The sequence below is a fragment of the Eptesicus fuscus genome, chromosome 18 (genome assembly GCF_027574615.1).
Source record: "Eptesicus fuscus isolate TK198812 chromosome 18, DD_ASM_mEF_20220401, whole genome shotgun sequence".
In the NCBI taxonomy this organism is placed as follows: domain Eukaryota; kingdom Metazoa; phylum Chordata; class Mammalia; order Chiroptera; family Vespertilionidae; genus Eptesicus; species Eptesicus fuscus.
The window spans coordinates 2,374,422-2,609,243 of record NC_072490.1 but is presented as its reverse complement, the minus strand read 5'-3'; the positions used below and the strand labels follow the sequence as shown (position 1 = coordinate 2,609,243).

General features: G+C 51.8%; 3 protein-coding genes and 2 pseudogenes across 4 annotated transcripts; 2 read left to right on the top strand and 3 right to left on the bottom strand.

The window, feature by feature from the left end:
- Positions 1 to 2,573: 2,573 nt before the first annotated feature.
- On the bottom strand, positions 2,574 to 185,466 carry DOCK3 (dedicator of cytokinesis 3). Its single transcript, XM_028132514.2, has 55 exons — positions 185,421 to 185,466; positions 185,165 to 185,275; positions 140,826 to 140,909; positions 134,112 to 134,152; positions 130,346 to 130,401; positions 129,770 to 129,866; positions 107,919 to 108,067; positions 102,891 to 102,975; positions 98,590 to 98,631; positions 97,880 to 98,034; positions 83,252 to 83,333; positions 77,856 to 77,916; positions 76,371 to 76,518; positions 70,985 to 71,073; positions 66,621 to 66,746; positions 61,632 to 61,756; positions 60,085 to 60,247; positions 59,265 to 59,371; positions 58,763 to 58,934; positions 58,309 to 58,406; positions 55,968 to 56,051; positions 54,862 to 54,962; positions 52,887 to 52,968; positions 52,529 to 52,699; positions 50,524 to 50,716; positions 47,599 to 47,726; positions 45,205 to 45,351; positions 43,150 to 43,248; positions 41,274 to 41,368; positions 39,324 to 39,399; positions 38,693 to 38,793; positions 38,405 to 38,463; positions 36,540 to 36,688; positions 34,085 to 34,170; positions 31,860 to 31,886; positions 31,639 to 31,734; positions 29,224 to 29,284; positions 28,648 to 28,741; positions 26,538 to 26,686; positions 23,193 to 23,279; positions 21,763 to 21,867; positions 18,408 to 18,549; positions 17,297 to 17,463; positions 17,068 to 17,154; positions 16,541 to 16,720; positions 15,902 to 15,985; positions 15,687 to 15,803; positions 13,506 to 13,627; positions 12,350 to 12,488; positions 11,723 to 11,870; positions 8,939 to 9,057; positions 8,225 to 8,312; positions 4,383 to 4,505; positions 3,808 to 3,890; positions 2,574 to 3,083 (listed from the first exon to the last, which is right to left on the bottom strand). The coding sequence occupies exons 1-55, from the start codon at positions 185,464 to 185,466 to the stop codon at positions 2,574 to 2,576; spliced, it is 6,336 nt and encodes a 2,111-aa protein (XP_027988315.2).
- Positions 91,112 to 91,318, bottom strand: LOC114228603 (U2 spliceosomal RNA; annotated as a pseudogene).
- On the top strand, positions 146,766 to 147,485 carry LOC103300537 (RWD domain-containing protein 1-like; annotated as a pseudogene).
- A 13,655-nt stretch (positions 185,467 to 199,121) lies between the features above and the next one.
- Positions 199,122 to 223,748, bottom strand: MAPKAPK3 (MAPK activated protein kinase 3). Of its 2 annotated transcripts, none has more exons than XM_054708051.1 (11): positions 223,599 to 223,748; positions 223,044 to 223,320; positions 204,620 to 204,759; positions 204,321 to 204,385; positions 203,792 to 203,871; positions 202,468 to 202,612; positions 201,298 to 201,373; positions 200,883 to 201,007; positions 200,398 to 200,483; positions 200,058 to 200,138; positions 199,122 to 199,382 (listed from the first exon to the last, which is right to left on the bottom strand). In XM_054708051.1, exons 2-11 carry the CDS (start codon positions 223,266 to 223,268, stop codon positions 199,233 to 199,235), a joined length of 1,173 nt encoding a protein of 390 aa, XP_054564026.1. In that variant the 5' UTR covers positions 223,269 to 223,320; positions 223,599 to 223,748; the 3' UTR covers positions 199,122 to 199,232. The 2 variants fall into 2 exon arrangements, with proteins under 2 accessions (XP_054564026.1, XP_054564027.1); XM_054708052.1 differs by having other exon boundaries at positions 202,468 to 202,591; positions 223,599 to 223,747.
- A 5,382-nt stretch (positions 223,749 to 229,130) lies between these two features.
- On the top strand, positions 229,131 to 233,944 carry CISH (cytokine inducible SH2 containing protein). Its single transcript, XM_054708067.1, has 3 exons — positions 229,131 to 229,307; positions 232,055 to 232,263; positions 232,482 to 233,944. The coding sequence occupies exons 1-3, from the start codon at positions 229,288 to 229,290 to the stop codon at positions 233,006 to 233,008; spliced, it is 756 nt and encodes a 251-aa protein (XP_054564042.1). The 5' UTR covers positions 229,131 to 229,287; the 3' UTR covers positions 233,009 to 233,944.
- Positions 233,945 to 234,822: the final 878 nt, after the last annotated feature.

The following is a 234,822-nucleotide window of genomic DNA, read 5'->3' as shown; positions in this document are numbered from 1 at the left end:
CGTTGCGGAGGTTTCCTCTTTGGCGGCCCTCCTTCCGAGCGCAAGGCCGGCGGCCTGCCCTTGGAGGCCGGACGCGGGAAAGGCGGCTCTGCTCGGGGCTACGGTCGGAGGGCGCTGGGCTGCTCGGGCCAGTGAACGCAGTGGGTCAGTGTCAGGTTTTCATCTTTAATTCACATCACAGCAATCAGGGGAGCGGGGAAGGGCGGAGGTCAAGGGCAGATATTTACATCTGAAAGTCACATTACTTGTTAGCTTTAGAACATGCGACCACAATATATACAGTGAAGTACCTCTTGGGACACTAGTACACATTTTTTTCTTTCAACTTTGCTCTCTGGTACAGATAATTTTTAAGTCACCCCTCCCCCCTTTTAAACATAAATACACAAAAGAAATGGTTAGAAGTGTTCTAATTTTAAATAAGCACAGAATGCCAGAGGTTAAAAACACATTTATAGGGCTGAACACCAATTGGACATCACACTCTATACATTTTTTGCTCAAATTCCTGTACAAATACACAGCATTCAAATAGGTATTTACAAATAAGCTCAAAAGAATGAAAATCAGTTATTTCACAATCTTCAGAGGTTTCTCACCTCTGACCTTCCCACTTCCCTTCAGACTGGCTGATTCTCCAACAAAAGGGATTTGGAATCTGTTCTTGCCATCCAGTTAGGGAAATGGAGAGCAAAACCCCCACTGGCTCACCTTGCAAAAAGGAAGGCCAAACGGACCCCCACGGCCCTCTGCCCTCCTGGCCACCTGGCGGAGAAGGTAGATGTGAGGTGAGGACAGCCTTGTCCGGGACAGGTTCAGGAGCGCCCCAAAGCCTGACCCCTCCTACCTAAGAGTCAGATACAAAGCTGGGACCCAACCCTCTACACTGACCACCAGGTCCGGGGCTGCCCTCCCAGCCGCTCTAGAGGCGGGAGCATCCTCACAGCACCACCCTCAGGCCCCGGAGGCAATGCTGCCCTCTGTCTTTCCTCAAAGGTTACTTGCTGGCATTCCAGTTAAACAGCTGGTGTTTGTTTACAAGAGAAAAACACCCTGACCATGCCTTGTCTGTTTGGAAAGAGGGGCAATGACGAAGGGGTCGTGGGCCCAGGGCCAGCCAGGAGGCCAGCCAAGCCAGCAGAAAGGTGCTCGGGAGAACACGCCTGCTCAACAAGGAGAAGGCAGCCTGTGACCATCAGAGCTGTGAACTCGAGCAAAAGAAAGAGAAGTCTGTGTCGACTTTTAAAGTAACTTAGAAGCACCCTGGTAGAATACTACTGCCTCCCCCTCTTCCCCCCAATAATAAAGCAAGAGGAAAATCGGTGCTCTGACCCGAAAGTTCCCATAGAGAGTCCACTGCGCTCTGTCCAGCAGACTGGGGAGGCTGGAGAAGCTGCCCTCCTGCCCGCCCTGAACCCTGAGTGGTGGTCCCCACCGCCCGGAGCAGGGCCCTGCACTTGGCACTTGGAAGAGGATAATTCAACTTGCGTGGCTCCCTGACTCCAAAAGGAGACGCCCCTCCTCACCCTGCTCACCCAGGAGCTCTCTGAACCTGACCGTGAGTCCTCAGGGCTTGGAAGCCTGGCTGGGCAGCCAACCCTCTGCTCAGAGGTAGTGCTGAAAATCCCTGATTCAGGAGCTGCATGTCAGGCAGTCGGGCGACCTTTGAAAGCTCAGGATTTCCGGCCCTGCCACACCTCGGCCTCACTCCTATACCAGCTCATCTCTCAACACGAGGCCTCCTGGGCCTTGGGGAGGAAGGTGGCTAGTCCCTTTGGTTTCACACCCCTACTCAGGCCCCAGAGGGTGGGAGCTAACCTTTGCAGATCCATTCGCCAAGGGGGCTCCTGCAGGGCATGAGGTGTATTGAGTGGAAGGGAACAAGTGGTAAGAAATGAAAGCGATGGAGGGAAAATCCAAGACAGCTGGAGGCAGGACTGGCCGGTGGGAGCCTGGCAGTGTGCCCGGGGCATGCAGTCAGGCCAAGTCACATGCCTGAGCTGGCAGGCTGGCCCAACCAGCCCCTCAGTTGAGTATTCCTGGACAAGAGTGGGCAGGTGGGCAGGCATTTGTGCAAAACGGCTTGTAGCCACTTGTTCACCACCTGTGACATGTAGTCCACGTGGTCCGTGCAATCCCTGAATACAACCATGAGCTCTTCTGTCCACACAGCAAAAGAAGAGGTCCTAGTGCAATTTCCGTTCTGTGCATCTCCACCCTGGAGGGGGCCTGGGCTCCTACCCGAGGCCCCGCGAAGCGGTTCTGTCTGTGCAATACCTCCACAGAGCTCCACGTGGCCTGGAACTGCAGGAGGAAGAAAGCATCTACTGCGCACAAATGAAAGGAAAACCCAGAGAAATGGAAACGTAGAAATGAAATAAAAAGAGAAGCCACAACCCTCATGCTGCTGTGGCCTCTGCACATGGCAACACACAAGTTCACGGCAGTAAAACGTAGACTCGGTGGTTCTCTCCTGAGTGCCAGGCCTCTCTGCTCCCTGGGGGGGGACTTGCTTCAGACCTGGAATGGTCGGCGAGCTGCTCTGAGGGCGGCGTCCCAGCCGCCTGCCTGCCTCACTGCTCCCCGCGGCCATGCTCCCAGGCCAGGCGGGCCTGCTCTTCCTTGGTGCTCCCAGGAGGCAGCGAGGCCTTGCGGTGCAGGCCCCGAGGCCTGTCGGCCTCTTCGCGCAGCAGCACACCTTCGTCATGCTCCAGGGCCGGCAGGCGGGGGTGGTAGGGTTTGGGTGGCAGCGCGGGCGGGTCCATGGGGTCCTGAGGGATGACACATCCCGGGGCTGAGTGGCTGCGGCATGGCTGGGCCTTGATGGAGTCCAGGACGGCCGACTCGGAGAGGCTGTAGTGAACAGGGAGGTAGGGTGGCTCCAGGTCTTCATCGGCATGCCAGGCCTGGCTGGGCATGGAGTCCATGGTGTCGGTTCGAGGCGGGGCCTCTGAGGGGTGCCCAAAGTTACTCTCGCTCAAGGAGGACACGCCACTGCTGGCGCTGCCGGACAGTGTAGAGTTGCTGCCGTCCAGGCCCGACTGGGGGCTGGTGGGGGAGGCTGGGATAGGGTGGAGAGGAGACTGCAAAAGAAAGGGTGGACATGTTAGCATTCCTCTCTCCAGACAGGCTGACAGCCACGGTGTGGAGAAGACCAAGTCTGCTTATCAATGAACTTCCAAAGGACCTTCAGCAGCAGCCCCTGCTTCCTCCGGCCCCAGAGGCCCAGGGAGCCCCAGAATCACCTGCATTTCTGTGGCCAAACACGGCCCTGCCCTGGCTGCTGGGCATTTGTGCCCCCGAAGCCAGGGGCTGGGCTACCGGCTGTGGCTCTCGGGCACTTGCAGAAGGGTGAGGTCAGGCCGCTGGGCAGGCAGACAACCCTAGTTGGCACGGACCAGATGAGTGCATTCTGCTGCTAAAATCCGTGATAGTCTTTTCCAATTTGTGGAAAAATGAGTGCGTTTTTAATAAAGCTTTGGTGCCTGATGCGTCTTGCTTTGACTGGACTCTGGTTTAAAGCACTCTGCTGTCCATCACGGGCCGTTTCTTTACCTCTGGAACTGTTTGCTGACACCCGGTGGTGGTAGCGGAGTTGCCCACAAGGCCCTCTAACCCTCTACCCCATCACAGTGGCTGCGGACACACTGGTCACCTGCACCCCGAGTGTGGCTCTGGCCCCCATGGCTCCGCCAGGCTGGGCTCTCCAGGACAGAGGTAGGGAGAGCCGGGAGTTGGGGAGACCCAGGGGGTAGAGCAGATGAGCGGACACCTACAGCCGGTGGGGCTGTGGCTTCAGTACATTACCTTGCGCAGGGTCCGGGCAGGGAGGGCCGGGGGGGTGTCACCCAGGGGGTGGTGGAAGGTGTCAAAGTGTAGGGAGTAATGACCTGCAAAGGGAACAGAACCACAGCCTTAGCTGGGGCCTCTCTTGGGCTGCACACCAGCACATCTTACTGGGCCAACGGGTCAGACGAGGGAAGAGTATCCTGGGAGCCCTCGGCACTGAGGCCACAGAAACATCTCACTGCAGTTCTCCAGAACACAGGCTGCTGCAGTGAAAGACGCGTGCTACCCGGCGGTCAAGAAGGCCGGCGTCAGCCGTGGAGCAGCCGCAGGCAGCGCAGTCTCCGCCCACTGCGGGTGCCGACGGTCAGGGTCCTGGTCTTCGTCGGGCTGGGCGGGCCTCACCGAGCTCACCTGCTGCACGCGGAAGCCTCACCGACCCCAAGCCCAGCAGGGCCCTCCTGGGGCGGGGCTGGTTCTTCCTCGGCTGGGTCAGCCCAGAGCGTGGCCGTCTTCTCAGCCTGGGAGGCTGCTGCCTTTGCCCCTGAGCAGAGCTGGCGACCAGGGACTATCTGGGGACCCGCTGGAGGTCTTACCATGCAGCAGGCTTCGGGGAGGCACTGGGGGCGCGAGGATGCGCCCCATGTGGGCAGACAGGAAGGGCTGGGCCTCTCGGGCTCCGCTATCCAGGCTCCAGCTGCTGGGGGCTGCGGGCACCGCTGAAGGTGGAAACACACGGCATGAAGGGCGTTACTTGATGAGCCGCTCCGTGGGAGAAGCCCAGCCTGCGGTCTGGCTTCTCCAGGTGGGCACGGTGTACCCAGCACGGGTGCGAGGGGCATGCCAGCCCCCGGGGCAAGAAACACTGGCCAAGCAAGACACTGGCCCTGAGGGGGTGGCCAGGGACAGGACGGCCAAGATGGCAACAGCGACCTGAAGCGTGGGGAGCACTCAGGAGGGGGCAAGCTGAGAGGTGCCGCACAGGGAGCGCCTGCAGCCTCCGGGGTCACCAGGAAAGAGAACAGAAGAGGCGAGAAGAGGCCGAGGAGCGGGCGACGGGGCTGAGAACACAGGACAGAGGCTCCGGCCAGAGCTGCTCAGACAGGAGTCCCGGGAAAGCAGGGAGCAGGACGGGTGGGAGGCAGAGACTGCCCCCCAAATGGGCCACACAGAGGGCCTGTGGCAACACAAGCTTGGCCCTTCCCGTGGCTTCTGTGCCCCCCGGTGGGGCTTGGGATGCACGAGGTGTTTTCTCGGCAAGGACCAGCGTTCACTGTCCCCACGGGAGGGCGAGTATAAAGCCCGGGTCACGCCCAGGCGTACCCATGGTGCTTTGGGGCATGCAGAGCAGCCCGGTCCTGCACCCACATGCCACAAATGCAGGTGGAGTGGGCCTGGGACAGAGGGAAACAGTGTCCACCTAAGAAAGGAGTCAGGGCCAGACTCCTGGCCCCTCGGCCACAGCTGGGCGAGTGACTTCCCGGAGGGGACGGGAGAGGAAGAACGGCGGGACCTGGGGGCTCGAGGGCAGCGGCAGGAGCGGCAGGGACGTGGGAATCCTGGTGGCCAGCTCCTCCTGAGAACGAAGACGAGAATAAACCTGCCCTCTCTCTGACGGAGCGGGGCAAGCGGCAGGAGGGAGCGCACAGCCAGGGCCACCTCACTGGCTTTGCTCCGAGGCGGCCGTAGTGGAAAGTGAGCCCGAGGAGGCCAGGGTGTGGTTCTTCCTGCTCCCGGGACCGATGGGCAAGCCAGGCCCAAGGGGCCTGAAAGGCTCTGGAAGGGAAGGGGCTGGAGTCCAGCCTTCAAGGGGCCCTGGCCAGGAGGAGGGGCTGTGCCCTATGTGGTCCAGGGAGAATGGGGATGCCCATCCTCTCCTCCTCACTGGTCAGGGCCTGGCGTGGGCTTGCGGCAAAACACAGGGTAGAACTCGGCTACCTAAACAGCCTCAGTTCCAGGGAAGGTGGCTCAGTCCGGGGATGGTTGGTGGCTGGTGCCTGGAGGGAGGGCAGGCGCTCAGCTGTGGGGGTGAGGGGGTAGGAAAGAATGCGGATTCGGCTGCGCATCAGGTGGATTCCACCAGGAGGCCTCAGAGAGCTCACAGGCTCTCCCCAAGATGCAGCGCCAGCTTCCTGGTCCTCAGCACTGAAGCGCTCCCCCCAGCAGGAGTTTGTCTCCATAAAAAGCTGCTGAACCTCAGGGAGAAAGTGGCTTGGAGGTGGGTCTGGGCAACTTCTCCAAAGGGGTTTGGAAGCCCAAGATCTCAGATGCACATCTAGGCTCTGAGAGAATCATGGGGTGGCAGAAGTTCACCCCAGGGCCCACTTGCAGCCAGGAAGGCTGTGGGGAGAAAGCAGCCAGGCTGCAGTGGTTTAGGGGGGCCCTGGGCCACTCCCTGTGAACCAGAGACCATCAGGCTGGCCTCGCAGCCGGTGCTGGTGAGCAGCGAGGCCAGGCACCTCTGCCAGGCAGCTGGCGGGCATTGGGGCTGGAGGAGAATCTAAGGTGGAGTGCCTCTTAGAAGAGGGGCGTCCCCCGCTGTCCCGGCACTTCTTCCTTTGTGTGTAACTGTGGCCCAGCACGGGCGGTGGTCCCCAGTGCCCAGCGCACAGCCCCGAGGGCAGGCTTGCCTGGTCCGGGAGTCACTGCCTGGCAAAGAAAGGCATCTGCAAGCGAGACGCGGAGCCCTCACGGGACTCGGGATCCTGGTGACAAGAGTGGTGACAATTCATCCAGTTCCTGCCCTGGAGGGTCCAGGTTAACACGGGACGTTGTTACTTTGGCCTGTGTGTTCCCTTGAGGCACTTGCTGGCCTTGTGGCGTGGACACGCTTGCTCTGGGCTCAGCCTCTTGTGGGACACCAGCTTCCTCCCACACCGCGGCAGTGCGGCCAGCTTCCGGCACAGCCCGCTCCCGGCCTCAAGTTCTCCTGCATCCAGCAGGCGTCGGGTCCTTGTCTGGCCGCCGGCACACGCTGATCTCTGAGCCCGTCTGTGCTCTCGCCAGCTCTGCGATGGCTCCACTTCTCAATGAAGAAAAGCCGCGGAGGGTTCTGGTGGAGACCACACAAGCCCTCTGGCGTGGGGCGCAGGGCGCAGGTAACCGCCTGCGGGGGTGCACCCTTGAGGCCAGGAAGGCATGTTCAGGCAGTTTTTACGGCCTTTCTGGTTGAGCACCCAGCAGTCAGCCGAGCTCGTGGGCCTGTGCTGGTTGTGCCTGGAGGACACGGGCATGTCCCCTCTGAAGAGCAAGGTAGCAGCAATGACGTACGCACAGCAGACATCACTGGCTGAGGAGGGGAGGGGACCCACAGGGAGACGGGCGGATGGGGCCCAGGCTGTGTGGAGGGCAGGCTCAGCGGAGTCCCAGTCCGGGCAGGCTTAGGAAGAAGCCCTCTATGTTAGAACGAACTCGGGTCTCCGTGGCCGGGGCTCTGGGCCAGGGTCATGTGGGTCCCAGCTGACCCTTCCCTCAGCTGGAGCAGAACACAGGGCAGAACTCCTCTAGCTAAGCAGCTCTGTTCTAGGAACTTCTGGCCGCATGCACATCTGGGCGCTGGCACGTGTGAGAGGACTTAGCACTGTGGCCAGAGTGGCTGCCGGGGCTGGACTCCCTCCTGGTACCTGGGCCTCCCTTACCAGGACTTTGGCAAGTCCACTCGGCTTTGGCCTGTCCTCCCCGCTCCTCTTGGGCTTGCTTGGCTGCAGGCTTGTTCTGAGCAACAAGGGAGGTCCCTGAGGGCCCACCTGAGAGGGCCAAAGGCCACAGGGCCTGCTGAGTGCTGGCTGGTCTGGAGGTGCCAGGGGAGTGGTGGCCCTGCTTGCATATGGCACCGAGTTTCCACAGAGGTGGGCCCAGGACAGGTGGTCGCGAGGACCTCTCTGAGCTGGGCACTGGGGAGGGAGAGATACGAACTAACAAGATCAGAATTTTATTTATTTTTTATTTTTATTTTTTAGAATGTTTCTGATTCTCAAATTTTATTTTATTTTATTTTTTTGTTAATCCTCACCTGAGGATATTTTTCCATTGATTTTTTTTTTTTTTTTTTAGGGAGAGTGGAAGAGAGTGGGAAAGACAGAGAGAAATATAGATGTGAGAGAAACACATCGATTGGTTGCCTCCGACCAGGGCCAGGGGCTGAGGAGCCTGCAACCAAGGTACATGCCCTTGACTGGGATTGAACCCGGGACCCTTTGGTCCGCAGGCTGACGCTCTATTCACTGAGCCAAACCGGCTGGGGCAGGATCTGAATCTTAGCATCAAGCAACACTGGTTGAACAGTGAGCACAGGAATTGGTTAGGACTCTGGAAAGACGGACAGGCCTGGATGCTGACGTGTGGCTCAGCCTAGGCCAGTTGGTACTCAGGGTCAAGAGTCAGATGCTCAGGATGGGGGCACCCAGGAGGGAGGGGGACTGGGGAAGGGGAGCAATACCTTTCTCAGCCACAGACAGGTTGGGGTCACTGCAGGGTTTGCAGGCTCCGATCACTTGCTGGAACAGGGCTGGCTGGAAATTTGGCAGCTGAGGGAAAGAAAAAAAACCATCAAAAGAGGGTGAAAATGACCAGTTATACCTTGGGGGCAGTGCTGTGGGCCACAGGTGCCAGGACATTGCAAAAGCAGACAGGGAACCTGGGCGCCCGGGCAAGGGGGTCGGGGAGAGGATGTCCGGCTGCAGCCTGAGCGCTGCCCCGCGCATCAAGGCACCGCCCTCTTGTGTCTGGCTGGGCGCCAGCTGCCCGGGGCATGGCCAAAGACACAGGCACCGGAGGCTATCTAACTGTCGTCTGTCCTGCAGGGAGACGCACTGGCGGAAAGGATTCAGGGACCCTTCCCCCCGGGTGCTGGCCAGTTTAGCCTTCTGGGGCATTGCCAGACTTGAGGGATGAGGAGTCCAGGAGGCTGGCCACGACAGACAGCCACACCAGCAATGGCAGCGCCAGCCCGGCCGCCCTCCTACCCATGCTGCACTCTGTCTGGGTGGCTGGTCCTCAGAGTCCCTGCAGTCCCCACCCGGGAGCCCAGCAGCCTCCGGAGGTCTAGCGGAGAAGGAGGCACGGAGGACAGCGCAGGAAGCCAGCACGGGTGCCGAGCGAAGCCCAGGCGGGCACACTGGTGCCGGAGGGCGGTCCGCAGCTGGGCTACTACCTGTCCATTCTCCAGGATGGCTGCTGGGTACATGGCGCTGCTCGGGCGGTCCCGGTGTGTGGGCAGCAGCAGCATCATCTCCCGGGCATGGCGGTACTTATCTGGCAGAGAGGGAGAGCCTGTAACCAAGTGAGAACAATCACGCACAGATGACGAGTCACAGATGGAGCGCCGGCGGGCGAGCGCCCTGGGGGCCAGGGGACCGGCAGGTGAGCCTTGCAGTGGGTGAGGAGGAGCTCAGCAAGCACGAGGAATGGAGCAGCTGGGGGTGCACGGAGGCGGGTGCACTGGGCGATGCAGTCCCCCTGACAGGCCCCCTCCCTATGCCCAGGCAGGCTGTGGGGAGAGCGAGGAGAGCCAGGCCAGGCTCTGGTGGAGAGGGGTGTGGCCTGGATGCTGGTGCTCAGGGGCCCAGCTTGCAATGGAGCCGTCACAGAGACAGACATCGGACAACACAACGGCACGTTCTTACTGGACACACTGTCTCCACACTCACCTTCTCGGGACACCACGGGCCCTGTTCTCAGCCAGCCTCCTCCCCTTTCCCAGATCCCAGGCCCCAGCGCCTGGCCTCTGCCTCCCGGGCCATTGTGCTGTGGCCTGAAGCCAGGTGGCTCTCAGGGAGTCTCACTCGGAGACCTGCACCCCGTGCACAGGGGCCAGAGGGCCAGTCTGGCAGTTGGGGGCTTTCCCCAGGCTCTGGGGTTAACTGGGTTCATGCTCCTCTCCTGTGAGGCCTCTGTGTGACCTCCTCTGGCTCGAGGGGCGTTATGAAGGCCAGGCCGCGCCGATGTGGTGTGACCCAGGCCCCATCGATGCACGGCACAGCTAGAGGCCCAGCGCCCTGGGAGGCATGTCCTCGAGGGGACCTTCCACAGGAGCAGTGAGGTTAGCCGCCGTCTTCCCTCGGGAACGGATAACTTGGAAGTTCTCCAAATGTGCACACTCCTTGCGCCTGGAGGCCCCGGTGGGGCTATGACAACGGGGCGCTCTGTGCTACCACCACCTCTCGCCGCTCTGCATCTCACTTCGCTCCCACTGCCCTCCGCTCGGGGCAGCCAACCCCATGGTAAGAGTGACGGCTCCTTTTTCCGAAAACATTTCAACTGTTTCTAAGCTGACACAGGCCTTCCGTGTCCCAGGACTTCACAACGATAGAGGGGCGGTCTGGTGACCCGCATGGCAGTTACTCAAGGAAGGTCCATCACCGCCCACGCTTCCCAGTCCCAGTCTCTGACCACCAGGGGAGCTGCCGACCTACCAGAGCTTAGGCTGTGCCTTGCCAGCCAATCGGCTCGAAGGTTTGCGAAGCCACGGGGACCACAGCCGAGTGTGGCTGGGCCCCGTGAGGAAGGCCACTGCTGTCGTGGCCACTCCTGGAAGTGGGGGCATGACTCCAACGTGCAGGGTTCTCCAGAGTCCTTTCTCCATGAAAGCGTCTCCTCGCCCATGACACCAGCCATAACCCCATGGGAGTGAGCACTTCCTTCTGGGGCCCGGCGCCCCTGCTCCTCGGCGCAGGCCTCCCCGGGGCGGGCTGGCCTCCTGTGCGCCTCACAGGCCTGATGCTGCGCCTGGTCAGGGCGGGCACGGTTTCCCCAGGTGGCCAGCACGTGGACGTTGGAGCCAAGAACTAACTTCCTGCTCTTTCTTACCACCATTTCCTACTTTGGCCCAAATCTATTTAACCTTCTTCTTTTTACTTTTGTACTCGGAACTGTCTAATGCCAGAAACGGGGGCGCTTTCACAGCTGTTCTCTGCAGACAGCCGGAATCTGGCCATCGTGACAGCGTGTCTCCAGAGATGGTGACCCTCAACGATCGCCTCCCAGCACACACCTGCCCCTTCTCCATGAGGCAGCGTCCCTTCCCCACCCTGGTCCTGGGCTGGCCTCACGGATTGCACGTCTGTTACTATCCTGCAGAGCCGACCCGGGGCGCACTAGAGCTTCGCTGCCACAGCTAATTTCATTCCACTGCAAAGACTTCTATTGAAAAGGACAAAAAAGCCGAAACCGGCTTGGCTCAGTGGATAGAGCGTCGGCCTGCAGACTGAAGGGTCCCGGGTTCGATTCCGGTCAAGGGCATGTACCTTGGTTGTGGGCACAGCCCCAGTGGGGGGTGTGCAGGAGGCAGCTGATCGATGTTTCTCTCTCATCGATGTTTCTAACTCTCTATCCCTCTCCCTTCCTCTCTGTAAAAAATCAATAAAATATATTAAAAAAAAAAAAGACAAAAAAATCAAATTTCACTGCAGTAACTACTATCCGAATGTAAAAAAGATACTGGCTCTCAGAGAACAGTATTTGTCCATTTGAATAAGAAATCAAGCAAAACTTGGCAAAGTAAATAGCTTTTTCAGAGCCGCCTCTCCTGATCAAGCCTTTCCCAACAGACCAAAGTGTTCTGGGCGGTGTCACTGTTCAGAGTAACGTTCTCCAGGGTTGACTGTAGCTCACATTGAACATCCATGCTGCGCCATGACGCTTGTTTCCTCAAGACGCACTGCTGCCTGAACTCTGACCTTTACTCTTGCAAACATTTCAGGGGGAAGGGACTGAGCTCCTAGGCTGTGTCCTCCTACTGAGGTGGAGTGGCGAGAGCTGGCTACTTGGGGGCAGCTCAGAGCGGGTCTGAAGCCAGCCGGAGAGCGGTCTGGAGCTAGAGACCTGCGTCCTGAGCGCTGGGAGCACGGGTGAGCATGCTCTCAGAAGCCACAGGTGAGAGGACGACAGTGGGGTCACGAGGCCCTTCCCCTTCTGCAGGCGGCAGTGCCCCCCTTACCTCGGGCACTGGAGGGGGCAGAGGCAATCATCTGGGATGGTGCTGAGTGAGTGGAGCTCAGGCTGGAGGAAGAAGGGCTTGCCTGGGACGAGGACAGAACAGACACGTTGGTGACGGAGCCCTGGTACCTGGGGTTGGGAGACGCGAGCTGCAGAGGGAAGAATAGGCAGGGTAGAGGTCTGAACGGCCAGGACTGTGGGACTGGCCTGGACGTGGCTTCTTCATGCCATGAGGTGCCCAGACCTGGTGTCTCATGCTGCACCCTGAGCCCTGATGGAGGCCAGGCTGATGGCTGGCACAAGGGTCACCCACCCCACTCATGGAGCAGGGCTGTTGGGTGGATTCTAGCGATGGTGCCCCTGCGGGAAGCCGGGCTCAGCCATCACGAACGCCAGGCAGGAGTCTGGCAGAGGGTCTTCCCCTGGGCCTGAAGCTGGACTCCCTTCTTGGGAAACAAGGCCTGGGAGCCGCCCGGGGTGGCTGGTGGGAGGCAGTCTTGCTAGCTCTGGGTGTTGTGAACTCAGTAGCTGGAGAACTAGGCAGGAGGTCAGCCTGGAGCAGACCCGCCAGCGGAGAGGAGAGCCCTCCCGTATGAGCCCTGGCCCGTCCCCCTGAGCAGCCCGGTACCTGCATGTGGTGGTACAGGTCCTCGGGGGCCTCGCCCACGGAGCCGTCGCCCAGCATCACCACGTTTCCCGCTTCACTAGACGCGTGTGAGGAGAGAGAGGACGAGGAATGGCGACCTGTGCCCATCAGGTTCATGGGGCTGTGAACAAGAGCAGGACACAGGGAAGCAGTCAGACCTGGAGCCGAGGAACCGTGCTGGTGGTGGGGGACCGTGGAGAAGGGTGTGTGAACGTCATCCCAGCCTCAGCCACGCTGGTCCGGAGGGCCTGGAGCAGCTCCGAGCCCGCTGCGCTGAGGGCCTGTCCTGGGCGGACGGATACAGGCGGGCACCGGCTCCACCTAGGACTGACTGGCTCATGGCCACGCAGACTGCTGACAGCAGCAGGTTCTCGGGGAAGGACAGAGACCCACCGAGCCTGGCCCCGGGCCTGAGTCCCCCTGGCTACGGAGGTTCATCTGAGCTGTGCCACCCTCTGCTGATCTGCTCTGTGGTCAGGTGTCTTCCCGGCAGGGGCAAGGCAGCGAAAGGGCCGCGGGAAGCATCTCTGGGCTTCCTTTCATGTCGGCGGCCATAGCTTGCCACCAGCGGTCCCCCCCAATACCAGGCGGCCCTCCCACTGGCTGAGTGCACAGCTGGGCTGCCTTGCTGCTCCCATTCCCCTGGCCTGGCTTCCTGAACTCAGAGCAGCCTCACCTGGACATCCCCATCACCACCTGGTTCTCTTCCTGAAACCGAGTGGCGATCCTCATTCCCGTGGGATCAAGTCCAAAGGGATGACTGAGCAGGCCATCCAGGGCCCCTGGGCCCCCCACGCCTGGCCCCTGCACTGCAGCCACTTGGCTCGATTTGCAGTGCTGACCTGCCCGGCTCGTTCACACCGCCTGGGTCTTGCTCCATCACCTCCTCCCCCGAACTCCCTTCTGCCTTCAAACTTCTCTTTATCTTTCACGGCTGGCTCACCCCAAATGACCCTCCTCCGGGTCCCACACTACCACGGTCCTCTGTCACCCAGGACGACGATGCAGAGCGTGGCCCTGTGTACCTGGGTCAGAGGGCGTGCGAGTGAGCTCACAGGCGCTATTTCGCACTCCCTCCTCTGACCTTAGACATTCAGACTGACCGCTGTGGAGGGGCCCTCCCAGCCCTGAGGCCTACCTGTGCCGGTGGGTCATCTTGAGGCTCTCGGGGCTCACGGGGCTGTGGGATGCTAGGACACTGCCCCGGGGGGTGCTGCTGCCTGAGCATGCAGGACTGAGTTTGTCCAAACCCGGAAACTCCTGGTGAGAGATGGAACAACAAGTAAGTTCCTAAGGCTGAGCGGGCGGAGCAGCCTGGGGTAGAAATGTAAAAGGGAAAAGAGCCCTCTCCTGTGAGCTGAGCCAGGACTGCCGAGCTCTTTTGGGCAACGACCCTCCTCACCACTGAGGAGCCCTGGGCTGACCCAATGAGAGAGGGTCTGAGCGCACAGGAGGGTGGTTAGAGGCTCCCTCACTGAGAGGAAGGAGAGCAGGCGCTGGAGGCAGGCGAGGACGAGCTGAGTGTGGCTGTCAGTCATGGCACTTCTTACACAGGACAGGCGGCTTGTATAGGGCTGCTAAACGGACCAGCTCTCTGGGACCTGGGCTAAGTTGTCTGTGACAGTTTATGGGAAACAGGACACAAAATCCTGTGTAAGTAACTGAGAAACAGCGCCGTCGATTCCAGCATAACTGGTTCTCAAGCATGCAGACTTCTCCGCAGAAAGCTTTGGTCCCCAAGCCTCCCGGGTGGCCGCACACTGGTTTGTGCCCTATTTGTGACTCCGAGGAGACAGAAAGCACCCCTGCTGGCCTCCCCGGCCCTTCCTGAGCGCACTGGGCTGTCTCTGAGCTTGGCCTGCAGAGGCAGGTTCCGCCACATCCAGAGCTTGCGGCAGGCGGACCTGCACGGCCGCCGAGAGGACACGCCGCTGGGCCCTGGCCCCGCCGACCTGGGTGAGCGGTCTGTGCTTTCCGCGCAGGGGCCCGAGAGCCTGCGTAGCAGAGAACTGCCGGGCCAGGCCCTCGCTGGCCTGAGCCACCTGCTGTGACAGGGAGTGTGCACACAGTGAGGGGCAATGGAATACCCATCCGAGTCCATGACACTACCAGTTCTTTACTAGACGGACATCCAGACTTTAAGGGGGAAACAAAGGAGATTTTCTCAGCATTTCCCACCGTGAGAGACCAAGAGAGTCATTACAGAAGCAGCTCGGGCCCCATGGCTTTCCCCCCGAGCACGCGCAGGCCAGCTTCATGTGGCGCAGGAACAGGCTGGGGCCTGCACTGAGGACCTGAGGGACTGAGCCGACCCCAGCCCCCCGCCTCCCAGAACAAGGCAACTCTAACAGGTCAGCTCACCGAGGCTCAGTGGTCCACCCCCACTCCCCACCGGGCCTCTGCGGCCAGTGGTGACCCGGAAGGGGAATGTCTGTGCGCCACGGCCTTGCCCCCACCCCCTCGACCAGCTCTGTGTCCCGTGCCTCCTGGCCACTTCTACCCAGTGGCCCTGGGGAATGAGAGCACAGGTAACTGGGCTCTCGGCCCCGGAGACCTGGCAGCCAGCTTGTTTAGCAGGAGGGCTTCTCCAGAACACTTGGGGTTATCCCATGGTGGAACATGGGGTGAGGTATGTGAACGGGGATCGAGACCATGTGAACCCTAATCTCAGCCAGCCAGCATTCCCTGTGAGACCCCTGAAGGGAAAACAGTCCTGGAATACAGGCCCTGCGTCTGCTTGTGAGCATGAGTCCTGGGCCAAACCCTGCCGTGGAGGCCCGAGAGCCAGCCCAGAGCCTGCCTGGCCTCTGAGAGCAGCCAGTATGCAGTGCTCTCCACCCAGGCGTCCTCCGATGTGAGCCGGGGTCACCAGACATGTTGGTGGGAGAGGGAAGGCGGGCACCTGGAGGGGAAGAGTAAAGAGAGGGGAGAGAGGCCGAGAGAGGGAGGGAGAGGGGGATGAAGACGGGAGGGAGAGAGGAGAGAGGGGAGAGTGGCTGGCTTAGGCTATGCCTAACAGCTTTAGGTTCTTGGGATGAAAAACACCTCCAAAGAGACCTCTGCGTGTACTCTGGCTCTTTTCCTCGCATGTGGAAGCCTCTGTTCAGGCACAGTACCTTGAACAAATGTTCTCTGCCCTTGAATCGATCTGACGCCTCCTTAGGGAAGGAGTGAATGAGGGGCTCGGGCCTCCCTCCCCTGGACAGAATGCCCACTCTGCGGTGGAGACAGCGCCCCCCTTTCCTTTCGCTTGCTCACGGGTCTGGAGGGAGTGCCACCCGGTCCTGCCGCAGCAGGGGCAGCGCAGGCATCAGCTCACATGGTAGAGGCTGGCCCGCATCATCTGGAACTGGTCGATTAGCTTCTTGTGCAGAGGGCGCATTTCCGGGTGCACAAACTTCTCGTGAACTGCCAGCCCGACGCCAAGGATGTGGACCTGTGGGGGACAGACCGCGCCGCTCCGTTAGCGGGGAGCAGCCTCCTGGGCGCACAGCCTTCCCTCCTGGCGCCGGCCCCGAGCCCTGCGAGACATACCTGCTCCTGCATGAGCTCCTTGAGCTGGGCGATCTTCTCCGCGTCCCCGGGGTGCTTGGTGATGTAATCTTTGTCGAAGAAGGCCTGAGGAAGGCAAGGCCCGTCAGGAAGCCGCTCCCAGGACTGCCACTCGGATGGCGCCCAGGAGTTTCAGTCTGAGGGGCCACCTGAAAGGCCGTGGGCTGCCCCTCACAGGGACGCACCCCGTACGCCTCCAGTGGACTGCTTGACCCTCCTGCAATCACGGGTGCCCGCTGTGTCTACGGCCTGATGGCGGCCAAGTCATCTAAGCCTGGACACTCGTCCTGTCCTTCGGGGCTGGAGGGCCTGGTAGGGCAAGCCGGGCTGGTCGCCAGGGTGGAGTGTGGGGTTAGGGTCTTAGCCAGCCCCCAACCCACTTCTTGTGAAGGGCTGGGCTTCAGCACTCCTCTTGGGGCCACTTAACATGCCTCCCTAATCAGAAGGGTCCCTAATCTGGCAGAGTTCAGAGAATAAAAAGGAAGGGCCCTCCCAGAGCTGTGCCACAGCAGCAGGGAGGGGAGCCTGAAGCCTCACCCCAGGACCCCTCAGCCAGCCGCGGCAGAGTGGAGAGGGTGACTGGGAAGCGGTCCCGGGAGGCGGGGCTGGTGGCCCCCTCACCTCCTGGTAGCGTGCGATGCCTCCATTGACCGCAGCGTCGATGACGCCGTTCAGGCACATGCTGAGCAGGTTGACGTTGCCGTGCACCTGCTTGTGCTGGTACTGGCCGATCAGGGCCCGCAGCTCCTGGTTCTTGTTCTCCACAACCTGGATGGCATTCTCCAGGGGGCTCACCTCCACCTGGCACACGGGACACGGTGTGGTCACAGGCCCAGCAGCCCTCCCTCATCACAGCCCGGAAGCCGCTCCCCGCCTCGTTCCTGCGGACGGGCCTCCCTGGGCCCTGGGCAGGGGAAGAGCGCCGGGCTGAGGTCAGAGCGCGGAGGCCACTTCCTCCCTGTGAACGGGAGACTGCAAGGGCGCTGCCTCGTGGTGGAGGCCTGAGAGGTGCGACAGCCCCCCACCTCTTACCCTCCCCCCGCCCCCCGCACAGTGCCCTCAGGGGACCACAGCGCGCTCTTTCTCCAGCCCAGAGAGGAAGTTCCCCAAGCCGGGCTGAGGAGCGGCCCCATGGCCGCATGGCTCACCAGTTCCCGCCTCTCCACCTCGAACCACCGGGAGATGCCAGGCAAGCTGTGGGTCAGGGTCAGCGTGGTGCGCTCGATCCACAGGCTCTGCGGGAGGGCACAGGCAGGGACAGGCCGTCAGGCCACCGTGGCCACACCCGCCGGCCTGAAGGATGACGCAGTGACAAGGTCCCGAGAACGCGGACCTGCCCTGGTCCCTGAGCGCTGCCCCACGTTCCAGTCTGATCACCTTGAACTCGTTCTCCTTGTCCTTGGGGCCTTTGTGAAAAGGCCTGTCGTACCGGAACTTCCTCACGTTATTGACGCGGTAGAAGCTCTTGACGCGATCCGGGACCCTGTCCATCTGCAGGACGTCCATGCAATCCGGAATGGGCGTCACCGCGTAGATCTGCAAGTCTGCGCAGGAAGTGAAGGGGAACCCAGATTTGCCAGAGGTGAACCTGAGTGGCTGGCCCACGTCACCCCCGGAGGAGGAGCATCACAGCCTCTGTCCTGATGGAGGAGGGGACAGCCCTCGGTGGGTCAGACCACGTCTGGCCTGAGCCCTTCCCTGAGCCGTGTCTCCTGAGCACTCAGCCAGCTGAGCTGTCAATGCCAAGTGCTCGGGTGCCCCTTTAACCCAGAAGGGGGAGAGCCAGGGGAAGGCAGATGCCCACAGGAGAGAGAGGGGCCGGGCCTGCCCACTGTAAGTGAACTATTCGCTGTAAAACCACCTTTTAATAAAAGATTCTTTGGGGGAGAGAACCTAAGGGCATCCACCTGCCCCTCCGCCCCCCGAACAAGCTGCCCATTGTCGTGAGGGCTCCCAGGCAGCTGTGTGAGGCCTGAGGGCCATGTTTGCCTCCTGACTCCCACGTGCCACCCAGACCACAGGCTCGCCCATCTCCTGCCCACTCCCCCCGCCCATCCCCGAGCCCCGCCTCAGTCCCGACCGATACTCAGGAGAGTAACGGGTGCAGGCGGAGCACAGCAGGGCACAGACCTGGTGGTGTCCCTGTGGCGACAGTGCCGGTGGGACCCCCGTCACCCTGGGCAGTGATTGCTCCGGATTACCGAGGAAGGCCCTCAGAGAGCAGGGTGAGGGTGGGTAGCAGCCAGCCGAGGGACAGAGGTCCTTCTGAGCTCTGATGCCTAGGCGCCCCCACGGCTAAGGGCATGCCAGGGCCTCCTCTGGGAGGCACGAGTGCCCCGCTAACTGTGGGCTTGGGGAGGAGGACGTGCTCCGGTTCAGGGCCTGTGGGTAACCTAGTCTCCAAGGCCAACGGCATGGCAGAGGGGCAGCTGACTGTGGGCCTCCCCTGCGGGGCCCCGCCCTCCTTCCCCGCCGCGTGGAAAGATACACTGGGCATCGCACTGCAGGATGGTGTCGTCGGGGTGGTTGGGGTGCTGCATGGCGACGGCCTGCGGGAACTCGCTGAGCATCCTCTGCTGGAAGGCCTCCAGCCTCTCGTAGTCGTGGCCACGGCACACGTACTCTTTATTCTGTCGCAAAGAGGAGAGCACACTCTGTGCCCGGCCTGCGGCCCCGCCTCCCCATGGGCCTCACAAGCAAGGCCTAGGAGCCCGAGGCAGGCCCGGGGCACAGCGCCCAGTCCGTCCCCAGGGGAGGATGGTCAAGGGGGAAGGAAGGAAAAACTGCACTGGGCGGTGGCAGCGGGAGGGCACAGCTGCTGGGAGGATGGAGGGCACCGGGAAGGGGTACCAGGTGGGGGTGGCATTCTGAAAAGCGTCCTGAAGGCCCAGCTTGGGGAGAGGAGTGGGGAGGGGCAACCTATGTGGGTACAGCGCCAGCCAGGGCGACTACAGCCGGGCGGGCAGAGGCGCAGCTGGAGGGAGGTGGCGAGGAGAACTGGCGGATGACCAGAGAGGCCTGGGCGTGTGCTTCTGAGGGGCCACCGGTGTCGGCCGGGAGAAACCACCGCCCGGTGGCTGGCCGGGATTCAGGACTGCTTACTGCAGTGATTCCTTTGCCAAGCCGCAGCGGAACCAACTGGTATCGTTCTAAGCACGCATTTCTGTGTTCTATCATATTCGGTTTGAGAGGTCTCATTTTTGCCCCTTGCTGGACTGAAGTCACAAGGCACCCTCAGCCCTCTGCTCTGTCTGCCCCCAGCTGGGCGAGGTTCCCTGGAGCCTGCGGGCCACACGCTCTGCCTGCCCAGCTGCGGCCAGACCCACTCTGACAAAGAGGCATGAGGCAGGGGACAGACAGAAGAGGTTCCACAGGCCAGATGCTTTGCGGACGGGGAGGTCCGCAGGCCAGGCCGTGCAGGACCTCAGCCTGGCTGGAGTAGGACTTGCACCCCCTCCTCTTTCTGTAGGAGAAGCCATCTCAGGCGAGGCCACGTCTGATGGCTCCGAATGGAAGGGCAATCCCAGGACGGAAGTCAAGGTCACAAGAAGCCGGCTGGCCTCTCCAGTGGAACAGACCAGGTCAAAGGACAGAGACACTGCCAAGCCCCTTGCCTGATAAGCAGAACTGACCAAAAAGGGAATGATGAAGAACCCATGTCCCACCTCCCCGGGATCTGCTCACGGTCAAACGGAGAGAACTCCCCTGAGCAGGGGCGGGGTCTTCCTGCCCGAGCCGGCTCTTAGACCTCACTGGCGAAGGGAGGCAGGCAGATGGCCTAGAGAAGCCACACTGACAGAGCCAACGTCATCGATGGCCTGTGTTCAGGGAAGACCCAGCAGCAGGAAGGCACACAGTGTTGACCTTGAGGCTCACTGTCAGTTTCATTTGCTCAGGAGAGAGCCCCAGGACCCGACATGAGACAGAGCGGCTGCCACGGCCCTGCACGTTGTCCTTGCCATCCACCAGCAAACAGCCACCTCCTCTGGGACTTCCTCCACTTGCCACAGATGAACTGGGCAGCAGAGGGAAGGGAGGGCAGCACAGCACGTGGCCAGACCAGGCCGATGTGTAGGCATAAATCATCATTCCTAGGGACTGCGCCTCATGCGGACATGGGGACAGACGGACACCGTTATTCTCCTGCCATTCCTGGCCCCCTTGAAACCACATCTGGACACCGAGACGGCACAGCAGCAGCACCTGGTGGCTCAGGTGCAGGTTCTGTGCCAGGTCCCACTTGCAGAATGCTCTGAGAGCCCCGAGAATGCTCTGAGCCCTGAGACCCTGCTGTGCCCTGTGACATGAGCAGGAGGGGTGGGAGCCAGGTCCAACCATGACGCCGCCTCCTGGTTGGCAGGGACAGAAATGGGGACACCAGGGCGTGATTTTGTAACCTATATCCAAAACGATGCTGCTTTGGAGTAAAATTTGGTTTGTCATATACAAACAGTGGGACTGAAAAGGAGAATAAAAGGACAATGGAGCACAATTTGCCAAGATGAAATGAGAAAGAAGTTATAGTGCCAGGATCATCCATTTGTCAAAGGGCTCTCTAGGGAGGCTTTTGGCTTCTGACTCCGGGAGAAAGCCTTCCTCCTCTGCTGGCCTCTGCCCCTGCGGTAGTGCGATCTATGCTGACGGGCAACAAATGCGCCGCTTCTGAAGCACCTGGGCTGGCAGGTCCCTAGGGGGTGAAGGAGGCCCAGCCCCGAGAGGGCCTCGGCTCACTCGCATTCCACTGCCAGGATCACGCTGTGGCTGGAACTGCAGCCTTCCTGGGGATCACACTCCGCAGCGCGTGCTGGCGCCCTGTCAGCATTATTAGTTCCTACAGAAATCATTTTCTTTTCGCCCCGGAGATGTGCGAGCTGCCCTGCCTTCCATCTGAGGCCTGGAGGGCCTGGACTCTGATTAGCAGACCTGCTTTTTAAAAGGAGCATGAGCACAGTTGACCTTTGATGCGATACCAAGCTCACGGCTCACTGGTTCAAGTGATGTCTCCAAGGAGACAGGATCCCAAACGTATCGAGCAGAGTCTCTGAACCTTCCCATCTGTGTGCTGAGACGCGGGGACACTGAACTTCAGTAAGCACTGGAACTGGGGCCATCCGAGCTGCCTTAGGCCCGCCCACAGCACACTTCATTGAGGGCATCTGAGCATACAAATCCCATGGCTGCAGCCCACAGCTGACTCCTCCTGGAGCCTCCGGGTTGTGCCGAGTAAAGGAGAAAATCACAACTGCTCAACTGGGGTCAGGACGGCTATGCCCAGTCATCCCTCCATGTTCATGCTCCAGCCCAGCCTTCCAGGCAACGGGGGAGGGACATGTCTGTCTTCACCTGGGCAGAGCAACAGCTGCCCAAAAGGCTCCCACAGCCCCGAGCAGGGGCTGTGCTCGGGTTGTCTCAGACCCACAGCTCTCCATGCGGGCTGCACAGCCTTACAGTGCCACAGGGCACAGCACCACCATCTTACACGAAGAACCCTCAGAGGCCGGCCCACTGCGAGGGCAGGGCTGTCCTGGGTGCTGCCCGGCTGAGGCAGGCACATGGAGGAGGCCAGGCACTCAGAGCAGGAGGGGGGAGGCCATGCCGATGTGACAGGCTCAGACCCCGGTCACTTCCTGCGGGAACCTGTTCAGGGTTCTAGGGCAGCAAACAAGGTCTAGAGCAGCAGGCAGTGCCGGCAGCAAAGCCAAGTGCCTTTGTTGGCTGGTCAGCCCTTCAACAGGGTACTCAGGAGACTAGGGAACAGGTGAGAACACCAACGGGCCGGGGCAGGGCAGGCTGTCCAGGAGCCCGTGACGCGGGATCGCCCTGTGACCGCCTGAGGGACTCACCCGGAGGAAGAAGGGGAACTTCCTGCCGTAGAAGCCGACGCGGAAGAACTCGGGCTCCAGGCGCTGCTGCTCCATGATGCTGTCGTAGTAGCTGGCTTCCATCTTCTGTGGGTGAGAAGCTGCCTTCAGTTTGGCTCCACTGCCGGTCCAGAGCAAGTCCTCCCAGGCCCGCTGGATACGGTCTTTCGTCAAGAGAACCCACAACTCGGTCTAGATGAGACCCATGCTCGGCCCCTCCCCAGGAAGCCCCTCCTCTTCCACTGTCATCTGATGGGGGGGGGGGGGGGCAGGCCTGCTCTGCAGCCCCGGGAGGCCGTTCTGCGTGTCCTTCCCAGTGCGTGGACCCAGTTCCACAGAGACCCAGGCTTCCTGCACGTTCAGAGGCACCCATTCACACATGAAACCTGCGCAGTAACACCTCCCCCCTCCCCGCCCCCCCCGGATTTCTGGTTTTGAAAGACACTGCGCCTGACCCTGGGCGAGTGCTGCTCACAGTGGCTAACACAGCTCTCAGCACCATTTTGCATCAGTCCAACTGCATTGCTTTTGATCATCTATCGTGGGACTAACGAGGCTAAGGAAGGCTCAACTGCCAGCGTCACTGGTACTGGTTCCAATTTAGGAGACTTTAAACTTTAAAAGCTGAGCTACTGTCCATGATGCCTAGCATTTCCAAGCCAGTAAGTTTTTAGTCTTGCTGACCTGGCTTTACATTCAGAAAAACGCCCTGGACTCTAACTGAGAAGACAGCTCTGAGGTATTCAATGGCGCCAGCCTGCCAGGAAGCAGAGGCCTTCCAGGCCCAGTGGAGAAGCCGAGGCTAGAGGGCCTTGTCTTACACAAGCCCAAGTCCCGAGCGGGGCCAGGAACGCAGCAGAGCTGGCCGCACTGAGCAGGCGCAGGAGGGCGAGCTGACACTGCGGGCCTCCCTTCGTCATGCACTCAGCAGCTGCAGGGACTCCGACCCCAGCAGCGGGAGCCAGGAAAACCTCGTGGAGGCCTTCAGAGTCCCTGGGCATTTCACCTAAGTTTTGAATATTTTGCTTCAAAGAAGGGAGAGAGAATGAGGTCCTTAGCCTCAGCGAAAGGGACCACAAGCCACGCAGGGAACGGCCGCACCACGTTTTCGGATGAAGCATCCCTGAGCAAATTATTTCAGGAAGCGCTGCTTCGTGAGGGCGGCTGCGCCTCCTCCTGGAAGCTGCTCCAGCGGGTGGATGCCGCTCACTTCCTGAGCACAGGGTCACAATCATTGGTCAAGTGTGTGTGCTGGCTCCCCAGCCAAATGGCAAGGGTCTCGAAGGCCGAAGCCTGGCCTCTGCTCCTCCTTAACGCCCAGCAGCATTAGGCGAGGCCTGGACCTGCAGTGACCGCTCTCCGAAACCGCGGCCAGGAGAGCCGGGGCTGGGGTGGGGAGGGGGCAAGCTCACCCGGATCCAGCTGAGGCTCTGATAATCGTAGAGGCTCTCATACTGACACGCCAGCTCCCTGCACAGAGGGATGCCAAACTCCCAGCTCTGCATCAGAAACAGGAACAAGGCTTCAGCGCCTTAGGCGTCCTCGGAAGGGCCCGAGCCCACATCACCCACAGCGGAGGGCACAACCAAGGCCTCCTGTACCTCATGCCACACAGATCACCTGCTCGAAACCCACCTGCAGCGCCCAGCACAAAGCACTCAGGCCTCTCCGCGAATGCCTCCTCCTCCCAGAGGCCGCTCCCTGGCCGCCTGGCAGGGGCAGGCACCTCCTTACCTGAAGCTGTCTGATGTAAACACTACTACCTTTGCTGTGTGTGAGTCTCAGTTAGAGGATGGACTGCAAGAGGGCAGGGACCCTGTCTATTTACTTTATCCTCAGAGCCTAGAACAGAACTAGGCATGAGCAGGTACTCAGTAACGACTTATTTAATGAGTTAATAAAGGAAACGATGACATTTAAAGTAAGATTATGTAGGTTCAAAAACAAGTATGGAAACCAAACCTGACAATTTCTTTTATAGAAAGATTCAAATCTCTTTTTAAAAATATATTTTTATTGACTTCAGAGAGGAAGGGGAAGGGAGAGACAGAAACATCAATGATGGGAGAGACACATCGATTGGTTACTTCCCGTGTATGCCCCAACCAGGAGCCAGGGATTGAGCCTGTAGCCAAGGTATGTGCCCTTGACCGGAATCAAACCTAGGACCCTTCATCCGCAGGCCAACGCTCTGTCCACTGAGCTAAACCGGCCACGGTGAACGATTAAAGTGGCTTCAGGTAGTCCTTGCCCAGCCAGGCCCAGGCTGCTTCCGTGGTGTGGCTCCTGTTATGTGACAGGCCCACTGAACAGGTGCCCGAGGAGGCTATAATGGCCTTCACTGTAGAGCAATATTGTCCATTTCTTCTTTTTATTAAAAAAATTTAAAAATATATTTTAATTGATTTGAGAGGAAGGGAGAGGGAGAGAGAGAAACATCAATGAGGAGAGAGAATCATTGATTGCCTGCCTCCCGCCCACCTGACACTGGGGATTGAGCCTACAACCGGGCCTGTGCCCTGACCAGGAACAGAACCATGACTTGCTGGCTCATAGGTTGACGCTCAACCCCTGAGCCATGCCAGCTGGGCCATTTCTTTTTTTAAAATACTGCTTTTTCTCTTGGTTAAATTGGGAATCACTGGTTATTTCAGCCAGGTTCTTCTCCTCAACATCTAAATACGATTTAATTTCTTATATTATAGGAAATGTTAAACATATGGAAGAACAGAACAGAAGAATGAAAGGCTAGGTACTCAGCACCCAGCTTCAACAATGATCAATTCATGGCCTGTCTTGTACCATTCATGCCCCACCCACCGACTCCTCCCTATAGTTTCTGAAGCAAATCTCACATAATTTCACCCATAAATATTTCATTATGAAAAATAGGACTATGTTTTTGAAAAACACTATTTGAAACACCATCAGGGAGGACAATAATATCTCATTTGAGTCTGTGTTTCTCAAAAAGAGCGTATTATTTCTAGCCTTCGAAGCGATTAATGCCATTTGGATCAAAACTGAAGTCCAATGAAAAAGATCGGAAAAAAGAAAGAGAATTTTATTTTATTTATTATTTCTTTATATATATTTAAATATATTTTATTGATTTTTACAGAGAGGAAGGGAGAGGGATAGAGAGAAACATCGACCAGCTGCCTCCTGCACACCCCCTACTGGGGATGTGCCGGCAACCAAGGTACATGCCCCCGACCGGAATCGAACCTGGGATCTTCCAGTCCGCAGGCCGATGCTCTATCCACTGAGCCAAACCGGTTTAGGCTAAATATATTTTTTATTGATTTCAGAGAGGAAGCGAGAGGGAGAGAGAGATAGAAACATCAATGATGAGAATCATGGATTGGCTGCCTCCTGCACACCCCCTACTGGGGATCGAGCCCGCAACCTGGGCATGTGCCCTTGACTGGAATTGAACCTGGGACCCTTTAGTCCACAGGTTGACGCTCTATCCACTGAACAAACCAGCCAGGGCAAGAAAGAGAATTTTAAATGGACCTTGACTCCCGGCCCCAATACAACACCTCGGGCCTCAGGGAGCTTGAAGGCCTTCGCACCCCCATATCCCAGCCTTCCAGGGGGCACACCGCTGGCTCCAAGTGCTGCTCGGGCAGGTTTCAGCCACGAGCCCACAACCAGGTCTGCCTGGCAGGCAGCTGGCTAAGTGGCCTGTGCGGGCTGAAGGCGCTCTGCCTGCAGCAGCGGCTCCTCCCCTCCTGGGCTCAGTGCTCCTCTGCCCTGCGCCATCTCTGCCCCAAAGTGCAGCCTGCTGCTCTAAGCCCTCCCCCACCCCCATTACCTTCGGACCAAGAGCTTTAAATTCTCTGCCGGCCTTGAGGGACTGTGCTGGGAAACTGGTGGGTCTGGGCTTTTTAAAAAATCCTCACACAAGGATGTTTTTAAAATGCTTTTTAGAGAGAGAAGGGAGACACACACCCAAAACTGATCAATGTTTTCTGATTTATGAGCAAAAGCCATTCATGTTTAAATCTTCCTTCTTTATGATGAAAAATTCACTTAAAATTTCCATTCAAGCTAGGGGCTCAGCCACTCGTTCCCTGAGGGTGCCGTTCCAGTCTAAGACATGCTCCACGTGGAGCACGGAAGAACCCGACAAGCAGGCGCTCCAGCCCCTCCAGTGTCTGGGCCACAAGCGGGGGTGGGGGTGGGGGCAGAGGGCCCGCCAGGAGCTCTCCCAGAGAGGAGCTCGAGGGCCGGAATCCCCAGGGAAGCCTGAGCCAGTGCTGACGATGCCTGCCAAGCCACAGCACCCAGTCTGATGGGGCACAACCCCAAGCAAAGGCCTAGCTGCGCTGTGGGAGGGAAATCCAAGACAAGAGCAGGCACCCGTAAGAGGCAGCACGGCTCCTCTGGCTGGAGTTCAGATCCCTTCCTTTCACAGCCCATTTCATGGCGGATGAGGAAGCCACATGTGGCAAACAGAAGTGGGGGCCCAGGAGCCTGCTGTAGGCGCATCAGCACTGATGGAGGGAAAGCTGGTGTGTGGAGCGGTCTCTCATTCCCCAAACTGGAACTGGCTTCCAAGCTACAGAATCAGTGATTTTTCACCCCCTCACCCGCCACCCAAGAGAAAACCATGCCGCCTGCAGATCTGGTGCACATCCGGGCATCCACCCACTCCCACCCACCCACACACGCCCCCCCACCCCCTGCAGCCACTGCCCGAGTGTCACAGCGGAAGGAAGCCGGGCCGGGAGGCCGCCCGCTGGCCCTACCTTGCCCTTGCTGAAGTAGTGGATGATCTTCCGGCACAGCCCCTCCTTCCGCTGCCACTCGGTCTGCGAAGGGTAGTGGAGGAATTCCCGCAGAGGCCGCTCCTCCCACTGCAGCAGCTCGCAGTACAGGAGCAGAGTGAACGCAGCCTCTGTGGGGACGGGCGATGTGGAGGTCAAGGACAGGCAGACTGCGGGGCAAGGCCCGTGCAGCCCAGGTCAGGGGCCCTGGGTGCCAAAGGGGAGACACAGGAGCTGCCCAGCCATCGGATAACCACAGCATGAAGGGCCCGAGGCCCTGGGAGACCCTCCCCCATGGCTAGTCACTGTTCTGGGCTCCAGGTGAAGGCTGGCCCAGCGACCGGGAGCCGGGGCACAGGGCCTTGCTCTGGGAGACATGGACATGTGAGAGCCCGGGGTGGTTTCTTCCTTCTTCTTTTGCTCAGTTGACGAGAGCTTCCTTTCCAAGCTCATCGGTACTGGCTCTAGGAGCGAGCACTGACCAGGCTTCTCTCTGCCCTCCCTGAGCCGGCCTCGGCCTCCACCTTCCCTTCCAACCTCTGCCTGCCCCTGGCAATGACCTCCTCATTGCTCCAGCTTCTAAAAGGACAGAGAGAGGCAGTGCCAGTGGTGATAAAGGTGTGGTGGCCTGGAGCCGGAAGCTCCATCCCAGAGAAACCGGATGCTGATCCGGACCCAGGGCAGAGGCCCAGCGACACCTCGCCTCCATGGGGGCCAGGTAGAGGTTACGTAAGACACTGCTCAAGACCCTGGCTCCCTCAATTCCACGGAATGGGCCACAATGAATGACAGCTGCTGCCTGGGGTCCTCACTACATCATCGGCTCTTTCCTGCTCCACTTGCTCATTTTCACGGCTTCTCTCTTACTGGCAAGTGAACTAGTTCTAGCTTCTGCCTGGCCTTCGAGGTCCCACTCAGGCCTGTTCCTCATGACTAAGAAGAACCTCAGTTCTGACTATTTTGTGACCCACTTCCCGTTTTGGCCAGGCCCACTCGCTTGCAGACTCTCCGGGCTCCTCCTCACCCTTGTCGCTCTGCCTGTCCTCCGGCCCCGGGACCCGCCTGCCCGGGAGGCACAGGCCTCCTCCTGGACCAGGGAAGCCTTTTCTCTCCGAGACAAGCCCCTGGGCACGCAGTCCTGCCTCTGAAGCTTAGGAAACAACATTCTCCTCGGATGTCATTCCTGAGGCCACTAGTGATACGTGGACACGATCGGCTATCACTTCGCTGCCCTCTTGGAGGGGTGCTGGGGTCACGGGTGGAAGTGGACGCAGAGAAGGGGAGTCAGTCCTGTCACTAACTCTTGCCAGACCGTGCAGTCTCAACAGGTGGCTTCTGTGCCCAACACTCTAACATCGAGAGAGAAGGAAAACGGATTCTGTTTCCATAAGTCCATCTAATTTTATCCATGTTTGTGGGTGATGGCTTGGATTTCCTGTCTAGCACACACATGTGAGCCGTGTGGCCCAAGGGCTGAGATGTAGCAGCTGGTCAGTGAAGATGGCGGCTGTGGGGGACTGTGGCAAAGGTGAAGGGCGGACTCCTGACTCAGAGCAGGCCTCAGTACACAGTGTGCAGGCACAAAGCTTTCAACGTGTTCTGTGAGGGAGGCCTCTGTCGTGGGTTAAATGTAGGTGCAGCGGAAGGGCTGTCAGGAAGCCCTCTCCACGACCCCTGCGAGCTCCACGCTGTGTGGTCTGGAAGCCCAGGGCGAGGCACGTGCTCCTGTGCAGGTGCTTAGAAAGGCTCTGCGTGAGGAGTGGCGGGGCTCAGGACGCTCTCACCTGGAGCAGCAGACCCTGGAAGTCACCCAGGAGGCCTCAGGGCGGGCGGGGGGGGGAGGGGGAGTAGGAGGCCTGGAGACTGGAACAGCAGCCTCAGGCAGAGGACATGGCCCGAGGCACAGGTGGGAGTTCCGCCTGCTTTCTCCACCACGTTACCAAGGGGCTGAGGGAAGGAGTGAGGTGAGGGGGCAGCAAGGCCAGCACTCGGCTCAGGTCTGGCAGACACCAGCCAGCGCCATCGCTGCCAGCGGTGCTTATCCGTCCAGTCGGTCCTCACCGGGAGGCCCGGCTCCCCCTCTCCCGCTCACCTGTGTAGTTCTCCGCCTGCAAATGCATGTCACAAAGCTTATGGATGTAGCGAATATACATCTCTTCTTTGTTAATCTCCGATTTGTAGAAGTTCTGTAGGAGAGAAGGAAATACACACAGATGGCGAGGCTGCCACGGGGAGGCCACCCCTGAGCTCCAGGCAGCTGGCCCAGCCCTGGTGTGCGGGCAGCAGTGCGGCAGCTGTGGGGGCACCAACCAGAAAAGGACAGGACCCACCGGAGGGCACACCAGCTCGGGGTGGAGCCACCGGCAGGTCTTCGGGAGCCTGAGTGGTGAGGAGGAGGAGGGCCAGTGCAGACTGGGTCAGGGCAGGCTGGGAGCTAGGGTATGTCAGGGCGGGTGGGACCCCAAGAGGCCAGGCTAGAGCTCTGTCCAAAGAGAAGCTCAATTCATTCCTTGCCCCGTGGGAACAGGACTGAGGAGCTGCGAGCTCCCAGAGGCCCCAATGGGACGTGCTGACACTCGTGGCTGACAGCCAGGTGCTGGAGGCCGGGCCAATCGCACTGCAGGGCAGGGGCCCCACCGGCACACGGAGGGAGGGCAGGTCCTCTCACCATCAGGTTAACCGTGCAGCCGACCTTCTTGTTCTCCGTCTCCTCGCCTTTCATGCAGTCCCTGGAAGGAGAGCGCAGGTGAGCCCCATGCGTGAGGCGGGGCCGCTGGGACAACACGCAGAGCTGCAGTCCTGGGAGGCATTGCCGTGACCCACCCCACTGGGGTGCTCTCCAACCGGAACTGCTTTCCCGAGGCGTCCCCCGGAAGATGAGCAGGAAGACTCTTTTCTAAGAGCTGTGCGGCCTCTGCGTGTGCAGTGGCTGCCTGTGCCTGCCCCAGGGGCTGGGCGGCCCGTGTGACGGCAGGGGGCTGGGAGAGGAAGGCTCCGTGGCCTCCAGCTGCCTCTTCCAGGTGGAGGTTCTGACAGAGCCCAAGGGCCCGGCAACCCTGGCTCTGTCCTGTCTGTTCCAGGGACCAGGAGGGTCCTTCTAGGGCTCTGCTTCCTCAACTGGGAAGCACAGTTGCTACCAACGAGCATTTTTATATCCAACACAGAACGTCTGGGCTCGCGCAGAAGTTGAAGACGTTAACACAGAGCTGAAGAGGCGCTTCTCTGAGTACCTACGGTTCATGCCGGCATCAAGCTCTCACACTGTGGGGTCAAGGCATTCTGGAGTACAACCTAGGGCTTGTTTGTAAATATATGTATGTTTATGTAGATATTTAGCTCTAAACAGCTATTCTCTTAGTGAGTTCTTGTTGAACTAAGTGCACTGGGCTAGAAGAGACTTCTTGGTTCCTGCATAACCTTACAGTAAGTTTATCCCATCGATGACCTGTGCTGTGCACCTGCCAGGGACTCTCCAGACTCCACACGGGGAGCCAGGGAGACAAGGCCCAGGTTCCTGTCCTCAAGGAGCTGGCTCTCTTCTGCAGGATGAGTTAGAAAGGTGACACAGGTCATCATCCAGGTGACGCATGCTCCGAAAGAGGTGTGCGGAGACAGCGGCTAAGCTCCTGGGAAGCCTTCGCGATGGGAGTGCGAACAAGGAACCACACTGGGAGGCTGGGCTGCAGGACGTGGGGCGTGGGGACTGGCAGGAGATAGGGCTGGAGACGTGGGCGAAGACCCCGTTATGAAGAGCCTCTGGTGTCCTGGGAAAGAGGGAACTGGGTGCTGCAGGTGCGCCGCTGAGACAGAAACGGGGGGAACAAAACTGGTTTGGGCACGAGTCTGAGCTGCTTGTGCAAGAAGGCGGAGCAGTCCCACAAGCAGCCAGGACAGGCCGGAGCCTAAGAAGCAACGCCTGCTCTTCCCGAGGCCACAGGGGAGGGCCAGCCGGCAGGAAACGCTGTCTACCCTGCCTCCCCGGTGGCGGCAGGTGCAGGAGACGAGGCCATCCTCGTCTCTGGTGTGAACAAGGAAGTCCTGTTCTACAAGGGGCTCCCCAAAGGCCACCTGTGGCCTCATGAGGCCCAGGAACAAGGCAGGAACAAGGGTCTGAAGCTCACACAAGCACACCTGCGCTACAGGAAGAGGGAAGCTCAAGATGCGAGCACTTTTCTCAAGAATTCCATTTCCGCACCCAGCCCGCCCTGGACACCGAGTCCTCCGCACAGCGAGAGTCTTGGCACAGCAGCACCTTCTATTCAGCAGCAGCGACGGGGGCTGACCTCGCTCACATCCTGGTCCTTGGGGTGAAAAGGCTCCCTGGAGCCCTGTCTAGTAGCACAGAGGAGACAGAGCTACTGCGCAGGGCCGTTTCCTCTTCGTGCCTCCTCTCCTGCATCTCCCTCTAAGGCCCAGCGGCCCCGAGCCTCTGCGCGGGCACTCTGCTGAGAGGACAACCACGGCCGTCGTGGCAGCCCCACTGTCACTTTTAGACGAATTCGAAAGCCATGAAGTGACGGAGAAGGCAGGTGTTCATGCCAAAGCCACTTTCACATGAACTCTCAGACTGCAGAACGGAAAGACCCTGCGCTCAGCCATGGTCTGCTGCCTCTGTCTGCTCACGGCCAGCGCCAGGACAGACACGAACAGGCCTCAGGCAGAGGAGGCAGGCATGGAAAAGTGGGGTCCCCGGACCATGGACACGCCAACCGCAAGTCCTTCTGGGTCACACTTCTGTCCCAGGCAGCACTCCCCGCCCGCCTGCCACAGGGCCGGGGAAGGCCACGCCGAGGACCTACAGCTCGTCCCTGCCTTGCTCTCCTCTCCCTCCCTGCTGAGCCCACGCCTCTGAAGGACAGCCAGATGGCTGCATGTTCTGGGTGCTTCCTGGGAACATGTGCCCACACATCAGGTGGGGTCCCAGGAAGCAGCCCTCCCTCCACCCTGTTTGGCCATCAGTCGATTCTGGTGATGGCACGCCACACCAACACAGTCCTCCCCCTGGGGGCACCTGGTCTCAGCTTTAAGGTCGAGGGATGCCCTCGCTAGAGTCTCCTGCTGCCGGAGGGGCCTGAGCAGGTACCTGTAGTCCAGAAGGCGCTCCATGAGGCGAGTGACGGAGGTCACAAAGGAAATGCCGGTCTCCCGCCACGTTTCCTGTTCGATCTTCTCCAGCAGGCTGTGCGGACGAGTGAGGGAACAAACACAACACACAATTCATGAGCTTCCCGGGCACCGGAGTGAGAGCCAGAGGCCGGGGCCCTGGCAGATCTGGAGACAGCACTCACCACACCGCAGCCTTACCTGGGGTAGGGCCCAAACAGCTGGGTTCTACTCCACGCAGCACAAAGCAAGGACAAGGCAATTACTGAACCGGCAACAGCAAATAAACATCTTTTCCATTTCCTGTACGAGATCCCAAGAATGCCCCTGCACCGAGGAGGGGTGTCCAAGCCCTGGCCCCTCCCGTGTACGCTGTGAGGTCTGCTGGGAGCAGCAGCTGAGTGAGAGTCCACTGAGGGCTGGGCCTGGCTTTGCCAGCTGGCTGACTGCCTCGATCACTGCTTAGCACCATCTTCAGCAAACACACATCAACCTTTCCTGCACAAGTGACAGATTCCCGCCAGGCGCGAGGGCCCAGCTTGGGCCCCCTGAGCTACACAAGCCACCTCTACCGTCGGGGGATGCTCCATGCAAAACGTGCCAGAGCCAGAGCCAAACGCCCAGGTCTCCTCACGCCAGCCCCAGGCCCTGCGACCTCAGGGCGGCCGCTGGCTTCTCCAAAGAGCCTGGCTTCTGAGAGCTCTGCCTTCCACAGGCCTCTCCCGACTCTCTTCCGCTCGGTCCCTTGCCCCTTCAGCTCACGAAGTCACCTGGAGTGACAGGCCGAGCTACGGGCACACCACTGGGGACTCACAGCCACAGCCTGGCTGGCAGCTATTAATGCTGCTATGAGGATGACCGTCTGAGCGGAGACTTCTGGGAAAGTGAGGGATTCCCACGTGACTAGAAGAGAAGGCAGGACCACTGGCTCTGGCCTCTGGCCCACGTGGATAACGTCACTGGTCAGCATCCCCCAAACTGTGCTCACAGAGCTCCGCTGTCCGGGCGACAGGGAGGTGTTTTGTGAGCAAACAGCATGGGAAGTGCTGAGCGCAACACCCTCCTCTTGCAGACTCCCCCATTTTCCTGCCCACTGAGGGCTGGGAGAAATCCTACAACTACAGAGGCCTGCTTCATTCTGTTCAGTTGAGACTTTCTAAACGAATCAGCCCGTGGCCCACTTATTCTTTCTCTAGCATACCCACAATCTCCCCAACACAAACTGGGCAACGCTGCTCCCTGTTCCAGTGGCTTCCGGCCTCAGACGCGGTTGGAAGGGTTTGTGAGGCACTACTGGGCCAGGTAACTCATTGCAAGTTATTTCTGTGCTACGTCTTTCCTTGCAGTCAAGTCATCCACTCGCGGCTCGAAAGAGCTCTCTGTCTTATTCCACAATTAGAAACAGCTTCAGCTAAGAGAGAAATGCTGAAAGATGGATGCACTTTCACAAATTGTCAGTACTTAAATTTCAGACAAATTCACATTTCATTGCGTGCCTCCACAAGGAACACAGTGGGCGTGGCCGAACAGAAAGATTCCCCCTAAAACCAGAGGAGCCGGCCGCCCCCAGAGCTGCTTCCCGCGGGCTGGGCAGCGAGGGCGCCTGCCAGGCTCTGTGTCTCATCACCTCCCTTCATCAGGTCAGACCTGCCCTCCTGCCACCCGCTGTGTCGTGAGGATCACACAGGAAACGTCAACACATTCTGTGCAGCGTCAAGTTCTAAGCAGACGTGCAGTGTTATTACTGGAAAAGTGTGTTACAGGTTTGTCTTCAATATGGCACTAAAACAAAGAAAATCTTCAAGTTGGAAATGAGGGGAGGAGACGAGAGCTGTCAATGTAAGATTCTGTTTTTTAGAAAGACAGGATATCCAGCATCACTGTCTGTCTGGGCGGACCACGGCCCCGGAGCCCTCCGTGCGGACTTAGTCCTGTAGGGCTCTGGGCCTCCATGGACTCAAGCCAGGAGCCGTGAACGGTGGGCCTGGGAGAACCCTGACGTCATCGGCACAATCACCTGTTCTGCAGGGCACCTGGCCTGGAGGGGGGTATGGCTTGCTCAAGTCACAACATCCATGTCAGTGTTTACAAGCCGACGGCACACGCTTACAAAGCAGGGATTTCACCCCTCCAGCGTCGAACCCTCATGAAGTCCCCAGGCTGTCTGCCCAACTGGATACAGTGCACGCTAGGAAGACATGGAACGCCCTCTCGCCTCCTCCGCCAACCATGGCGATCTCAGGGAGCCTGCTGTCCTGAGGCCACTTTTTTTATGGACAGCAGGTGATCCCTGCTCCCACTAGGAGCCCAGGTCTCTCCTGACACCCACCCTCTGAAGCCTGCCCAGCGTGGGGTTGCACCCCTCCCCTGCATTAGCCCTCTTCACCCCTCCCCCAACGCGGGGTGCCTGGGGCTGCGCAGCTTACAGCAGGCCGAAGAGCTCCCTGTAGCTCTCGTCGCCTTTCCCTTCCGACACCATGCTGTCCAGCTTGTCAATCAGCTCGGCCTCCACCTAGAGGGAAGCAGAGACTTGATAACTGGAGCGGACCCTGCGGCAGGCGAGGGTGCTGGGGACTCCTTCCCGCTTTGCCTTTGCACCGAATAAACCCCAGGGAGGCAGACTCTGATCTCAGCCCGAGAAACCACGTTGCCCCCGGCCAGGGAGACCCCGCTCCAGTGGTTTTAAAGAGCTGGAACTCACAATCCCCAGATACTGTTTCCCAGTCTAGGGGCAAAAGGCGAGGACTCCGGATCCAAAGAGGCCTTTGTCAAAGGTTTTTCTTTCTTAAAAAATGTTCATTCAAAAGAATTAGTATGTAGAGAGCACATCTGGTTAGAATTTTACCCTCCAGTCAGCCAGTTACAAAGGGAGGGAGCTGGGGCTGGGCCCCTCTGACCACCGTTAGGCTGGGCTGAGGAGGGATTTCCTTCGAGACGCTCCTTCAGGAAAGAAGGCTCCCTGTCCCCCCAGGACCTAAGCGCCGGGGTTCTCAGCAGGGCCCTGCCTTTGTTGGACTCCTCAACCGTGAGCAGCAGTCCTACTGCCAACTGCTCTGCAGGGCGGCCCTGCGCTCGGCGTCCCCACAGCCTCCATTAGGGTGACTCTGAGGTGAGAGACGAGCTGGACGTGATTGAGAGAAAATCTTTAAAGCCTTCACTAGCCTTGAAAACGTGTTATCGTGGCATTATTTATAGAGGTATTTCATATAACAAAAAAGGGCATGGCTGCGTTTAATAATTAACTGTAACAGAAACATTTTCTCATCCAATAGGGCCAAAGAGTCTAAGGCAATGAACTAAGACAAGAATAATTGAATTAGAAAATGCATTGCTGGCAGTTATGGGTTCATTAGCAGAAAACGGGACGGACAGGACAGGCCCTCCCACAGTTATGTGTGGCCTGATGAGTGAGCTGCTTGAATATACGCTTCACCGGAAACAGCAAGCTGAGGCCAGGGGTCCTGAGGCCTGATGCCCTCCACTCTCGCTGTGGATAGAAGAGGCGTCAGCAGGGACTCGTCTCGGGTTGAGTGAAGTCAGGAAGAGCGGGCCGAGAAGCCAAGGTATCTCCTCTCAGCTCAAAGCTGGTCAGTCAGCGGGCACCCCTCCCAGGGAAGCAGGTCAGTGTAACAAGGGATGTCCCTTCAGGCGTGCGGGTGCAGGTAGCCTGTGCTGCCCTGACAGGGCAGAGGCGGGAGGGGCCTGGAGCAGCAGATTCAACAGCAAGCACGGCAGAGCCGTTCCCGGAGTCCCAAACGGCCCTGGGCCAGCAGCACCGGTCACAGCGATCCCGTCAGAAATCCACGTTCCCCGGCTCCCACTGCATCAGGAGCGCAGCGGGAGGCAGTGTCTGTACTTCAACAAGCCTCCCGGGAGCTCGGGTGCAGTCGAGTGCTAGACCTCTATGCCAGGCAGAGGAGCTGGCGAGGGCGGGGATGGGTCGTTCCTTCACCACCCTCTGCGCCCCGGTACAGGAAGAAGCCAGGAGAAACGGAGGAATCCAAACCGGGTGCTGAGGACCCCACGTCGAACGCGAAGTTCTTCAGCCTCAGCATGTCATAACTGGCAACACTGGCCATTTCAGGTTTGAGGGGTGACTTTTATGACTACAACCAGTATTCCTGAAGCGCCGCCTCATTATTCACTCATGCAACAAGCATGTTCCTGTGACACAGCAGCTGCTACTTCTGGAGCAATGTCTCCCTGAGCCCAGGCCTCCTCACTGTGAGCCGTAGGTGCTAGCGTGTTTCCTCAGCCCGGCCCAGCCTGGGAGGTGCTCCATGGGGGTCAGCTTTGATTTTCATCTCCGCGAACCCACCGTGTCCCAGACCCCTGGTGGGTTCTAAGGAAGAAAAGCAGGAAACCGTCCTGGGCTGGTCCCAGTGCTGCTCCCTGGACACAGCTCTGAGGCGGGGCCACCTCCTCCACCTCAGGGCGGCAAACTGTGCAGAGGGACAAGCCGCAGCCACGCAGTCAAAGCCAAAGGCGTACACCTCCGGGACCCACCCTCTGTGAAATTCTGGGCTTCCCCGAGCCGGGAGAAGCCATCAGGCCAGGGCTCCAGCCCTAGCAATGCCTGGACCACACACTTCGGGGATCCCCTCCCAGGGCCCTCTCCTGAATTAAACCGGGAGGTGACAGTCATTCTCCCCTTGATCAGAAAGTGCCTTTCACATGATATTCATGCCTTTTCTCTGATTCTTTTCTGGCCTCTCCCTTTATGAGGAAAACTCACAAATCAAGTCTGGCCAGCAAGTAAGAGAAAACCCTTGAGCAGGATTCAAGATGGTCAAGCTACAACTCATCCCCACAGGACCCTCAGCCTGGCCACCCAAGTCCCTTTCACAGGAGAGCCCCCGACACTGCCAGGTGTCATCTCACCTGCTTGAAGTTGCCATTTTTCCTCTGCTCCCAGTCCATCATGTCATGGAAGATGGGAATCATGATGTTCCGCACTTCTGGCTGTGGGACCAGTGTCACACCCAGAAAAGGACCAATCATTCCCGGAATAAAGTGGATCTTATGTTCACCTGAACAACAAAACCCAACAGATCGTGTTTATACTTGCTCTGCTTCTTCATGACGCACCCCAAGTGGGCCCATGCTTTGAGGGGCGGGCCCTGCAAGCATCAGAGCAAGCAGGCTCTCCCCACGGTTTTCGGAGGTTCTCCCTCTCCTGGCTGTAGAGCGTTCATGGACAAAACTGGCCCAGCCCAGTGAAAACATGTTCGACAGGCACAAATTGCCATTCAAAGAATTTACTGGAAGCTCCACTAATGACCTGAAAACCATTCTGGGGTCAGGGGCAGAGTTCACTACTCCAGCCAGGATAGGAGCTCTGAGTAACCTGTGACCGCTGCAGAGTCTGCTCACAACAGTCATTTAGCAAGAAAAGCTCACCCACATGCAACGCACACTCCCTGGGGTTCCTACCGCTAGCGCAGGGCATCTCAGTGATAAGGATGTGCAGTCCCTGGTCCAGCCACTAGAGGTCTGAAGCCCAGAGCGGCTACCCTGTGTGTGTCAACTGCCAGAGCCCTGCTGCCCGTCCTTCAGACAGGAAGGAGGAGAGGCAAACCGCGGGCCGTGTAACCACCACGGCGACAGCAAAGTCAAGTCATTCTCGAGGACCAGAAAGTGCCATTTCCATCAAAAGCAATGAGAAAGGATTGGCTTTGTTAGGCAAATCTGACATCTTTTTAAATCTCTTCTATTTAAAAAGCTTATTTGAGGATCCAACGTTAGCCTGAGGTTGATTTTGCATGTTCCGACCTTGGTGTTCGGTGCAGTTGCTAGTCCAGTGTTCCTGGGCATTTCAGAGTCTATCCCCCCGTGCTCGATGCAGAAGTGAGAGGCCTGCACTGGGAAGCCTGCGTGGGGAACGCATCTCCCCTCCCGGGGGAAGGCCCCGCACTTGCTGCGGCAAGGGCTCACCCTCCGCTTGCTCCTCTCGTTAGAGGCTGGGATGGTTAACGAAGGACTATGGGACTTTATGGCCCTCACTCCTAAGGCTTCAGAACCAAGAGCTCAGTTGAAAAGAGACTTTGCTAGGAAGAGTAGCAGCGCTCCCCCCGCACCCTGACAGGCTAGCAAAGCCCGCAGTACCGAAGGACGGCCACCCACCCACGGCAATCGGGTGTGCTAACCCCACTCCCACCAGTTCAGATCCAAAGCGGTGGCTATCAGAGAAGCTGTACAGAGTCGTCAAAAGAAAGGAAGCTAAAACCAGTCTCACCTACGGGCTGAAATGCCCTTCCTCATCCAACCTCCATGCAGTGGGTGTCAGGAATGTGATCTGCTTGCCTGAACTCCAGAAACCCAAGAAGGGCTTCAAACTTTATTAAAATGCATAGCTGCCCTCGTCATGTGCTGCCGAGCATCTCCAAGACCTACGCCTCTGAGCCTGCAACACCCGGACGGGGCAGGGAGAGAGAGCGGTCTCACAGGCAGGCGCTCTAAACTGCAAAGTACGACTGAACCCTCATCTTCTTTTTCCCCCTTTGACGGCTGGTTCTCAAAAAGGGGACTGGAATATGTATTGCTGGGGTCTTAGCTCTCAGCCCCCCTCTCCTGCCAGGGCTTGGTGCCCAGGCGCTACCCACCCATCTGAAGTGCTATGTGAAAGACACGGAAGATTTCTTGGGTCTAAATTAACTTTCATAAAACCAGGGGGAAGTTACTAGTCTTGTCACTTTTTATCTGGCAATGCAAGATGCGGCAGGGACAAATACGGAGAGAGGACCTACCCAAATTCTGCCACATGCTGAACAGTTCATAAGCCATCATCACACGCATGTCCCCGTACCTGGACACAGGAACACAGGAGCCAGTTAGTGGGAGAAGGTTCAGGAAGACAAGGCTACACCGGGGAGGCCAGTACTTCAGCCCTATTTCTAGTGCTGCCCCTACTCTAGGCCATCTGCCTCTCACGGCTCCTGGGAAGCTGCTCAGGAGCCTGTGGACGTCTGAAGGGCCTCCCCTGGGAACACCAGCCCATCGGGGCATGTGGTAAGGAGGTAAGAGACATGTCTTACTTATCTAGAATCTTCTTCCTCTTGGCTGAAGTGGTGATTTCTAGCTGGAGGCTTGGCTGGTTTATGAACAGAACTGCCAGGCTAAAATAAGAATTCCACACCTAGAGAGAGAAGAACATGTGGCAGCCGGAGCCTTTAGCACAGAAGAGAGATTCTAAATACACGCATGTAGCACAGAATTCATTTTACAACTTGAGATCTTGATTTTTTTTCTTTTAAAATATCTTTGCAAGTGGTTTTTCCCTTCTTTTTTGGCTCCTCTGAAGCCAACAGTGTTAATTCTCGACTGGGAAGCACACTCAGGGCCGTCTGGCTCCCAGCACCTCCCGGGGCGGAGCGCGCTCTAGGTGATATCCTAGTCACTATCACCTAGGTGATATCTAGGTGATATCCTAGTCACTATCAAGCTTGAAGCCTTTGATACTACGAACATGTAATAATGATAAAAAAATCCGTGAGCTTTCCCCAGCCCTCGAGCTGACACGTAGCTGAGTCTTTTTCAAATTCCTGACCTGTAAAATTGTAACCAAATGAAATGGCTGCTTTAAGTGAAACAAAAACAAAACCATGAGCGTGGTTGTTAGCTTCCGAGGGTCATTACAAAGAGGGCGCTGGTCTCAGGAGCCCCTACCTTGAAGTCGAAGTCCGTCTCCGTGAAGTTCTTGTGCAGGGCGGAGGACAGGTACTGCACCGTGGTGACTATGACGCTGCAGGGAGGGGACAAGGTGGCGGCGGAGTTAACAGACTCAATGCATCTGACAGCTTAGCACCAGCTGTCTACGGCCTGTGTGCAAACTTCCCGAGTACAACGTGCTCTCGGGTAAGACGTGTACAAAGGAGAGAGATAGATGGCACAACCCCCCCAGGAAACCAGTCTGGGAGAAACGCCCCGTTGTCGGCAGAACAGCACAGAGCAATGGCGGGTTCCAGGCCCAGCTCTGCCATGAGCCGGCCTGGGGACCTCCGTCGGGGCCCGTTTCCCTGCCTACAAAAGGGGGCAGGTGGGGTTTGGTGGTTTTTTAAAGTCTCTTCCAGTTCAAAGGGTGATTCTTGTATTTTGGGGACTTTTGGGTAATGAACATATATTATAACCACCAGAGGACTTAGAGTATAACTTTATTTTTCTTACATGCTAATGGGGGTTTGTAGTTATTAAATGTCTGTATTTTCATCTCTAAGTCATTTGATTCCAGCCTTTGGTTTAGAATATCACTCTTAATTTTAGTTTGGGCACATATAAGGGTGACGAGGGGCTGGCTTGCTGGAGCCAAGGGCACAGGCTGGGGTAGAGAGGGAGTAAAACGGAAGAGGCAGGAGAGGATTTGATGGCAGAGGGCCGATGCTGCCTGGCAATTTTAGATGTCTAACACTGACCACCAGGCTCTGATGCAGGCGAGGAACAAGGCGAAGACAGTGAGTCAGAGAGACGGCCACCAGCAGAGGGGCTGACAAATCTGAAAGGTAAAAGCCTTAAAAGAGCCCGGCCCGGCATGGCTCAGTGGTTGAGCACTGACCTATGAACCAGGGGGTCAGGGTTCAATTCCCGGTCAGGGACCATGCCTGGGTTGCGGGCTCGATCCCCAATGAGGGGTGTGCAGGTGGCAGCCAATCAATGATTCTCTCTCATCACTGATGTTCTATCTCTTTCTCCCTCTGCCTTCCTCTCTGAATCAATAAAAATATATCTTTTTCAAAAGCCTTAAAAGAAGAGGCTGTGCTTGCAGGATAGGCTGGGAGCCTGGGAAGCTCTGAGTAGAGCTGAGAGACGGAAACGAGAGGGAGTCAAGTGGAAACCCACTGTGAGGAAATACCTGCGTAACTTTATGAGCACTCTCTGCTCTGCTCTGTGTAAAATGGTCGCAGTTCTGAATACAGAAATAAAGGGCACTATCCCAGGTACAAAGTGGAAAGACGGCGCTGACATCTTGCTAACACAGCGAACATAAGGAACCTCACTACAGACCACGTAATCCAACATGAAAGGCCGGTCAGCGGGAGGAGGCAGTGGCCGGTGGCCGTCCGAGGGGAGGGAGACCAGGTGAGGCTGCATCACTCCGGCATCACTTCTCCGGTTTGTCAGTTAGAAGCTCCGGCCGGCACCTGGCAGCCAGGCCTCAGGGGGTACTTAGCACTGACTGTGGGAGGCAAGCAGTGTCTGGCAGACAACGCAGACCAAATGGGGAGGTGGGGGGGCGCCTGGGAAACTGCAGGAAACTAGAGCCTCAGAAGCCAATGGGCCACAAAGCAGGCTCCCTCAGAAAGCCCCCTCCTCTGGGTACGACATTTCACACGCTCAGCATCTCCTTTTCTCCCCTCACCGTCACACCGTTTGCCAGGCACCTAGGCTCAATGAAAAAAACCCACAAAAAACAACCATCTTTGATTCTTTCTTCTCTTTGAACTTATGGTAAATGGTCAGTCCTGCTTATTGTGCCTAAAACATTTTTTTCACATTCACCCTCTCCTCTCTGTCCCCATGGCCTTGGTCTTGACCTCTTCCTGGCTTTCTCTTGCACAGACACGCTCTCCTTAGCCTGAGAACAACTCCGTGGATGCTGGTGCGAGGCCCTTCCACACTCACTTGCTTGTGAGAAGTCGCATCACCATCCAGTCCCGAGGAAAGACACTCATCTTCATCAGGTTCCGGAACACACAGAAAATCTTCAGCAGGAATTCCTGAAACAAGAAGGAACCCTACCATGGGCCCCTTCCCTCCACTCCCACCGCAGCGCGTCTCCTCAGCAGCGCTCTCTACACCTCTGGACGCGGGATGGGTCTGACCAGCGGGTTAGAGTCTGGCTCCCTTTGAGCTGCTCTTCTCAGAGTGAGTTCCGGGCTCTCTCACAGGACAGACATGGGAGCAGATCCGAACTGGGCAGCACAGAGGCAGCCCCGTGCCGACAGCCCCAAGCCCAGGAGGGCCAGACTGCAGAGGAACTGGTATCCAACTGAGCCGGGGGCGGGGGGGGGGGGGGGGCGCGGGGACGGGTGTCTCACGCTCTGGGTCACGGCCCCTGAGCATGTGGTTTTCAGAATCTGCCTTCTGGGATGTTGGGGACACATCGCCAGGAGCAGCACTTTAGGAATGGCAGAGGGAGACCCTCCAAAAACATGCCCCTGCAAGGAAGCAACGAGAGTGGCAAATGATGACTAAGGCTGGCGATAATGCAAGGAGGGTTATTCCGGAAAAGGGATGGAGGCCCAGTAGGAGCAGTGAGCTTCTGTGTTCACTTTCCCAGCCCCGGCCCCGCTCCCCCGCCTCCACGGGAGCCTTGAAAACAAGCAGCTGCGGAACCAGGGTGCAGGGAACCCGGCAGCCCAGCAGTCACTGGAGGGGCAGCATGGCTTTGGAGCTCCCAGAAAAGGCCATGCCATCCCCACAGAACTGCTGCCTTTGATTTGTTGGGGGGCCACCCAGGAAAGCCCCGTTCAGAGGACTTATTTGACGTGACCAGAGCTCCCTCAGTGAGAAAAGCCTTATCGCGAGAGCATTTGCTGAAAAAAATCGGTCATAAAACTTAACATCCCAGCTACAGGAAGCAGCCATGTCAGTTGGGACAAACAAGGTAACGTCCACAACGCTTAAAAGAAAAACCTGGGGCCCTGGCCGGGTGGCTCAGGTGGTTGGAGTGTCATCCCATCCACCGAAGTAGTGCATGTTCGATTCCTGGTCATACCTAGCTTGTGGGTTCGATCCCCAGTCAGGGTGCGTACGAGAGGCAACCGATGGATGCTTCTCTCTCACACAGATGTTTCTCTTCCCTCTCTCCTTCTTTCCCTTCCACTCTCTCTCAGATCAACAGACACACCCTCAGGTGAGGATTTGAAAGGAAGAGCTGGGAAATGAGGTGTCCAGTGTTCACTGAAAAGCTCTGGCATATCCCTGGAATCTAGAAGGTCACACCGATGCACAAGGCTGTACACACTCCCAGGAAAGACCGACAAAGCCTAATACCTCACCTCTGGCTGACTCAGACCCATTTCTCTGTGCCATCTGCCCCTCACAGATCCAGAGTCTGGCAGCCAAGGACAGCGCTCCCTTTTGCTCTCTACGGGCATCTTCCAGAAACACATTTTAAATGGGGAAGGGCTGTCACCATTATTATTATTGTAGTTATTAGACAGTGAAGCCAGGTTTGCAGGGGCGAAATAGAAGGCATAGAAAGGGAGGAGTTCGGTGTGCTGCCCGCGAGTGTGGCCCCGAGTAGCTTCCCATAAAGGCCCATGGTCACAGGCTGCCATCAGTCAGGGCAAACATGCCAGCATTTCCGGGGTCTGGTGCATGGGACTGCTGGCTTTCAGCCTCCCGAAGCCATGGGTCAGCTGGAAAGTGGGGCTGTGACTCACACCCCTGGCAGCCCTGGCCTGGTGGCTTGCACTTGTCCCTGGCAGGGGAAAGCCCCTGCCGTCTCAGCCACATGCTGCCCCCTGGGGGAAGGCACGGCTGTGCTGCCCACCTTGAGCTCATCTTTGCTCTGGAAGTTGTCCAGGAGGTGCTGGTAGTGAGTGTCACACATCTGGCGGAGCAGCGAGAGAAGGCAGGACACGTACTCACCCTGGGGAGACCCGAGAGACACTTAGCACAGACCATTACAAGGGCAACCCCGACCCACAGAGGGAAGGACAGCAGGGAGGGTCTGAGATGGCCCCATGATCATGAGAGGGAAGGCGACAACTCTGGCCCTGAGAATGAGCTTTCCTCTCCGCTGAGCGGCTGGAGGACGGGGGCTGTGGGAGATTTCTGCAGCGGGGCTGGTTCAAGCCTTAACCTATGATCAGGAAGCCCGCAAGGTAAGATGATGTTCCAGTTTTTCTCCGAGGAAGTTTGGGCATAGTCCTGTCACTGTATGCAGCCCGGGCACCAAAGAGAAGTCTCGAGGGGCCACTTGGATCAGGGTCCTCGGCCTTCTTTGAACAGAATTTGGATTCTGCCCATCCTGCTGGGTCCTTCTACAACGAACTCCTTGGGGACCTCCCAGACTTACATGTGGTTAGTGAACCAAGCAACTGGAACATAGTAGGTCAACATAACTGTCTGGAAAGTACAGGAATCGAAACTGACCTGTATGAGAAGACAAGCTTTGGGCTTTAAGACAAGTGAAAATTTAAAGATAAAAAAGGAGTCTTTAAACTTTCTTCAAATTTCAAGTGGGACACGTGGGAGAAAACCCTGCTGTCAGGACTCCAAAGACTTGCACCGTCTCCCGGCAGTGGGCAGCAGGTGGGCAGTGGGCAGCAGGTGGGCAGTGGGCAGCAGGCATGGCCTCCTTGTGAAAGAATGCCTCCTCAGAAAAAAATGGAGCAAAATGACTTCATTCGGACAATTGTCAAATGTCTTAAACTCATGGGAATTTGCCAACAGTTTTTAGTCTCTCAAATCCTTTCTAGACCCACAAGACTATTATGCATATATGTACGCAAGATATAGACATGTACTAGTACGTGAGCCTCAGTTTTATCTGAAAAATGGGCATAACCAACCAAAATTCTTGGATCTACTGTAAGGATCAGATGAGCGCACAGGAAGCATTTAGTAAAAGGCCCAGCACAGAAAAAGTGCTCGATAAACTGCAGTCATTGTCACCTTCATTAAATCTATGTAAGATGAAACGCTTGGTGAGTATTGCGAAGAAACGAGTTAATATTTGTAAAGGGCATAGAGGGTCGGCCCACAGCACACACTGTGTCACTGTCGGCTAGAACGGGTTACCAGGACATGCAGGTGCATATGCGTTTGCCTACAGTGAGGGCGCCCTCACCGACGGGAGTGGACATTCGTCGCCAGCCCAGTGCTCCAGAGCGCTGGCCTGCCCTCTGCTCGCCCCGCTGGCCCAGGCACGTCGAGCATGGCTTGCCCTCACAGAGGGCTTTCTTCGCAGAGATCACTGTCACCTGCCACCTGCCTACTGGAAGGTCCCGGGCAAGGTTCATCCTGCTCCAACTCGGGCACAGGAGAGGGGACTCTGGGGGCTGCCTCTCTGGCCTCCGAGAGGCTCTCCCTGTCTGTTTCTCTCCTCATTCGATCACGGAGATCGCTGTCCAGTGATGCCAGCGCGATTCTACCTCATCACGTTCTTCCTGAGGCCCGACACTGAGATACAAACATCACAGAAAGAGCAACTGACCTGTAATTCAAGCGGATTCCGAGAAAGCCCTCTGCTGTGCTCAGCACTGAGGAGAGCCTGTTCCCAGAAGCCTGCCCTTCACCGCAGCCTTACTCCTCTCCCTGCGCCTCTGTCTCACCCCCTCACAGGCCTGACTTGGCTCAAAGGCAAAGGCCAACGAAGACAGCGGGCAGGGGCCAGGCCAGACACGCTTCCTGGTCTGCCCTGAAGCGGCCTCTGTGTGAACCTGAGGCTCAGGGCGGAGATGGGCGGAGATGGGGGAGGGAGACGGCAGCATGCTGACGCCATGCGGGGCAGGCGGAGATGGAGGTGAGCGGTGAGATGGGGTTGGTGTGGAGGAGCCCCGGGTTAGACAAGAAACAAGGAAACCTGCTGTTAGTTACTAACAGTGATCTCGGCTGTGCACTGCGGGCACCGCTGCCCTCTTACCGCCTCCTGAGCGTGCGATTTGCTCATGATGGTGAGCAGAGTCTGCAAGAGCACGTCCAGGAGGCTCTCCACCATCATCTCTACCTCCTCCAGGACGTCCGCCTCCTGGAGCGGGCAGCAGAGACACACGGTTAGGCAGGCCCGGCGCGTGCAGCCGGCGGCACTTTCTAGGCCAGCCACTCAGGACTGGTCTCGGGCCTGGACTCTCCACACGGCTCTCGGCCTCACTAGTGGGGTGTCAGGGGACCCGGGCACCGGCTCTGAGAAGGCGGGACACCGGGCGCTGAGGCCCAGGATGGTGGCCGAGGCCTTACCCAGCGCCACCTGACACCCACCATTGTGAACTGCAGGCAAATGCATTAATTTCAATACACAGGACAGAAGCAAAGGCCCCGAGTTAGAGGTTTCTTGATGGCCCTGTCAATGTCAGGAGAAAGCACAACACTGCCGACCAACGCTGGGAAGATGGGGACGTGTTCACCCCGCGGGGTGTGGGCAGCACCTCCCCCATTGCTAACCACACAGCGGATCTTAGTCCTTCTGAACCCCGAGGGGCGCTCTCTCTGGCTGGTTTCAGCCTCTGCCAGCCGGGCTGCTGCCAGGTGTGCCTGGGCCCCCGTCTAGCTCCTCAGCGTTCTCGCTCCTGGGCGCTGGTCCCCCGGAGGACTCTGGGCTCTGTCTTCCTGAGCAGCCCACCGAACACAGAGCACGCCTCCTCACAAGGCTGCCTCCCAGCTGGAGGCTCTGAACTCGGGACGAGCCTGTGCTATCCCTTTACCGGCCTCTCTCATTCAATCTCAAATCCCGCAGCTCCATTTTCATGATCTCACACAAGTTCCCATGGCCCCTTCTCCAGCCTCTTTAGGTTGTAACTGGTCCAAATGTCCATCCATCCGTCACTCACGATCACGTGCCAGCCACTGTTTGAGGACTGAGTATGCAGAGGTGAACAAGGAAGATACACCTCTGTCTCATGCAGCTTCAATCGCATTCAGCCCTGCCCGTCTGATGCAATGACGCCCTGCCCGATCCACATGAAGAAGCTGAGCAGCTCTGGGCCCAAAGTTGTCTCTCATCGGCTGCACTGACTGTAACACTCCCACCTGTGAGGCCGCTTTGAGAAACTGTAAGCAATCAATTGCACCCAACTCTCCAGCCCCACAAATACACCCAGACCAGCTCCTTTAGGCTTTGATCTGTTCCCATTCCTCCTCTTCCTCTTTTCTTTTCAGCAATAAGCCTCCCACCTGTCAAGTCTGACCTTGGTCACTAGGAGACCTTATGCACCCGTGTGGCCTCTCTGAGGCCTGGGGGGAAGGGGAGCTGCCAGGCCTGGCCAGGAGCCAAGAGTCAACAATAGGACCCTACACCCTCACAGTGGCTCCGCCACGCTGTGCCATCACCAGATGGTACTTTAAGTCTGGATACCAGAGCACCCCACTGGGTCCCTGTATCCTGCTCAAACCAAGCATGCTCTCTTTGGCACCTCTCCTGGTGCACGGCTAGCCTAACCGTGTTCTTATCACCTGGCCACTGGCCTTCATTTTCAATGCACTTGAAATGTTATTTTCTAGGAACCTTATCTCAATAAGGTGGTGTAATAAAAAACTCATTTTTGTTTTTAATTTGTTTCTTTATACTTTTCTATATTTTCCACAAGAAATGTAAATTTCTTCTATTGTCATAAATACATATAGTAAATATCATTAAAACAAATTATTCATGCCTGATACATCTTTTATTTCCTTCCTCCCCTTCCACCACAGATTTCCTTTTAAAAGAAAATATAAAGGAAGAAAATGGGCACAAGCATTGAAACCTCCCTCCTAAAGCACAGCTCTACCGTCCCTGCGGCTCAGCGCTCCCTGGGCAACATTTACCCATCTCTCACCCGCCCTGGCCTCCTCTGGCACGGGGCAGGAATGCCATACGGGTGGGATCAAGCTGCCAGGAAGCTGCCAGAAAAGTCTGAGTGAACAAGCTGCCTCCCAGCCTGCCTGCCCCTCTGTCCGTGCCCGAGCATCCGCAGAACATCCTCAGGAACCCAGAACCAACAGCGCTGATGGACACAGCATGGCACAGGCCTGGGCTTCCTGGTCTGCAGAGAGCTATGCTTCTGGGTGGCCTGAGGTGGATTTACGTAGTGAAACTTTTAAAAACAGCAAGACTGAGCTGAATGGTGTTGAGCAGCCTGCTGGGCACACACAGGCCTCCACTCCCTCGGTACCTTCCTGTCACTGATGACAGCTTCTCTGACTGAGAAGTGTACAAAGTGCTCTTTGCTGGTCTGCCTCTGGCTGGGGTAACCCCAGTCTGGGGCAGAGCTGAGGGGGGTGGGGGTGGGGCCACTACCAGAGAGCTGGTCTTGACGATGGAGAAGATGCTGCCGAGGATCCCTGAGCAGATGAGCAGCTCCTTCTGCTGCCGCAGGTGGAGGTGGATGTGATGGAGAACCACGGGAAGCAGGATGCGGCGGGATTCTGGGAGAGAAAACACACACAGGTGAAGGAGCCCTTCCGTGGGAAGGAGCCACCGCTGGGAGCCAGTGGCCGGCGGGGCGGGGCTGAGCAGGAGGCCACGCCCTCCCCTGGTGCAGGCCTAGAACCCACTTCTGGGCAGTTTGAGACATCCCGCAGCATCATCCTTCCACCTCTCGTCTTTCTCTGGTCCAGACTTCGTATCTGCGGCGCCGTGTACAGGATGAGTGTGATGAAAGCTCCTTAATGACTAGACTCCAAATTAAAGGCTTAGCTTACAGTGAGAATGCCACTGAAATGCCACTCCAGTTCTACGAGCTGCACTGACTGAGCCTGCACACGTGAGCGGATTGTGAACGGTCCCTCTTCAAGACACCTGGCTAGGTGTCCTGGCACCACCACGCCCAGCATTCACTCTGTGCAGCCATTAGCCTGCCTCGCTGCCCCTCAGGCTTGTGGGATGCTAGGTGTGACCACAGCAAGGACAGGACAGAAGCAGGACTTTTGTCATAGGCCCTTGATAATTAGCTAACCCTTATCACCAAGCCCACTTTTCTTTTCTCCTCATTGTTACCCAAACAGCACAGGAAGGCCACTCCATTGACTCGCGCTAAGACCGTAGGCCGCTAGCTTCTCCCTGTGGCTCCATCCCCCATTAGCACCGTAGAATGAGGCGCTAATGGCCGCCTCTGCATTTGCTCACAGGGGTGATAACACAAGTGTAAAGTGTTTCTGGGCCCTGCAGGTCCCACCAAGCCATTCAGTCAGATGATTAGTAACACAAAGGAGCCATAGCATTTTGGATTTATTGTTCATATTTCAACACAGTTAAGTGTTCCAGATGAAATTCAGAAAGAAAATCTGTCAGCCAAAGACAAATCACATGACACACAGAGATTTGGGGACTGCCTTGCCAAATACTTACTAGAATATGTTCCAATAAAATGGACTGACAGCTATCCTATGTTTAAAAAACATGCTTGATGCCCGGCTGGGTGGCTCAGTGGTTGAGCATCGATCTATGAACCAGGAGGTCACAGTTTGATTTCCAGTCAGGGCACATACATGGGCTGTGGGCTCGATCCTCAATGTGGGGCGTGCAGGAGGCAGCCAATCAATGATTCTCTCTCATCATTGATGTTTCTCTCTCTCTCTCTCTCTCTCTCCCTTCTCTGAAATCAATAAAAAATATATTTAAAAATAATAAAAAATAAGAAGATGCTTGGCTAAAAGAGAAGTTCATAATCTATCTTGTAGACCAAAATACCAACAAAGCAGGATATGAAACAACCAACAGCTGCTGCAGAAACAGTAGTTTTTTACTAGAATCTGCTGAAGATCAGACCAAGGCGCTCTGAGAATGTGCGTGCCGGATAATGACGTCACTGGCAGAAACCCTGCTCCGGGAAGACGCTACCACTCAGCCTTCAATGGGAGCGAGATGCAAATGAAAGCGTGGTGGCGGCTGGTCACCGCAAACCCCAATCGCTTGTTACGAAGAGGGCAGAGGGCAGAGGGCGCCGAAAGCTAAGCGGGAAGCCCCTGCCCCTCCCAAAGCCGAAGCCAAGGCTTTGAAGGCGAAGAAAGCAGCGCTGAAAGGCGTCCACAGCCACACAAAGAAGGCCCGCACGTCGCCCACCTTCCGATGGCCAGACACTAGGCCCCGAAGGCCGCCTCGACATCCTCGGCAGGGCGCCCCCAGGAGAAACGAGCCTGCCCACTGTGCCACCATCACACACCCCCACCGAGTCAGCATGGAGCAGACAGAAGACAACGAGACACTGCGTTCCTTGTGGACGTCAAGGCCAACAAGCAGCAGGTCAAACAGGCTGTGTAGAAGCTCTATGACATTGAGGAGGCCAAGGTCAACAGCCTGATCAGGCCTGATGGCGAGAAGAAGGCCCATGTTCGACTGGCTCCTCACTGATACTTTGGATGTTGCCAACAAAACTGGGATCATCTAAACTGAGTCCAGCTGCCTAATTCTAAATATAAAAATTTATACTGAAAAACAACAACAACAACAAACCCAATCAAGTTTTAGAACAAATTTTCTACGCGATTATGGGAGGAGCGAGTACATGTAAAAATATGAGAAGCCAAGTATGTCCGTGAGAGCAGCCCGCTGTCTCCCTCCCCGACGCCGAGAAAACATCGTTCTCAGCAGCACCCGAAGCTCGCGTGGCAATGGCCTCAGTGACAGTGTCCAGCCCACTGGTCACATCTCCAGTTCAGCTGCTGGTGAGGAGGGCGTTAACCTAAACAGACACTGAAAGAAAGCCTGATTTTCTTGGTGGCAGCTTTCCATCAGCAATCCGCCACGCTAGCGAGCTAAGTTAAAGTATTGCAAATGTGTGCAGCACTGGGCTGGGATATGATTGCTGCTATATTTCAAAAGTCTAACTTAAGAGTTTTTTATTACCAAAAATTCTAATGATAAACACTCAGTAATTGTTTGGCTAGCATTTCAGACTGTTCCTGTGCCCTGGAAGTTTCTCCTATGCTCGTGCTATTCTGCTTCAAGGATCAGGCTCACATTGACCTTAACATCTGGCCCCTGAGAACTTGGCACCACTGCAAGCTGGTCTCTAGGAATAAATTGTGAGTGAGGCAGTAGTCCTATGTCTTGTCTGCATTCTCGAACTTAAAAGTTTTTATTACCAAAAATTATAATTATAGTTTATCAAAAAGACTGCACCTAAGGGCTACTGGCTTCTTACGTGATAAGACTGACCCTGTGATCACCACGTGGCTAGCACCCTGAAAAGGTGACTCCGACTCTCATCCCAACTTGACGCACCTGAGAAAGAAAACAGGCGGCTGTCCACAGTCCTGGCGATGGACTGCAGCTTCACCACATCCATGGACTGCCCGATGTGCACAGTGCTGGGCATGCTCCCCAGCGTCCCTCTCACAAACTCCGCCACCTCCTGCACGGTGAACATCTGCAGCAGCTCGTCAAAAATGGTGGGGAAGGAATTGAGGAGTGCGGCCTGCAGGAGCAAGTGCCGCCGTGGTTAGCTCCGAGGTAGTGTGTTTCCATCGTGCATGCTCAGACAAAGACACAAGGCGGTGAGAGGATGAGGAGGCATTGCAGGCCCTGTTGTGGGCGGGCTCCTCCCTGGCCTTCCACTCCCATGTCAGGAGGTAAGTAATAGCATCATCCCCATTTTACAGATGAGAAAACTGAGGATTAGGCAGTAACTCAGCCAAGGTTCTGTGGCAGGTAAGTGGTAAAGCTGGGACATGGAGCAGGGAGAACCAAAATGGAAATCAAAACTAGAGAACGGATGGGGCCAGGCCACTTGAAGCTTTCATAACTTGCCAGGGCATTTGCTGGCAAGAGAAGGGACTATAAAATAAAATCAGCTCAACATGGCCTAATATCCACAGCTGTTTTTGCTTATAAAATGGATTTAAATGTTTGTCTCTGTCTCTATGATCTGCTCTTGACTTTCAGTTGTGGCCCCAAACTCCAGCCAGGAGCCTCTCAAGGAGAGTGTGTTGGAGAGGGCTGAGCACCTGCTCGCAGCGCTCACTGAACTCTGCTCAGAGCCCTGCAGCCAGCAGTCCAGCTGAGAGCTGGACCATTTTCCCAGGATAGAGACATTTATTTGAAACCACGAAATATGAAGACATTATTTCCTTCATATGTGATGCCTGGTGGTCTCAAGTGTAAATCCAAAGGATGAAGAATGCATGGACTTGTTCGTGAACTCTTGAGGACTTTCGATGATGCTGGCAGAGAGTTCGGTGACCTGGATGGCCTGGGGAGTGTGTGTTCTTGGAGACTTCTCTTCCAGAATCTCAGCTCTGGAGACCAGGAGGTGCCTCCGGAGGACAACCTGATGATAATTCCAGAGCCGCCGGGAGGCAGAGTAGTGTAGGAGACAGACAATGTATTTTGGAATTAGGCAGACATGAGTTCCAATCCCAGCTTTACCACTCATTTACCACAGAACCTTGGGTGAGTTACTGCCTATCCTCAGTTTTCTCATCTGTAAAATGGGGATGATGCTATTACTTATCTCCTGACATGGGTCTGAGGGAAAAAATTAGGTGTATAAGTTTGTTTCTAGTAGGATGCCTGGCACACAGTAGGCTTTCAATAAACACTGGCTCTCAGTCTTCTCTCTTCTACATGCAGGTAGCATGAAGGAGGCTTCCCACTTCTCAGTCCTCTTACACAATTAACCCAAGACGTACAAAGGGAAACGGAACGTCCCTAGAGACAGGAGGTGAGAGTGCAGGCCTCCTAAGAGGCAGGTGGAGCAGGGAGGCTGTTTCTCTTGACTGACTCATCAGACAGTAGACACTGGCCTACAGTGAGTGGGAGTCTATGCCACTGGGACACAGGTCTGCCATGCTGCAGTCTATGCTCGGGCAACCAATCGATGTGTCTTCTCACCTCTCTCTCTCTCTCTCTCTCTCTCTCTCTCTCTCTCTCCCTCCCTCTCCCTCTCTCCCTCCCACTCTCTCTAAAAAAAATCAATGGAAAAAATAACCTTGGAAGAGGATTAACAACAACAAAACAACGACAACAAATAAATGAAGAGGACTCCTGAGAGCAAAGCTGTGCTCCCCTACCATAAGCCACTGGGATGTTTTATATTTGGCAGCTGGGCCACAGCTGGTTTTGAAGTAAAAGCAGCTTTCCGTTCTAGTAGGTACTGTCTTGTAAACCACCCCTTACCCAACACACAGGAGCCTGGCAAGACTTCTTTGACTCGGGAAGCCAGAGGACAAAGAAATCACCGACTCAGACAGACAAGAATCCGCATCAACGCTCCCCTGCAGCCACAGACCTGAGTGAACAGGAGTGTCTCTGAGTTCCTGCTGTCCAGACTGAGAACAAACCGGATGGAGTGGAAAAGCTCTTGGATGCTGGACCGGAACTGCTCCTCTTCCATCCCACATGTGGCTCTTGAGTACAGGATCCTGGACTGCACGATGAACTTGAAAAGGTACTCCAAGGCCTGGAGGAGTGGGGACAGAAGGGATGGGAAGGCGTTAAAGATAGTCAGGCGCTAACACAGCAGGGATGAAGGGCAAAGGAACAGCGAATTCCACACTCAAGTCAGGTGATGGACAATCCCAACTTGGAGACAAGCATGTCTTTTTTTTTTTTTTTTTTACTTTTCTCGAAGTCAGCCAGTACGTTACCCGCATGGCTTCCTGGATGTGGTCCTGCCGAATGAGTTCTGCCGAGCAGTCCATGTACCACTTCAAACAGCGGATGAGCTCCCTGGGGGAGAGAGCAGTCCCAGAAACCCCTTTAATCCACACGCAACGCAGCCAGAAATGTTTTCAGCCCCGAGTCAGCCACTCAGGAAATAACACCTGCTGCTGAGCTAGACGGAGCGATATGCCCACTGCGGCGGGGAGATCCTCGGGTTATCTGAGACCAGACAACACTCCCATCCATAAAGAGTTGCCACATTGCAATTAGCAATTACAATCACTCTTTATCACTCTCCCTGACACACATTTCTTCTTTGATTACGAGTTAGTTTTCCCAAAGTCTTGGACTGTCACCATGACTAGTAAATAGTAGACTCTGAATAAAGGTGCAGAGTCCGTGTGCCCCTCCTCGGTCGACCGTCATCCCATCTATTTTATTTCCTTAGGGACCAGGTCAGTGGAGTGAAACAGGGTTACAGGCCTGCACGTTTACCCGGCAACAGAGCACAGAGGTCAAGAGTATAGGCCCTGGGGAGACAGCAGGGTTCACCCCAGAGCCTATCAGCTTCTAACTCGGTCTCCTGGGCAGGTTATTTGATCCCTCTGTGCTGCATTCTCTTCATTTAAAATATGGAGAAAACAACCGTACATCTTGAAGTTATCGGGAATACTAATGAGGCGACACGTGTAAAACACATAGCACAGTGCCTGCTCTCCAAAGTGGCATAAAGTGTCAGAGTTCCAGCGACTCCACAGCCTCACTATCCTTGGGTTTTACTCATATTGTTGCAAAATTGTGCTAATGCCTTCCATAGAAAAAGCAAGACTTATTTTTTGCAGCTTTAACACCTATGGAGAAACTATGGTTTAAGATGTCAGCTGAAAATCCACAGTAGCTTTTTTTTTTTTTTTGCAGAAATAGAGACAAAATTTCATATAGAATCTCAAGGAACCCCAAATAGCCAAAACAATCTTGAAAAAGAACAAATTTAGAAAACGAACACTTCCTGAATTGAAAACTTAGTAGAAAGTTATAGTGATCAAAACAGTATGGTACTGGCATAAAAAGAGACATCTACACCAATAGAATAAATGGCTCAGAAATACACCCTTGTGCATATATGGTCAAATTATTTTCAACAAGGAAGCCAAGACCATTCAATGGGGGAAAGAATAGTCTTTTCAACAAACTATTTTAGAAAAACTGGATATCTTCATGCAAAAGGATGAAGTCAAACTCTTATGTTATATAATAAACAAAAATTAACTCAAAATGGATCAAAGACCTACATGTAAGAGCTAAAACTTTAAACTCTTAGACAAAAACATAGGGGTAAAGCTGAATTACATTAGACTTAGTAATTTCTTGGGTCCAACATCAAAAGCACAGGAAACAAAGTAAAAAATAGATAAACTTGTTTACATCAAAATTGAAAACGTCTGTGAATCAACGGATACAAGCAACAGAGTGAAAGGCAATGGGAGAAATCTCTGCAAATTACATACCCAACAGGGGTTAATATCCACAATATATAAAGAATTCCCACAGCTCAACAACAAAAACCAAACCACCTGATTCAAAAATGGGAAAAGGACTTGATAGCCTTTTCTCCAAATGGTCAATAAGCATGTGAAGAGATGCTCACATCAGTAATTGTTAGAAAAATCCAAATAAAAACCACAGTGCGATTCCCTCACAACCTTTAGAAAGGCTCCTATAACACCCCCCCCCCCGACCCCAAAGAAAACCAAACAGACAGACAATAGCAAGTGTTGACAAGGATGTGGAGATACTGGAACCCCTGTGCACTGCTGGTGGGAATGTAAAATGGTGCAGCCACCATGAAAAACAGTATTGGTTCTTCAATGAAGGCTAAAAGGAAAGGTCAGGTGACCTTTATTTAAGCCTCTTTCTTTTCAAACACAAGCCCTAATAACGATGCCAGACGGAACTTACTTGTATGCCAAGGCTCCAGCAAAGTGCTTCTGGATGTACGTGTCCATTACAGGCCGGAAGTGGAAGTACTTGATGTCTCTGAGCAGGTTGATGATGAACACCTGGCGGAGATACCAGGTTCACTGGAGGCCTCAGACCTCTCCCCAGCACTACACAGAACTCTTGCTTCTTTAAGGAATGGCAAACTGTCAGTATTTTATCTAGTGCTCCCCGTGGGTGGTGAACGTGTGGTTTCCATCCTGAGTCTGAACTGCTGTCTGTCTGCTCTGCTCTACCTCCCCTGGACTCCCAATCCAGACCTGGCTCCACTGCCTGTGCCTGTGTTAGGCCGAGCCTCTTCCTAATAATGCTGGGTGTACAACCAGGGAAGGCAAAACAATACCTGTGCAGGTGGCATAAACACTAATGCATCTCCAAACACTTGGAAAAAAGAGGGGAGAAAGGATTGTCCTTGGAGCCAAATTAGCCTATGAAAGGCTGCGCCTTCAGAAGCGGGGCTGGCCGGCCAGGGCAGCGAGGAAAAAGGAAAGCCGAAGGGGCAAGTATGCAAGTGCCGTTCTGGCCTCTGGCCTCATCTACCGGGTAGACTTGGAGGACCCAGCTCTCCCTGAACATACAGCCTCCTGTGGGACTGGGATGTTAAGCAAAGTGCATAAACATCCTAATCACTGTCCATTCTCACTAAGCAGCCTCCTGCGACTCTTGGCTCCCAAACGACTTCATAGAGGAAGTGTGATGCTGAGACCAGCACGAGTGAGTCTCTGCTCTTCCTGGTGCTTATAGCCACGTCTGCACGTGAAGAAATGGACCACCTGCTTCCCCGTAGTCGTCTCTGGGCCGTCTGGTGGTGCAGGCCACTATTTCAGGGCCAGGCAACTCTGCAGCTGTGATGAGACCGAGTATCAGAACCACAAGGTTGAGGCCTGCCCCTGGCCATGCTGCATTCTGCCCATTTGATCTTGTAGGGATCTGCCTGGTCGGTTGGTTGGTCTTGGGTGATACTCCTCAGTCCCTTTTCTCCAGGAAACATCCGAACCTTGTGCAGACTCACTCTAATAACTTACTTCCCTCCTTTAAAAAAGAGTGGCAGGAAGAACAAGACTTACCAAAGACTGGAACACCAACAGGCCGTACTTCTCTGTGTTGTCATCCAAAATCACAAAGAGCGTGTCTAAGATGTCCTGCAGAAACTGCAAGAGCACAGACGTCAGGGCCCAGCTCCCGGGACCTGTTCACAGGTCAAACTTGCAGGCACCGATGCATTTACCTCCCAATAAACACAGTCAAAGACCTAAGATCTCAAACCACCACTCACAAATAAGCCAAAGGGTTAGCGAGGTGGACGTGGGGTATTTGCTGACAGCCCAGAGGAACAGAGAGAGGCGCTTCCTGTTGGGAAAGTGCTAAACTGGTTAGGAAAGAGCAAGTACCTAAAAACCTAGGACATCCATAGAGGATGGCAATCTTAAAACCAAGACAAGCTAAGTGATTCTAATGCCAAATTCATTTCGAGAAAAAGAGCTCACTTTCCTGGGACCTCAAAAGTTCAGCCGTCTCTCGCTCTCTACTGGCCTAACTCCATACAGGACATCTGGGTGAGGATGTGGCAAGGGAGGCCTGACCTACAGAAGCCATGTCTGGATCTAGACGTTAGTGGCCCAGGGAGGGAGAATGCAGCCTGTGAGGACGGCACTGAGGGTAAAGGGCCCGGAAGCACGGCCTCTTGTTGCTGCTTGTGTTTAGGGCTCGCACCTTCCTGCCTGAGATGCAGGCCCCAAGGAAGAGAAACACACACTGGGATGCCAGTAGTCTGTAAAAATCAAAGCTAACGTTCTGTTGGTCAGAACTAATACCATGCTTACAATTTACTTCAAAAGAATATAAGGTGGGAGCCCTAACCAGTTTGGCTCAGTGGATAGAGCGTCAGCCTGCAGACTGAAAGGTCCCAGGTTCGAGTCCGGTCAAGGGCATGTACCTTGGTTGCAGGCACATCCCCAGTAGGAGGTATGCAGGAGGCAGCTGATCGATGTGTCTCTCTAACTCTCTATCCCTCTCCCTTCCTCTCTGTAAAAAATCAATAAAATATGTTAAAAAAAAAAAAAAAGAAGAATATAAGGTGGGAGGTGTGTCTAGGGACTGGATGGGCAGGATTGGCCATGGGTTGGCGAGTGTTGGTGCGGGGTGCTGGGTACACATAGGGCTCTTTATACTATTCTGTCTACTTTTGTGTAGGTGTGAAATCTTCCAATAAGAAGTAAAATGCTAGTGTATTCTCCCCACACTCTCTTCTGGCTGGCCCGAGACAAATGATGGGTGCTGAAAACACACCTGCTGGTAGAATGTTCTCCTGTGAGGAATACAACCTGCTTAAAAGATCACAGACTCTCCTACTGCCTGTCTGTTCACTAGATGATATTGTGAATATGTTCAGAAGGAAAAAAGGCCCTGAGTATGAATTTATCTTAAGTTTCAAAAACTAGGATGAGCTTATTTGTTACGAGATCTTTCTAAAATGTACGATACCCTGATCATTAATTAAAACAGAGCTCATACTCGACTTCGCAGAAGTGCGCAGAGGTGCACACTGTTCCTGATTTGCAGATGCGTGCTGTGCATTGGAGTCCACGGAGCTGGGAAAGGGAAGCAGAGACAGCGCGTCGCTGACCTGATACTTGTGACAACAGAGCCAAGATGCTCATGGTGGACAGACAGGCAGCCTCCTGAGATTTCGTCTCTGTCCTACATTCTGTTGCTCCTGCTCATCACCAAAAGCACCCCACTTCCTCAGCGGAGTTCAGTCCAATGTGGAGAAGCCACCTGTGGGGCTTTTGCCAGCAGGAAGTGCCTGGGGGTTTCCTGAGCTAGAACCAGGGGGCCAACACTCGGCCCAGCGCAGAGGAGCCTACAGACAGCTGGGGACGGCGGTCCCGCTGCTGCCTGCTTGGCCATCAGATGGGACTGCCACAAAGGAACTGGGGAAAGCGGTGGAGGCAGAGAGTGAGGAAGTTGCCCTGCCATGGACGCTAAGTGAGAGACGGGGCAGCAGCAGAGCTGCAGGTTCACGGGGCAGATTGAGTTCTTCTAGAGCAGTGATGGCGAACCTATGACACGCGTGTCAGCACTGACACGCATAGCCATTTTTGATGACACGTGGCTGCTGAGGCGGCCGCATGCTGAGGATGAAACATTTGCGAAATAATGTTTTTTCCTGAAAGTGACACACTACCCGAGTTATGCTCAGTTTTTTGGCGAAGCTGGACACACCAAGCTCAAAAGGTCGCCCATCGCTGTTCTAGACAATCAAGAGAGTCGAGCCGGAAAGACATCAGGCTGGGTGTGTGGTGAGGGTTACAAAGTAAGGAAATGAGAAAGACCCCAAGGAAGGGAAAGGAGGCCTAAAGGACGCAGGCAGCACAGAGCACTGGGCCGCTTTAGGGGAGGCCATACCTTAACAATCTCCTCTCCGCTGACATGCCGCAGCCGCCCCAGGATGTCCATGATCCTGTCCGGAAAGGCCTTCCATTTCAGCAGAGCAAGGAGGTCCACTAGAAAGCAAGCCCGCAGGTGGTGAGCCCAGGCTGAGCCATGGACAAGCAGCGCCCACTCTCCCAGACACGGACGGACGGGGGGGGGGGGGGGTCGAGGGAACAGAAATAGCTGTGAGCATGGCCACAGCCTCTCCAGTGCTGAGATCAAGGCCAAAGACACATCTGTGAACTCTGGGTGTGCACTCTGGACCTGCCAAAAACCAGGAAAACCCCAGAGGCTGCTACTGCCAGTGATTCCTTCAGCGTCGATGAAAAGGACCCCCCCACTGTGGCAGGACAGCAGTAATTCCCGTCTCCCTTAACATGCATCAGCTACTGAGGATGGGAGGGCACCCCGCGGCGCCAGCACCTACCGTTCTGGGTGAGCTTGGTGGAGGAGAGCTGCGTGGAGATGAAGAAAGACTCTTTGGTGCTGCGCTGGAAGATGAGGCTGGAGGGGACGTTAGGGCAGCCGTTGTAGTCCTCTTTGCAGCAGGGCAGGCCCAGGTACAGGGCGTGGTTGTTAAACGTGCTGTTCTCATCACACTGCGGGCAGAAGCAGAGAACACAGAGCACTTCCGGAACCACGCCGCGTGTACAAGTCAGGCCCCGGGGATTTCTGGTTGATGTTTGTGCTCTGTCCAGAAACTCCCCAGCATGGCTGACATGCCTTTTAAAAATACATACATTTTTATTGATTTCAGAGAAGGGAGAGAGAGAGATAGAAACATCAATGATGAGAGAGAAACATTGATCGGCTGCTTTCTGCATGCCCCCCCACTGGGGATCGAGCCCGCAACCTGGGCATGTGCCCTGACCAGGACTCAAACCGTGACCTCCTGGTTCTTAGGTTGGCGCTCAGCCACAGAGCCACACCTTGTACACGTAGAGCTCGTGGATGTCATCGGAGAGAGTGGTCCCGTCATCCCGCATCAGGGGCGAGAACGCAAAGCCGAAGAGTTTCTTTTCCCCTTTGTCCTTTGCTGTAACAGAGCCAAGTGTTAGTTGTTTTAGCCGCACTTTGCTTTTAAATTTCAGCCCCCCCTGTGCTTACCACCTACGCTCTTGACTTCTTAGTCCCTTACTTTCATTTACTATCGACCTGACGGCAGGAGCGGTGTGTCCACTGACATCCCAGGGCCCACACTATCTAGACCCAAAGAGACAGAACTGCGGTCTTGATTAGCCAGAGGCTCTCCAAGAAGCAGCTTAACACACACACAGGAAACACCCAAGGGAGTGGCACTAGCAGTTACCCCGCGTCCAGGTCAGACACTAGGAGCAAATACCCAACCCCTTGGTGTTCTGTTGTTGTTTTATTGGTTTCAGAGAGGAAGGGAGAGGGACAGAGAGATAGAAACATCAATGATGAGAGAGAATCATTGATCGGCTGTCTCCTGCACGCCCCACACTGGGAATCGAGCCTGCAACCCGGGCATGTGCCCTGACCCGGAATCGAACCTGGGACTCTTCAGTTCACAGGCTGATGCTCTATCCACTGAGCCAAACCACCTAGGGCCAACCCCCTGGTTTTAAATCACTGTCCAGAGAACAGTCTCTGATGACATCCCATCTCTGAAATGGCCATTTCTTCACAACTCCTCTTTTTCTTGCCCCAGTAATGAGAACCCTCTGATTCTGTTCCGTGTGGAGAGCTATATTCATGTCCCCTAAGGAATGTGGGGCGCTCACTCACTGGAACAATGTCTGAACTCGAAGCGCAGGTGGGAGCCGCGGAAGCGGTCGATGGGGATGGGCAGTTTGACGATCTCTCCCCAGCGAGGACTGTTACTGTGGTAGAGGACGAACGAGTGGTAGGAGCTTCTGTTTGGCTCTCCTGAACCCAAGCTGATGCAATCCTGGAAGAGAGAAGCAAATCAGGTGTCATTTCCTGGAGGGCCCTCGATGTCTCTGCCTCGAGGACCCTGTCTCTCGGGCGGGTCTCATTTCCCTGCCAGGCGGAATCCGTAAGACGAGGAACCGCATCTGGCCTACATTCAATGCTTTCGGAAACAACCGTGTGGACGGTACAGGACTCGCAGTCACCGTGCTCGCTTTCCTGGGGGCAGAGGTCACCACACACACCGCAATAAACCGGGGCGCTGAGTTGGGTACCTGATTCCCGGAGGTGGGTCCCGCAACCTCACCGAGAAAGGAAACAGTGGACTCCGTGGGAGAATTCAACTGTGCATGGCGCACGGCCAGATCAGAAAGAGAATGAAATGCTCAAGTGGAGGAGCTGGCTTCCTCACCGCCCTTAGCCCTGTGCTGTGCTGGCACCTTAGGCTGCCCCAGCGGGCTGTCCTTGGCTACAACAAGGAAGGCCAAGTTTAACCTGACCCGGGTTCCCAAACATTGCCCTGAAGATGCGCCGGGGCTGCCTCCTGGGAGGCCGGGCCGCCCCAGCAATGTTTGGGAACCTGCACGGACAGCTCTGCTGACCTCGGCAGGACTCCCATGCAAACAGTGGACGTGCCTGGGTCCCGGAGGTGCGTTTTGAAAGTGACAAATCACTGTTCTGACCACCATTTCAACATTCTCCTCTATTTCTTCCTTGCGCTGGGAGGTGATTTTGGCTAATTTCACCCTTTTCTCCTGTAAAATGTGGATGATTGTTCTTGTTCTGCCCATCTCACAGGGCTGCTGTCAACACACAAGAGTGAGGTCTGAAACACTGACTTGCAGTCCATCAAGTGCTCTGCAAACGAGGCCGTGAATCGCGAGGAACCGCACCCCGACATGACTGAGGGGAAACTGACACCGACAACAGGAAAGCAGCGCCAGGCCTTCACTTTCAACGAGTGACAGGATCCCTGCGGCGCACTGGCCGCAAGTGATCGTAGGGCTTGAGCCTGCTGTCCCGTGTCCCGGAACTTGGCACCAGCCGGCGAGGACCTAAGTCTTGCCCTGGACCAGAGCAAATGGAACTTCCTGTAGTAGCTCAAGGATGAAGAGTGGGATCTAGCAAGTTACAGGAAGTAGGCAGCTCGATGCGAGGGCAACAGGTGGGACAGACTAGAGGGAGCAGGTCTAAGCTGGAGCAGACACCAGGAGGAATGCTAGAGGCTGAGACTGGGAGTCGTCAGCAGGGCGCGCCTAGGGCTCCCTGGCGAAGGAAGAGGCAAGCAGAACGCACACGGGCGATCCGAGCCCAGTCCTGCCCGAGGGTCCTGGACAATGTCCACGGAACAGGAAGGCTATTTCAGGGTCAGCCTCCGTTCCAAACTGGCTGGCAAGCCTTACCTTCAAGATTTCTCCATCTGCATAAAGCACGTACATGGTCACTTCAATATTCTTCTGCACACTCTTTCCCCCTCTCTCGAAATCCCCCTTCTCCAGGGTTAGGTACAGGTCATTGCGGATGTCGCCTGTGGGGGAAGAAATGCCATGTCTCCGTGACCCCAGAAGCCACACTGTCCCCTGTGCATGGAGGACCAGGCTAGCGATGGCGCCTCCGGGGTTCGGGTGAGTGCTCAGGGCATTCCAAGCTTGGTTAATAACGATGGACACCCTACAGTTCCAGGGAGTGGCACGCGGTTGCTCAGCCACGTGCTCAGTCTGCGCCCCGCAGGGCTGAGCACAGCTTGTGCGCGCGGGCAGGGCGGGCAGAGCACCTTCTCAGAGGGCAGGTGGCTGCTCAGGCTCTCCCCCCTCCAGGAGAGTAGCTGCTATCTCAGCCTCCACAGAGATTCTAGAACCCACTGTAATCAGGTCTTGTCTATGTCTTAACTAGTCCCTCGTCCTCCCCCTAAGGAAAGTTGTTTTTGATTTTCTAGGTTTTCTTTCTGCAGCCCTCAACGCTGCTGAGTCTGACCTGAGTCACCTGCTCCCTCCTCCTGGAGGCCTAGCTCCCAGGCCCCTGCCTGCTCAGTGCCGGCCGGTCACCGGACTACCTGGCGGTCTTTCCTGTGTGACAAGTGCCTGGGAGCCGGTGACGCTCCTCCAGAGGCACAGGTGCTGGAGCCCCGGGGGGCCATCTGCTGTGTTCTGGCTGCTTCCCTGGGCCCTGGCGCCAGCTATGCTGCCCGTATCTGCTGCTCGAGACAGGCAGAAGCTGGAACTGCGGCCCGAGATGACCGAAGTCACGCCTGCCTCTCTGGGGTGGGCTGCCTGTTGCTGTGTGAGAAGAGCCTCTGTACTGCTCTAAGGTTCCCCATACGCACACGGTGAGTTTTAGTCCCACTTTCTAAAGGGCTTCCGACTAAAAAACAACAAAAACATGGTAAAGGCTGTGGGGGAGGGGTGTCTTCCAAGGAAGAAAGCAGCATGGGAAGCCGGGAAGGCCGAGGGAAGACATGCCGGCACCTCCAGAGAGCGACTGAGCGCAGAGCTAACTTGCACAGCAGGCCCTTCAGAGCCAGCAGCTTTCCAGTCGTTCCTTAGAAACACGGGCACATCTGACCGGCTCATGCCTCGGAACCAGTGAAACAGGCTTTGATTCGGGTTAGCGAGTGAGCGTTCTGGCTGCGTCCGACAGGGCCGAGGGCCTGCTTTCTAACTGCGGGAGTGTCTGCGGATCTCGTGCGCATGACACGGCGCCAGGCCAGGCCTGGCACACACCGTGGGCTCCTGAGGCCTTCACGATCAGGCCTTCTCCTCTTCAGGTTACCTTCCTATCCCGGAGTGCAGTCATGGTGCTTTGGTCGCATAAACGAAGCTCTCAAAAGACTTTGGCTCAAGTAGGGAAGAGCGGCCCACAAGAAGGGACTAATGAACAGCGCAGAGCAAGCCGTCCTGTTCCTCGAGGGGCCCCGGGGCCACCACGCAGAGGACCGTCCTGAAAGCCGCACGCCAATGCCTGCGGGAGGCGCCAATGCCTGCGGGAGGCGGGCCGTGAGGCCTGTCCTCGCTGCCGCCCAGGCGCTCCTCTGTGCCAGGCGGAGCCTCCACTTTGAGTCCTGCCACATCGCTCACAGAGCACGCAGGCCTGCGGGGACGAGGACAAGCAGGAGAGGGGCAACTCAAATTTATCAACTTGCTACTGTCAGGATAGAAGCCAAATAAAACCGTCCTGAAAGTAAGATTCGAAATTAACTGGGAACGTTGCTGTGGGTTATTGCTATTATAATGGGATAAATCAAGGTCGGTTATACCTTTAATTTTTACAATTGAAACAGAAATGCCAGAGCCTTCTTGTGATAAGAAACCTTTTAGTCGCCGAAACCAGTTTGGCTCAGTGGATAGAGCATCAGTCTGCGGACTGAAGGGTCCCGGGTTCGATTCCGGTCAAGGGCATGTACATTGGTTGCGGGCACATCCCCAGTGGGAGGTGTGCAGGAGGCAGCTGGTCAATGTTTCTCTCTCATCGATGTTTCTAGCTCTCTATCCCTCTCCCTTCCTCTCTGTAAAAAAAATCAATAAAAATGTTAAAAAAAACACACAATCTTTTAGTTACACATTAGTTTTTCTATGGAGTTTAAATAATTATTCAATTTCTAGACTGATTTGGCAAAAAAAAGTGAATAGTCTAGAGAATTTTAATGTATAACCTAGAGAATAGGTGCTTTGCTTAAATATTATCCTGGTTTTAACCAGAACTCTCTGGAAATTACTTTCAAGGTAATCCACATGACTTTTATTATTTTTTAAAAAAAATATTTTTATTGATTTGAGAGAGGAAGGGAGAGGGAGAGAGAAACATCAATGATGAGAGAGAATCATTGATCTGCTGCCTCTGGCAGGAACAGGGATCAAGCCCGCAACCCGGGCATATGCCCTGACCGTGAATCGAACCGTGACCTCCTGGCTTGTAGGTCAACGCTCAACCACTGAGCCACGCTGGCCCGGCAGGTTCTTTGTTTTTCTAACCATGTCTTCTGTGTCACAGGTCTCCTGGTTATATTGTTATGAAGTCAGTGACGTTCCCTGCTGTAACAGGGTGACAGGGATGGGCACAGTGACCTCACTATATATGATAATTCCTTTCTTGGGCTGACGATGTGATGATCTTTCAACCTGTTGTGGGCCAGATGTGACCATTCCTAAACCATCCCTTAAGCGTACCGCCAAGGCCTCGTCTGACACTCACACGGCCCGGGTCCTCTGCACCACTCCGTGAGGACAGCGTTCTTTCAAAGACCGTGCGTGCCTTCGTGCGAGGCGTGCCCAGCAGAGCTGCAAAGAGAAGCTTCCTGCCCTTCTGGCTCTTTGTGGCTTGGACTAAGCCTAGCACTTCCTGTCCAATGGGAGTGGCTGACCTGTCCCATAAAAACCTTCCTCTGAGCTGTACCCCTCGGGCTTGGTAAGGGTTCCTCAACATTCCCAGGTCTCCTTCGCTTCCTCAGATCTTAGTGATCACCCAAAGGAACCCGCAGTCTTCTAGGCTGGGCTGGTGGCTTCTCTTCTTACATCTTGTCAGTACCCCAAAGGGTGAGGCTGATGAAGGATTAATAATGTACATGACGCCCACCCCAGTATTGAAACATTCCATGGAACAAATGAAGATGGAAACAAAGCAGGCAAAAAGCAGACAGGACACACAAAAGCAGGAACTTACACCCAACTATCTTCATCTCTGCACCAGAAAGAAAGGGGCGAGAATGAGGGGACAGCACAGAGAGAAACAAGAACAATTAAGACAAACAGGAAAAGAGAATAAAACATCACTTGCAGGTCGGCGATGAAGCATGCGCTTTTTACCAGGGGTCAAAGCCAAGGAGAGTGTTTCTGAGCAGCAGGGAGGACTCAGAGCCCCTAGAGGGACAGCATGTCTCTGCTCACTTGGTCTTAAGTGTGAAGACTAACAGGAAGGAAATGTCCGAATCTTAGACATAAAAGAAAGGAGGACTTGAAGCACATCTCTTACATATACGACTCCCCCTCCTGAGGCTGGGTATCTAATCTAAAAGATCACCAGGCCAATCTGGGTGACCACCAGCTCTTCCTTCCATGGCACGTTGCCAAGAAGCCGGGGACTACACCTGGGCTCTTTCCCCGATCACCAGGGCCAAGCAGGGCTGAGAGATGGTCCAGGACAGGAGAGGGGACACACCCGCGAAGGCCTCACATCGACAGCAGCCACACCAAAGCCTTTCATGAGCATCAGGCCTCCGTAGCTGTAAAAACACCAGTGAAGGTGGAACTGGCTGAGCGGCCCCGGTTCCCACCCGAGGGCGCTCCTCGTGTGCATGAGCAGATGACGCTCTCCCAGCAGCTTGCTCTGCTCGCACAGGTCTGTGGAGCGGCACCCAAGGAGCAGAAAACACGTCTGGGCCTGGTGTGCGAGGTGGGAGGCAGCTGGGGGCCGTCACAGGGGCCTTCTCTGTGCTCAGGCCACACTCCCCTTGGGGACGTGCTGGCCAACATTTACAACAGAATTCGGGTCACCACGAAGAATCCAGACGGGATGTTCACAGTGCTCACAGTCAGTCAGTCTAGCCTGGCCTGGCCTTCTACACAGAAGCAAACAAGTTGTAGCGGATCATTAAAACTCAGCGGAAAGGGCAGATTCATACCTCCTGTCATCTGTCCAGATAACCAGCAATTTGTCTCTTCTGATTTTCCTCGCTTTGTTCACATCTTCTCTGGTTATCAGACCGCCTGCCACCCCTCTGAGACCCCCCCCCCCTTTACCTTCCCTCACTCCTGCAGCCCCTTGGCTCCGATGGCCTGGCTGACCCACTTCTCCAGCTCTTCTCACATCTGCCTGACTAGGAAATATGAACCTAGATTGACCTGCTGGACCCCCACTTTCTGCCTTGGGTCTCCTCTGAGCATTAGATGAGGGGGTGGGAGGTTGGGATATTCCTGAGAAACTGGCCAGGTCGTACAACCCCACCCACAAAGCCTAATTGATACCATTTGTCTTACCCACTTTTCTAAAACGTTAAAGTGCACCTGCTAGTCCCACAGGAAGCGGACTCAGCACTACTCCAGGCACACACTGGGTTCTTCTTCCCCGTAAAGAGGGAGTTCCTGTGAGCCACGCCCTCCGAGGGAGAGTGCGGGAAAGAGGAGGGGGAAAGGCCTCGCATGAAGTTCTTGGGCGGTTGCTGCCACCCACTCCACTCAGACAGCTCCGCCCGTCGGCCACCGGAGGTGGGCTTCTGGGAAAGGACAAATACCAACAGGAGCCCAGGGGCCGCTGGCTGCAGACAGTCGGCACCCGGACTGGGACGCCGAGGTTTTCAGTGGCTCAGGGCTCCTCCACAGCAGAGTTCGGCAACCGCTGACCAGACGCGCACGGGACTCCATCCTAACCCCCTCCCACCCAGCCCGAGAAGTTCTACCTACCTGGCATGATGACATCAGGAAACCCCAACTTCCTTGTAATCGCCAATCCCCTGCTGAATATCATGGGGTTTTCCCTCCGTATCTGTTCCATGTCTCCACGAAGAAGCTGAAGAGAAATGATAAGGCCTGCAAAACAAGAGCAGTTTCTCCCTCAGACCCACGTTTCGCCTGTCCTGTGGTCCTAGAAAAGACAGAGCCACATTGTTTTCCAGAGGAAAATGTGCAAAGTTCAGCATTTTTCTTGAGAAAAATATTGATGCAGAAAATATATATTATTCTGAAGAAACATCCCAGAAAGCTAAAGGAAGGTAAGTCAAGATGACCTCAATGACCCAGAGAACTCGTCTAGTGAACACAGACGGGGGTCCTGGAGCCTGAGTTCCTTTCTCTCTCTCACCCAGCATGCAGCCCAGGGCCGGGCTGGGTCCTACTGAGTACTGAGTGGGAGGGCCGACCACATGAACTGTGCATGTAGGGCCCAGAGAAGCCTCCGGAAACCACAGCAGCCTAGGACAGTGTGACCGAGGAGACCCGTGGCAGGGTGTCCCACCAGCTGGAAGCGAACACTCAGAGATGCTGGGTTATGCCAGGAGTATGCCAAAGTGTCGGAAGCAGTGCGCCCGTTTAACCTGGCACCGTCTTGTAAAGGGAACAGCAGAGCAGACACCACATTGCTCCTGCAGGGAACCCCGCAGTGCACGGAAAAGAAGGGGTGTTGCTGTGAAGCTAGGTCAGCCATGTCTCAGACTCTGTGAGCCTTTCTTCAGAACTTGGGAGAATCTGTAACGTCCCCTCAGGCACGCTGCCTTCTGGCTCATTACTTGTACCCCTGGAGTTTTGCACAAAGTAAGAATCCTCTGGAAACTGCCCCCTTCCCTGCCCCCCAAGGGGCCCCTCGCAACCACTGGCTAGAAGGCTGTGAGGTCAAGCCTAGATGGGAGTTAGGAAGTGCCTCCAAGACTCAATGAGATTAGCTGCTGACAGGATACATTCAGGTACTAGTCAGCAGGAAGCAACCTGGTGGCTGCAGAAACTTGGGAGTTGAGCAGGAAACGAACATCTATAACTGGGGGGAGCTGTTATGACCATCAGGACAATCAGAAGAGTGATGGCTAGGAGGAGACAGTGACAAGAGAAGCTGCAGAGTAAGAGTGGGAGAGGGAGAGGGATGGACAAGTGGAGAAAGAAGTCCAATAGAAGAGTCACAGGCACTAGGAATATGTACTCTCACCGCGGGGCAGGGGAGGAAATACCACAGCCCAGCCAGAGCCTCAAGATGACCTCACTGCTTCAGCGAGTGGGCTCCCGCTCCCCAAGAAACCTGTGATTATGTCTATGATGGGCCAGGTGTCATTTACACCAGATCGCAGGGCCCTAAAAGCAGACCCATGGCATTCACTTAGCATTGTGGGCAGATAATCAGTGTTTGGGGTTTTGACCACGCTAAAGTAATTTTTTACAGCCTAATCACTTGGTAGACTCAAGTACAGTTAGTTTATGAACCTGAAAGGCTGGGGTCCAGAATCCAGACCGCAGTGATCTCTGTAGAGGAGAGCAGCCTGGGAGGTACTCAGCCCTTCTCCCCTCCCCCTCCCCGACCAGCTCATCTATCTGCAGTGTCTGTACACAGCTATCAAACCTCTTTCTCTGGGTGAACAGGAACCCACACACCTAGGGATGGCCTACTGGAACTGCTAAAAGTTAGGTCTGTGGCTACATACGTAAGAGGCCAACAATGGACACGAGGAGCCACATACATTAAAGCTGCACCTAAGAGAGTTCCTGCCAAATGATACATTAACTCTCAGCTCGCAAACCAACGTAGCAATTTTTTCTGCATTTTCATATGATATGACTTAAAGGGAAAACACTGTGACTTCTGAAACAAAAAGGACATTTAACAAAGATGGGTGACAGCAACAGCAAAGTAAATTATTTTTTTGTGTGTAAATAAGTCTCTTTATGCCCTCGCTGGTTTTGCTCAGTGGATAGTGTCGGCCTGCAGACAGAAGGGTCCCAGGTTCGATTCCAGTCAAGGGCACATGCCTGAGTTGCAGGCTCGGTCCAACGTGCAGAAGGCAGCCAATCAATGATTCCCTTTCATCACTGATGTTTCTCTCTCTCTCTTCCTCTCCCCTCCTCCCTGAAACCAATAAAAAAATATTAAAAAAAGAAGTCTCTTTAAGTAAAGAGACTTATAAAGACCTGAACTGTTCCCCTTGCGCAACCTGTGGAATTCTCTGACGTGAAGACCCAGAGCCACGCTGTGGAAGACGCAGGGCAGAAGCTTGGTAAGAGAGTGGAAAGGCCAGGGGCCTGAAGTCTAGACACCTGGGCTTTCTTGTTCAGCCGCGAAGTAACTTCATTGAGCATCAGTTTCCGTGTTTATTTAGGAAAGAGGTGAAAAGGTAATTCCCAATCTCACCAGCTTCCGAGCCAAGCCCTGCCGAGAACCAGGCAGACACACAATCCAAACCGCAGAGGCTCCGGCTCCTTCTGGCTTTCCCAATGCGTGGAGCCCTCCTCCCACAACGGCCATCCTGACCGAGGCACCCCAAGTCTGCGGTGCCCCCAGCACCGGAGGAACAAGCACTTTTCTTTTTCTTTAAAATATGTGTTTATTGATTTTAGAGCGAGAGGGAGGGAGAGAGGGCTAGAAACATCGATGCAAGAGAAACATTAACCGGCTGCCTCCTACACGCCCCCTACTGGGGATCAAGCCCACAACCCAGGCATGTGCCCTGACCAGGAATCGAGCCGATGACCTCTTGGTGCATGGGACGATGCTCAACTGAGCCACACTGGCCGGGCGAACATGCTTTTCTAAAACGGTTTCAACAGCCAGTGCCGGTGAGTTCTGGACAAAACCCCCCGATACTGAGGATGGCACAGTCCCTGCTCATTCTGGGGAGTAAGACCAAAGTCAGCATCATAACCTGGTGAGGTGACGGTAAAACTGCCCTGTCAGCTGTTGCTTTTAATGTGTTATTACCACCATCTCACGTTTAAAATGTTCTCCATGTTTTAATCATATCATGTGTCAAGAAATTACAGTCAAGGGCTGCTCTTTATAACACAAATCAGTAAATAAAGCAAGGAACATGATAAATATTGATGTGAAGGGTAGTTTTCCAAATTGCTAGTAAGTTTCAACACTTGAAAAACAAGATTTCACTGCCTCTTGCTTTAGCCTCATTTTAGTGAGGAATATGGACTCCCTCCTTCATCACACTGCATGGAGCTCTTTGGCATCGAGCACACCCTTTAGAGAAACAGTCCCTTAAAACAACAGTGAGAGGCCCTGAGGGCCCCATGCTACAGAGCTGCAGGCGAATGAAGGACCCCCAGCTGAGGTCTCAGCCTGCAGTCTCTGGTGTGGGGCAGCTCTAAGGACTCTCCACTGGAATATCTGCCCCCCCTGACAGACGGGGTCAAGTTCTCAACAGCTCTGGGAACTGCCAGGCCTTGCAGTGGCTTTACACTGTCATTTAGGGCCAACTTTTTATTTACAAGTCTATGGAAGTTAAAACAAATAAGGTTATGTAAGAGATTATGAAATAACTTAGAGGTTAAAAACTGTCAAGAGAAACATGGTTGCATGTAAATTTGAGAGCTACCTTTAGGGTATATAAAAGTTCATAGGCTTTTAAGTAGTGCTTCTAATTTAATCAAGCAATTAATATTCGATTTATAAAACAACCATTCTAATGTGCAGAACTGCACCACAATTTAGACAGAAATATATAAATAGGGCTTTAAAAGAAAAGGAGGAAAAAGGAAGAAGTTGAGCTAAGATGGAATCTGCCTTGTGATAAAGATGCTCCATTCCAGCGGTCGCCAACCTTTTGGACCTCACGGACCACCAATGTCCGCGGACCACCGGTTGGCGACCGCTGGAATCTACTCAGCTCCAGAGTGACTGACGGTGGCCGAACAGTCCCGATTCTCGCTGTGTCAGGCTTTCCTGGTGAGGCTAACACTAAACAGGAGGAGGAGAAGAGAGAGTAACATCTGTCTCTTTCGGGGGCTGGGGGTAATCTCTGCTCAGGAAAAGACAGACTCCACAATGTGACAGACCCTGCAACACTTCTGCTCACTCGGGATTGACAATGCAACTCACGTTACTTATCAGAGCACATGGAACCGGTCAGAGAAAAAACTGGAAATGCATTTTGTTTGTAATTAATTAAGAAAGGTCTCAAATGATCACAAAAAGAAATAGAGAGTCCCTGGGGAGGAGAAGGAATGTCTGCAGGGAACTGAACTTTACACGTGGCCGCTGATCAGCACAAATCGAGTAGGTGCGAGATCAGCAACTGCAAATACAACACACTGCTGTGTGTGTAGCCAGAGAAGTACGTCACCGTGGCTGGCGCTGGGGGCGGAGTACTTGGCGCTGGACTTGCGGATGATGTTCTCGTGGATCTGCGACCACTCGCCCTCGTTGTTGCACCTGGAAGAGGAGGACAAGGCTTAGAGCTCTCAAGGGTCTTAACCACCTGCTCCGACGGCCCAGTTCCAGCGTGTGACACACAGCGAAGGGCACTTCACACTCACTCCCCAAGAAGCAAGTGTCTCACCGAGTTACACAAGGCTCGTTTTCTGCGGAGGCACACAGACAACTCACACCTGGGGGATTCTAAAATAAATCTCTAGAAATATTGTTCAAGGGGGAAATACCCTCTCTTCTCAAGTAGCATTCTCCCACCTGTCACGTTTTCTTCTTTTCTAGTTTCTTGCACTTACACACACATACACACACACACACACCAAACACACACCACACACACATACACACACACCAAAACACACACACACACACACACACACACACACACCACACACACACTCCCCACACACACACACCCCAAACACACACACACACACACACACACACACACACACCACACACACACCCCTCAAACACACACACACCACACACACACACCCCAAACACACACACACACACACACCAACACACACACACACACACACACACACACACCACACACACACTCCCCACACACACACACCCCAAACACACACACACACACACACACACACACACACACACACACCACACACACACCCCTCAAACACACACACACACACACACACACACACACACCAAACACAAACAACCAACGAAGACGGGGCTCAGAGGCAAGTCCCTGTGGAGGAAACAGCTCCTCTCGGGGAGTTCTGCTCAGAAACGGACGTGCCCGGCGCTGGCTCTACTGCCCATCAGCTGTCATGTTGCCCCAAGAGGAAGCCCTGCTGAGCAAGGGCCATGTGCAGATCTGCTTGTGGCTCTCTCTCAGGCAGGCCAACATCCTAAAAGCCGTTTGGGAGAGCAGTGGGCGTGGCTCACTGTGACACCCTCTGCAGTCAGGGGAAGGAGGGCTGAGCAGAGAAGGCAGATGCCTACATATGGGAGAATGGCGTCTGGACTGGGACCAAAGAGAATGAGGAACAACACTGCACCCCTACTCACGCATGGCAGTCTAGGGTCTTCCCCCTAAAGGGCAGCTCAAGGGCTGCAGCCACACAACCCCTGGTGCAGCTCAGGAGCAGAGACGAGCGATTCCTCCGCCTGATGCAGACACGTCAATGAAACAACTGGAATCAGACCAGGGTCAACCCCTGAAAATTCCATGTGACACTGGCAGTCCCACAGTCCTGGCCCCACCCCTGCCCCTGCTGGATGGGGAGGTAGGACCCACTGACCCCAGAAAGCAGGACCCAGGGACAAAGGAAAGCCACAGGGTCTTTCCATGATTGCTCAGAGGGTGGAGTCCAGCCCGCCACTTCCAAGAAGAAACCTCAGGCAGTACGTCACGTGGACAAAGCAGTGGGAGCCCGACGGCTTTCTAAGGAAAGGGGCTTGTGCAGAGGCCACGCCGAGGCCAAGGAGGCTGGTCACTAGCTTAACTGTGCTGCTGGGTCGGTGGCTCTTCGGACCCTCCCGGCAGTACACACAGCCTGCAGAGAACTGGCAAGACAAGGTTCTCAGGAGTTCCGGAGGCTAACTTCCTGCTCCCAGAACCCTTCCAACAAAGGGAGGGGGAGTGTCTTTAAAAGGATCGCTGTGATTTAGCAACTCAGCTGGAGTGAAAGCCAGAGGCTGGCAGCAGCACGTGCCGCCCTCCTGTCTGCCGCGCACAGCCCTCCTCCAACCAGTCCCCGCATCAGAGAAGTGCCCGGCTGGCGGACTCAAGGTTGTCTTTCTGTCAGTTTCTTGTCACTTTCTAGCTTTACAGATCAGTAGTAATTTAACAGAACTCTGACTACAGTTTGTCATAAATAACGTCCTGTCCCCCCCCTCCCGCCCCCATTTCAAAGGAAGAGTCTTGAAAATTAACTCCCTGCCTCCCAAACAGACTCACTGGTGCCTTGGCAGTGGAGTAGAGCCAGTGCTTTGCTGACCACATCAACAGCGACTGTATTATTTCACTCACATGTACCTTCCCCAACACATACAACTCAGATGCCGGACAACGGATGGCTTGTCCCTTAACTATTGGTGGCCTCATAGCTCTGCCTTCAGCCCATTTCCTTCTTCCCCTACAAGCTGCCTGGGCAACCCCACCTACTCTCATCGTTCCAGCCACCACCAGAAGTTGCCAAACCACAAAGCAGTGTCTGCAGCCCAGACTCACGCCTAAGTTCCCGGCCCACATGGCGACGAGAGCGCTTTGGTCATCTCCCCGCCACCTGTCTGCTCCCAGAGACTCCCTCCCACCGAGGGGAACCCACTGGTTCCCTCCAGCAGACCCTTCCACTGTCCCCACGGCCTGAGAGTCTGCTCTAGTCTGTCACAGCGGACCCCCCTCTTGGTGTCGGCTTCAGCCAGGATCACCTCTCCTGATCCAGGTGGCCATCCCGCTGGCCTCTCAGACAGCTCCCTTTCCAGAATGCCGAGAGGAGCTCCAGTCATTTGAAACTGAGTGCACGTGGTGTCATCGGCACCTTCTGACCAATCATGAGGCTATTTTGTAAGGGAAAATTATAAATGGAAGCATTTATTAAATAATCAAACGAGTTGTGATTATAATCAGGCATGATTATGTCACCCAATCAAATTAATATTTAGAGCGTGATTACTGATGCTGATAATTTACCCTCAGTCTTAAGCTGCCTGAGAGATGGTCTGGCTTTAGCTCCTGGACACACTTCTCCTTTCATGTTCGAGGCTCCGGGTTCAACAGGCCCTGCGCCTGCTGGAGACCCTGTCCCTATGGCCCCGAGGAAAGATATGGCATCTACATCGGACGAAGCAACATAGCGTGGTTCAATGTGTGATTTTTAAGGTTTGATTGATTGAATTTTAGTTGATTAAAATTCTACAACAGATTTTTACCCTTGCAAAAGCCTGTCCTGGCCAAGGCTCAAACACTAGTAACTGTAGCCGTTAGTAAACCTTTTAAGCTTCCAACTCCACCTAACCGACGTGTCCCCTGGAACTTCCTGGAAAAACCGCTTCGCCGGAGGGCTGGCTGCACGGGGCTGAGTGGATTTACAAGACGAGCCCGAGGCCCGCACCTAAGCCCAGCCGCGCACACATGCAGCCGGGAGGCGGTGTGAAGGTCTCTTCCATTTCCACGTGGAAAAGTTAGCCTCTGTTCTCACTCTCTCACTGCTTCAAAAGTGTTAAACTATCTTCTCTATGAAAACATTGTTCTTTAGTTTTCCAGAGTTGATACAGTAGACACAGCTCATAAGCAGCAGCTAAGCAAAAGCTACATACGAACCCCACTTTTCCGCAAAGTGACAGGCTGGCACTGAGAGCTGTTTGAGAAGCGATTAGCTCCATTACGCCTGACAGCCGCATTTCCAGAGGGATGCTGTGCAGGCCTCTGGCACAACACGAATTGGCACTGAGGCAAGAACAGCTCAGACACGCACGGAGATGCCAGCCCCAGGGCTGCCTATACACCCTTTAGACAGAGTGAAGCAAGATGGTGATCAAGTTTGGATTTCTGTTTTAGTCCTTTTCAAAATGAGAAGGGTGTATCAAGAAGCAGGTTCCCTGCGGCCAGCATGACTCAGTGGTTGAATGTCAACCTGGTCAAGGTTTGAATCCCAGTCAGGGCACATGCCCGGGTTGCGGGCTCCATCCCCAGTGTTGAGTGTGCAGGATGCAGCCGATCAATGATTCTCTCTCATCACTCATGTTTCCATTTCTCTCTCCTTCTCCCTTCCTCTCTGAAATCAATAAAAATATATTGAAGAAAAAAAAAAAAAGCAGATTCCCACCCCCCATCAACGAGGAGATTTGGTATATGGAGAAAGTCTGTGCTTGGCGCATGAAAGGGAGAGAAACCCACCAGTGTTTCCTTTGTAAGTTACCATTCCAAAAGAAGAGCCTCATCTCATCAAATGCGTGACTCTGAATGGAGCTAAGGGAAACAGGTGGTAAGGAGATATGGCTTTTTGTTTAATTCCTAAAATGCGGTTCATTATATAAAGGCCTACATTAAGTGTAATTGTGGATTAAGTTCACTGCATGCCTGAACCAGACAGAACAGATTGTACAGAAAAATATCCATACAATGGTATGGTGAAGCTATATTAGCATGGTGATTGACAGATTTAACTTGGAAAAACAATATTTGGTTAAAACCAAAATAGGACAGATTTTTAAAAACATTCTCCCAGCATTATACTTGTTTTTAAAACTCATTAAACTCACCATGTTTTCAGCATCCCTATTCACGCCTTAGTCTTAGAAGCAGAGACAGACAATATGACTGGAACCTGTTTTTTATGTTTCCCCCTTTTTGTTAACTAGAGTCAGGATGCAATGCACTGCTCCTGCAGGACTGGTCCCTGGGCTGACGAACACAAAAAATAACGCATGCCTGGCTGGAGGGCTTATAGATCCGGGGTGGCAGAGTGAAGGGTGAAACCCGGCTCCTCAGAAAACCTGGCTTTTCTTTAAAGCAGGGCAACCTGACTCATGCTCTTTCTTTGAAACCAGCTGTTACCATAGCTGTGGGCAAGCATTAGACACAGAAGACTCTCTTATATCCAAAACACATGAAACATGGCATGACTAGCCTTTCTGTAAATATATACTACTAGAGGCCCAGTGCACAAATTCATGCACTTGTGGGGTCCCTCAGCTTGACCTGCACCCTTTTGCAATCTGGGACCCCTCAGGAGATGTAGCAGTGTGTGAAGCGGCAGGCGGCTGAGGAGGAGCCCAAGCCGGCCTGCTATGACTGCCACTGCTGCTAGGTAGTGTGGCTGCGGCGGGAGAGGCTCCCACCGCCCCCACTGCACTCGCCAGCCGTGAGCCCAGCTTCTGGCTGAGCGGCGCTCCCACTGTGGGAGCACACTGACCACCAGGGGGCAGCTCCTGCATTGAGCATCTGTCCCCTGGTGGTCAGTGCATGTCACAGCGACCAGTTGACTGGTCGACTGGTCTTAACAGCCACTTAGGCTTTTATATATATAGATGGCTGTTTAATCCGGGCTAGAAGAGAAAATGTGGACTACCACACTTTTACATTAGGAAAGAAGACTTCAAATCCAGCTGCTTCAGAATCACCTGGAAGCTTATTAGAAATACAGCTGCTGGAGCCCCATCCCTACCTTAGATCAAAGACTCTGGCTTTCGAAGGACTCTCTATCCTATGTGCCCTGATGATTCTGTGCCCCACAAAGCTTAGGAACTGCTGCTCTTGAGGACAGTGCTGGGACGTCTTACGTTACAAATCATTCATATTTCTGATATGCATTACTCACGTGTAAACCTTAAGAACAAAATCCTTTTCTTCCTTTAATTCTGTGAGCGACTGTAGGACATCCAGGATGCTTAGGACCGCGCAGCCGTATGGTCGCCGGTAGTGCAGGTGAGCAGGGCCCTTCTTTGAGTCATTCAGGAGCATCCGGCCTAGCACACAGCACAAAACCCCGTCAGACTGAGAACCCCATGCTGCTCTCCAGCTCGACTGCCATCCAGGGATGCCGGAGCTGTAGGCATCTTAGAGATGCTCCAAGTCGGAAGACTAACTTAGGACTAAATAAGGACGCGAGGATATTAATGTGGGGGGATGCTAACTAGGCCTTTGGCCAGGCTCCTCCCCTGCATCACATTCAACCAACCATTCTTATTGCCCACTTCAACAGCAAAGGGCCACTTAGTAATCACATGACAATAAAACAAAGGTTTCAAGAACTTCCTGGAAAAGCCAATGTGCTGACAGATTAAAATGTAGGCCTATTAAGAAAGTTCTGTATTTTAGCTGCCAAAGCCGCCCCTGAACCACCACAGGAGCAAGAACTGCCGCACAAAGTGGACAAAACCTTGCTTTTCCTGCTTACTGGGGCCGTGCCTACAGTGACAAGAGGACTTGCAAATGTAATACCAGAACCTCAACAAATGCTTTATCAAGTAAAGCAAAACAAAACTACAGCAAAACAGCTGTTTTGTTGGCAAAGGATTAAAACATACCCTCTGACAAAATTTGCCAAAACCCAAACCTACGAAGAAAGACTTGGTTAGTCATGGCCGCCCAGATTACGTCATAGATTTGAAATAAGGCGAGGCAAACCAACCACAGAGCAGCAGCAAACATCACTCTTTTCATCTTGTGTGGCATCGAAGTAAGATGCCACCCATCTGCTGCAATAAGAACAGCATATACTTTGGATACAAACCACAGCAAAGGCCATTCACCACCTGTTAAGTTGGCAGCCTTGGCCACCTGCTGTAAGACCTCTGTGGCAGAGGACCAACAGAGGCAGGGCACTTTGATAAAGAGAATGCCTACAAGCAGACCCCTTGAAATAAAGGGTGTGGGTCCAAAACTAATAGAGAACAAAAAGCTGTAAGTGAGCCCTGGCCAGTGTGGCTCAGAAGGCTGAGCATCGTCCCAAGCACCGAGAGGTCATCAGTCAGTGCAATGCCCAGGTTGTGGGCTCGATACCCAGTAGGGGGCATGCAGGAGGCAGCCGATCAATGTTTCTCTCTCTTTCTTCTTCTCTCTCTCTCTCTCAAAAAAAAAAAAATCAATGAAAACGTATTTTTAAAAGATTTTATGTGAAAAAAATGTATTCATTTATAGCAAACTCAGCTACCATAGCAGCTGAGCTAAAGATAGAGCTCCAACACAGACTGAGACCTGACATAACAGGGGAGAGGTGGGGAGAAGACAAAGCTCAGACACAGCAGATACTTATCCCACGTTGGCCTGTCTTAGTCACATGAATGAATAAGGTGAACAGTACCTATTCGTATCACATGGGCAACTATATACAAATCTCTCTTCATATCTTTGCTGCTCAGATCCTAAGAAAAGAGAAAAAAAAAGTTAATTAAGGCAATGAATACACAGAAAATAATTAAAATTTCATTTGGAACCTCATAAGGTTTACTTTTATGACTTTTAACGTATGTGATTGTGGGGGAGGGAGGTTCGAGCACATCGCAGTTCAGTGTTCATGCGATTTCTGCAGTAATGAATGGCTAGTATCTTATAAGCCTTTGGAGTTTATTTTATTGAAAACACTTTTCCAGCTCTTATTTCGAACACCTAACAAATATCTACAAGAGTTCTCACATTAGAAATCTTCATGATGTTGCCTAATATTACCTAACATTTTATAACAAAAGAAATGTTCAATGCACAAAAGTGGGAAAAAGCTCACTAATGACTGAAATTCTAAAAGTTTATTCTTTTTTTAAAAAAATATATCTTTATTGAATTTTTTTTACAGAGAGGAAGGGAGAGGGATAGAGAGTTAGAAACATCGATGAGAGAGAAACATCAATCAGCTGCCTCCTGCACACCCCCCACTGGGGATGTGCCCGCAACCAAGGTACATGCCCTTGACCGGAATCGAATCTGGGACTCTTAAGTCAACAGGCCAACACTCTATCCATTGAGCCAAACTGGTTAGGGCTAAAAGTTTATTCTTTACTACTTTACATTTATTCCACTGTCCACAAATGATTATTATTGCACACTAGGTGTGCTGACTTGAAAAAGATTAATTTGGTCTTAGTGAAATCTCAATAATTTGATCTCCATTTCTAAATTTCGATATATATCATTTGTACTTGAGTATAAAGCTGAAAATAATTTCATCTGGAAAAATTTAAGGGCTTCATTAAGTAAACAAGTCTGATTCAGAATCAGAAACTTTTAAAGCTAGAGTTATGGAAATAATTTCATACATTATTTATGTTTAGAACACACTTTGAAATAAAGTAGGCATTTATACTTTACTTAACACTGTACTTGAAGTAACGGCTCAGACTTTTCACCAGGTCATCAACTCACTGCTCCCTCCCAGCCGTTGTCGGGAATGAATGATGATGGAGCAGCCTCTGTCCTTAACGAGACAGGCTCCCAGGATTTCCCTTTCCTTCCAGGAAAAGGTCCCTTAGTTCCACTTCCTTCCGATCTTTCATCTTTGATCGGGCCCAGATGCCTGTCTCTCTCCAGTAAAGCAGGAAAAGGGACAACCAAGTGGCAGCCATCGTTCTGAATGAGCTTTGAGATGCAGAGGCCCCATGTTTGCTTTATTTTTGTTTATTTTTTAAAATGAGGGCTGCATTAACAGTTTTAAAATTAAATGTATTAAAGTGACATTGGTTAATAGGACCATATAGGCTTCAAGTGTACATTTCTATGATACATGATCTTTATATGTTGCATGTATGCCTACCACCCAAAGCCAAATCACCTTCCAGCACCATCTATTTGGCCCCCTTCACCCTTTACCACCCCCCCCCCCTTTCCTCTGGTAACCACCAGACTGTAGTTTCACCCCTGTTGCCGGGTCAGGACTAGGGTGAGGCAAAGAAGGCAGCTAAGGTTCAAAACTGAAGGAGGTCTCATTCTCAGAACCCTCTGCTTTGCTTGCCTCGCCCTAGTCCCAGCTCTGCCCTGAACAATGGTTCTGAACATATGAAAGGAAACATTAAAAAGCATGTGTAATGGCAAAACTGAAACTTTCTGATTCTAGATGGTCATAATGCTATAATATTTTGCCAAATTATTGATGGGATAATAAAATATACTTGCAATGATAGAGGTTAAAAAACAGTTTAACATAAATTGGTATATCTGGAATCATAAATATATATTTTTACATGAAAGTTTTTACATATCTTTTGATATTAAAATGGGTGTTTCAGGCTCCATTTCACTAATTCCTTTAATTTACAAATGGATTTAAAATTATACCCTCAAAATAGTACTGATTTTTGACCCTTAAGATGGTAACTAAATAACAAATAAAAACTGAAAAACAGATGACCATTTTTAAGTGTTTCGGGGACTGAAACATGACTATTACTGAAGGATATAGAAATAGTTGACACATTTCAAAGTGAAACAGTTCCTTCTGTATAGCTCGGATTATGTTAGTCTGAACTATCAAATGACACTATAATTATCAATCCCAATATACCCAGAGAACTAATCAGATGGGCTGTACACAATGGGGCCATGGGACCTCTCCCTTGGCTTTGTCTGACTGAATAAAAGGAAGAAGCCTTAAATATAATTTATAGTATTTTCCAAGTAGCTGGGTAGGGGCTCTTTCTGACCATGTTGTACATGATACCCAGAACCCTTTATGGTATTCATTTGAGGTCAATAAATATGATAATAATCAGTGCAAGAAAATATTTTGAGTAAAATTATTACTTGTGAGTCCCACATAATTTCAATGCCAATTTTTAATATGAAAGCTATCTTATTAAAAGTAAATGCATAGGTGGGAGGGTAATGGGGGGATAAGGACACATATGTAATACCTTAATCAATAAAGAAAAAAATCCAAAAAAATAAAAGTAAATGCAGAGTTACCACGGAGTTATTAATGTAAACTCTTCAAAACCAAGTACCAAGTGTGACTATCCATAGTAAATACTCACACGGCCTGGAACGATGGGAAGAGGGATGACTCACCCACCGCTCAGCTGATGAGCAGGGTTTGAATTTAGATTTGTTCACTGGACCACACCCTCCGATCCCACATCATTGGAAGCTAGTGCCCAACTGCACTGAGTGGAGAGGGCAGTGCCTCGGGGCTCAGCGTCTCGGACTCAGTTACTAACGTTCTATTTTAAATATGGAAAAGCCAACTCATTTCCCTGCGCCTTTTCCAGGAGCGATAATGGGATTTACAAATATAAAACAAAGCCAATTTATTCATACTTATGCTGCAGAAAAGGAGGCAATGTTTTAATATGTAATATCATTATACTCATAATCAAATTCATTCTTAATTCCACTACCTAAAATTCTATTTTGAAACGTGGAAGAGTATAAATAAATGTAGCAAATATAATGCCAACGAATGCAGGGAAAACAGTACAAGTTCATTCTCCGAGTTGGTCACTCAAATATAACAAAAAGTAAACACGTATTCATTTAGTTACATAAGGAATCATCATTACGGTCTTAGTATTTGTCGGGCGCTGTGTGTGAGGCACTGGATGTCAAGTGAGGAGTAAATACACAGACATGCCCCCTCGCTCATACACACAGCCACTGCTTACCATGAAAGCCAGCAAACCCTCCCGTGTTAGACACCCACACAAACACGCAACACCGCCTTCTTGGATAAAATTCTTCCTGCATAGGAAGCTCTGAAATCTAACAAAGTCAGAAGAAGACAGGTTTTCCTGAGAACAGGGCCGTGACTGTCTGTAAGGTGGCTCTGACCTCTGCGTGAGGAACCGTGCTAACCACTCAGTGTGGATGGTCCCCTGTCCCTGATCTAAGGGAAGTTAACAGGTCGCGTCAATCACAGCTGTGGTGCACTGCCTTGCATTGACTCTGAAACTCCGTAGCACATGTGCCGATCTGGACACTCCCTCAGCCTACAGGAGGAACTCAGTTGTAGACAATGAGAAGACAGTCCCACCGAGTCATGATTTCACACAGCTTCAAGCAAAACACAAAACTCCTGGCTATGGCAACCTTGTTCAAAAATCTCATGTGCTTTGGAAAAAAATTCCTCCAATCACTTTTTGGATCTTTTAAAAGAAACCCAGGGCTGTACTTGAGAGAGGATTTAGAATGCCATTTTTAGCAGCAGCCTCTCCGTGGCAGCCTGAACGCATCACGAGTGCCACGCGCATCTCGGATGGTAAAGCTGCAGCTACGGCTTAGGCTGCTGGGCCCATATAGATCATTAAAATGCTGTGAAATGAAAATTCTGATTTACTGTAATTGTATTCAAATATCATCACAATTAAGTTAATTTCTCCAAGAGACAAGGACTGCGCTCATCGTATACAAGGACAGCGCATGCACGCAGCTCTGCTCCCACAGTGCCAAAGAGCAAGGAATCAACACTTTATTTTGCTGCTTTAACGAAACAAAACAAAAAAAAGGTCAGAAAACCAGGATCTAGAAAAACCTCCTAAAGCTATGGAGACCGTCTAGACAGAGGGGCGTCTCACCTCGTTCTAGCTGTTTCAGGCGGTGACCGGTGACCGCAGCGCCCCACCTCCGAGTTCAGGCACTCCCACTTCAGAGGCTCCCCTGCCCCCCAATCCTCTCACCTAAGCCCTTTAACTGCAGTTTGGACTCTTGACCTTGTCCTGTCCCTTTCCTGCTGAAAGAGCGAGCACCGACCTCCTCAGACAAAATGATCTCGACTCCTGAACCGTCTCCATGGGTCAGCATCTCCTGCCCTTCCTGCCGCACTGTCACCTAAGGTCTGTCTGCTGAGCTCCCAGATGGACGAACACCATTTAGCTGAGCCCGATTCACGAATCTTCCCACACGTCTGGGCATCCCAGTGACGGCTATCCCAGGGAAGCGGCTTCTGCTTCTGCAGGAACGAGGTCTGCCTCTCAGAGAAAGCCACCTTCCCCAGCCCCCTCCCTCCTGCGTCAGAGGCGCCCCCACAGGCAGACCCTGCCCCAATGGGCTCAGTGTCCCTGGCGCAGATCAAAGAATCCACAACAGCCGAAGCTGGTGTAAAATTCTGAGTCTTGTTTTCTTCTTCAGCACACAAATGAACTCAAAGTGGGGCATTCGTTTTTTAACTGGGTAAAAAAAGCCTTAGTAACTCAGAATCAACTTGAAAAATACACAAGGCAACGTGGCACTGTGAGGCTTAGCACTTCCCAATAAGCAGGCCACCGAGCCTCTGGGCTGATGAGTTCCTGGCCCACGAGTCACAGCCGGCTGTATGGAAAGCGCCCTCCAGCACAGGGGCGGCAGGAAAGACCCTGTTTGGCATCTGAAAGAGGACTGTCTGTCTCTCTTTATATGCACTCACTGAAAAAACAACAAGCTATACATCTGACAGATGTCTTTTGAGAAACTATACTTATATGTGAAATTCCCAGTGGCCTTGAGTAAGAATAGTAAGGAAGACTGTTCTCAGATTTTAAGTGTCTATTATATTAAGTAGCTTATAAAATCTATATCAGTAAGGGCACTTGATTATATTTCTTTAACACAAAATTCAATTAAAGACTAATTTCAGTTTTCCTTAAATATTTCATTAAGACCTGATAGGAACACAGATGAAGTCCCAGTCTCCCCCGTGTGTGGGGAAATGAGAATAAGTGCTTGTTTGTGGGGTGACAATGTCCACACAGCAGCCCTGGTGGAGTAACAGCGGAGAAGGGAAAGAGAATTTGCACATACTGTAAAAAGGGCACACATTCGTTCTATCTTCTCTGGGTTCCTTGGCCCACCATTCTTGTTCAGTCTCACCAGAAACCGCTCACTGAAATGTAGGAGAGAGAGACAGAAATGTAAGGGACGGCATGCTCCAGAACAAATAAGAAGGGCGTTTACAGAGAACCCTAAACACTTTCACAACAGCCCCCAGTGACGGCAAGGCCAAAAGGACGCCTAGTGGGGAGCACTGTTTTTCTTGCCAAGCAACATGCGATGGCACTCCACATGCCCAGCAGGTGTTGCTGTTCCTTGCTTGTGGCTCTTATCTCCCTAGAGGTGTTGCTCCCAAGACTGTGGTCCCGAGACAAAAGGGGAGATAAAGCAAATTCCAGGTGGACAGAGCTGCTGGCCCGGCAAAACCCAAGAACTCCTCCTCCTCCTCCTTCCCCTCCTCCTCGATAGTGAAAGGCGGCCCCTCAGGCAGCTCCCGCAGAGCCCACCTGAGCTTCACATTTCCTAGCCCAGTGGTCGGCACACTCATTAGTCAACAGAGCCCAATATCAACAGCACAACGATTGAAATTTCTTTTGAGAGCCAAATTTTTAAACTTAAACTATATAGGTAGGTACATTGTTATTAACTTAATTAGGGTCCTCCTAAGCTGGCCTTTGCTAAAAACTCAAGGGGCCAAAGTGCCGCATGTGGCTCGCGAGCCGCAGTTTGCCGACCACTGTCCTAGCCTTTCATGCTTCTGGTTTCACCTGAGCTTCTTCACAATTTGTGAAACATTCAAAATAACTGTGTGTGTGGGTTTGTTTTGTTTTTTTCATTTCAAAGGGCTTTAGGTATACATATAATTATTTCCTGTTGTGCTAGCTTCTCCAATGTAAATGATAAATAAATGATGCTCTCTGTTCACATTAAAACTATTTGAAGGCCAATGTCTATCCAATGTTTCCTGTTTTGGCAACAGCTATTCTGCAAAAGAAATGGTTAAATATTGTTGGGAAATAATTCATTAAACACACAGTTTCTATCCTCTAGGACTTTTCAGAGGCTTATAACCTTCTGTGCTTTAAGTACCAGCAGACACGTGATATTTGACCCATAACCCGCTTGTATGTAAGGCAACAGAGTCTGCACAAACACAGTTTGGTAACTGTTTGCCAATGAGAGCTACACAAAATACTATTTCCCAAAGGTGTGTGTGTGTCGGGGGGTGGGGGGGAACTGTGGCCAAGAGAGTAAAATTTATTCATGAGATTTTATAAACAGCCACAACTCTGTACGAGGGCAACAGGTCAGTTTTTCTCTTAGATAATCTGAGAGAGAGAGAGAGAGAGAGAGAGAGGATGATAAACTCTTACTCTTCAATAAGCAATGCTGTAAGAGAACTGCTCTGCATTTAGTGGTCTTTATGATGCGCTCTACATGAACACTACGTGAAGTTACATTAATTTCATATTACTGAGCAGGTTCTTAGAGATGAATTCCATAATCCGAATATGTGACAAGTCTAACAGCGCCTTAATTTCAGAAGCACTTGCTTCTATGAAAGTTCTAATTCCTACGCTTCCCCCATGATGCAAACGTTGGGTGACTTCCCGGAGTTCCAGCCTCTGCAGGGCTCTGAGGAGAGACAGTCTGGGATGCCCAGGAAGGGAATTTTCTGGACTCTGTTTTGGAAATATAAGCACTCTCCTCAGTCAATTCAGAGGAGTTCTCTCAACTTCTTCAATTCAATCGCAAGTTTCTCACTTGGGTCCTCTGTGCGGACAGATGCCAACTACTTAGCATCTCTCCCATGATAACCTCCCAGGTGCTTACAATAGGCAAGCAGTCCCAAGCCCCTACTACATGGTGCTGCCAGCAGATGAGGAACCTCCAATATTTCCTCATGGGCTCATTCTCCAGCTCAGCTCCCCGGGCTTTATTTCTCAAGCTCTTTAAGTCCCTTCGCTCTAAAGTGGGACGAGCAGAAGTGCACAAAGGGGTTTCACAAAGGCAAATCACTGCTGTGGTTTCCACGTTTATTTTTAGTACCAGCTTCCCCTTCTTCCCAACAAAGCCTCACACGGTTCGCCAATATATGAAAAATGTAAAGACAGAGCTACTGTGGTTGAAGCAGAGATGGAGGAAGGAGGCAGGGGTAGGAACCCCCCCTTCCTAGCCTCTCTCCTACCCACCAACCCTGAGACCCACCCTCCAGGGCTCCAGAGAACACTGCATAACCACTAGTACAAGTCAGAGGTGCTTTCTAGCTTTCCTCCTTGCTTTTTCTTCTCTCAGTAAGCATCCATGAACGCCTAGCATGTCACAGGGACTGAGCATCCGCTGTGCGCAGGCATTGTGGAGAGGTTCTCTCACCCTGGCTGGGTGGCTCAGTTGACTGGAGCCCCGTTCTGTACACCAGAAAGGCTGTGGGTTCGATTCCCCGTCAGGGCACACACCCCGGCTGCAGAGCACAGAAGATGCTCACTGACTGGCTGCCTCCCACGCATGCCCTGACTGGGCCAGGGAATGAACCTGCAATCCAGGTAAGTGCCCTTGCCCGGGAATCAAATCCGGGAACTTTTGGTGGGGAGGCCGATGGCCTACCACTGAGCTACCCCAGCCAGGACAAGAAGTGCCCAGGGTTACACTTCGCAGCTAAAGAGCAAGCAGTGTGAGGTTCCGCAGAAAGCAACCACGATGCCCGGAGGGCGGGAAGCCACGTCGAGCAGCGCTGCTCTCTGCATTCGGGAACAGCTCCTTCGCTGGTGTGCACAGTGCACCCACCCTTTACACGGGTCCCCTGCAGTTCCCACGAGTAACCCACACCCAGTAGTTCTGGAAGATGAACAAATCAATACATGAATGAAGATTGGAAAAAACCAACTTAGCCAAGAACTCTTTCATCAAATGTACAGAATGCTACTTAATTCACTTAACTGTACTCAGATAAATGTATGACCAAGCTTTAGTGCAAAAAAAAAAAAAAGCATTTAAGAACAAATCATTGATACCTTGATCTAATTTTTCCAATTTATTTACTTTGGAAACAGGAAAGGTTTAAACAAAGGCTGAAGTGTGCTTGCTCTCTAAGATCTCATGTAAAAACACTGCCTTTGCAATAATAATATAGGGTCTTCTATGAAAGATCAGACCCAACATAATCTAATAGTAGCATTTCCTAATGAATATTCTAGTGACTTAAAACGATAACCTCAAAAATTCACTCTTCACTACAAGGATCTAATTGCAAGTAAAACATTTTTGAATGAGCAAACACCAGTCTCTCTAGGAATTCGATGCACAAGACTTTCCAGTGTTCAGTTAGGCTCTGGAACTCCTACCGCCGAATGGAAATGAAACAACACCGAGGCTTTAAACAGGACAACAGCAACGCCAGCACCCGTGCCCACATCAGGGCTCATCAGCGCTTTCTCAGGCAGCACGTCACGTGACCGGTGGGAACCTGGGGGGACGTTCCACGCTCTCAGTGGGAAGCGGACCTTCCTGGGCTTGTCCCTCCCTCACCACTCACTCACACCCAGAATCCTTTGTTCTGTGTTCAATATGTGAACATTCTTGTTCTTTTCATTTCGTTCCTTTTCCTGGACTGTCACACACACACACACACACACACACACACACACACACTCCTGCACATCTGGCCTGCTGTAACCAGTACGTATTCTACGGATACCAGGATACACATCAGTGATACTTATTAACTTGTTCTTGTTACTATTTCTGCTGCTGTTTTTGTGCCTCAGTGAGGCAGCCTTCCTGTTTGAGAGATTCCTAATGGGAAGAGCAGAGCTTATAAAAACCAAAATACACAGAGGAGAATCAGAAAAATCTTCTCTGCTGAATGGAAGCTAGAAAAACTCAGCCATCCAGAAAACCAAATAAATATTTAAATCTGCCAGACATTTTACTAGGTATTTTCTAGGCTTTAAGTATAAGACTGAAAAACTCAGGAATAATATCAAGGCACAAAAGCAGATAAAGATTTCCTAAGTACTGAAACTTGAAAAGTATTTAAGAACTCTAATTTTTTAAAGTTTAAAATATAGGAACAATGTTCACTGCACTATGTCAAATTCTTTTTTATTCTCACTTACTACAGAAAATTGGTGAAACTATTTAAAAAACAACACTACAGTAACAGAGCTAGTAAGGTATAAAGACAAGATTTCAACTTTAGTCTGAATTCTCCAAAGCCTGTACTCATTCCAATTGTCTTTCACAATATATATTTAAACTAGAGGTCTGGTACACAAAATTCGGAGGAGGCCCTCAGCCCGGCCTGTGCCATCTCGCAGTCTGGGAGCCCTTGGGGGATGTCTGACTGACGGGGAGCGGGCCTAAGCCGTCAGTCGGACATCCTTAGTGCTGCCTCACAGAGGCGGGAGAGGCTCCCACCACCGCTGCTGTGCTCACCAGCGTGAGCCTGGCTTCTGGCTGAGCGGTGCTCCACCCAAGGGAGCACACTGACGACTAGGGGGCAGCTCCTGCTTTGAGAATCTGTCGCCTGGTGGCCAGTGTGCGTCATAGTGACTGGTCGTTCTGCCATTCGATTTGCATATTAGGGTTTTATTATATAGCATGGTAACAATAAGATACAATATTGGTCAAAAAGAAATAAACCAATTTGAAAATAGCTACATGTCTAAATATTATCTACCCACAGGTGTGCACACATGGATACATCTGAGACTACAAAGGACTCTCGTTCTCAATTTTCCTCTTTTCTTCATGCCTTTCCTTCCTCTTGATATCCTGTGCCCACAGACTCAGTTTACTCTTTCTGCCATGGCCCTGCACCACCAGTTCACCCCTTATACTCAGTCCACCAGGTTCTATGCTATGCTACACAATATGGTAGCCTCTAGCCATATGCAGTTATTTATATTTAAATTTAATCAAAATTAAACAGAACTAGAAACTCGAGAAGGAGAGAGCATGAGGAGGCCTGCGCATGGTTCCCCCGGCCTGCGTCCGTCTCTGTGAAGACTCGGCTGTTGAGCCTCTGTCACTGCGGTAAAGCTAGCTGTGAGGACTTGATTCTGAGCCCCAGGAGTCCTTCTAGGGAATGGCCACCAGGGGCTGTCCCTGGCGCTCTAATGCACCCTTCAAGTCCCAAGTCCTGGTCTGTGGAGCGCAGGGACTGTACCTCCTACATCTCTGCAGCTCTCAAAGAGCCAGGCAGAGGCTCAGTGGATAGAGATGCGCTAAATGAAAATGAACCCTCCTCACCAAGTCTTGTTGCCTCTAATGACTTTATGCTGATAGGACGGCACAATTAAAACTCCACAGCAGCTGGGAGCAGAGCGAGAAGTAATAAAGGGCACGTTTTCCCCAAAGAAGGCTCCTATCTGCGCACACACAGCGCTTTCCTGCTTTAAAGGCTCTCACGGGCTTCTCGCAATAAACGAGCATTCTGAATGTGCCTGCTGCCGCCGGGCCTGATGACATCTTAGCCTCATGGACTCTGCCGTCCTGCCGCCTAGGCAAAGCTGACAGAAATCCTGTCCCCGGGGTGGGTCCCAGGGACGGTGCCTCTGTGGCGGAGAATCTTTGCAGTGGCAGCCGACCTTCCTTTGCCCTTCCCGCCTTTCGGAAGCCCCACCAAAGCATATAAAACACCGATGTTCGGACTCAAGAGCCAAGCTCCAACACGTATGTAATCACCACGAAGACTGGGACTCCCCTCAGGCGCACTGTCCGCCGCGCCTGTCCCAGGGATCTCCCCGCACTGTCCCCTGCGGGAGCAGACACTCGGACTGTACAGCTGAGGCAGTGGTCGGCAAACTCATTCGTCCACAGAGCCAAATATCAAGAGGACAACGACTGAAATTTCTTTTGAGAGCCAAATTTTTTAAACTTAAACTTCTTCTAACTTCACTTCTTCAAAATAGACTCGCCCAGGCCGTGGTATTTTGTGGAAGAGCCACACTCAAGAGGCCAAAGAGCCGCATGTGGCTTGCGAGCCGCAGTTTGCTGACCACGGAGCTGAGGGAACGAAAGCACGGAGGGCTGAGCAGTCAGCTCACCACGGTAAGGCAGGTGGAATCTCGGAGTGTGCGTTGAGAGAGTTTAGGACAAGGGCAAGGACAGACCTCAGAGGTCAAAGCCAGGAATCCTGATGAGCCCCAACTCACACAGGGCTGAGCTGGAAGCCTCAGGCAGGGCTGGCCTGGGGTGGCCATGGTGGGCTGACTCATCCTCAGGAGCAGCGGACAAAGCACAGGCTGGTCCTGGCTGACCACAGCCAGTCAGGAGCAGAGTGTGGAGCCAGAGCAGGTGCCCGGGCACAGGTCCCAGACGGCACAGGACCAGCCCCAGAATGGGTCTTAGAGTCCTTGTAGGGGAGCTCTCACCCCGGGGCCCGACAGGCTTCAGAGCTCCGAGTACCAGGGGCTGGATGTGTGAGCGAGTGTCCCTGGGCCCGAGGCTGCTGCTTCACGCGCCCACGCGCCCTGCAGGCCATGCAGGGCCAGGGCGCTCTTCTAGGCAGTGGAAGCTACCACAAGCCCGTCCCTCCGCTTCCTCTATAGCCTTCCCTTCTGACTGCCGACCCTATGCAAACGCCACTAACCCATGAAGGTAAACGAGGCTAGCTGTTCCTCTGAAGCCATCCACGGGGTGCTGAGCCTTATCAGTGTGAGCTTAACAGCCTACAAATTCCTTAATGAAAGAAAAAGTTTCCGTGCAAACATTCTCCCAAGCATCTATACCTTCCAGGGTTTATAGTACATACTTATTTGTTGTCTGTTTCCTCCTTTAGAATGTTAACTCTAACAGAAAAGGGATTTTTTGTCTTGTTTTGTGCTGAATCCCTGGTGCCCAAAACACCTTTTACGTGGTTAGGTGTACAATGTGTTGAATACATCAACAAGTGGACTATTACAATTATAACTGCAAATCCACTCCAATTTGTAAAAAGTAATTTTCAAATCAGTACTGTAACTGTATTACTAACAAGTCATTTCCAACACCCTCCTACTGCCTTCTGGATGTAGGAGCTCTACCCAGAATCCAACAGATTCTGAATTCCTGAAAAGGTGAAGGGATTAAGAAGTACAAATTGGCAGTTATAAAAATAGTCATGGGGATGTAAAGTACAACATAGGGAATATAGTTCATAATATTCTAGTAACTATGTACGGTGTCAGATCAGTACTAGACTTATTAGGATGATCACTTCGTTAATCTTATGTATGCCTAATCACTATGGTGGACACCTGGAACTAATATCATATTGTATGCCAGCTGTGATTAAAAAAGAAAAAAAAAGAAATTTAAGAAAAATCCAACCAATTCCTTAAACTCAGCTGTCCCGGCAGTGGTTCCCAGCCTCCCCCGCACACCGGAACCACCTGACAGCTGCGGCTTCGTTAGTCTGGGTGTGGCCGGGCACTGGGACTTCCATTCTAACGTGCAGCCCAGGCTGAAGAATTACTGGTCTCACGTGGAAGGGCTGCCTCCCACAGGGCCCTTCGCCCTTGACCGGAAATCTTCAAGGATACGTTTCTTACTGGTTTGGGAGAGAAAGAGCTAAACACAGATTGGTTGAGCAGGACGGAAGTGGCCTTGGCCTTTAGGGCTGGGTTTGACTCCGCTCTCCACCATTCTGGCAGTGCAGGTTGACCACTCTAGCAGTGTAGACTGAATCTTACTTTGAACCATCAAGATCCCCCAAAGGGGGCGCACCTTTCCTGCAAGTCCCCAAAGGGGGCGCACCTTTCCTGGAAGTACTGCAATACCAGGTCAATGCATGGAGTGGAGGGAGCAAGCTCTTATTCCATTTCCTAAACCAGTGGTCGGCAAACTCATTAGTCAACAGAGCCGAATATCAACAGTACCATGGGCCACAAAGTTTCAATCGCACTGTACGTGCACACCCACAGGTAGCATTTTGTGCAAGAGCCACACTCAAGGGGCCAAAGAGCCGCATGTGGCTCACAAGCTGCAGTTTGCCAACCACTGTCCTAAACCCAAAAACCCATTTAATGCATTGTCCTCAGATAAAGGACATACCAGATATTAAGCCGATAAGAACAGATACTACACTTGATCTTAGCCAAAAGGCAGAGAAGCGAGGATGCTGCCACCAGCTCCCCGCCAGGCTTACCATTGCTGCAGCTTTGACATTTGTGGTTACTTTTATGCCAGAACGATTAGACTGTTTCTCAATATGTAATATTTCTAAAACTCAATTTTGTTATTGTTACTTCAGAATAATAGATTGTTGGAAAACAGTGAATAAAATAGTAAACAGAATTCTTTACTGCTTTTCCTACGTGCTCACTGCTCGGTGTGTTTGGCATAAGCCCGCCCTTCCTCTTTAACAATCTTGGGATTGGCCCACATACCGGTTGCATTTCAATGCCGCCTGGTCTCTTTTTCTCCAGGCTGTGGTTCCTTCTCCCGCCCTAACGGCTTTTAGGCGGCCCCAGGGGACAGCCCGGCGGGGGTTCCGTCAGAGGCTGAAGATGCGGCGGGTGGCCCCTTCTGTGGGGCACGTTTGAAGTGAGCACAGGCCTTGGAGTCCCAATTGCGGAGCTGGGATCCCTACTCGACAGTTCCTGCCTTAATCGCCTGAGTCACGTGGCGCAGGCACCTGTCCCCTCCCCTTAAACGGGGACTCATCGCGAGCTTAGGAGGTGGTGGTGAGAAGTGAGGACAGTGAGGCTGGCCTTTAGGACAGTGCTCCTTGCATCCCGGCTCTTCTGTGCTCCTCCCTGACTTGTCACATCCACCCCACCCCACGTCCATCTGGCCGTGGACCCTTCACGGAGGGGTGAACGTGCCTGAGAAAGGCCTTTCAGAGGTTCCTGATCCCAACGCCCAGGATCCAGCCCGGGAGAGGGGTGGGGCCAGTGTCGGTCAAATTTAAATGAGCAGCTGTTCCAGGCTCCAAGCCCGGCTTTGTGAAGGGTACACATCCGGCCTGAGAAGGGACCTGAGGGCCTGTTTCCTTGGAAAGCAGAAACCTCAGTTCTGAGTCAAAGGAACAGGCACGGCTGAGATCCTTCAGGCAAGGACAGGTCATTCCATTCTCACTAATTAAGTTCAACTGGCAGGATTCCTGAAAATCCGTCAGGATTGCCAGCACTGTGTCCCCCCTCCCCCCATATTAATAAACAGAAGTGTAAAACCAGGACCTCCAGGGAGGCGCTACTTTAAAGGGTGTGGTCTGTAGAATAATGCCCCACACACACAAAAAAATAATAATTACTGGCCTAAAACCAGGTCCCTTAAACCTGTCCACTCCGTATTCCCGCCTGTGGTTAATGGCCTCCACATACACTCAACAGTTACTCCAACACGGCAGGGCTAAGTCCAGTAAAGGTAATAATCAGTGAAGATAATGTAATTTTTGTCCAATAACCAAGGGATGGTTGTAAGACTTGTTTTCCTGTGCACCCTATAAACTACAGCTTTGCTCTCCGTTTTCCAGCTACTGGACTCTCTCGCCTCTGGCGGACTCCCTGGTGTCCGAGCACCTCACCACTTCACACTGTGCTCCCTCTCAGCCCAGGCTCCAGCTCCCGGGCCTCCACTGTCATTGATTTATTCAGTGCATCTCTCTATGCTGTCTTGATACTGAAATATTCCTATTTTCCATTAAAAGCTCTAGAAAGAAAATGCTGTATTTTTGTGTTTAGGTTCAAAACTCAAGGGCAACAATCAGGTTGATATTTAATAGGGAGTTTTTAAGTTTGATCTGAAGAGCCCATGTAAAGTGTATGTGGATGAAAAGGGGGTAAAACTGACAAGTCCAGTGATGGAAAGTAACCTCACAGGGTGATCGGACCATAAATTCCTACCTGGGCAGGTCACGGGGGGTCGTCACACCTGAGGATGTAACTTTTTTAGCAGAAGGTTCATCTTTGTCTTGGGCAAGCCTTGCCATTGTTTTTGTGCAACACATCTTCGAAATAAGCCTTCACCACCCCCAAGGAAGCACATAATCTTGTTAACTCTCCTGTACTAATCCCTGCCTTGTGTTCTCGCACTTCCATGTAATATGCCTCACGTTCCCTCTAATCCTAAATGCATCAAGTAAACTGCAAAACTGTCCTTCTCTGGAGCATTTGAGATACTGCTTCCCAGCAACTGTCACCAGTTTGGACTCAAATAAATTTTTACAAAAATTCTCTACAGGGTTAGACATTCTTAAGTCAACATGTATTATGGCTCCCTGGCAGGTAACGGGGGCCGCTAGGATTTCAATCATAATTAACTGAGTTCAAGGAAAGCAACTAGCGGGATCTCTTTCCACACGAGTCTCTTCTCAATGTGCTCACAAGGAACGCTAGCGGGACTCCTCCCTCAGCAGCAGCAGCCTCCCCCAGAGGCCAGGCTAGGTCAACGTTAGCTTAGGCAGGCATGCTGCAACAGACCAGTCCCCCCGTTTTCCACCACCGAACAGATCTGCCAAGGCGCCCACTCCATGTGTTCTGTGTCTGACACCTCCATGTCCATTTCTCCCATCTACTTGCCTTTGTCTAACAAGGCGGACGGTGGACATTCCTGCTTCCCATGACTGCAAAGGGTCACTCTCCGTTCAGAGCCTCCTCTCATTTGTACCAGTGCTTTTCTTCCTTGCGCCTAGTTCCCGTTACCCTAACAACAGCCTCCCGCGTGCTCCGCGGACACCGAGCCTGCACATCCAAAGCTCCGTGTTCCTTCCTCTCTCAGGAATCTCCATTCGGGCTTTCAAGCAGCACAGAACACACCTTTTCAAATGGAAAGCCCGATGCCCTGACTGCTATGCTGACAGGTCTAGTGCTATTCTACTTTGTCCTGTGTGTTATGATGCAGACAGAGCCGAAGGCAAATTTCTTGTAAACAAAGAACTCAAAGAACCTGATCATTTCCTTTACCCTTTTATCCAGACTCTGTGGGATAGTGTATAAAAACTTTCTCCAGCCTGACATCTAGGCTCAGAATATAATGAGATGGTATGATGGTTACACAGGAGAGCATTTTCTGACCTTATTCTCAGATGAAAACAACACAGGTTTAACCACAGACCAATGTACATATCTAAAGGGAACGTTTCACTTGGCCTATCTCTTTAGCAGATTTTCCCTATAACGTTTCTGAGAATGATCTGATGTGTTGGACATATATGTAGAAGCATGTTGAGTTGGCTTGGCCACTGGAATGCAATACAATTGACCCTTAAACAATGTGGGGATTAGGGACACTGACACCCCTCCCTGGCCACAGTTAAAAATCCATATATAACTTCTCCACAGCCGTCCCTCTGTCTCCATGGAGGAGTGGTTCTAGGACCCTCCCCCACCATGGATACCAAAATGTGCAGATGCTCAAGTCCCTTATCTATAACTAGAGCCTGATGCACGAAAATTCGTGCAAGAGTAGGCCTTCCTTCCCCTGGCTGCCAGCACCAGCTTCCCTCCTGCACCCGGGACCCGGGCTTTGCTCCAGACACTGACAGGCTCCCAGGACCCGAGCGGCTTCCCTCCGGGACCTGGGCTTCGCTCTGGCCCCAGCTTCGTCCGGAAGGACGGACAGTCTAATTAGCATATTATCCTTTTATTATTCTAGATGGTGTAGAAAAATGCATACAGTTGGTCCAACTGTGAATTGAAAATACAGTTGTTTTTTAAATTTAAATTGATTTTAGAGAGAAGGGGGGGGAGAGAGAGAGAGAGAGAGAACACCATGTTGTTCAAGGGTCCACAGCAGAGCCAGGATCCTAGCCCCTCTGACTCCTGCTGGGACTGAGAACTCCCTTGGGGGCCTGGTGCGGAGTGGGCCGAGCCTACCGGCTGGACCTCACCCGGGCCGGAGTGGAAGCCTGAACTGCAGGGCCATCACCAGCTGCACGAGCTCTCGCAGAGGAGCTGCAGTTGCATCGTAGACACGACCTCCTTCGCAGAGGGAAGCAAAACTGCTTGACTTAGAGAACACTGTTCTCACCATCATTTTAAAAGAAAATTCCTCTCCAGGGGCACCTGAGACTTTCAGAGGCAGATTATCTCACTTGGGTAGAATGCTTGACTCTCGGCCAGAACCCTCTACTTCAATTACAGAGGCAGCCGATTTTCAAGGAAAAGTTTATTCCACACAAGGGTATTTTGAATGCCGAGTAAACAGCAGAATAGGAAATGAGGATTTTTTAGCTTGTTTTGCACAGCATCTGTGAAAAGATGGCTACCATAAGTGTTTTCGTGTGATAATCAGGAGTGGTTAAGTTTTTGAGGGCAACTTAGCATTCCTAAGGCCTAACAACAACAACAACAACAACAAAAACAACCCCTCCCCTCCCCAGCCTAGAGAAGACTCCTTGGGGACAGGCAGTGAAGGGGTGAGATCAATCGCTGGCACCTGAGGCTTAGAGCGCCTGCTACCCCTAAGGGCCAGGGGGGAGCCGGGCATGCTAACAGGCACCCCAGCGCCTCAGAGAAAACAGGTCAGTAACACAGTCACACGTCTCCTGTGAATAGGGAATCACAGAGTAGAAAAGGTAAGCGCACCACCCAGAACCACATACAGGTAACACAAATTCTATTTTAGAAGATGACTGTGTGTACTATTTTGAGGAGGTAATTATATGGTAATTGTTAAATATAATAAGATAATGGTTAACAGTCATAGTAGATATGCATACAGAAAACTATTTTTAAAAGGTAATGATTTCCTTATAGAAGGGGAACCCATGATATTAGGAAAAAATAGAAAAGACATCTTAAATTCTGGCCGTTCATAGGCTAAATTCTCCTCTCACCTTACCCCATCATCACTGAAAAGCAAGCAGATGTTTGTGCCACACTGCCAGCTGGCCATTTAAAGACGGGGACAAGTATCAGTGAAACATTTTGGAGTTTTTTTCCATATAGTAAAACCAGTATTTGTTATAATTCATTATAACTGTCTTTTCCTTAAGACTGTTGCCAGCTACTTAAAAAACAATTACTAACAAAACTTCAAATATCTGTCAATTCAAAGATTCTTTTCAAAAACTGTAGTCTTTTAAAAAGTTACTAAAGATTATAACACATATACATGATATGCACGTAGATATAGTTTTTCCCCACAATACAAGTCATACTGTGCATGTAGTTGTGAGCAGTGAACAGTATTTCATTAACGTTCTTTTACATACAGAATGTAGAAGTAGGAGTAGTCCCTGTTTTGGCAGAATTCTAAGATGGTCCCCAAACTTGCCTCTTATGCAAATGTAGTGGCTTTCATCCCAATGATCAGGTTAGATTTTATGACACGACTGACTGTGAAATGAGGGTTCTCTGGGTGAGCCGGTCCTTTCAAAGGTGCAGAACAGGAAGTCAGAGATTCGAAGCCTGGGAAGGGCTCACTGCACGGCTGCTCCTAAAGATGGAGGGGCCGCCCAGGCAAGGACACAGGTGCCGTTCGGAGCCGAGAGCAGCTGCCAGCTGCCGGCCAGCAGCGGGTGGGAACCTCCGTCCGGCACCGTGAGAACCTGAACCTTGCCAACAGCCAGTGAGGCTGGAGCAGTCCCCCAGGCTTTCAGACTAGAACGCAGCCCAGGTGACACTGGCTTCCGCCTGCTGATCCCCTGAGCAGAGCACCCAGCCTGCCTGGACGGACTTCTACTCTCCAGAGCTGTGAACTAAAACGCAGTCATTTTAACTCATTACATCTGTGGCAATTTGTTATGAACAACAGAAAGTAATTTAGTCCCTCCCTTCTTTTTGCCTCAGTATTTTCAAAGGTTACACTATTATTTATTTAGACTGCCTTAAGATATTTGCTATTACAAAATAACAATCTTACATGTATGAGTACAGTTTATTGGTATCAAATTGTTCAAAGTAATATGTACACAATTTTTAAAATGTGCTTATGAAACCAAAAGCAATGACACAAACATTGGAAACACTGGACTTCGTAAAAAGTAAAAACTGCAGTGCATTAAAGGACATTATCAAGGACGTGGAGAAACCCTCCAGAACGGGAGAGCCATGTGTGACTCACGGATCTGCTAAGGGTTTAGCATCCGGAAAGTATAAAGAACTTGCATAACTCAGCTGGCCTCCAGAGGAAGCGGGGCCTGGAGTGGCTCCTCGCCGCTGCCCTCGCCCTCGCCTTGGCGGAAAGCAGGTTCACCTCAGCCCCTGGCTGCGCCTCTCCCCCAAGCCCAGGCCAAGAAGCGCCATGGAGCCAGGCCCCCCTCCTGCCTGGCAGATGCGGTCCCCTCCCAGGCTGCAGCGGCACTGAGGGCTGCGCTGCCCTCACTGAGGACACATTGGCCTGCTGCCCTGCGAGCCCTCCCTCCGCGTGCAGAGGGCAGAGCCTGGCGTCCTGCCTCTGGAGCTGGGCCCCGCGGACCTGCTGTTCCATGTCCCTCCTGCTCCTGTCTCCGGCACTGGACAGGTGCCTCCTTCTCTCCCTGAGGTGCCCACAGCCAAGACCGGGATCGGAGCCTCCACGTGGACGGAGGCGCAGGATAAAAACAGGCCACACTCGTGCCTTCAGGATACACCGGGATCTGAGGCAAAACTGCCAGCTACGTGAGAGGAGTTACTGTATCTTGTCTCGCCTCCCCTGTGCGTCTATCTTCTCTGAAGGCCAGAGAGGCGTATGACCCCAGCTCTACCAGCTTAACCCAGAGCCTCAGCTCATCGAACCTCGAGTAGTTCTTACCTGATCTGCTTGCCTTCCCTCATGTCATACAAGGAAAAGAAGACGTCGGTGTCTTCCCCGATGGTGTTGTAGGTGAAGCTCTTCAGGCTGAGGAAGAAGTGATGCGGCACGGGCATCCGACAGGTTTCCCCATGACGTGGGCGCATTGTGTCTACCTAACGAGAAAGGCAAAACGCAGTGCTGTTTTACTGGTTCCTGGATATGAATCATAAATAGAAGGAAAACTAACTGACTAGCTCCCCGCACTGAGAGGTCCGGGTGGTGTGTTCTCTGCAGGAGGGCGCCGTGTCAATACACTGGCTCTGCGACTGGCAAATACACAGCTGGGAGAAGCAAGCAGCGTGCCAGCGACAGGGGAACGGGAATTCCGACTCACGCGTGAGCACAGTCTCCCCCAGGTCCCACCCATCTCAGCTCTCCAGGGAACCATTCCCCGGTCATTTCCTGGGGATCCTGCCCTGATCCTGATGCACGTGACTGACACGGGGCGGTGGTAACAGTTACCATCCTAAGTGACATTTGTGTTTCCTGGCGGACTGATCACCCCAGCCTCTCAGTCTCCTTTCTTGCAGCTGCGCTGCGTGCAGATGCACAGAGTGGAGCCTGGACCGTCTGCTCACAGGCGGCTCCTTAGAGGAAGAGCACCGCACGAGGGAAAAGCCCGGGGCGTCCTCTCCTGGTGCCTCCCGGGAGGCCGGTGAGCCGCTTACCTGGGACGTGCTCTGCTGTACACTCTGCCGGCTGGATAAATGCTATGGAGAGAAGGAAAGAACACTTCACTCAACTGGGAAGGAACTTCCTATTAAGCATCTTCTTTCCATATTTTAGACATTCTGCTATGTCTTTTATACGTATGATCTCATTTAATTCTGATAACCTTGTTAGATGTTACTCATATTTGGTTAACCCTTAGACAACCAAGGCTTAGCACAAGGAAGCCATTTGCTGAAGTTCACATGGCAAGGTGGTGGCAAAATCTGGATTCAAACCCCGGCCTCTCCAGCTCGGAGTACCCGCCAAGTCACAGGAAGTGCTTGCTACTGGAGTTTTGCTTTGGCTCCGTTCTCTCCACCTACTGCCTGTGCCATGCCCTGAGCTACATGACCCAGCTTTCCCAGGCTCTCCACACTGCAGGAGGTGCAGCCTTGAACCTGAAGGGGCTCCCTCCCACGCATCTCTCCATGCTGCTCCTTTGCTGCTGGCTGAAGTTAGAAGCAGCAGACTCCAATCCCAGCCACACGCAAGTAGGTTGTGAAACTTCAGAGAAATAAATCACTTACTCTCTCCAAGAGGTATTTTCCTTAACTGTAACAATAAGATAAAGGCTTTTGGCTTCCTCACAGGGGTATTATGAGGCTCAAATTTCAAACTGAGAAGCAGCATGATGTAGTAGTTAGGGACCTACGTGAGGACATCTGGTTTTCAACCTGGACTCACACCTGTGTTTCCTCATTTGTAAACTGAGGATAACTTTTTTTTAAATCTTCACCTGAGGACAATTTTTCCATTGATTTTCAGAGAGACTGAGAGGGAGGGAGGGGGAGAGAGAGAGAAATATTGAAGTGAAAGAGACACATTGACTGACTGCCGCCTGCACATACCCCAACCGAGGGTGGGGAACGAACCAGCAAATGAAGTATGTGCCTTTGACTGGGAGTTGAACCGGGAACCCTTCAGTCCAAGGACTAACGCTCTAACCACTGAGCAACAGGCCAGGACAAGGTTAACATTTTGTGCTGAACTCAGCATCATAGGATTTTGTGCAGATTAAGTTAGCATATACCTATATTTGTGAGTGATTGACCACTGTTATCTATGATTAGTATTCTTATTGGCATGCTTCTTTATAATTAGTTACTATAGAAAAGTCAGTCACATTTAGAAGTAACCCTTGCCAATAAAAAAATTTAAAAAAATGATTAGCTCACAAACATTAGGTCCCTGGTCTTAGTGAACTCAATGGTGAGTTTCTATCCTGTTTCCTTTGGGCCCTAGAAGTGTGAGGAAACGCTCATCTGGTGAACTGTTCCTCATCACACAGGGGCAACGACTGGTTTCTGAGTAGAATGGTCTCATTTCTTTTCCAAATACATACATTTAACCCTAGATAAAGCTAAAGTAAACTTAAATATTCATTTAAATGCATCTCACAAGCTGTATTTGCTATTAAATATTCATGTGCATTGTTAGTTAAATTAGCAAATTATTATTGACTATTAACATTCATTCATGGGACTACATGCCCAGGTTGCGGGTTCGATTCCCAGTGGGAAGCGTGCAGGAGGCAGCCGATCCATGATTCTCTCTCGTCACTGATGTTTCTATCTTGCTCTCCCTCTCCCTTCCTCTCTGAAATAAAAACATGTTTTTAAAAAAGTTTGCAATAAAGTTATCAGCCCTCTGTTCACCGTTTTGTGTCCCAAAAAGGTACTTTCAACTCTTTACTGTGTTTTTTCCTAAAATAATAAAATATTTCTTTATGTCATACTTATAATACTCTCTCTCTATCCAATTTTCGATTTCTCTATTGTGGCCTCTTATAATGGAGCTGAGGATTATCGTATTTGTTTATATCTATCTGACTTCAACTATATGTGTAATGTCTCGCATGTTTTGGTCAAAACTTGTTTACACTATTGTAACATTTAACTACTGTTCACCGCTAAGCCAACAGTGTCCTCCAACTACACTTCCTTTCTTCTACTGCTTTCTGCTTTTGTATTGGAGGTAACTTAGTTTTATTTAAATTATAGGGCCTTTTCCTATGCCCTCCAATAGCACTTCCCACCTGGGAAAACCACCCGACACTCCATGACGTGGGCTTTCACCTGGAGACACCCCTGCTGGCGGCGCCTCTGCCCCGAGGACCAGTTACTCTCCTGGCCACCTGCGACCCTGGGCCTCCCGCTGAGGTCACCCCGACATTCTTTGCACCTCTCAACTGAGTCAAAATTCCTTCCCTGGAGGGCACATACTAGCGTCTTTTGGTTTCCTCCCATACTTTAAGTAAATAATTCATTATTCAGTGGTTTCCTGAAAAGGGTCCTTAAAGAAAGAGATTTTTTTTGAGACTTTAAGTGAGCAAAATTCTCTTCAGGTTACTTTCCCATTGGTCGGTAATGTGCTCAGTAAATATAAATTCTAGGCTGAATTCTGTCCCCATCAGCATTTTAAAGGCAACTCTTCATTACTGCTGTTTTCAATGGTGCTTTTAGGAAGACAAATGCTATTCTTACAACAAATCCTTAGTAGGTGACCCACTTTTCTCTCAGGAAGCTTTTCAGCTTTGTGAGCTGAAATTCCACAATTACATGCTAAATAGTTGTTCTACCCTTTCTATCTGGAGACTCTACCTATTTTCTGGGAAAGTGCTTTTTCTAGCTGTATGAGATCTAAGTGACACACAGTGCTGTATGAATTTAAGGTGTAGGATGTGACGATCTGATACACATGTATGCTGTGAAATAAGCTAATTTCATTTCACGTAACCGCCTGTTGCTGGGTGTGAGATTTAAGATCTGCCCTTTTAGAAACTTCCAACACATAACACCCTGCTGTTACCCACCATCCCCAGGCTGTGCAGTAGATCCCAGAGCGTAATCCTCTTCACTGTAGAGGTTTGTACCCTTTGACCAACACCCCCACTCTCAGCCCCTGGCGATCACCATTCTACTCTGTTTCTATGAATTCAGCTTTTTCAGAGTCTACCTATTAGACCATAAAGTATTTGTCATTCTCTCTTTGACTTACTTAGCACAGTACTCTTAAGGTTCATCCATGTTGTCGCAAATGACAGGGTAACCTTCTTTCTTACCGCTGAACAGTATTCCGTTGCATACACACACAGCATTTTCTTTAGTCATTCATCCATCAACGGACATTTATTTAGGGTGATTCTGTGTCTTGGCTACTGTGAATATGCTGCAACGAACATGGGAGTGCAGCTACCTCACTGAGATCCTGATTTTAATTCCTCTGGGTACATATCCAGAAGTGGGATTACTGGTAGCTATATTGTTTATTTTTTGAGGAATCTCCATCCAGTTTCATAGTGACTATACAAACTCACATTCCCACCAACAGTGCACCAGAGTTCTCTGCTCCATATCCTGGCCACCGCTCAGCTCTTGTCCCTGTGGTGACAGGCATTCTATTCCAGGTGTGAAGTAATATTTCATTGCCGTTTTATTTTGCATTTCCCTAATGATTAGTGATATTGAACACCTTTTCATCTTCTTAAATAGAAACTTGTAATTCTTTCTAAAACTTTTAATTCTCACCAGTATACAGGGTGTTCCAAAAAAATGGTGTCCCCCCCAAAATATATACACACTATGTCTGCGGCTTCTATTACATTTTGAAAAGGAAGTGTATTTTAACAAGCACTACCTTTGTCATTACTCAAAGTGCACTTCAGGGGCACCCTGTGTGTTCCTGGAATATGTACATACTCCTTAAAGGGGTTTCACCCCGTCCCTTAGTCTAACCTTAACAGTCACCTGAGGTTTCTGATGTTTGTCTTACAGGAAAATTGTGTGCCTTTCATTTACTTCTTTTCAGTCAGCTTATAAAATGTGATCTTGGCCATTTGCCAACTCAATACATTTTTGTAACAACCAAGGATTTAACAGGTTGTCTCTCTCTTAGAAATATTGACACATTATTTCCATGTTTAATCACTACATTAACCAATAACTGGCTCTTTTAAGCTTCAACTAGAGACAGAATTTCAGGAACCGGTGAAGGCTGAAGGAGCTCTGGCTCTGTTTGCCAGCAAAACCAACAGAGAAACGCCCCATTGGCATTACAATAGCCCAGCACTCTACACAGTAATTCCATTTAGAAAAGCAAGTGTGACACACTGTCAGAATAAGGAAGACCCCTTAATTATTCTGGGACAAAGACAAAGGAACAATTTTATTTCATAACATTATTTCATAACATAATTAGGAAAAACAAAGGAGAAAAATGAGGTGTGCAGGAACAAGCTACCCTGCGTTAGATTTCTTACCATTTTGTAGAGATCAGAGACACTGATCTGGTCCGAATCCACTACCTCAAAGTCCTTCCGAGGCACCAGGTCCAGGCCCAAATGCCTAGAAAAGAGAAAGACCACACTCAGCCGCATGTCCTCAGAGCGCTCAGCTTCCTGTGCGTGCTGAGAGCCCAGGCCGCCATGAGCTGTGGTCAGGGGCTCGGACCCTGCCTCAGGGCCACAGGCCTTTGGCAATACTTCACTGTGTTCACCTTTAGGTAAGTACGTATGGCTGACACACTTCTAGGCTCAAGCAGGCCCCTTGTGATGGTAAGAAGGACTCATTTGATATCACCTTAACAGGTGGACTGTGTTCATTAAGGATGGGTTTTTTATAATCATTAATAAGTCACACTTATTATTTTTATTTCTCCCCATCCTACAAGTATGCTCAAGGTTCAGTCATGCATCACTTCCACTACCAAGAGAAGTTATCCAGGATCCAAGGAGATGTGTAATCCAAAGTCAGACACATAACAAGACCACCTGCTGAATATATTAAACGCAAAGAAATGGATGTTTTGGTGGAATTTTATCTCATTTTCAATTTAATTAAAACTGACAATGGGTTATAGTAAAGACATTACCACATATTAGCCAGTATCTTAAGAAACTTTAGACAGAAGTTTAACCAAGGAGTACTACTACCAAAGAACTCAATACTTGGGAGATCTGGTATAACTTGGGCAGAAAGGAAGAAATTGTGTGATTAACGGTCAACCTGGAGGCAGTGTGAGACAGTGACTAACTGGACATAATCGGAACTCTTGGATTCAAACATAGTACATAATTTATAGTCAATAAATGTTAGCTCCTTTCTCTCTCTAGAAAAACAGCTCTAAACCTGGAGTCCAGTGGAGCTGTGGACCCCTGAGACTGCTTACAACAGTATGTACGCTTGTTCATTTTACAAGTGATCATTCAGAACATTTTCCAAATATTCTGTAGTCATGCCACTGAAATCTTTTTAAATACAAAAATGAGACAAAATTTCATATATATTCTTTAACCACTAGAGGTCACAAAATATATGATAGACTAATAGTAGAATTAAGTAACAAAAAGACTATGCAAATAACCCAATTAAAACAGGTGTTTTCAATATAAGAGCTTAAGGAAAACTCCAGATGGATCTAAGTCAATAGGGCTGGGAAGGGGTGCATGTGCTCTGAATCGGTGCACCGCACACAGTGATACCCATGCCAACCCTATCTTATTAGCACTCTGACACTCTTACCTTGCTTGTCCACTCAGCTGTCCACCTACATACCCATCCACTCACCTTACAGACCTTTTATGCACCGACCAAGTGCTGAATACAAGAAACACGGCAGTTTTCAATCAAACAAATGTTGGTATTCATCAGGCTAACTCTCCCGAGAGCAGAGTGTTTTCCCTCGCCTAGAAGTCACTAGAGCACGGCACCTTTTGGCTTCTCGATTTCATTATGAAATAAGAGAATGATTCACAGGTGATCGGATAAAATAGAGGACGAGTTCCTTCTCCTAAGACTGACTTCAAAGGAGAGAGAGTAGTTTTCAAAAGCTAAGTTGGACGACTGTCCTCACTGGAAGAAGGGAGAGAGGCGGCACAGTGAGAAGCAACACGTGTTCACCACAAAGTCCCCTCGGAGGGAGGTCCCTGGCCTTTTCTATGGTTTAAGGACAGGAACAGGTAAGTGCAGGAAATGGTCAACTTAAGGAGCTTCTCTATGTTCACAGCAGCCAAGCAGCTGGGAACATGGGCTCTCAGGCTATGCTGCCTGGCTCGCATCTTGGCTCTTCCGCCAAGCCACCTGTCTTACCTATTATCCCAGGACCTAGGTTGTGGTAAGGGTTCATCCAGGTAAAGCACTCTGCACACTGCTGGCATTGTGAACTGGCACTGCCGTTATAGTTATCATCAGTATGTGTTACATCATTAGCCAATATATGGCTTACAGTGTCAGGATTGTGATCAGAGAGACGCAGTGTCTGAATAAGACTCAAACAGATGGATACAAGCAGAAGACACACATCCACATACATCTACATACAGAGGTAGTACAGAGCTGAGTTTTCAAAAATGGTCATACTAATTGCTTAGGACGGTGAACCGTCTTCAAAAATACTTAGGCTTCGCTTACCACCTGTCATTCATCACTCATTCATGCATTCCAATAACTCAATAAATATTTACTAGCACCTACTCTGTGCCAGGTGCATGCTGAACTAGGGGACACAGCAGTGAATAAGAGACATGGTCCTGGTTCTATATTCTTTAGGGTGCATCTCTCCAAGGGCCCTGAATCTCTACATCAAATTCTTTCCATTTTACATTTCTTTTTTTCAAAATAAGATTTTATTCATTTTAGAGAGAGAGGGAGAGATAGAAACATCGATGAGAAACATCAACATTGATCAGCTGCCTCCTGCACGCCCCCGCCACCCCCCTCCCCCTTGCTGGGGATCACGCCTGCAACCCCAGCATGTGCCCTGACCAGAAATCGAACTGATGAGCTCCTGGTGCATGGGTCCACACTCAACCACTGAGCCACACCAGCCAGGCAGAATTTTACCTTTTTGTAAATGTTCTATATTCTATTTTCTATTGGGGGTTCCTCATCTGCAAGAACACATTCTCAAGTCCTTTCTTAAGAAGGGGACCATGAAAGATAATGTCTCAATTCTTGAATACTTCAAAATAGCTTTATTTGGCCCCCACTCTTGGTTATAGTACAGTTGCTCATCTCCCAACATAATTTTGAAGATATTACTTCATCATATTCTAGCATCCAGTGTTACTGATAGAACTTTTGAGGCCAATGTGACCCTTATTCTTAAGACTTGTTTTTCTGTCTGAAAACCTTTTAGGATCTTCTCATCAGCCTTAGGATACTGAAATATCTTCACGTGCCTTGCAGTGGGTTTTGGGTTTTTCCTCATTCATATTAGGTATTTGGTGGGCCCTTTCACCCTAAGACTCCTGGTTCTTTGGCTCTGAGAAATTTTCTTCTATCATTTCTTTGGAATTTCTTCTTTATTTGCCTTTGTATGGTTTTTTCCCCTGGAAATTATAATGTCTGATGTGGGACCCCCCTGGCCTAACCCGCTGTATTGCCCTTCTTTCTTCAATCATTTCCCATTCTTTTTTTTATTTTCCTAGTGACAACATAAAATTATCTTCCTGAATGTTTTATTTTGGAAGTCACATACTCTTCCTTTTTCATAGCATTTTATTCTACATAATGGATCTTCTTGATTCTTTTGAAGGATACTCAGAGATTTTTTAAAAGTTCAGTAGACGAGTGTATTAAAAAACTGTGGTACATCTACACAATGGAATACTACGCTGCTATAAAAAGGAAGGAACTCCTACCATTTGCAACAGCATGGATGGACCTGGAGAGCATTATGCTAAGCAAATTAAGTCAGTTAGAGAAAGATAAATGTCACATGGTCTCCCTCATTTGTGGAATATAATGAACAACATAAACTGATGAACAAAAATAGATCCAGAGACAGAGAAGCATCGATCAGACCTTCAAACCTCAGAGGGAAGGCAGGGGAGGGTGGGGGGAAAGGGGAGAGATCAACCAAAGGACTTATATGCATGCATATAAGCCTAACCAATGGACACAGACACTAGGAGGGTGAGGGCACGAGCGGGGGTGGGGTGGGGGGGCCATATGGGGATAAGGACACATATGTAATACCTTAATCAATAAAGAAAAAAATAAAATAAAAAAGTTCTTACTCATCTCTGATTCTGTCTGGGGCCTGATGACTTCCTCTGAGCTAGGCATTTTGTTTACCCTGATTCCCGCCTCTTCCCTATGGAAGGATTTCTGCAAATATTTGCTAATTCTGGAGTGTCCACTCAGACTTCCAGTCCTTAGAAGTGCGAGTGACTAGCAAACTTCTCTTTTTGCCAAGTGGAAGGGATTTGGTCATTACACTTTGAAACCCTTAAATGCCACAATACGGAAGGCTCTACAATAAGGTCCCAGCTCTCTCTTGTTGTCCAGTTTCCTCCCAGGCAGCTGGTCTTTGTATTTGCTAGTCTGCAGTCAAAACACTGGCTACCAGGCATTCTCTCATGGTGGTGGATTATTTCTTTCACATACTCTCAACAAATCCCCCTTTTTTATGTTCAAAGGCACACTCCATCCTCCATGATTCTGGGAGTTACAAAGGAGCAGCTCCTTCATTAGCTAAAATTTCCCCCACAAATACTGGGCTTCCTCTGTCACTAACCCTCCAACTACTTTGTAGAATGGGTTCATATATCTCATTTATTGCTGACCCCCCCCATTCTTTTTATTTTCTATTATTTCAATGATGTCTTGAGAGGGAGAGGAGCTAAAGACTTGTACTAATATACTTAAGGTATATGTATATCTTAATAGGAAGTAAACTGGTCACTTCAAAGTTCAATGGACATGATTTTAGGAGAATGAGACAAAAGTATCTGAAAATTATATCAATTATTAAGTCTAAATACTATTTACTCTAGCTTCCCATAGCAAAGTCTTAGGATTGTACTTGTATGGCAATAGCAAATAATCACACCCACAAATACAGGACTATATTTGAATGAAAATTAGTTAAGAATATTCTGAAGTACTGATGTAAAAATTCCCATTTGTAGTATATGCTTATTTAGATGCACCAAATTCACATTTATTAAAAAGGCACTAAAAGATAAAACAAAAGCATATTCTGATTCCTGAGGTCAATAATCAAGGAATTTGAGCTGGAAGAGACCTCAGTAGATCATGTTGTCCAATCTGATTTTCCAGAAGTTAAAATGGAGGCTGAGAGTGTTTCAGGAGTAGAGCCAATGAGTGTCCTTTGCTAAACTAAAAGAAACGACAACTCATGGTAAAATGGTCAAAGCTTATTGTAGTAGAGAGTATAATAATGACTTTAATCACTAAGAGAAGCTATGTTTAAGTACAAACTCCATGAGGACTGAGTTATTGTAAATAAAACTGAGAGATGCCCAAATAACAGACATACTTACTCATTCCCCCAGTCCAGTCGCACGGTGATGTGCCGCTTAACCTCCCGCACCTGATCCTGAGTCAGGTGACCAGACAGTAGCTGCCTTCGAAGGTCAATAAGTTCATTCATCACATGGCGTAGTTTGTAGAAAAGATCTACTTTGTGTTTCTGAAAGGGCATTTTTGGTGTTGGGTGAAATAAAAAATGGACATGGAAAAGGAATGAAAAAAGAAAGAGAAATAGTTAAACTATGAAAAGTGCTCATTTCTCTAAACCTCTAAAAAGGCAATGTAAAGGGAAGTTCATCTAAGAATCTAAAAGTCCTTAGTTCATGCTGCCTAAAACCTCTACGCAGTGACTCTAACGAGCACTCCCACTGCCCTGGGCCGTGCACAGTGCTGTTTATCTCCACTCCATCCTGGACCACTCATTTCCCAGTGAATCAACGGCACTAACTTAACCGGACAGGAGCCGAGATCTGTCTGCTCTGACAGAAGGTACTATCCTGTAGCAACAAAGATTCCACCCATCCAGCAGCATCCCTGGTTTTTCCAGGAGGAATACTCAGTTGGGGGAGGGAGAGCGAGAATCACTTGCCCTATTTAAAGGCACCAAGGCTTCAAATAAAGCCGCGGTCTCTGGAGGAACATTCACTCCCGGTTTCCAGGCCTCATCTGGCTTTAATTAGCTTTTGTAAACAGTATGTGTCCCTAGTGTCTCAGATGCCTCGTCTTTTTAGTTTAATAAAAAGTGTCACCTTCATAAGAGTTAAGTGGGAACCTTCATAAGAGTTAAGTGGGAACCTTTCAATGAACTTACTGATGTCATAGTGGCTATACTTATAAGTAAAAAATGTAAGTGCCAGGACAGTAGATGCTTGAGCAAAAAGATATATTTAAGAACATAGATTTTAAAATTTTTGCTCACAAATGAAATTTTTATTTTGGAATTTTTAGGTTTCTGTTTGTATTATAGGGAAGCATAATTTTATATAATTAAAATTCTTGGAATGTAACTTATCTGAATAGAATGCTTTTAAAGACAGATCAACCTATACTAGTGATTTCAACCGGTGTGTCGCAAGAATGTTTAAAACATGCCATATCTGACTATTTAACAGGGGCACTGGCCCCTTTTCCCTTAGATTGTCAAATACAAAAATGACAACAGGCAGCCCAACAATAGCTGTCTGGTGCGAATGAATCAAAATTATACCCATTTTCTTTGTCAGATAAGCATAAAATATATTTTTGATGTGCCACAGAATTTTAGTAATTAGTTTGTGTGTCATGAGATGAAAATCATTGACATACTATTTGTTAGTAAAATCTCTATCTGAGATTTCCCCTAAAAGGGGGCTTGCCAAAATAAGCTTGATTTAAGTGACTATAAATAAAATTAATTATACACTAAGTTACAAATGTTTTTGCTTTGTTAATTATAAAGCAAATTGGCTATGTTTTTAGATGGCAGTGATCTCACGACAAATGTTCAAAACATCATACTACTGAGAAATCACCTAATGAAGCACTAGACTTAAAGGTCCATCTTAAAGAGAAATTACTTTTAACTGGAAAACCTAAGGAATCATGTACTCTAACTTCATTTCAAATGGCATTCTGGCCCTTCTTTAGTCCATGAACATATGAAGAAAAGTTAAGCACCTTGATGGGACACAATGCTGGCAGGAGGGCAGAATTTACAAAGTCCTGCCAGCTCAAAAAGCAAGGCCTAAGCAAACAGCATCATCTGGCAAACTGAGATCTTGAAGCTAAGCAGTAAAGGCAATGTGGTTTTGATAAAACAGGGCTACCTATCTAAATTTAAAATAGAAAGTTAGAATTATTATTTTCCCATGGAACCACATGTAATAACCCACTGTATATGTGCATGAGCATTTATTCGTTCACTCAATTACAAATGATCACAGAGCAGCGGCTAAATGCTACCATTTTGTTGTGATCAGAAGTTCCTACTCCTGTGTTTTCATTCCACAGAGCAGAGATGGACAAAAGGAAAATGAATAAATGATGGTGGTAAGTTCTAAGAAACAACAGTAAAGCAGAAGAGGGACAGTAGTAGCCATGGGTGGGCGCCTGGGACAGGGGAGAAGGTGCTCCTTCAGGGAGGGTGGCCAGGGAAAGGCTTCGTTGGGAGCTGAACTTAGAGCAGAAACATGAAGGAAAGGAGGTGACAGCATTTGAGAAAACGGGGCACGTTTTAGAGGCATAAATCAGCAAGAGCAAACGCCTCGATGTGGAAGGGGCCTTGGCGTGGAGGAGAGAGCAGTGCCCCCAGGGCGAAGCAACCCAGGGGAGAGGGGTGATGATGCAATCAGAGGCCAAAGGAGCCAGAGGACGCGGCCTGCGTGAGCCATCTTTGGCTTTTATTCCAAACAAGATGGGAAGCCGCTGGAATTTGCAGCGGAAGAGTGATGCGCTATGACTTAAGTCTTGAAAGCATCACCCTGAGTGCTCTGTGGAGAGGAAACCATGAGAAAGAGGAGCGCAGGGGTCCCAGTGAGAAAGCTCTCGATTACAATGATCCACCGAACGATGGCTGCCTGGGTGAAGGTCAGACAATGGTGATAACAGTGGTAGGGCTTAGTTTTGACATGGCAGAGCTATCAGATCTGTTGATAGATTAGGGGTGGGAAATGAATGAAGTTAAAGATCACTCCTTTTCCTGGCCTGGGAACACATCTGCAAGAGGGAAACGAGATTTAATCTGGACATGCTAATTTGACACTTGACATTCAGAGGTCAGAAAATCGAGAATTATCTAACAGAGAAAACTATGAGGGAGGAGTAAGCAGGGAGGTGAAAGAAAAAGCAATATTGAAAACAGGATTTTAAAAAGGACTTTGTCAAATGCACTGAAAGATTAAATAAAATACAGACTGAGAACTGGCCGCTGGATTTGGCTTTGTAGTGCCATCACTAACCTCTACAAGGGCAGATTTGATGGAATGAAGTGAGTTGATGAGAGAACAGAGCATGGATGAACCTAGAGGGTATAATGCTAAGTGAAATAAGTCAGTCAGAGAAAGACAAACATATGATATCACTTATATGTGGAATTTAAAAAAACAAATTAACTAACAAAATAAAAACAGATTCATGGAAACAGACATAAAACTGATGGTTGGTTGCCAGAGGAGGGGGTGAGAAGATGGGTGAAGAAGGGGAATGTAGTTTAAAATACTGTGACAGCTGCACGGTAACAGATGGTTACTTGACTTAGTGTGGTGATCGCATCATTAGGTATATACCTGGTAAATGTCGAGTCACTATATTGTACACTACATTGTAAACTAATATAATAATGTGTACCAACTACATTTAAATTTTAAAAAGAAAATGAAAAAGAAGAAATGGAGACAGAGCATAGACAATTCTTTTGTAGAATTTTCAGTAATTGGAGGCAAAGAAATGAGGTAGCAGAACAGGGCTGTGTGATCAAGGGAGAGAATTTCAGGCTATTTGTATGCTGAAGGGAATGATTTAATAGAGAGAGAAAATTTGATGATGCAGGTGCTAAATTCCTGAGTAGCCAAAAAGAGGTGGGTCCCAGGTCACAAGAGGAGGCTCCGCTGAAGCTGGATACCCTGCATTTTGGCACGAAGAGGAAAGGCACAGGATGTGGCAAATGCCACAAGCAGTTGGGAGGTCTGGTGACAGGAGAACTGTATTTTTCCTCGGTTGCTTTAGTCTCAAGGAAATAAAATGCAAGGCCGTCAGCTGAGAGGGAGAGGGGTGGGAGCGGGTGTTGGAGTCTGAGAATAGAGAAGATGTAAGACAGTTTCATAGAGAGTGCTAACACACTCAGCAGGGGAAAGGGAGTTCAACTGCCAGATCTTTCGAGATTTGTGAGCATTAATTAAAAGGTTGCGTTTTTGTTAAGCCAAGTACATCTGACACTTGAACAACATGGGTTTAAACTAGGCAAATCCACTTATACCCAGTTTTCTTTCAATATTAAATACCTACACATTTCCAACCCATGAGTGGTAGTCCATGGATGTGGAGGGCCAACTGTATGCACTGGCCTACGCCGCTTTGCATGGGGAACTTGGGCATCTGTAGATTTTGGTTTCCATGAAAAGTCCTGGAACCAACCCCTGAGGACACTGAGGGACAACTCAGTTTTGGGGGAGTCAAAGTTATACACAGATTTTCAACTGTGCTGGGCGTCAGCACCCAGAACCGTGTTGTTCAAGAGTCACTGTATAATGTATATGATACTGAAATATTTCATACATGTGTATCTGTACACACACCGTTCAAGGTGAGCAATCTGGCGACTGGCCCCAGAGCACACGGTTACCTAGGATCACCTGACGCCACCGGCCAGCTGGGTATCCCACTCAGGCTTTTCCACTGAGAGGCCTGCTCCTCAGCAGATTACATAACGGTGTGACGAGGCAGGGGTAAGGGTTAGCTTTCCTACACAATCATCCCTAGCTCTTGTCACTGCTCAAACAAAGCAGGGGAGGGAGTAAGTGAAAGAGGGAAAAGAAAGCTGTAGCCTATCTTAGCAACACGTTCAGCTTCTCCAAAAGCTCAATAGTCTAATATTTGTCAAGAACAGTCACAGACTATTTGGGAAACAGTCCAAAGAATCAGCAGAAACTATAACTTTACGCTGCAACCATGTGCCAAGTAGAATGTGCCTCTCATTGTGCAAGAATCTCTGGAACTCAGCAGAAAAAAATCGGAGGCTTAATACTCCCGATTTAAAAATTATTTTTACTGAACTGCATGTAACCCAATGTGGGAGAGCGGCTGTGCTGCGACGATGCCTCTGAATTAGCAGATGAGCAACACTGTAGAGGATGCATCCTAAAGTATGCCACCTTTATTTAAAACTACGTATTCATAAAGGTATGCTGGTATGATTATAAAACTCTATTTAAGAGAAAATTACATCAAAAGTAATGATCTCCTCAAAGAGAACAAATGTCTTGCCATTAGTACTGAAAACTTTAGGTGAAAATCAATTTAATGAAAGTTAAACTTTACATCTAAAATTCAAGTTGTTAAGGGAAGATTCCCAGATGTCTCCATTTTACCTCTTACTTTCGAACATTTACTTTATATGGAGGTAGATGGTTTATTTTCTCATTTTATTTCTTGTTAACAAAATAACCATTTTAAACTTTAATTTATTTAAACTTCTCCAAAATCCCTTTTCTTAAAAATTGCTATTAATAACCAAGTCTCTTACCATAAGTTACCCTCTAATCCTACTCAAAATGTTTGTGTTATACCACTAAGCTTTAGTGCTCATCTCAGTGTAATATAAAAATATCTCAACTGCAGTTCCTGCAACACTAATGACCTTTCTGCTACAAATACCTTTAAGTCCAGGAATTTAAACTTTCATTTAGGTTGCTGAACTACATAATTAGCAAAGGCTTGAAAATGAGTTCAAAAGAGAAAATCCTGTGAAACAAAACAACCTCTAAATCCAAGCTATTTCACACTTATCTCTACGTACAAATTTGTAAGAAATACAAATGCAAAAAAGCAATGTGAAAATTACTTTTAGACCAGTGATGAATTAAATGAATTAAAAGAGCTGATGAATTAAAAAAGACACTGCCGTTGAAGCCTGTGTCGTCAATAGGCTCATATCCCGGTGCCTTTCCCACACTGAGCTCCCGGGTGCCTTTCCCACACTGAGCTCCCGGGTGCCTTTCCCACACTGAGCTCCCGGGTGCCTTTCCCACACTGAGCTCCCGGGTGCCTTTCCCACACTGAGCTCCCGGGTGCCTTTCCCACACTGAGCTCCCGGTGCCTTTCCCACACTGAGCTCCCAGGTCGATAGCCAGCTTTCACCTCCAGGAGGGGAAACAGGACCCTCCCTCAGCCCAGAAACACTGCCAGCTGCTCCTCTCCTCCGTGACAAGCTGGGCCTCTCCTAACCACTCCACAGTCATGGCCAGCAGTGAGTCAGCACTAGCCCCACTCACAAAACTTTGTCAATATTTTAATGCTTCATTCTTAATTAGGAATAGAAAATGCCACCATATAATGAACAAACAGAAACAGTATTAGGAATGAAAGAAAATTTCAAATAAAACAGTATTTTCAGGCAGCACAAAGGTTATGTATTACGTCCACGGAGTAAGAACAGGATATAACAGGAGATAAAGATCCAGAGCCCACAGGGCTTTTGGAGATTAGGAATAAGAGAGCTGTAGTTAAAAGCACAATCTAGTAAAAAGGATAGGAAGATGAAGAATTCTGCCAGAAAGCAGAAGAAAGAAAAGTGATACAATAAATAAATGGGGGAGGAGATATAAGAAAACCAGTGACTCGTTCTAAGACGGCCAATTCTGAAAGAGTTATGAGAAGAGAAAACTACGAAAACAAAGGCGAAGCTGTCAAAGGAACGCCCAGGACCGAAGGAAATGAGTTTCTGGGGGCAGAAGGCACGGCGGGCAGCATGACCAATGCAAAGGGTTACAACTACGGAGCACGGCTGCAAAACTGCAGCTGACACTGAAACCTCCGTGGAAAACACCTTGTCACCAGCAGCCAGGAGCGAGAGTAACACGGGCTTGTGAAAGCACTGGGACCTGGACAGTAATGAAGCAGTGCTTTAAAGCTTCTGGGCTGTACGTGTAACCAGGAATTTTATGTCAAGCCAAGCTACCAACCAAGGGTAAGGATATACTCAAGACATTCCAAATATGCAAAATCTCCAAAAAACATAATCTCCCACACACATTTCTCAGGAAGGTATGGCGAAAGTGACTCATCAAATGAGGAAATAAATCAAAAATTACGATGACACTGGTTTAACCCAGAAGACCAGGGGACCTAGGAAAAGGGCAGGGAAACTGCTCAGGCCAGGTTAACACAGATGCTGGAGGCTTTATCAGGACATCGCTGAGAAAACCATTGAGCTGGCAAAACACCTAGAATGCTTTAACATACTCAAAGGGGTTTTCATTTCTCCAGGTCAGGGCGTACAAAACAGAGGAAACAAAACAAATGGAAAGAGAAACAATTATTAACTATTAAAACAACAAGGTTGCCCTGGCCAGTGTTCTCAGCAGTTAGAGCATCAGCCCACGCACTGAAGGTCTCGGGTTCGATTCCCAGTCAAGAGTACACACCTGGGTTGCAGGTTCAATCCCCGGCCCTGGTAGGGGTGGTGCAGGAGGCAACCAATCGATGTGTCTCTCACATCAATGCTTTTCTCCCCTTTTTTCTCTCTTCCCCCTCTCCCTTCCAAGCTTTAAAAAAAAAAAAAAAAAAAAAAAAAAAAATCAATGGGAAAATTATCCTCAGGTGAGGATTAACAAAAACCAGAAAAAAACCCACATACAACAAATAAATGTAATCTTATTTCACTATGTGGCTCTGATATAAAATTAGCTATACAGGCATAGTAGTAACTGCATATTGATTTAACAAAAAAATATGTAACTATTTGTAGTGGAGTCAGGGGAAGAGCATTTGAGTATAAAGAACATGCAGAGCTGAACTCTCATCTTCTCATCTTACTGGCAATAATCTGAACGACTGCTGATAAGAGTAAAAGAAGACAGTGCCAAAGCAGGACTGCATTTGAACATCAAAAAGACAAAAATCATCATCACAGAAGAAATACACTCGTAACAGAGACAATGAACCAATGTTGCAGACTTTGCTTACCGTGATCAGTCATCAGTGCCGATGAGACTGCAGCCCAGACACCAAGAGGCGGCTGAGACTCGGACGGGCACAGAAGAACGAGGAAAGAGCACTAAGAGCAAAGAGGTGTCGTGAGAGACCAGGCCAAGACCATGCACACCCTCGTGTTCCAGTCACGCTGGGCGGGTGTGAGGCGTGCACAGTGAGTGAGGCTGACAGAGGGAAATGGATGCAGGGGGAATACGGGGCTGGGAGAGCTCTATGGAGACCATGGGCCCTCAGAAAGACAAACAAGTGGGTCCTAGAGCCAGTTAAGCCTGAAACATCGCTGGAGGCAAAAATGACAAAACTTCAAGCACATCCTAAGGCAGCGGGGTTCTTTGGAAAAAACAATAATGCTGGGAAAAACAGAAGGCAGCAGGAACAGAGGAACAAATACGAGGTATTTGTTTAGGATTCCCTAAAGGAGCCAGAGACATGATCCACAGGAGCTGAGCAGGGCTGCTGAAGACAGGGCAGTGTGGACCTCCCTCATTCAGAGTCACCAGGAGCCGACACTAATATACATGTAATAGAAGGCCACTAAATGAGCCCTAAAATTGTACAAATCAAGATATACATTAAAACAATGTTATTTAGAAATGGGAATCTCAGAATAACTAACTAAAAGAGCTAAGTAAAATGGGTGAGCAGTGGAAATAAGGAATGGGGAGAGATAGGAAAAACTTCTACCATGCAAGGCCCTCACACACACACACGAGTCTAAGTAAGACTGGGAAACTCTGAACAAGATAGGCGGATTATGTCAATGTCAATGTCCTGGTTGTGACACTGTAATCTAGTTTTGGGAGATATTATCATTGAAGGAAACTGAGTAAAGGTTACATAAAATCTCTCTACATTGTTTGTTTTTTAATTGATTTTAGAGAGAGGGAGGGAGAGAGTGATTGAGAAAGGAAGAGATCGATCAAGACATTGAGAGATATAGAAAAATTCATGTGAGAGAGAAACATCAACTGGTTGCCTCCTGCCACATGCCCCGACTGGGGATTGAACCCAAAACCTGGGTATGTGCCCTGACCGGGAATCAAACCCACCACCTTCTGGTGTATGGAATGACGTTCCAACCAAATGAGCCACCCCGGCCAGGGCTCTGTATAGTTTCTTAAGATTGTGAATCTATAATTACCTCAAAATAAAAAGAAGGGAGACTATGAAATAAGTGCTCATCGTTAGAATGACTTGATGTTGTAAATAAATTAAATAATCTCCAAATTAGTGCCTACATTCAGAGCTATTCCACTATAAATTCTGAAGATATTTTTTAGAAAGGAACTTTGTAAACTCAAATATAGTATTTATATAGATGAATTAAGGCCCACAAGCAGACACACCAACTTTGGAAAGGAGGAGAAAGAAGAAAAGACACGCCCTACTAAATATTACGATTTACTTTATCACATATGAAGACATCCCACAAAGCCATTTGATAAAAACTGACGCGTTACAGACAACAAAACGGAGAGCCCAGAAACAAACTCGTAGGAGCAGCTGGGATATGGCAGAGATGCATTACAATCAACGGGGAGCAAACAGCTTGGTTAGTAGGTGGCGTGGGGAAAACTGGCTTTAATATTGAGAAAAGTAAAGCTGGAATTCCAGATTTCCCTCTGCAGAAGGAATTCCAGATGGTAAAGTCATAAATGTGAAAGGTGAAATTAGGTAACCAATAAAAGAAAAGGTAGTAGGAATACCTTCTCGACTGAGATGGGATAAGATCTGTTAAACAAGGGCCATGGACAGAAAATCATAGTTCCCCTTTAATTGAAAGTTTAAATACTTTGGGACCAAGAATATGTTAAAATAAAATGATATTAAATGTTAGGAAGTTGTCATTCTAACAATACTGCTATTAATTAGATGAGAAGCAATACAATTGATAATAAGATTTGAATTATTAACGTCAGCATTGGCCCTTATTTTAATGACATAATCAATCTACTTGCATCTTACAGAAAAGAAATCATGTCATGTTATGATTATCCATAAAAAGTAGATTTAATTCATCAGCAGTATCACTTTCAAATATAAAGGAGAATAAACAAAAGTCTGTTTTGAAATTATACCTAAAAATAGTGCTGGAAATGCTCCTAGTTCATTTTCATTCTCTCCCTCTCTCTCTCTCTCTCTCTCTCTCTCTCTCTCTCCTTCCTGCATTAACAGCTACTGTCAAAGACCAGTGACTAATACCCACACCTGTTCTCACTATGCTCCATGCTCTATAACTAACAGTGAACCAGCATATGCCCAGTTTCTTAGCTCTCAGATATTTGGTAGGAGATCTATGCTCAACTACTCTTCTTTCCCACGTTAACAAGAACACAACTTCTCTGTAGCGTTCTAATGGTCACTTTTCACTTACCTAGATTAACTCTCTTTCTCTCTAAACATCCAGTCTTAGAAATGACTGACTTACATAGTTGGTACAATACTGTTGTTTCGAACAAATACATCAATGGTTAAGAACAAGGAAGAATAATAAAAAGTTAGTATTCTTTTACATGGTAAAACAATGTCTTAATCCACCCAGGCTGCCATAACGAAATACCAGAGACAGATTGACTTACAAACAATAGAAAGGTATTTCTCACAGTTCTGGAGGCTGGACGTTCCAGATCCGGGTGCCCGCCGGGCCGGGTTCTGGTGGCGGCCCTCTTGGAGGTTGCAGGCTGAACTTCTTGCTGGGTCCCCACATGGGAGGTCTCTTTTAAAAGAGCACTAATTCCACTCATGAGGGCTTCACCCTCATGACCTAAGCACCTCCCAAAGGCCCTGCCTCCTGATACCATTACAGTGGGCATTAGGTTTTCAGCATATAAATGTTGGGAGGACATAAACATTCAGGCCACAGCAGATAATGGTTTATCTCCATGAGAAGAACCAAGATGGCGGCATAGGTAAATGCCTGCACTCACCGCCTCCCACAATCACATTAAAATTACAACTAAAACACAGAACCACCATCATGCAGCACTGAAAGCTGGCTGAACGGAAGTCCTGCCACTTGAGAAGTAAGCAGAAAGCACACTGAGGCTGGCAGGAGGGCAGGAGGGATGGCGGCTAGGAATGGGCTGGGCTGGTACCCACATTTGCAGCTTTTTTAATCGGGAGGGAGACCATCTCTGTGGAGGCCACCTGTGAGGAACAAGGGGTCCCAGCCACACACCAGACCCCCAGCCCAGAGTTCCAGAGCTGGGAAGAGAAGTCCCCATAACTACGGTCCGTAAAAACCAGCAGGGACTGTGGCTGAGAGACACGGAGGCTGCTGGAGACCCAGGTGTTCCTTTTAAAGGGCAGGTGAATGAATGTACTCAGACTCCATACCTCTGAGCTCCAGCACCCAGTGGCTGTGGGGGACCCAGACACATACAGGAAGGAACTGGACTGTCTGGCATCAGGGCAGAAACTCAGGGGCGGCTTTCTCCCAGACAGGGGTGCTCACAGGGGTCATTGTTCCTGTGCTGGGACCTCCCTGTTGCAGGGCTGACTGGCAGCCATTTCTGAGTCTCCATCAGCCTGGAGCACACTGTCAGCTCTGCCCTGGGGATTCCCTGAGCCCCGCCCCCCCCCCCCAATCCAATTTGCAGCCCCACACAGGCTGTTTGCAGCAGCTTTTCCATATGAATAGCCTGTCTTGGTTTAGGCTTCAGACTTTGCTAAAATCTCTCAAACAAGATGCAGCTGATGACAGTGGGCCCCAAACCTATCAATAAAAGGCCCAAGACCCAGCACCAGCACCAGCCTGCATTGCTTCACAGCTGGGCCTCACCTCCTGCACAGCAGCTTTCCATAGTCACAGCTGGTCCTCATAGCCAATTGGCCTGGAGGTCAACTCCTCCCAGAGATGCCAACAGCAATCAAGGATCAACTACAAGACTGTGCACACAGCCCACACAGGGGCACACCTAGAGTGCCAAGTTCAGGTGACTGGGGAGGCTGAGCCAATGAGCTCTACAGGACACCTACTATACAAGACCACTCTACCAATTCCAGGAGACATAGTAGCTCTACCTAATACATAGAAACAAACACAGGGAAGCAGCCAAAATGCAAAGACAAGGAAACATCACAAGTGAAAGAAATGGAAACAAGTAAACTACTGGGTACACAGTTCAAAGCCATGGTTACAAGGTTATCAAGGATCTTGATGAGACTTTCAAGGATCTTAGTGAGAATGCCAAAGACATGAAAAAGGACCAGTCAGAAATTAAGCATACACTAACTGAAATAAAGAAAAATATACAGGGATTTAACAGTAGAGTAGATGATTCTGAGAATCAAATCAACGAAGTGGAACACAAGGAAGCAAAAAACACCCAGTCAGAAGAGCAAAAAGAATCCAAAAATATGAAGATAGCATAAAGAGCCTCAGGGACAACGTCAAGTGTACCAACATTAGCATTATGGGGGTTCCAGAAGGGGAAGAGAGACAGCAAGATATTGAAAACCTATTTGAAGAAATAATGACAGAAAACTTCCCCTACCTGGTGAAAGAAATAGACTTACAAGTCCAGGAAGCACAGAGAGTCCCAAACAAGAGAAACCCAAAGAGGCCCACACCAAGACACATCATAATGAAAATGCCAAAGGTTAAACACAAAGAGAGAATCTTAAAGCAGCAAGAGGAAGGCAGTTAGTTACCTACAAGGGAGCACCCATATGACTATCAGCTGATTTCTCAATAGAAACTTTGTAGGCCAGAAGGGAGTGGCAAGAAATATTCAAAGTGATGAATAGTAAGGACCTACAACCAAGATTACTCTACCCAGCAAAGCTCTCATTTAGAATTGAAGGTCAGATAAAGAGCTTCACAAACAAGAAAAGCTAAAGGAGTTCATCACCACCAAACCAGTATTACATGAAATGCTGAAGGGTATTATTTAAGAAGAAGAGGAAAAAAAAAAATGTGAACAATAAAATGGCAACAAACACATATCTACCAACAAGTGAATCTAAAAATTAAAATAAACGAACATGAAATCTAATGAACAAATAAACTGGTGAATAAAACAGAGTCAGAGGCATGGAAGCATGGAACAGACTGAGGAATCTCAGAGGGAATGGGGGAGGGGGGAGATTAACCAAAGATCTTACCTATGGACATAGACAGTAGGGGTGGGGCGAGACCTGGGTAGAGGGGAGCAATGGGGGGAGGGGGACATCTGTAATATTCTCAACAATAACGATTTTTAAAAATGGTTTAGCTTCCCACATGTATGACAGATGCTGCTAAAATAAGCTGAAACTACTGGGGGAATAATTTTTAAACTGTAAATTGTCTTCAAGAAAGAAAACCAGATTCCTGTACCAACATATTTATAAGGGATAGAACGATTGTCAGCTTTTGTCACCACTGCATTCTAAGGCATAACACAACACAGTTCTTTAAGCACACAATACATATTTGTACTTAATGAATAAAAAAATGAGACAAAGAAAAAATAGGTTCTATGAGAGGTATTTTAATAAAATTAACCACAAACTGTAAGTTCTATCACTAGGCTGTAAAGGTCATGAAGGCAGGTAATTGTGTCTATTTCATTGACTGTTGTATTCTAGAGATTCAAAGTATTAGATAAAAAATGATTAATATTTCTAGAATGGAAGAATGAACAAAAAGCTCACAAGGTCTTCTTAAAGGAAGAAAATTATAGAGAAAAGAACAAGGAAATTATTATCACAAAAGATAATGGTCATTTCAGCAGAGAAGGGAGCAGAAGGGGCTTCTAAATTACTGTCAATGTTTATTTCTTTTTTTATAAATTTATTTTTCAATTACAGTTGACCTATAATATATTAGTTACAGGTATACAATGTAACTTTTATATGTATCTAATGCATATGTAACTGCAATCCCAAAACAGAAGAGAGAATACAGAACAGAAGCAATATTTGAAAATTCAGATTTTTTCAAAGCCATCAAGCCATAGATTCAAGTAGTGCTGAGAACTCCCAACATGGCTAAAGATATTTAAAGGGGGACACAAAGAGAGGAAACCAAGAAGATTCTATCATAACTGTGTATCACACACCCAGATATAAAATATTCAATACTTGTAAGTAATTCCTTATATTTTTACACTGCAGTCAGCAAAATGCACATGCAATGAGCAGATGACATACTGAAGAGATACAGATAAGGCTATTATAACCTAGATTTCCAACAGAATCCCCAATCTAGAATATTCTAATATTCTGTACTATTTTCACCACAGAATAACAAAATGCTCATCATACAATTCCAGTATGTCTTCTCCCAGATCATCATCTAAAGGCAGCACAGGCAGTCCCGGGTCTGTCTCTTGCTTCAACAGTTTGGACGGAACAGACCCAGGGGCGCCCCTTCTCCCAGCCTCCGGCCCCTCTCCTGCCTCTCATCCAGTCACCACCTTCAGAACCACCTCCGAGACCGGCCAACACACCGGGTTTTTATCTACCTCAACTCCCTATTGCCGAACAACCATGAGCTCCCAAATCCACCAGAATTATTCCACCGGGTGGAGGCTGCGGCCAACCGCCTGGCCAGCCTGCCTCTGCGGCTCCACACCCCCCTCTCCTTGGAGAGGAACCTGCGCCAGGCCCGGCTGGAGCTGCGGGCCCTGGCTCTGCCCGCGCAGAGCGCTGTGGCTTCCTGGAGAGCCACTTCCGGGGTGAGCAGGTGAAGCTCACCAAGAAGAGGGGCGACCCCTGACTCAGCTCTGCAGGCTGCCGGCCCCCAGGCTGGGCTGGGCGAGTGTCTCTTCGAAAGGCTCACCCTCAAGCTCGACTAGGAGCCTTGGGAGCCCAGAGGCCTTTGTGGGGCCCCTCTGCACCCCCCTGAGGTCTGGCTTTTACCTGAGTCCCCCCGCCAAACTACTAGCCACTCTTTTAACCACCCTGAAGCCCTCTCCCCATGCATTGGACCGAATGAAACAATAAAGCTTTTTGCAGCAAAGTAAATAAGTAGATAAATAAAGGCAACACAAAAAAATCCTGTCAGAACACGGGCCCACGTGTATTTTTTATTTTGGAAATATTGAAAAAATACACAATACACAGCTGGAAGGTAAGGAAGACGGCAGGTCCTGGACTGCGTCTCAGAGACAGCTGTGTACCTTGTGCATGATGGCAGTGGAGTGCAAGGAGCCATGCTCTGGGCCTGTCCTCACAGAAGCCCCTCAAAAAGAGCCCCTGCAAGCCCCCTGCCTTGGCATGACTGGAGGACGGCTTGGTGCCTGGTGTCACACTCAATTTACTTTGAGATCACTAGGTTTGTGATAGGTTGGGGCAATTTTTGTTACCTCTCTAACTCTTGGTTTCTTCATCTATAAAATAAAAATACTACTATCTTCTTCAATGTTGTCATGTGAATTTGATTTAAAAAAATCTATAATATAGCAAGCTTTAAAGTGTTAATAGTATTATTCATGTCAAAAGATTTTTTTCAATTTTTTAAAATTAAGTTTATTGAGGTGACATTGGTTAATAAATTCCTAAGTGTCAGTTCTATGATACATCATTTGCATGTCGCACTGTGTGACCACCACCCAAATCAAATCGTTTTACATCATCATATATATTTGATCCCCTTTGCTCTTTAACACCCCCCCACCCCAGTTCCCTCTGGTCACCACCATATTGTTGTCTGCGTTTATGAGTTTTGGTTTTTCTTGTTTATTTGTTATTTTCATTTTTATACCCCATATGTAAGTGATATCATATGGTTAACTTTTTCAGTCTGACTTATTTCACTTAGCATAATATTCTTTTTAAAATATATTTTTATTGATTTGAGGGGGAGAAGGGAGAGGGGAGAGAGTGGAGAGGGGAGGGGGAGAGGGGAGGGGAAGGGAAGGGTGAGGGGAGGAGAAGGGTGAGGGGAGGGGAGGGAGAAACATCAATGTGAGAGAGTAACATCAATCCGCTGCCTCCTGCACGCCCCCACTGGAAATCTGCTCTATAATGTGCTTATTTTTCTTTAGTATATAATAACTCTTTAAGTTCAATACATTCATTCATTTACTTAACAGATAGTGTGTATTTTTAAACACAATGAATATGTATTAGGAAATGAATGAGTGTATGTGTACATACGGGCGCACTGTCAGGCACTGGGTTATACAGAGATAAGGAAAATAAAACAAGCACTTATCTTTATGGAATTGACAGATTAGCACAGGGATACAATGAGAGCTAAATTAAAAACCAAAAAAAGTCACTGAAGGTAACCCACACAGCACTGTGGTAACAAAGACCAGGGACCTACTTCGGGTGAATCGCTAGGGAAAGCCTTAGATGAAGCAATACATATTCTTATTTATCTTTATTATTGAAAGTATTACCGATGTCCCCCTCCTCCCCATTAGTCCCCTCCATCCTGCTCTCGCCCCCTCCCCAGGTCTTCCCCAAACTATTGCAATATTTAAATAGAGACCAAAGGATGACGAGGAGTTGGAAAGAGAAGAGCCAGGGGTGAACACTCCAGAACCATCAACAGCGAAGATCCCGGTGTGAACAGCGTAATGCCTCGGCAAACGGGACAGTGGATGGAGACGCAGACAGGGTCATGGCAGGCGCTGGCATTTATTTTAAGTGCAATAGGAACCACGGAAAGGCTGACCACTGAAGGGACACTAAGATCCCACATGCATTTTAAAGAGATCATGGTCCCTGTTGTATGGAGAAAGGAACAAAAGGGAAAGGAAATAAAAATGCCACACACATCCCCTTTCCTTCTTTCTTCTCTTTATTTAGGCCAGTGTTATACAGTTTTCCCCTACGAATCAAATCAGTAAGAAAAGATGCTGAGATGGAGAGCAACTGAGTGACTTAAGATAGCTTATTGAAAGATCTATATGTAATAAATGAGGAAGGAAAAGAAATTAACAATTAAAAGACTGGATGGAAGTTTCTTGGAGGGCAATGAGATTTTTCCTTTTTAACTTTATCAAATAAATACACCATAATTCTTACCCAGTCCCAACTGAAGACTTTAGCTGTCCTGTGCCCTACAATTACCAACGATGGTGCACAGCCGCTCTATCTTAGTGATCCCGGGAAGGCTCGTCTGCGTCAGAGTCTGATAAGTAAAACTGCTTCGGAGAAGGATGGGCGCATTTAACAGATTAATAAATATCGCCAAATCGCACTCCAACGTGTTTATATCTACATCAACATCAAACACTAGGTATTGTCAATCCCTTTAGTCTTATCAATCTGTAAGTAAAAGTCCATATCTCCTCTTAATTTGTATTTATTTCTATGAATGGTTGAGCATGTTTTAATACGTTTACTAGTGGCTTATACTTCCTTTTTAATGAAATGTCTGCATAAACATCTTACTATTAGAATCTAGGAGAATATCACCAACAGCTGTTATTTAGCACTGCTTTTGGTTCTGTTTAAAATTCTTCCAGGAACTTTAAAATCATTCTGCTACATTTGTATGTTTTTTAAAGGTAACCGTTCTAATGCAGAATAGAAAGCCAAATAACACTTGCATTTATAAACTAAGACAACAGTAAAATGTGGAATCATGCAGCAAACTAACAGTATGGGCATGAATGTGTGCGTCTGTGTGTAGAAATGTGAGCATGGCGACAACTGGCTGAAGATCCCTGGGGCAACACCGACCAAGCCGGAGCCCTGCTCTCCCAGGATGTGTGTGCCCGTTGGCTGCCTGAGAGCTCAGGGGCGAGCTCCTGGTCGCCTGGATAACCGGCCTCGTCTCCACTGAAGCCCACGCATGGCAGAGAAGAAGGCACCGTGGCACACCCCCAAGGCCAGAAACACGGAGCTCTCTCGAGGATCAAGGAAAGAAGAGACCGTACCTCCAAGTGAAGAAGGCACTGAGAGCTACAAGGACCCCCTTTTGAACTGCTCTTTGGATGCTGCTCATGTGTAGTAAGCAATGTTTAAACCAAGTCTCAGGATGATAGCTTTACACCCCCACTTCTGACTCCTGACTTAAACAACATTGCCTTCCACTAACTGTATATGAGAAGTTTTGGTTGCCCTTCACATTTTTGGTAACTTTAGCAGTATTATTAAAATAAACTCTTTATAAAGATATGCATATTGGCCTTGATATCCAAAACTAACTACTGCTGTTAATGGACATTATATGTGGTCTCAACATTCTGCACATGGTCTTGCAAACAGGGGATTCAACAATACTTAATGAGAGAATAAATGGCTATAATAAATTCATGTACCAGGTTGGTACAACAATTCATACTGTGCCTCAGTATCCTCTTTTATAAAATAGAATAACTGTACCTCCTCACAGACTTTCATAATCACTAAATTGATCAGATAAATATTCAATACAATGTAATTTTAAAATAGAACTACCAACTACCTTTAATACACTAAACTAAATTTTAAAAGATCAAGGACGATAAATTTATAGAATATATTCTTTATTTTTATGAATAGAATTTCTAAATATTAATCAATATATAAAGAAACACTTGTTACAGTTCAATATACAGGGTGTCCCAAAAAATATACACACACTTTGAATAATTATTAATTCCAATGGGTTAAATCTGAAAAGAAACATCAATTGAGCTATCAGCTCTTAAGTGTGTATACGTTTTTTGAGACATCCTGTATTAATCCCACCAATATATGTTCAACAGCAGAAAATCAGTATTGTGATAAAGAGACTGGAAAAAAACAAAAGTAACTAAGAACACACGTTCTGTGGTCCTTATGAGAGGTAATTACAAAGATAAGAAGCACTCTTTGCTGAAACATTAAAATGTTTATGGCTGAAAAAGATGAAACACCAAGACACACAAAATGGACTGGAGATTGAGAATGTTGCCTAGAGAACAGACAGAGTTAGTATGTGGTTGCTAGGCAATGAGTTTCCAGGCTACGGCAACTTCTGATGGCAGGCAGCAGTGTGCTGCTCCTATAAATGATACTATGCTTGAACAACTTTAGAATCCTTTTGTAACACCTTTTCTCATACATTAAGCCTGAGCTTAGACTGACAACATAGGGAACAGAGTTCTAGATAAATGTACTTTGTTTTTTTAGGCTATGTAATTTAACCTGCCTCTCCAGTATTTTAATGTCGCTCTTTTAAAATATAAAACATGCCAGAGGTAAGGCAGAAAGAATAGATCTACTATATGTAAAGAGAGAAAATCCAAAGGAATATGCTTATTCAAAACATTTAAAAAGGCAATGTAAACTGTAATAGAGTGGTTTTTCTAAATCTCAAAAAATGTTCTAGTAAGAATAAGAACCAGCCTAAGAAAGACTATAGTAAAATTATGTCATTGTGTAACTGGATGGGGATAGAGTGTGGTGTTAATTATATATTTGGATTTTATTTTAGATTGTAATTCCACACTTGCATAATTTTTAATAAAGATTTTTAAAGTAAGTTTTAGGTTCTCAGCAAAATCAAGAAGGTACAGAGATTTCCCATATGCCCCTTACCCCACAGATGCATAGCCTTCTCCATTATCAAATCCCCAACCAAAGTGGTACATTTGTTACAACTGATAAACTTATATTTACACACTACCATCTAAAGTTGATAGTTTCCATCAGGGTTCCATCTTGGTGTACATTCTATGGGTTTAAACAAATCCTATCTAATAAAGAGGGAATATACTAATTGACCATCACACCCTCACAAAGATGGCAGCGCCCACAGCCAATAAGGAGGGGATATGCTAATTGAATGCCACACCCTCAAATATGGCGGCACCCACAGCCACAAGATGACGGCGCCCAGTCCCCTCAGCCCCGCTGGGCAGCAGGCGTGCAGCACAGCTGTGCCCGCCCCCAGGCGGGTCCGGCCACTCCACACACCTGCCTCTGGAGTCCTCCAGTCCCCTCAGCCCCCCAGCCACCTAGGGCCGGCCCAAGGCACAGGCAAGCCTCAGATGGTGGCTGCCCAGCCGCCCAGGGACACCCAAGGCTCAGATAACTAGGGCTGGCCAAGGTTTGTGCTGCCAGCATTGGCAGCAGCAGAGGTGTGATGGGGGCATCACCTTCCCCTGATCGCCGGTCGCCTCCCGCCCCTAAGGGTTCCCGGACTGTGAGAGGGGGCAGGCCGAGCTGAGCGACCCACACTCCAGTGCATGAATCTTCATGCACTGGGCCTCTAGTGTAGAATAACATCCTAGCAGCACAGAGTTGTTTCCCTGCTCTACCATAAAAGCCTCTGTGCTCTGCCTATTCATCTCTCCTTCCCCATAGCCACTGATCTCCTTTCCGTCTCTATAGTTTGGCTTTTCCAGGTTGTCATAAAATTGAAATCACTCAGTATATAGCCCTTTCAGATTGGTTCCTTCATTTAGTAATATGTACTTAAGGTTCTTCCATGTCTTTTCATGGCTTGATAGCTCATTTTCTGTTTAATGCTAAATAATATTCTATTGTTTGCAGGTACCAGTTTATTAATCCATCACCTACTGAAGGACCTCTTGGTTGCTTTCAAGTTACAACAATTATGAAAAAATCTGCTAGAAGCATCCTTGTGCAGATTTTGTGTGGACACAGCATTTAATTTGCATAGGTTTTTTTTCTTATCAGTTTACTCATCTCTCTCTTCCACCACTCCTTAAATTCTCTAGAGTCAAGACCAGAAGCCATTTATCTTTCTATTTCCAGGTCCTAACAGGAAGGGTCTGGGTATATGATAGGTTCTCAATAAATGTTGGTTGAACATGACAGACTGAATCAGACCAATGCTATTCAAGTAAGTATGCTATTAGAAAGTAGTGAATCATGGGTTCAGACTCCAAATATTTGAGGATGAAGGAGTGACAACATATAGAGTAGATATTTTATAAAGTTCAGCACAAGATAGACTGCACAAGAAACAAAAGCATGCTACACTGGCACAGGATTTTAAAAGTTATTTTAAAAAAGATTGGGAAAAAAATATTGGAGTAGGGCCACATGAGTATATCATGGGAACAATACATCCTTGGTTTATTAAATGAATTTAAAATATTCAATTACAGTGGCTCTAAAAACATCTTCATACTTGGGGAAATCTGTTGATCATAGGTATGAGAGAGGTCTCTGAGTTCAATTCCTCTTTTAATTATTTCTGTATGCTCGGGTGCCCGGCACAATGCCTGGCACATCACAGTAGGTGCTTCAGACATACTTGTGGAACTGCTGTAGGCAGACTTGTCATTTTAAATGGGGAACACAACGTATACCGATTTCAAAGCCCATGAATGTGATACACTGTACAATGAGAACCAAGTAAAGGTCTCCATGATGCCCTTGGTAAAAATCACCCAGACCTTTTTCATCTATTAAATGGAAAACAAAAAAATTAATATTTAATATTAGTGAGGCTGTGTAAAAGAATAAGATACATCTGATATACTGGTAAGAGTATAAATGAAGAAATATTATTGAAAAGCAAAATTTCCTCTTTAACAAATTACTTAAAACAACAATTAAAAATACAGTTGAAAATTAGTATACAAGGGTGTTCCCTAAGGGTTTTTAATAATAATAAAGTTAAGAGCATATGTCCAATACAGTATACGTCATCCATATGGTAACATATGACTACTTATCATTTTTAAATTGTTATTAACAAAAAAGTTGTGATTATTAGGTGTAAAGTCAAATGGGTTTACTCCATCTTGTTCAGAACCCAAACCCTGTCACTTATTTTTGGTCTAAATTTTGTGTGTCTTATCACTACTACCCTGTATTTCCAGAGGATGTCGCCTGGGTTTTTATTAACTGTTGGCCTAACAGAGTGTCATGTATGACATGTCTTTTACGTTTAGCAGCTGTAAGAAACTGTTGGTACAACTTCTTGGCCTTTACCTACCATTAGGTTCGCAATGTAACTCTCCAGTTTGCTCACTTGTTCAGCAAATACCTGTTTCATGGAAGCTTCCGGGGATCCAACAATGAGTAAGATCACTAAAATCCCTGGTGTTACAGATCTTACATTCTACTTACTGAGACAGGGCGGAGAGACTGCAGGCATATGAATAATGTGCTCTCTTCAGGTTGATAAAAACGCAGCCTACTATTTTTCAGCTAATATTAAGAACATACATTTGAAAAACTGCAAATATTCAGAAACCTAAAAATTGTGCAATTGTCATAGGCCAGGCAATTTTTTCACTTGATACAATGAAACTTTAATGATATAATAAACTAATTATCAACTACTTACCACATAGAGTTGTTTCCACAGACTGGCCCATTCTTGTAGAGTTGCTGTAACCTCAGTCACAATGGAATCTTCAAGAGGAACCACAGTTTCATACTGCCTAGACCACGAAAAACAGCCACATTATCTTTGATAAATTACCAGAATACTATGTACTGCCCTTTTCACCATGTGTAACTCAAATTTTAAATTAATGCAAATATAAAAAGAGGTACACATAATTACTGAAGATCCTTTGCAGTAACATCCTGCAATAGTGTGAGTTAAGCATGTCAAACTCGCGGCTATTCTCAAAATAGTACATCATTTTAAAAAATACTGTATGCGAAATGGTTTTTATAAAACTCACAACTCAGGTTATCTTTCCAGGACACAGGAAAACAAATTAAAGTTGTCAGTATTTTAACAAAAAATTATGTCCTCAGAATTACATATGATGAATGAAGCAATTACATTTTTGGCAGGAAAACATGTCAATAGCATATTTATACAATAACAAAACAAAACAAAAAACACACCAAAGCCCTCCTCTGCAACCGACAAAAACTATAAATAAATTTAGTAAGGCCAACTACTCACCCCCTATTACTGACAATTGCCTTTTTTAAGTGAATGTAATTTGCAGGAAAGATCCCCTGTAAAAGAGAAAAGATTTTCTATTAGAAAAAATAATCTGTGATTAATATCTCACATATACTAAAACAGAAGTCAGATTTCAGCATAGAAATACTCTATCAACAACATAATAGATCTCTTGATATAGCAACCGCTTTGCTAATTAAGAATGCAATGTTTTACAAATTATATTATGTTATATATTCATTGTCATTTGCAATCAGAGTCTATCCTCAGGGAAAAACTGTGATCTTAATCACAAACTGTATTTTTTAAGTTACAGATTGAAAATATTCCATCAAATCATTCTCAGGATATAAAATGTACAGAACTTGGCATGAATCTAAAATCAACAATATTGTCTGGCCAACAACTCACAGATTATTCTGCTCAGCGCTAGAGAAACAATTCTCAGACTCTGGCTAATATTTGTATTCAAAACATTTTATCAATTTGGGAGCCTCTATAACTAATTTTTCTTTTATTCTTTCTAAATGATTTCCATTTGGGTATTTGCCATAGCATGATTTCAATTCCTAACGGATAAAAAAATGCATTTTGTTTTAAAAAATTAAGTTTTCCAATCAATGTTTCATCCTTTTCCTGATGTATGAAACTCCTTTCCCATAAAACACAAATTACATTTTTTATTTCTTCTTTACCCACAAATGGCCTAAATTTTTTATACACTTTGGCCCACACCACTAAAATAAACTCAGTCTATACCTCACAAGGCCATCAGCAGCTAAACTACAGTAATGCATTTTATAGTTTAGTGTACACATCTTTCACCTCCTTGGTTAAATTTATTCCTCAATATTTTATTGTGTTTTATGCTAGTGTGAACTGGATTGTTTTCTTTATTTCTTCTTCAGATATTTAATTGTTAGTATATAGAAACTTAACTAATTTCTGTGTGTTATTATATGTCCTGCAATTTTACTTAATTTGTTGATTAGTTCTAGCAGTTTTTTGGTGGAACCTTAGGATTCTCTACAAATAATATCATCTGCAAACAAATAAAATGTTATTTCTTCCTTCCCAATATAAAGACCTTTTAATTCCCTTTCTTACTAGCTAGGACTTCCCAGTGCTATGTTAAGTAAGAGTGGTGAGAGTGACCACCCCGTCTATGTGCTACTGGCTGTGGGCTTGTCATATGTAGTCTTTATTAAGTTGAGGTATGTTCCTTCTAAACCAAATTTGTTAATAGCTATGAAAAACCTACTGAAATTCTTCTTGTGACATATTAAGAAAAATGTATAGGAATGTATTTTTTAATTTTAAGTGTGTTAATCAGTAAATGGTTATCTTTTTCAAACACTAAAGAAATTTAAACCATAGTTCTACAAAATATTGCTTCAGTAAATGAAATTCAGTTATTGTCTTTCCATCTCTTAATTTTTTAAGTTTAAGAATACAAATAAAAGCTATTAAAAGGTATATAGATATGTGTTTTTATAAATGCTACAATAATCCAAGATTCATGAACCAAGTTGGTATTACCAAAATACACACTCTCACAAATTACAGCTTTCCAATCATTTATAAGATTTCTCATTTATTCAAGTTCTAAATTTTTGACAATTCTAAATCAAGATAAAAAACAAAAAAAAAAAATTGTGTCCTTATAAGCATTCCAAAGATGGAAATAACTGAAAGTGTGTTTTAAAATGAGAAATGCAAGGGAAAATGTGACCTATGCACAGTGGTTCTCAACCAGGGCAATTTTACTCCCCACCCCCGCCCCCTACCCCCCGCCCTTGGGCCTTGGCGGAGACATTTTTCATTGTCACAACTTGAGGGGGGATGTTACTGACATCTAGTAAGTAGAGGTGAAATATGCTGCTAACCATCTAATAATGCACAAGGCAGCCTCCCACAACAAACAATTATCTGGCACAGAGAGCAGGAAGACAGTTTGGGGGCAGGGGTTTGTGGGGGAGGGATTGAGCAAAAAAGCGGGAAAAAAATAAAGAATTTATGGACACGGACAACAGTGTGGTGATTGTGGGGGCTTGGGGGTTGGAGGTGGAAGAGGATATAGGGGGGATACATGGTGATGGAAAAATAAAAAATTATTATTATTAAAAATAACTGTAGCCCTAGCCGGTTGCTCAATGGTTAGAGCACCGGCTCACGAACTGAAGGGTCTCGGATTCAATTCTGGTCAAGGGCATGTACCTCAGTTGCAAACTCAATCCTGACCCCGATTGGGGCACATGTGGGAGGCAACCAATCTATGTTTCTCTCTCTGTCTCTCCCCCTCCCTTCCACTCTCTCTAAATATCAATGGAAAAAATATCCTCAGGTGAGGATTAACAAAAACCACACCAAAAAAATTGTATTCATGCTATAAAGAGCTATTAATGTTCATCTTGGGTCCACCTGACAAAATAAAAACATATTGGCTTTCACATTAGACTAACTCAAACCTCAACTTGTAAGCATTGTGGGCTTGGCAAATTGCTTAGCCTTTCTGAACTTGAACATCCTCAACTGTAAAATATAGATGATATCAGTACTTATATTATAATGTAATTATGAGGATAAATGAGACAATATATCTGAAATTTTTAATACTGTATCAGACACACAAATCTTTGATAAATGTGAACTCATCAAATCTCACATGGAAAAAAAAAGTATCTGGCCCAAAATATCAATAGTGCCTAGGAAGAGAAGCCCTGGTTATGATAATTTGAAGTCTGAAGATGTTGTCTTCTCATAGTTATTACCTTAAAAACTAACAAATTAGCCCTGGTTGGCGTGGTTCAGTGGTTAGAGCATCAGCCCACAGACCAAAGGGTTGTGGATTCAATTCCTGGTCAAGGGCACGTACCCCATTTGCAGGATCCCTAACCCAGGTAGGGGCACGTGCAGGAGGCAACCAATCAATGTGTTTCTCTCACATCAATATTTCTCTCTGTCTTTCCCTGTCTTCCACTCTTTCTAAAAATCAATGGAAAACCACCCTCGGGTAAGGATTTAAAAAAAAAAAAAAGATTTTGCAAATGAATTGAGAATAATGTTCCTAAGTATATTATAACTGCTAATTAAAATATTATTTTGTTTGCTCAAATTAATATTAATTGGTAACAGAATAAACACATAAAATCTAGTTAACAAAATTAGTATTCTACACTTACAAGTCTTGTTTAAATTCATATTTTAACAATAACATTATGATCAACAAAGACATCTAATTGAATACCATTTGAAAATCTTTTCATTCTGTATTTTACAAACAAAATTCCTCTAACTAATCACATGGCTCCACAAAACCGGGCCTAAGAATAACTCCATTTAGTTTTGTCAACCAAAGGACTGTATGCATGCAGATAAGCATAACCAATGGACAGACAGTATGGGGGTGAGGGCATGTGCTGGGGGGAGGGAGCAGCTGGGGAGAGGTCAAAGGCGGGGAAAAGGGAGACATATGTAATACTTTCAACAATTAAGAATTTAAATTTTTTAAAAATTAAATGTCCTAATAGGCTTTTCCAAAATAAGCTTTCCAGCTATGGCCACATATGTATTTTCTATCCTTTAAAATAAAAACCATTCTAACAGTGCTGAGACAGAGCAGAGACTGATACAGCTCTGAGAAGGAAGAAATGAGTGTGGCCTCTGTAAAAGATTGTAAAAGGGCAAATAAGAATTGTTTTTATATAAAACAAACATACTAGGCAGCTCCTACATTAGAAAAGGTAATAAAATTATTCAGTACCTTTACATTTGGCTTCTTTGTTGAAACTCCTCTGTACCAACCTAAAACGAAGCATACAAAGGATGTTAAAATCACATTGTTGTCATTTTCTGTGAGACATGAGCATTGTTAGAAAAATTAATGCAAACTTTTCTAATAAAGACACATTAACTGTGCCTTCTTTAGTAGTTTACTCCAAAAGGCACAGCCTTACAATAAATACAACATTCTCAATTTTCTTCAAAAAGGATAACGCCCTAGGTCCATCTCTGCTGTTGTAAAAGGTAATATTTCCTTGTTTTTTCACAGCCAAGTAGTAGTCCATTGTATAAATGTACCACAGCTTCTTTATCCACTCATCTACTGATGGACACTTGGGCTGCTTCCAAATATTGGCTATTGTAAATAACGCTGCAATGAACATAGAGGTGCATATATTCTTCTGAATTAAGAGTTTCAGGTTTCTTCAGATATATTCCCAGAAGTGGAACCGCTGGGTCATAAGGCAGTTCCATTTTTAATTTTTTTAGGTAACTCCATACTGCTTTCCACAGTGGCTGCACTAATCTGTATTCCCACCAACAGTGCATGAGGGCTCCCTTTTTTCCACATCCTCGCCAACACTTGTTATTTGTTGACTTATTAATGACTAGAGGCCCGATGCACGAAGATTCATGCAAGAATGGGCCTTCCTTCCCCTGGCTGCCGGCACCGCCTTTGCTCCAGCCTGGAGCTGCCTTTCCACCTTCCCATGCTGCCCCAAGTCCCGGAGCGGCTGGGGCGGTGCGGAATGCCTGTGTCGTCACCATGGCAACAACACAAGCATCCTGCCCCTGGCCGCTTGGCACCTGTGCATGCCAATTAACCCGCCATCTTTGTTGGGTTAATTTGCATACTCATTCCTGATTGGCTGGTGGGCGTCACGGAGGTACAATCAATTTGCATCTTTCTCTTTTATTAATGTAGATAGCCATTCTGGCAAGTGTGAGGTGATAGTTCCTTGTGGTTTTAATTTGCATCTCTCTGATGATTAGTGACTGAGCATCTTTTCAAATGTCTACTGGCCATATGCATGTCCTCTTTGGAGAAGTATCTATTCAGGTCCTCTGCCTGTTTCTTAATTGGATTTTTTTGTGTGTGTGTATATAAAGTTGTGTAAGTTCTTTAAAATTTTGGATATTAACCCCTTATCAGATGTATCATTGACAAATATGTTCTCCGATTCAGTGGGTTGTCTTTTCATTTTGTTGCTGATTTCCTTTTCTGTGCAAAAATTCTTTAGTTTAATGTAGTCCCCATTTGTTCATTTTTCTTTTGTTTCCCTTGCTCAAGGAAATATTTTTTAAAAAATACTATGAGAAATGTCCAAAATTTTACTGCCTATATTTTCTTCTAGGATTTTTATGTTTTCAAGTCTTACAATTAAGTCTTTAATCCATTTTGAGCTTATTCTTGTATATCATGTAAGAAGCTGGTCTAGTTTCATCTTTTTGCACATATCTGTCCAATTTTCCCAACACCATTTATTGAAGAGACTGTCTTTACCCCATTGTATGTTCCTGCCTCCTTTGTCAAATAATTGACCATAAAGATGTTGGTTTATTTCTGGCCTCTATTCTGTTCCATTGATCTACATATCTATTTTTTATGTCAGCACCATGCTTTTTGATTACTATGGCCTGTAGTATAGTTTGATATCAGGTCATAATTCCTCCAGCTTTGTTCTTCTTTCTCAAGATTGCTGAGGCTATTCAGGGTCTTTTGTGGTTCTATATAAATTTTTAGAATATTTGTTCTAGTTCCGTGAAATACGTCATTGGTAACGTGATAGGAATTGTATTGAATCTACAGATTGCTTTCAATTATGTTAATTCTTCCTATCCAAAGTATTATGCTAAGTTAAATAAGTCAGTTAGAGAAGGACAAATACCATACGATTTCACTTATATGTGGAATCTAATGAACAAAATAAATAAAATTAGAAACAGATTCATAGATACAGAGAACAGACTGACAGCTGTCAGAGAAAAGGGGGCGTGGTGAAAAAAGGTGAAGGGATTAAACAAACAAAAAATACTCATAAACACAGACAATAGTATGGTGATTACCAGAAGGAAAGCGGAGGGAGTGAGTGGAGGTAGAAGAGGATAAAGGGGGAATAAATGGTGACGGAAGGAGACTTGACTTTGTGTGGTAACACATTATGCAGATAATGTATTATAGAATTGTATACTTGTAACCTATATAATTCTATTAACCAATGTCATCCCAATCAATTTTTAAACAAGGAACTTGGCAAAAAAAAAAGGCACAAAGCCCTTTCAATTGACTAAGATACAAAAAACTAGAAAAGACCTCAGAGAACATGAATCCAACTCCATGAAAATCCCGAGATGGCCTGGCCAGCGTGGTTTAGTGGTTGAGCATCAACCCATGAACCAAGAGGTCACTGGTTCAATTCCCATTGTCAATGTTTCTCTCTCATTAATGTTTCTATCTTTCTAACCCTCTCCTTTCCTCTATCTTTAAAATCAACAAAAACATACATTTTGTTAAAATTCCCAATCCAGCCCGTGTGCTCAGTGGTTGAGTGTCTACCAATTCCCTGTTGGGGCACATGCCAGGGTTGTGGGCCTGATCCCCAGTAGGAGGCGTGTAAGAGGTAGCCAATGAATGTTGTTTCTCTCTAAAAACATCAAGAAAGAAACATATCCTCAGGTGAGGATTAAATATATATATTAAATATATATCATAAACCTAGATTCTAAAATGAACACTTTATAAAATGTGATTAAAAATTAAGGTAATAAATGAAACTAAACTCCTAATTGAGATGTAATGTTAAATCCTATATTATACTGAAATCAGTAGAGATTTTAGAATTACGAGTTATGCAAACTATATTATATTTAAGCAATTTGTCTACAAAGAAGATGAAAAGTACAGAAAATAGAATTTTAAACAAAATACAACCACATCAGACTGATGAGCAAAAAACAAATTGTAGATTTTAGAAAAACAGCTAGAAATTCACTATACTTTCAAAGATAATAAAATTCAGAGAAACATTATACACTATTTAAAGGTAATTAAAATACAAAAAAATAGAAGAAACTGAGAATACCAGAGAACTGTCATAAAATTGGGAAAGGGGCACACTAGTGTGTGTGTGTGTGTGTGTGTGTGTGTGTGTGTGTGCGCTTACTGTCTACTGTGTAAGTACTTACTGTGTGAATGGAGTAAGACAGGTATAGAGTTTACATTTGTCAACTTAATTCTGGGTTACACCTTCTATGCTTGGTCATGCCAAATATACTTTACATATTTTAAAATTTACTTCAAACCTGATTTTTTTAAAGGAAACGTTAAAAAAAATTTACTCCCATTAGGTTAGAAAAATAATCAGTAAGAAGAGAAATACAAATTAAGAAAAGAGGCTGTCTAAAATATTCTGGGTCTGTGTGTGTGTGTGTGTGTGTGTGTGTGTGTGTGTGTGTGTATATATACACATACACACACACACACACATACATACATAGTAGAAATTCATCTGAAAGCTATGGTTATTTAAACATGTAGACAAAACATAGTCGACCTGTGCCATGCTCTGTGCTAGGTGTTTTCATATGTATAATAGGTAACATTGTGGAATCACACTTTGTTAAATATGCCCTACTATTTAGATAGTGAAATGTAAGTCACCAATGTAAGTGAGGCTATACTATCAAAAAGAGACAACAGTGCTACTACAATTGCTACTGACAGAGAGGCTGCAGAACAGAGTCAGCAGTGTGAAACCAAAAGAATGAGGCCTTTATATAGATCAGGCCATGTGACAGTAAACAGTCAGCAGTCCTTTACAAAGATTCTGGGTGCAAACCAATCAAGCCAGATCAAAAGCACCAAATGCAGTCCAACAAAAAGTACCCTTCCAACAAGAAGTTGCAACTTTTTATTTCAAAGGTGTAGCATATACTTCCCTGACAGAAGAAAAAAATGCAAATTTATTTACCCCCACCCCCAAACCCAGGATAATGGCTGCACAGAAAGTAGAGACAGGTAGATGACAAGTACAAACCTTCAACAGAATATTGGCAAACTGATCTAGCAATACAGTAAGAAGATCATAAACCATGATCAAGTGGGATTTATTCCAGGGTTGCAAGGCTGGAACAATATCTGCAAGTCAATAAATGTGATACACCACATAAACAAAATGAAGTATAAAAACCCAATGATCATATCAATAGATGCAGAAAAAGCATTTGATAAAATTCAGCACCCATTTATGATAAAAACTCTCAGCAAAGTTGGAACAGAGAAAACATACCTCAACATAATAAAGGCGATATATAATAAACATCATACTCAAAGGGCAAAAACTACAAGCACTTCCCTTAAGATTGGGAACAAGACAGGGTTGTCGGCTTTCACCACTCTTATTCAACACTAGTGGCCCGGTGCACAGATTCATGCACATTGAAAGGAAATCAATCCCTCTGGTGCAGGGACGAATGCAGGCGGTCCTGGGTGGTGGCCAGCAGAGCGGGACTGGACAAGACGGGCCAGACCCCTGGCGCCAACCTCCCACGATCCCTCTCCAGCCGGCCGCACATGGGCCAGTGCTGCAGCTCGAAGGGTGTCTGTGGAGTGAGCGGGTTCCCTCTGGCAGGTGGGGGTCCCTTGGCCTGGCCTGCAAAGATCAGGCTAAAACCGGCTCTCCGACATCCCCCAAGGTGTCCCAGAGTGAGAGAGGAATCACGAGGAATCAGGCTCCCTCCTCTCTGGTTCCGAACCACTGCTGCCAAGTGACCACAGCTCAGCAGCTCCTGCATGGAGCGCCTGCCCCCTAGTGGTCAGTGCATGTCATAGCTACCGGCCAGTTGGACAGTCACTTAGCCTTTTATATATATAGATAGTACTGGAAGTCCTAGCCACAGCAGAAGAAGAAATAAAAGGCACCCAAGTCTGGCTGGTGTAGCTCAGTAGTTGAGTGTCCACCTATGAGCCAGGAGGTCACAGTTCAATTCCCAGTCAGGGCACATATCCTGGGTGCAGGCTTGATCCCCCATGGGGGGCATGCAGGAGGCAGCCGATCAATGATTCACTCTCATCATTGACGTTTCTCTCTCTCTCTTTCCTCTTTCTTCCTCTCTAAAGTCAGTAACAATATATTTTTTAAAAAATTAAAAATGGAACTGCGATTCCACTTCGGTAATTTATCTGAAGAAACCTAAAACACTAATTCAAAAGACTACCATTTACAACAGCATGGATGGAACTAGAAAGCATTATGTTAAGCAAAATAAGCCAGTCAGCCAAAACCGGTTTGGCTCAGTGGATAGAGCGTCGGCCTTCGGACTGAAAGGTCCCGGGTTCGATTCCGGTCAAGGGCATGTACATTGGTTGCGGGCACATCCCCGGTAGCGGGTGTGCAGGAGGCAGCTGATCGATGTTTCTCTCTCATCGATGTTTCTAGCTTTCTATCCCTCTCCTTTCTCTCTAAAAAATCAATAAAATAAATTTAAAAAAAAAAAAAAAAATAAGCCAGTCAGAGAAAGATAAATATCACATGATCTCACTCATTTGTGGAATATAATGAGCAACATAAACTGATGAACAGAAATAGAACCAGAGACATAGAAGCATCGAATAGACTGTACAACCTATGAGGGAAGGTGGGGGGTGAGGAGGTAAGAGATCAACCAAAGGACTTGTATGCATGCATATGAGCAAAACCAATGGACACAGACAGTACGGGGGGGGGGGGGGGGGGGGTGGTGAGGGCTTGTGCTTGGGGGAGGGGGTGGCAGGGGAGAGGTCAATAGGGGGTAAAAGGAGACTTACATAATACTTTAAGCAATAAAGAATTTTTTTTAAAGACTATATACACTTCTATGTTCATTGCAACACTAGTTATAATACCCAAAATTTGGAAGCCCATATGTCCATCAATAGATGAGTGGATAAAAAAGCTGTGGCACATTTATACCATGTAATACTTCTCGTCTGTGAAAAAGAGGGAAATCTTACCCTTTGCAACAACATGGATGGACCTGGAGAGCATTATGCTAAGGGAAATAAGCCAGTCAGAGAAAGACAAGTACCATATGATTCCACTCCGATGTGGAATCTAACGAACAAAATGAACTAACAAGCAAAATATTGACAGACTTATAGAGAGTAGGCTACCAATTGTCAAGGGTGGGGCAGAGGTTGGGGAGGGAGTGGAAGAATTGAGCAAAAAAGAAAATAAAAGAGAAAAAACTCATGGACATGGACAACAGTATGATGATTGCTGGGGGGAGGAAGGAGGGTTTGGGACATAAATGGTGATGGACGGAGACTTGATTTGGGGTGGTGAACACACAATACAGGTGAGGTGTTGTGGAACTGTGCACCTGAGACCTGCATCATTTTGTTAACCAGTGTCACCCCAATAAATTCAATAAAAAATTGATAAAATAAATAAAAAAATTTTTAAATATCAAAAGGAAAATGGATGAATTGTCACTATTACACAACAATATCGCAGATACCCTCTTGGCAAAAGACTAATTCTAACAGTTATATGAAAATAGCTTGTACTTTTATGATGAGCAAAGATCAGGGAGGATTTTATAATAGTATATTATAATGTAGCTAATTACAGCTCAAAACAATTGCTTATAATGTCACTATACAATACTGCCCCAAAATGATCACTATTTGTATGCTTTATAGGACCATACTTACCTTCACATTTTTCAAGAATCTGCACCGTTTCTCCTATTTCTAAGACCAACCCTTGAGGAACAGATCCTCGAAAACTGCATGTCACTAGAAAAACAAGGATAAACATAGCAATTAACATTTTAAATACTGAGACAGGGTCAGTGTCCCTGAAATTAAGCACTAAATTTTCTTAAATATATACTCTCCCCTCTTCACTAATTCCCCTCTCAAATATGTAAGCTCCTTTCAATGTTATCAATATTCTGAAAGGCAAGATTAAGTACATCAGGACAATGAAGTACATCTCAGCAAAATTACTATTCCTGAGTGGTGTGTGCATGTGTCTGAAAACATTTCTATAAATAGTCTCTCTCTCCCTCAGCATGACCTGTTTGTACTTTTGGGGCAAGTATGTACCAATTACTTAAGAAAATATTAACAGTGGAAGTTTGTTATCTACTATAAATAGATATTTTACAAAGATTCACCAAATAAATTTGATTATTCTTTGAGAAACAGAATATCCATAATAAAAATAGAAATAAAGTAATGAAATGAAAAGCAAATACATAACAAAATCTATAGATACCAATCAAAATCCCGTCTTTTAAATTAATAAATTGATTCTAAAATTTATATAAGACTACAAAGAACCAAGAATAGCCTTATAAATATTAAAAGCCTTCTATTACCATACATCAAGACTGATCAGGAGAAAATATTATCAATATCAGCAATCAAAACATTAAAAAAACAGCCTGGCTGGTGTTGCTCAGTGGTTACAGCATCAGCCCATGCACCGAAGGGTCGCAGGTTCAATTCCAGATCAAGGCACGTACCTGCATTGCAGGTTCTGGGTCTGTGCAGAACGCAACCAATTGATGTGTCTCTCATGCACGCTTCTCTCTCCCTTTCTCTCTCTCTCTCTCTCTCTCTCTCTCTCTCTCTCTCTCTCTCCTCCCTCCCCTTCCACTCTCTCTAAAAATCAATGAAAAAAAAAATCCTCATCTTCTAGTGAGGATGTAAAAAAAGACCACATTAATGTCATTAATAATCAACTTACATATAAAATTATATTACAAAAAATTTTATACCAACAGATTTGAAAATTCAGAATGGACAAATTTATTTTTTTTATTTTTATAAAAAATAAAACATTAACGAAAATAAATAAATAAATAAATAAAATAAAACATTAAAAACTGACAGAACAGTTAAAAACTTAATTAGTCCTATATCTATTATAGAAAAGTGAATCTGTAAGTCCCACAAATGAAATATAAGTTCCTGATTACCAATAAATTTGTCCAAACATTTGAGGAAAAAACACCAATCCTTTCAGAGAACAGGGAAAAGGGATTCATTTTGAAATCAGCGCGGTAATAAATCTGACAAGCGCATTATAAGAAAGGAAAGTTACAGGCCAATCTCTGTCATAATCATAGAAACATATGATTGTTTCTTGCTGGACGAAGAGAAAACAGTGAAGCTCTTAACAAACATGTAAGATGGCATAACCCCATGGCTGGGGAAGAATCCAAAACGATCGTTCTCCCCACACTGCTCAACTTCCACAGCAAGACTTTTCCTGAGCGGGTAGGTAGCAGGCTGGTAGGTGGGAAAGAAGAGAGAGGTCTTTGTAGTTCCAGGTACCTACATACCAAAGTCCTCCTAGAAGAAGAAGCCTACAACACATGTACAACAAGTCACATTCTCAAAATAACTAGGCACCAGGGATGAACTTGAAGTAGCTGATGGTAATACTTAGCCCCATCCCAGCTCAAAACATCCTTATTGTAGAAAAAACATACCTTCTCTGGGGAAAATGATATTCCCTGTTGTTCTTAACCAGACCCGCCAATGACCCAGATGTTGATACTAGCGTAAGATAACTTTAAATGACTAATATCAACATATTGAAGAATTGACAAAAGATTAATAAAATAAATGACAGATAAAAGTTTTTAACAGAGAAATGAACTAAGTAAAAATGTAAATTTAGAACTGAAAATTAGAATACTATAAATTCCATGCCTAAAGAAGATGCAGGCTCCATCCCCAGGAGGGGGCATGCAGGAGGCAACCTATCAAAGATGTTTCTCTCTCTTCAATGTTTCTATCTCTCTATCCCTCTCCCTTCCTCTCTCTCTAAAAATCAATAAAAACATATTTTAAAAATGAAAAAGGACTGATTTCAAATTGTCTAGACAGCACTTAGATCATTAAAATCGCCTCCTCCAATCCATCAGTGTACCCCCTTTCCTCAATTCAAGAAAATGACTGTAAGTTTATCCTCTGGAAGAGCAAATGGATTTTTACTCTGGGCTGGGTAACACAAAGCACATCTGAGAACTAGGGAGAAGTACTGGTATAAAAACTGGAGGATTGTGTGGACAAAGAAAAACAAAACAAAACTCCAGCCCTCTTCCAACTCTGGGCGCTCAGAATTCTGGTATCCAAACTTTTTCCCTTCAGGCATTCTCATGCTCTTCATTTAGAATTAATGGAAAGAGCCCCCAAGTTTATATTGAACAAAAATAAACTCACACTAAAGAACATATTGTGAAATTTGGGAACATTATAAAATCTCAGAACCCTGGGAGCAGAATTATGGTTCTATTAATATGCTTCCAAACAGAAAAATAGATTGCACCGAAAAGATGAGGAATCACAGACTTTTCAATTCTAACAATGCAAGCCAGAAGACAATGGAACAATGGCATGAAAATGATTCCTAAAGAATTAAGATAAAATTAAGACATTTTCAGACATGCAAATGTCTTATACAGAGTAGGAAAAAACATAAACTAAAGCCACTCTGGAAGGCAATTTGGCTTTATCGTCTCAAACTGAACTGTGCATGTGCTGTAATTCAGCAATTCCTCTCCTAGTCACACACCCTAAGAAAAACATGCATGTATGCCGGGAGGCAACACAAGAAGATTCATAACAACACTGTTCTTAATAACAAAAGAGGGAAAATACAAATATCAACTGACAGAAAAATAGATTACTAAAATACAATATATTAGACCTACACACAACTGTTGAATCTTAGACTTCTATTAACTTTTTAAATGTTTACTTATTTACTTATTTCTTATTTTGTTAATCCTCACCTGAGGATATTTTTCCATTGCTTTTTGGAGAGAGTGGAAGAGAGAGGGAAAGACAGAGAGAAACATCAATGTGAGAGAAACACATCGATTGGTTGCCTCCTGCACGCGCCCTAACCAGGGCCAGGCCGGAGGAGTCTGCAACCAAGGTATGTGCCCTTGATGGGAATCAAACCTGGGACCCTTCGGTCGGCAGGCCGACACTCTACCCACTGAGCCAAACCAGCTAGGGCACATTAACTTCTTATTTTTAAAATTATAAGTTGATTTTTTTTTCTTTCAGTGTATAGTTCTATGAATTTCAGCACATGCACAGATTTGTGTTACCACCACCACAAACAACATTCAGAACAGTTCCATCCCCTGCTCAAAAAACTCCCTCATGCTGTGTCTTGAGAGTCACACCTTCCCCCTTCTCTACCCATGGCAATTGATTATTGGTTTTCTGTCACTATAGTTTTGTCTTTTGGAGAATGTCATTAAAATGGAATCATGTTTCAAACCTTTATGACCGACTTCATCGCTCAGCATAACCCCTTTGGAAGTCATTCAAGGAATGTATCAACAGTTCATTCCTTCTAACCACTGGGTAGCAGCACTCCATTCTAAGGCCACACCACACGTTGTTTATTCACCAAATCCCCCAAAGTGAGCACTGGGTGAGGCAGATGTGGGACAGAGTCAATACCAGAGGCTCAGCTCATTGTCCACTGGCATGTTTGCTTTTGTAAAGACGGTTCAAATCTTTTTATTACCTTATTACTGAGTTTTGAGATTACAAGTCATTTGCCATATAAATGTTTTACAAATATTTTCTGCAGGACTGTGGTTATCCTTTAGTTTTATTTACTGTGTTTTGAAAAGTAAAAGTTTTTCATTTTGATTAAGCACATTTCATCAAAATTTTCCTTTTACAGTTTGTGCTATTTGTGTGCTATTTGTGTTCAGGAAATCTTTGTCTAACCCTTCTTTATTTTCTTCTAGAAATTTAATAGTTTTACTTTTATGCTAAGTCACTGGCACACTTGAGGTTAATTTTTCTGTGAGAAAAAGGTTGTTACATCCAGCAAGTGAATTTTATGTTTCCAATACTGTATTTTTCACTTACAGAATTTCTATTTGGTTTTATTCTATTTATCTTACTCTCATGAAGTATCTTTTTACTCACTTAAGCATACTTTGTTCTACTTCAGTGAAGACATTTTTAACTTTACTTTAAACTCTGTTTGCTAATTCCATGACTCATCTAAGGCCACATGTGGTTGCTTTCTTTTCTCTCTTGGTGCTTCCTATGCCCAGTAATCGTGGAATTGTCTCCTTGCCATTACTAATTTTAACTCGTGAAGATTAGAGTTTGTCACTGAAGCCCATTTCCTCAGTCTAAGCAGCATTCTCTGGATGACTGAAACTGCAAACTTGCTCCTTGGGCTGCAGCCCCAGGCTGGTCAGGTCTGTCAGCTGGGCTGCAGTGAGCTTGTTCTGAGCATGCCAGTTCAGGGACCAGCGCGAACTGTGGACGGAATTCCAGGACCCTCTCTCTCAGTCTCTCCCTTTCATGATTCCCACGTTCTATTGAGTGGCATGATCATCATCATTCTAGCTTCCCCAGCCAGAAAGACTGATTTTCCCACCGTCACCCCGCACCTCACTAAAAGCCATGAGAACAAAGACATCCTTGGACAGTTCTCTCCTCAGAGTGTGGACTCCACACCAGTCTGTGGTGTCTGTTCACGCTCCAGACACATTAGGTAGCTCATTTTTTGTTGTTGCTGTTAGTCCTCACCTAAGGATATTCTTTCCATTGATTTTTTTTAGAGAAAGTGAAAGGGAGGGAGGAGAGGGGGAGAAGGGAGAGAGAGAGAGAGAGAGAGAGAGAGAGAGAGAGAGAGAGAGAGGTGGGGAGGGGCAGGCATCGATGTGAGAGACACATCGATTGATTGCCTCCCGTATGTGCCCCAACCGGCAGATGCCCTGCAACTGAGGTATGTGCCCTGGACCAGGAATAAAATCCGAGACCCTTTGGTCTGCGGGCCGATGCTCTACCACTGAGAAACCAGCCAGAGCTGATTTTTTCATTACGTTGAAATATGATAATTTTGTGAAGGTAATCATCAAGAAGGGTCTTAGTCTGTCATTATTGAAAATAGAATCTCTGGACTGCCAATACTCTTGTTTTTTTAAAGAGGCTTCATGAATATTTGTTTCATTACCACGCTTTATTACCTATATGTACATTACATATATTCTTTTGTGTTTATAGTTTAAGAATTAGAACTTTAAAAAAAATAAAGTTACTGTGGGAAATGTTTTAAAATACACTGTAGCCCTGGCCAGTGTGGCTCAGGTGTTGGCTGAGTGTCATCCTATGCACCCAAAGCTCGCTGGTTCAATTCCCAGCTGGGGCACATGCCTGGATTGTGGGCTCAATTCCCAGTAAGGGGGCATGTAGGAGGCAGCTGATAGAGTTTCTCTCTCACATCAATATCTCTCTCTCTCTCTCTCTCTCTCTCTCTCTTCCTCTCTTCCTCTCTCTCTAAAATCAATAAAAACATATTAGAAAATAAATAAAATATATTGTAATAGTATGAATACATAACAGTGGAATGAAACTAAACAAACAGGTAAAGCTGGTTTCTTTTCTCATTTGGGAAATTGGTAAAATATTTCATCATCTATCATGAGAGAAATATAAGGTAAAAAGTCCTTAAAAATTTATATACGAACTGACATATCAAAAATCACCTTTGCAATCCGCCCTCCATATCTGCAGGTTTTCCATCTGCAGATTCAACCATCCAACCATGGATCAAAAATAACCCACTCCTCCCACTCTGGTGGTGTGGCCATGGTCCTGCTGCCGGGCCCCCTGGTGTCTGGGCGCCCGCTGGGTGCAGCAAGGACACAAGGACAGTTATGGCGAGGGGCGCACAGCAAGCTGGAGGCTCTGGAGCCACCTCCCCTGACACTCGCAGTATTATCAGAAAGCCCTCCCAGCGACAGCATTACTGTGACCCCTGAGGCTAGAGAAAGCGAGCACCTTTCCAGACTGCCCGCAGGGTTACACGCAGTGAAAATATCCAGGTGAAGCCCCCCTTTAAAATGCCCTCCCAGGAAAGCCGGGAAGATCATGTGTCTCGGGCATTTGAGTTATTAGCATTACAGGCCGAAGAAAGCCTTGCTATGGTGATGATCTTTACTTTAGTGACAGCTGTGCAAGAAAAATTAAACAAAATAGGCGGCCAAATAAAAACCAGGAGAGAAGAAAAGAAGCAAACGGACATATGGCATTCCTGCTACAATTGAGAATTTCTTAAGTTGGAAAGCTAAGTTTGATGCAGAACTCTCAAAATTTTTTTTTAAATGAAAGAAAAAGAACAAGCAGGAAAAATAAATTAAGTGGGAAGTAGCTATTTGAAACATCATAATCTTGACACGTCTGATATCTAGTTCTCGGAGGGTGCTGGAAACAATGTGAAGGGAGACGAGTCTCTGTGCAGGTAATGGATGAAGTGGAGCTGGAGGTGAGGAGGCTCCAGACTACAATGCTCCTGCTGAGCCAGAGTGACTTCACCGACGAATGGGCTACCCCACCTCCAAAGAGGGCTGATTGCCACAGTATCTGTGGCTATGCTAAAAGGGTGTTGATTTTCCTTTCTTTTTTCTAAGAAAAAAATAATTTTCAGGAGGATATTTCTCTAATAGCTTTCATCATTGAACTTAATAAACTGAACTTAAAATTTCAAATTAAAAAATTCTAAGAAAAATATCCCCAAAAGGTGCAAAACGCAAAACTTGAATGTGCCACATGCTAAGCACTATGCTGAATCCACAGGAATTAAGTGATGTGCTGGCATACTGTGCTGGCATACTCTGCTGTAGTCTATATACGCATATAGGTTACATGATATCTGTTTGGGGGGGGACTGAAACCAACCCCCCTAGGATAATGACAGCTATACTTAGGTTTATGGAGAGTCAAGTTTTACATGGATTTTCAACGGCACAGGGGTGTGCACCCCTAACGTGCGTGTTGTTCAAGGGTCAACTGTATATAAACCAATACATGGAATCAATAAATATACAATAACAACAAAAGATCTCATTTATAGGAGCAACCAAAGGAGTAACTATCTAGAAACAAACTTAGAAAATAGGCAAGATCTGTATAGGGAAAATAAACTTTAAGCCACCACTGAAGGTATATGCAAAAGACTGTGTATTAATATTTGCTTGTACGGTGTATACATATAAAAATGCTGGGCAAATACATAAGGAACAACTGTGGAAAGAGTAAAGGACTGAGTGGGCAAGGGAAACATCACAGGAGTGTGGAGCCATTTATATCTTGGGACTTTTAAGCCATATATTAGCTCTTCAAATACAGGGGTGGGCAAAAGTAGGTTTATTATTGTTTGTATGGAAAACAATACAATAATTAATAATAATATAGGAATAAACTTTCACATATATACACTGTAAACCTATTTTTGCCTGTCCCAATATATGAATTAAAAGAAATAGTCAATAAAACTGTAATAACTATATATGGTGCCAGGTGGGTATTAGAATGATCAGGGGGATCACTTTGTAAATTATGTAATTGCCTGACCACTATCCTGTATACCTGAAACTAATATAAAATAGCTAGTGGCCCAGTGCACGGATTCGTGCACACTGAAAGGAAATTAATTAGAAGAAATATTGTAATATCGCTATTCACCCTTTCTTTATAATAGAGATTAAAGAAAATTAGTAAAATGTCAGAGAGGAAAGCCTGGGAGCCCTTGGGGGATGTCCACCTGCCAGCTTAGGCCTGCTCCCCGGGAGAGCGGGCCTAAGCCACAGTCGGACATCCTTAGTGCTGCAGAGGCGGCGGGAGAGGCTCCTGCCACCACCACTGCACTCGCAGCCGTCAGCCCAGCTTGTGGCTGAGCAGAGCTCCCTCGTGGGAGCGCACTGACCACCAGGGGGCAGCTCCTGTATTGAGCGTCTGCCCCCGGGTGGTCAGTGCATGTCATAGCAACCGGTCGTTCCCAGTCATTCCGCCATTAGGGTCAATTTGCATATTAGCCTTTTATTATATAAGGATTGCCAGTGTGCGTCATATGTACTGTCTGGTCGGACGGACGGTAGGTCACTTAGCCTTTTATACATATAGATATTGAATGTCAACTGAAACTGCAAAAAGAAAACATTTTAAAAAATCCAAATAGACAAATTAGTTAGCATTAGAAGGAGCTAAACCCAACAGGATGAAGTTTAATAGGAATGAAGATGAAAATCCCTAATTTAGGTTCCAAATGATCAACCAAACAAATACAAAAGGTCTTAAAGGTAATACCTGTGAAAAATTTACTTAGCTTTGGATATTTAATATAAAAAGCATGAAATAGTTGCCCACAAAAAGTTAGTCATTGTCAACTTAATTAACAAAATCTTAGGACACAGAACACCAATAGTGTAAGTTCTGTTCTATTCTAAAATGAATAATCAGGATACATCTGGTATGCTGTGCTCAGCTGGGAGACACTTTAAAAGAGGCACTGAGCACTAGTTGGTTTGGCTCAGAGGATAGTGTTGGCCTGTGGACTGAAGTGTCCCAGGTTCGATTCCAGTCAAAGGCACATGCGGGGTGGGGGTTGGAGGGTGTTGTGGGCTCGATCCCCAGTAGGTGGAGTGCAGGAGGCAGCTGATCAACGATTCTCTGTCATCACTGATGTTTCTATCTCTCCCTCTCCCTTCCTCTCTAAAATCAATAAAAATATATTTTTAAAATAAAAAAGAGGCACTGATAACACTAAATCAAAACTGGGAAACAGATAAAACTATGTCAACACTGCCCTGAATTATCTGTGGACTAGAAAGAAGCATAATACCAAAAAACAAAACAAACAAAAACAAAAAGTGACTTCAAAGAATGCTGATGCTACTTAGGATATAATTATAAACATCAAATATGTCAAGATAAATAAGATACCAGCCTTTATTCAGCTCCGATGAAATTCAGTTTTCAGGAAAAAGACTGTTGTGCACATTAAATGAGATAATAATATATGTTAAGAAAATAAACCTAAGACACAATAAGAGTTTAATAGATGTTAAAATTCCCTTCTTAACATGAGTGGTTCCCAGTGTCAACAAGATGAATGTGGCACATCAGGACTCCCATGACCTAATCTCTTCTTCATCCTCTAGCTTCACCTCTCAGCAATTCCTCAGATTCACACTTTACCTGGTTGGAATGATGAGAAATTGGCTCCCTTATGCCCAAGCTTTTTTATACCTTTGTAAATGGTGTTCTCCAAAATACCCTTCTTCCTAATACTCTCACCCTCACTCCAATCTTCTGAAAACTTCTATTCACTTCTCAAGCCCTAACCCATGCATGTCCTTCTCTTTGAAATATTCCCTGACCTACCCCAAGCAAACTTAATTGTGTCACCCACTGGTCAGCAGTCAATAAACATGCACTGGGCATCTTCCATGTGTCCAACAAGATACCAGGTGCTGAGGATACAACTGTAAATCAGACAGACCCAGATGCTGCCCTCGCAGAGCTCCCAGTCCAGTGCAGAAGAAAAACAAGTAATCCCTATGAAATGTGCTGACTGCTATGTGAAGTACATTAAAGGTGTAATGATGCATAGAGCAGAGGAATCAAACCTGGTCCAAAGGTCAGAAAAGGCCTCCATGAGGAAACTGAAACTGAACTGAAGGATGAACGTGAAGAAGACAAAATAGGTGAACAATAGGAAAAGTGTGAGAGCAGCAAGTGTGAAGAGCTCAGAGAAAGCACAGCTCTCCAGGATCTGAAGACGGTCAATTGGTGGGAATACCACTGAGGAGGAGGAGGCTTGCAGTTATGCAGTTAGAGACAGAAACCAAGGTCAGAGCTCCAAGAAAACAGAGGCCAGAGAGAACATGCCACATTTTAAACCACTGAGAGGTTCAATATAGCAGACTAATAACTTGGTGACCAGGCAATGAAGCTGGAGAGATAAGCAGAAGCCAGAGTAAAAGGGGCTTTTAAATCATTTTAAGAAATTTGGACCTGACCCTAAGAGAAGCAATGTAAGGGTTTAAGAAAGTGAGTACCAAGATCTGGTTTTAGTAAAATCACCCAGGAAGTAAGTGTAGAAAAGGGAATAGGGAAGAGGATCAAAACTGAATGCAGGTAGACCAATGAAAAACTGATACAGCAATCCAAAGAGATCCTGGCTGCCTTCTACCCGCACCTCGAGAGTTCTTCAGAACCATTAATACCTGGTGAGGACTGAATAGACGGCAGAATTCTAGCTTCATATGACTGCTATCATTTGCTTAGACCCCAGAAGGTGCTAACGCAAGAACAGGCTGGAGGACACTGGAGGAGCGCCAGTTCCTAGACAAGTAGTTCAGGTGCTTGTGAGACATCCGAACGGAGTTACCGCTACAGTGGAATACAGGCATTTGGAATTCAACATACAGACCTGCAGTAAAGAGTATTATTACCACACTGGAGACAGTAACACTTCCTCTGTGCCACCCCCATATCCAGGACATACCAGAATTACTGTACCTGAAACACTAAATGTGACCATCAATTCTCGAGGAGCTCAGCCTTCAGGCTGAACACAAAGCGCTCAGCACGTTCTCCAGGACTTGAAAGTGAACTTCTTTCTGCATAAACTCAAAACAGGCTCCATAACTCATCTCTTGTTCCCATTACTCATACCACAGATTCCCTTCACTAAAACATTTAGTGTCTAAAATTTCAGTAGTTTCCCAAAGAATACAAAAGCAAATCATAAATCTTAACCCTTTACTTCAAAATCCTCAACCTCAGGTATACATACCTCTGCAGGCAGATGGAAGTCCTACTAAAAGATACAGAAAGAACCATAGATGGTTTTTCAAAAAATTATTTCAACCTAATTTCTTACCTTAAGGAACTTGTAAAAGAATAGAAAATTAACCTAAAACAAGCAGCAGAAGAAAATTATAAAGATTAAAACTGAAGTAAATATAACAGTAAAACAAAATAGAAAAAAATAGACAAAACCAAAAGTTAGTTCTTTGAAAACATCAATAAGATTAACAGACCTTTAGCTAGATTGATGGGGAAAGGGGAGAGATAGGGAATTCACTTTACTAAAATGGAGAATGAAAGATGGTACATCACTACCTACTTTATAAAAATAAAAAGGATTATAATATGACACTATTAACAACTATATACCAACAACTTAGGTAAGATATAAACTGAACAAATTCCTAGAAAGACACAAATTACTGAAGAAATAGAACATCTAAATATGTCTACAACAAGTATAAAACTCAAATTAATCATTTTAAACGTTCCCACAAAGAAAGGCATTCCCCAGGAAAGCACAGGACAGATGGCTGCTCTGGAGGATCCTACCAAACATTCAGCGAGTCATTCATATCAATCTTTCATAAACTCTTGCAAGAAACATAAAAGTAAACACCACTTTCCAACTAATCCTATGAGACCAGTATTACCCTGATACTAGAATGTGACAAAGACATCACAAAAAAGCTACAAACCAGTATCTTTTCATTAATACAAACACAGCAATCAACAAAATGTTACCAAACCAAACACAGCAACACTTTTTTTAAAAGTCTGATTATACAACATTATTGAGTACCCCAGGAATTGCAAGGTTGATTCAGCATATGAAAATCAATTAATATAATGCACAATATTAATAGAAGACTAAAACCACACAATAATCAAAGTATATACAGAACAAGCATTTGACAATATCCAGCATCCTTTTTTAATAAAAACACTCAACAAACTAAAAATAGAAGTGAATGTCCTCAACCTGATAAAGGACACTTCTGAAAAACTCATCATAAACTAACATCATAATTATGATGTGAGACTGAAGGCTTTCCCCCAAATCAGAAACAAGACAAAAATTTCCACTATCGCCACTTCTATTTAACACTGTAGTAGAGGTACTAGCCAGGGCAATTCAGCAAAATAATAGTAATAATGCATCCATATTGGAAAGTAAAACTCTATTGGCATATATCATTCCAGCCAGATGATAGGATACTTTATATAGAAAAATCTAACGAGTCCACTAAAAAATACTAGAATGAAAAAAAAAGTTCAGCAATGTTGAGGACACAGATCAATATATAAAATCAGCCCGGCCAGGGCACACGCCAAGGTTGCAGGTTTGCTCCAGTAGGGGATGTGCAGAAGATAGCCAATCAATGCTTCTCCCTCATCATTGATGTTTCTATTCCTATCCCTTCCTCTCTGAAATCAAATAAAAATATACATTTTTAAAAAGAATGAATTTGTACTCCTACTTAACACTATACATCAAATTAACTCAAAATAAATTAAAGACCTAAATACAAGAGCTATAAAATGCTTAAACAAATGAGTAAATCCTGAGGATTGTAGATTAGGCATTATCTCTTAGATACAATACCAAAAGCACAAACAACAAAAGAAAAAAATAGGTAAAGCCAGTTTGGCTCAGTGGATAGAGCATCGGCCTGCAGACTGAAAGGTCCCAGGTTCAATTTCAGTCAAAGGCACATGCCCAGGTTGCAGGCTCGATTCCCAGTAGTGGGCATGCAGGAGGCAGCCGATCAAAGATTCTCTCTCATCACTGATGTTTCTATCTCTCTCACCCTCTCCCTTCCTCTCTGAAATCAATAAAAATACATTTTTTAAAAAAGTGACATACACCTTGATCAAGTAGCGTTTATTCAGGGACAAAAAGGATGGTTCAACAGCCACAAACCAATCAATGTGATACACCCCAGGAACAAAATGAAGAATAAAAATGATATGACTATCTCAATAGACACGGAAAAGAACTTGACAAAATTCAACATCCATTTATGATTAAAAACTCTCAACATGTGGGAGAAAACATACATCAACATTATTAAAAAACCACGTATGACAAACCACATCATACTTAATGGTGAAAAGCTGAAAGTTTTTCCTCTAAGAGCAAGAACAAGAAAGAGAAGGATGCCCACTCTCACCACTTTTATTCAACATATATTGGAATTCCCAGCCAGAGTAATTAGGCAAGAAAAAAAAAAAGGCATCCAAATCAAAAAGGAAGAAGTATAACTGTCTCTATTTGCAAATGTCATGATATCATACATAGAAAACCCTAAACACTCATAAAAAAAAAAACACCCACAAAACACTATTAAAACTAATCAGCAGCCCTGGCTGCTGTGGCTCAGTGGTTAGAGCATTGGCCTGTGGACCAGAGGGTTGTGGGTTTGATTCCTGCCCCCATTCGAGGTGCATTTGGGAGGCAACCAATCAATGTGTCTCTCTCACATCTCTCTCTCTCTTTCTCTCTCTTTCAATCTCTCTCTCCTTTTCCCCCCTCCCTTCCACTCTCTCAAAAAATCAATGGAAAAAATATCCTCACTCCTTGGGTAAGGATTTAAAAACAACAAAAAAACACAAAACTAATCAGCAAATTTAGTAAAGTCATAAGATACAAAATCAACATACAAAAAACAGTTGCATTTTTATACACTAACTAGAGGCCTGGTGCACGAAATTTGTGCACTGGAGGGGGGGAGGTCCCTCAACCTGGCCTGTGCCTTCTCACAGTCTGGGAGCCCCACAATCAATCACCCCACAGAGGGAGGCCCTGCCCACCCACCGCAATGCCGCTGGCCAGGTAGCCTGGGCCTCCCTCTGTGGGTGATCATGAAGACCCCGATTGATCGCCCCACCAGCCAGTGGCCTGGGCCTCCTTCTGTGGGGCAATCATGGGGCAATGGCCAGGACCCCAACCAATCACATCACACCTGCCTTGGCTGGCCTGGCACCAGTGGGTGTCATAGCATGGTTGTATGAATGATTGTTCGCTGTTTGGCCGTTCGGTCGATTTGATATTACACTTTTATTATTATATATAAGTGGCCCAGTGCACAAAATTCGTGCATGGGGGGTGGGGTCCCTCAGCCCAGCCTGCACCCTCTCCCATCGGGGACCCCCTTGGGGGATGTCCGATTGCTGGTTTAGGCCCGATCCCACCTAAACCAGCAGTCAAACATCCCTCTCGCAATCTGGGACCACTGGCTCCTAACCGCTCACCTGCCTGCCTGCCTGATCACCCCTAACTGCCTCTGCCTGCCTGCCTGATTGCCCCTAACCCCTTTGCCTGCCTGCCTGATCGCCCCCAACTGCCCTCCCATGCCGGCCTGATCTTGCCCCCAACTGCCTTCCCCTGCTGGCCTGATCTCACCCCCAATGCCCTCCCCTGCCAACCTGGTCGCCCCCAACTGCCCTCCCCTGCCAGCCTGATCTTGCCCCCAATGGCCCTCCCCTGCCGGCCTGATCTCGCCTCTAACTGCCTCTGCCTCGGCCCCCACCACCATGGCTTTTTCCAGAAGGAAGTCGGACGTCCGGAAGATGGCCAGTTGACCCAGTCTAATTAGTATATTACCCTTTTATTAGTATAGATAGATTATATGGGATAGGAATGCTTAAATGAGGGGAGGAGCCTTTTTCAGCAGGAGGAGATGCTATTGGCAGACAAAAATACATAATCCCTATATCTGGACTGATAGCCAGCCATATGCACTATACTGCCAAACCAGTCATTAAAAAATTGAACTGCTTTCTTACACCTTATACCAAACAGCTGTTGCCCTTAAAACCTCTCCTTAGCCCCCACCTTAGGTTCTGCCTTTGCAGTTCACCCAGATTAGATTCTGATTGGTCAGTTTCTATGCCAGTCAGTGTCAAAAGCTCCGCCTCCTAGGCAGCCATTGGCTCCTCGCAGTTCAACCAGATTTGGTTCATATTGGTCAGTTTTTATGCCAGTCAGCGTCTCCGGGCCTGATCAGAGAGGCGGGGCTGATCAACAGCCACACCAGGCTGCTGGCGAACAGGTTGAACTGCTGATCTCTTGGAGAGAGAGAGGCGCAGCTGCTGGTGAGGCCCTGAGAGAGAAGCAGGGTCTGATCGGCAGCCAGCAGCCGCGGTAGCCAGTGATCAGCCCCGCTTCTCTCTCTCCCCGAGAGGTCAGCAGTTCAGCCCACTTGCCAGTCCCCGCCCACCGGAGCCTGCTGCATGCACAGCCTGGCGTTGGGTCGAGCCTTTGGTCATTATGGACCCTGGGTTTTTATATATTAGGATATCCTGGCCAAAGACAGTAAATTCTTTGGGAGAGATGCTGACAGAAGAGTTGAAGGAGCTTTCTTTCCAAGAATTTGAAACTCAGGAGCGCAAGCAGTGCTCAAAGCAAGTTTATCACTGTTTTAGGGTACAGATGTCAAAAATTCGTTATGAGGCACTTCTGGGAATTTTTAGTAATAAAGAAAATCATAAGAGCAAAAGGAAAAAAGAGTATTAACACACAGCACTAAAGTTTAGTTTCAGAACTTGTTTCTGCCATTTAACTAATTGAAATATCAAGTTTAAAAGAAAATGCAGCCCAAGGTAATAATTCCACTTACTTTATGAACTAATAAAATGTAGCTATCATTTCCTCAATCAATAATCTATTTCCAACTTACCATCTCCAAATACCACAGAGGAAAATACTCTCTCATATGTATCAAAGTTAATAAGGTCATTTATAAAGCAATAATGCCAACTACAACATAATATTTTCTTAGTGAAATTATATATAAATTCTGATCTCATGTGAGGAAAGATAAGTGTATTTATTTTACTGAAGAGGCAAATAGAAGATAGTTAAGTGATTTGTTCACAATCATTATAGGTTTTCCATGTTAGGAACAGTATTGCCTAGCTCCTCTGGAAATAAATCCCATTATTCTTTTATCTAGTTTCTCTAAATCTAAAAGCACTCTTAGGCTCCTCAATTTACCTTTCTAAAATACCTTTGTCCTTCAATCAAAATGTTTCAATGACTCCCCACTGCCTACAGAATAAAGGCTATATTCCTTACTCTGACATTCAAGGCCCTTCACACTCTCAGCCAAACCTATCTTTCCAATCTTCTCCCAATGTCACAGGACTTGGTCTATTAACAGTTCCCCCAAAACACCTTGCACACGTCTCAAATCCATACTTCACTGCTTTCTACTGCCTGGATCTCCTCTCACGCTTCCTCTTCACTAACCAAAACCCTCTGACTCATCAAGCCTCAGTTCTTTCATCCTTAGGAATCTTTCCTGGTGCCCCCAGGTTCTGACCTCTTATGGAACATTCTACTTCTATAGTATGTTTGACATTTACTATAGCTTTTTGTGCATAGTGTATATGTGCATCAGGCAGTCTTATCTCCTTTCTATTCTGTGCCAAGCATGCCTAATCCCCACTCCAGTTGATTTCAATGGGGCTGTCAGATGCCCTCAACCACAGGTGGCCATGTGAAATGAAATAGTCTGAGCCATACTATTCGTTCCCTTAAGTCTTCCCAACAGGAAAGAGTTCTTTCCTATTCTATCATGAGCTGTAAAGATGTAACGCCAGAACTTAAAAGAGTGGCTCCAAACTGCAAATGAGAGTCCAATGCATAGATATGCCAAATGTAAGGTGAAGACATACAGGTCCTGATCCTAGTCTAACCTGAGGCCAGACCCATTCATGCCTTTCTGGTTACATGAATCAATAAATTCTCCCTTCTTCTTCAGTTTAAGATGGATTTCTATTAGTTATAATTAAAAGAATTCTTCGGATAAACACAAGAACAGGAATATGTTTGTTTCCTCCATTGAATACTCCACATGGTAAGCATCTGATAAATATTTCTAAACTGATACCTATCTTCTGGTGGCTCTATCCAAGATTCAATGATAGGAGAAAAAGTCCTGGACAGGGACTTAGATCTGAATTCAAAACCCAAATAGTCAAACTGTGTGACCTTGAGCAAGGCAATGTCTCTGACCTTGGTAATCCCATGTGAAAACCAGAAGGTTCAGTTATATCTTTATGGTACCTTCTAGGCCTAAAATTCCATGAATATATAATTCTCAGCTAAAAACTATTGTCAATTGGCGCCGAAACGGGTTTGGCTCAGTGGATAGAGCGTCAGCCTGCGGACTCAAGGGTCCCAGGTTCGATTCCGGTCAAGGGCATGTACCTTGGTTGCGGGCACATCCCCAGTAGGGGGTGTGCAAGAGGCAGCTGATTGATGTTTCTCTCTCATCGATGTTTCCAACTCTCTATCCCTCTCTCTTCCTCTCTGTAAAAATCAATAAAATATATATATTTTTTAAATTACTATAAAAACTACTGTCAACTGGCACTGTTTCAACTACTATCATCATAAAATGAAACGTCCCAAATCTAATTTTCACAATCCTCTAAAGTAAGGGTCTTGAAAGCAGGTAGTACCTTCCTTCTTCCTTCATTGTTCCCCAGAACCTTAACTTCAATAAATATCTACTGAATCAATAAAAAAATTCAATGAGGTATCTTAACTTTCCAGTTAGACTTATTTTAACTTCATGTTACTACCTATGTTTTAAATTACCTCAAAAAAAAAACACAAAAAAAAACAAAAAACAACTTTCTTCCTCTTCCACACTTGCCAAGAAATAAAATTTAACTTTCTTATCCATCTATGGTCAATAACTACTAGAGGCCCGGTACATGAAATTCATGCACGGGGGTGGAGGGGGGGTGTCCTTCAGCCCAGCCTGCACCCTCTCCAATCTAGGACCCCTTGAGGGATGTCTGACGGCCCATTTAGGGCCTAAACGGGCGGTGAGACATCCCTCTCACAATCCAGGACTGCTGGCTCCCAACCGCTCACCTGCCTCTGCCTGATTGCCCCTAACTGCTTCTGCCTGCCAGCCTGATCACCTCTAACAACTCCCCTGCCAGCCTGATCGACGCCTAACTGCTCCCCGGCTGGCCCAGTTGCCCCTAACTGCCCTCCCCTGCTGGCCTGGTCACCCCTAACTGCCCTCCCATGCAGGCCTGGTCCCCCCCAATTGCTCTCCCCTGTAGGCCTGCCCCCCGCAACTGCCCTCCCCTGCAGGCCTGGTCCCCCGCAACTGCCCTCCCCTACTGACCTGGTCTCTCCCAACTGCCCTCCTCTGCTGGGCCCGGTCACCCCTAACTGCCCTCCCTGCTTGCCTGATCGCCCACAACTGCCCTCCCCTGCAGGCCATCTTGTGGTGGCCATCTTGTGTCCACATGGGGGCAACAATCTTTGACCACATGGGGGCAGCCATCTTGTGTCTTGGAGTGATGGTCAATTTGCATATTACTCTTATTAGATAGGATAGTTGATACCATCTTGTCAATCTTTGTATCATGTAATCTCAGTACCATATTTATACTGTGCCTCTTTCTTAATCATAACTAAAAATCATTTCCAATTCTAGGAATTCCTCTCACCCAACACTGGAATTTATTTTAACTATACAGTCTCTATGAAATGAACAATTAGAAAATATCCAACTAGAACATCTCTCAGTGAAAGGGAGAAGCACTCCAATGTGTTGACTCAAGAAGATCAGAGTGACTTAAAATAAGTTCTCTTGATGTTCAACTTAAAATAAGTTCTCTTGATGTTCTAAATTATTTTAATTTGATTAGGGGATTCTGGGAAGAATCATAAAATAAATATCTCTGGGTGGTGAGATCCTGGCTAAGTAAAATTTTTTCTTTTTGTTCATCTCTACTTGCTATTTTTCCAACAATAACAACATGTTAACTTGTGTAATTTTCAATTATTATTTAAAATTATATAAATAAAGTTTAGTATCTTGACCTTGAGTATTAACTAATATGTAAGAAAGAATGAATCAGGATTGAGGAAGAACACAGAACTACCAGCAAAATAGGGCATGATTACTGCAAGAAAGGAAGAGGTGAAATGCCCAGATTCACATGATACATACTTTTATAAACACAAATACACACAGCAGGGCCACGAACAAGTGAAATGGAAACTAATCTTGCTATGAAAGAAAAAAAATCTGAAAATCTGAAAAATCTACAGCTAGCATCATACTCAACGGTGAAATACTGAAAGCTCCTCTCCAAGTATCAGGGACAAGACAAGGATGCCTGCTTTTACCTATTCAACATGGGGCTAGAAGTCCCAGCCAGAGCAATTAGGCCAGGTAAAGAAACAACAGGCATCCAAATTCGAAAGGCAGAAGTAAAATTATCTCTTCACAGAAGACATGACCTTATATGTAGAAAACTTTAAAGAATCCATACTCTTCCTCCCCCACCCCCAAGAAAAACCATTAGAGCTAATTGATGAATTCAGCAGTTACCGGATGTAAAATTAACATGCAAAAATCAGCTGTAGTTTTATACACTAACAATGAATATGAAAAATTAAGAAAACCATTCTATTAACAACAGCATCATAAAAAATAAAATACTTAGGTATAAATTTAACCAAAAAGGTGACAGCCTTGTACACTGAAAATTATAAGACACTGTTGAAAAAAATTGAAATCATCATCAGAAACCTCATTTAAAGTAGGGAGGCCAGAATGGGGAGCTCTCGTGCCCTGTGTCAATTAAGAAGCACAAGGGAAGCTCTTTATTAATAGCCCTTTCCAACTTCTTTTTGCCCTATAAAGTAACTTCCTCTTTTCTGTCTTAGTGGACTTGTACATGACCCACATGATTGCACATGTTCTGGTTGCAATTCCTTGTTCCTGAATAAACTCATCTTGCTGGGGAAATATCTGGCTTTTGCTTAAGGTTTATTAGCGGCCAGTACAGGATCCAGAGAAGAGCCCTAACTGCTCCAAGGCTGGTGAGCAAACAGGTGAGGCACCCACCAGCCCGCTGAGCTCTGTTTTCTCTCGGACCCTGGAGTCTGAGAGTAAGTTTTCTCCTGGATCTGAGCTCCCACTCTGTATTTGGAAACTCTCTGGCCTCTATTTGGAGTCTGTGTACGGCTGTGCCCTCTTCGTTGAAGTCCTTCTTTACTTGAGAGTACCTGTTCTGGCTCTCTGCTTTGGGATCAGGCTGTTTCTTGAGATGCTAGCCTTCATCCTGATCCCCTTGGAAACGGGACTGTTTCTACGGAAACTACGCTGGCCTTCAGTCTGTTCTAGATTAGACTGTCTCACTGAAACTGTGCTTCAGCCTTCAACCTGACTTGTTTTGGAGCAGGCTGTTCTGCTAGAACTGTGCTACTCAGCCTTGACCTGACTCCTTCAGGATCTCGGTATTTCTCTGAAACTGGCTGTTTCAGTCCTTGGCCTGGCTTCTTCTGGATGGTCTGTTCTTAAAGTGGGATGCTGGCATTTGGCCTGCAGACTATTTGGGCCTTTGCTCCAGAGAAAAGCCTCTGAATAATGGGATCCCACTTATCTAAATATTTTCCCTTATCAGAAACTGATATGACTAAAAGTAATTTAGAATATCAATGGCCATTATGAACTTTTGAAATCCCCAAACTTACTTTTCTTAAAACCAAACTGGTCAACCATAGTTCTGGAAGGAGTGGAACACATATTTCAATTGGTATTTCAAGGCTTCCAAACTTTCCTGTGAGTCTAAAATTGCCTCTTTACAAAATAAAGTGTTGAGATCAACTGAGGCAAATAAGCACGTAAAGGGAAAAAATGGCTTCCAAAGCCTCACATTCCTCTCCCTCAGCTTCTTCGTCTCTGGCTCCCCCTCTGGTGCCATCTTCCTCCTCCTCCCAGGAACCTTTCCGCACTCCATCAGCTTATCAGAACCTGTCCCTCTGAAGTTAAGCCTTCTGAGGATCCTCATAAACCCCAAGTTTATTACATTCCCTGAACTAAGGCCAAATTGCATCCATAGTTATACAGCTTCCTGAAGTGCCTGAAAATCCTCATGGATTTGGTGAGAAATATAATAGCTATTCTAACTTATCAGCCTGGTTTCTCTGACTTATATCAGCTAGTTCATATGCTTGACAGTCAAGGTCAGGCTCGGCACTGAATGAAACTTGCTCGATGGGAACATCCTGAAAGGAATTTAGAAAAACAAACCCTTAACTTTTGGCAAAATGCTGGAACACTCACTGGAGACCTCCACCAAGCAATTACAGTGATTTTCCTAAGCCTGTTGATGGGGGAAATGCAAGCTTGCTCAAAAAACCTGTTGAAATTGTTCCTATTATAATCGTCCTCAGACTACTTTCCAAGAAAATTCTTATCTTCCTTCAGATGTGGACTCCACTCGCGCAGCCTTTAACTCTATATGCTTATTACCAGGTTGGCCCGGGATTTCTTTTTTTTTTAGTTAAAATGACGAGGATAGAATGGGAGATGATGTCCACTCTAGATTTGGTTAATTTAGCAAATGAGCTTGCTCCCAACCTCGATGAATCACCTAGAACAGTGGTCGGCAAACTCATTAGTCAACAGAGCCAAATATCAACAGTACAACGATTGAAATTTCTTTTGAGAGCCAAATTTTTTAAACTTAAACTTCTTCTAACGCCACTTCTTCAAAACAGACTCGCCAAGGCCGTGGTATTTTGTGGAAGAGCCACACTCAAGGGGCCAAAGAGCCGCATGTGGCTCGCGACTTACAGTTTGCCGACCACTGACCTAGAAGAATGCTAAAGTTCTTAATTTTCAGCCCTGGCAAATGAAGGCCCCTATGCAAACCCGAAACCTTCTACCTTCTGCCATTATTGCAGTCAGGACACTGGAAAAAAGATTGTCATAATTGAAACACTTCAGACACCTTCAGTCTTTGAACCAACCCTTCCAATGCCCTCCTAACCCCCCGTGATGGGCTCCAAGAAACTACAGGGGCTTTTCCCAACCTTCCCTCTTAATAATTTGGAGAAACCAGACTCTAGATTGGAAATGAGTGTCTGTGACACTGGAGCCACACTCTTGATGCTCAACCCCACTGCTAAAAAGCAGGCCTTGCCTCGGAGGGCTAAAACCGTGTACACAGCGGGGATCACTAATACACTGCAGGTTCCTGTCTCTGAACCTATTCCTGAGAAATAGTCACCCTTTTCTTTGCTCCTCTGCTCCTCCTCATTTATTAGGCCGAGTCTTCTTAGAAGAGCATCATGCTGGAATTTCTTTCTCCCAAAAAGGGGAAATAATTCTATAATTTGACAGTAACCATCAAAATTGCCAATCTAGTGAACTAAATGACTCTTGAACACCTTTTATTTGCTCCATTTATGATGGCACTATAGCTGAATCTGGGAAAACTGACCACTTGTCCCTATTGGACCAGCTGTCATCCTCTTTATGGGAAAAATCTTCACCTGATATTGGCAGAATCCAAGTGTACTCCTATCAAGATTCAAATACATCCCTCAAAAATTCGGGCCCAGTCAGCGTGGCTCAGTGGTTGAGCATAGACCTATAAACCAGGAGGTCATGTTTTGATTCCGTCAGGCCACATGTCCTGGTTGCGGGCTCAATCCCCAGTAGGGGGCGTGCAGGAGGCAGCCAATCAATGATTCTCACTCTCCCTCTCCCTCTCTGAAATCAATTAAAATATGTATTTTTAAAAATTTTTGATATGACAAAGAAAATTCACAGCGCTTCCTTTAAATGAAAAGGTACGTATAGGAAAAAAACATAGTATAGCACCTGTGGTTCTGGGCATCCATTGGTTGTCTTGGAGCAAACCCCTCACGGATAAGAGGGAGACTACTGTAAGTGAGACTTCATCAAAATGTAACAGTGTTATGTACCAAAGAACACGAAAACAGTGAAATGGGAGAAAACATCTGAAAACCACGTAACATAAAGAACTGTGTTAATATATAAGAACTACAATTTAATGACAAAAAATATTTAAAATGGGCACAGAACTTGAATAAACACTTCTCCAAAGAAGACATATACAAATGGCAAATAAGTACATGAAAAGATGCTCAACATCACTAATTATTAGGAAAATGCAAATCAAAACCACAATAAGATCACTTCACATCCATTTGGATGGCTATTACAAGCACTTTAAAAAAACAACACAGAAACTAAGTATTGGCAAGGATATAGAAAAATTGAAATTATTTTGCATTACTGGTGGGAATGTAAAATGGTGCAGGCATTTCATTGCAAAAAAAAATAGATAAAACTAAAATGGTACAGGCACTATGGAAACCAAAAAAACTAAATGTATAATTACCATGTGATAATTCTATTTGTAGGTATATACCCAAAGGATTTGAACACAGGAGTCTAATTCTAGATATATACCCAAGAGAATGGAAAATACGGACACAGACACTTACATACCAATGTTCATAGTAGCTTTATTCACAAGAGTCAAAAGGTGGAAACAATCTAAGTGTACATCAAAGGATGAATGGATAAACAAATGTGATATATACACATACAATGGAATAGTATTCACTCAAAAAAAGAAATTTTAAATTCTAATATGTACTACATGAATAAACCTTAAAAACATCGTGCTGCGTAACATAAACCTGAAACAAAAGGACAAATATTGTATGATTCCATTTATATGAAGTGTATGGAATAGTCACATTTATAGAGACAGAAAGCAGAACAGAGGTTACCAGGAGCGGGAGGGAAAGATATAGAGTGGGATGACAAAAATGTTCTGGAAATAAATAGTAGTTTTGGTTCTATAACAATTTGAATGTACTTAATGCCAGTGAGTTGTACACTTAAATATGGGTAAAATGTACATTTTATGATAAAAATAATTTTTAAATATTGAGGTGAAGAATTAAACAATTAAAACAGATTACATATACAACATAGAAATCTGCTAGTTTCTGAGAAAGCAAATGGATAAAAACAGTGCTTTGTGGAACAACACAGTTCTATACACTCTCATTAGAGCTTAAATATTTCAGTATGCCTAAATGTATCAAAAGGTTTTCTTTTCAAAAGATTCCCTCCCTACATCCATAGTTGCTAAATGCACCCCTAAGCGCTTCTTCCCTTCCCATACCAGAAAGTAAACAAAACCCCTCCTTCCTGGCCTTCCTCATGACAAGATGGTGCAGCAGGACCAGATGTCATGTCTCCATGCCCCGCCCAGAAAGGACACTGCCCTCCGCACAGAACAGCTCTGCCTCAGACTCTGTCCCTCCCAGAACAGCCTCTGCTCCAGACAGGCATTCCGACAGAGCTGAGCCTGGACCGTGAGTCAGTCAGCTCTTTCAACAGAGCTGCGTCTATCACAAAGGCACTGACTCTCACTTCAGAGAGGAAAGGAGCCACCAGCTGATTATCCAGTTTCCCTTGAACAAGTTCAATTGAGGTCTAGCTTGTAAATGTGTGGCTGGGGAGAGAAGCAAACAGAAGTGAGTGGCTGGCAAATGGGAAAAAGAAAAGGATGATATTTGAAGTAGCTCCAGAGAAAGAAATGTACAGACAGAAAGGATACACTGACAGTGAGTCAGAGTCCCCAAAATTCCCTGAGCATCACAGTCAATTCAGAAAAGGAACAAACAAGAGACCCACCAACTGGAATGAGTGATTTTCCAAGGGATTTCCCTGAGGAAGCCAACAAATATCCCTGTATTAGCGTCATAACCACTTGTTGGTTTTAACAGAACCAAATCATCAGAAGGCTCAAGTGAACAATGATGCCCAAGAAGTTGAACTGGAAGTAGGGGACCCTTAATTTCTGTAATACTTGGGGATTTAGTCCTCTCAAGCATGTCTTGATTTTGAATTTTTTGAAAACGCAAACCTGTGGAGGAACTCCTCTCCTATGTTGACAGGAGTGCAGAAAAACAAGTTCCCTCACTGTTCTCGCAATAATTAATTGCAAACAACCAACTGCTCCAAAGTAGGAGATTAGGTAAATTATAATACATCCATTTTGTGAACAGCAGTCATTAAAACAATGTTCAGGACATAAAAAGGTGTTCACAGTATAATAGATTTCAATAAAAGATTATAAGAATATATACAGCATGGTCCTAAATTTATTTTAAATGCCTACTTAAATATATGTACAGGAAGACACTGTAAATATATACTAATATGTTGAGAAGGGTAGTTTCCTGGGTAACAGGAATAAGATACACTTTACTTCCTTTCTGTGTATTTTTCTATATTTACCAACATTTCTATAATGAATTTGTATCTTATGTAATCAGAGGGAAAATGTTGCACAGAAAAGGGAATTCACAACACAGGCAAGTATAGAATATATTATATTTTAGATAAAAGTCCAACAAAAAAATAAGAATCTTTTCTCTGTGCTTCTAAAGGTTTAACCTTGAGCGCTCTGGAAAAGTCACTCAACCAAAACACAGCTTCCCCAAAGATGTCAAATGAAAGAGGAACTGTCAGGTAAGTTCAAATTGCATCCCTATTAACTGCTGCAAGACTTCTGAATCACTGTTGTGATAACTGTGGAATTCCAGGTGAAATGGATTCATTTTGGACTCCTAAGGCTCCCACCCAAAATCAGTCATCTGAACTCAGCAATACACCTTCCTAACAAGCTCAAGAAAGAGAAAAACTAAGGGGGGAAAAGTCTCCTCATTACATCACACATTTCTAACCACCAAACATTAGATTTACAGCCTGCCTTTTAGAATACTATCAGGAGTACCAAAGCCAAATAAAACTCTTCACTAGGCTGGACTCCTCAGTAAGCGTTTATTGATCACTCACTCTGTGACAGTCCTAGAGTTACAAACAGGAGGACAAAGTTCCTTATCCTGGAGACGCTCAATCCCCTGAGGCAAAGAGATGCAGTAAGCATGCTCTGAAAGGGTAAGTGCCACACTGGAAGCTGGTCCAACTGCTGTAGGTGCAAGCAGCAGAGCTTATTAATATAGGGCAGAGCCGGGGAAGGCATCAAAGGCATGGCATTTGAACTTTTTAAGCTGGCATCTCCAGGCACAGAAAGGAGTCACTGCATTCCTGTCATTGCAAAGCAGCAAAGGTAGGAAAGGTCTAGGCCTGTCTGGAAAGGGGTGAGTTGTCCAGCATATCTACAGTGGAGGGAATGTGGAGAAAATGTCAGAAACAAAACTCCAGTTTGGTGCCACCCTCCTCCTACACATGCAGATGCCAATGGACTTACCATCTTTTCGAGGTTTGCTCCCACACTTAAAAGTACGGCCACACAGACCTCCTAGAGCAGTGATGGCGAACCTATGACGTGTGTCAGCACTGACACGCGTAGCCATTTCTGATGACACGCGGCCGCTGAGGCGGCCACATGCCGAGGATGAAACATTTGCTGCTCCTGAGGATGAAACATTTGCGAAATAATGTTTTTTCCACAAAGTGACATACTACCCGAGTGATGCTCAGTTTTTGGCGAAGTTTGACACACCAAGCTCCAAAGGTTGCCCATCACTGGCCTAGAAGCATCTTTCCTCCCTGGCTATAGATCATGGTCTGTCAAGGAGCCCATCCTAACCCAAACACCATCAGGTTCACCCAGGCAGCCCAGGTGCCCCTGTTATGAAATGGTCAATAGTTACCCAGATAATCTGCATTCAAACAAAATCTACTTGTTTATAAACTGGACACTTTCCTCTAGATCAGTGGTCAGCAAACTCATTAGTCAACAGAGCCAAATAGGAACTCCTATTTGTACAACGATTGAAATTTCTTTTGAGAGCCAAATTTCTTAAACTTAAACTACTTCTAACGCCACTTCTTCAAAATAGACTCATCCAGGCCGTGGTATTTTGTGGAAGAGCCACACTCAAGGGGCCAAAGAGCCACATGTGGCTCATGAGCCGCAGTTTGCCGACCATGGAACTAGATAATAAAATTTCTCTTGATTCTGTTCAACATTTTTTTTTTTAATTTCTTTATTGATTAAGGTGTCACATATTTGTCCTCATCCCCCCATTCCCATCCCACCCCTCTCCCCACGCATGCCCCAATCCCCTGTTGAACTTAACCGTTGGATAGGCTTATATGCATGCATACAGGTCCTTTGGTTGAACTCTCCCCCTCCCCCCACCCTCCCCCTACCCTCCCCTATCCTCCCTCTGAGGCCCGATAGTCCGATCGATGCCTCCTTGCTTCTGGTTCTGTTCTTGTTCCTCAGTCTATGTTGTTCATCATTTCCCCTAGATGAGCGAGATCATATGTCACTAGATATATACTAATAAGAACTGAATGTGAGACGAGCAATAATAGTTATGCTGACAGGCAAATGAATCAATCTGTAGCGAGCTTCCCCCTGGACCAACAGTTCTTTTGAGACCCAATTTCAATGTCCATTAGTTCCTTATGTGTACATGTCAGCACTGACCCCTCAGCTCTGGATGGTGGACAAATGGTGGTAATGGAGGTCCGACTCCCTCTGGTTTGGTCTCGGCCGAACCCAGGGGCACGGCGTCACCCGGACTAAGGGGCACGTGGCCTCACCCATACCCAAGGGGCGCGTGGTCTCACCCGGGCCTGGGACCCAGCCTCACCCGGATGGATCCAGGGGCGCACGGCCTCACCCGGACCCAGGATCTGGCTTCACCCGTACCCAGGGACGCTTGGCCTCTCCCAGACCCAGGGGCACGTGGTCTCACCCAGGCTTAGTTGCACAAGGCCTCACCTGGATCCAGGGACACATGGTCTCTCCCGGACCCAGGGACGCTTGGCCTCTCCCAGACACAGGGCCACTTGGGCTCACCCGGGCCTAGGTGCACGAGGCCTCATCCGGATCCAGGGACGCATGGTCTCACCCGGACCCAGGGACGCTTAGCCTCTCCCAGACCCAGGGGCACGTGGCCTCACCCGGGCCTAGGTGCACGAGGCCTCATCCGGATCCAGGGACACATGGTCGCACCCGGACCCAGGGACGCTTGGCCTCTCCCAGACCCAGGGCCACTTGGGCTCACCCGGGCCTAGGTGCACGAGGCCTCACCCGGATCCAGGGACACGTGGTCTCACCCGGACCCAGGGACGCTTGGCCTCTCCCAGACCCAGGGCCACTTGGGCTCACCCGGGCCTAGGTGCACGAGGCCTCATCCGGATCCAGGGACGCATGGTCTCACCCGGACCCAGGGACGCTTGGCCTCTCCCAGACCCAGGGCCACTTGGGCTCACCCAGGCCTAGGTGCACGAGGCCTCACCCGGATCCAGGGACGCATGGTCTCACCCGGACCCAGGGACGCTTGGCCTCTCCCAGACCCAGGGCCACTTGGGCTCACCCGGGCCTAGGTGCACGAGGCCTCACCCGGATCCAGGGACACATGGTCTCACCCGGACCCAGGGACGCTTGGCCTCTCCCAGACCCAGGGCCACTTGGGCTCACCCGGGCCTAGGTGCACGAGGCCTCATCCGGATCCAGGGACGCATGGTCTCACCCGGACCCAGGGACGCTTGGCCTCTCCCAGACCCAGGGCCACTTGGGCTCACCCGGGCCTAGGTGCACGAGGCCTCCCCCGGATCCTGGGACACATGGTCGCACCCGGACCCAGGGACGCTTGGCCTCTCCCAGACCCAGGGCCACTTGGGCTCACCCGGGCCTAGGTGCACGAGGCCTCACCCGGATCCAGGGACACGTGGTCTCACCCGGACCCAGGGACGCTTGGCCTCTCCCAGACCCAGGGCCACTTGGGCTCACCCGGGCCTAGGTGCACGAGGCCTCATCCGGATCCAGGGACGCATGGTCTCACCCGGACCCAGGGACGCTTGGCCTCTCCCAGACCCAGGGCCACTTGGGCTCACCCGGGCCTAGGTGCACGAGGCCTCACCCGGATCCAGGGACGCATGGTCTCACCCGGACCCAGGGACGCTTGGCCTCTCCCAGACCCAGGGCCACTTGGGCTCACCCGGGCCTAGGTGCACGAGGCCTCACCCGGATCCTGGGACACATGGTCTCACCCGGACCCAGGGACGCTTGGCCTCTCCCAGACCCAGGGCCACTTGGGCTCACCCGGGCCTAGGTGCACGAGGCCTCCCCCGGATCCAGGGACACATGGTCTCACCCGGACCCAGGGACGCTTGGCCTCTCCCAGACCCAGGGCCACTTGGGCTCACCCGGGCCTAGGTGCACGAGGCCTCACCCGGATCCAGGGACACGTGGTCTCACCCGGACCCAGGGACGCTTGGCCTCTCCCAGACCCAGGGCCACTTGGGCTCACCCGGGCCTAGGTGCACGAGGCCTCATCCGGATCCAGGGACGCATGGTCTCACCCGGACCCAGGGACGCTTGGCCTCTCCCAGACCCAGGGCCACTTGGGCTCACCCGGGCCTAGGTGCACGAGGCCTCACCCGGATCCAGGGACGCATGGTCTCACCCGGACCCAGGGACGCTTGGCCTCTCCCAGACCCAGGGCCACTTGGGCTCACCCGGGCCTAGGTGCACGAGGCCTCACCCGGATCCTGGGACACATGGTCTCACCCGGACCCAGGGACGCTTGGCCTCTCCCAGACCCAGGGCCACTTGGGCTCACCCGGGCCTAGGTGCACGAGGCCTCATCCGGATCCAGGGACACATGGTCGCACCCGGACCCAGGGACGCTTGGCCTCTCCCAGACCCAGGGCCACTTGGGCTCACCCGGGCCTAGGTGCACGAGGCCTCACCCGGATCCAGGGACACATGGTCTCACCCGGACCCAGGGACGCTTGGCCTCTCCCAGACCCAGGGCCACTTGGGCTCACCCGTGCCTAGGTGCACGAGGCCTCATCCGGATCCAGGGACGCATGGTCTCACCCGGACCCAGGGACGCTTGGCCTCTCCCAGACCCAGGGCCACTTGGGCTCACCCGGGCCTAGGTGCACGAGGCCTCACCCGGATCCAGGGACACATGGTCTCACCCGGACCCAGGGACGCTTGGCCTCTCCCAGACCCAGGGCCACTTGGGCTCACCCGGGCCTAGGTGCACGAGGCCTCACCCGGATCCAGGGACACATGGTCTCACCCGGACCCAGGGACGCTTGGCCTCTCCCAGACCCAGGGCCACTTGGGCTCACCCGGGCCTAGGTGCACGAGGCCTCATCCGGATCCAGGGATGCATGGTCTCACCCGGACCCAGGGACACATGGTCTCGCCTGGACCCAGGGGTGTGTGGGCTCTCCCAGACCCAGGGGCGCTTGGCCTCGCCCGGGCACGGGATCCAGCGTCATCCGGGTCCAGGGGCACATGGCCTCACCTGGACCCGGAGTCCGGCCTCACCTGGACCCAGGGGCATGTGGCCTCACCTAGACCCAGGGACGTGAGGCCTCACTTATACCCAGAGGCGTGTGACCACACCCTAGCCCAGAGGCGCGCAACCCCGCCCGCACCCGGGTCTCAGCGGGGCCCCGTCTTCCCAATCCCGATTCCTGCCGGTCAATCCCCCCTCAGCAATTCCCCTGGCCATCCTTCCAGAGCTCCAGTATGGCTGCTGCAGAACTCGTCGGGCGGCGGCTCGGCGAAGCTCCGGTGCGCCCGGTGCATGGCGGTGGGCCGGTCTGGCGTCGCTGCGTCGGCCCTTGGGTCTGCATTGGTGGCCGGTCGCCGAGCATGCGCACCTGGCCGCTTCCGGGGCGTTGAGATTCTTGACGGACTCGGAGGTCAGCAAGCGCGGAGTCTCCCACCCCATGTCTCATAGGGGCTCATCTGTCCGTGCTTGGCTGCCAGTGGAGCCGTCCCCTCAGCCGGAGACCGCCGGGGGAACTGCGCCGAGCACGTTCCAGGCCGCTGTTGTATCGCCTGAGCCATAGTTCTTTTGTGTCGCCTGAGCCGTAGTTCTTAAAGTGTGGTCTTTGGGTCACCGGCATCAGCATCATCCCACATACCCCTCTTTTATTCTAGTTGTAGAGCATCTACTCAGCCAGCCCTATGGTGGTCTTGGATGGTGTCTGCTCTGCTCTCTTGTCGTAGTCTCAAAGTTGTTGTGGTAGGCAACAATCAGGCTTCCGCCCTATGCCTCCATCTTGGTCCTCCTTTGTATAGTTAAGTCTTGATTGTTGTTGGTGTCACTGGGGGGGCTCTCTTTGTCTATAAAGGAAGAGTTGCTGTGCAGGAGACACGTTTATGAGCCGGGTCTTGGTGCAGCAAAGCTTTGGCGCTCACTGAATATTCCTGTTGAATGTGTCCCTTATGTACGTGGTTGAAATCTGGTGTCATCTCCCACAGACCACTAGATGCCCTCATTTCTGGGTCTCCAATGGGGTGTAGATCAGCTACTGCCTTAGGCACTCAGCAAGGATTACAGCAAAAACTGTAGTTTCTTCCTCCTGTCTGAGTGGCCCTGGAGCAGTCCGACTAGAACAGCAGTTCATCTGGTCCGCTGCCAGAGGGCATGCCACCCACATGCATAAGCCGTTGCTTGGGGCGCAGGTGTGCCTGCAAGATTTGCGGGGCAGGTCTTCAAAACGTGCAGGGCGGGTCCCAGGGCGGGGCGGGGTCTCAGGGCGCCAACAGGCCATGGTGCGGCGAGCCACGATGGCTGTGAGTCTGGTCCTTCTGCCTTCCACGTATCTAAGTTCCCTCGTTCCGCACTCCAGCGCAGCAAACACTGATTGCTGGGCGCACCTCCACAAGAGTCCCGCCTCTCCCCACAGGCATCTGGGTCTCCCGCGGTTCGCCAGAAGATGGATTTCAGGGTGATGGAGAGCTAATCTCCCCTAGGTTTGGAACAAAAGCCCCTTTCCCCGCCACCAGCCAGACCCATGCGCCTCCACACCTCATCCCCTCCGATTTCGCTGGGTGCGAGGCAACAGAACAGCCTTTAACCTCCGCCGCCATCTTTTTCAAACTTCCCAATTTCCCAATTTGTACTTCTTAATCCCTTCATTTCAGTCAACTCTACTGAAGTCTAGCGCCGCCGGGAGGTGCACGGAAAGGGCGCCCGGGCCTCCGTCCGGTGCGCGGTGCGCGCGTCCCGCGGAACCAGGCGCGCGAGGGCCGCGCGGCGGGGACGGGCGCTGGGCGGCCGCCGAGCTCCAGGCACCGCCATCGCCGCGTTCCGGGCGTCGCCGCCGCGGCGTCCCCCCAATTTGTACTTCTTATTCCCTTGAATTCAGTCAACTCTACTGAAGTCTAGCGCCGCCGGGAGGTGCACGGAGAGGGCGCCCGGGCCTCCGTCCGGTGTGCGGGGCGCGCGGCCCGCGGCACCAGGCGCGCGGGGGCTGCGCGGCGGGGACGGGTGCTGGGAGGCCGCCGGGCTCCGGGCGCCGCCGCTGCGGCGGCGTCCCCAGCGTCCCAGGCCGGGCGGCCTGCGGGGGCAGCGGAGTTGCGAAACTGAGTGAGTTTCCCAGGGTTTCGCCCGGAATGGGGTTCAGTGCAATCGGAGCCGGCGCTCAGCGCACTCCGGAGCCTTTATCTCCTTCCTGCCAGTGAACGCCGGCCAGGTCATCAGCCGCCCCTTCCTCTCCGGTTCCATCCTCCCCGCAGGCGCGTGTGCTCGTGTCTCCGCCCGTTTCTCCATACCTTAGGCTTTTACGGCTTCCCCGACTGTCCCCGTGGCCTTCTCCTTGCCCCCAGCTGTGGGCATTTCAGTCCACCAACTTTCCTGTGGTTCTGGACAATGTCCGTTCTGACCTCTAGTTGTATTTTTGAAATTGTTGTGCCCGGCTGCAGGTTTGGTGTTTAACCTATGGCGCCATCTTGGTTCTCTCCTGTTCAACATTTTTATCAGCCACATGAAAAAGACACGTTTGGGAATTATGTAAAGGTTCAAAGAAACGATAGTGCTATGCGGGATCACAAACTCAAGTTCAAAAAGGCTTTAGAGGTCACACTGATGAGCCAACCACATCTAGCCCCTTCCCCAATTTAGGACCAACAGGACAGGCCAAATATATTCGCCTCAATGAAATGTAATGGAAATAAATGTAATATCTTTTTTAAATGAAACAAATTATTTATGCTTATTAGCAGTTGTATACGTTCAGGATAGAGGAGATCTAGCTTAACTTCAGTTCATATGAAATAAAACATAGAGTTTAGTTGCTATGAATTCAATATAAGTAATTAGTGTGAAATAGCAACCTCAAAAGTCACCAAAATCAGGCTTTATACCACATTAACAAAAAATGTCCCCAATTCAATGCTACAAATATGTGTATAAAACCTTCTACATCCCTGGTATTGAGCTATGTCTGTCAATAATACAAATATGAATATAACATAATTCATAGTTCTAAGAGTTAATAGCCTAAAGCAGTGTTGTTTTTTAACCATAAAATCAATTGAGTTGCCACCAATATTTTTAATGAAATAGAAATGAACAGAAAATATCAGAGTACACTGTACAAAGTATACAGTAAGTACTTTTTCATATATGTAGATGTACATCTATATATACATACACACATAAGAGATCATCTTAAATGTATTTCTTATTGTAGATCAGACAAAAGTTGGAAAGACATTAATCTAATGAAACAGGATTAAATATACCACTGTTAGGTACAAAGTATCAGAATATCCTATCCTATATAATAAAAGGCTAATATGCAAACTGTCCCCTCAACCAGGAGTTCGACCACGGGGCGGGGCCAGCCGGCCAACCTCTCGCGTCCCCTCCGCCAGGCCAGCCCAGCCCAACTGCCCCAGGGCGGGCTGGCAGGACCCCAACCGTGCATGAATTCGTGCACCAGGCCTCTAGTAGAAGTATAAAATCTCCCTGGATGGAGAAAGAGAAGGGTATGGTCAAGGGTCTAGAAAAAGATTTACGAAAATAACATTACATGAAGGGAGCCTTTACAGATAGGAAACAATCTGAGAGATGAGGACAGGGAAAAGCACCCGATGTAGAAGGAATAATAGGAATAAAGACATAAGGCAACAAATAACAAGAGGTTGTTAAGAGATGGCAAATGTCCTGGCACACGGCAGCACTGGTATAATTAAGTCAAGACAGAGGGAAAGTGCAGTTTGGCTGAAGTGTCAAGTACAAGGAGGTTAGCGGATGAGGCTGAAGAGGCAAATCTGAGCTGTAACATGGAAGTGCTGTGCACTGTAAACACTTGATGAATGTTAGCTATGTCCACTAGCCTTACTTAGTTCTGGAGCCTTAACCTTATCTCGAAGATCCCCAATTCTAAAATCTTATGAATTACTAAAGGGCTATTTAAGCAAATAATTTATATGTGGGAACAGAACACAAACTTTTAAGAAATGACAGGGAGTCTATTCTATTCAATAAGGAAGAATGTTCTAATCACAGCTATCTAACCATAAAATTGACTGTCCCCAAAAGTGGTGAAGGCACTGTGACTAGATGTATTTGAATAAAGGCCACATGCACATATGTTTGAAGGATGATACTAAGTCTACAATATAAAGCTCTGCATTTATCATACACTAATTCTTCCATCAATTTTGGTTCTCACTCATCAATCTCTAAGATCTCATGAATGAATTTTGAGGAAAGAAATAGATGTAAGCAGGAGGTTGGCATTATATTCCATTGTAGATAAGAAAACAGAACACTCCTGAGTGGCATTTCCCAACATAGTGATTACCTTTACTAGAGTATACTAACGGCGATATAGCCAATCAACTGCAAGTACCTGGGCCACAGCTAAAATAATTTGGTAATGTATTTTATGAAATTTTTAAGTTCCCAGAGCCTTTATGTGGAAAAAAAATCTTGCTTTTCCACACAAAATATGTCAAGAGGGGTTATGCAAGAGTCTTGAGAGCATAATCATAAACTTGTTTTTTTATTACAGTAAAAGCATAACATTGGAATTAAAGCCCTAATATAGCATATCCAATAACTCTTACACATTGGGAGTAATTTCAGATCGAATGAAATTTCTTTATAATCAAGAATAAAGACACAAGAATTCAAAAAATATATTCAAAATACAAACTATTAAAAATTAAAATTCAGCACCAATGTAAAAGTATGGTCTGAGTATAAAGTACTTTCAACCTCAATGACCATTCTTTTGAGGCCATCATACTTCAGAATGGGTCTAAAAATGCTAGAGAGAAAATGGTCTCATGTTTACAATTTAATGTTTCTAAAGCACGTTCTCTTAAAAGAATGCATGACAAAATGAACTGTACATTTGAATAGTCTATAGAATATTGCTGCATACTGCCTTTTCTATTAAAAATGTTGATCATTTCCTGTTTGCTTTATGGGATGACAGATCAAAACAAAGACCTCTTGGTTTGGGAAGGCACTCAATAAATGTGCCTACTAGCAATGTCTTTAAAAGAGGCAATAGTACCCATGCCCTGAATCTGTACTATCAATGTAAATCATTTCATTCAAAAACAGAATACTAAATACTATACTGTCTTAAAAAATGTTTAATATAGAAATAAAATTCCTTAAATATAACTATCCAACTTATTGAAAAGTCTGTAGAAAATACTTTATCTTTCACAGATATACAATACTAAAAAATTCCTTTCAAAGGCAACACCATGCAATAAAAGAAACTGTGGCTCAGAATCCCAAAGTCTGAAGTTCAAATCTCAACTCTGGACTTGCTTAAGTATCTTAGATCACAGCCACGTAACTTCTCTCTGCTCAAGTTTCTTTCTCATCTGTTTAAAAAAGAGGGGAGGTGATATTACCGTGTAAGGCTCAAGGAGAATCACGTTGTGGAAGTCCCTGTAAACACTGAATCATCACATATCAAGCACATCCTCACTTTTCAGAACAAAGTTTAGTCTTGGGATATGACTTTTCTCTTCTGCTAGCGGATGCCTTTCCCTCTGAGAGGTATGGGGCCCTCTCAGAGGCTTCAAAGGCTGGAGTGCCTAACGGGGCAAGAACTAAAGAGCCACTACCATATTTCACTGAGCTGTAGCCCCTTTACCAACAGGTTGAGTGACATTGTGTAAACACTGGTTCTTCCAGTTCCCACAGAAACTTCATAAGTTGAATTTCTTGTAAAGACTCAAAGCTTTTTAAATAAATAAATAAATAAATACCACTACATTAAGCTACATTATAAATGAACCCTCCATGGGGGAGGGTTCCCTCTATCTGGAGAAACTAAAGCAAAAGGAAATCAGGTAAAAGAAAATATGCATTACTTTTTAAATTAGAAAAAAATAAATGTGACATTAGAAAACTAAAATATAAGGTATTCTGGTTGGTAATAAGAAGAAATTTTCAAGGTCTAAGTGGGGATTAGGAAAGAATAAGCAACAAAGGCCCTGAATTATTTAAAATTTGCCTCACGAAGCAGAAAAAGATGACCTTCTGAAGCAGTTTCCACCGCTAAGATGCCAAACGAATGCGCATGTCTTCAAACCTGTGCTGCCATTCTCCTAAAGGGGTTTAGCGACAAACACCGTTTTCTCTGCTGCTGCTGTTGGAGGACAGGAAAAGTATTTCTTGGTCTCTGGTTTCCATATTTGGTAGTATGGATGCATCACTATAGGAAAAGACAGATGTTTCACAAAAATAGCTGGATTCTTCTCACCTAACGCACTTTAGAGCAAGCAGCTTCTCGGAAAGGGGGAATAAAGCAGGGCTGGACGCAAGGCTTCCCAAGCACCCGAGGCCGCAGAAGGGGAGCAGACCATCTCTAGCAGGGAGAGACACGAGGACTCGGAACATGGAACAAAGGGCTCAGCAAAGAACAGCCTCTTGTAATGCTAGAAAAGAACAGCGTGAGAGTCCAAAATACCACAAAATATTGCCCGTTGGCAAGAAGAAACATAAGGGGAATAGTCGATTGTTGAAGGACAAAAAAGGACTGACGGCCTCTGGGAGGCAGTTTCTTTCCCCTGAGGAAGGTAACATTAGCACGGCACCAGGCACCTGCATGGTGCGACCTCAGTGAGAACCCTGGGCACACTGGCTGCTGACTTTTTTGATCCTCAAAAAAGGGCAGGTTCCTCCCCTCCCTCTAAAGTCAACCACAGAAAATTTAATTGAAAGGGAAGCTCAGATATCACCTTGTCCAAAGTTAATAAATCAACTAATTTTAAAATGTTATAAGCTGTACATAATCTCTAAATTATTTTTAAAAACTGAAAGACAGTAAAATATTACTACAGGATCTCAAAAATCTTACCAAATCAAATCTTACCAAATCAAAAACTCCTTCCACGGCTGCAACAAGGGCTCCTTCCCTCACCAACATCTGAGCAATTCCTCCAACCGGTGGGAAGCACAAATAAAAAGTTCCCCCCCTTGCTGTAAGGATAATGGGTTAGCAAGCAGACAGAAATCTGTGCTCCAAGTTGGTCATAAAAATCAAAGCTGAGCCCTAGCCGGTTTGGCTCAGTGGACAGAGTGTCCGCCCGTGGAATGAAGGGTCCTGAGTTCGATTCCGGCCAAAGGCACGGACTTCCATTGCAGGCTCAATTCCCCGCCCTGGTTGGGGCACATTCGGGAGGCAACCAATCAATGTCTCTCACATCGATGTTTCTCTCTGTCTCTCCCCCTCCTTTCCACTCTCTTAAAATCAATGGAAAAATATCCTTGGGTGAGGGTTAATAATAACAACAAAAAATCAAAGCTAAAACTCAAAACATTTTCTTATAGAAAAAATAATAATGATTAGATTTTCAAGTTAGTAATTAAAGAAATAATGCAGCTAACATACCACTTCTAATTGACTATTTTTCTTCTTTTATGTACAATATTTAAGCTACATTATAAATGGACCTGGATTTTATGGACAGGCCTAAGAGTATAGCCCTAGCATGCTTATGGCGGGGGTGGGGGGGATGTACCCTGAGTTTTGGACAATTTATACAAGAACTTTCAGGCCATAACTGAGGAAGGGACAGAAGAAGAAAGCAATGAGAGATGACAGTTGCCTTGTTTGGCAGAAAAGGCAGCTAAATTATACTAAACCCCAGCTGCTCACATCTTCAGAATAACTCTCTCTCATCTAACAAGCATTTAAGTCCTTCCCGGTGCCCATGCTGGGCCCCTCCACAGGAAATAACCATTTTTCTAAAGCTAAATCCACAGTCCTAGGAAATCAAGAGTTTCATTCCGCCTTCCTGAGTAAATCACATACTAAATCCTAGCGCGCTGAGATCCACATATGCCTGTCGTGATTACCTTGCTCTGCCTCCTTCTCAGAACTCACACACCTGAGCAAAGAGCTACCTCGTGTTGTTATTCCTCTAAGTGCTAAGGGGACGACAATAAGAAATTAACATTTAGTAAGCCCTTGGTAGGCTCTCGTTTGATTTTCACAACCACGGAGGTAAATATTATCCCCAAGTTACACATTAGGAAAATGATGCCCAGTCGGTGTGGCTCTGTGGTTGAGCGTCCCACCCAGGAACCAAGAGGTCACAGGTTAGATTCCTGTTCAGGGCACATGCCCAGGTTGCGGGCTCAATCCCCAGTAGGGGGCGTGCAGGAGGCAGCCAATTAATGATTCTCTTTCATCATTGATGTTTCTATCTCTCCCCCCCCCCTTTCCTCCCTGAAATCGATAAAAATACTTTTTTAAAAGAAAATGATGTTCAATAACTTGCCCACACCACCAGTAAAGAAGCCAAGACTCACAACTCTGCCACCTCCACTACTGCAGGATTCCTCCCCAAAAGGACAGAAATGGGGTACCACTGGACAGTCGACCACTTTCACGTCAATTATTCATTATTCCCGATATGCAGTTCTGAGTGCGAGTTACAGAGAAGACAGGCCACCAACTCTCACTTCACAGCATCTATTTCGTCTTCAGGGGGAACTCGAAGAGGAAGGGTCAAATGTCCCCCGAGGTGACCCCTCCCCTTGGCATAATTTCCCAAGCCCGGCCCGCGGCCTCCAGCACCGGGGCTCCGGTTCTCACCTCCATCCCAGCGCATGTCCTCACGCCCACGGAGCTGAGCTGGTCCCAACTCCAGCACGTTACCTTCCCAAAACAAGACCTGCTACCAGCACAGATCTCACGGCAAGTCCTTACATTTAAATAAATTCAGTTCGCACAGAACTTGCCTGATGGTATTCCTAAACGTCTGCTACCGCTGCCAGTTTAAAAAGTGATTTTTGTACTGAACTGTGAACTAAATCTTGATTTAGCTGCAGTAGAAAACGGGAAACAAAAATCTATGTTTAGACAGATTACCCATCTCTACTTTTCCATTGCAGCTTAGGGGAGGGAGGGGGGGGGGGGGAGTGTACACTCGGCATTTTAAATCTGTTTCGAACTGATGGAGAGGACAGGTGACTGACCAGAACGCAATGTGACCTGCACTCCGCACGTAATTGCCACAGAAGCCTCACGTTAGAAAAGTAAAAGTGACGTTCAATCCCTTAAATCACTTAATGCTCTTTTCCATGACATGTTGGAAGGCGTGTTTCACCCCTGGAATTGAACCCTTGGAACGGATTAAAATGGGGGTTCTATGAGGAAGGACGGTCTCTGAAAGCAGGTGGAACAAAGCCGGGGCGACGGTGCACCCCGCACTTCACGCCCAGAACCTCCCGAATCGCCTCCCACTGGCGGCGGTTGTTTGTAACACCGACGGCCAAACACACTGAAACGGACCGAGCCTCGGAAGTCAAATGTCTGCAGGATTTTGAACTGGGAAAATGATGTCAGTGTGTTTTACCCTTCGTTGTGTAACGTTCGGTCCACAAGCACCGGGCTCCCCGCCCTCGGTGCGGAAACTCGCTCAAACTGAGGTTCGGGAGCGGCGAGAACCCGTTTCCAGAGCCTGGCTTCTCGGGTGCAACTGCCGGGTGCCCCGCACCAGAGACCTGGGCGGCCGCGGCCCTGCCCGCCCCCCGCCCGCCGGCCGCACCTGCCCAGGCCGCGCCGCCAGCGCCCCCTGCCGCCCTCCCCGCGCCCGGGACCCGATCCCACCCCCGCGCCTCGCGCCTCGCGCCCCGCGCCCGCGCCGCCCCCGCGCCCAGGCCGCGCAGCCTGCGGGCAGGGCCGGGGGCGCGCGGGCGCGAGCCGAGGCGGGGCCGGCGGGGCCGAGAGCACGGGCGCGCCCCCCGACCCGCGCCGCCAGGCCGAGCCTCACCTACCTACGCCGTATTTCTCCTCCTCCGTGGGGGTCCACATGGCCGGGCCGGGCGCGGCCCCGCGGGCGCGGCGGCCGGGCGACAGCGCGGCGGGGACGGCCGCGGGCCCGGCTGTGGCGCACCGCGAGCCGAGGCGGGGGCGGTCAGGCGGCGCGGGGCAGCGGGTGGCGCATCGCTCACAGGCCGCCCGGGAGGCTGCCGCCGCCGCCACGTCCGCGCCGCGAGGCTCCGCGGGCGACCGAGTGGTCCCCGGCGGTGTGGGCGAGGGCTCGCCACCTGTCCGCCGCCTCCGCTCCCGCGCCGCCGCTCGGCCCCTCACCGCCGCGCTGCCCGGCTCCGGCTCCGGCTCCGGCGCCGCCGCGGGTCTGGTCGGCTCGCCTCGGCGGGCTCGGCTCCCGCGCATGCGCCGCTCCCGCGCGGGGGCTCGCGCTGCCTGAGCTCGCGCCGCCCGAGCCGCGCGAGAGCCCCCCGCCGCGCCCAGGGAAGCCCGCGAGAGGCGCTCGGGCCGCCCGGCGGAGGTCGGGACGGGCTCTTGGGAGACCCGGGACCCCGGCTGCCGCGTCCACTGCCTCCTGCCGGGCACGTCGAGGTCGCCGCGGGCCCCCTGGCCGGAGAGGGGAGAACCCATACATAGGAAGAGAATGATGCTGTTTGCAGACCCGGCCAGGGTCTCCCACCGCGGAGCCCCAGCACCACCCCCAGAAAGGCCCCGGGACACGGGGGCGGGGTGGCCGCGGGAGAACCAGGTGGGACATGCTCGCGCCCCTGGCTCTTCGGTCCTCCGGTCCTCCGGAGGCCCGAGGCCTTCAAGGCCCGTGTTTCGCTGAGTTGGCTGCGTGGTAAATGTTTGGGGACAACATTCACAGTCGGAAGTGCCTCCTCCTTGGATCAGGGGTTCCTGCCCTGGGCTCCGCCTCTGCTGCTCCTAGGTCTCTGCCTTCCTGGGTCTGTTCCCAGGACTTTCCTCTTTTCTGTCCCCTAAGAACCTGTTCGTTCTCATGCTGACCAATAGCACCTCCGGACACTAGGCCACCACTCATCAAAGACCAGGCTAGTCTGACAACTGCAGGGCTTTTCCTTTCCAACGATGCCTGGACCACATAGTGTTCCCAGCTTGCATACCAGCAGATCCATCCACCCACCCATCCATCCATCCACCCACCCATCCATCCACCCACCCATCCATCCACCCATCCACCCACCCATCCATCCATCCACCCACCCATCCACCCATCCATCCATCCACGCACCCACCCACCCATCCATCCATCCACCCACCCACCCACCCATCCATCCACCCACCCACCCACCCATCCATCCATCCACCCATCCACCCATCCATCCATCCACCCACCCATCCATCCATCCACCCACCCATCCATCCACCCACCCATCCATCCATCCATCCATCCACCTACCCATCCACCCATCCATCCATCCACCCACCCACCCACCCACCCATCCACCCACCCATCCATCCATCCACCCACCCACCTACCCACCCATCCATCCATCTATCCATCCATCTACCCATCCACCCATCCATCCATCCATCCATCCATCCATCCATCCACGCATCCATCCATCCACCCATCTATCCATCAATTCATCCACCCATCCATCCATCCATCCACCCATCCATCCATCCATCCATCCACCCATCCATCCATCCATCCATCCATCCATCCACACATCCATCCATCCATCCATCCATCCACCCACCCATCCATCCACCCACCCATCCATCCATCCACCCATCCATCCATCCACCCATCCATCCATCCACCCACCCATCCTCCATCCATCAATCCATCCATCCACCCATCCACCCACCCATCCATCCACCCACCCATCCATCCATCCACCCATCCATCCATCCACCCACCCATCCATCCACCCACCCATCCATCCACCCACCCATCCATCCATCCACCCACCCATCCATCCACCCACCCATCCATCCACCCACCCATCCATCCATCCCCAGCACTACCAAGTGCAAACCCTGGTGGCGTCCCTCCCTATCACTCTTAGACACCCCACTCTTCACAGCCCAGCTGGGTGCCTCACCTCCAGGAAACCTTGCCTGATGGACCCTGCGGCCAGACTGGGTCCTTCCCGTCCTGGGATCCCAGCTGCGTGCCGTTGTGTCTTCTTTCTCCCAAAAGGCAAGCACCAGGGGAAAGCCACCTTTCTGGTCCCTCAGCACCCAGACTAGCACCTGACAGGTACATACTTGTTGAGTAGGAAGCAAGAGGAGTACAAGAATATCTTGGTAATCGACAAATCTTGTTGAGTCTTCCTTCCCAGTGTCATTTAGGATTGCTTTACTCCTCCCAGGCCTGACTGTGCTCAGCTGGATTCCAGTGGTCCCCCATAATTCCCATTAGTCATGGGGGGATACATTCCAAGACACGCCCCTCCCGTAGGTGCCTGGAACTTTGGGTAGTACCAAACCCTATGTTTTTTCCTATATGTACATACCTTTTTGCTTAAAGGAAGGACTGGACAGCTTCTCTTTGGCATACCCAAATTGCCAGCATCGGCTACTTTTGCACTTTGGGGCCATTGTCACTGCATGCGATACAGTGACAGTCGACCTGATAACCGAGACAGCCACTAAGTCACTAACGGGTGGGGAGAGTCTACGGCACGAACACACTGGACACAGGGATGACTCATGTCCCGGGTGGAATTTCATCGCGCTCCTCAGAACGGCATGAGATTTAAAATTGATGAATTGTGTTTTTCAGGAATTTTCCACTCAATATTTTCATACTGCAAGTTGAAGACAGGCAACTGAAACTGTGGGACATGAAGCTGTGGATAAGGGGGGACTACTGTATTGCCACCAGCTCCGAGTCCCTAAAGGCTCCTCCTCCCACCAATGAAGGCTGCCCACTCCTGCCCCCCCGAAAATGTCCTGTGGATAATTGAGTTTCTCAATAGCTAGGCGCTTTGTTGGCCCGAGAACATAAGAAATGGCCTTACTTATGTCGCTAACTGTTCCAGAGTGACAGACCCCTGCCCCATGGCTACCATGGAATGTGTGCCGTGGGGTGAAGCCACAGCCCCACAGATCTTTCTCCAGGGAGCTATCCAGCAGTGGGGCCAAGTTACACAGACCTTCTGAACAACCTTCAGCTCCTATTTCATCCTCTGGTTTCACTCCATCAGCGGGTGTATGTGCTGACAGTCTCAGCGCCTAAAGACGGCTTTTCCCGAAGTTTCCCCCCTCGTTCCCCATCTGAATCCATCTCAGACGGCAGGTTCCCCAGACGCAGACAGCCCCGGTCCAGGACTGCGCACCTCAACCAGAGGGCATCTGATCAGACCCGGGCTCCCGCCGTCTTGCTGTTTGCGCTAAATTTAGGCTGTTTTCTTGAGTGGAAGGAAAAGGGCAGAGCACATGTTCTGGGGAATCCACCTGCAGCGGGGCGGTGCACCTGCTCCTGTGCCCTCAGCATCTGCTCTGAGCCCTTCCCCAGGCTCTCGGCGGGGGTCGGCTCTCACCCGCACATACACGCCCCTCCCGGCAGGAGAGCTGACCTCCAGCTTGCCTCTGAACATCAGGACCCCGGCGTCCTCCCCTCCTCTCCCTCCCACCCACGCTTCTTTCTGTTCTCACCATCACCCACCCAGGTTCGCCGTCTGCTCCTCGTCAGGATCTCCAGGAACCCACTGCACCGTTGCTGCTCCCTGTCCCCCATTTTTACTCTGTCCTGCTCCACAGGCTCCTGTGGTCCAGGGACCATCTGCCCTGTGGATACCCTCATCCCCCATTCCCTCTCTCTTGTGCCTCTTGGTCTGTCTGCGAAGGAGAATCATCCACTCCAGAGCCTTTTGTTTCAAGACAATTCCTTTGACTCTCAGTCCTCGAAGTTCTGCTTTCTGACCCTGTCACCTCCCAGAAACTGCTCCCCCAGAAGCCCCCAGGGCCATCCCAACTCCAAACACAAACTGGAGTCTGCCGGTCCCTGGCTCTGGCTGGGTCTTGGCGTGCAGTACCCCTCAGCCCATGAACTCTCCTGTCTTGACACACAGATCCTCCTCACCGCCCAAGGCGGCTTCCCCAGCTGCCGCTGGCGGGACGGGTGCTGCTCTCCATGAGGCCTCTCCCGCAGCCCTTCCTCACCCCACCTCCTCCGAGAGATCAGTGTGTCCACTTGCACATTGACAAGCATCTACTTCCTTCTTCAGGGGCAACCATTGCTCTTCACGTGGTTTTACCCCGCACGGAGACGGACAGAGTGCCTGCCACCGAACAGGCACCCACCTCCGACCGCTGTGCTCGGGGCGGAGTGACCTGCCTGCTTGTCCCCTGAGAGCACAGTGAAACAGCTGTTGCTTCAGCCGGTCGCAAATCTCCAAATTCAGAAACTTGAGTTCATGAGGGTAAATTCCCTGGAATTTGGCTTTAATGAAAAAATCCATGGAGACACCCTATGGAGTAGCCATGGAAAAGATGAGCAAATTTAGCTAAGCAGCAAGAAAGTTTGCCGTTTGACTTAACATGTCGCTGTGACTCTGGGGATGAACTCATTACCTCTGATGATAAACTGCAACTTGGTGAGTGGGAAAGGAACCCAGCTTTCAGCAGGAAATTCTTTAGGATTGGCGGTAACTCATAATCGCCCATAATCAAACAGATTTTGTACGTAATGCAGACAGCAGCATCTATTTCTGTTAAGTGGAACTTAGGTTCATCAACAATGTTTTTAACATACGCAGACTCCATAATGATGCCCGCCCCCCCCCCCCCCCATCACCTTCGGCGAATGAGCCTGGCCCTCTGCAAAGCCGGGTGGCGACCATGCTCGCTGCTGCCTGGAGAACCAGCGGCCTTCAAGGAGCCAGCCAGTCTGATGACTCAGCTCATAAAACAACGTGTGGCCACAGAGATGTTGTTTACTCAGAAGCATCCTGGAGGCTCTTGCTACTGGAGTCAGCAAGCAGTCGGCAAGATGCTCATTCTCCCAGGAGTTTCTGGTCTCCGTGCCAGAGCAACACTCAACTTCCCTCCCCCAGCAGCTGATCTCCTCGGAGGCTCTGTCCAAGCAGGATGGCGGGGAAACTCGGAGCGACGCAGTGGGGATAGAGGCAGGGCCAGGTGGGGTACAGGTGAGCAGTGGGGATAGAGGCAGGGCCAGGTGGGGTACAGGTGAGCAGTGGGGATAGAGGCAGGGCCAGGTGGGGTGCAGATGAGCAGTGGGGATAGAGGCAGGGCCAGGTGGGGTGCAGGTGAGCAGTGGGGATAGAGGCAGGGCCAGGTGGGGTGCAGGTGAGCAGTGGGCATAGAGGCAGGGCCAGGTGGGGTGCAGGTGAGCAGTGGGGATAGAGGCAGGGCCAGGTGGGGTGCAGGTGAGCAGTGGGGATAGAGGCAGGGCCAGGTGGGGTGCAGGTGAGCAGTGGGCATAGAGGCAGGGCCAGGTGGGGTGCAGGTGACCGCGGCGGCGTTCTGCCTTCTCTGGAGCAGGAGCTGCCTGCAGCTAGAGCTGATGCCCACCTGCAGTCCAGGGGCACGTGGAGGGGCAGCTTAGGGACGGGTGGTACCCACCTCCGCTCCTCCCCGCCGGGTTCCTAGGAGTGGGGCTTGCCCTGGCTAATAAACAGCCACAGAGCTAGTTTTCTTCATGACAGAGAGACACCCAAGCTGGTCTCACTTCCCCGCCACCCCTTACGTTCCCCCAAAGCAACACCTTCCAGGAAATCTCCTCTCCGGAGGCGGCGTGGGAACAAAGGCCGAACAGGGGCCGTGAACCCAGAGATGGCCGGCGATATTAGGGTGCTTTCGGGCGAAGAGACCTCAGTGCCGGGGAGGATATTATTAGCATTTTGCTTTAAATGGTGTTGCATCTGGAGCTCTCTGCAGTGGGGAGGGCAGGGGAAGAGTGTGAAAAAGAGACAGATTAAGCAGTGCAATATTTCTCTATTTTCCCTAAAATGACAAGCTTTAGCCATCTGTTCCTATTTTATCAACCCATTCAAAATATTAAAATGCAAATTCCTCGCAGTTAGCCAGGGCCTTTCAGATGAGAAATGGCCAAAACTTCCCTGATTTCAGCCTCTGGAGACAGACGTGGCACGTCCAGTTGGGCCAGTGCTCTCAAGCCCCCGAGGGAGCAACACCGTGGATGTGTCCGGCTCTTCGCCTCCTCCCTCCCACTCGGGACTCCGGGCCACCTGGAGACACCGCTGTGCTGGATTCTCCGCGGCACCCTCAGGGCCTAGCACCCCGGAACTGACACACAGCAGGTGCTCGTAAACATTGCTTGGAGGAATACATTCGTGAATGAGTAAACCGCCCCCAGAAATGTATACCTTTGTCCCAATACCGTTTTTGTTGGTTAGTTGTTTATTTCTGTCCAGGAAAATGGGAGGAGAAAGAACAAAAACCAAGATCCTCCTGGCAGGAAGGGCGAGTCGACAGAAACGTGGCATCCCTCGGCGCTCCTTCCCCTTTGAGGGAAATAACGGTGCCCTTGGATTTCTGCACTAAGTCACCAAGGAGGAACCGAAATTAAAAACCTTGGAGAGTAATTAGCAACAAAACGTTCTGATGTCAAGGAGCGCATTTTATGGGACCATATTTATAATATTAATTGGGCCTTCTGCGTAGCCAAACGGTGAAATTATTGCTCCCATACAAATGGGCCCAAAAGAGAAAAACAGCCCAAAATAGCGCAGAGATTGCAAAGCAGGACAGAGGTGATTTCTCTTCGCGGGAGAAGCGACCGATGGCAATGCCTTCCCAGATTCGTTTGCGTTAAAGGCAAAAGGAAGGCTGTTGGGCGCAGCCGCGCCCACCCCGTCTCTGTCTCTGTCTCTGAATTGCTCTGAGGCCGGAGCTGGAAAGGGAGCAGAGACGGCTCCCACCACTCCGCCTGCTTCTCACCTGGAAGCGTGGGGAGCTTTCCCCAGTCTCTCCCCACATGTTTGTTGGGCACCTAGCACGGGCCAGGGCACAAAGAGCTCACGTCTTCCCCGTTACAGAGTTTGCCATCCAGTGGAGGGGGGAAGAGACACTGAACCAATTACCACACCGAGGAATCTCTAATTAAAGACATACGTTCTAGGGCAGGAGAGCACAGCGTACATCGCGAGCGCCCGCCCGGGGGCCTGACCCAGTTTGGTAAGTCCGGGAAGGCTTCTTGGAGGAAACAGTGTTTAAACTGGAACCTGCCGACGCAGACGAATCAGCCGCGTACAGAAGGAGAGCAGGTGCTCTGGGCAGAGGGAGCGGTATCTGGGGAGGCAGGTCTGGGGAGGAGGGAGCTTGATGTATCCGAGACATGAAAAGGCCAGTGTGGCCCTAGCCAGTTTGGCTCAGTGGACAGAGCGTCGGCCTGTGGGTCCCGGGTTCGATTCCGTCAAGGGCACGTGCCCGGGTTTCAGGCTCTATCTCCAGTAGGGAGTGTGCAGGAAGCAGCCGATCAATGAGTCTCTCTCATCATTGATGTTTCTCTTCTCTCTCTCTCTCTCTCTCTCTCTCTCTCTCTCTCTGAAATCAATAAAAATATAGAAAGGAAAAGCAAAGGCCAGTGTGGTCAGGATGTGGCGAGTGAGCAGGCACGTGGACGGTGGGAAGAGATATGGCTGTAGAGGGAGGCAGGGTTGTGTCTTGGGGCTTTCTGGGACCCATGACATGGGGGCAGCAACCATTGCCAGGGCTTGGGGTCCAGGGGTTGGGTCAGAAGCAGAGGTGAGAGATGTCAGAACGGGCCCTAGGACCAGGCCCCTCTCGGGGATCCTGGGCTTGTTGGGGGTTCAACCCAGGCAAAGGCCCACCCCCTGGAGTCTGGGCTCGGCCGCATATTTGCACATTCCCCAATTCTCCAAACACCTACCCCTCCTCTCCCAGGACCACTCGGCTCCCCTCCTCTTTGAGCCAGGCCTCCCTGGAGTCTCAGGATGCTCCTCTGGGTGTAGGCGGAGCCCCACCTCCCAGGCTCGGAGGGAAGAACACGTCCCTCCCGCCAGAGCCAACTCTCCGGAGCCCGGGGGGGGGGGGGGGGTCTGAGCCCACCGCTTCGCCTGCCACCTCAGCACCTTGCTTGTCACCCACAGCCCTGCCCGGGGTGAGGGTTGTGGGAAAGATACGCCCAGAAACAACTGGCCCTGGATTCGATCAGGGGCCACGGCTGAGCTCCTCCTTCCGGGACGCGGAGAAGAGGATGGGAAACAGACCCTTCCCGGCTCTGTCTCCTGCACACCTGGGTGTGCCCGCGGCGCTGCAGGACCCTGACCCGGGGGCGGGGGCCAGTCCCCGCTCGGTCACCACTGAGCAAGAGCCGCGCCAGGAGATGGCCAGTGTGTTGTGCCCCCGGCCGCACTGAGGGCGATGGACCAGAATGTACCATGCAGTCATGCACGATGGAGCCCTCGGGAAGTGGTCTGGATCCGGAGCCCTGTCATGCCAGGAGCCGTGGTGATTTTTCACGAGAAGTTCTTAGCAGGGGGCCCCTGCGGAAACCCCAACCCCAGCCTGTCGGTCTAGGCTACTGCCAGCCCGTGGCCCTTTTCAAGGGACCTGGCAACGTAAGAGTTGAGCGTGAGGTCTCTGGGTTCACATCCAAATCCGGCTACTTCCCAGCGAGGTGACCCCAAGCAAGTAGCTCAACCCTTCCACCCGCAGCAGCTTCTCCCTCGGGGCGGCCGGGGAGGGCGGTGCCGGGAGGCGCTCAGGGCTAGCACGGGGTACGCATTCACTCCACACTGGACCTCGCCCCTCCCCAGCCACTCAGACTGCCCCCCAGAAGTGCTGGGTCCCCTTGCATTTGGGGAACCAGGCTGAGAGCTGACTCGGCCCCCCATCCCGCTGGGCTGGCCTCCCCTGTCCGCCTCTCACCAGCCGGCTCTTCGCTCAGCACCAGCCCCTTCTCTCTAGTCGACACCGAAAGGTATTGATTTCCCTGAGCCATTTCCCTGAGAACCGCCTGCGCCCTCGGCGCCCCGCCGTGGCCTTCCCGTCCCGGCTCACAGCCCGCTTGCCCAGAGCCAGGGGGTCCCCGGCCGCCGAGGCTCAGCCCTGCTTCACGTGGCGCCGGTTTAAAGGTCAACACGACTTTCTCCCCATTATTGTACCGCGTCTTGTCACACAGACCCTCTCTGTTTCATGCATTAGTCACCGTCTTGCTATCAAATTAAATATTCCTCGGTGGTTATTTTTAGAGAACTCCTTTTCTAACACTACGTGGCGCGGTGATGTGTGAGCACCCACAGCTCCGGAACCCAGCACGAGCAGGCGGGCTCCGCGCTGCAGAGGCTCCGGCTCCTGGGCGAGCGGCAGCCAGGGCCGCGGCGGGTGTGCACCCAGCTCCGTCCGCGGGCTCCTCATCCCCAGGCCGGGAGGACCCGAGCCAAGGCCCAAAGGAGGCTCTTGGCACAAGTGCGAGTGAAGCGACGCATGCAGGTGCCATCCCAGCCGCGTCTGACTCGCTCCTCATCCCACGGACACGGGCTCCGGGCCTGACTGTGCCCCTGCCCCGCGCCCCACGGACACCCGCCTGAGGCCCGATGGCGTGGCAGTGGTCACCCCCCAGCTCGCTCCCACAGTCGCCATCTGCTCAGGCCGGCGTCGGTAGAGAAACGAGGCCCTCAGAACAGAACTTCAGACCCACTGGGTTGCATGGAGGGGTGGGGCTTGCCAGTGAGCCCCCTGGACGGCTCTGTGCGTTTTAGAAAGCTGTGCATGCCTTAGCCTTAAGGAGCCCACGGAGGAGTTGAAGCAACAAAACCCACAGAAGGGTCTAGATAAGAATTCCAGCCTGGCCGGCGTGGCTCAGGGGTTGAGCGTCGACCTATGAACCAGGAGGTCACGGCCCAATTCCGGTCAGGGCACAGGCCCGGGTTATGGGCTCCATCCCCTATAGGGGCCATGCAGGAGGCAGCCGATCCATGATTCCCTCTCATCATTGATGTTTCTCTCTCTCTCTCTCTCTCCCTCTCCCTCTCCGTCTCCCTCTCCCTTCCTCTCTGAAATCAATAAAAAATATATTTTAAAAAAAGAACTCCAGACAGGATCCAGCACTCGTCTCTGGGCCTGGATGCGGAGGAGGGCGGGCCTCTCACTCCTAATGCTTCCTCCATGGGCGGGTGTCCACGGCCGGGCACCCAGGCTTCACTCCCCTGGAGCAAGCGCGACTGGGTGGGCGGAGGTCAGCCTAATTCTGGGCTCAGTTCGAAGGCCCATTTGGCCTCATTCTAATCTGCTTCCCCCTCCCCCCGCGCCCCCTCCCCCCACTCCGAGCCTTCGTCAGTGAAGAAGGTGACGCCTTGGCCTCCATCCGGGTTTCCATTTCATCTCTCACCTTGCCCAGAAGTTGGGTGGGTGAGGGCACTGCTTCTGGAGAGGCCTCTCAGAGAGCACCTGCGGGCTGTAAACGCTGTGGACCGTCCGAGGCGGGAGGCCGAGCGGACTGAGAGCTCTAGGAAGGCTCGGCGGAGGAGGCACGGTCTCAGGGGACGTGGTTGGTGGAACGTGGCTCAGGGGTGAACACTTCCTCTCGGTGGAGGCCACAGGCACCAGGGCACAGAGAGAAGCAGACACGGGTAGGACGCAGTGGCCTGAGATTTCCTTGGGAGAGGTGGCAGGTGGGTGGAGACAGGTGACAGAATTCCTAGCAGCCGGCAGAGAGCAGGTTGGCCAGTCGGTCAAGGTCAAGGCATGCTTCCCAAAGGCGTGCGGGGTCCAGGAGCGGTGACGGGTCAGGGGGGACTCTGCGCGGCAGGCGGAGAGGCCGCTGCGACGGGCCCATGGCTCCCTCGGGTCAGGCTGTGGGTCGGGCCTGGGGAATGGCACTGAACACCGGGCAGAAGGGACCACAGAAAGCCTCGGGGAGGAGAATGCGGCCGTGGAAACTGGCTGGCAGGGGCATGGGAGACACAAAGGTGGACCCTGGTCCCCGCCGTGGGCGAGCACAGCCCGGTGGGGCCTGGGAGCCACGGGGAGAGCCCACTGGGAAAGTCACACGTGTGAGTCACGGGATACGATCTGCTCCCGCCCAGGAGGGGACATGGAACCAGCAGAGGAACCAATGGGAAAGGAGCATCTCCTCTCCCATCACAGACAGGCGGAGGCTGCCACGCGGTCCCTCCTGTGGCCCATCAAACGCACAGAGAAGTGTCACTGGCAGTGAACAGCGGGCAGGAAAGCGGGACTAGACCGCCCCTTGTGGTGACCCTCGGTGGGGCGTCCAGTTGCCCCCTGCCCGCTGTACATGGCAAGCGGGCATCATAAACCCCCAGCCTTAACCGGTTTGGCTCAGTGGATAGAGCGTTGGCCTGAGGACTGAAGGGTCCCAGGTTCGATTCCGGTCAAGGGCATGTACCTTGGTTGCGGGCACATCCCCAGTGGGGGGTGTGCAGGAGGCAGCTGATCGATGTTTCTCTCTCATCGATGTTTCCAACTCTCTGTCCCTCTTCCTTCCTCTCGGTAAAAAATCAATAAAATACATTAAAAACAACAAAAACCCAAAACATCAGGGATGGCGGAAAGGGGTCGAGGGCAGCGCCACCCACATAGACGTCAACACAAGACCGTCCATCCCTGCGGGAAGGGACCCAAATGCCACCACAGGAAACACCCGTGAGCGTGAGCGGCTGCCCATGCAATGTGGGCCACCCATAGCCACGGGAGCCGCATGCCAACGCCACGTGGCGGCTGTCTGCTCCGTAACACGGAGTGAGCAACGATCGGGCCCAGCCCCCGCCCACAGTTACAACTACCGAGCACAGCTGCCTGTGGGAACGGCCCGGAGGGGAACAGACCGAAAAGTGCCCCCTTTCCCGCGGTTTCCCGGGGAGCACGCGGCGATTCTGACAAACGTGCCCGTGGGGAGCGGGGCGGCTTTCTCGGGGACTCACACACGAGGGCAGCACGTGGGGCCGGCAGCTCCGCGCCCCGGAGGCTGCCCTTCTACCCTTTTTGGAGCTCGTCCCTCCTGTGAGGAGCGTGGAGGACTCCAGAAGCTGGGGCCTCGGGACGGAGGGCCAGGGACAGCCCGGCCACGGTGCCCCTGTCTGCTTCCTGTCCTCTCTGCGCAGCCGGTCTGGCCTCCACACCCAGCCTGGCAGCCGCAGGTCTTCGCCAACCTGAAGATCCCGGCATGTGGTTGCTCCCGTGGAAAGAATGGCCTCCCGAGAAACAACACGTCAGCCACTTTCTCCGTCTCCCTCGGCCGTCGCCACTGCCGTTCTGTGTTGTGTTAGAAGTCCCAGCCCGTGCACAGGCAAGAAAAATAAAGGCGGGGAGACGGGAAGGGAAGAGGCGAAACTGCCTCTATCCACAGGTGATGTCACTGTGAATGCAGAAAACTATGGAACCAGGGAGTCCCTGTGGCAATGTCCCAGGATGCGAGGTCAACATCTAAAAACCAACTGCGCCCAGACCGGTTTGGCTCAGTGGATAGAGCATCAGCCTGTGGACTGAAGGGTCCCAGGTTCGATTCCGGTCAAGGGCATGTACCTTGGTTGCGGGCACATCCCCAGTGGGAGGTGTGCAGGGAGGCAGCTGATTGATGTTTCTCTCTCATCGATGTTTCTAACTCTCTATCCCTCTCCCTTCCTCTCTGTAAAAAATCAATAAAATATATTTTTAAAATAATAATAAAATAAATAAATAAATAAAAATCAATTGTATTTGGATAAACTAGTCATACACTACTGGGAAATTAAAAAAAATTAATTCTACTTGCAATAGTATCCAAAATCAAAAAATGCTAGCAATTAATGTAATGCACGATGTGCAAGGCTGTGAAATATTGCTGAGAAAAATGAAAGAAAGCCTAAGTAAATAGAAAGGTCATGGATCGAATGTGATCAATACAGTATGATATTGCCAACTCTATAGCCAATCGGGTGATCAATGGAAGAGAAGAGAGTCCAGAACTAGACCCACACATATACAGTCAAGTGATGTTTGACGAGTATCATCAGGATTCAACGGGGAAAGAAATCTTTATTTTTCTTCAAGAATGGTCCTGTCCAGATATCCATACGGGGAAAATGTAAGCCTCAGTCCCGCGCTCCCACTGCACTCCAACATCAACCACAGGTGGGTCATGGCCCCACGTGTAAAAATTAAGATTCCAGGAAAGAAAAAAAATAGGAGGTTGTGTTTGTGACCTTGGAATAGGCACAGCTTTATTAGAGAGGACACAGGAAGAACAAATTATACAAGATGACATAGTGAACTTCAAAAAGCTTACAGCCAACTTCTCGTCCTTCATCCTCCTCCTCCTCAGAGGCCTTCCCTGAGCCTCCCGTCCCGGCCTGTCACCCCACTTTGGCTATGGCCCTGACGTTAGAGAAGGCCTCCCATCTGCTTAGCTCTCCCCAGCCCACAGCCCGGGAGGCCTGCCCCAGGAGATACTCCGCACCAGCGCATCCCCTCGTCTTGTGCAGGGAGCAGCCCTGTGCCCCACCATCCCTGGATCCCCTCAGGACCCTGTGAGGGCAGATGCTCTGGACCTGCCTGGCCACCATGGACAGAGCCCCCTCTGCTACGCCTGTCTTCCCTCACAGCCCTGGCCAACTCTGCTGCATAGACCACTGCACCCTGGCCTGCCCGGGACCCTCAGAGAGAGAGGCCCCAAGCGTAGGCAGGCAGGCAGCTCAATCAGACAGGGGCTCTGCCTGCAGCTGGAAAGCCCTTTTCACAAATCTTTGTCCACCCAAACCTGGCTTGCCTTTCAAATCTATATGTCACCACCTCCGGGAAGCCTTCTTTGATTGCCCCCAGGCGAAAGTAGCATTCCTTTCCCTGACCCCCAGCAGGGAGGGCAGTGGCTACGAGCTTGGGGCTCCGTTTCTCCGTGTGTAAGCTGGGAATGTGAGGACTGACATGACCCAGGTAGAGCGCCAGCACTCTCCCAGCGCACAGTAGGCTCTCAGTCAATGGCAGCTGCTCATCGTGATGTTGTGGTCTCCCCCTCCACCCAGGCAGGACCACAGCGCCTCAAGCTCTGGCACACAGTAGGCATCTACTGAATGCTCACCCGGCTGACCAGCAGGTGGCCCCACACCCTCATTAACCTGCCCTGCCCGGCTGCTCAGAGCCCTGCTGCTTCTGGTCAGGAAACAGAGCGCAGGGCCGGCAGAGCCCGGGCAGATCGGCACGTCACCGAGCAGGCACGTGGGCGGCATGGTGAGCAAGGCCTTCCACTTGGACCCCCTCTCCCCGTCTCCACCGCAGCCCTGCCCACCTTGGGAGGATTACTCCCATTTAAGAGGTAAGAAAACTGAGGCCCAGCGAAGTGTTTGATATGCCCGAGACCACAGAACATTCCCACAATCTGTCAACTACCCCTGACTCATCAGTGTCTCGTTCTACTGATGGGGAACCTCAAAAAGCAGAACGGCCACCCCAGACCCTTCCGTGCCAGGGATGGTGGTTAGAGCGCCGGCCCTGGCACGGAAGGGTCTGGGGTTCAATTCCCGGTCCAGGGCACCTGCAGGAGGCAACGTGTCGATGGGTCTCTCCCTCTGTCTCTCTGGAAAGCAACGGGAAACGCTCTCGGGCGAGGATGACACCCACAAAACAGCCTTGCCCACGGCTTCCTGTAAACCCGAGCTCAGGTCTCCCGGCTCTAAACAAAGTACCCCCCACGCAGGGCGGGCGGTGGGCTTCCCAGGCCCTGCCCTGCCCGCTGGCCTCGACCCCTCGGGGTGACCACGCAGGCTGCCCAGAGGGACCAAGGGAAGAACACCACAGCGGGTGCGGGGCAGCTGCGGGGACGCACTGGGGGTGCAAAGGGCTCAGCAGCCAGGTTCGGGGACAGCTGCCCGGGCTGTGCCCTCGCCCTGCCTGAGAGAGAGCTCCGGGCTCCCCTGGGAACCTCGAGACCCCGCAGGGCTCACGGCAGAGGCGTGCTGAGGCTGCACTGTGACACGGCGGAGGGGCTGACAGCGGGCGGAGGGCCGGGTGCAGAATAGCAACGAGCCTGCCGCTGGCAGCCAGAGCGCACCAGGTGTGCAAGACAGAGCCCTCTGCCATCGGCCGGGTCAGGGAGCAAACCTCTCACACGCACATGCACACGCACACACATGCACACACACGCTCACACTCATGCACACACACTGTCCCACACATGCACATGTGTGAAGACACCTCATGGCTTTATTGGAAGCTCCCAGGGAAGTGACCTGGAGCCCTCGCCAACACCTGCGTCTGCACAGGCCGAGGCGAGCGTCTGGCCACTTGGCTGCTCAGCCACCGGGTCCCAGCTGACCCTCAGGGAGCGGCCCCCACTTCCCAGGCAGCCTCGCTGAGGCCCGACAGGCTGCCCTGGCCAGGCCTCCGGCCACCCGCCGTGGTCTGTGAGAGGTACACCTGACGCCCGAGATCTGGGGGCCCGGCCCTGGGCTGGGCTGGTCGCCAGTCCAGGCCCCTCATGGGAAGTGACCGGCAGACTGGAGACCTGGGGGGGTCCTTCCATCCGCTCTGCTAACTGCCTCTGCTCCCCAACGTGGGCACGGGAGGAGGCACGCCCTCCCCCCACAGCAGCACGGGGCCACGTGTGGCCAGCGGGCATCCTGCCCTGGGACGTCAGGCGGACAGACGCCCGAGCAGAAGCCGAGACTGCTGAAGCCACGGTCCTGCGTGTGAAGGCCACGCGGGCGGCGAAGATCAAGGTCAGCCGCGGAGACACCGACAGGCAAGCTGAGGGGCGCAGTCCCTGCAGGTCGGCATCAACCCCGGGACCTCTGGGCACATCCCAGCCACGGGGCGCATCCACTCCCCCTTTGGGCGTAAACTGGCCCGTGACGTCTCCTTCCCCAGCCACGTCCTGCCTTCACAGACGGTCTCAGGCCTGAGACGCAACACATGTCCGTGTGATACTTTATTCTTCTCCCTCACAAATGTGAACTCCCGGGGCGAGACCCTGTCCGCGGCTCCCACGCTGCCGCCTGCACCCAGCACGGGTCCCGGGCACAGGGGGTGCTCGGAAGGTAGCCAAGGGGAGGAGTCTGTGTCTCTGCAGCTCTGTGACCGGACAGACCCCACGTGGGCCGCCTTTGCACCTGCCCATCACTTCACTGGACAGAGGACACCACGAGGTGGGTCTGAACCACAGCCTCTGGGAGACCCAGGATTCCCCGGGAGCCAGGCGCCCCTCTTCGGAGCCCAGGGCTGGAGCCGAGGTCCAGGAACCCCCCGCGATGCTGCTCTGGAGAGCGGGCCCGCGGGAGCGAGCCCCACGGGCGGAGAAAGCCTGGTTTTCCGCGTGGAAAGCCCGGAGGTAGATCTGGGGCTGGATTGATTTTCCCTCGAGCAACGCCCAGCACGTCTCTCCTTGCCGGCTCAGGTTGCCGGGACGGCAAATGGGGGCTGGGCGTGAGCCATGTGCCAGGCACCCCTCAGTCCTTCTCATGCAGCACGGCCGGAGCCCGCAGGTGACTCCCAGGTGGGCACTGGCATCCCACGACACAGCGGAGGAAACTGAGGCAGGAAAGCTGGAGGACGTGTGCAAGGTCGCCAGGCAGGAAGCAGCGCACGACTCGGGACCGGGAGCCTGTCCCTGCCTCCTAGCACCTCCTCACTCCCCCACACCCCGGGGAGGGAGGCGGAGGGCGAGCTGCTGCGGAGCCCATGAGCCCCCGAAATCTGGGAGGTTTCAGGATAGGAGCGGGGGTGGGGGGGGGGGCGGGGAGATATGCCACCGTCAGCGCCCCCTCGAGGCTGCCCACAGGGCCCCTGGGGGTGGAGGGTGCCCCGCTGCGGGAGTTGTCAGAGGCAGTCTCCAGCGTCCCGCCCCCTCCCCTCCCCACCTTCTCGCTGCCGAAGGAAATCTGGCAGCTTCTGAAAATAGCTCGGCGCCGCAGCAGGCACTGTGCCTGCCCTTCAGCAGGCTGGCACACAGCTGGGGGCGGCCGCTGGGGGCAGGCGCTGGCGCACACGGGGCCGGGGGTGGGTGTCACACACTCAGCGCACAGCGGGGGGCACAGAGCCGGGGGCGGGGGGGGGGCGGCTGCCATCCCTCCTCTCTCTGACCTTCCCACGCCTGGGGGGGCCCAGCGGCCTCCCGCCAGCCGGCACGCTCCTCGGGTCCCAGGCACCCTCTGCCGCGGGTGCCAAGTCCCTCGTGGGTGCGAGCGGCTGCCCTCGGCCACTTCTGTCCACTCGTACAGACAAAGAGACGCCCAGGAACCAGGGGGAAATGCCAGGCGGTGTTTATTCATAGGACCCCCCAGCGGTGTTTTCCCACGTGACGTGGCCTAGGGCTCCCCAGCCAGGAAAGGGGGCGGAGCCGGGAACCAGGCTGGGGGTCAGGCACTTGGCAGACCCAGGTCGGGGGCATGGGCGCTGGGTGAGCCCGGAGGAATGCTCTTACTCCGACCTGGGCCGGGACCAGACTTTCAAAGCATCCCTCGGCAGCCTCCCACCGCCCAGGGTCTGATATGGATAAAGAGAGGCCCCTGAGCCCTGGCCAGTTTGGCTCAGTGGATAGAGCGTCGGCCGGAGGACGGAAGGGTCCCGGGTTCGATTCTGATCAAGGGCACGTACCTCAGTTGCAGGCTCTATCCCTGCCCTGGTTGGGGTACATGGGGGAGGCAACCCATCGATGTGTCTCTCTCACATCGATGTTTCTTTCTCTCCCCCTGCCCCTCCCTTCCACTCTCTCTAGGAAAAAAAAGAGAGAGAGAGAGAGAGAGAGAGAGAGATCCCTGATGAACAGGGAGCCTCCTGGCCCCGCCCGCAGCCATCCACTCCCACGGCAGCCCCCAGAGCCCACCAGGCGGGTCAGAGAAGGAACCATTACGGGGAGAGCTCTCCGGCCTGGGATCCCGGGAGCAGGTGGGGGCAGAGGAACTGCCTTTTGTCACAGTGACATTTTCCAAAGTAGAAAAGCGTTAAAAATACCTCCCACCCTCCGCTGAGATGAGAGGCCACTCCCTGGGGAGGAGGGGTAACGGGAGGGCTGGGCCAGGGCCTGGGGAGAAAGAGCCCCAAGGGCCCTGTGAGATGGGGGTGCAGCAAGAGGGGCTGGACCACCCCGGGGGGGGCGGGGGAGGGCAGGCTGGCTGAGCCTGCGGCCTCGGGGAGACCAGAGGCTGAGAGTGAGCGGGCAGGCCGTGGGAGAGAGACAGCCTCCCCGGGAGGCCAAGGCAGACAGACCCCCAACTGCCCCTTCTCCCCCCCTGGCTCACTCACAGACAGCAACTCGCTCCCTGGTCACCATGGCAACCAGTGGCCAGATGCCTTTCCCAAGGCCAGGCCCATCTGCCCACCCCGCAGGCGGGTATTTTCATAGTAGGAGGGAAGCCCAGCCACAACTCCCCGTGGCCTAGAAGTCTAAGGCCACGGCCAGGGCAGGGCACCCGGGCGAAGGCACTGCAGCGGCAAGGGTGGCTGCCCGGCCCCAGGCACGGCCCTCTCAGGCCGGCGCCTGCACTGGGGCGCTGAGGGAGGTGTGGGGCCATGGTCCCCCATCCTGAAGTTCCAAGTGACAAATTAAAACACAACCAAATAGTCCTTGTGTTTAAAAAAAAATGACCTGGGCCCTCTGGGTCGGGGCCTCAGGCCCTCCTGTCCGTCCCGCAGGCTCCGAGGCCCGGCTGCTCCGAGGCGGGGCCGGGAGCTACTGGTTGTTGCAGCCCTGCGAGGCCGAGGAGCCCGCCTGCTTCTTCCTCCGCTTGTTCAGGAGCCGGTTGTTAGAGGTCTTCAGGTCCTTGATCTTCACCTGGTCGTAGTCCACGCGCATGGTCGCCAGGGCGCTGGTCATCTCCTCCTGGGGACGGGCGTCAGGATGAACCGGCCTCAGAGGCCAGCGCCCTCCCGCCGGGCAGCCCCTTCGTAATGTCAGCGAAGGCGATGCCCACCTCGGCTGCCCAAGGACCTACTGTGCGCCCAGCACTGGGCCTGTCCATGCGCATCACACGGTCCTCCCCACGGTCCGCTGTGGTGGACACGATGCTTACCCCCGAAGGCGCAGGAAGTGCCTAACGACTCCCTGGGCCCACACCCGGGGGAGCAGGACCGGGACCTGCACCAGGGTCACGGGCTCAGGACCACGAGGCCTGCAGGGACTCTGCCTTACTGCACACGCAGGGCGCTGGGGCCTGGAGATTGTGCCCGGGGAGTCTGGGGGTTCTGAGCTGCTGCCCATATGCGCCAACCTGGCCTCTGCTGCGTCTAAAACCAGGCTGAACACCCTCCCAATCGTGTAGGTCACAAGACGGGCACGGCCAAAGCCCCCTGGGTGAGGGAGTGAGCCGGGCGCCCCGCCCAGGAGGGGGCAGGGCAGCGCCATGTGCCATGGCGGGACCTCTGGTGCAGTCCCGGAGACACCTGGTGCCCCAGGCACGGGGCCGGGGCCCAAGACCCAGACTCGAGTAGCCATCACCCTGGGTCCCTTTTCCCAAAACCCTGGGACCTGCAGGGAGACGAGGCGGCGTTCACCCACCTTGACTTCGTCCCAGTGGTCTCTGTCCTCCTGCAGCACGCGGGCCGTGTGCAGCGGCGTCTGCGGCACCACTGTGGATTGCTGGAAGGCCACGCCCGCGGGTTAGAGCCTGCGGGCACCTGGCGGCAGGCACATCACCGGCTCCCCCCAGCCCTCCTCCCAGGCCCAGATGGGGAAACCGAGGCTCAGGGAGCGGAAGGAGCCTGGCGGGGGGGCAGCGGCAAGGGGAGGCCGTAGGCGGGGCAGTGCCACACATCGGTGGCCCTCGCCAAGGCGCCCCGAGCCGTCGCCCTCCTGCCTGGCCGCGCTGGCCACCCCGCCCACCCCCGGCGGCGCTCACGTTGATCCAGGGGTGGTTCATGAACTGCGCGATGGTCAGGCGCTCCGTGGGGTCCGTCTTCAGCAGGAGGCGGATCAGCTGCTTGGCTGGGAACGAGCGGGGAGGGGTGAGGGCACAGAGTTCCTCGGAGCCAGCCCCCCATTGCGCCCCAGACACCACAAGCTTCCAACTTCCTAACCCACGTTGGCAGCCTGTCGGGGTCCGGGGCCATTTGCCAAGCAGCAGTGGGAAACGGGCAGAGGCAGGCCGGGCCGTGGTCCCCACGGGGAATCGGAATGGGGCCCGGGCGTTAGAGGGAGTTTCAAGGAGGCAAATGCTGAGCCTATTTGACAGAGACAGAAACCCGAGCTCAGAAAAGCCAGGTGACCTGCCTCGGGGCACACAGCGGGCAGGCAGGGGAGCCAGCCCCTGAACACAGGGGGGTCTGACCGCCGAGTGGGGTCTCCAGGGCGAAGGCTGAGGGTCGGGTGCAGAGGCTCACTCACCGTCCTCGGAGACCTCCGACCACTCGGGGTTGGGGAAGCCGTACTGGCCCAGGCGGATCCTCCGCTTCATGCCCGGGGAGATGGCCTGGCCCGTGTTGGAGTAGAAGGGCGGGAAGCCGCACAGGCTGCGGAGGGCGGAGGGCGGGGGGCGTTGGCACCGGTGGGGGCAGGGCCAGGGCGGACCTTTCTCCTCCCCCAGCTCCTAACTGGGGAGACAGGCAGCCGGACGCCATGGCAACAATGCCAGCCCTCTGTCCCCCTCCCCCGCCCGGGGAGCTTCCCACAGCACTATCTGCCCGTGGTGTAGACAGGCCTCAGGCGGCCCGGAGGAGGGCTGTCCCATGACCAGGGGGAAGGGCAGCCTGTGGCTCTGAGGGTACATGGGGGTGCAGCAGGCGGAGACGGTTGTACTCACAGGATGTACATGATGACGCCCAGGGACCACATGTCACATGACTTGTCATACTTCTCCGGACCCAGGACCTCAGGAGCTACAGGGCAGAGGGCACAGGAGGGTCTCAGCCCCGAGGGTCTGGAGCCCAGGCAGAAGCCTGAAGCCGGGCAAGGCGGGGAGCAGGAGCCATGTGAGGGAGCGGGGCTGCGCAGACTGGCGTCTGGCACCGTCTGGGAAGGCAGCGTGTGTGTGAAGTTGGGGGAGGGAACGCAGCTCCCCGAGGAAGTGAACTGCATCCAGGCTGGGCTCGAGGGAGGAGAGCCTTCCAGCTCCTTCGGGCCGGGCTCAGGCGTGGCGGGGAGAGGAGAGAAAGGCCGGCCCGGGGCTCGGCGAGGTCCCGTCATAGGTGCCCCCAGATGCCCTGCGTCCCCTGCCTCCCTGAACACACAGGGCAAGGAGGGGTGGGGCAGGGCTCTGGACCCCACTGTCCACTTGGCCATCATCCGTGGGCCTCGGTCTTCCCATCAGGGAGATGGGCTGGAGAGCCCAGAGATTTAAGTTAAAAGCCTGCCGAACAGGTCCTGCCACACAGTGCCATCTCAGCCCCTCGCAGCTCTCGGAAGGCTCCCGAGGGAGAAGAGCCCTCGGCGAAGGCGGCCTCGCCCCACGCCCAGCAGGACACCTTCAGCAGGGACGCCTCTGGATCTGCGGGCTGCCCGTTCACAGGGAGCCAGGAACTTCCCCAGAAGCACGAGTGTGTGCACACCAGGTGCCGTCCCGGGGGCCACAGGCAGGCGGCTGGAGCCCCGCGCCCCCCTGGAGGACGGGCCTGCCCCCTCTCCGCATCTGCGTCCCAGGAAGGGGAGCGCGGGAGAGAACCGCGGCGCCTGGCTCTGCCGGGCTGAGCAGCCTTCATCGCGTGTCTATTTAGAGCTGCCGTGATGTCATTCGGCTCACAGGCCGCAGCCAGAATTTTCCTGGATCTATTTTCAAAAGCAGAAGCTGAAGTTCGGAAGAATATTTTTGCAGCCTCCGGCCCCCCACCTCACTGCCTCCGTGCACACAGATCGCCTCTCCCTCGCTCCCGGGCGTTAACCCTTTGGCTTCTGCAACCCACCGGCGCCCCATGCCACGGCGGGGTGCAGTGTGTGGGAAGGGGGGGGGGGGGACACACCATGCCCGAGGACTCACCCACGTAATAGGGAGTGTAGCAGGGTGTCTGCAGGGCATTCTGGGTGGTCTCCTTGGCAAAGCCGAAGTCGGTGAGCTTGAGCACCGCGTCCTTCTCCTTGGACGTGTAGAGCAGGTTTTCGGGCTGGGCCAGGCAGAGAAGACATTGGTTGGAGCGAGGCACCAGGTGGGGACAGAGTCTCAAGGTGACCTTTCGCCAGACTTCCTCCCTCTCTCAGCCCGGCTGGTGCAGGAGGAGCCAGGCCCACGAGGAGAGGAGGGCAGGGTGTGGGGCGAAGTGCCAGAGCAGAGCCAGAGAAAGCTCTTTCTCGGGTTCGAGTGAGATGATCCGACCTTGGATTGGGGTCAAGACGGGGAAGCAGGTGTTGTCTGCACAAGGGAACCTCCTGGGGGAAGGTCTTCCTCCCCTCGGGAAAAGGAAGCCGGGGCCGAAGCAAAGCAAGGGTTCAGAAGGTGAGTCTGTCGTGGCTGCGGGTGGACCCAGAATCCAAGGAGAACTGGAGGGGGCGGCAGTACCAGCCAGAGGCAGGCTCGGAGGCAGCAGCTGGACCACAGCTGGACCGCAGCTCCCTGGCGCAGGGAGGACACAGGCCTCGGGAGGCTAAGCTCTGGGCCTGGGCAGGCACGTGCAGGGCGGCCTCGGTTTGCATTCCATCGGCCTCATCATGGCCTCCAAGACCCAAGTCCCCCCTGGCGAGGAAGGCGGGAGGGCCGAGGTGGGTGAAGCCGTCCGCGGAAAGAGCAAGCAGCCCTGGCAACCGGACCCACTGCGGCTCCCTCCTCCTCGCCGCCTAGCGAGTGGCTTCTTTCCCTTCAAAGGCTGGCGTGAGAGGGCTCGGCCTCGAAACTGGCCGTCTCCTCACAGAAGCCCCAACGGTGTCAGGCAGCCCTGCCCGGGGCCCAGCACAGGACGTGTCACAAGACTCCCTGCTGAATGAACCAACCCGGGTGGCAACTTCATGGCCCTGGGCATGGCCATCTCTCCCTGAGCCTCAGTTTTCTCATCTGTCAAATGGGCACTGGCACCTAGCCTCACGGGGTTCGGTGAGGGTTAAACGAGGTGCTTGCCAGGGCCTCCTGGCTGGAGGCAGGCACTCAGCCAGGCTTGCCGCTACGGGGTTGCAGTTTGAAGGCGTCGAGGAAGCCCGCGTGGCCGCAGCAGCGCGAGTGAGCTGGAGCCAGGGGCGAAGAGGCTGCAAGACCAGCCTGGGCCGGGAGCTGAGCCCCTGAAGGACCGGCCTCCATGCACTGGGTGCTGGGAGCCACTGGGGGTGGTGACTCACAGGTCCCCTCTGGCCCCCCGACCTGGGTCCTGGCGCCTCACCTTGACGTCTCGGTGGGCAATATTGTGGCTGTGCAGGAACTGGATGGCGGTGCCGATATCACGCATGATCTCCGCAGCTTCTGCAGACACGGGAGGGTGAGCGATGCAGTCAGAGGCCAGGCAGCCTGGGGCCCCCACCCCGTTCCCCCCTCCCCGGGACAGCACCAGATGGGGACTGCACTCCTGCACCCCAGAACCCCATCCCATACACCTACCCAGTCACCCTCATTTCCTCTGGGGCTGCCTTAGCCCTCGTTCCTCAGGCCTGGGCTCCCTCTCCCCAGCTCAGCTGCTGGCGGTACCAGAAGCTCTGAGGCCTCCACCCCAGGCCACGGAGAGCCCACACTCCTAGGGCTCCTCGGGGCAGGGGCACTGTCTCACCCTCTTGTCCAGCTGGGGAGACTGAGGCACAGAGAGGAGCAGGGCCTTGCCCAGCATCACACGGCAACGCTATGTGATCCCTCTCAGCCCGAACCCCGCGCCCCCCCCCCCCCCGCCCCCACCCCCCGCGCCCCAGCCGCGGCATTACCTCTCTCAGTGAAAGCCTGGTCGCCTCGCTCCTGAATCCTGCTGAACAGCTCGCCGCCTTCCATGCTAGCAGAGAAGGGGCTGTGAGCGGGCCTGCCCCCGTCCCAGGCTCGGCCCTCTGCTCTCCCCCTGGGAAGTCCCCGGCAGCTCCCTGCGCCTCGGACAGCCTGGAGCGTGGTGGCTGTCAGCTTGAGTGGGTGGAACTGAACTCTTAGAAGGAGGGGAGGGTGGTGAGCTCAGATCCTCCCCGGGAGCCCCGGGAACCACGGGGTCCCAAGGAGGCGCGAGGCGGGGGCGTACCACTCCATGATGATGAGCAGACAGCGCTTGCTGCGGTGCATGTTCTCGTACACGTCGAGGATGCGCACGATGTGGGGGCCGCCCGACGCCTGCCAGTGCTGCTCCACCTCCTGCCGGGCCTTGGGGCTGTCGTACAGGACCTGGGGGCGGCACAGACAGAGAGAGGGACGGGGAGCTCAGGGAGGCCTGGGACCTGCCCCCGGGCGCCCAGCTCACGGAGGACAAAGCGAGGATGTGAATACAGGTCTCCCCGGTGTGGGGTCCAGGGGGTGAGGTCAGCCCCACGCGGCTTGGCTGGTGACCCGGGGAGGCCCTGGGAGGGGCTGGCGGCTGGAAGGGCTCCGAGGCAGAGCAGCCCCTGCCTCCCTTCTCGGGGCGGCAAGTGAAGTGGAAATTGAACGGCTGGAAGTCCAATGGCACATCGGCTGTGGGACCCGGGCCAGGGCCACACACGGCGTGGCACAGGGTTGTGGACCCAGAAAGAGTCTGGGGGCAGAGAGGGCCCTAGTTGAGGGAGGTGACGGCCTGGTGGGGTACAGTCCGGGTTTGGGGCTAAATTTCTCCGATGACTCAGCGTGACCTCAGGCAAACTCTCACAGCTCCAAGCCGCAGCCCACAACCCTAATGACAGAGTCATCCCCGCAGGATGCGTCACACAAGGCAGGAAGCGGGTGGCAGCGCAGGGATCCTCGCTCAGCCCGGGGCGATGGCCGCCACCAGAAGGGCCCGGAGCGGGGAGAAGCCAGCTGCCGGGGAGGTGGCCGGGATGGGGAGAGCGCCAACAGGCCCTCCCCCGGCAAGGCTGGGTCTCCAGCGCAGCAGGGCTGAGGGCCCGGGTGGGAACCCACGGCTGGGACTCAGGTCAGCCCCGCCTCGCTCAGCACCCACAGGGCCCGGGCCACCCGGCCTTGGTCTCCTTCGCTGCTGCCCACGGAGCCGGGCAGGCTCGGGTGGGAGGAAGGCGGGTGGGTGCTGGCATTTGCCGCCCCTTCATTTCTGGAGCAGCTCACCTTGCCCCTAGTCTGGGGGTGCAGGGAGCTGGGCAAGCCCCCCACCAGCTCTGGGGGGCCCTGCTCCATGGCCCAGCCTGGAAACCAGGGATCGCTTGCTCCTGCTGCCCGGAGCTCCCACAGAGCCCCTCCACGCTGTGCCCACACAGCCCACACCCGGCTTCTTGCTCACGGTGCTGGGGGCAGAGGCGTGGCCGCCCCACTCACCACGTCAGCTTGCCCCGACTGTGTCCTGAGGTGGCTCTAGCGAGGGGTACGCCAGTCCTTAGCCAGAGAACCCAAGACACACCATCCTCCCTCCCTGCCCTGTCTCTCTGCACCCCTTTTCTCCTTGGCCTCCGGCCCGACCGGACCCTGTCCTGCTGGGACCCCAGGCTGGCTCCTGGACCCCTCCTCATTCTGCCTCACTCTGGCATCTCTACCTCCACCAAGTCCCCTCTCTTCTCCAAAAACTCCCAAACCCACAGCTGGAACACTTCCGGTGTTGTCCTCAGCCCCACCTCTCCCCACCTGGCCCTTCACTTACCCTCCTCGAATTCCACCCCCCACCCTATCCCCTCGGTCCTCCCTGGGCGCCCAGGGGTTGCCATCCACTCCCACATTATTCCTCTTCCTCGGGCCCCAGGCCAGGGCCACACAGGGGATGGCACAGGGTTGTGGACCTGGAAATGGAGTCTGGGGCAGAGAGGGCCCTGGTTGAGGGAGGTGGGGTTCTAGCCAGAGGATGCCCTTGCGGGTCCCACACAGGCCGCACCCTCCCGAGTCCATGTCTGCACACGCACGCTCGCCCTCTCCTTCGGGAGGAACTTTCCGGGCTCGGCTCAGCTCAGGCGTCTCCTCCTCTGGAAAGTCCTCCCAGCACCTGCCCCATGGTTTCTGCCTCTGTCCCTCCCACCAGGGCCGAAGCAGCTTGAGAGCAGAGGCAGGTCTGTAAAGCTGGGGATCCCAGGCAGCGGCCTGGCCCGAAACACTGGGCTCCCGAAAGAACAAGGGGGGGGGTGCGGGAGGGGCTGTGGCAGGAGGGGGCCCGAGGTCTGGGAGGGCGAGGAGGCGGGGCAGAGAGCTTCACAGCCGCCTGCACAGGGCTCTCTGAGGTGGAGGAAGGCGGAGCTCCCGAGCCAGAGCTTCTCGATGCCTCCCACCCCACTCAGTGCATATTTAGGGACTCAATTCCCACACAAATTAAAATAACACTTCTCTGAGTGCCAAGGCCCCGAGAACAGGCCCAGGAGCAGGGAGACGCTGACCCCAGAAAACACAGATGCCACCCCCGGCCTCTCTGCAGGGCCCCACCCAGGCCCAAATGCCAAGAACTCCCCCGGCTGCCACTCTTCGTCCCTCGGGCTGTCACTGGAGTGTGGCCCCAAACCTCTTGGAGCCTCAGCCGCCGCCCCTTCCTTCCCCACAGCCAGAGACTTCTCTTCTAGGCATCCTTCCGACGTCCCCTCCTCTCGGAAGCCCTCCCTGACTACGCTGTCTAAAGAGGGTCTCAAGGGTCCCCCGCTTTCTCTCCCCCCTTTATTTTTCCTCCTTTCTGTACATTGTTTACTGAGGTATCCTTTACGTACAGTAACATGCACCAATTCCAAGAGCCCAGTTCTATGAGGTTTTCTGTTGTTGTTCTTTTTATTACCAGTTCAGTGAATTCTGACAATTGCACACACCCCTGGAACCCACACCCCATCGAGACAGAAAACATTTCCAGCTCTCGGGAGAGCGCCCCCGCGTCCCCTTTTACCTCCCTCCTGGTAGCACTGGCTCACAACCTACAATTAGCTGTCCCTTTTGATAACCCTCATCACACACACACACACGTGCACACACACACACACACATTGTACTTTCAACGTGCACACACACACAGATTGCACTTCCAACGTGCCTGGCTCAGCTCGGAGCCCTTTGTAAATATTGGGAAGAAGGGACTTCATTCTCCCACCACCGGTAGCTGAGCAATGAGGGCCCGGAGAGCAGCAGCAGCCGGTCCCAGTTCCTGCAGCTGTTTCCCCCGCCATCAGACTGTGGGCCCAGAGGGCAGGGCCAGCCCGCCGGCTCCTCCGGGTCCCAGGACTGAGGCCCAGGGCCTGGCAGAGAGCACTGGCTCAGAGAATATTTACCAAGGTAATGACCAAATCTGAAACCGGAGGGTGACAGTAAGAGCGCATCCTGTGGACGGAGCGGGATGAAGCCGAGGGGGCCCAGGAAGGCTCCGCACAGGAGACAGGAGAGGGGGCCACGCCGGTTCCCACCGCTTCGCACCCGCCCTCGCTGGTGACCCAGCCCTCACCTCCTCTCCCAGGGGCCCATGCTGACGGCTGCGGCCCACAGGCCATCGCTGCAGACCCGCTTCGTCCATGCAAGCACGCGAGTCCGTGCTCCCTTCAGGAGAGCTGTCCCCGGCCCAGGCCCAGCCCCGAGGCCCGGCAGCGAGCGCAGCGCCAGGACGGGAGGCCCGGGGTCCACTCCACGCCCAGTGCGACCTGGGCCCGCCCTTCGCTTCTCTGGCCTGTGGCTCCCTAACGTGGAACCGCAGGGCTTGGGCCAGACTGGGGGAGGGAAACGGAAAGCGAGACCTGTGTCCCAGCCGGTTTGGCTCAGTGGGTAGCGCGTCGGCCTGTGGACTGAAGGGTCCCGGGTTCGATTCCGGACAAGGGCATGGACCTTGGTTGTGGGCTAGATCGCCAGTAGGGGGCGTGCGGGAGGCAGCCTATCGGTGTTTCTCTCTCATCGATGTTTCTAACTCTATCCCTCTCCTTTCCTCTCTGTAAAAAATCAATTTAAAAAATTTTTTTTAAAAAAAGGGGGGAAGACCTCTGATCAGGGAGGGGCTCCTTGCAGAGGACCTACTGGAGCCCCATATCCCTGCCCCCATGGAGTAGCCCCTGGGTCTCCATGGACCCCAAATCCAAATGCTTGACCCCAAAGGGGGCCACCGGCATCTTGGTCCCCAGGCACAGCTTGGGAGAAAAGAAGATGGGGTGGCCTTCTGGCACCCCAACAGGAATTACCCTTCTCTCACTCCCGCCCTCTACCCCCGGGCTTTCCAGGGGTCCCCAAAGCTGGAGGGTCTGTGATGGCTCCCAAGTAGCTTCACAGCCCCAGCTAGCACCCAAGAGGAATCCCCACCCCCCTGAGAGATGCAACCCCAGCTTCCTCCCGCAGAGGGCGCTCCCGGCTGTACATGAGGTGTGGGCCCCAGGGACGTGTGACGAGCATGGAATGTGAGGTGACATTTCCTTTTGGTTATTGCTTATTTTTTATTGATTTCAGAGAGGAAGGGTGAAGGAGAGAGAGAGAGAAACATCAGTGATGAGAGAGAATCATTGGTCAGCTGCCTCCTGCACGCCCCCCACTGGGGATCGAGCCTGCATTCTGGGCCTGTGCCCTGACCGGGAATCAAACCATGACCTCCTGGTTCACAGGTCAATGCTCAACCCCTGAGCCACGCCGGCCAGGCGACATTTCCTTTTTTATTTTTAGAGAGAATGGAAGGGAGGGAGGAGGGGGAGAGTGGGAGGAGCGGGGAGAGAGTGAAGCATCAATACGAGAGAGACACATCGACTGGCTGCCTCCCACACGTGCCCCAACCAGGGCCAGGGATGGAACCTGCAACCCAGGTCCATGCCCTTGACTGGGACTCGAACCCAAGACCCGAGGGCTGGCACTCTAACCACTGAGCAACTGGTTAGGGCGAGAGGGCACTTCCTTGAACGAAGGACGCTGCTCTGGCCTCAGGCTTTGGCCAGTGGCTTCGCCTCCCTGCCGCCCTCACTCTCCTTTGCCGAATTCCCTTACCCGCCCCCAGAGCTGGATGGCCGAGTTCCCTACCCACCCCACCGGACCGTGGGCCCCGGCAAAGGATGAGGGCAGAGGCGCCCACGCCCTCCGGCATCGCCTCAGACCTGGCCATGCCCCCACACCACTCCCCACCCAGGACAGGGGCGCCCGTGGGCGGAGGAATTCTTCCGGCAGGAGCTGGGCCAACAGCAGCAGCATTTGCCGCTGGAAAAACCATCGGCCACCTACAAACACGCTCCTGTATCTCACAGGAACGCCGGTGCCACCCTGTGAGGCAAGCAGGGCGGGGACCAGCCCAGTGCACAGACGGAGGAGAGAGGCTCGGAGGTGAGTCATGATGGGGCTGCAGGAAGGCGGGGCTAGAAGGACCCACGCAGCCCCTCCCCGAGAGGCCGTGTCAGGAGGGGGTGCCCCAAGCTGGAGAGGCTCTGGCCAAAACTCCAGCTTGCAAGACTCGGGAAACTCGTTCTGAAATACACGTGTGCATAGGTGCACGGGCGTGTGCACGGGCAGGGGTGTGTGGGGCGGGGGGGGTGTGAGCGTGGGAACACGGGTACATGCGGGTATGGGGGTGCGTGCGGGGGTGTACGGGTGTAGGGACGATGGGGGTGTGAGTGTGTGGGCCTGTGGCTCCAGCCTCTGTGATGTTGGCTTCGAATCCCCCAGAGAATGGGGCCCATCCACCTGTCCATTTATTCATCTAATGTTTCCTCCTTCTCCGAAGTGCCTGGCAGAGGACTGGCACAGAGAGGTGCCCAAGAAAGACTGGGGTCTTGCTGTCACAGCCCAACCTGTGACAGACAGCCCTGCCCACGCAGGTGACCACGCCAGACCCTCTGCTCAGACCTCCGCTCCCACGGAGGCCCCATCTCCGCGGCGCTGCCCGGAGCTTGGAGAGCACTCGGTCTGCCTCCCGAGAGCTCAGAGCAGATGTCTGCAGCCGCCGGTGAAGACGCAGCCCTGGGACCAGCCCCGCCGCCTTCTCCAGCCGCCTCCCAGCCCGGGGAGGGCCCCCCCGCAGCCCACAGCCCCCCACGTGCTCAGTGCCCGCAGCCCATCACCCGGGGCTGGCAGTTCTCAGATGACAGTGTTCACAGGTCTCCGTCTGTCCCACACACACAGGAGGCCCCTGGCCACCAGGCTGGGTAGGCAGCTCTCCCCCTCCCCGCCCCCAACCTCCACTCTCCCAGCCACTTAACCTACAGCCTCTGCCGGAACCCCCCTCCTTCCGGGGGCAGCACGCGGCCTACAATCTCTCCATCAGTCAGGCGCCGCCAAATGAAGAAACACGAACGCTGGGTTTCGTGACAACCCACAGCGAGATCCTCCCTACAACAGAGGGAGCTCCGAGGCCAGGCACCCAGGCCTGCCTCCCTCCCCGCCTCGGGGACCCCTGCGAGTCCCCCGAGTCACTGCCCGGCTCCCTGACCACAGGGCTGCAGGCGTTTATAACCCACCGCGTGCCGGGGGCCACAGAAGACAAAACGCCCGTTTCTCTGGAGAACGAAGAGGAAGAAACACGCAGCGGAAGCCCCGGAGGCTCGGCACTGTCACCGAGCGCCGTTTTCATTCTGAGCTTCCCGGCGGCCTTGGCGAAGAAGGAGACCAGGCCGGCTCTGGCTTTCATCCCCGGGGGTGGGAGCACGCTCACTGACGCCCGGACTCCCGCCAAGACCGAATTCTTACAGCAACGTAGCACTCGCTGCTCTGGAGCGACAAGTATGACAGCGGCAGCGCCTTCGACGATAATTGTGCAAAACGTACAGAGTCAACTGACCACGCCTAAGATGGACCTTCATCAAGACCGGGCCCGCACACGGCACTGTAGCCGGGCATGAGGCCCGCACACGGCACTGTAGCCTGGCATGAGGCCCGCACATGGCACTGTAGCCGGGCATGAGGCCCGCACACGGCACTGTAGCCTGGCATGAGGCCCGCACACGGCACTGTAGCCTGGCATGAGCCAGCACACGGCACTGTAGCCGGGCACACCAGCAGGAGTGCTGAGACAACATGACGAGGCCCGTTACTTTCCTGGGCCTCCAGCTTTGTCCTGGGCCGGAGTATGGAGAGGGGGGTGGCAGGAGGGGCTGGCATGGCCCTGACACCTCCTCCCCCGCCTGGGGGTCTCCTCTGAGCCCCAGCAAGGGCAGGCACCGCAGTGCACATGCTCAGTGCCGAATATGCCGGCGGCAGGACCGAACAGAATATTACAGAAAAACGCGGGCTTTCAACTCATCTTTTCTCCCCGCGGGAACCTCTGTTCTCTGCAGGGGAGGACGGGGGTGAGAAAAGCACTGTGCAGCTGCCACATCTGAGGTCCCTCTGGCTCCCAGCACAGAGGTCATCCCCTGGGCCAGGGGCACACTCCCCGCTGCCCCTGGCCGGCCAGCCTGACCTGTGCTGGCTGCTCTGTCCACTCGGAGCAGAGGCCTCAGCCCCAGGGATGGGACAGTACGGACTGGCCTCGAGGTCAGGATTCAGAGCAGGAGTGTCCTTTCTTTAAATCCTCGCCTGAGGATATGTATTTATTGTGTTTTTTTTTTTAAGAGAGAGAGGAAAAGGGGGAGGGGGTGGAGAGAGAAACATCGATTGATTGCCTCCCATACAGGCCGCACTGGGGATGGACCCTCCAAACTCTTGGTGCCCAGGACGGTGTTCCCACCCACGGAGCCGCCGGGCCGGGGCAGGCATGTCCTGTTAAGGCCTCAGTGTCTTCCTTATCCAGCCAGAGCCGCCCCCACCCCCACCCCCAAGGGCACCAGAGCTACTCGGGGAGCTGCCTGCCAGCATCAGATCTAACATCTTGGCCACAGTTTCGCATTTAGCGCCTCAGACGGGTGCCATCCCTCCCTCGCGCACTCATTTCCTAGCTTTCCCAGCTCATTACGGGGCTAATGGGACCAAATGCGCAGCTCGGGTGAGCTGGCCTCGCGCCAGACCAGACCTCGCTTCATCGGGCCCTGACCACGTCCGGTGCCCGGCTCGCCCGCCGCTGACTCCTCCGCCTCCGCGGCGCACGCCACTCCCCTGACCCCAACTGCCCGGCCCCCGCGGGATGCTCAGCCTTCCGGGCAGGGCGACGGCCTCTCTCTCCCTGGTGCCCTGCCAGCGCCGTGTCCTGAGAAGCCCGGCATCCTCCTTCCGCCGTGGACACGCTGCCACTCTGACGTGCCAAGGGACTTGCCAAGTCACAGGGCTGAGCAGTGGGAGTCGGATCCCCACACGGACCTGGTGGCCCAGGGCAGGGGGACCACGCACACAGCTGCTGGGCTCTTTCCCACGGGGAGCCTGGCCCCGCGCCCCTGGCTCGAGACCAGGAGTGCACTGTGGCCATCACAGCAGCGACGTGCCAGGAACCCGGCCCTGGACCAGCCACGTCACACCCTGAGCTCTGGCCCTCCCCCAGCCGCATCGCTCACCATCACCGTCCGCGAAGGAGGCTGAGCACAGGGAGGTCTGGGCTTCTCTGGGTCACACGGCCCACATGGGCCACCTGCAAGTCCCAGCGTCCTCTGGGGCCGGGACTCGGCCCTCACGCCCAGGGAGGCCTGCCCGTTTCACAGATCCCTTCCCGACGCCCACACTCATGTGCCGGCCCTGCCTGGGGGCCAGGCCCGGAGCTGGGCACCTGTGCCACCAGAGCCGATGTGGGTCAGGAGGAGTGACTGCCATTCGGATGCCTGACGAGGACATACGGCCCAGGGAGCTGGTCCTGGCTCCTTTCTGTCCAGAGCCAGAACCGGGCAGAGCAGGCAAGATGGGGAAGGGCAGCCCCTCCTGAGGGGACCCAGGAACAAGGAGGGCCCCCAAACAGCCGCTCCCCTCCCAGGCCGAGGCCTGAGTACCGGATGGCGGTTGGGGGTGGTCGGAGCTGCCAGGCCAGGAACCTCCCTGACCTCCCACCAGAGTCCCGGAGGGAGGGAGGGGCCGAGGCTGTCGCACATTTTGAAACCGTCAAGTCTCAGGGACACAGAATCCTCTAATTTGCTAAATTTTGGTGGCCTCAGCTTATCTACTGCCCACCAGCCACAGACAGCCTGGAAACAAAGCCGGAAGTGCCAGGTCTGGGAGGGGTGGAGATGGTGGGGTATGCGCCCAGGCAAGGAGGGGGAGGGGCAGCGGGAACACGAGTGCTCATTGGGGTGGGGGCGGCGGTGGGGCATCCCCGTGCCTCCGGCCACAGACCACGCACGAGCAAGGACCAGCTGTGGCCACAGGGCTGCAGGCTGGACAGGCTCGGCTGTCAGATGCAGAGGCCAGGCCGTCCTCCGCGCCTGTGGCTTCAGGCAGGCCATTCAACCTCTCTGCGCCTCACCTGGCCCCATCTGGAGAACGGGGGCAGCGGCAGTACTCACGTCCAGAGGACGGAATGGGAACGCACAAAGCTAGGACCGGCACACGCCCCTTGGAAAGGGGCTCCCAGGCTCCCGCGGCTTCAGGACGTCCCTGGGCCTCCCCTGAGGTGGCCGCGTGCTCCTCGCCGCCCTGGCTCCCCAGAACATGGAGAAACCCAGTGCAGCCTCTGGGGCCCAGTGGAGACAGACACCCCCCCCCCCCCAATCCAGCAGGAAATGGTCTCAGACCCTGGGAGGGGCAGGTCTGGCCTGGGCTTTGCAAAAGTGGATAGATCGACAATCAAGAGTCTGTTGATACTGTTTTGCTGTGAAAGGCACAGGGAGGAGGGGCAGACCCCCAGCCCCAGGGGGTGGGGGGGCTGATCTCAGGGGAGGGACCCTGGCGGGAGGAAGCAAGACTGAGAGCCGGGGACCCAAGCCAGGGCGCTGGCCCAGCTGCCGGCCGCGGCAGCCCAGCGGGGCACACCACCTCCTCAGGCGCACGCACCCTTTTGAACAATGGCCCCCCACACAGAGCGTGTGGTGAGCCTCCCTGAGCCCCAGCTTCCCACCCGTGAAATGGGCACGCACCCGCCTCACACATGGCAGTGGGGCAGGGGCCGGGCAGGTCTGGGCCTCTCAGCACCTGGCTCAGGGTGGAGGTGGGGAAAGAGGCCGGGAGAGAGCTCTGACGCCCCCATCCCGGAGGTTACCCACCGGGTAAGCGGCAGGATCTGAACTCCCGCTGGCAGGCAGCTGCCAGGTCTGGCCTTCCGCCCCCAGCCTTCCCGGAGGGGCTGGGGAGGGCCACCCCAGCGCCCTGGGACCCCTTGGGACCCCTGCCTGCACATTCAGAGGGTCCAGGTCTGTTTTCCTCCTTTAACTCCTTGGGGGAAGGAAGGATTTTTCTGTCAAAACCAGCTCCGTAATTGGCGAGCGTGGCCGTGGTGCTGTCTCCTATGACGGCATAAAAATAGGGTGCTTCCTCCTAAGACTGCGGAATTTCAGCAAACACACGTGTTTTGTTCTCATCTCAGAAGGAACGCCCCTTCCATGGTGCCTGCTCACAAAGGGCCACAGAATGTGTGTCTCAGCTGGCCCCGTGCCGCGGGGACGCCTGCGGAGCCGGCACCGGGGACAGAGGGCAGCCCACCTTCCCCTTCCCCAAGGGGGGGGGGGGGGGGGGGGGCGGGCAAGTGAGGCCGTGCCTAGGTGACCCCGCTGAGGCACTGCAGGCCGTGTCTCTGGCTCTCAGAAGAGTGACAGCCGGTCTCTCTCACCTGGAGGAGATGTCACAAAGATGGACAAAGGACTAAGAAGTGGGGCGTTGGGGGCACTGGGCCCGGGAACCCCCGGAGGCATGGTGCAGAGGCCTAGGGACCCTCCAGTTCCAGCTCCTTGCCTGCCTCCATCTCTCCCAGTTCCCTCGGCTTCATCCCCGTCCCTGCAGCTCCCCACACAGGCCTGGCTGAGCACAGGCAGCCATGGCCCTACTCAGGCAAGGGAGCTGGATCCCAGCCTCCCCGACCCCTGACCCCTGACCCCTCCCTCTCCCTGTCGTGTTCAGCCAGAGGGCTCCCGGGCTCCAACGCCCAGCCGGCTCCCGGACAACTTGCCTAGCTTCCCTGACGATGCCAAGGAGCCATGGACGTCGCCCGGGTCGGGCGGATCAGCTGCTCAGAGCATCGTCCTGTGCACCGAAGGGTCACGGGTTTGATTCCCAGTCAGGGCACGTACCCAGGTTGTGGGTTCGATCCCCGGTTGGGGTGCATGCCTGAGGCAACCGAACCACCCCTCTCTCTTGCCCCGCTCCCTTCCTCTCTCTGTAGAATCAATGGAAAGCATGCCCTCAGGTGAGGACTTAAAAAAAGGGGCCACAGACGTGACAGGGGAAGCAGGGAGGGCAGGAGGCCGGCCTCCAGGAGACCAGGCGGCTCACTGAGGACGCTCCCGCCGCGGGAATGGCTGCGTGACGATCCCCTCGGCCTTCCTAGGGCCCGCGCCCTGGCACAGGCTCAGCCTGACTCCGGGGTAAGGGCCGTGGCGTCCCGTGGAGAGGGGTCTTCGGCCTGAGTCGTACCCGAGAGCCCCGGTCCCTAGCAGAGCCCAGACCCTGCGGGCAGTGCCACCGCGCTGCCTGCCCCTGGGAATCTCAGGGGGGCCTCTCGGGGTGTCCTCTGGCCACTCTCTGTGCTGCCCATCCACTTGCAAGCGCAGCTCCAGCAGGGGGCACGGGGGGCACCACCGCGTGCTTCCTGGCACTGCCCGCCAGAAGGGGGCCCCGGCCCAGCAGGGCACCCAGCCCCTCCTCTTCCAGGTGGTCAGGCTGTGACCAGAGGCCCTGCTCCCGATCCCCGGCGGAGCCCGCACACGGGGGGACGGCAGAGAGCCATGACCTGGCTGCCAGACAGGCTGGGGTTCCAGCCCAGCCTGGGCGGGCCCCTGCGAGGTGACCCCTGACTGAGCAGCTCTGCCTGTCCGACCTCGGGCTCTGCACCCATGCCATGGCGGTGGCCACGACCCGCTCGGAGACCCTGCTGTGTCGTGGTCAGCAGGTGCTCTCATCCCCAACCCCCAGCCTGTGCCACCGCCCCCGGGGGACGCGCAGAGCCACCAGCCCTGGGCCGCGTCCCGAGGAAGGGCTGGTTGTGCGGGGGCTTCTGCAGAACAAGCTGTGCGTCCCTCCGGGAGGCCGCGCCCTCAGCAGGGCCCTGGCCTCCGTGCCCTAAAAATAGCCTCTGAGCTCCGCTGAGGTGAGGGGTCAGGTGCGGGGTGCAGGCTGCAGTCAGCTGCTCCGGGTGTGGGGACAGTGTGCGCCCCGTGTGCCCTCGGAGGCGGGGCCGGCTGCGTGCACCTCACCTCTCAAGCCTCCCAGCCCCGCCACAGGTGCCTCCCTGCTCAGAGGCGCTGGCTCAGGCCCCCAGCAAGCGGCTCAGGCCGCTGGGCCATAAAGAGACCCGACAGCAGGGGCCGCGGCGGGAGCTGACTTCCCACACTCGGCGGGGACGCCTCCGGTCACACGCTTGGCCCAAAGGCTCCTGACTCCGCGGCTCCAGCTGCCAAGGCCGCCAGCACCTCGCCAAGGCCGGCAGCGGGAGGGGACGCTGTGAGCGGCGTGGGTACAGCCAGGCGCTCCTCCTTCAGTCCCACAGTCCCACATCCCCCTCCCCGTGCCCAGGATGAACCCCCGGCCCTGGGCCAGCGCCGTCCGTCCTCTGCCTGCCTCAGCCCGCGGGCTGCAGGGAAGAGGCCCCGCCAGCCCGGAGCCATGAGGCTCACAGAGAGCGGCGGAGGCCGGCGGGACAGACGGGACAGACGGGGCGACAGCAGGAGGAACAGAGCGGAGGGAAGAAATGGGAGGGACAGGAGGCAGGAAGACAGAAAGATAGAAAGCGCCACAGAGAAAGCAACGGGGACAAAGCCCTGGTTGTGGAAAGATAGTGAAACCTTCATTCCAAACCTGCAAGGCGCCCACGACCACTGCCATCGAGTCCACCCAGCGCTGAGGCCTCCCGGGCTCCTGCCCCCTGACAGCCCCTCCGCCCTGCCTGAGCCCGCGCCCTGGTTCCCACGCAGCAGGGTCTCAGCCCTCCGCCAGGCCCTAACCCACTCAGTCCAAAGGGGCGGGAGGGGAGCCCGGGACGTGAGCTCCTCTCACCCCCTTTCTCACCCCCCAGGGGCTGGCTTCCCAGGTTCAGGGTGAATACAAGTGTGTCCTCAGAAAGGCCAATACCGTCCACCCTAAAGCGCCCGGGCCCCCCCAAACGAGAGCTCTGCCCCCCGAGGAAGCTGCTGTCCCGGCGGGAACACGGGGAGCGTCACGCCCGGGCTGGCTGCACCACGAAGGCGGTTTTGCAGACGATTCCAGACTGTCCTCATCCACGGTCGGTCACTCGGGGAGACAGTGCAGGAGGGTTTCAAGCCCGGAGCCTGCTCCTCCCGCCACCCCGGCCGCCCCTCACGTGGGCGCACGCAAGGTCTCCAATGGAGGGGGCGCGGGAGGCAGAACCCAAGCTCTCCAGGGAAAAGCCAGCACCGGGGTCACGCTGCCCCGATCCGCAGCCCCGGACGGACGTGCAGGGCTCGGCGCACGCCATGGCCAGGTGTGCGGGGGACACCCTCACCCAGGGTCCTGCCCGGTGCCTCATCTTCGGGTCCCGGCAGCAGTGGCCAGGCTGGGCCCCGAGGAAGCTGGGGGGCTCAGAGCAAGAAGCCCCGCGTGCGGCCCCTCGCAGGGGTCTCCCACGGTGATGCCCCACGTGGAAGAAGAGCTTCCCCAGGGCAAACCCCGGCGGGCATCACTCTGCCGCCTTGAAGGCCAGGGCCGCCCGCACAGCCGGAGCTGAAGGACACCCCGCGGCGGCGCTCCGCCCGGTGATGCTGGGACGGCGAGCTCTGTGAGAAGGGGGCGCCCCCCGGCCCCCGACAGAGGCCTCGGGACGGCTGAGGTGTGAACCTGAGGGACAGTCCCCCCGACCTTCTGGCCTCATCCTTCAAGGCCCTTCCGTCCTCCACGGCCCCCCAGGCTGAGCCGGGGCCTCCACAGCAGCCCCGCTGAGAGCAGCCACATCCTGCCGGACAGGCCTGCCAGGGGAAGTGGTACCCACAGCGGGCACTGAGCTGTCATGCCAGCAGGTGGTCACATACCCCGTGCCCGCACCCACGCCCTTCTCAGGCCAGAGACCTGGACGCGAGCAGGCAGGCTCCTCCCGAGGCCCCCGCCGGCCCCGCCCTGCGGACCACAAGGCTTGGGCTGACCATCGCCTTTCTTTTTTTGTTTTTTTGTTTTTTTAAATATATTTTATTGATTTTTTACAGAGAGGAAGAGAGAGGGATAGTTAGAAACATCGATCAGCTGCCTCTTGCACACCCCCTACTGGGGATGTGTCTGCAATCAAGGTACATGCCCTTGACCGGAATCGAACCCGGGACCCTTGAGTCCGCAGGCCGACGCTCTATCCACTGAGCCAAACCGGTTTCGGCCCCATCGCCTTTCTGAGGTGGCCCCGCAGCCGCCCCGTCCTCGCGCACTGACCCTGCGGGATCACCACCGTCCATCCACCCCAGAGTCCTGTGTCGGGAGGAGAGGTCGGCAAACACCAGAGCCGCACGTGGGGCCCGGCCAGGGCCGCCGAGGGGCCCTGGAGGACGGTGCCAGGTCCCGCCCAAGAGCCAAGTGTCAGAGCCCCTCCCGTCGCCCGCAGGTCTGCACCAGGCACACTGAGGTGACTTCGGTGCTAAACTCCAGCCCTGCCACTCACCAGCTGTGCCCCTCGGGCAAGGCGTTCACCTCTCTGAACCCCAGTGTCTTCACCCACAAAATGGGAATGACAGGAGTTAGGTGAGCCAGCACGTGTGTGTCATGCATGGACCACGGGGCCTGCCCGACAGAACGCTCTGGAAACTGTTAGCCGTCGATGAGAATCCTCGAGTCCACACCACCAAAGCCCGGAGCCTGGAGAGCTGGCACTGGCTCCTGACGGAAGTCCCAGCAGTGGGGACCCTGCCGGGAGGCGGGCGAACAGCTTCTAACGCCGTGGGCACGGCCCGCTGGGCAGGGCGCACAGCATCTCCCGACCATCCCCTCCCGCCGGAAACGCCTCTGCTGCGTTTCTCGGGGTCTGATGCCTCCTGGGGATCCTCGGGTAAAGAGCAAAGTGCCAGGAAGGCAGCCAGCAGGCTCCGCCAGCGTGGGAGCACCGGGGCCCCTGCCACCCTTCCCTCCCAGGAGAGGGCCCCGGGGAGAGGCCCAGGGTGGGGACCACACGGCTGGGACTCGTGGGCAGGGCCGCCAGCCCCTCCGTCCACTTCCTGATAAGCTGACCCAGTAGCAAGCGCCCCTGCGGAGGCTGACCTGACCGGTCTGGAGAGGAAGGCGAGGGAGTGGCAGCTGCCGAGTGAGAAGGTACCTGGCCCGCTGGCAGCCCCGCCCAGCCCCAAATCCGGCTCCGCAGCACCAGCTCCCACAGGCCCGCCGCGCCCAGGGAGCAATGCGGGGCTCTCCCGGGCATGCGCACCCAGCGCCCCACCACCCCACTCTCTCTGACAAAGACCAGAAGAGGAGGGTGCTGGGAGCCCCGAGGGCCTCCAACCTGCTCCAGCGGTCAGGGCAGAGGGCCCCCCCTCCCCCCCCATCCCCCCACCCCCGGCCCCAGAGACCAGAGAGCGGGGCCAGAGGGAAGCCTCCCTCTCCTTCCGGCGTGAGGAACCTCCGTCCTCGCAAGGCCTTTCTTGCTTTTATTTACCTAAGTGAGTGCCATGGTTACTGCGCCTGCCGGGAGGCTGAGGACCACATGGGGGCTGGGGAGGAAGTCAGGCGCCCAGCGGCAATCCCATCCCAATCAGGTCACATGACTTCTGACTACAACTCAGGTCCCAGTTTTCACTTCTGTGATTAGGAGGGAGGGGCTGGGTCTCCGATGCCCGGGTAACTGGCGGGGACAGAGCTTCAGGCCTGTGCCCAGTCAGGAGTGACACGTTGAGGTGCCAAGTAGCCCATCGGGCCTGGGAAGGAGCACCGTGAGGCGGTCAGCAGGAGGCGGTCGCCGGCTCCCTACTCAGCAGGCAGTCCAGCCCCTGCCCAGGGGACAGCAGCCAGCGCCCGCCCGGGGTGGCACGGCGAACGGCGTGATGGCACTGGCTGCGGAGGCTGCCCTGGGAGGGGGCCCCTGAGCGGCAGCCAGGCCGTGGGGGACCAAGCCGGCGGTCAGGGCCGAGGGAAAGGGGAAGAGGCCCAGCTCCCCGGGAAGGAGGGGCCTGCTCCTCGAGGGCCCCCCGCAGAACAGCGGCAGCCACAGGGGCAGCGACCACAGCTCTTCCTGTTCTGTGAGCGCCTGCTGGGCTGCAGGACTCACGCTGAGCGCCATCTGCCTTCTTGGGCCACAAGGCCGAGAGGAGGGCCTGGAGAGAGGCCGGGGCACTAGGCCTGGGCCACCAAGAAGGGCAGCGACGGCCTGACCGTGTCCGGGCTAATAGACGAAGACAGGCCAGCCTGGGGAACTGGGATGGAGGTGCGGGGAGGCAGAAAGACACGGAGCCCAGGGGCCCACCTCGGCTGACCTGGGCAGCTGGGGAGGGGGCGAGGCAGGGCAGAGACCCATTCATGGACTGGCTGAGTCCCTGGGCCCAGGCCTGCCCAGGTGCTGAGGTGCCCAGGCCCTGGCCCTCCTGGACAGGGGGCAGAGGCAAATGTCAGAGGAAAAATGGCGCCTCCCTCCTCGAGGCTAGAGCCACCACTCCCAGGACAGGTCCCACGTGCCAGAGGCTGTGCGAACCCCAGCTTGGGAGGTGTAATGCGAACCTACCTGGCTGGGTAGGGGCTTCCAGGGGTGGCCACTGGTGTGAGGGGGCAAGACCTGGAAGGTGGGGGCCACACCTAATCCATGTCCCTCTCGAGGGCCAACGTGGGGCCAGGTCCTGCAGGGCCTAAGCCAGTAGCCTCGCCAGGCTCACCCATACAGCCTAACGGGTCCAGCAGGGGAGCCGGCCCAGTTCCCAGTCCGGAGCCGAGAAAGCACTGGGGCCCCGCGTGCAGGAGCGGTGCTCTGGAAGTTGCTGCAGTCAGAAGGGCCCCAAGTCACTCATCAGACGCGGCATCGACGGGGCAAGGCCTAGGCCCAGCCTGGTTAAAGCTAGTGCTGCCTGGCCCCCCACACTGCAGCCTCCCCCTCCGGCCGGCCTCGCTCTCAGCACGGGGCCAGTCAGGGCACAGCCCTGGCTCACAGGGCCTCGGTACTAAGGAGAGATTCTCTGGCCTCAGGCGGCCCCTCCCCACCCAGACTGCACCCCGACACGAACACGGGTGAAAGGGCTAAGGCGGTGCTGAGAGAGAGGGTGGACATGCTCCCTTCTCACCCCCTGAGCCCACCCGCCTCAGAAGAACCATCTTTCCCCTGAAGGACTCCAAGAACCCGATGCCTGAGCCTCCAAAAGGGCCCCAACCCCACCCCACTGCTGGGTCAGCAGGCAGAGGAGCTGTGTCTGAGGCCCGGCCTCAGCAGCCCACCCCTGAGCCTCCTCTGGACCCAGTCTCCTGATCCCCAAGACCACCCAGGGATACGACCCCCTCTCTCAGCCCTAGCGCCCCTGGGAAAGACACAGGGAGCTGAGCCCAGGCTCCTGCTCGGACGCTGGCAGACCCTGTGCCCTAAATAAGTCCTGTCGCCTCGCCAGGCCTGCCTCGGGCTCTGTGCCAACGACTCTATGCACACCGTCTCCTCCCCAGCTCACACCAGCCCCCGTCTTTCCCCCGAACAGAGGCAGAGACCTGCTTTCAAGACTCCAGAACCGAGTCCAAGGTCACGGAGCTGGCAAATGCAGGCCAGAGGTCAGAGCAGGACTGTGAGCTCAGGCTCCTAATGGCACCACCTGTACAACGGGAAGGTCCTCTGCTGTGCTCTAGCCGCCAGGAGCCGCTCTCCGTGCCATGCGCTGCCCATCCAGGTGGCCACGGGCACAAGCTGCTGAAGTTCTCAGATTCAAGGCATTCGGGTATGGGGCAGGGTCCGGGGCCTAGAACTAAGTGACTTAAGCCAGAACTAGGTGGCTAGATCAGCCCCCCACCCCCACCCCAGAACTTCCCTGATTCCACCTGCATCAGTGAGGTTTTAACCAGTCCTCCAGGCAGCCTAAGGTGTGACATGGCTAGCTGGCGGGCCTGCCCTCTTCCCAGGAGCCAGGCTGGGTCAGGCATGGAGCAGGGCTTGCCGTTCTCAACACGGGGCGGGTGACTCAGCTGCAGCCGCCAGCAGCCCCTGCCCGCGGGTGTGATGGGCATCATCAGCCTTCCCCACCTGGGCATCATGCAGCCTGGGAGGCTCCCGCGGCTCCAGCCCAGGCAGGCAGGCAGGAGAAAGTCACTTCCTCCCCCCCCCCCCCCCCCCCCCCCCCCCCCCCCCCCGCCAAGCTTTGGTGGTTTCTCAGCCTCAGAGGGAAACTCAGACGCATTCCAACCAGAAGAGCGGCTCCTGGAAGAGGGCCCCTCTCGGCGGGAATACACAAGCCCAGCCAGCACCCCGGGGCCAGGGGCCACTCCTTCTCCACTTCCGGGTACAGCAGGCTCTCCCACACAGACTCCACCCTCTGCTCCCTGGGACACCAGGAGCTCGGCTGAGCTAAGCCTCAGTTTCCCACGTCTAACGCAGGTTGGACCGGGAGCCGGGCCCTCCAGGGGAGTGAGAGGCTGACACCTGATGCCGAACCTAAGAAGCCTGGCGGGAGCCACAGCCTCTGCGGTCGGGCCCTCGCGGTCCCGGGGCGGGCGCGGTGCGGGTCACTGACCTTCAGGGCGCACTTCTGGCCCGTGCGCCGGTGGGAGCACTCCAGCACCTTGCCGTTCACGCCCAGGCCCAGCACCTGCTTGGACAACTGGTAGTCCTCGGTCACTGCGTGCTTCTTGGGCTCCCGCCGCCCCGCGAGGGCCGGAGCGCCAGCCTGGCCGGGGCCGGAGGGTGCACCTGGCGGGGGCAACGCGCCCCCCTGTTCCGCGCCCATCTCGCCATCCATGGCCCCCGCGGGGCGCTCAGCGGCGGCCCCAGCCTGGCGCGTCCAGGGCCACCTGGGAAAGAGGGGAAGCGTGAGTTTCGCCCAAACTCCTCCAACACACTCCAGCCTCGGCGCCCCCGAGCCGGACGGGGCTGGGGGCCGCGGGCGGCAGCCGCGCTGGGAGTGCGCTGGGGACGAACTGCCCAGGGCCGGACGCGCGGCAGGGGCGGTGGTCGCGCCGCCGGGCGCCAGCGAACCCGCCCCGGGCACCTATGGAGTGAGCAAGGGGCCCGTTGGTCCCGGGAACAGGCGGCGCAGGGGGCGCAGGGAGGGCACCTGGCGAGGGCGTACCTGACCGCAGCGCACCGGGCAGCGGCGCGGGCGAAGGGCACGGGCGGCGGGAGCGGGAGCCGACGGCCACCGGCGCCCGGAGCCGCGAGTCTTGCCGCCCGCGGCCCACGTGACGGCACCCCCTCCCCCGCGCGTCTACAACTGGAAGCCGGGCTTGGTCAGCCTTAAAGGGCCAGGCGCTCCCAGGCAGGACGGGGCGGGGCGGGAGCCCTAGGCAGGCCCCACCCCTGGCTGTGATTTGCATAAACGGGGGCGTGGCTTCCCGAGGGGCGGCAACCTCCCAGGCTCCCGGCACCTCGCGGGGAGACCCCGGGCGCGAAACGGGGTCCCGCATGGGCTGGGCGAGCCCCTGATTTTACGAGCGATCTAGGAAGTCTTGTTCCTCCACTTGAGTCGGGTCTTTTCCTCTTCAGGCGGCCTCCCACACGGCTTGTGAACGTGAGACTTCCTTAGTGGCGCCCAATCTAAAATCTTGATTTTTGCCCACCTGCTGCGTGAGAGAGCATTTCGTAGTGATTCGCGTCTCTCTGGCACTGGCATCTCTCTCCTTGTGTGCACCCCCTGCTCATACCTTTGGTTTATTTTTTCCCTTGGGAGACAACATCATTAACTCAGAAATCCTAAATTCCCATTTAATTTTCCCCTTAAAGTTTGGGCTTTTAGTGTCGTGTTTAAAACGTCTCCTCCTGCTCTGGCCAGTGTGGCTCGGTTGGTTGGGGTCTCGTCGGGCGCACCGGAGGTTACGGGTTCGTTCCCCGTGGAGGCCCTTGCTTGCAGGAAGCGGCTGATCATTGTGTCTCTCTCACACCCATGTTTCTCTCTCTCTTTCTCTCCTCTCTCTCTCTCTCCTTTCCTCCCTCGCTAAAATAAATGAAAAATAAAAACTCTCCTCCTCCCACACCCAGGTGACAGATTCTCTATTAGCTTTGTGGTTTCCCCTTCCACATGTAGGTCTGTTTTCAGGCTTCCTTACTTATTTCGAGCCAGTTTTCCCATCACAAGCTGTTAAACTCTTATTTCACCCAGGAGAAGCAACTTGTCTAGAGCTGCAGGGGGTGTTGCTCTCTCCTTGGACAAATCTGCTCCATACCTGCGTGTGTCCCCCGCCGCACCCCCAACCCCGAGGCCGAGGGACGCGAACCGGGCGGCTCACCTGGACTAGGCAGGTGCGACTCGGTACAGGATCCCTACGCGTGCCTCTGCTGCCATCTACAGGCCACCCGCGGGACCGCAGCTGCCGGGGCCCCTGTCCTACCCATAGGTGTCTCTGAGCTGCTCTCAGGCTTCGGGATTAGGGACCAGCGACCCGCCCCGCCCCCCCCCCCCCCCCCCCCCCCGCATGCCTCACAGACGCACGTGAGCGCCTGGGCTTCGGGTCCAGGCTCTTCAGAGCAGCAGCTCCTGGTGAGCGGGGACCCGCTGTGTGCAGACATTTAATTGAGGGCCCTTTAAGGCTGACGGAGCCTCCTAAGGTGACCTTCAAACCAGCAGGGTTCCGTGAAACAGGAGGCCTGATGACAGCCTCAACTGACCTGCTGAACCGTTCTTCCCGATCAGACGCTGGGTGGGTGCTCTACCTGGGCACCCAATGATCTCACTGGACTGGAAAAGCGAGGGTTATGCCCATCCCATACAGCCTACACGACAGACACGCAGACAGAGAAACCCTGAGAGGTCAAGCCCCCTGCCAGAGGTCAGTAGACCCCATCCCAACCCCAAAGGACACCTCCAGGGCCCAGCTCTTACCCTCAAACTAGGCTCTCCTCTGGTGTGACTCCCTGGCCCCTCCCACATCCACATGTACAAACATACTCTCACACAGCTCACATATACACACATGTCCACACATGTTTACACAAATGCGCAGACACGCACATTTATGCTCAGCTGGCCCCAGGACCTCTGTCCCGGGGCCCCATCTGAGAATCTGATCTGAGATCTCAGAGCCTTGGAGGAAGCCTGAGATCTGGAAGCTTCCATGGCTTGGAAGCTGGAGAAGGACCCTCCCTCTGGTTTGGGTCAGGAGAACCCGAGGCTGAGCAGAGTCCCACTCATAAGCAAAGGACCAGGCAGCTGAGGGTGGGGGCTGGGGCCTCGTCCCAGCCCAGGGCGTCTCAGTGCATGCTCTGAGGTAACCTGTTTTCTACAAATGGAGTTAATGGCCGGCCGGCGTGGCTCAGTGGTTGAGCATCGACCGATGAACCAGGAGGTCACCGTTTGATTCCCGGTCAGGGCACATGCCAGGGTTTCGGGCTCCATCCCCAGTGGGGGGCATGCAGGAGGCAGCCGATCCATGATTCTCTCTCATCATTGATGTTTCTCTCTCTCTCTCCCCTCTCCCTTCCTCTATGAAATCAATAACAATATATTTAAAAATAAATAAAAATGGAGTTAATTAGATTACAATTCCTCTAATATTTTTATAATTGTTTTTCTTAAACTGGTGTCCTTTTCGTTAAACTTTTAAATTCCATAAGTAATCCTTGCTTATTATAATAAACTCAAACTATGCAGAAATGACAGAAGTCAGCCAGGGCTGTGCCTCTCCCCCGCAGTCTCACACACTCCCCACCTGCGTCCCACACACACAGATGTTTGCTCTTAACCCAGTGTGCCGAGCCGGCACGGCCATGGGTGAACCTGAGGTGGGAGTGGGGGGGGCGGTGAAGGATTAAAGAAGACAGACAAGAGAATAAAGCTGGGGCTAGGGGGGACGCTCCTCTCTGACGGAGAGACAGCGCCACAGCCTGCAAGCCAAGTCTTTATTTTATAGCCAGATTCCACGTGGCACAGGAAGGGCGGGTCAAGATGTTTACAATGTTCTCTCGCGTTTCGAATCTACTCAGTTACATGCACCTGATCAAGCTTTGTTTCCTTGCTGCACCTCCCACAGCCTGTATCACTCAGCCACGTGGGGCCACAGGTTCGGACCATAAGGTCAAGCTGACGACGACAGCCTTTGGCTGTAATTGTGCTGGGACTTGCACGTGGCTTTGCCACGAGAGGATCGTGCCCTCTCGTTAGCCCAGGCTTGAACCTGTCCAACGCTGTAGCCGCTCTCCACAACCCAGGAGTCCGAACACACGGTTTCTCCTCTTGCTGCTCCTGTTCCAGAGGCTGTCCGCCACAGCCGCCTGCACACGGAGGGGAGGGCTCAGCACTGGGGACGCTGGGCCGGGGCAGGAGTGGGTTCATGGGGGCAGACTCTGCCACACGGACCTCATGATACCTGCCTGTCCGAGGGGATGGGACTGAGGCCTCTGGAATAGTTACAGTGACTAGGGCCCAGTGAGTGCCCGGGAGAGCTGAATACACACACACACACACACACACACACACACACACACTACACATGTGGACTGTCCTTCAGAAGAGGAGAGACTGTTCCTAGTGAGAATATAGAGACCAAATGAGCCCGACGTGAGGAAGGCACTGCTGTGACCTGCTGTGACCTGTCTGGTGACTGCTCTGGGTGGGGAGGGGCAGGGAGATCCTGGAGCAAGGCCCATCCCGGGGGAGCAGGGAAGGGTACCTCCAAGGGACAATCTGTGTATGCATTTGCAAGTGAAACCAGGGGAGGAATGGCCAGTGGGTGGCAGTGTGGGACCAGCGTCAGCAGGGACACCCCAGGAGCTGCCAGGCCAGGAGGGGTGACAGTGAGGTGGCCAGAGGGACCCACAGCACCTGGGGCAGGCGGGCACCCGGGGCAAAGCAGGGGCACACCACCGTTCACAGCACCGGGTGAGGTGCGTAGCGCTGTCGAATGTGCAAAGGATGGTGGGCGGGCAAACCTTTAGCTTACACAGTCTGCCCTCTCGCTGATTCTGCAGGGCACGCTTTCCAGCACCCAGAGAGGAAGTGGGGAGGGGCTGGGACCCTGGGCACCACCTGCCAGCTGTGAGATCCAGGGGACATGGTAACCTCTCTGTGCCTCAGTTTCCTCATCTGTAAAGAGAGGAAATAAGTAGTAGTTAGACAACGGAGTGAGGCTGGAAATTACTGAGAGTGCCTGGCACGTAGTAAGCGCTCAGTAAAGCAGTTACAGTTGGAGAGAAAGGATGGAGCCTTGGGGTAGAGAGCTTGGGATTTGGCCCCGTAGAACCCAAGGTTCAAATCCTAGCTCTGCTGCTTAGCAGCTGTGACGTCCCTTTGTCTTTATAGCGATGGGACAGTAGACGGTTCCCATTGAAGACCTGCCTTACCCAGGGGCCCCATGCTGGGCTCTCCAGGTGCCCCAGCCATCAAAGTGAGTGACCTGAGCTCCTCTTCTTCTCCGGGAACCTGGGGCATACACTGGACGGGGGTGGGGGGAGGTGAGGAGGGTGGACCCTGCCACTTCTCCAATCCTCTCACCCTCCTTCTGGCCGAAGGGCTTGGGGGAGGTGTGCCCAGCCCTATGGTCCCTCACAGTGCTCCTCGGTGAGCCCAGTAAACTGGGGAAGGTGCAGAAGGTCACAGGTAGGCGTGTGAGCTCAGGATTCAGAGTTGGGATCAAACTCCCACCCTGCTCCTGCCTAGGAAGGCATTTTGTTCCCTGGGGCTCGGTCTTCTGGTCTGCAAAATGGGGGCAATACCAGCTGTTGAGGATCAAACTCAGCTCCATGTGGATGGAACTGGATCGGGTGTCATGCTCCGTCCCTCTACCTCACCCGACCCCCTCGAGTAAACTCCGGATGTTTGCAGCCCCAGGTCTCACTTCCGCATTTTTGGAGACGCACCAGCCCAGAGGCACGGTGGACCATCCCCGCCAGCCTCCCCCATGGGTCGTCACTTCTTCCCTGATTGGCGGGCGGGCCAGGGGCCAGCATGGGCGGAGACTGGGTGGCCTTGCAGGTGCAAAAGGCTCCGACGTGTTCCTTTTCTCCCGGCACTTCCCAGAGAACGTCCTTGCCCGGATCCTTTCGGCTGTGACAGCCACAGACTTGACCCTTGCGAACCTGCTTGGATCTGGGGGCCCCCCTCCGCACCCTTCCTCTTCTCCCATATCCCTCTCCAAACCCACCCCATGCCACTCACCTCCCCACACCACCCTACACCCAGAGTCCGGGGGTCCAAGAGGCGCTGGCACACCAGGCGGACGGCCAGGAGGCCTGGGACCCCGCCCACGCGCTGCCGTCTACACAGAAACCGGGCGCCTGTCCCCGCGCAGTGAGTGCACGGAGGAAGTCCGGCCGCGTCGGCAGAGCGCGGCCCCGCCCCGGCCTCTCCACACCGGGTCTTTCCCAGCCCTCCTCCAGGTCAAGTTCAAGCCCGCAGTGCGCGTCAGCCTCCGTCACTGACCCCGCCCCCTGCGCTCCGATAGGCCGGCGCCCGGGACCCCACCTCCTTTTCCTGGAAAGTTCTTGGAAATTTGTCAAAGGTGTTTCCTTCGGAGGCCCCACGGCCCCAGACGCGGAGTCTGCGCCCCCGCCCGCCCGCGCCCCTCGGCGGCCCAGCGGCGCGGCCCGCGGTTCTAGGAAGACGTCGCTTCCGGGAAGGGCTGGGACGCGGAGGACAAAAGATTAGGCGGCTCGCCCCGCCTCGCCCTCCCGGCCCGCCCCCCGCGCCCTCCCGGCCCGCCCGCGCCGGCGCCTCCCAGTCCGCTCCCGCCGCCCGTGCGCCCCGGCTGCCCGCCCGAGAGCTCGCTCTGCGCTCACGCGCCTCCCTCCAGCCGAGCCCGGGTCCGGGCTGCCGCCGCCGCTGCCGGGACATGGTCCTCTGCGTCCAGGGGTGAGTAGGCGCCGCGCTCCGCCCCGCCCGGCCTCCTCGCCCGCCCGGGACGCCGGAGAGCACCGGCCGCGTGCCAGCCGCCGGGGAGGAGGGCTGGGCGGGTTGGAGATGACCGAGAGCGCAAGGACGTGGGGAGTGCCAGCAGGGATGGGGACCACTCCGCCGCCGCTGGGGGAGAGCTGGGGGTCGGCTGGCGACGGGGTGTGCTTAGCCTGGGTTCTGGGGCCCCTGGGTCACCATGGCAGCACATCCTCCGAGACGGGGCTCACCTGCCCGGACCCACCTGGGCCCAGAGCGCGCTCCTAGCCTGCCGCCCTGGGCCTGCTGCGGACTTGGGCCAGCCCGCCCCGCTCTGTCCGGCCGCCCCGCTCCTGCCGCGGGCCAGCGGCGGGCTCTTCTTGGGAAGCAGCCTGAGACCCGTGGCTCTCCTCAAGCTGGCATCTGCCAACCAGCAGCTCTTGGGAGAAACTGGGTTTGGCCTGGTCCTGTCTGGGGTCCCCCCACCATTGCTTCACCCCTCCCCACAGCCCAGTCTAGGATCCTGCCTCCCTTCTCCAAGTTTCCCGAAGACTGGCGGGGGTGGTAGGGGCTGATAAGACAGTCTTGGCCGGGGCGCAGCATTCCTGGCACATTCCTGCCGTTCCTTCCCAACGCCCAGACCCTCAGCGCCCAGACCCTCGGCGTCACCTTCAGCCAGGGGTCTGCCCCTGCAGCTCAGAGAGCCGCCGCGGGGAGAGCCGGTGGCCCGGGGTGCTGGTGTCAGAACTGGGTGGTACCGGGTGAGGCAGGGTGCCAGGTGGGGCCAGGCGGATGTGCCCCCGGCCCTTGCTCGGAGCGGAGCGGGCAGTCCTGTCTCCAGGAGGAACCTGGAGGCGGGAAGAACGTACTTCTCTACTCCCCCCTGCTTGTCCCCAGCACCTTCCTCCCTCCTCCCTGAACTCTGGGACTCCTGGACACCTCGCCGCCCCCCACCCTGCCTTCCTCAGCTCCCCCCACTTCTAGGGTCCCACACTCTCACTTTGCTTCAGCTGAAACTCAGGGCCAGAGGTGGGAGCGAGACTTGAAGACCTCCACGCACACAGCCATAGCCAGCCGGGCCCTCCTGGGGAGGGAGAAGCAATTCCCAGCTGTCGGCTTGGGCTGCCCACTCTTTGGAGGGCCAGGTCCCCCCTCAGGGCTGTTTGCCCCATGGGCATGTGTCCCCAGACGGGACTCCAGGGCTAGGCACAGGGATAGGCCACCACCCCCGCCATGCCGATGCCACAGCCATGGACACACCCCTCCCCAGACACACAGTCACTCACCAGAAACTTGTGGGCCCAACACAGCCGTGCCCACACCCACATGCGCCGGGTAAGTTGTCTAGACGCGGCCGCCCCCAGAGGCTCCGGCCTGACTGGCTAGCCGCCCGCCGTGCTGGAAGATTCCCGGGCCTGAGCTGAGCGCGGAGGCCCAGCGGGCAGGCCCCCAGCCAGGGCCTTGGAACACGGCCTCCGGCTCCCTGAGTGCAGCCAGAGGGGGGAAGTACCAGGCAGGCTGGGGTGTGCCAGGGCCGTGTGGCTCCCTCTGCCCGTGGGTGCTTAGGGCCCTTGTTTGTTCGTTTCCGAAGGGTCACCTCTAACCTTCATTGTTGGACGTGCTCCTTGGCCGGCTGGTGGCTGGCTCCTGCCCCCCCTCTTCCTGCCGCCCGGGCAGCATCTGGCACCGTTTCCCCTGCTGTCACCTCTGCCTGGAGGGCCTTCCCCTACTACTTCCTGGGGCCTGGCGGGCGCGGCTCAGGGGCAGGGAGACCCTGACTCCCCGAGACACCCGGGGCGTTGTGACTCGGTTATAAGTTCCCCCTGAGGGTTGAGCCCGTGGTTTCGTTTCTTGGACGGGCCGGGGACCAGACCCGGCGCTGAGGCCTAGGGGTGCAGTTTGTGAGCCGTGAGGGAGGGCCAGCTGTCCCTTCCCCGGGACCCAGGGCCGTGCCCCACTCCCAGGACGCCCGGCCATCATGCTGGGCTCAGGTTGGGGCTGGCCAGCCGAGCATATGCTGTGGCCGGAGAATCGGTCTGGGCTGGGCGGGCCCTTCGTGGTGGGGGCGGGAATGGTTCTAGCGAAGAGCAAGGTTTGCGCAGAATCGCAGAGCCCGGTGGGGCTGGCGCCAGGGTGGGACCAGAGGGGGGCACGCAGACCCTGCCCTTTGGCAGGAGCTCATGTTGATGGGAGGCGGGACTTGCCAGCGCCTTGGAGACCACTGCCCCCTGGACCCTCGGCCGGGAGGAGCAGGGGGCAGGACAGGACGATGCCCAGTGGGGACCTAGGTCCCTCCCACGGCTCAGCCAGGCCATTTCCTCAGCCACCTCAGCCAGCAGCCTGCAGGACACCCGTGTGAGGGGCCTTGGCACTGAATCCGGTCAGTGTGGTGGGGAGCCAGCTGGCCACTGGGAGTTAGCAATGCGCACGGGGAACAGCGTGGGCTTCGAATGGGCCACACAGACAGCGACCACGCCCTGTCCCACTGATGCAGGAGAGCGGAGGCGTCCTTCAAGAGGACCCACGTGCAGGGGGAGCAGTACAGGGGGATTCTGTGAAGATAGTGGCAAGTGGGTGCCAGACTCTGAGCCCAGGGCTGGGCAGAGGGGAGGCTGAGGGTCACAGTGAGATGGACTGGACAGGGTCGCGTGCCCAGTCTGGGGCACAGGGGATCACTGGCGGTGGGGAGAGCGCAGGGCCTCGACTCACTGCCCGCCCCTCCCTTCTAGACCTCGTCCTTCACTGGCTCCGGAGCGGAGCGGGCAGCGGCCCCGGTGGGCCCAGCCTGAGCCAGTTATGCAGCCGTTGCCTGCCGGGCCCTTCCCGGAGGAGGTGGCAGAGGAGGCCCCGGCCCAGCCAGAGCGCGAGCCCCGGGTGCTAGACCCGGAGGAGGACCTGCTGTGCATAGCCAAGACCTTCTCCTACCTGCGGGAGTCGGGTGAGTCCGGGGCGGGCAGGCTTTTCCCGGCTGAGCTGAAAGGGGAAGCTTAGCTCTGACGGCGGCGGGACTGGAGGGGCACAGCCCTGCCCAGGAGGTGGGGGCGGCGCAGCCCTCCCCAGGGAAGCGTGAAGGGGAGACCGAGTCCTGCCCTGGTTCGGTGCCCCCAGATCGTTTCCACGGGGACCAACCTCTCGGCCCCCCCTCCGCTTGCCTAGGCTGGTACTGGGGCTCCATCACGGCCAGCGAGGCCCGGCAGCACCTGCAGAAGATGCCCGAGGGCACCTTCCTGGTCCGGGACAGCACCCACCCCAGCTACCTGTTCACGCTGTCCGTCAAGACCACCCGCGGCCCCACCAACGTGCGCATCGAGTACGCCGACTCCAGCTTCCGCCTGGACTCCAACTGCCTGTCCCGGCCGCGCGTCCTCGCCTTCCCGGACGTGGTCAGCCTCGTGCAGCACTACGTGGCCTCCTGCGCCACCGACGGCCGAAGCGACAGCCCGGACCCTGCGCCCCCGCCGGCCCCGCCTGTCCCCAAGGAAGAGGGGGACCCCGCGCTGCCCGCCCCCGCGGCCACGGCTGTGCACCTGAAGCTGGTGCAGCCCTTCGTGCACCGCAGCCGCGCGCCCAGCCTGCAGCACCTGTGCCGCCTGGCCATCCACCGCCTGGTGGCCGACGTGGACTGCCTGCCGCTGCCCCGGCGCATGGCCGACTACCTCCGCCAGTACCCCTTCCAGCTCTGACCCGTCCTCCGGAGGGGACACCGGCCCCGCTGGACTCAGGCTGCCGCTGTCCCTCCTCCGGTGCCCACGTGCTTCTGGCAGCTGGACCTGGGAGAGCCCGCGGGAGCCAGGCTGGGGGGCGAGGAGCAGCGGGGAGTGTCACACAACGTGGAGATCGTGCCCCCAGCTCCCATGTGGCTCCTGGTGGCAAGCCACGTGTCAGAGGAGAGGAGCCGGGCAGGCCCTGGCTCACCGTGGGCAGGGCCGGGCCCACTCACCCGCGCAGCCTCCTGAGCTCCGCAGACTTTGCCTGAGACTTTGCAGGCTCTCCGTGCCCGACTTTCTCAGGGAGGATGGCGGCCAGGGGAAGGGAGGGGGCCCGTGACGTCCCCTGGTGGGGAGCAGGCCAGGCCGGGCCACGCAGTTACACGTATTTATTTATTTATTCTCCTCGGGCTGGCCTCCGGGTGGGCCAGCCCCGCCTCTCTGCCCTGAGCCCCCAGAGCTCCCGGAGGGGACCCCAGCTCCGCCCAGCTTCTCTGCTCCTCCCTGCAGAGAGCCCGTCCTGAGACCCAAGGCGCCCGCCGACTCCCCGCCTGTGGGTGTGTCCGCCCCGTCTCCCCCAGCCCTGCACAGGAGGCGGGCGAATGGACAAGAACATGGAACCAAAGCTTCAGCACCCAGCGGAGCCTGACAGACCCCCCCCGCCCCCCGCCCCCCAGGGCAGAGCCCTGTGTCCTTAGAGCTGGTCTCGCTGGCCGCCGCCGCTCCGCTGACCTTGCTTCCCCCCAGGAAGGGCCCGCCCGCCCCCCTGAGAGAGCGAAAGAAACGCGCACCTGAGAAGACTTTGTAAAATAATTACTGTCACAAAAACACAAACACACACACTTTGGTAGTCTTTTTTTCTTCCACTGATTTTTCTATAATGGCAATAAAATTGTTCCTTTCGTTTGTGGAGCCCTGTGGGGCCTCTTCTGAGTCTGTGCACTGATGGTTCCCCTGATCTTGTTATCATCGTCCCCGCTTTCCGTCCGGGTCATCCGAGGCTCAGGGACCTGCTGTGGCTGAGCAGGCCCGGCCAGGGGGGCCAGGGGGCCCATGGGAGCGGGGGGGGGGGGGCAGGGCAGCTCTGTCCTCAGCCTCTTGTTCCCGGGGAGGGAAGGCCGCTGCCAGGGCAGGGGTGTCAGAGGAGCACCGGCCTGAGATGTGCCAACAGGAGAGGCCAATTAGATTAAAAGGGGAGGCTCGGCGGGGGGGGGGGGAGGGGGGGGTGCCCTGGACCACTCCTGGGCTCAGTGTCTTTTGAGATGAGGAGGCCAATAGCCAGAGAAGCCCTGGCCGGCCACCTGGGGAGCAGGGGTAGGGAGTGCGGGGGGGCCCCGGCATGACTGGGCAGCTCACTGCCACCCACAGGAGGCTGGGGGGGGGGGGGCATCCTGTGCGCTGGGGCAGCTGGTGGCGTGGGGATAGTGGCCAGTGAGCTGGCAGGCAGGGCCTGGCCTCAGGTGGAGTTGGGGGGCCCTCTCCTCACACTCAGGGTCCTGCACCCCAAAGGGGGTAGGAGAGCAGCGAAAGTGAAAACACGCCCTTGTCTGGAGGCCTGACCTGGGAACCCTCCGCAGCCCCACTGTGTGCTGACGTTTGCTCATTACTTCAGGGAACAGTTCCTCCCCCCCAACCATCCACCCCCGCATGCACAGCCTTCGAGCCCTTATTTGAGAAGCAGCGCTCGCCCTCCCGTTCCCGTGGCCTTTAGACCATGGGCCGTGGCAGAGAGCAGCGGCCAGCTCAGGCAGGTGAGAGCAGGGAGTGTGGGGTGACCAGGAGGCAGGACG

Bases quoted from the DNA above. Each gene is read 5' to 3' on its own strand.
- DOCK3 (XM_028132514.2), bottom strand. From the start codon at position 185,466: ATGGTCGCCACCCGGCTTTGCAGAGGGCCAGGCTCATTCGCCGAAG. The intron at 77,917-83,251 runs GTATGTGCAAAT...CTCTTTTCTTAG, and splicing joins GAATGTGTGCCCTTTTTACA to GATCTGAGCAGCAAAGATAT. The intron at 28,742-29,223 runs GTGAGAGGACCT...TCTCTCCTACAG, and splicing joins GCTGCACGGTTAACCTGATG to AACTTCTACAAATCGGAGAT.
- CISH (XM_054708067.1), top strand. From the start codon at position 229,288: ATGGTCCTCTGCGTCCAGGG. The intron at 229,308-232,054 runs GTGAGTAGGCGC...CCTCCCTTCTAG, and splicing joins ATGGTCCTCTGCGTCCAGGG to ACCTCGTCCTTCACTGGCTC. The intron at 232,264-232,481 runs GTGAGTCCGGGG...CCGCTTGCCTAG, and splicing joins CTCCTACCTGCGGGAGTCGG to GCTGGTACTGGGGCTCCATC.
- MAPKAPK3 (XM_054708051.1), bottom strand. From the start codon at position 223,268: ATGGATGGCGAGATGGGCGCGGAACAGGGGGGCGCGTTGCCCCCGCCA. The intron at 200,484-200,882 runs GTGAGTGAGCCT...GCTCGTTCCCAG, and splicing joins GTCGGAGGTCTCCGAGGACG to CCAAGCAGCTGATCCGCCTC. The intron at 200,139-200,397 runs GTGAGCGCCGCC...GTGGCCTTCCAG, and splicing joins TGAACCACCCCTGGATCAAC to CAATCCACAGTGGTGCCGCA.